Source organism: Thamnophis elegans, chromosome 4, assembly GCF_009769535.1.
Source record: "Thamnophis elegans isolate rThaEle1 chromosome 4, rThaEle1.pri, whole genome shotgun sequence".
In the NCBI taxonomy this organism is placed as follows: domain Eukaryota; kingdom Metazoa; phylum Chordata; class Lepidosauria; order Squamata; family Colubridae; genus Thamnophis; species Thamnophis elegans.
This window is the reverse complement of record NC_045544.1, coordinates 32134484-32422841: the sequence shown is the minus strand read 5'-3', so window position 1 is coordinate 32422841 and position 288358 is coordinate 32134484. Positions and strand designations below refer to the sequence as shown.

At 38.5% G+C, this 288358-nt stretch overlaps 5 protein-coding genes across 13 annotated transcripts in view; 3 read left to right on the top strand and 2 right to left on the bottom strand.

The window, feature by feature from the left end:
* Positions 1-29567, top strand: part of FYN (FYN proto-oncogene, Src family tyrosine kinase) — a 70819-nt gene extending 41252 nt beyond the window's left edge. For 2 of the 3 annotated variants that reach the window (XM_032216726.1, XM_032216727.1), the window contains exons 3-13: positions 1579-1836; positions 3100-3196; positions 5079-5177; positions 5749-5852; positions 7313-7462; positions 15032-15196; positions 17489-17668; positions 20986-21062; positions 21163-21316; positions 26117-26248; positions 28119-29567. In XM_032216726.1, coding sequence (XP_032072617.1) covers positions 1590-1836; positions 3100-3196; positions 5079-5177; positions 5749-5852; positions 7313-7462; positions 15032-15196; positions 17489-17668; positions 20986-21062; positions 21163-21316; positions 26117-26248; positions 28119-28327 — 1614 coding nt within the window. In that variant the 5' untranslated portion in view covers positions 1579-1589 and the 3' untranslated portion in view covers positions 28328-29567. Of the gene's footprint in view, positions 1-1578; positions 1837-3099; positions 3197-5078; positions 5178-5748; positions 5853-7312; positions 7463-15031; positions 15197-15608; positions 15765-17488; positions 17669-20985; positions 21063-21162; positions 21317-26116; positions 26249-28118 lie in introns of all 3 variants that reach the window. The other variant, XM_032216728.1, reaches the window with a different exon arrangement.
* Positions 29568-46225: 16658 nt separating this feature from the next.
* Positions 46226-65510, top strand: TRAF3IP2 (TRAF3 interacting protein 2). Of its 6 annotated transcripts, XM_032216211.1 has the most exons (11): positions 46227-46578; positions 50314-50394; positions 50671-50738; positions 51790-52545; positions 53956-54145; positions 56250-56446; positions 57653-57741; positions 58762-58830; positions 60737-60853; positions 62804-62878; positions 64915-65510. In XM_032216211.1, the coding sequence occupies exons 3-11, from the start codon at positions 50723-50725 to the stop codon at positions 65071-65073; spliced, it is 1668 nt and encodes a 555-aa protein (XP_032072102.1). In that variant the 5' UTR covers positions 46227-46578; positions 50314-50394; positions 50671-50722; the 3' UTR covers positions 65074-65510. The 6 variants fall into 6 exon arrangements, 5 of the variants coding, with proteins under 5 accessions (XP_032072104.1, XP_032072102.1, XP_032072103.1 ...); XM_032216212.1 differs by lacking the exon at positions 50671-50738; XM_032216210.1 differs by having other exon boundaries at positions 50314-50738.
* Positions 65511-89997: 24487 nt separating this feature from the next.
* On the top strand, positions 89998-178197 carry REV3L (REV3 like, DNA directed polymerase zeta catalytic subunit). The gene is made up of 32 exons (XM_032215688.1): positions 89998-90409; positions 112321-112510; positions 115603-115677; positions 117347-117507; positions 119993-120083; positions 121194-121288; positions 121693-121797; positions 123049-123133; positions 123217-123356; positions 124996-125100; positions 128124-128349; positions 129194-129330; positions 130956-135048; positions 135848-136734; positions 144511-144599; positions 145455-145580; positions 145869-146067; positions 148776-148887; positions 157431-157546; positions 158156-158274; positions 161111-161229; positions 162065-162206; positions 162706-162950; positions 164293-164401; positions 165439-165645; positions 168519-168628; positions 169109-169223; positions 171943-172080; positions 172284-172474; positions 174249-174495; positions 175140-175349; positions 177784-178197. Exons 1-32 carry the CDS (start codon positions 90271-90273, stop codon positions 177922-177924), a joined length of 9264 nt encoding a protein of 3087 aa, XP_032071579.1. The 5' UTR covers positions 89998-90270; the 3' UTR covers positions 177925-178197.
* Positions 178198-180608: 2411 nt separating this feature from the next.
* Positions 180609-194937, bottom strand: MFSD4B (major facilitator superfamily domain containing 4B). 2 transcript variants are annotated; one of them, XM_032216645.1, is made up of 4 exons: positions 192896-194937; positions 189007-189175; positions 186496-186612; positions 180609-184114 (listed from the first exon to the last, which is right to left on the bottom strand). In XM_032216645.1, exons 1-4 carry the CDS (start codon positions 193205-193207, stop codon positions 182901-182903), a joined length of 1812 nt encoding a protein of 603 aa, XP_032072536.1. In that variant the 5' UTR covers positions 193208-194937; the 3' UTR covers positions 180609-182900. The 2 variants fall into 2 exon arrangements, with proteins under 2 accessions (XP_032072536.1, XP_032072537.1); XM_032216646.1 differs by lacking the exon at positions 186496-186612.
* A 9168-nt stretch (positions 194938-204105) lies between these two features.
* SLC16A10 (solute carrier family 16 member 10) lies at positions 204106-258905 on the bottom strand. Its single transcript, XM_032215455.1, has 6 exons — positions 258300-258905; positions 230494-230638; positions 226692-227124; positions 214342-214485; positions 207124-207352; positions 204106-206359 (listed from the first exon to the last, which is right to left on the bottom strand). The coding sequence occupies exons 1-6, from the start codon at positions 258697-258699 to the stop codon at positions 206124-206126; spliced, it is 1587 nt and encodes a 528-aa protein (XP_032071346.1). The 5' UTR covers positions 258700-258905; the 3' UTR covers positions 204106-206123.
* Positions 258906-288358: the final 29453 nt, after the last annotated feature.

Here is a 288358-nt window from a genome sequence, read left to right as displayed (position 1 = left end):
GCTTTTAAAAATGCATTGCCTAGATATTGGAGCCAAGTTGAAAAAGACAACAGAAAAGGGAGAGGGGAAATATATCCATTAAATATTTCCATGTACTCCTCTCCACATCTTTCACAGAAAATACATGCCAGCAAAAAGGGAGAGATTTGGCTGTAGCCCATTAATTTAGTACCTGTTTTGCACAGATAGGCTTTTATCTCTTTGAATTATTACTCCTATTACTATCATCATCATCCTCTCCATCATCATCATCTTTTATGGCTTGGAAGTTTTAGGTATATTCATTATTGGCATAACTTTTCTAAGACCATAAATTTTGGAAGAATTACTTTATTCTTTGCTTTCTTCTCTTCCCTGCCTTTTGATAACTGGGAAGTTAATTCATTTTCTGTTGGCTCAGCAGGTGAATAATACATCTCTGGTCTATTCTCATCTTCCCCTGCCATAAACCATGTCCTTTTTAACTCCATGTTTTAGAAGCTTTTCAGAAACCTATAAAGTATAGCATGCAGATAGTGTGAAACCCAAAGGAAAAGTTCCATAACTTATCTCCAGACAGTTAAATGCAGGTGCTTTATCACAATTTTGTGGAAAGGTGACTCATTGACCAGACTGTGTCCAGCTAAAGGGAGCATAAAAGACCTGCAAGATCTGAGATCTTGCTGTGTTGTATCCCTCTTAATTTGTACATTAACTAGGAGCCAGTGTGAGTTGTTTTGTGGTTTGGTTTGGTTTGGTTTTTGTTCTCCTTGCTGATGTCTGCTTGCTGAGCATAAAGTCACAAGAGAAGGTGCTAAGGCTGCATCTGCCTCACTCCTCAAGGTACTAGGTAAAGTTTCTTTCCCGCCTACAGCTCAGTCTCATCCAGCATTCTTGCAAAAGGCCAAACTAGTTAGGAGTTCATGACCTAAATGAGCAAACAGGAGTGCCAAGGGAGAAAGCTTGGTGGGGAAGAAGAACAGTGGAAGAAATTCTAACTACCCATCTTCAGAGTTCAGCTACGGAGTCAAGAAGTCAGGGTTTCATGCTCTATAAAATTATGCCATAGGCACTATCTTTTCAATTTAACCATTCCTAAAGAAAAATAATACCATTGCCAACAACATGAGCATATAGAAAGCCTGCAGGTATGAAGGTGTCTTCCAGTTTATTGCAGAGGGTATGAAATGTATGATTCCTTGCCTTTTGAACGTAAATCAAATAATATTAATAACATTAACATCCAAAGCCATAATCAACACTGATAGAATATCCACTTTTGCCCTCACTGTAGCAAGAATGGAGTTGGCATAAACTGAATTGGTATATTTAGTCCTACAATAATATGTAAGATATCCTATCATGTTTACAATTTAGAGTTGTAAATTATTTTAACTGCTAACTTTGTAGTCCAAGAATATTTTCTTTTTTTAGAATCCATCCCAAGAAAAGTTAGCCTGATTTTAACAATTGGATGCCTAAGTATTAGCCACCCCCCACAAATGATTCTAATTCTATAACTCCCTAATATGTATGTGTTGCATACTTTAGTTGAAATGTACAAGCATCATACTGTATATTTTGTTTTAATTTTTGCAGGATTTTAGATAATGGGCTGTGTGCAATGTAAGGATAAAGAAGCAACAAAACTAACCGATGAGAGGGATGGTAGTTTAAACCAGAGTTCGGGTTATCGCTATGGAACAGACCCTACCCCTCAGCATTACCCAAGTTTTGGTGTGACTTCAATTCCAAACTACAACAATTTCCCCACAGCTGGAGGACAAGGATTGACGGTCTTTGGTGGTGTCAATTCTTCATCACATACTGGTACATTGCGTACAAGAGGAGGAACAGGTGAATAATAATAACAACAAGAATTGTATCCATTCCCTTTCTAAAGCATGTTTATGTTCCTCAATAAGAAAAAATAATCCGTGTAGATTTCTTCTTTGAATCTCTTTGCCTTTATCTCAGACATACTTCTTGTACTTGATGAATTTCTTATCAGAGTTCACCAGTGTATTAGTTCAGATATGCACATACTTACTATTCATACTCCAGTGTCATTGTTTGCTTCTCTACTGGCAAAAGTCAGTCATATAGATGGTAGATATTATTTTCTCATCATGTATGTTCAATATACCAAGCCCAACCTTCTTATGGAATCAGTACCTATACAAGTTTTGAAAATATATTTTCTTCTAGATTTAAGGTTTAATTTTCTATAACTTCTTAGCAGCATAACAGCTTAAAGGCTATATAGATAATAACATTTGAAATTCATTATGTTTGTTGCTGATGCCAGCCATGAATTTAATATTTGATCCTAAATAAATAATCATTGTATGTATTAACCCAGCACACTAAGTTGCAGTGTGATACCAGCATCTATAACACACTAGCCATTAACCATGATTTACAAATCAGTGGCTATTCACCTGCAACATACTATGCCTAAGCCAAACAAACTATATTATTATTTTGTATGGTGTATGATCCTATTCCCATAGATATCCAGAATAAAGAGATGGTGTTTTTTTTCTTAGGTTTATGCTCCATGGCCATCTAATGATGATGTTGTGAGCTTATGATGCTTGTAAGCTCATTATTAAGTTGCATTTTTGGAAACAAATATAGTGCTGGAAGTTGTCAGTTTAATTTGCAATATGCCAGGATATGATTTATTAATTCAAATTTATATTCATCTTGAATATGCAAAGGAAAATGGGTGAGGGAAAGAACCTCATAGAATTAATAGTAATAAATATGATTAATTCACTAAATAAACGAAGAGCCTGACCCAGCACCAAAACAAGTATCCACTGGCATATTTGGTGCATTGCAAACCACATTAGAATCTGCAGTCCTGCTGGACAACATTAGTCAAAGATAATACACACAAAGCAGTTTAAAAAAAGATGGCATTAGAATTTATATAGTGCATATATAACCAAATGTTTTGGGTTTCCTATGCAAAATGCTGTATGAAAAATAAAATGAGAGGTTCAAATTTATCCTTTCCTCCTTCCATTATGAAAACAAATATGAAATAATGAATTTGTTTTAAAAACACTGCAATTTATAAAAGTTGCATTCACTTTCATTATCTTTCCATAGGTGTAACTCTTTTTGTAGCTCTATATGATTACGAAGCAAGAACAGAAGATGATTTAAGTTTTCATAAAGGAGAAAAATTCCAGATACTTAACAATTCGTAAGTTTCATTTACTATATGACTTACTTTTTAATGCCTAGATGGCTTGTTCCCTTGATAGCAATGATATATTAAATTCTATTTTGTGATATTAAGAGATATTTCATATCACACAGGACATTTAGATTATCGATTATTTAAAGTAATAAAAGATGAGAGAAAATAGTTACTTGTTAATTATGTAAAGAGCTGGAGCTATTGCTACTATTACTTTGATGAGTAACAGTATTCACTATTTATCAGTGAATATCTGAGTAGAAATCTTATAAATAAATAAAACCAGTAATCTTGTAGATGTATCGTGATGCAAACTCCACGCCTCAAGTAGATTTTATGATCTAATGTTTTGTTGTTTTGATGTTATTGTAGTTAGTTATGGACATCTAGAGGGATGTGCTCAGTGGCTAAGACACTAAGCTTGTCGATTAGAAAGATCAGCAGTTTGGCAGTTCGAATCCCTAGCGCCACGTAACAGAGTGAGCTCCCGTTACTTGTCCCAGCTTCTGCCAACCTAGCAGTTCTAAAGCATGTAAAAATGCCAAGTAGAAAAATAGGAACCACCTTTGGTGGGAAGATAACAGTGTTTAGTCATGCCAGCCACATGACCACAGAGATGTCTTCGGACAGCGCTGGCTCTTTGGCTTTGAAACGGAGATGAGCACTGCCCCCTAGAGTCAGGAATGACTAGCACATATGTGCGAGGGGAACCTATACCTATGGACATCTATGAAGAGGAATAATCTGAACCCTTCCATCTTTTAGCTGGCCTTTATTGGCTAGGATTAATATTTTAATCCTAGATTGGAAATTAAAATAAATGTAGAAACACTGAAAACAAAGCCTTTAAGAATTTCTAAAAATGCTGGGTTTATTTTAAAACATTTTTTAAAAAACCTACAATGTTAAAATATTTTCTAAATACATAATGTGTTTCTTCTCATGTATATAATGGCAATTCCATCCTTGAAATATTAATAAAGATTCTGTAAGTCAAAATAGTATTTTTCCAAAGATAACAGGCAGATTATAAAACTGAACTAAAAAACAAGGGGATTTGTGGAATATTCCATGATTCCTTATGCTTAAACTTCTTTGCTGGTTGTGTCAGCATAGATGGTTGAACTAAAACTTACTTTAAGAATAGCATCATTTTCATAATCATATTTTGATTAAATTTTGATTTATTGTCTGCTTTTCTTGATGCCATAAAATGGTCCTGATGAAGAAAAAGATAACATATTTGAATAATAAGCTATTTTATTACAGTTTTCTAAATCTGCAGTAGGGCTATCCAGGTGTACATAACAGTACATCGTGTATAATTAATATTACTTTTTATTGGGGATATTAAAGTTTCCATATTTTTGCTGGCAAAAATGCCCAAAGGATGCCTAATCGTTTTTCCCCATGTTGTGATGGATATTTTTTTTAATTCAGTTTCTTTTTTAAAGTTCAACCTTAAACGTTTTCAGTCTTTTGTCAGTCATTTCAGAGTGCAGTCATTTGAAAGTCAGTGAAATTACAAAAGCACGCATATTTTCAAGAGAGCTATGGAATCCACCCACACTGATACATTCTTTTAACATGGAAGCAAACTGTACAAGCACAGCAATACCAGTTAATGCTTGCTTTCTCTGTTTTCTGAATGAATGTCTGTTATAACATGGCACAAACCGCAGTGTGTCATGGCTGTTATAAAAGATCTCCCTCTAGTGGAATTTCTAGGCAGTAGTACCAAAAGAAAAATACATTCCATTGTCTGTTTCTTTAATTATGAATGCTCAAAAAGGATGGATTCTTTTACTGATCCGGGACCAAGGTAGGCATATTATGATGGCTATCTTTAAACTGATGTTGTGTTTTTCTAACTCTTGCTTTGCAGGGAAGGAGATTGGTGGGAAGCCCGATCCCTGACTACCGGAGAAACTGGTTATATTCCCAGTAATTATGTGGCTCCAGTTGACTCCATCCAAGCAGAAGAGTATGTATTTTTTTTAAAAAAGGATTGTTTTGAACAGAGAACAGTTAAAACTGTGGTGACTTACAAGGAATTACCCATTACATTAGCTTCCTTTTTTAGCTAAATACTTGGGTAATTAAAAGAAAGATGAGAGGGGAGGGGAGGGAACTGAGTTAGCTTTACCAGATCAGAGTAGAAATATCCAGAATCTTCTGGTCTTTAAATATATCCTTGATAGTGGAGTGGGTTTAACTTTAAGCACACTGAGATCATGAAGGTTTTATTCTAATTAACTGAGCTAAATTCATAATAAAGGCAGCTGGAACAGCATTTATTATTTCAGTTTTAAATATCAAAACTAAAGGAAATATTGAAGCTTTTCTAAAAGCAGTATTTGAATAAACATGAACTCCTAGCTCCACAATGCTATCTATAACTTGTCTTATCAGAAATACTTCTTTGCATTAGATTGTGAAGGCACAAGAAAAACTTGAATGAGCTTCACAGATGGTCCTTATGCAAGCTTAAGTGTTTTAAATCCTTAAAAAGCAATTCCAGTTTGAAAACTTTTGTTTCTGGCATGTTTGTTCAGGTGGTACTTTGGGAAACTTGGGCGAAAAGATGCTGAGAGGCAGCTGCTATCCTTTGGAAATCCACGAGGAACCTTCTTGATTCGTGAAAGTGAAACCACCAAAGGTAATAATTCCTGTGTTTTAATTAAGAAGCAGAGGGAAAGCATCAGTGAAGGTAATGAGACATGCTCAAATGAAACAAAAAATACTACAAGCAAATTCATTTTTTCATAATAATTTAAATTCAGCAGAACTTATTAGATAAACATCACATTCAGTTTAGTAATTTAAATTTAAATTCAGCAGAACCTATTAGATAAACATCACATTGCATTTATAAAATCTGTGCTGGGTGTGATTGTGTTTTAAGTAAAGAAAAATAGCATCTAATTTATGAGTTGACTTTTCAGAAGGGCTTATTTTTTAAATTCTTCTCTAAAAATCAAAAGTAGCAAACAATAGTAAAGAGATCTAATTCTGAATATAGTAAAGAAGGAAGAATTATAAAAGAACCTCTAAAATCAGGGCTGTCAAACTCCTGGCCTGTGGGCCCATGCCCGGTTTAGTGAAGGGGGGAAAAGTCCCAATACGTCACATGATGACGCCGTGACAACATGAGTTTGACACCCCTGCTCTAAATTCTTCAGCAGTTCTGTTAATGCTGTGCCTTTAAAAATCTGTCCTTTATTGCTTTCCTTAATTTCAAAAAAATTAAGGAAAGCAATAAAGGTTCGCCTGGTGCACCAGTTGTGTCCCTACCTGAACTGGGAGGCCCTCACAACAGTCACTCGTGCCCTTGTGACCTCTAGGCTGGAATACTGCAATGTGCTCTACATGGGGCTGCCCTTGAAGAGCATTCGGTGACTTCAGCTAGTCCAGAATGCGGCCGCGCGAGCGATCGTGGGTGCACCTCGCTTCACCCACGTAACACCTATCCTCCACGAGCTGCACTGGCTGCCTGTTGATCTCAGGGTGCGCTTCAAGGTGCTACTTATCACCTACAAAGCCCTTCATGGTAGTGGACCTGGGTACTTGAGAGACCGCCTACTGCCAATTACCTCCACTAGACCGATACGATCGCATCGATTAGGCCTCCTCCGAATTCCATCATCCAGCCAGTGCAGACTGGCAACTACCCGGAGGAGAGCCTTCTCGGTGGCTGCTCCGACCCTCTGGAACGAACTCCCCGTGGAGATTCGGACCCTCACCACCCTCCAGTCCTTCCACGCCGCTTTAAAGATCTGGCTGTCCCGGCTGGCCTGGGGTTAAGATTCTAACCCCACCCGAATTGTGTGACTGTTGTGTTTTCTTTTTAATATGTTGTATTGTCTTCATGTTGGAAAATTGTTTGTCCTTCCCCCCCCCTTTTTTTTGAACTGTGAGCCGCCCTGAGTCCCCCCATGGAAAAGGGCGGCATACAAATAAAGGGAAATGAAATGAAAATGAAAATTATACGGGATACTCCATTTTTATAGTAACATGCTACTTAAATAATTTAAATTATTTTTGGTTAGAATATTCTATTTATTTATTTATTTATTTATTTATTTATTTACATGCAGCTGTTGACTTTTCTTGTTATAGGTGCCTATTCATTGTCCATTCGTGATTGGGATGATATGAAAGGGGATCATGTCAAACATTATAAAATCCGCAAGCTTGACAGTGGAGGATATTACATTACAACCAGAGCACAGTTTGAAACTCTTCAACAACTTGTTCAGCATTATTCAGGTAACCTTGAAAATTCAGTTCTTAAAATAAATTCAGCTTCTTAAAATAAAAATACTACCGATATAATGCCTTTCTATTATCTTTCGTTAAATATAAAATGTTAACGAAATTAGAGTCTTCTTTTTCATTTTAGTCTTTAGCTTGGAGTTAAATACTTCAGATGAATCTCTCATATTATCTGAACACATAAAAGACTCACCATTTTAAAATACAACTTTCATTATATAAATCTCAGATTTATTTGTAAATCTCAGAAACTTAATAAGTTTCGTTAGTACTTTTTTGATGCCTGCATGGGTTTTCAATATAAATCACTTTATCTGAAAAGGGCATTTGAGATAAGCTATTAACATAAATACAATACAAAGGGCTCAGTGGCTAAGACGCTGAGCTTGTCAATCAGAAGGTCAGCAGTTCAGCGGTTCAAATCCCTAGCGCCGGGTAACGGAGTGAGCTCCCGTTACTTGTCCCAGCTTCTGCCAACCTAGCAGTTCAAAAGCATGTAAAAAATGCAAGTAGAAAAATAGGGACCACCTTTGGTGGCAAGGTAACAGCATTCCGTGCACCTTTGGTGTTTAGTCATGCCGGCCACATGACCACAGAAACTTTGGACAGCGCTGGCTCTTCAGCTTTGAAACGGAGATGAGCACTGCCTCCTAGAGTCGAGAACAACTAGAACCTATGTGTGAGGGGAACTTTTCCCTTGAATTAATATAATGCAAACATTGGTTTCTTAATGTTGGATTTCCCAAAATTCACCATTGCTTTAATGTTAACATCTTAAACTAAACTTTAGAACTCTGGGAGCTTGGAGGCATAGTCATGAAACTAAAAAAAAAGGTGAATGAGTTCTTTTTATTGAGATTTTAAATATCCCTGTGGCTTCCCTTCTATTTCCTATATAATTAATTTGTCTCCCCTCCATTCCAAAATTAGGCACACAATTTTAGTCTTTCTTGGAAAATAGAAATCCTTTTTCCTAGAAAAGATACATTCTGATATTTTAAAGGATACATACTTTTTATCCATAGTTTTAACTCTAATCAGAGTCATCTTAGTTATGGTTATATTGGCTTTAATGATGCTTGAAATTGTGGGTCTTTTTGCTGTAACTCAGGGCACTTAAAAAGAGAGATCTCCATCCATCTATCATCAGAATACTTTACATGGACTAATCACTTGCTTAGTTCTTGAATTTCATGTAGTTGTTCCCATATTTCTGTTGACAAATTATACAGATAAAGGCTGTTCCCTCATTCTCTGCAATGCTGGGATTGAAGCTGACAGTAAACAAATCAGGATCATTTATAAGAAATTGTTCTTGTCAGCTCATGCCACCTTAAGTAAGTGACAGAACATTCTTCCTTCCTTCCAATGACCCTCATCATCACTTCATTATGCTTGTATATTCTTATTGAGTACATCTTGTACAATTTAGTACAAGCATTCCACAAATATTATATTCCCCTTTTTCCTCTATTTGACAGCTAATGCTATAAACAGTGCTGGAAATAGAAAGCCTTTAGTTCATCCTCATTGCTTGATATGGCTAAGATCCAACCACACTTAGTCCTATATTTATGTAAGGATGGTTTTGTTGTTTTGTTGCTGAGGTTTTGTGTGTTTGTGTTTGAGTAACTGTTGTCTCATGACAACAGCCTAGACTAGTCTTTGCAGTTGTCTTGGCAATGTTTTTTGGAAGTCATTTGCTGCTGCCTTCTTCCTTGAGTTAAGAGAAAGTGATTGACCAATTTCCCCAACAGGACTACAATTCATAGTCTCCTGGTTTTAGCCTGGTTCCTTAGCAGTGGTGGGTTGCAGGCAGTACACTCCAGTACGGGCACACTGGAGCTTGCCCAGAGCACTGGGTACCATTCCAGTATGGTGCTCCAGAGGGCCCACCTGCCACCCGAGCTCTTTACCTGTCCTTTAAAGCCTTTGGCGCTTATGCGCATGGCGCATACAGTGCCTACACGATGCTCCGCCAAGCAGCTGGAGCATCGCGGAGGCTTGCAGAAGCATCACTGGAAGGTACAATGCATGTGTGCACCACCGCTGTTCCTTAACCACTGTACCAAAATGGCTCTAAAGATTGTACATAGTACATTAAAATTACAGAGCTGACTGTCAGAATTGTTTTTATGTTAAAAAAACAACCCCACATTCCTAGAAACTTAATTTTTTCCTTCATCTAATTAACAAATATTGATACTAATTGGTGTTACATGTAAACAAATTATAAAACTACAGACTTAATTCTTTTAGACAATTGTGAATCATAATAATGGTGAAATAATACATGTGTTTAATATTTTAAAGACGCTCTTATTTTTTGGGGGGGGGAACATTAGAATTAATGGTAAATTTGATAGCAGGTGGCAAAAATTATACTTCCTGTATCTTGAGCAGTAATCCATAGCACTGAGGATATCCAGTTTCTTGCAAGTAGGCTTCTTTTCATTTAACAATATTGCTCCTTCCCCTGAAAGTTTCTAATTGCCCTCTCCCAATTAAACGGTTTCTAAACACTTCTGAGAACACATAGCATGCTAGGGAAAGAAAATCTTTTCCTCCTCATTTCATTTAATGTAGGTGGTATTAATTGGCTAATTACTATCTACTCTGATTCACTGTTGCAAAATAAGTAAAAATGCATGTCTCTAGGACAATTCGTTTTTTAGAAATAGCCTTCTCCTGTCTTAGAATGGTTGTGTTACTATGTGCATGCATACAATATTCTGTGCAAAGTTCTTAACATTCCAGACACTTAGAAATATATTTATTTATCCTAAGATGACTTTACAAGAATGTTCAATATTTAAACTGTTTTCTAAATTGTTTTAGAAGTTAATCAGTTTAGCAATGTTTTTGAACTGTTTTATCTTTTTAGTAACATTATGCAATATTCATTCTCCTATATCAGGCACTTTTAAAAATGCTTCTCTTTTTGCTCACCCAAGGATGCATGCTAACTAGAGTATATTTATACATTTATGTTTCATCTATTGTTTAATACATTAATTAATTAATACTGCATGAAGCTCTTAGATGTTGTCTCCTTGTTCTCTATTGCATCAAAGAAAGCTCTTTTGCTTCCGTGTATTCTGTCCACTTGCATCTTTCTACTTCTAATAATTTGTTTCTTTTTTTAATCTCATTTATTCTATTGCTATAATATTGCAGAATTCCATGGCATAGTTTTGTCACTAGTAGGACAAATTCCTACTTAAAAAGTATATGCTTCTCCAGGGGTATCCCCCTGAATCAATTGTTATCAATCTGGTACCATGCATTTGTTCAGATAGCAACATCTGTAATTTCCTAGCAGTATTTCTAGAGGATATCAGAATCCAGAATGTCAGTCTGAAGATTTGCCTGGAAGTTTTATAGGAGACAGTCCTTAAAATTAATGATGGGCCTGTTGAAGGTATTTGGTCAATGGGCAATTATATCATCAGCTAATACACTTGCAAGAGCCAATGATATTTTACCAACTCTGTATTTGCATTATGCCATTCCAGCTGTTTTTACAAAAGAAGTAGAGTGTCCTTTTTAGACAATAAAGTCTTAGTGTCAACCATTGATTGCTTTCTGCTTCATCTCACAAGCCACCTTGGTGAATCACCATCAGCTTTCCTTTCCCCTGCCCTCTTAAACTTCTTCATATAACATGGAAAAAACAAAGAGAGAGAGAGAGAGAGGGAAAGACAGAGAGACTGAGATTGACTTGACCAAGAGATTGTTTTGTTCCCATTGAAACATTCTGGCAACAGTAATGAATAAAAACATTTTAGGATAATAGTGTTAAAAGTTCATAGTTGGTCCAAGATGATTTGAGCATACGCAAACCTATGTTATGGCTCTATTTCTGTCAGCTTTCTTCTGCTTTTAGCATTCATTAATCTCAGGCTAGGTGTGATAGAAATGCTTCTGTCCTTCAAGAGTCAGATGATAGTTTATTTGCTACCAACTTTTTATGTAAACCAACTTTTTATGTAAAAATTGAATGCTACCAACTTTTTATGTAAACCACACTGAAAAATGAGTGATCAGAATAAATATATTGGAAATAGATATGCAAACTATTTGCATCTAAGACTCCCTTCAAGGGATTTCCTATGCTTGCATTGGTTTTTATACCCATGTGACCAAACTCCATCCTTCATTTTTGTATAGTACCTACTTAGCAACATTTAACATCTATAGTATGTATAGTAATGTGAAAAAGTATGCCCTATTGATTTTTTTCCTTTTTAATATATTTCAACATATAGGTGTTTGATCTTCATTTCAATAATATTGATAGAGGAAGGGGATATAACAAATACATTGATTATTTACATTTTGTACTCCATTATATAATTTAAATAAGTTCAGTTCAGTTCAGTTTATTGTATTTATATGCCGCCCTTTTCCCCCGAAGGGGACTCAGGGCGGCTCACAACTCAACCAGGGAAGGGGGATACAGACAAAAAGTTTAAAAAACAAAGCATAGCAATGCATAATTTAAAACACAACAGTCATACCATTCGAGACGGAGGCAACAGCTCTTTAGCCCCAGGCTTGTCGGAACAGCCAGGTTTTAAGGGCTGTGCGGACGGTCTGGAGGGTGGTGAGGGTTCGAATCTCCACGGGGAGTTCATTCCAGAGGGTCGGAGCAGCCACAGAGAAGGCTCTCCTCCGGGTAGTTGCCAATCGACACTGGCCGGCGGATGGAATTCGGAGGAGGCCTAATCTGTGGGATCTAATCGGTCTAGTGGAGGTAATTGGCAGCAGGCGGTCTCTCAAGTACACAGGTCCAATACCATGAAGGGCTTTATAAGTAACGACTAGCGCCTTGAAGCGTATCCGGAGACCAATAGGCAGCCAGTGCAGCTCGCGGAGGATAGGTGTAACATGGGTGAACTGAGGTACACCCACGATTGCTCGCGCGGTTGCATTCTGGACAAGCTGAAGTCTCCAAATACTCTTCAAGGGCTGCCCCATGTAGAGCACATAATAAACATAATTTCTAATTGTATATACAATTGCTTAATTGTACCATATATAAACAACATCATGAGAGAAGCTTTGGGAGAAACAAGTCTTATTTAAGCCTCATTTAAATGCTTTTTGTTTTTGAAGTTTGTGGGATTGTTATACCTAAATCAAAAGAGTGCTCTGAGGCATTCAGAAAGAAGATTATATATGTCAATAGATTTGGGAAGGAATATTAAAACATTGCCTAACAATTAGATATCAATCATTCTACATCCTGTCTGGAAGATCATCTACAATGGACAAGATTTCCAACAACTGCCAACTTAGCCAGGCCAGGCCAGCAACCTGAGAGCAGAATATACAAAGTTGATAGTAGTCTCTAAGAACCGCAAAATTTCATCATGGGACATACAGGTAGCTCTCCCCAATGTGCAAGTCTCTACTATTAGAAAGAACCTGCACAAATTAGATCTATGTGGGAGGTATGGCAGAAGAAAAATTTGCTGTCCAAAGACACAACAAGGCAAGTCTAAAATTTGTTCATTAGAACCTAGGTAAAAAATGAGATTTATGGAACATGTACTCTGGATAGCTAAGGCAGAAATAGAGTTATTTGGCCACAATACCAAAAGTCAGTTTGATGGAAGCCAAAGAAAGCATTCCACAGGAAAAAACCTGATACCAACTATAAAGCACGGTGGTGAAAAAGTTAGGGTTTGGGGGCTGCTCTGCTTAATCAGGACCTGGGCAACTCACTATCCTAGAATTCACTATAAATTCTTCCTCATACAGAAGTTGAAAACATGGGTTAATGACCCTTACAAAATGGCAGTGACCCTAAACACTGCAGTAAATCCACCAAGCAAGGGCTGAGAGAAAAAAAATAGTAGTAGAGGGTTCTAGAATGGCTTGGATCTACCATATTTTTCAGAGTATAAGACACACCCTTTTCCCTCAAAAAAGAAGCTGAAAATCTGGGTGCATCTTATATACTGAATGCAGCATTTTTTGCCTCCCCAAACCATGCCCCCTTCACCAAAATGGCTGTACATAGCTTGTAGGAGGCTGTGCCATTTTTTTGTTCAATTTGCCCACCAGCCCCCAGGAGCACTCTATAAGCTTCCTAAAGGCTATCCATGCCCTTTTTTTGTGGGGGGGGGAACTATCCATGCCCTTTTGGGGAGTTTTGGGAAGGTTTGCAGAGTGCAAAAACTTTTTATTTTATTTTGCCTCTTCAAAACCTTGGTGCATCTTATACTCCGAAAAAATATGGTAATCCCACTAAGGTGACTTGGGGTGATTTGACTCACGCAAGAAATCCCTCAAACATTTCACAGATGAAAAAATTCTGTATGGAAGAGTAGGTAAAAAAAAAATCCCCTCACAGTTGATGTCAAGAGACTGGCAGGTAGCTGTAAGAAAGGCTATATTTGAGATTATTTCTACCAAAGAGGGAAAGTAGAAGGCATCAGAGCAGAAGGTATATTTACTTTTTCCACAGAAGGGAATGGCATATCTGCTATTTGTTTAGTGGATAAATGATCACAAAGTCAGTTTTTCATAGCTGTTTTGTTCAGTTACATTTCCTTCCTATACTGTACAATGAAGATAAAATAGTTATATGCCCATAAATGTTTAAAAAGTGAAGGGAACTTTACGTGGAGTATACTGAATTTTTTCACATGATTGTATATGATTGTATATATTGTATTCTCAAGTCTAAGATCAGATTAACTTTAGAATACAACCAAAATTAATACTGGTGCTCCTGTTAACAATGATAATAGAGCAGAATAGAGTAATAGAAAGGAATAGAAATATAATAAGAGAAAATGATTAGGCCAGGCCAATATTTGAATGCCCTTCCAATCAATTAAGAAAGAAACAGTAACCCAGAATGAAGTGTTGAGTGAGACTAGTGATTTCTGTTAAAGAGTCATTCTTATTAACACCTGACATTCTGGGGAAGCTGTGAAAATGACTCTAAGGTAGATGCAAAGCATAAAATCAGGATTAGGCTAAGAATCTTGTCTCATGTCTTTATGTTTTATAACCATCTCAGTCTCCTATTCAAGCTAAGCAAAGAAAGCAATGTGGCATCTGAAATACAGAGCTCTCAGAATTAATGGAAATACAAATTGTAGGTGTTCGTTTGTTTGTTATGCCACGCATCTTCTCTATAAGGTTTACAAATTATAAAACAAGTAGAAAAATAATTAAAATATTAAGACATTAAAACTACACAGATTAAGATTTTAAAACTATGCTGAAGCCAGAACTAAGATATGGACGAGACAGGGATGAGTTCTTATTATCCTGTCAGCCACCTCCAGTGTTGAGCGCCCCCCTTGGGGCTCCAGGCCAACCAGCAAACGCAAATTTTTATAGTTCTCCAAAAGGATGGAAGCAGTTCTCACCTTCAGTGGTATGCAGGATGATTAATTTTCAAGCTTATTTTGGAATGCTACTAACAGACGTTTTAACTTGTTTACTAGCACTATTTTTGTTTGTTTTTTCTTCTGTGCTTGCTATGTTTGTTTGATGTTTGTTACTCTTTTCTTTCCCTGTGCTTTACTTCTCCTTCATCAGAGAGAGCTGCGGGTCTTTGCTGCCGCTTAGTAGTCCCTTGTCATAAAGGAATGCCAAGGCTTACTGACCTGTCTGTCAAAACCAAAGATGTCTGGGAAATTCCACGAGAATCACTACAGTTGATCAAGAGACTGGGAAATGGGCAGTTTGGGGAAGTATGGATGGGTATGCTGAGAAAATATTTTAACTTATTTAGTCAGCCCCCAGCAATTGGGGAAAGGTGCGGAAGATGGAAGGTGGAAACAAAAGTAATAGGGATCAATAGCAGAAAAAGCAGATGTCTTCCATTACTCAGAGTAATATGTTCCTCTCTGAAAATCATTTTTTTAAAATAATAAAAAGACAAGTGATGCAATGGGCTTCCTGAGTTTGGTTGCTAGCTTTGACAAGCTGCCTTCACTTGTCATGTACACAAATCAGATAGCTATGCAAATATTTATTGTATGCCTACTATCTAGAATCAAACTACTACTGAATGCTACCTAATGAGGGGAAAAAAACACCTTCCATCTTTCCCTGTGCATGCAATTACTTTACGAATTATAAGTATTTCTTTTATTAATTTCCTTTTCTGTAGAGAAAGCTGATGGTTTATGTTTTAACTTAACTGTGATTGCATCGAATTATACTCCACAAACTGTCGGATTGGCTAAGGATGCATGGGAAGTTGCACGAGATTCATTGTTTCTGGAAAAGAAGCTGGGTCAGGGCTGTTTCGCTGAAGTGTGGAGTGGTAAGGCAGCGAAAACTGTTCTGGTTTGGGATGGATGCTTAAAGCCATCGGGAAAGAAGCCAATTTCAGAACAAGAAAGACATTATGAACACAAGTTCCAATGAACTAATATTGTCACCAAAGAGTAACATTTGATAAGGCCCTTGAGTGGAGAAGGCTAGGGTTATTTTTGTAGTCCATACAAGCACAGAAAAAAAACATATGTTGTCTTCTGTGTTATATTGTAAAAAAAAAATGCATTGTTGGATTCTAGAACTGGAGATTTCCAGTACTCAAGTTCCACCATTTTTATGTGATCCAAGATTGGGTAGAGTCCATATCATTATTGCGTACTGGTTCATTTATTGGAGCTCTTGTTAGCGTTTGTGAGACCAAATAAAGTGCCTTGTAATTTGGGATGAAAATCCTTTTGATATAATAATCAAGATTCAGTCTCAAACAGGGCTTTTTTGTAGACCCACTCTTTACCTTTCCCTTATAGTAAAATGGCTCCTATCTGCATATAATTATTGGGACAGTCTTTTGCTAGTTACCAATAAGTAGCTGAGCCACATGGCTATAGCTTTCTTTTAGCATGCAAATTGTCATCTCTACAGCATAAATGGAAATGAATTAATTATATTAGGTAACAGTTGTTTAGCTTTCAGTCTTTTTTTCCCTCCCTTAAAAATAAAAGTTCTTAGTTTTGGAATATTAACAAAAATAATTCCATAGATGATTATGAAATAAAATGGTTCTGAGTTATAGATCAAATCACAAGAATTTTTGTATCTGATATATGAATTTTCCTATTCATTAGTGTCCCCATAATTTCTAGTTCAGAGGAGAATTAATTTGGGCAAGAGTCCATGGGATCCTTAGCTTCATGTTTTACTATTATTTATATTGTAAAGAATACTATGTTGTATGTTGCTTTGATTTTTTGTGCAGTCTTTCTCCAGTAGAAAGAGGTTTCTTTATAATGACTTTTAAAAATTATAGTAATTTTAGCAGAATAATATTTATCAATTCATTACAGCCTAATAAATTAGTTCAATAATTTGGAACCTTCTAATGAAGGTGAATTCATTCCCACCACACCACCCCCAGGAGCTTGGTGCTATGCCTTGGCTGGGCAATAGCTTTATGAAATACATTTGCCTTGAGTACCTTGTTCTAGGTCACCCAATGAGTTAAGTCATTAAGACAGGTTTTTCATGTTTGTACTCATCCCTCTTTCAACTGTAGAGGATGAACCTAACTTGAAGTAGTTGTATCACAAATGTTATGCAGTTGCATTAGTGTTCACTGCTTCTTATATGTAACAGTTGGTTTAGTGGTTTAGTGGTCTATTCGACTTGTATGCCGCCCTATTCCCAAAGGGACTCAGGGCAGCTGACAAACCAGGAGGGAAGGGGAACAAATACAAAAGAGTAAAACAGAAACAAAACAACAATACAAAACTATTTAAAAAGTCACAACAAGCACAACCAATTCGAGTAGGGGTGGAAACTCAACAGTTATGGATTAATTTTTCTAACTCGTTTTTTGTATCACAGCAGCCTTCCCTAACTTGGTGCTCTTCAGATCTGTGGCTTAAGGATGCTGACAGTTGAAATGCAATGCATTTGGAGGATAATCAGATTGGGAAAGGCTGCTTTAATATCTGCAAATAGCATTCTGTAGTTTAGCTCTCAGTCAGGAATGCGTAAAATTTATTTATTCATCTATCGATCTGTTAATAGGTACTTGGAATGGGAATACTAAAGTGGCAATAAAGACATTGAAGCCTGGCACTATGTCCCCAGAATCATTCCTGGAAGAAGCCCAGATCATGAAAAAGCTAAAGCATGACAAACTGGTCCAACTTTATGCAGTGGTGTCAGAGGAACCCATCTACATTGTCACAGAATATATGGGTAAAGGTAAGTGCATGTGTACTCAATAGATTGCAGAATGCAAATTAAACTCTGCTATTAATCCTACCTTGTATTTAATTACTTAGACAATGTTTATACCAATTGACTCAGCAGTTTATAGTAAAACATAAAATAAATAATAATGCATAAATGAAAACCCAATCCCTCAAATCACTGCAATATAATTAAACAATGTAGAGAGAGCATGTAGGGTGTGGCTTCTAGAATTCTTTCTCTTTTAAAATGTAATTGATGAACTAACAAGAGAGTGACATAAAATGGTTTTGCAGCATGCAGAAATTGACCACATGCTATAATTTCATTAAATGTAAAAGGTATAATTATACCTTTTTCTTAACTAGACTCTTACCATCAAACCCATAAAATCTTTGTAAGTAGCTTTTATGTTTCTGTGTCAGAATATAACAAGCAGATATTTTTTGACAAAGTGTCCTATGTCAAATAATGAAATAAGGTATTAGAACATGCCATGTTGCCTCTAGAATTCTTTCCAACTCTTAAGAGCATTGCAGTGTAATAGTTATAATGAGTAGAAAGAGGGAATATAAGGGTTAGAAATTACTGGTAAGGTAAATAAAGATAAGGAATAAAGAATTAAGATTTCCTTGTAATACTAGAAAGATCTCCCCAATCACATAAAAAGTTTTATTGCCAACAAAGAAGTAAAACTACCTCTCTCTTCAAGCCCTTACCATTTTAGTTGCTTACTGAAAGACAACATAAAATTTGAGCTGCAATATCCAAAATCTGGTTTGTTCCTTTATGAAATCCTTTCACTGTATCTATTTTCTTGCGCTTCATTCTGAGTAAAAATCTAGCCCAGATTTTGTTCGTTTTACATCTCAATTTTAAATTGTTGAAAAGTATGGTTTCCTAATTATTTTAATTGTGTCATCACATTAGTGATTCAGTGTTCTGTATCATTTAAGATCACTCTGAACTTTTAAACCTATTTTTGTTTTTGTTTTTTAGTATTTTTTATATTTTGAGTGATCAGGTATAATATATTGCATTTCTTTTTGTAAATATGGATGGTTCTAGTATTATTCAGAATAAGAAGGTTTGAGTAAAAGGAATGAATGTTCCCTCATGTATTACTTAGGAGTTTATATTGGACAAGAACCTTAATCAAATGTTCATATATTTCTGTGGTTATAACCATTTGCATGTTGTATCCAAATTTTCAAATACTCATGGTTTGAACTTCAAAAATTGACACTGTCTCTTTGACTGAAATCACAAAAATTTGAGAGGGCTGAATGGAATCTAAGGAATCTAATCTACAGACACTATAAATGACATTTTTGGAAATTCTTGATATGATCCAGATAGAATAGTTAAGGCTTTTTCAAACAATACCCAAACAATACTAATATTTTAGTATTTTTTGAGAATATCCACAATTTTTTTTTAATTTCCTTCATTTTTTATGGCTTTGTGATTACCTTTCACAGAAATATTTCAAGATGGTCAGTTTTCTTCTTTTATATTCTTCTGATTCTATTTGAGAATTCATACCAGGCTGTTATCACAATATCTTAAAATGTTTATATATTATGGCATCTTACTCTACCGTCAATGGAAGGGTTATTGATTTCCACATCCGAAAGTAATTACATCGTGAATTTGCTGAGCTCAGCATTGCTGCATGATCAGGCTACTTTCTCCCTCCAGAAATGCTTAAGTAAGCATTCTAAACTTACTCTTCAAAAATATTGTCTACACAAAAGTTCTGTGCAGATGATAAAGTGGCGGGAAAGAATTCCTTTTAATGATTGACCCATGACTGGGCACTGCTGCTTCTTTAAATAATAATGTAGAACACTTCATTTGTCCTAATAAGGATTCCTCTTTGTTGTGTTTGCCTTACGCAAACTGATATTACAGAATGTACTTTTTTTTTTCAGCTGGTACTTACTTCCCACAAATCAGTTTTCCAGGAACTTTATCACTTCTGTTCTGCATTGTTGATAATTATTTTTGTTTAAGAGTAGAATAACTATATTTCGGGTGGTGGAGGGGGAGAAGGAGCTGACTCCAAAGCTATGTGGAACTTAAGCCTGCATCAAATGGTGCTTTAGATAAAGAGAAGCATTTTCTGCTCTTTTCCAAAGTTCAGCAATGAATCCCTTGTGATTCCTTAAGCCATGAGAAAGTGTTTTTGACAGATCATCAAAAGGCAAAATTTCTCTGTTGTATGCAATGGAGAGGAGAATAGCAGAGAAGAGAATTAGATAGATGGACTGGTTAATGGTGCCAAACTAGAAAGCTGTGGATTCTGTCCTTTCTTGAATCCAGCTGGGTGACTTGGGCTATTTCAGCCTTAGGAAGAAGGTAATGAAAAACCACTTCCAAAAATGTTGCCAAGAAAACTTCAGAAACTTTCCATGCAATTGTCAGAGTTAAGAATGACTCAAAATACCCCTTCCCCCCAAAAGGTGTGTGTGTGCGTGCATGCGTGCACACTTTTAAAGTGTATTCAACTTTAATCACCAAAACCAACACTCCTTAATCTCTTAACATACTTTCCTAGAAATTTAGGCATCACCTGTAATACCTGTACTTCCTGGCATCTATTGCTAGTCCCAAAACAAATTTTAAAAGTTTGCCCCATTATCAAACATGTTCCTACCTCTGAAACAGGATGATATATGAAATCTGAGTCCCCCTTCGGGGGAAAAGAGCAGCATACAAATGAAATAAACATTTAATCTGCTGTGGCTGTTGATGGTTTGCTTAAATATTTTGGCTGCACAGGAAAGGTGGAATCACCGAAAATTGCCTCTGGGTTAACTTTAGAATTCAGTAGGTTGAACTTTATATTAACCTGACATTTTCTATATCTTTAATCTAAAGATTACAAGCATGTGATTTTAATCTTTGGAGACATGTGCAATGAATAAATAAGTAGACATGTAGTACATGTTTTCCAGAGTTATGATCCATAATATTATTTTGATAGACTTTAAATCATTGCTGATTTTAAACTTTGAATTGTATTTGTATATGGAGAATGGCTAAAGAATTATTAATACAACATTGGAAAAACAAGTCTATACTTCTTAAATATAATTTGTCATCATATAAATATGATATTTGGGGAAAAACAAAAAACAAAGAGAAATGGTTTTGGAGTTCCTTTGATCATGGAATAAATTCCCAGCGTTCCCTTAATCTTCATTGCTTGGGAGGAGTAAATTCCTATTTATTATTATTGTACTAACACTGTTTATGAATGCAATTATTAACTATTTTGTGTCAATCACATATTATTTAAGAACCTATTTTTATTTGCATTGCAGGAAGCTTGCTTGATTTCCTAAAAGATGGTGAAGGAAGAGCTCTGAAATTGCCAAATCTGGTAGATATGGCAGCACAGGTAAATATTAAAATATGAATATGTCATTAATCCAAGGTACACATGTGAAAGTAAGTTGTATTTATTAACTAGTGTGTGTCATGTATTGTGAATTAAACAGGTTGCTGCAGGTATGGCTTATATAGAACGAATGAATTACATACACAGAGACCTGCGTTCTGCAAACATCCTGGTGGGGAATGGTCTAATATGCAAAATTGCTGATTTTGGATTAGCAAGATTAATTGAAGACAATGAATACACAGCCAGACAAGGTAGGATGAGTGGCTGATATAACCGTTGTTATACTCCACTTGTGAATATTATGTGCAAATGTCATACCCCCAAAGTGGGTGTCTTTCTGATGCATACATGTTTTAAATATAATCTACATTTAACATTTGAGATAAAGAATTGTTGTTGCCAAATCCACTGGATAGAGAAGATATGCATCATTATGTTATCTCTGACCTCTCTGGCAAATTTGGAAATAGTAGTAGTCTTCAGCAAGAGAGATTGCAATTAGAACAGTTTAATAACTCCAAACATTTTTAAAAAATGAACTCCAAACATTTAAGCAACATAAATAATTTATTACCAACTTTCAGATCAGTAGTTTCTGTAAATGGGAGTGGGTGGGACCCTGCCCTTTAAAAGCATATCTGCTGCTTTTGAACACATCTTGGAATAGATGATCTCACACGGTGACTTCACTTTTAAAAAAAAACATGAGGAATACTAATTATTTTTACTATTAAATACGAGATCTTCATAGGTCGTTGGCCAATTATGGCTTGCACAAATGGATTTGAAGATTTCCTCTTCAAATAAAGTTAAAATGCATTGATTGCATTCTGGAAATTCACCCATATAGTATGAAATAGGAAATCTTTTCATAGTGAAAACTGTAATCAGTTTGAAAAATGATCTAGGTATATTGGAAACAATCATAGGTACATTTTTTATTTTCTCTTCATATAATATAAACTACATTTAAGAATTAAGAGTTTCTTTAAATATGCTCTTTATATTTAAAATACAGCAATCAAATGCTTTGCTGCTGCTCATGGTATTTTAATTCTAGAGGCTCTGGCATGCATTCTCTCCGCGCCCCCATGATCCCACCACATAGATTTTCCACTGGGGTACAGCTAGAGGATTGATTGTTTATCTAACTAGCTAGTGTTCCTGTAGGATTTTGACATGCAGGAACTGAAGACTGGCTGGGAAAATGTGATACAGGCTGGCAGTAGCTTCTAGAGACAGAAAGTACACACCCCTGTGAAGAGTTGAAGGCTGAATTTCAAAAACAGACTTTTCTTTTTCGTACCAGTATTGTCTACTTGACATTAACTGGGCTGACTTCCTGCCTCTTCCATCCCCTCAAAGCTTTCTTGAATCCCTGAAGACATTACTAAAGGAAGCAAATGGTGTTAAGATACTCATCCCCAGTTAATTTGTAGGACATAGAATTTTCAGTTCAGTCTGATTCTTTTTGAATTGATTTCTAACAACTATGCTGACTATAGCTAAGAGCCAATAGGATTATCAACATTATTTTCCATAAATCATAGCAAGAGACCAATGTACATTGGCCAATAAAATAATTTCTGAATTCTATCTTCAGTACCCTGCCTCATCCCAGATAAATGATTAATCAAGTCATGTTAAAATATTTCTAGATGTTTCCTAGAAAGGCTAAAAGGCTATACAGGTGGGATTGAAGGGTTAAAGTATTGAAAGGCTGTGTTTGTATAACACAAAATGGTTAATGGAATTTTCAGTGAGTGCAAAAATAGCTGGAGTTAGCTAAAACAGTGGGAACATTGGATATATTCTGAGGATCTGCTGTGTGTTAGGCACTTGGAATTTCTTTGGGTTAATTTAAGCCATGTACAAATTGTCATTTTGGGAGAACATTACAAACAGGTTTCAACTGATATAGTTTTAACACAGATATAATAACTTTGATAATGACAAACATAAAGGAGGAGATTCTTATGGTTTTTTTGTCCTGTGTGTGAAATGGCAAACTGGTAGGTACTGTTTAATAAAACAGGAAGTTTTGGTATAGATGGAAAAATGCTTTCCCAAATGCTTATTTAGATTATCTCTACACATATTACTGGCTTTATATTATGCTAATATAGCGGTAAGCCAGACATAGGATTTCTAGTGATTTCAATTAAAGTAGATAATTCAAAGAACCTTCCATAATAAGAATGTACAAAGCATTTAGAATTCAAACACACAAGCATCTGCTATATAAATCCCTGACTTAACAATTATCAATAAAGCCAAACATCTGGATAATGGGCATTGCAGTACTTGAAGATGGCAGAATAGAAGAGAAAGAATTGGAGAAGACAACAAAATACAAAAAACCCTGCAAATAAAGTAGAGCAACTATGGCAAAAGAAAGCATTAACAATAATAGGCAGTTGGGTGCAAGCCCCTAACTTCTGGGGCACCATTGAATATCATTGGCATTGATACAATCATCATTGGATTTGGATTTGGATTTAACTTTATTTGTATGCCGCCCTTTTCCCTGAGGGGACTCAGGGCGGCTCACAGTTCAGGGGGAGGGAAGGACAAAACAAGTTATACACATGAAGACAATACATCGTTAAAAAAGCACAACAGTCATACTATTCGGGTGGGGTTGAAGTCTTTAGTCCCAGGCCTGTCAGGACAGCCAGGTTTTAAGGGCTATGCGGAAGGTCTGAAGGGTGGTGAGGGTACGAATCTCCACGGGGAGTTCGTTCCATAGGGTCGGAGCAGCCACCGAGAAGGCTCTCCTCCGAGTAGTTGCCAGTCGACATTGACCGGCTGATGGAATTTGGAGGAGGCCTAATCTATGGGATCTTATTGGCCTAGTGGAGGTAATTTGCAGTAGGCGGTCTCTCAAGTACCCAGATCCAATACCATGAAGGGCTTTGTAGGTGACAACTAGCACCTTGAAGCGCACCCGGAGATCAACAGGCAGCCAGTGCAGCTCGCGGAGGATAGGTGTTACGTGGGTGAAACGAGGTGCACCCACGATCGCTCGCGCGGCTGCATTCTGGACTAGCTGAAGTCGCCAAATACTCTTCAAGGGCAGCCCCATGTAGAGCACATTGCGGTACTCCAGCCTAGAGGTTACAAAGGCACGAGTGACTGTTGTGAGAGCCTCCCGGTTCAGGTAGGGACGCAACTGGTGCACCAGGCGAACCTGGGCAAATGCCCCCCTGGTCACAGCTGACAAATGGTGTTCAAAAGTCAGCTGTGGGTCCAGGAGGACTCCCAAGTTGCGGACCCTGTCTGAGGGGCGTAGTATTTGACCCCCCAGCCTGAGAGATGGAACACTTGGCCAATTAGTGGGAGGGAAGCACAACAGCCACTCGGTCTTATCTGGATTGAGTACAAGCTTGTTAACCCCCATCCAGTCTCTAACAGCCTCAAGGCCCTGGCTCATCACGTCCATCGCTTCATTGAGTTGGCACGGGGCGGACAGATACAACTGTGTATCGTCCGCATACTGATGGTATTTTATCCCGTGCTGTTGAATGATCTCGCCCAGCGGTTTCATGTAGATATTAAAAAGTAGGGGGGACAGGACCGAACCCTGCGGCACCCCATATGTTAGGGGCCTAGGGGTCGATCTCTGCCCTCCGACTAACACCGACTGCGACCTGTCCGAGAGGTAAGAGGAGAACCACCATAAAACAGTGCCTCCCACCCCCACCTCCCGCAGTCGTCGCAGAAGGATACCATGGTCAATGGTATCGAAAGCCGCAGAGAGGTCAAGGAGTACCAGGATGGAGGCGTGGCCTCCATCCCTGGCTCTCCAGAGATCATCGGTCAATGCGACCAAAGCAGTTTCTGTGCTGTAGCCAGGCCTGAAGCCAGACTGGAATGGATCAAGATAACTGGCTTCCTCCAAGGACCGCTGGAGCTGAAAGGCCACCACCTTCTCAACAACCTTCCCCACAAAGGGGAGGTTGGAGACTGGACGATAGTTGTTTAGAACGGCTGGATCCAAGTATGGTTTCTTCAGGAGGGGTCTCACCACCGCCGCCTTTAAAACGGAGGGAAAGACCCCCTCCCGAAGGGAGGCGGCAACAACCGCCTGGATCCAGCCCCGTGTCACCTCCCTGCTGTTAACAACCAGCCAGGAGGGGCATGGGTCCAGCACGCATGTGGAGGCACCTACAGCTCTCATAGCCTTGTCCACATCCTCAGGGGCAACAGCTTGAAAATCAATCCAGCGATGACCTACCAGATTATCCCTTAGTGCCTCAGCTGGTTCTGCAGGATTGGAGTCCAGGTCCGCCCAAAACCGAGCAACTTTATCCGCGAGGAACTCAGCCCTGCCCTCCAAAGGATCACCCGTATCCCTCCTATTTAGGAGGGAACGGGTTATCCTGAACAGGGCGGCTGGGCGCGACTCGGCAGAAGCAATCAGAGTGGCAATGTAAGTTCTTCATCAGTCAATTGCAAAAGGCAGCTTTATTTGGAACAGCTTACATCCTGCAATGATAACTTTAACACCATTAAACAATAGTATCTGCATATTCCAAGGATAGGCCATAAAAATGCCAAACCCAAACATCTGGCTGATTGTGCAACCAGCCATAATAAAGATTTAGAGCTACGTCAAAACACTTCAAAGTCTAACCAAATCACAGTTGGAGTATTAATGGGGCTGTAGACTTAATAATCAGGAAAACAATTAGAATGCTTAAGTAATTGAGCATTAGGTCTTAGAACATAAATATGGTTCCCATGAATACAAATACACTATTTGAAAGTTCTGGCTTTCATTTATTTGAAAATACAATCATGCTTGAGAATTGTAGAAGCAGAAAGGTTAGCATTGTGCTCCAAAAATTCAGACTTCAGCGTCAGATATAAAGGTTTGAATTATGTTTCAAATTGGATCATTTGTTAAAATATAAGACAAGGTTTTTGACAAGAATAATGTAGTGAATAAACTTTTCTATTTATTTATTTTTCATTCTGATGAATTATATAAGTTTATTAGCCATTAATTCACAACGAAAGGCTTACTGATCATTTCTATTGTCTTTCAGGTGCAAAATTTCCTATCAAGTGGACTGCTCCGGAAGCTGCATTATATGGAAGATTTACCATAAAATCTGATGTTTGGTCCTTTGGGATATTACTAACAGAATTGGTAACAAAAGGGAGAGTACCATATCCAGGTAAGAGAAAAATACAAATTAAAGAAAAGAGAACCAAAGTGAAATCAAGCATTTTAATTGATAAATCCAAACAAGTGATAGGTTCATGATATTTTGCATGAAAAACACACTATCTTTGACTATTTCAGAATTCAATCAGGAAACACTGATAATTTAGGATGTTTTTTTTTAATATATTCTATTTTCATTTTCATACACTCACAAGTATACACCATACAGTATTAAACAATAATTGCATCAATTCCTCTTGTTGACAATGCCCCAGAAAATGAAAGCCCGATATACCTCTTCCATTCTCCATACACCTCTTTCTTCCACCACCCTCCAACTTTCTATCTTCCCTCCATCATCCCCCTCTACCCTACTTCCCCTCGCCCTCTACCACTCCTCTCTCCAGATCCACTCCCCCCCTTCCTTTTCGCCTCCCCCCACCCTCTCTCCCATCCCTCTCTATCCATCTTTCTTCTTTCCTACTCCTACTCCCCTCAGTGTATTTCCACTATATGTTAATGTATTTGGCTTAGCCTATTTTTAAAGAAAAAATAGAGAAAAACAGTATACATGTGAAGTCACATTGCATTGAGATCTAACACATCGTGTCTAGCCTAATATATATCCCTCCCTCCCTCCACCCGACCCCCCTGACCCCCCTCCTCCTTCCCCCCCCCCGACTTCCCAGAACCCGTACACGGTATAGATTTTTAACAAACACAGTCTAAAATCTATTGAAAAAAAAGAAATAAAGAAATTAATAATATCTCTACATTGATCTTAGCTTCTTCTTGGTAAGCTAACTTTAAACAATTTGAATCATTCCTGATCTTAAGCATAGGCTAACTGGAATTTCTTGGTCCCGTATTTATTTTGTATATAGTCAATCCATTTTTTCCAGTCTCGTTTATATCTCTCATTTGAGTGATCTTTAAGATATGCCGATATTTTAGCCATCTCGGCTAAATTTATAACTTTCAATGTCCATTCTTGAGTTGTAGGCAGGTCTTCCTTCTTCCAGTATTGTGCCACCAACAGTCTTGCTGCCGTTATTAAGTGCAGGATCAAGTTAGTCTCTACCGCTGTAAAGACAGTACTTATACCTAGCAAAAACAACTGAGGGGTAAACGTTATCCTTCTTTTAAAGATATTTTGCATAATCCACCATATTTTTATCCAAAATGCCTTAACCTTTTGGCAAGTCCACCATATATGGAAATAGGTAGCATCGAGAGAACCACATCTCCAACATTTGGGTTGTAAATTTGGATACATAGAAGCCAGCTTTTTAGGATCTAAATGCCATCTATAGAACATCTTGTAAAAATTGTCTCTCAGGTTTTGAGCTTGTGTAAATTTCACATTTCTTACCCAAATTTTTTCCCATGTAACCAACATTATTGGTTCTTCAATATTTTGAGCCCACTTTACCATACAATCTTTAACTAACTCTGTTTCCGAATCTATCTGTATTAATACATTATATATCCTCTTTATATGCATTAAACTTTGATCTCTTATTTGTTTAAATAAGTTGTCCTCAATTTGGACAAAACCAATTTTTTGATCTATTTTCCACCTGGCCTGTAATTGCCCAAACTGGAACCATGTTTGAACTGCCCTCTCCTCTTTTAATACCTCTAAGGATTTTAATTGTAGTGATACAATTAATGTGATTAACTGATAATTTAGGATCAATTACATAGAGCACACATGACATAGCAGTGGTTGATAGGGATGCCTGTCCAATAAAACTTTCATTAACATTGGGAAAATATCCATTTTCCAAATAAATAATCCAAATTCAAATAAAAGGTATATTGCAACCCTGTTCAGATTATATGCTTTACATCTCTTCAACATTGTTTATATTTCCTAGGTATGAATAATCGTGAAGTCCTAGAACAGGTAGAAAGAGGATACAGAATGCCATGTCCTCAAGATTGCCCAATCTCTCTACATGAGCTCATGATCCATTGCTGGAAAAAAGACCCAGAAGAACGCCCAACTTTTGAGTACTTACAGGGTTTCCTGGAAGACTACTTTACGGCAACTGAACCCCAGTACCAGCCAGGTGATAACCTGTAATTTGGGGTGGGCTGCGCAAACCAGTTACCAGGTGTTCCATTTGCAATCGACATAGGTTGAATGGTTCAAGGCAGTATCTTAGAGCACCAAATATACTGAAGCCAGAAGATGAGAACTTCTAAAACTATGTGTCCTAAAATTCTGAATATCTTCTCCAAACAGAAAGGTGAACACATGGGGGGGCGGGTTTCTTAATCAAAGACTTTGAAACTGCATTGTTTTTATGTTATGTAAACTGCAAAATCTTTGTTCACTGTAAATAGTAATTCAGTGCCAATAATTTATCCTAGTGCTTTCCTTTTTTAAAAAAAATGCAGAATTATGTGATTTTAACTAGTTTTCTCCTGATTCAACTAAAGTATTATTTTCCAGAAGTGGCCTCTTTTTGTCTACATTTTTTCATGTTCTAACAAAATAAAATCAGGACCAGTGTTTGGGGGTTTGGTTTTGTTTCTTTTATATATAGAAATATGTAAAATATATACATACCTGTATATATAGTCCACAGGTGCTATAGCTAAAGGAAATTCATTTCAGAAACGGATTCCATAATGCTGAAGCACCCGGAAAGATTTCCCTGGGGACATTGAACACTGGTGATGATTCTAAAACCGGTGACTGAATATTTGGCTTTTGCCCAGCATGACTTTTTCAATTGGATTGCACTTTTTGGTTTTACTATATACCCATAGGTTGTTGTAAGTTTGCTCTTTCAAAACTCATGTACAACATTTCAACAACATTTGCCAAGTGTGTCGTTTGATTTTGGGTCAGAATTAAAACAGACTTAATTAATGAAAAGTACCCCTGCCTGGACCGGAAGGTTGAAACTGCAAGTGCTTTTGTGTATCAAAATATGTAAACTGAATTTTCTGATTTTTTTTAAAGAAATAATAAACATTGTAACCCCATGCAATAGTCTCAACCTCATAGCCTTTTAGTCATATTGAGATGCTTTTTCATTCATCAAGCTCAGCTAGAATATCTTTTCTGTGTATCATTTTCCATCCTTATATAGGTGTTTTAAATGTCCTGTACTGCTAATGAAATTACTTTCAATATGTCTGCAAGTGTTTCAGTAGAATTACTACGCACTTCTTTCCTGGGAAACGAGAGCAGTGGGATGCACAAAAATATTACTTCTTCAGTTGTCTCTATCAACCTTAAATTCTTTCCCTTCTTTCTTTCTAACCAAAAAGAAACAAAAACTCCAGTCCTTTCAACTTCTCTTTTAAGTTTTTTTTAATAATGCTATGATCTTAATTACATTTTGTTATTGTTTTATTTGCAAGTTTGTTTTTTAAATGTTTAACTGTCTTAATTTAGTAATTAAAAAGACCATTTTACATTTGGATTTTTGTTGATTTGTTTAAATTATAGGCAGAGTTTGTGGTAGAGGAATATCTTTGGTTATTTGGCTATTGGGCATGGTTATTCCTAGGCACTGGTGTGACTTGTCTGGATCCCAACTTTAGAGGATGTTCGAATGTTGTTTTCTCTGCTATTATTCCGGAATTACATCTTTAATATTAGTATGTATGTATCATGAGATGGACTGGGGGCATTGGGTAGAATTCTGTGTAAGAGAACAACAATTAGCTGTGCACAACAATTAATCTGGAAATTCCTTCCCAAATATAGTTGAAGCAAACCAATGATAAAGAAAGATAAAGAAGTATTCGTAGAAGCAGTCATGCAAATCAGTGGTTCTCAAGCATTGTATCAGGCATCAGTCGGCCTTCCAGAATATCACTAGGGGTCACTGGATCTTCAAAAATGCAAAGAAAGGTCTCCATTTGACAACACTGCTATCAATCAGCCTTCATTTTGAAAAAACAAATGCTTTCATGTATTCTTCCATTGTTACCTTTTTGGCAGAAAAGAAAGATATATTTTCTCTCTCTCAGAATTTCTGTGATGTTATGGTATATATTATTATTTTTTATTATATACACACACACATACACACACACATTCATCATTTATGACTGATTTTTTTTCTTATGGAAAAAGACACAATGGGGTTTTGGTTCATAAAACTCACATTATTTATTTGCAAGTAATGGGTATTATTAAATTGTTGTCTTCAGAATTTGCCTTTGCATACTCAATTGTAGACAAAAGACCTTAAAAACAGTTTCATAGATGCCTTTGTCTTGTTGCTAAGATACTGGTGCAAGAAAAATGTATATCTATTGTAGCCTTTGTGGAAGAATAGGTGCATCCACTTTAGATAAATATGCTACTTTATTGCTGTAATTTCTAAATGTTGCATTAAGTAGAAGAAACAAGTGGTTGTTTCATAGTCTGAGGATACAAATCCTCAAATTCTTAAAATGGAAGAATAAAAGGATTTTCTATTCTAGTCAAATATGTCACCCACGTAGTTCTTAGAGATGCCTTAAGGCAGGGGTATCGAACATGCGTTGTCACAACACCGTCACGTGACATATTGCGACTTTTCCCTCCTTCACTAAACCAAGTATGGGCGTGGCCAGCACGTGACACATCCAAGTTTGACAGCCCTGCCTAAAGGGAAGAGATTTAATATACCCTGAAGGTTGACAAATAAATCAAAATGCATTGTCCATTTATTTTGTTTTGCCTTGCTCAACTCTTTGTTGTTGATGTTGTATAAGGAAAACATGGAGGGGAAACAAAAGTGTGAAATGGAAGGCATTGTCTGAACCACCCTTAAAAGCAACTGAAAATACTTGCAGTCCACTTTGTGATGAAATTGAAGCCATGTATGTCCATTTCGTATGATTTCTAAGAGCTAGCTTTCCATTAAATGTTAAAACTTTGATTCCTGACAAAATAGTATTCTTAGCCTTAGCAAAGGACAGTTCTTCAATAAGACATACAAATATGTCTGTGTCTTTGAGCCAATCTTGATTGCTGATGGCTGTCTGTACAAGTCCCTACAGTATTCTTCGCAAGATTTTGGAAGTAGTTTGTCCTTGCCTTCTTCCTAGGGCTGAGAGAGAGTGGCTGGCCCAAGGTGTCCCAGCTGGTTTTGTGTATAAACACAAAACTGGACTAGAATTCACTGGTGCCTTAACTATTATACCAAACTGGTTCTCACATATATGTAGTGCTGTGCTATTTCACATACCGTAGATCAGTATACGATTTCTAGCTCTGTTTTCTCTGTAAGATCTCCCTTTTTTTGCCTATTAAACCATTTTTAATGGTGACAAAGGTAGCATTTTTCTTTGGTTGTTGACCATTTTCAGAGAAAATGGGACAATCTATTGTGAATTAATTTCAGCATATAACTACAGCATAATTGCCATAATTTCTAATGTGATCATACTGTGCATTTTGTCGGTGGTATTAAAAGTCAGATAATCACTTGGGTATGTAAACTCTGTTGGACAAATGGAATTATTATTATTTGTTTATTAGATATTTACCTGCCACTGCATTCAGACCACATAGCAATAAACAATATAGTATCACATATTGTTTAATAAAAATAATATAATATATAATAAAATATTCATACTATAAGATCAAAATAAATCAAGGAATAATAACAACATAAACCAAAGGTATCTTCCCATCCCCCGGAGGCAATGTGAAACAATTCAGGTTTTTGAAGCTTTAAAAAGGTCAGTAATGTGGGAGCCGATTTAATTTCCAGCAGGAGGCTGTTCCTTAGAGCAGTGGTTCCCAAACTTGGCAACTTTAAGACTTGTGGACTTCAACTCCCAGAATTCTCCAGCCAGTTCTGCTCTGCTGGCTGGAGAATTCTGGGAGTTGAAGTCCACAAGTCTTAAAGTTGCCAAGTTTGGGAACCACTGCCTTAGAGGGAACACTTATGAGCCTCAAGCTCGCTCGTTTCACAGAAGTAGAAACCCAAGACAAATTCACCAGGGTAAGTGAACCAGAGAGGTTAAATCCAGCGAAGGAAAACAGTCCTGCTGAGACTTTGATGCCAAACCTTGCTTAAGAAAATCCAAGAAGAAACTTTTAACTGCACTTTGTGTGGGAATACAGAGCTAACCTTGAAGGCATGCAAAAATAGTAAACTCTGCTTAGACTTGGAAAGGAGGAAAGGATGAGAAACTCAAAATAACCCCACGTTGATTCTTTTTAGAATAAGAGGATGGAGAAGGAAACTTAGTAAGGCTTTCATGAGTCTGTTGTTATACCCTCCAACAGTAGAGAAGAGTTCCAGTAGTTCTGTGGTGTCTGCTTCCTGGCCTACATCAAAGAGCTAGTATCAGTTTTGAAAGCTTCCTATTCTTTATTCAGAGAAACATCAGGCCTTCTCTTTGATTATGGAGATGGCAGTTTATCTTTGAGGAACTCAAGGTTGCAGTAGAACCTGCTAAAACATTGTAACAACTTCAACAGCAAGTGGGTAACAGTACAAATAATTCTGCATTTGGGACACAGCTTGCTGCTCAGCCAGGAATGGCTTAATAGCTGGAGCCCAAGGGTATTTTTTCACTCTCACAAGAGATTTCTGGAGAAGTTGGAAGAACCCAGAACCAGTTTCTGACTTTCACAACTCATTGTAAATTGTTTACAGAATGTCAGCAAACATAATTTTTTACAGATCATTCCAGCTTTTGTTTTGAGTGTCATTGAAGGCATGGATCCGTTGCTGGATAAGTATGAGAGCTGCATGCAAAAACATATAGCTGCATTTAATAATTCAGGACAGCAACAGGAAATGGAGAGATTTGCAAGCTGAAACAAGGCAACCACAGAGTTTGAGAGAGAGTGTCAGATTTTCAATCAAATATATGTGATGGAGTGATCTGACTCTGATTGATCAGTTCCCAGGTGAATTCAGGAATGAATCAATGGAACAAGCACACAAGAGAATTTGGAGAAATTGTTCCAAAATTGTGTGTTAATTCATGGGTGAATGGAGGAGACAAGGCATGGGGGAGAAAAGGGGAAAAGCTTTTATGGACTCTATTCAACTCTTCCTCCCCATAACCTTGGAGGTGAGTGACAATCCATGCAAAAGAAACAGTACAATTCTACCCATAACAGAGAAGCAGAAGGAGAAAGGTCTTGGTTTGCATTTCTGTATTGGAGCCCCAGGACACCGAGTTAAGGTTTGCCCCATTAAGGTATAGGCCTCAATTACTAAGTGCCACACTTGTGGAACTGAAGGCCACATAACAAGCAGTGGCTAAGTGCCTGCACCTCATCTTTTCAAATGTTTGCAGGGCTTGTTCTCAAGAGTTCAGCAGGTTTGACCTCAAGACAGTTAAGAAGAGCTTTGGCAGTTGACAACAGGCAAGTATATTTTATTATCCCTTTTATTTTTTGTGCATATTCAATTCCTTGTTCCTATAGACCCAGGTGCAATAGCCAGGTTCATATGTGAGTCCCCAGTGCAAGAATATAAGCTGCCCATACAATTAGTAGAGAAACCTATGTCTGTAGAAATGAATGGTTGACGAGCTCTTCAAATTGATTGTATTGGGCAAGTGAACAGAACTGGTGGATTAGGAAGAAGATGTTGCATCACTGGAGGTTTTTAAAAAGAGATTGGACCACCATTTGTCTGAAATGGTATAGGGTGATCTACTTCAGCAGAGGGTTGCATTAGAAGATTCCCATAGTCCCTTCCAATTCTGTTGTTCTGCTAAGGTGATTTGATCATGTAGAGTGGAATTATTGAAAACATGAAAAGCAGTGACAGTGTGGCTTTAATTATGAATTGAATACCTAAAATGTTTGCCCATAAAGTGGTCAGAGAAATTTGGTGGCTGAGTTTAGAGCATTTCTGAAGGTCTGGTCAGTTTACCTTAGCTCCTCCCTTAGCTATTGGGAGTGCGGGATTCCGTTTCATTGGGTTTTATTGCTGATCTTTCGCATGTACAGTTTAATAGCAATAGCACTTAGACTTGTATGCCTTTCACAGTGCTTTACAGCCTTCTCTAAGTGGTTTACAGAATCAGCATGTTTCCCCCAACAATCTGGGTCCTCATTTTACTGTCCTCAAAAGGATGGAAGGCTGAATCAACCTTGAGCTGGTCAGGATCAAACTGCTGGCAGTTGGCAGAGTTAGCTTGCAATACTGCATTCTGACCACTGCACCACTATGGCTCATTTCTGCTAACTAAAAAATACTACCATTTTTTGCAGTAGACAATTTGTTTCCTAAGATAGCTCATTTTTATTACCAGCAAGAGCTTTCCATCAGCCTAGGAGATGTACATTTTTGTACATTTTATATACAGGGGCCTAGTCTATTATGCAATCCCAGATTACAGCTCTCAATTTACAGTACATTCAGTTTTGGAAAGCCTGATTCCAGCGATTACACATTCAAATTCATTTGTGATCCAACCTCTAATGGGCCTCTAATGGGAAAAGAGAGAAGATAAACCAATTGTTAGAACAATTGCTAAGTCTATTAACAGAGAGGGTAAAACCAGTTGCTAGAACAGTTACTTGAAATGCTAGGTCTATTACCACCAAGGCAATTAGGTTGAACTGTTGCTTCTGGTGGAATTTGTATATCACATCTTAATACATTTCTCCATAGGCATGTCTGTCTTTCAGGCAGCCTATGGCTACCACCACTTCCACCTCCCATCTTACCTTTCAGGATGTCAGCAACTGAGGTTTTCCTTGAGCCTCCAATCCTTTCAATGGCCAGATTTAGCAAAGGCTACATACAAGCAGACCACATATGCACACGGGCAAGATTGTTTTGGGGGATTTGATGTGGCTTTCCATTACATTTTTACTTTCTCCTGCTCATCTAAAAAGCTGGACTCAAAAAATTATTGGTTCCTTCCCAGTTGCCTAGCAAATTAATCCTGTGGCCTTTTGTTTGCAATTGTCTACTTCTGTTAAGATTCATCTGGTTTTCCATTGTGCCTTGTTGGTTTAGGAGAAGCTCCTGTGCTCCTTACTTTTTAAAACTGTTCCTCCCCTTCTCCTTCCTATATTGGTGAACAAAGAAGAAGAATATGAAGTGGAATGTACTTTGGGTAATGGAGCCAGGAGGAATTATTTGGAATACCTGGTTTACTGGAATCCTTACCTTGAGAGAGGTCGTGAGAGATGACCAATAGATGACCACCTCTTGCAAAGCAGTTTCATTGAAAATTCTCATACAAGCTTCATACCTGTAATATATCAATAGTAAGTGAGCCCAGGACCAAGAAGATTCTGTCCTTTCCACCATGATGATCTCCAGCTCAGGTCATCATTCAACAGGAAGGGAGGGGGGATTCTCCACCTCCAACCGACTGCATGGTAAGACTGGTGATTCTGGGGAGCTGCCAAATGAGGATAGGGGGACTAAGTCTGTATCGGTTCCCATAGCAACTGGCTAGTGTCTTTGTGTGCCAGAGGGGAGACTGAGTGATCTTTCTGGCATGGAAGAGGAAGCAACCAACCAAGAACTGCTTTTTCTCTAAATTAAAGATGGGCCTGGTTTTTATTCTTGCTATTAAACTTTTTCTGAAAGTCCAGTGCATAGCTTCTAGCTTCCCACCAGCCTTTAGTTACCAGGTGGGTGGCATAGATTTAGATTCATTTCCCTTTAGTTCTGAATATTCTTTCAAATCTGAAGTAGTCTATTTGACAGAATAGCCTGTTCCAAGCTCAAAAGTGTTTTGAATTTTAAAACATCTTTGCACATCTCAACACTCCAGCACTCCCCTATTATCATCATGCTTGGAGACACTCAATAATAATCATTAGCAAGACATGATTGGTTTTAAGACAACCTGGGAGATGATTTTTCTTCAAGAAATATCTCAGGCCCCAAAATTACTTGTAGTGCAGTGTCTTGGGACAATTAAAGCAAACAGCCTATAACTTATAAGATCATCAGAAACCATCATCAAATGTAGCTTTCAGTTTTGCACAGGAAGCAAATTAAACCTCATGCTTATCAGGCACTCATGTCATTGGCTTTTTTTTTTCCATTGGGCAGAACCCACCTTCCTACTGCTGAAAGTCAATTCCGGTCTTCTTCCTGCTGCAACAGTGGATACAAACAAAGTTTCCATTTGCACAAGACCACACTGTCACATCAGGAGGAAATGGGTGCAATGAAAGTGCTTATGATGCCTCCATCTGATAATGCAGGGTGCTCAGTTTATTTCATGTGCAATATTGAAACCGCATCTTGTCATGCTCTGTAGTCTCACCTTAGACTTGGCAACAAAGGTGTTTCCAGAAGGAAGGACTCCAAACATATATATATATATATATATATATATATATATATATATATATATATATATATATATATATATATATATATATATATATATATATACACACACACACACACACACACACACACACACACATACACACACACACACACACACACACACACACATACATATACACATACATACATACTTTAAATATATACCTTTCACCCTGGCTGGCTGATAAGGAGTCGAGCTCTGTAGCTCAATGGTTAACACATCTGCCTAAGAGGCAATAGAGCACAGGTTCGATTCCCAACAAGGGTGTGGCTAGCTGATGAGAGCTAAATAGCTTGAAATAGATCTATACTAGTCTCCCTTTATTTATTTATCAGCATAAATATAACAAATGTAACAAAAAGGCAACAGTAAAAAATATTGGGTTTCTGTCTGGATGGTCTCTTGTGACGAGCCGAAGACAGAGAGTGGAAGTGTGACCTTCCTCCCATATTTGGGCATACCAGGGGTTGTGACTTTAAATATATACATACATATATATATTTAGTGTCACAGCACAAATTTATCACAAATTTATTTATCAGCACAAATAAAACACACACACACACACAAACACACACACACACACACACACACACACAGATTATATATATATATATATAATCTGCATCAACCTTTCATGGGAAGAGAAACAAATACTAAAAGCAAGGAAGCTATGGGAATATTTATGAATGAGGGCGTGGGGGGAAGCATAATCACCCATTGTTAGAGAAGACTACAAACAGAATGGAGTAGATACTGCAAAGTGTAAATACTTTTAACATAGAAATTTGAAGAACAAAATGTTGGTTCTTAAGATAATTATGTTTCTCTTTCATTCAGCAATTTCTCCTCTGTCCCTAGAATAATTTGTTAGTATTCCCTCCCTATTTTTTACCCAATTATATTATAATCCAGGGGTGGGAGTGTGGAACAGAGCAGGGAATCTCCCAAGGGTCACCTAGCCATTCTTCTGGATGTCTGTGTTTACACCATAACAGTCTACAGGGAATGGGCTTTGTGTGTCTCTGCAAAAGAACTCCAAGCTGTATGGTTTCAGCTCCTGCAAAGGCCTGCGTATGTTTTTGTGCTCAGATTCATTTCTACAGACATTATTATGTGGATGTGGATGTTGGGTAGATGGATTGTGTGGCATGAATGACATCAAGGATGTGTTCTCTTTCCTTTTTACTCAAAGTTTATAGTGTCCCAAGATGGCTTACAATAATTTGAGCTTTGTTTCCTTATAACTTTCTTCTTCTTGACCTATTATTTTTTTTCCTTTTGCTCTCACGCACACTAGTTTATAATGCTGCAGGGAGAGGTAGCTTAAATCTTGCACATATTTTCCTAAAGCCAGTCACATTCAACTTAGTTGGACTTTTAGAGAGATGTGCATGATAGTAGTAGAATATGTTTTGGTGAATACTACTATGACAAATATTCAATTGAAAAAGTGTCTTTTGAAAGGTGGAACGATGGAAGCTCCTGTTCGCATTGTATTGTGTAAATGTGGTGTATGCCTAGGTTTTGTGTATGTGTATTTTACATGTTTTTTAATAAAAATTTAAAAAAAGAAAGATGGAAAGTGGGTGGGAGGAAATTCTGTGACATATGGGGCAAAGAAGGAGTAATGGATGGAATTGTTTCAGAAAGCAAATGGATGAAATGATGATTTAAATATTTCATGTGTGGCATATGAGATTAGTAGTTATGCATTCATACATGGAAATAAAAGAACTGTCCCTGTAGTGAATGTAGCCTTCATCACAAGTATATTTACCAGTAGATTTACATGACCTTTTTCTTTCACTTGTGTAAGAACTCATGAGCACATATACACTACAGCAACCCTGAACAGTGGGGGAGGGGGGGAAAACAGGTCATCTATACAACATTTTCCAACGAAATGCATATCCACACAACTTCAACAGAAAGTGCCTACCTATTCAACTCAATATAGCAAAAACCAAGACAAATTGTATAAAGAGTAGCACTGCCATACATCAAAAATACGCCATAAAACACCAACAGGCTACTACAACCAAATGGCATCATCACAGCACACAAACAAACATCCTAAGTAAACCAAAAGACCCAGCAGCCCCAGAAGAAAAAATAGGAGTCCTCTACAACATACATGTCCTCAACTTACAAGTACAAATGAGTCCAAAATTGTAAACAAAACAGTTGTTAAAATGGAAGCTTGCCCCATTTTACAACCTTTCTTGCCACAGTTAAGTGAATCACTACAGTTGTTAAGTTAGTAACAAGGTTGTTAAGTGAATCTGGCTTCCCCATTACTTGGTTTTCAGAAGGTCACAAAAGGTAATCACATGACCCCGGGACACTGACTACAAATATAAGTCAGTTGCCAAATGTCTAAATTTTGATCATGTGTCTATGGGGATGCTGCAAAGGTTGTAGGTGTGAAAAACAGTCATAAGTCACTTTTTTCAGTGTTATTGTAACTTTGGTCACTAAATGAATGGTTGTAATTTGAAGACAGTATAGTGTAAAGACTGCAACAGTCACTATGTAGGACAAACGGGCAGAAGATTAGCAGAATGCATTCATGAACGCTTAAGTAGTAATTGGAAGACATGATGGGAACTCTAATTTCAAAACCTGATTTAACCATAGTGTCAGCGTTCCAAGTAGCATGCAGAATTAAATCAGAGTCCAAGGCAAAACAATCCTTAAAGTTCCAATTTAATAAGTCAGACATCTTAGCACATCTGTGGAATCCCAATTCTGAACTTCCTGGGATTCCACCCAGTTGAAAGTTCATGATTTTATCCCCACACCCATAAATCCATCAATCTTCTTCGCCCACACTGGTATCTCCACCCAGCTGCTTCTGGTCAGGTGCAGAGGTGCTGAGACAAAAGATTACCTTGGCTTCTAAAAAAGAATGACAACAACACATTCCACAATTCTACTCCTTTCTATTCCCTCCTCCCAACTACTACAGTAATGAAACAGCATAATGAAATAATAGAGTGTGTGGCAGGCCAAAGATCCTAAAAGGAACATAACTACAGGCCTGACACATAGTTTCAACTGGGAAACCATGATCATCCTGGACCAAACCAAGTCCAAAAATGCTATAAAATTTCTGAAAGTCTGGAATTCAGACAAATCAGCCATCAATAGACACATAGACATAAACTACATCTACATACCATATAAAAAAGACGATCAACAAGCCAAATATAGGAACAAAAAGATCAAAACATCTCCCCACAACAATCAACACCCAGATAAGTATAGATTAACATGAATAATCAACATCAGACCAACAATCAAGAACTAAACAATAGCCCGAGTAACAAACTGCCAAAAACCTAACAGTAAACAGCCCAACCAAAAACCATCAAGACCTCGCCCACCAACACTGACAGGGCGAGCCACTGGAATATAAATTGATAGCAAACCTAACTCCGTATTAGCACTGATGATGTTACCTAGTTTAGGTAATGAAACATCTGCAAGAAAACAACCAAGGTCGGAGAGCACCTAGGACCCTTGATTTCTCCCTTATTGCCTACCCTTTCTATCCATCAAACCTATAAATCACAAGCTCATGGTTTTTTCCCCATTTTCAGCCAAAGGTCCGTAAACCATTTCCAGTCACTGACATTTGTCCTTTCTCTAATCAAGGGTTTCCAGCACATTTGGCCTTTGTCTTATGAAACATGTCCGCTTTGCGACCTCAGCAAATTCTGCCATTGTCACCAATCATTTCTCCATTGCTTTATTTCAGTATTTTTGCTTCTACCACACCTTTTTACAAAGTTTCTTAGAAAAAAACAGCCATGAGCATCTTTCTTGCAACCCTTGAGTACACAAGTAAGTGTAGAGTAAAAATGAGAGACAGATCTCCTTGGAAACAAGACTAGCAACTCCTTTAGATGGGGAGTAAGGAAGATCCAGATTATCCATCACATTCTTCCCAAAGAGGTCTCAACCAGACCAGTTTTCTCCCAATCTGCCAAGTAGGCTATTGATGTTCTAATACCTGAAGAGCAGGTTTTTTCCCTTTGTTCTTTTATTTTTTTAAAAAACATTTTAAAAAAACATCCTGCAAAACAGATGAAAAGAACTTTGCAGAAGCCGGGAAAGAAATATGACATGATACAAGTGTCTTTTTTTCTTTTTGTCTGTGTTCTTTTAGTATGCTTACTCAGGATTAACTTAATCAAGTTTACTCAGCACGATTACTTGTACAAGTCACTGAACAATGATCATTCAGGCTAGGTTTGCACCACATAATAGATAAAAATGTGATTGGCTCTTTTGCCATCAGTAAGTCATGGCAACATAGCCACTTTGCTCATAGTAACTGAGCAAAGGGAAGGATCATATCTCTGAGTCTGCTTACTCTGTGACCTTTGTCCGTTGTTGAATGCAGCTTCAACAGCAGTAAGGAAAGAGATTTATTATCTGAACTTCAAATGTCTGAATTGTCCAACAGAAAATAAAGGATGCATTATTTGTTAGGGTTTTAATGATTTAATGCTGGAAGCCATCCAGAGTTAGATCATTACAAGATGGGTGGCAAATAAATTCAATAAATACATAAAATATTAAAAAAAGAAATATTTTGAAATATTTCCTCATTATGAAAGGGGACTAAATATACCGCCTCCTATTTGTAAGGACAGCACATTTCTGCAGTCAAACATGAGAAATTCCCAGGATAATGTTGATTGGCGCTTCAGAACGGACAGCATTATTACCATGTAAAACATGTCATCCTTTACCATCCTTCATGCCAGTGACTCCCAATTCAAAAAAAGGGATCGGTTGAGAGAAGCTCGCTTTTCTATAAAATCAAGGCATGTCTCTCTTGAGTAAACTCTACAGTGTTATTAAATGCTGCTATAGTTTTGTCTTAGTACTGTATGAAGCAAGTAGTTTTTCCTTGCAATACCTTCCCTATTACCTCTTTCCCCATTATATCTCCTGAAGCATAATTTCTAAGGAATCTATCCAATGTTTGTTCTTCTTCTGTAAATTGTCATGTGTCTTCGGGATAATGATCAATGAATGACTAATTGAAAGCAACAGGGAATAAGGAAAGCATTAGTTCATTGCTGATCTTAATTAAAGAGATATGTATTGCTGTGGGAAAACTTTAATAAACAGCAAGAGGGGTTTTTATCATTAAGAGAGAATTAATTGGAAATTGCTTATAAATCAACTGATTGTGTTTATTCTTTTGTTTGTATCATGGAGTAGAACAAACCTGGTTGGGGGGGGGATTTATCCCTTTAAAGGATAATTTAGCTTTTCTGGAAACCTATAAAAGAGGCGAAGAGATGGGTGGGCATTGTTATTTTTATTTGTAGTGAAACAATAAAGAAATGACCAAATACTATATATACTAAGTATATATAGTTCCTAAGTATATGAAAGTTCCTAAGTACTACTTCTATAGAAAAAACCATTCTTTCAGCCTTATGAGTAAAATCGTTACTTGAGGCAGGAGGCTCATCAAGATTAATGGAAATTATTTTCCACAAACATTATTGCCAGGATAGTTTAGGCATTGCCAGGATAGTTTAGGAACCATGTGTAATTTAGGAACTATAATTGGCTGGAAATTATAAGCCAAAATCAAATAATATGGCTTACTATCTCTTGTGAGGATGGCAGCAGCATGATGGCTCAGTGGTTAAAGACACTGAGTTTGTCAGCTGGAAAGCTAACACCCTGGGTTTGAGACCCAAGCACTGTGCAATGGGGTCAGCTCCCATTACTTGCTCCTGCCGATATAGAAGTTAGAAAGCATGCAAATGTGAGTAGATAAATTGATAAATAATGAGTAGATTAAAAAAGTACCACATTGATTGGAAGGTAACAGCATTCTGTGCTCCTTGGCATAGTCATGCTGGCCACATGACCACGGGAATGTCTTCAGACAACAAATGTCTTCAGCTGGCCCCCTCAGCTAAGAAATGGAGATGAGTCAAAAGGGGAAAGCCCTCCCCTCATTTCCATCCAATCCCTATCTTTCAAATTTACCCTCTTATTAGAGCATGGATAATTTACATATGTTGACTGTCTATGAAAGGTTCAGTGCAGGACTGTACCATGAGGTTATTTCCTGAGAAACACATTGTCTGATAACTAAAACTTCCTATCTATTCACTAGGCTTATTCGCAAACTATACCACCTATTCCTCTGGAGCACCTTTGGTTTTACTTCCAATGGTGCCGTCAAAGATGTACATGAGAATGTAGCCCTTGGATTTTTCCCAGAGAAGTAGGATGCCATCGTCAATCAGAGGAACAAGGGCAGGTCTAACAATCAAAGTTAAGAACTATTATACTTGCAGGCCGACCAAGCATTCTTTCTGACTATGCTTATTTCAGTTTTGAGCCTGTGATCTCATACAAGAAATCCTGGTGTCATCATTGACCTATTAGCTGCAGACACTCCTCAAATGTCCAGATTTATGAACAAGGCTTTCAAATAGCACTTCAGAACTCTTCCACCACTGCATACAGTAAATCCAGATAAAAAGCAAGTCGAATATCAGAAGGATATTCTTATAACTGGAATTTTATTTGAAATATGGAAGCTCAGTCATACAGAACTATATTTTACAATCACTTTGCAGTTACTACTTTATGAGGTCTGTCTGCAAAATCTGGACAACCACTAGGCGGCAGCAAAGAATTCTGGCAGTTGAATTCCGGCAGTCCTGAAAATCTAAAGATCTGAGTTCCCCTGAATTATATAAGCAGCATAAAATATATGCCAGTATTTGCATGTTCTCTTGCCAACCAGAAACTACTGCAGAAAATTCAAAAGCAATTAGAAACTCCAAGCAAACCACTTCCGTCTCTCTCGATATAAATAAAATTTAAAGATAAAAATGTGCACCATCCAATTGGATGGTGAAGAAATATGTGCATGTCATGAAGACATGTTGTGGCATGCATGGAATATACGTAACCAGTTTTCAAACATTATCATAGATAGCTACCACCATATCATTTCTGTTATCAGTTCCCTACAATGTAGTACATGAATCCCAACCCTGTATAAATGCCAAATATATTAGCATTCACACATTAAAATATGATTCCTTTACTGTGTCTGAACATTTGATTCCCCCAGGTCACATAAAGCTAGCTGATTCATAAATATAAAAGTCAGCTATTTCTACTGCACAGACATCTGATATGCATTTCCCTCAGGAAGGAAGGAAGGCTTAATCTACTAGTTACCTTATCAACTGACTATAATATGTATGCCTTTTAAGACACCCATGACATTGATTGCAAAAGCTTTGAACTATCTCTATTTTATAAGAGAGAGGAGCAAATAAAAAAATGAGGAAGTAGAGAAGGCTATATACACTTCCAGTTACATCTTAAGGTGATTGGCCAGACTTAAAATATGAGCACCAGCCAATCAACTCAGTGATCTTATATTGAGTGTTGCTGGCATTTAAAGTGAATAAATTGAGTGTGATGGAATCAGAGAGTGAGTCCTGTACTGTAGACATGACCATAAACTATTTTTATCTAAACAAAATCAAAGCATGTTTGGGGATTCAGTTACATAAATTGTGCACATTTGAATTTCATCTTATAACACTTCTATTTGATAATGCAATTATTTGATAATAACATACTCAAGTCATAGCAAGACATAATTGAGACAACGTTTGTCAATTTAGTCAATGGTCAAAGAATATCAATTAGATCTCATGGACAACCATTTAATATGATAGTTTATTCTCTACAACAGATGCAGAAGAAGAGGAGGTTAATGAGTCTTGGAGTCATATATCCCGTTTTGCGATCTTCTGACAAGCAAAGTCAATGGGAAAGCCAGATTCACTTAACCGTGTTACTAATTTAAGAACTTTAGTGATTCACTTAACAATCATGGCAAGAAAAATGATTAAAATGGAACAAAACTCGCTTAACAAATTTCTCACTTAGCAACATAAATTTTTGGGCTCAATTGTAGTTGCACATTGAGGACTACCTGAACATAGTACCGAAGTGATAGTTTAGTCAGGCTTCCAATATATTAATTAGACATACGTAGCCTTCCTGCTCTTTTCTTTTAGAACATACAGTTTAGGATGAATGAAAATTTTCAACTTTCCATTTCCAAACTTTAGGGATGCTCAAAAGTTATGACATGCCTTTGGGATTGTAAAGATAGTTTGGTTAGTTTAATGTAATGTAAATATGCTTGGTAAGTAACATACATATCATAACTTTTTACATTTTGTTTGTTTCATTATGGTATACCCTCCTAATCTGCTGTCATATAATCTTGACTGTGCGTGTGTATGTGTGTGTGTGTGAGAGAGAGAGAGAGAGCGAGAGAGCGAGAGAGAGAGAGAGGTGGGTTGCAGGCAGTACGCCCTGGTACGCGTGTACTGGTGCCTGCCAGACACAGCTGGCACTGTACCGGAATGGTGCTTTGGAGGGCCCACCCGCCGCCCTCGTTCCTTACCTGTATTTGAAGGAAACAGGCCATCTGTGCACACACACGCATCATACGGCGCCTGTGCGATGCTCCGCCAAGCAGCTGGAGCATCGCAGGCGGTGAGTGTGCATGCGTGCACAGCGCGTGTGCCCATGGTGCACTCCCAGCTCCCGTTGCAGCATACCGGTTGCAACGGGAGCCGAAACCCACCACTGGTGTGTGTGTGAGAGAGGGGGGGGAGGGAGAGGGAGAGACTCACTTCTGCGGGTGAACCAGAACCTTGGGCGCCCTCTGTTTCCACACCTTAACCACATCACAGGTCTTTCTGCCACTCCTGGCTGCCAAAAGATTGACAACTCTTCCTTTAAAGCAATGTAGACCAATTCCCAGAATTCCTCACATCTTAAGAGTTGCAAAGTTTTAAAAAACCACCACTTTAAACAAGGCAAGTTATTTTTGTGGAGGGTGGAGATGGGGGTGGGTGGTATAGTGTTATTTTAGTTTTTTAGACATTTTAAAAATTAGTTTCGGTAATAAGGCTGTTAGATCCAGGCTGCAAATATCCAGATGACTACTAGATGGCAGTGTCGTTTTCTGAATCTCTTTGCTGCGGTCCCAAAGGTGCTTTTTCAGGATGCCTCTCGAAAAAGCACCTTTGGGACAACCATGACCTGCATGACTGAGAATTTATACAGACACTTTTCTGCATGCTCCTAGCCTTGCAGATTTTTGCAACTCGGGTCTGGTAGCTTTCATATGACCAAGTCCTTCAGATTCTTGTAACATATACAGTTATGAGGTCGCATATACTGCAACAAAGGGGCGTGCATAAGCGCACCAGCGTGCCTACCGTCCCTGTCCTACTGTCTCCATTTATTCGTACCCATTTTACTGTCTTCATATTTACGCTTATACTTATACCGGTTATCTTTTACATGTTTGACAAACTAAATAAATGTAATCCTTTGCTTTTTGACGGCATTTTTTTTTTCATGACGACAGACTACTACGTCGCCAAAAAAAATGCCCATCAGTGCCTATTACCAATTTTAACCTCTGTCCGATCCCTGATTAGAAAAGCCTCGTGTCGGTCGTTAAAGTTGCACAGTAGAAGGATTAAACGGGAACTTTTCCCGGCTCTTGTTCCTAAAGGGCAGGGCAGGAATCGGCTCCTGTGGCGGGCGTGTCGATTGCCGATTTGAAATCTGGACGCCCCGCTCCGGGTCCCCTTTCTCCAGCTTGAAAGCTAAGGGACCCAACCTCGCCGCCTGAGCCACCCTCTCTAGTCAAACGCTTCCTCCTCCGGTATTTATCAGTCGCACTTCCTCTCCTCTGACAGCCCTACTGACTTCTTCAAAATGAGCCGTCCGACACTGCTTTATTTCCGCGATTTGCATACACGCATCTACTTCCTGGTGAGGAGCCTGTTCGGCAACTTACCTGGCAGAGCAAGGGAGGAGGGAAGAAGCAAGGAGAACCTCAAGGAGGGACAATCTGGTGGGGGGAGAAGAGAAGGACGGACGACACCAGGCGGCCAGGTGGTCTGCCCTGTCCTGCTGATCCCCTTTGGGGTTTAAAAGGTGAGTTGTTAAAAGCTCCCCTCCTTCATCTATTTGGCTGTCGCTGTTGGCCCACTTTTTCCACTGCTGCTCTTGTTTTTCTCAGCTGGGGCCTCATTTCCCTTCCTGACTCCTGATTTACTCCGGCTGCAGCAGGCTAGTTGGGAGTGAGACCTTGGGCTCCCCCGTGAATTATCTCAGGCCATAAGAGCACTTTGAAAACGCAGACACAGTGATTCTGTTGCCAATAAATCTGTGTTGTCAACTGAAAAATGGCTGGGAGGCCCAACTACAATGGCTTTGCCTCTTGTAGATTCCATGGAGTTGGCCCAGAATTGTCTAAGTTTGATTGATTATGTGCCATTAAGCCGGGGTCACAGCCACCCCTGGATAGATTTTCTCTAGGAGGCTCTGTCCCCAACCTGCTTCTCTTCTACAAGAGGATTAATATGCAAAGCTGTTTTTAATGTATGAAATAACCCTCCTAAGGATACGCGTAGAGTAGATTATGTTTCTTCTCTGATTTGTTGCCAAAATACTACTCAAAAAATGAACTTGCAACATATCTCCTTGAGAGGCTGGTGACATTTTGAGAATGTAAATATATCATGGTTGGGATTTATTTATTTGTTGGATTTGTTAAGATCATCCAACTCCAAGAATATTCTGAGTGCCTACATATATTGCCTGAACAGAAAACAATGAACTGCCTGTTTTAGTGAGGTGTGCAAGGTTTTCTATTCATATCTTCTTTTACCACTTAAACAGAAAAGGAAGTTAAGCCTTGATGTGTTAGCTAGGGAGTAAGTCCCAGTGGTCTCCCCCTATTAGACGGGTCCCTATATTGATGGGTATCAGGAGCAGAACCTTCTTAGTGGTGGCGCCTCAGTATGAATTTTCCAGCCCTGTTTCTTATCAGCCATGCTATGATTGGCACCACTTTAAGGCAACTCTGTATCCCACTCCTTCTCTCTTCAGGTTTAGAACTATCATCTACTTATGTGAAAAATCCCAAATTGATAGTACAATAGTTGAAATTAAAATGAGGGAAAAGGGAACATCAGTTAGGCTGTGGCTCTCTTTTCATATTCTAATTTAGGAAGAATGCTTTTGCTGAAAAAAGTAGACTGAATTGCATTTCTCTCTCAACAAGTATGCTGTTACAAGCTCAGGCTGGCCCTACCGTCTGACCACCCACCCCCTCCCTGTTTCCTATTTCCTAGCTGTTTCAGCTAACAGCGTGGCCTTTGAAGCTGGAATCTACCTAGCTTGCCATGTGTTACTCCACATTCTTCTTCTCTACTGTCAGAAAAGATTTAATCAAAAACAGAGGGAGTTTAGTCAGCCTTGTTCTTTGGAGATTTCATAGGCTGACGCATGCCTTTAAAAGGGAAAGTACAGAGATTTTAATGAGGTTCAAATTGTCTTAAGAAATGCACAAATAGTTGGAGCAGAAGGGATTCTGGTTCCCCCCCTTCTTCTTCCTTCCAAAATGCTGGCCATGATTGGATATGAATTACAAACTTAATATGGACTCATTCAGGGCAAATTACCCAAACAAATTATCTTATTTGACTCCTCTCCCCTTTCCCACTTGACAGCCTGATTGGATTCATTATCCAGCAATCATTTAAATGTGTACACTGCTGCTGTCTGCTGGTATCTGAGCCAAGCGGAAACACTTCCCCCCCATCCCTGGAGTTTCATCTGCCTTCAGCCATACTGACAGGGCAGATGTAGGATGCACAGATTCCACAGCTGGGTGTTTTTGCTTGTAAGGGGGTGAGATTTCTGCCTCTGACTTTGTGGAAGGCCTTCAGGATTGCCTACCAAAATTCTTGAGTTGGATAATTCTAGACAAGGAAAGGAAAAACGAAATTTAAAGTATTCTTAAATACTACAGAGTAACATTGCTTCCTTGCTCAGATGTGGCAGTTTTACAGTCCATATAGATGTAAGGCTTGTAAGCCCAACTTTTGGGATTATATGTCAACACTATATATATGTGGACTTGCTAGGCGTATGTCTATTGTATTCTTCATTTCTGTTTAATTTTGTAGGAATTGGATTATAAGATGACTGAAGGAGTGGAAATGAGAAAGTGACAATACAGTATAGAGAAATATGCTTTATTTTCTCCTTTATATTTTTAAAATGCTGCAACTGTTTGGGTCAGGATGAGATTTAACCTGATACTTCAGAGACTCAGAATAGTTTTCTGATTCAGCTTATTTCTTACGAAGTTTCGTTGAAGGGGTGACCCTTACCCCTGTAGAAATAAATACATTTTAAAAAAATTTCTGGAATTGTGGAAGTGACTTGATATTAAAATGTATAGAACTCTTGCTGTCTTAAAATCACTCTCAGCTGTTTTTCTTCTGCAAAAAGTAAAAATAAATAATTTGGAGTTGTTTCAGTTCATTATTGAATTTTCCCCTTTATGCAACTGAAGCAAGGTTTGAAGAAATACTTGAAGTCAGCTCTACTGGAACTCATTGTTATTCTTCCAAACTTGGCAAGAAAATTAACCATGAAGAACATGTGCTTCCTCAAATGAAATGAATTGATTTTTGGACCAGAGAGCTGCACAGGTCAGAATGGAGAAACTCACACTCCATTTATTAGGATCCTAAGCCTGAAGATTTCCTTTCCCTTGCTGCTTCTGTGTGGTGGGAGTTTGTGGGGAAAGGAACTAGTTGGTCTAGTGCAGTCTTTTTCAATCTTGGAAACTTTAGATGTGTGGACTTCCAATTCCTAGAATTCTCCAGCCCGCATACAGTCCTGTGTGAATCAGGGATCATGCAGTTGCTTTTTAAAATATATTTAGAAAACTGAAAGTAGGAGCTCCCATTGCATCTCAAAGCATATACCTCATTGATTTTTATGATACTATAGAGAAGTGATGGTGAATCTTTTTGGCACCAAGTGCCGAAACCGGAATGTGTGTGCATGCCAGAGCACCAGAAACCCAAAGATCAGCTAGCTGGCGTGCATATGCCTGTTTTCAGGCCATTTTCTTGGCTGAAAAATGGCCCAAAAAAGGCCGGAAAACGTCCTCAGCCTGGTTTTAGGGCATTTTTTGGGCCTTTTTTAGGCCATCTTCCGGCAATCTGGTGCTCGCGAAGACATGCACACAGGAAACCAGAAGAGCAGCTGGTGATGGCGTGTGTGCCCATAGAGAGGGATCTGAGTGCCACCTCTTGCATGCGTGCCACAGGTTCGCCATCACGGCTATAGAAGTCAACTGACTCTGAGTTTAAAAATGCATGTGCAATTTTGAAGTTGGGAACTTGATGATGAATATTTTAGCCACACATCACAACAAGCTTAGATACAATTGAATTGAATACTGTATTTGACAAAGTGTGATTATCAGACACACAAAGAATTTGTCTCCGGTGCAGAAGCTCTCAGTGTGCATGGAAGCAACAGAACAATGATAATCATAATAATAATACCAATAAGAAGGGGGAATAAAGAAGATAATAAGGATAAATAATACTACAGCCATACTATATGAGTAAATACACTGAGACATTAGACAGCCCTGTGAGAATTAGGTGTTCAGCAGTGATGGCTTGAAGGAAAAAAAATGTCCCTGTGTCTAGTTGCTTTGGCCTGCAATGCCCTATATTGCTGTCCAGGCCTACCAAAAGAACAACTCAAAGAATATATGTTTTTCAATGTCTCCATAAAAGCATTCTGTTGATTGAAAATTATTTATTGTATTCTTACCCTGTCTTTATTACTTTATAGGTAACTCAAGGCAGGGAGCGTACCCCACCCATATTCCTTCCTCTTCCTGTTGTGGTTCCCAAACATCTGAAGAACTCTAAGGTAAGGAAAAGTGTTTTAAAATACTTGTTTATTTGAATATCACACAAGCTATATCAGTAGATCTCAGAGCATGATACAATTAATCATAAAGCAATAAGGCATTATTTTTATCCCACATCTCCTCTTTCAGCCATTTCAATGAGTGGAAATTGGGAACGAGCATATTTTTATGGAAATAAATCTTTTTCTAAATCTATTCTGTGAATGATGACCATAATTGTTTATTTATGTTATGATTTATATTTTCTCTTCCTCCCCCCCACCCCTCACCCTTAGCTACCATTTGCACTTGGTATTTATTTCCATAGATTTCCTACAGGATATTGAAATGACATCCTTACAAGGTTAGTGTTTTGTTTTGCCACTTTGCAGAGCCTTTTATTCAGACCGAACCACGGATGATAAAACAGATCATGGTTGTCTAATCTTGAACCGGATGAATTATGTCAAATGCGTTAGAAAATTTCAGCCTCTCAAAAACCTTGCAGGAAGGTTTTGCCAGCTCAGTTCCCTCCACTGGTCCACTGACTAGGTCCTAAGGATTGGATGGAATAAAGAACTATGGTGAAGGGAGCAATCAAAGCTCTAACTATGACAATCTAAATTCTTTCAGGTATCTAGGCAAGCGTTGGCCAAGTCAGTCATCTTTTTAAAGTATTACCATAAGATGCCCAATTATGTAATACAATTCAGTGTCATGCCTACAAGCCATCTTTTCTTTTGGACTTCAGGCCTGCTACACTTTCTACTGTCTACTTTCTAGTGTGGAAAAATGGGAGGGGGGATTATAAGGAGTTTGGTGATATGTAGCCATAATAACATTCTTCTTAGACACTCAAGGTCGTTTTTGTCTCTGCACCTGGCAGGAACTGGATGGAAGGAATCTGTCTTCATGGCAGTGGGAGATTGGACCATGTGATGAACTTGTGGATGTTGGAGCAGGATCTTGAACTTTCAACTGGGTGGGAAGCTTTTAGATTTGGGTTTTCCCAGATGTGCCAAATTGGAACTTTGAGGAATCTTTTGCCTCAGACTCTGATTTCATTTCGGATGCTATTTGGAACCCTGACATTCAGCCAATTCCAACTTTACCTCATCTTCCAGATTCTGTAGAGATTCTCAGTCATTCTCAGTTCAAGGTGCTTTTTCAGGAGGCAACTGGACTTTCTTGTTTTTTCTTTTGAAGACATTTCACTTCTCATTCAAGAAGCTTCTTCAGTAGAAGCTGACAGGATAGTGGGGAATGGAAGGATGTTATATTCTTCCAGATGTGTTGCTTCCATGTCTCAGATTTCCCATTTTATTGCTGGGACCACATCTGAATTAGATACATTTATGCAGAGTAAATAATAAACCTTTTTTATACTGTATATTTCCCCCCCCTCCCCACTTTAGGTGCTACAATGAGTCGAAGTATTCCAGTTGAAGTGGATGAAACTATTGATTGGTCTCCATTTCCAGAACATTCACTGAAAGAGGCTTCGAACCCTTCTGTAGAAGTTATAAATAACTCAATGCCTATGGGATCTTATCCACCGCAAACATCTCATCCGATATATGGGCAACTAGGATTCTATAAGCACCTTGACCATATCAATTATAATAATAGCATACTGGAAGCTTATGGCCATAGTCTTCCAGAAGATACCTATGATTCTAGAAGAGGACAATTTCCTGGCCCATCCAGCAATTCAACAGATCGTTCAGAATGTAATCATTTGCCTCAACACAAAACAAACCAGCTCTTGAGGTCTCAACCATCAGCTGATTCTCTTGACATTGGGCACAATTCTAGTAATTTGCAAAGAAGTTCATCTGAAATATCCCAGCATTCATTTGGTGAAAATCAGGAAAACGTAAAGCCCAACTGGCAGCATGATAATAGGGTGCCAGTAGACCTAAGGACAGAAGATGCAGGATATGATTCTCAGCCTCAGGATCCTCTGGGCATTGGACAACCTGAACTTCCCTTGTCCTTTACTTCTGTTTTGAACATACAAGACCTTCCAAGGTCTCTGAGGTCCAGAGAATATCCACAGATGGACTCTCAGTCATACCCTTTATTTCCACAGATGCCCCATCTTTATAATTCACCACAAGCTCAATGGCATCCAAGATACTACAATCAGAATATGTACCGCCAGAATCCATGTAAGCTCATTGGTCATAAATGGTGTTTCCCCTGGTACACATGCATTTACTGCATTTTTGTAAAATGGTTGTCCTTATTGACTGGTTTTTTGTCATACTTAAGTGTAATGTTGTAATTTATTGGGGTTTGATTTCATATGTTGTATGAATTCATTACTGCATCCTTAATCAAGTGATTCCAGCCAACCCAGATTATTCAATAAGCTACAATTAAGAAAATCTTAATGTGTGACATTACTATATTTAATGCCATGCGTAATTTAATGAATAGCAAAGGGATGCTGTGCTTGCAGGAATCCCAAGCACTTCTTCCGAATTGTTTTTGAGCCATGTGCAGCCTTAGTGAGTTGCATGTGGGGTTTAGTCAATAAAATGTGAATAAATAAAACCATGTCTTGGTACAAGGAATGCATCCAGTTTGATCATGCCATCATACAGGTCGTCCTTGATTTACGACCAAAATTTCTGTTACTGAGACCTTTTTAAATGAATTTTACCCCTTTTTATGACTTTTCTTACCACATTTGTTAAGTGAATCACTGCAGTTACTAAGTTAGTAACATAGTTGTTAAGGGAATCTAGTTTTTCCATTGATTTTGCTTCTCAGAAGGTTGCAAAAGGTGATTGCTTGACCCCAGGGCACTGTAACTATCATAAATGTGAATCAGTCTGAATTTTGATCACATGACCATAGGGATGCCGCAATGATTGCATGTGTGAAAAATGATCATATCAATTTTTTTTTGCTGTTGTAACTTCAAACAGTCACTAAATGAACTGTTGTAAATTGAGGACTGCCTATATCCCGGATGGCGAACCTCTGGCACGCGTACCACAGGTGGCACACGGAGCCATTTGTCAGGGCACGGGAGGTGTTTTTTTAAAGGCATTTTTCAGTCCTGGTTTGCTCGTAGGGTCGTTTTTAGTCCTCTGGAACCTTCAGAGAAGCCTTCTGAAGATCCCTGAAGCGTCCGAAGGACTAAAAACGGCCCTATGAGCAAACTGGAAGTCCATTCCCGAACTTCCGGTTTGTCCACAGGGCTGGGTTTTTTTTGTGCTCCAGAGGCTTCAGGGAAGCTCCTGAAGCCTCCGGAGGGCCTCAAGGGGGTGTGGGGGAAGCTGTTTTCGCCCTCTCCATGCTCCCATAAAGCCTCTGGAGCCTGGGGAGGGCAAAAAAAAGCATGCAAAAAAATGGGGGGAGTACCTGTCATGCGCGCATGCGCACTGGGGGGATCGCGTATTGCATAATGGGTGCGGCATGCCCACGCACGACCCCCCTGCGCTCCCCCCGCTTATGGCACGCGAGCCAAAAAAGGTTTGCCATCGCTGGCCTATACCATCTATTTACCTGTTATGGAAAGGAGTCTCACTTATACAATAGCCTGAATTTTTATTTTCTGTTATGTTTAGATGGGCAAACCCCCTACCAACATTTTGCACGTTCACCTCAAGTGCAGCTTCCTCTTCCTGGCCCTTGTGCAAGAGTCACCCGCCCTGCGCAGCAAATAATCCCGCATTATTCTAGTCCACATGGACCCAAGTGTAATGAAGAAAGACTGCCTCAGGGGGAAAGCTCTTCCGAAGGACTTCAGAGATTTCAGTAAGTATTTTCCAACCTTGGAGCTTATTTTATTTTTTGCAGGCAAAGCTAATGATGATTATTTTAGCATCCTGTGTATATGAGCGGCATGCTAACCTTTGCCTGGATAATATCAACACACCTGCCATCTCATTTGCTCCTATAATCAAGGCTGATGGCTCACCTGAGGCTAAGTATATATACAAAGAGGTTCCATTTATAGTTACTGTGAACCAGAATTGAAAACTACTGCCTAACTTAGTCATTATTTGTTCCAAATATATGAAGAATGGCTGCTTCAGATTCAGACAAGCTTAAATTTACTAAGTCACTGACTTAGAGTAAAACAGAATACTAGAAATGGGCAAAAGTACAAATTCACTTACAATAATTAATGTGCCATTAAATTGCATTTGGCCATTTCATTGTTTAAATTAAGTCTTCATTTGGCCATGATTGATCAGATATAAAGACTGTCATTGCTGTTATTTTGACACAACTTTTGATTGGATGAGTCTTCAAGACACAGTAAGTCATTAGTGGATAAATTACATTAGTGTATTGGGGTGTCAAATGGGCCGGGTGTGTAACGCAGGCCACGCCCTCCCCGGCTCTGCAAAGGCAAAAGAGTCACAATACGTTAAGTGACACGATGGAGTTTGATACCCATGATCTAAAGGTTCTGAATGAAACTGCAAACCTTTTTTGCCTCTTTCTCTAAATTTCTCACCTCAAGAGTATAGTAATTTATTGCTGTGAGGTCATCTACGAAATGTATATAAGCCTAAAGTAATTTAAAACCTCCCTAGTCATTTCACTGAGGCAAATTGAATGGTCTTCCCAGGCTTGTTGCCTTGTTGATATGAATCTCTGCTGCTTCTCACAGGCCTAACTGATTTCTGGCAGGGAAACCAAATAATTCTTATATACTTTGTTTCTGTTCCAGGTTCAGTAATTACATGTCTTTCTCCTTGTTAGCTTCCAGGTTTTCTAGATGTAGTGCTTTCTCTTCTCCTGCCTCTTTGGATTATTCACCCAGAGCTAGCCTCTATCTAATAACTAAATTATGAAGACTCACTAAATTATGGCATCAGACAACCAGTCATAACAACCAGAGTGTGGGTAGATTTGGAATTGAAAGTGGGTGGAGTTTGTAGTAATGTAGGATTACACACACCATCTTATCATCTCCCATGAAACTAGTTTGAGGGCCACATGACCACTGACAACTGCAGGTTACACAATTTGGAACTAGATTGTAAACATTGTTCTTCAACATAGACAATTCATCTTGCATAGTAAGGATTATGTCTGCGTGCCCACATATTGTATACTACTGCTTTTCCAAGGAACAAAGTATATTTGAAATGAATGAGGCGATGCAGGGCAGATAGTGACTAACATACATGTGTTTCCTGCTCCAAACCGTAATGGAGTTTTGAAATGATTTACAATTCCCACTTCACAAAGGATTAGCGGGTACAGTAACCCTGACTTCAGGATTGATTGAAATTGCAGAACTGTTTTTATCCCACAGGAAGAGGAGATCTCGGATTCCTATCGAATGCTTCAGGATTTCTTTAAAATTTTTAAGATAATAAACAAAAGAACAAAAGAAATAATTGAAATCAAAAAAGTAAAAATGCCAGTGGCAGGCTTCTTTTAAGATCCTGATGGTCTTTTCAAGAGCTTGGATACACTTGGCATATGGAAAGTATACTTCAAGATGTATTGATACCACTGCCTCCCATCCTTATTTTGAGCAACAAACTCTGTTGAAGTCATTAGGATTTCTGATTGCAGTCTTGCACCATCCCTGAGCATCTTCAGTCCTGGCAGGCCCCAATTACAAATGGTGGCAGACTGGTTTAAGTCGAATCTGCCCCAATTCTGTTTCAATAAATAGGAGAAAGCTTAATTCATTCATTTTTCACTTTAGAATAAAAGAAGCTTTTGGGTGGGGTCCTTAATCTTCCCTCACCTATAAATGCAGTTTTCCCCAGCTGTTTCTGAACACAGAGAATCGTTATGCCTTTATTATTAAGAAAGGACACCGAACCTGTACTTAGAATCATGAGATTTGAACATTTTCAGAATTTAAAGTGGTTTTTCTTTCTCTCCTCAGTGACCAGTTTCAGAATCAGATGCTTGAGAATAACGCACCATTCAAAATACACGGTGCCCATGAGGGCGTAGAGAGATTTCCTTTTGATTCCATGGCTCAGTCTGGCAGTATGACCACCTCTGGGGCTATCCCAAGGCCCCTGACTAATTCTGCAGCCAGAGGGACACTGAGGACCAGCAATTTGCCTGAAGAGCTACGTAAGTTTCTGCTCTTTCTTGTTTGTTAGTTTTGTTAGTTTGTTAGTTGTTTGTTAGTTGTTTGTCTGTATTTACTTGCTGGAAATAAGTAAGGATCATTGCCCTTTCCCCACCCCCATAATATGTATCAAATACCATTTTTGCATTATTGAGTTCTTCTACTGATTGAGAGATTTGTAGAGCTATATTAGCAAAAAGCTTGAAAGACTTTCCTATAAATCTTTCTGATTTATATACTGTAGCTAGCCTATTCAGCACAGGACTCTGGGTGTCTCTTTGTGCTTGCAAAATGAAAAGAGAAACACTCAAAGAACAGGATTAAAAACACAGGCAGGGACAAAGTTTTAAAAAGCTGAAGGAAAACCAAAAAAGATTTTATCTTGTTGCTTCTTCTTCTGTAAACAGAGGCCCTAGTACAACGTCTTTTTAGATAGAGGTGGACAATAGACAGGTAGTCCTTGACTTATAACCCAAAATTTGTGTTGCTACGTGAGACATTTATTAAGTAAGTTTTGCTCCATTTTACGATACTTCTTGCCACAGATGTTAAGTGAACCATTGCAGTTATTAAATTAGTAACCCGGTTGTTAAGTGAATCTGGTTTCCCCATTGACTTTGCTTGTCAGAAGGTCACAAAAGGGATCACATGACCCCGGCAAACTGCAACTGTCGTAAATGGTATTAACAATCCCCTCCTTCATGCAGTAGGCTCAACCATCAACCTTCTCCCAAATGTGGCAGAATAGCCAGATTTTAATACTTCCTGAGCCTCATCAGTTCTGAGATGTAACCAGCACCATGAATTGCACCCAGAAGCCAATGGGTAAGACATAAAACTCATGGAGCAGTAAGGTCACAATGGCATAATGCACTCTACCCACGGCTGTCTGTACCGCTGCATGCTAGACCAGCTGTACCTTCTAAGTAGCCTTCAAGGTCAACCCTGTGTAGAATGCATTACAATAGTCCACTTGTGAGGTGGCCAAGGCATTAGCGACTGTTTGGAGAATCTCCTGGTCCAGGAAGGATGAAATTGACGGCACTAGATGTACAAAGGGCCTCTTGGCCACACCTGCCACCTTCTCTGCAGCATATCGTCTTGCAGCTACTCATGGTAGGCTGCCTTTGTGAATTTTTTGGAATTCAGAACTCTTTTGTTTCACCAAGCACACCTGTTTTATTTATTGATAATTATACTTCTCCTAGGTAAAGTCTTTATAACCTATTCTGTGGACGCAGCTGTGGAGGTCATGAAATTTGTGAACTTTTTATTTGTGAATGGATTTCAGACTGCGGTAAGTATTTTATTCTGGATGCCTGCTGCACTGCAAAGAGAAAAAGTGTGAATATCTGAAGAGAGGCAATTCTAAATTCAAAGTGGTATTGTTTGTTTTGAATGTGCCTGCCTGCCTAAATATTGTATATTTCATAATGAATATTATATTAAAAAGCGACATAAATTTCATTTAAGTAATACATGTAAATGTGAATTTAAAGTGAATGTATTGACTGGAAGTGATGTAAGAAATAAAAATTGTAACTTATTTATAAAAGGTGTCTCCAGCAGCACTCTGGATGTGTGAACAACATTCAGAGAGGTTGACTTCAATATTAGTAGGAACAGACCTATTTTCATGTCAAGAATTACTCTTTATATTTTATTCTTCCGTGGCAGTAAGTTTATGAACATCTTCCTCCAAGACTGAGTGAAACATACTCTTGACATGGTAGATACGAATTCATGATGTGTAATGGCAGAAGTTGGCCTGGCATTTTGCAATCTATGGAGGCAACAAATTTGGCTCATTCTAACAAGAGCTTCCTTTTTTGTCCATGACCAAAGGAAGGCCATTTTCTGGGACTCCTAAAGATCCTGGTTGGGTCGAAACAGTATGCAGTATTTTAACACGACACTCATAGTTTTGGCAAAATGTGTGAATTCGAGCACTGTGGTTTGTAAACCATGAGTTACGACAGGTGAGTATAACTTTTTGGGCAGATGAGGTCATCATGGGGATGGCACAGGTGCAAAGTGGGCAAGGCCTTATCACACAAGTGGTTTTTTTTCCAGGATGAATCAAGTTGATCTAACCAATTTCTCCATTGTGATATGAATTACAAAATTTTTACCAAGCTGTACTAAACGTAGGATTTTTTTTTAATGGACAGTATTGTTGGTGTAACTATATTTGCATTGAAAGCTTCTTAAATCAAACTGTTTGGAAAGCATGCCAATGTTGCATGAAGGTTAAAGTAGCCTCCTAGAGAGCAGCCAGTGCTAAAGAAATCATATTAATATTTTCACTTTTTAACAGATTGACATATTTGAGGACACCATCCGAGGAATTGATATTATCAAGTGGATGGAACGTTATCTAAGTGATGTAAGTAAAGATAAAATGTTAATCTTGCACTTTTTTCGTGCATGGAATACTTAAGGTTGCTTCCTAAGGCACAATGAACTAAAATAAGAATCTGTTCTCTCCTTTACACGTGGCTTACTTATTAATATTTTTCCTGCCTTGTCTCCCTCCCCTTTCCTCGAATTTAAAATGGAAGCAACTGAGAGAAGAAAGCTGGCTTTCTTTTTATCAGTAATATTCCTTTGCTGAGCATTTTGAGGAATCTTTCTCTGAGTAATGAGCTATCCATCTTGTCTGTGTTATGTAAAGGAATGTATGTGTGTGTGAGGAGAGAGCGGGGGAAGAGAGATAAAGAGTGAACAAAAACATATATCAAGCACATCAATTAGCTATGTTGTATATTTTGGATTACGTTCAAAGTAACATATGAGCAGCAGTGGACTGCCAAGAGAACGTGATTTACATGTTGAACTAACCTATAGTTGTTCATATGGGTAGGCCATGTAAACCCAGGCTATTGGGGCTTGGTTTACCAAATAAGATTTAACTTTTGCTTAATTCATTACATGAACCTGCCGCAGGTTCTGCTCACTTTAACAATTTGATGAGATAGACAGGTCTTGCTTGGAAAGAAAAAGATTATGATACCCAGAAATCTATCGGTTGCTAGAAACAGCATGCTGGACAGATACGTTTGCATATGTTGCAGTGGTGGGTTTCTGCCGGTTCGCACCGGATCGGGAGAACTGGATGGTGAAATTTACCGATCCGGTGAGAGAAGGTTCGACCGGTGGACCCGGAAGTAACTTGGGGGGTGGTCATGTGACTTGAGTGTGCATGAGTGATGTCAAGTTGGCCATACCTGCCCAGTCACATGACTGCCAAGCCACGCCCACAAAATAGGCCATACCCACAGAATAGGTTCTAAAAATATTTGAAACCCACCACTGATATGTTGGCTTAGTACTCGTGCAAGACTAGATAAGGAAATCATATAGATAAAAGGCGGTTTCCAAAGCTTTGTATCTATGCCACAACAATGTGCAAGCCAAAGTGGCTGGTAAATCCCCCAAGTCAACAACCTGCCAGTGTTCAGTGATAAACAAAAGGAAGCATGTGCTACACTTCCAGTAAGCTTCATACCCCTACAAAAGTGACACATACTGTAGATTCCCCAAAGAACAAACTGATAATTTTGGTCTCATCTCCCTATTACATTACTGTCTTGTCTTCCCCTCAGCCAACTGAAGATGATAATATAGTAGAGCATGCTCTACCAAGCAGAAAACGTCCCCTAGCCCTGCTATAAATTTCAATGCTCTTTCTGGTTTCAGTTAGGATACAGTCATTTGTAAAGCCACAGTGTGAATTAGTAGAGTGTATATGAATCAGTGTGAATTAGTACCGTGTATGAATTCTCCTTTATGGAAGGAGGATCTTTGTGATTATGGCTTGTTTGTTTTTAAATCTATCTCGTAAAACTAAGTTTTTAATTTTGTGGCTTCTCTTGAAAATAAGGTATTTAATTTCTTCCACAGCCTCTTAGCTACTCCAAGCTGTGAGAATCAACGTTATAAATATGCATATTGTGTCTCTCTGTGTGTGTGTGTGTTTGTGTTTTGTACAGTAGGCATAATTATGTTCAATAGGCTGAGTTGGTGATTTTTTTTGTGATTCAGCACGGCCAATGCTGAAAAATATTTTCTCTCTCCGTTAAATTAAATTGTGCTTCATGGGAGATCCAGGAAATCTGGTATGAGGAATTCCAATGTATACTGTACCGTCTCACTGCCAAAAGGAACTGGCTTGCCTTATGCTTCCAAGGAACATCAGATCACGTAAAGTCCCAGCTGGCAGCTTTCCCAGCTGTTTTTGCCCAACTGTGCTGCATTTTATGATTTCATAAAAGTGTTTCTCTTTCTGACAGAAGACCGTAATGATAATCATAGCAATCAGTCCAAAATACAAACAGGATGTTGAAAGGGCTGAATCCCAGCTGGACAAGGACGAACATGGTTTACATACTAAGTACATCCACAGGATGGTGAGTGAGGACACGTGCTTGCCATTTCAAAAGGAACTCTTCCGCTTCTTCTTCTTCTTCGGCCAAATAATTGGCGTTTGTGCTGTGGTTAAGCCCTGCTTTGTTCGTATTTAAAACTTTGCTTTCTGCGGTGCTTTTTAGAGGGCACGGCAACTCCATGTTCTGTAAATGCAGTTGATTATATGTGTGGCTTTGTGACCTGTTTAAATCCTTTCAAGCTCTGTTCAAATCTCTGCCATGTGATCTATAAGTACCCATTGGGGAGCAAGGGAGGCAAGTGATGACATTTGCATCTTAACATCATTGTGCCTTGCCACATATGACTATGATATGAACATATCTTATGCCTGCACTGAACATGTGGAACACAGAAAACTGCTACACACACACACACACACACACTGGAACCCACTGATGGCAGACTGAAAAAAACCCAAACAGAATTGTATTTTGTGGAATTGTTCTAGCTACACTTTCATATCCACCCCTGAGTTACTGTGTTCTCTTTCTCTGAGCATTTGATCTTTGTCTCCCTATGGCTTCTCGATTACCAGAGAGACTCAGCTTGATAACATGTGTGAGGATTCTCTCTAGGGTTTCCTAGATCAGATTGAATATACTGCAACAGAGCTTCCTCCCTTTCAGCGAGGAATGAAATGCTATACAACAGGCTTGTCTCGAAAGCTTCCAACAGGACAGATTTATCACAGAGTGAGAGCAGACCCATACATGCAGCGGGAGGAAAGGCGGTGTTTTAGACATGCAAAGATAAGCTCCCTTCTGTGGCAGTGGTGGGGGAAAGAGGCAGAGAAGGGAGGAAAAGCTATTTGATCCTTACTAGCAGTGAATATTTTCTGACACATATTTCAGTCCTACAGTTCAGCAAATGCCACATACGTCTTGATCCCATTCCACTGATTTTGATAGAAGTTAGTGTTTTCTCTCTAGGCTCCCAAGGAGGCCTAGCCCTTGATGCAGTGACAAGCCTGCTGCCAACGTTGTAATGTGTTGTCCCAACTTCCTTTATTCTTTTTAGTGTTTTGCAAATGGCTGATGCTCTGAAAACTAAAGCAGCATATGAATGCTTAAATCAGACTGGTGATACGTTATGGCTGGGGTATTTCAGCCAGAGATAAAACTGGACTTGTCTGACTATTCCAATCTCTATCTGCTCTCAATCTCTAAAGCAAGATTATTACAGATTAAAATCCAATTGATATTTTCATTACTATTGTCATACTTAAAAGAAAAATTCAGATGTAAGTGAATAAGCCCTGCAATGTAATTGAAAAGCTTCCAGAAATGAAATACAATTCTGCTTTCAATTGTCCATATGCAGTAGCATTCAACAGGTGTATAAATACAAGACAAGGGCCTTCCAACAAAAATACGCAGCAATAAACCTCACAGAACAGCATATGCATCTTGCACACATTTATCTGTTGCTCAGTGATAAGGGGTAATTAACACCTAGGCTCCTTAGTGCTCTCTGAGCTTGGTTATTTTTTTGCAGATGTTTCATTATCCAAACTAGGTAATATCATCAGTGCACTGATGTTACCTAGTTCGGATAATGAAACGTCTGCAAGAAAGCAACCAAGCTCAGAGAGCACCAGGGATCCCTTCTTTCAACCCTGAGCTACAAATATTCTCCTTTACTGGTACACCCCGGCTCCCCTACTTCCAAAAATCTAGAATGGAAAACAATATTGCTCAGATCAGGGCACTTACGTGATGTGCCTAACATTGGATCACGACCTACTTTTGCCCCTCTGATTTCTATGCAATTCATAATCCAAGAAAAACATACATAAATCTATCTGATTGTGTCAGTGTGCTACTGTAGGGATATGAGTCTGTTTATAGCTGAAGGCCATTGTACATTAGAAATCAGAACACATACATCTGAAATTAATGTTGACAAATTTTCATTCTTTTGTATGTTTTCAGATGCAAATTGAATTTATACAGCAAGGAAGCATGAACTTTAGATTCATTCCTGTGCTCTTTCCCAATGCAAAAAAGGTAATATGACAAAGGCAGAATAATTCCATTTTGGTTCTTGATGAAAATTTAAATTAGGTATATAACATTTGAAAAAAATATTTGGGAATGTGAAGTAAAAATTCTTTTGGCATTTTATGTAACAATTTTGAGAAATGTTTCAGAATGCTCTTAAAACAGAATTATAATTTATATCAAAACGATACTTCTACTCTCAGTCTGTACCCAAAATCTGTCCTGCAGAATATGGAAAAAAATTTACACACCAACTAGGTTCTCATACTGTGTAGATCAGAATCTCATTGTGTAGAACTACAGAATTGGAAATAATTCAAATTAAAGCATTGGTGACATGTGGCTATCTAATATCTATCACATCTAGTGACACAGAGACCATCAACCCTCTAGGTATTTAATTCTTCTGTCGAACTACTCTTGTATTCTTATAATTTTAAATTATTACTTGTCCTGCTGTCTGCGATATTAATGAACAAGTCTTGGCCTTCTACTTTGCGATGCCTTTTATTCAGTTTACATTTCTAGACTCCCATGCTACTTCATTGGTCTTTTCTGAATCCCTCCTAGTTAATCTAAGAAGAATTCAGATTAAAAGTCTAATGCCCAGAACTGGTGGGTCTGATTAATGCATAATGAAATAAACTTAGTTCCAGTGATTTGGAAACTATTCTTCTAGTGATGCAGTATAGTTGACAAATCCATGTTGACCTCTGTAATTTCAGCATTATTAACAAACATTTTTCATTCTCATTTCATTTGGTACTTTACCCATTATCTCAAATTTCACATTTTATGAACAGTCTATTAGACCGTCAGCAAATCTTTCAGTACCCTAGGATGACGTTTATCTGACCCTGGAGATTTGAATTGATTCAAAATATAGAAAAAATGTATCAGTTGAAAACAAACCTGTTCCTTGACCTTGCTCTTCACAACTGCTTAGTGAAACACATACTCCCATATTGTTTTTTTTTAAAAAATGGCCAAGATGGGAATTGACTAGTTTTGCCTTTTCTTTGGTACCTGCTAACATTTTGTTACCTTCTTTAGAAGCTGATATATTAATTATTTTGTTTCATTTTGAACATTTTTAAACGGTTTTTTTTGGGGGGGGGGAGGATTCTAGAGGCTGCATTTTTCCTTTGTGACTTCTCCTTTGTTACAACATGAATCCTTGTTTGTTTGGTTATAACTTAACATGAGGTGTGATCCTGCTCAGAATCATAATCAAATAGGCTGTTGTATTTATAAATCTGTATATTACCGTGTTTTCCCGAAAATAACACAGGGTCTTATTTTCTTTTAACCCCCCAAATAAGGGCCTGGTCTTCCTTTTGGGGAGGCCTTATTATTTTTGAGGTGCAGGAGGCGGCGAGTGTGGTCACCTCATGGATGCTGCTGTGTTGCAATATTTTTGGGGAGGGCTTATTTTCAGGGGAGGGCTTATTTTAGCGCATGCGCTCAAAAGCTTGATTGGGCTTATTACCTAGGGAGGTCTTATTTTCAGGGAAACAGAACAGCCCTCCTATTCCCCTTGTAATATCACATACAAGAAAATGTAGGAACCATCTTTATAAATTCTCCTTAATCTGCTTGGGAAAAGTTACTACCATAATCTAGCGTAGGTTAGTCAAGATCCTCCTGCAGCTTTGCTATCAGAGCTATAGGGAAGCTACAGTACATGACTCTACTGTACCACAACATTATAACTATGGAATGCAGATTTATAGAACATTAAAGCTGAATGATGTAAGAAGCAATAAACATGCTGGGAAAATGCTTCATACAAGTGATTTCACAAGGAATTACTGAAATTGTTCAGAAAAGAAATCCACAGCAATTAATTAATTGCTTGGTTTGTTGGCAAAGACATACGAGGAAGACTGGGGAAACTCATGTCAAATGTGGAGTCTGTAACTCTAATGGTGAGTATGTCTCAAAAGCTGCTATCAAAATCAGGAGGGATTATATATTGTTTCTTTCTCTCTTCTTTCCTACCCACATTCTTCTCTCTCTTTTTGACTTTTCCTTCTCCACAGGAACATGTGCCTACCTGGCTTCAGAATACTCATATCTACCATTGGCCTCGGAATAAAAAGAACATTCTGTTGCGTTTGCTCAGAGAAGAGGAGTATATCGCACCTCCAATAGGACCTCTGCCCACTCTCCAGGTTGTTCCATTAGGAGCGCACATCTGAAGCACACATGGACTAAATAGTGTATGATTCTCTTGGCTGATGGCCAGAGTTTTCCTGGCTACCCTTCTGGGTGATGAACGGCATATGCACCCTTCTCCCCTTCCCGCCACAAATAGAATTTGTCTTGGGGTGCAGCAAGCCAATGTGTTTCCTTTCCTTCTGAAGGTCTCTTTCTCATACTGATCAGGCACATTGCTGCATTTCAACAAACTGCAAATGAAAAATGTATTTCGTGGTTTTTGCTTTCTTCTTCTTGAGCAACATTCCAAGTCTGCAGTAAAGCAAGCAAATACTACAATGAGACTGAGTATGCCAAAAAAAAAAAAAAGGATACTCTTGTTGATTCACAGCTCGTTTTGTTGTCAGATAGATGGACATATATTGTAAAATAATATTCCAATGCTGTTTCATGTACACGATAAAGGAGTTACTTTTCATATGGGCTGTCATTTTTGTGGTAAGAAAAACACGAGAGTTTAACGTTTGTATTGTAGGTAAACATAGTCATGATCTTCCAGGATGCTATTTAGTTAGTTAGTTAAACATAGTTTGCAGATGATCCATAACATAATTAAGAATATTCTTTCTCTTGCTTCGTCTTAGAGCAAGGCCATGTTTTACATTTCACATATGGCTGTTCTCAAAATGAACACCTACCATAGGTTCTTCCTGATAACAGATACTATTGCTTATAATAATGGTTTACCATCTCTTTGTCAACAATAGCAAACTATGAATAAGCTAGGGCAGTGATGGATAACCTTTTCCGGACCAAGTGCCCAAAACACGCATGTGCCCCCCCCCCCAAAAATGTAATGCATGTGTGGCTCGTGCATGCACCTGCACCCACCCACATGCACCCTGCCCCCCCCCACGGCAGAGCCCTGAAGACTAGCTGGTCGGTGGGAGGTGCGTGCGCATGCGCAGCAGAGCTGAATTAGGGTGATGGCTCACGTGCCCACAGAGAGGGTGCTGCTTACCACCTCAGGCACGTGTGTCATAGGTTCACCATCATGGAGCTAGGGAATACCTGCTAAGGTGACATGGAGAACAGCAAGAGGCTTGATTCAAGATGTTGTTCGAAGGACGAGATAGGTAGCAAGAAACTTCAGTAGATTTTTGGAAGAATTAAGGTAGCTAGCAGCACTAACATGGCCAGTAGAGTAGTGTATTATCAGTATCTGCTAGGACCTCCTAGTCATTCAGCAGCAGCAGATCTTCTAACTGTCCCACAGATGTCTAGTAGTGTATACTGTCTTGTCACTGAGTCAGAACTCTGTTATTTGTATCTCCTCACTCAAAAGTACTATTATCTGGAACTAAGTCTTTTTATTTGCTTGAGATTTGTTTTACTTTTCCCTAACTCAGTATCCTCCTGATATGTTAGATTATACTGTCCATCAAGTAGAAGGCACCAATCTGAGGAATACCCAGAATATATGGACATCAAGCCATAGGATTACCGTGTGTGTGTGTGTGTGTGTGTGTGTGTGTGTGTGTGTGTGTGTGGGGAGAGAGAGAGAGAGAGAGAGAGAGAGAGAGGGAGAGAGAGAGAGAGAGAAATACTGACTGTGGATATCAGAACTATAAACACAACATGGCAATGAAAGTCTGTCTTTAAAAAAAAAAAACTCCATACAGAGTGGGAGCAGTATTGGCATGAGGACAAGCCAATAATCTGTCAGTTGGACTATAAAGTACCAGCGACCCAAGAAAGGCTATCAGGAATTCTGCAAAGCCAATTCTGTTGAAAATAAAATGAAATGGGTGTTTTGCTGCTTTCACAAATGTTATACGCTAGCTAAGATTAGGATATCCAACGTCTTTCTGCCTGTTTCCTTACATCTAATGTTAAGTTTGCTTGTATAAAAGGTACATATATACATGTACCTTTGCAGCAGACTGAGTTAGTTCTAGATCTGTTCTTACAACTATTGTATCAAAAAATCTGATTTATTGATGACTTTACTGCATTGTATATGAAATCCAGGCAGGCTACACTTCTCTTCTTGAAGTGTACAGCATCTCTAATGAGTTTCTGGAAGGTTTATTCCCCCAGTGTTGGGAACCCTCACCACGCCCAGCTCTTTTCTCTCAATTACCACTGTTCTCATCATTTGGACAATTATTGTAAGTAAGCCCCGCAGTGTTCTTTAGGAACTGGAAAGTTAAAAAAAAAGAAACTGGTGCAAATACTACAGTACGGAAATGCCCATAATTAATTGATACATCAAGGAAGGGCACTCACAACATTCACAACCCTGAATTTTCACATTTCACCTTAAGATGGAAAGGACGTTAAACTTTGGGAAAGGTACTTATACTTCACAGAATTCATCTCAGAACTGCTGAGATACTGTACAGAGGTGGTATTAAGCTGGTTCAGACCAGTTCGCCCGAACCGGTAGCGGAAATTGTGGGTGGGCTTGCTCACCCGCCCCAGCTCTATGCCATCCTATTTAATCACGTTTTTGAGGCCGGCCACATGCATGGAAGGGGCACGGGCACCAATACTAACGAAATGTGAAACCCACTGCTAATACTGTACCAACAATTGCTAATTTCTCATAGTGTAGGGTGAAAACAAGTTATTTTTCACTCTTAATAACAGAGTCAGTAGCAGGGTTGAGATCATAGCACATGGCAGGGGTGATGGTAGTGGTGGGGAAAAGGATTAATGTAGGCAATCTGCTTCCTTTGAGGTTCTGCAAAAAACTCTATCCCTAGAATAACTGTAAGCCCAGGAAAAAAGCATGTACTAGTTAAAAAAGAAAAACAAACTGGTTATTCCATCTTTAGGCTTTGCTTAACACAATTTAAATGAGAAAGCCAAGACCTATTACTACGTGTGAAACGAGATAAACAAAGGTGCTTAGTCCAAAAAGCTACTTAATTTAAAAGGACTCTTGTTAAAAACCCAGTGTCTCTTATCTTGTGTTAGCAGGGCAGAAATCCCAATGATTGCTAATTCTAACTACAGTAAAGTTCAAAGGGAGAAACAATTCGTAGCTGTGCAACAGAAAAGAGGCAGATTGTTGAAGGAGAATGCTAATTACTATAATTTATCACATGTCCACATTAATGAAGCTCAACTGAATACCTGGGTTTTAAAAGAAGCGAAGCTGTATAGTAACAAGCGGAAAATAACCACTTATAGCCCCCTTATCACAGAAAATACAATTTTGTTTACTTTCAGATATAAGTGTAACCTTTCGCAGACTAAAATAAATGCAGTGGACAGATTTGCAAAAGAAGCTATATAGATTCTGGTCATTACGTTGAATGATTGTTCTTGAAAGCAGGACGAAGGCTAGTGCTTTTCATCCCACCGTTCTGATATCCAAATTGCAACAGAATGAAATGCTTGCCTTAGTACTTAAGAGTTAAAGGTATGATTTCTAAGGAAGTGAGAGGAGTAATTCCACAATATTTAAAGCCAGATAAACAGAATCTGTAATGAGAGTATATATGTTTTGCAAGGTTCCCTTTAACCTGAAACGGACGTAAAAGGTGGACAAGCAAATGTTCCCATCCATGTGCCTGTGTTTAAAAGATGTTTTCTTTGCTTTCAAAGTCCTTTGGAGCCATTATTGAAACTCCTTGCAGTAACCCAAAGGTGCTTACCAAAATCAACTGAACTTTCTTGTTTTTTTTCCTTGAAAACATTTCACTTCTCATCCAAGAAGCTTTTTCAGTTCTGACTGAATGGTGGGGAATGGAATGGATTTATATTCCTTTTTTTAAAATAAAATTTTTATTTTCAGACAAACACAAACACACAACACATATAGCATAAAAGCCTCTTCAACTACATACAGTGTGTCGATTGGTTACAAGGTCTTTCTGTGTCCTTTCCATAGTTATCACTTGAATTTTATCAAAATTCACATATTGACAATCAAGATATCTTTGTATACATTGTTATTATGCTTCCTCCTATTCCAAGTCATTCTACTATTTTAGCATTGATAACATTCTCTAATAATGTTCAATTCCATGTTTTTTCTCATTATTAGTATCATCAATCTAATATACCTGTATACAAATTGATATAATTATTAAACATCCATTAAGCCTAGCTATTATTTCATCCTTTCAACATAAGACATATTAAATTTAAAGTAAATTTATATTCTGACATTTTATTACATCATCCTGAAATCATCCAATGATATTACATCTTTATATTCTATTCTATATAAAATTGTTTATCTTTTATAAAAAGGCTTTTCAACATCATCCCCATAGTCCTCACTTACAGTATTGTATAAAATTTCATATTATCAATCTAGTATATATAAATGCTTTGTTATCATTGTTAATCATTTATTTGACTACAGCTATTATTATGTTGTACATAGAACTCAAAATGTAACTACGTTTAACTAAAGTTTATTGTGATATTTCATTTCATCATCCTGTATCCTTCCAGAGATAGTGTAGTCCAATATCTCTTGACATTTGTAAAGTCTGTATTCTAAGTGTTTTCTTGAAAAGTCTTAAGAACTTGTTGTTCATTGCATGTCTTATAAGAATTCGAAACCCTCTATCTGTTCTTTTTATCAGCTTAACTTTTGTTATCAGTGCTTCTGCCGAGATTACTCTCATTATTTCTGGCAAATTTTCTCTCCTTTCTTCATCTATTTTTTGACATCTGAAATAAAGTTCCGGTTCATCAATTTCTCCTTTCTGTATTTTACACTTGTCATTTCCTTCCATTCTCAGTTTGCTGTCAGTGTCAACAATTTTCTTATCGATACAATACAATAACAGAGTTGGAAGGGACCTTGGAGGTCTTCTAGTGCAACTCCCTGCCTAGGCAGGAAACCCTATACCATTTCAGACAAATGGCTATCCAACATCTTCTTAAAGACTTCCAGTGTTGGGGCATTCACAACTTCTGGAGGCAAGCTGTTCCACTGATTAATTGTTCTGTCAGGAAATTTCTCCTTAATTCTAAGTTGCTTTTCTCCTTGATTAGTTTCCACCCATTGCTTCTTGTTCTACCCTCAGGTGCCTTGGAAAATAGTTGACTCCCTCTTCTTTGGGGCAACCCCTGAGATATTGGAAAACCGCTATCATGTCTCCCCTAGTCCTTCTTTTCATTAAACTAGACATCCCCAGTTCCTGCAACCATTCTTCATATGTTTTTTAGTCTCCAGTCGCTAATCATCTTTGTTGCTCTTCTCTGCACTCTTTCTAGAGTCTCCACAACTTTTCTATATCGTGGCGACCAAAACTGAATGCAGTATTCCAAGTGTGGCCTTACCAAGGCATTATAAAGTGGTATTAACACTTCACGTGATCTTGATTCTATCCCTCTGTTCATGCAGCCTAGAACTGTGTTGGCTTTTTTGGCAGCTGCTGCACACTGCTGGCTCATATTTAAATGGTTGTCCACTAGGACTCCAAGATCCTTTTCACAGTTACTACTATTGAGCAAGGTACCACCTATACTGCACCTGTGCATTTCGTTTTTGTTGCCTAAATGTAGAACCTTACTCTTTTCACCATTGAATTTCATTTTATTAGATAGTGCCCAATGTTCAAGTTTGTCAAGATCCTTCTGTACCTTAAGCCTGTCTTCCGGAGTGATGGCTATTCCTGCCAACTTGGTGTCATCTGCAAATTTGATGAGTTCCCCAATTATTCCGCATCCAAATCATTGATGAAGATGTTGAAGAGTACTGGGCCCAAAGCAGAGCCTTGGGGTACTCCACTGCATACTTCCCTCCATGAAGATGCAATTCCATTGAGGACTACATGTTGACTGCGGTTGGTCAGCCAGTTACGAATGCATCCGGTGGTGATGCTGTCTAACCCACATTTTTCTACTTGTATCTAGTAGTAGGTTATGGTCTACTTTATCAAATGCCTTGCTGAAGTCCAAGTAAATTATATTGATGACATTCCTCTGGTCCACTAATTTTGTCACTTTGCAAATAATGCAATAAGATTAGTCTGGCATGATCTGTTTTTGACAAACCCATGTTGGCTTTTGGCTATTACTTTGTTTTTTCTAGGGGTTCGCGAATTCGTTGCTTGATTATCTTTTCCAAAATCTTTCTTGGTATTGAGGTCAGGCTGATAGGTCTGTAGTTTCCTGGATCTGTTTTTTTCCCTTTTTTGAAGATGGGAACTACATCAGCTCTTTTCATATCCTTTGGTAGTTCCCCGGTGCTCCAGGATGTCTGAAAGTTATAGTTCAGTGGTTCTGAGATCTCGTCTGCCAGTTCCTTCAGAACCCTGGGGTATAATCCATTCGGCCCTGGTGATTTGAACTCGTCTAGGGTAGACAAGTACTATTTTCTTCCCTATTTCAACTGTGTTCCTCATCTGATTTTTGTGGTGCTGTTTTTGATAGGTTGGACTGTTTTATCCCTTTGTGTAAAGACAGATGCAAAACATGAGTTAAATAGTTCTGCTTTCTCCCTGTTGCTTGTCACCTTCTTGCCACTGTTTCCTTAACTTTCATATGTCTCTGTTATTTTTTCAGCTCTGTCCTCAAATTCATTACTATCCCCGTACTTTCTGTATTTTGATCTATAGTTTCAAGTCTCTTTTCAATTCTCTCTGTAATTATTAAAACTTTTTGAATTTCTAAGAAAATTCTTTGCAAAGTTAGTGCCTTTTCTTCTTCACATTGTGCCAATTTCCAGTTTACAAACACTGCCAAAACATCCGAGACTTTTTAGGTTTCAAACAAATTCAGTGGAGTTTTTCAAATCAAAGCTTACTCTTTCCTTCAAAGGAACACCTGTATAAACAAAATGTTTTCCACTGACCCTTTCAGTAAACAAAGCTTATAGCTTTATCAGATATTGCCAAGCCTCTAGCCACTAGATGGCAGTGTTACCTCTTTTCCATCTGTTTTTGCCTCTCTCTGTAAACATCAAGTTCCAAGAGAGATAAAAAAATGTTTAAAAATTATGCTCCGTCCAAGCCTTACGAGAGAAGCTTTTAATCCACGAATACAACAAATGGAAAAAGTATAGAGGAAGAAGGAAAAAAAGAAACCAGCCTAGTTTAAAAGTAAGAGACATTTGTAAAAAGTCCATCCATAAAAAACAAACAAAGTTAAGGTAGAATAGATAACACGATAGTTTTAAACCAGGATTAATTCACTGCTTCTTTTCTTCTGTCTTCAATTTTATTTTAAATTCCAAGTCTTTTGGGTTTCCCTTCTCTAATAATAATAATTTTTCTCACCATTTCAACACACTCCTGTACTGCTTCTGTTTCAGAGGCTTGTCTCAACCTTCTGCAGCCATTTTGGCTGCTTCTCTTGTAGATGGCAAAAAGAGCTTTCTCCTGGATCAATCGGGCTTTGCCATGCCCCTAAGATCAGCGGGACATGCTCTTCTCTATCACTGTTCCTTCAGAACAGTTTAGGTCCAAAAGGACCGTCCAGGAACAGAGATATCGACAGCAATCCTGGAGCCCCAAGATTGCATGTCGTGTCATTGCGACGTTAAGCACCGCCTCCTCAGATTTATTTTCCTTAGCAGTTATCCTTAGTATATTTAGAAGGAATATAACCCCTTCCATTCCCCACCATTCAGCCACAACTGAAGAAGCTTCTTGGATAAAAAAAAATGAAACTTTTCAAGGAAAAAAAATAAGAAAAGTCAAATTGCCTTTGATAAGCATCTTTGGGACAACCATGACCTGGATGATTGAGAATGTCCTAGACAACCTTTGCAGTAACCGTTCTGACCTGTATTAATATAAATGTCTTATATGCTACTATTCTAGTAATGCTTGGATTCTTGCAGACCCAGACCTTGTAAACCTAAAAATTGTACAAAGCATGTCCTTGCCATGCAGCAGTATCTTTATGCATTATGAATTGCCATTCTTTTTTTCCCCAGCTGGTATTTACTCAAAAACACTTCACAACAAATTAAAACTAATAATTCAGTGCCTTTTGTTGTTTCCAACGCTGTGATTTTGACTTGGGTAAAAATTGTGGATCTTAACACTCGGTGATAAAAGCACACACTTGGGGTAGAGAAACTGGGTTTACATAACAGTTAAATGTTATTGCTAGTTTGAATTCAATGCTGTCCGACCTCAGGCAATGTATTGTAGTTTCTCATTCAGTATATTATCAGTGTGGCAAACTAAACTGTTAACCAAACTGTTAGTAAATCATAATTCTGTTATCTACCATTTGGCGTGTATACAAAAGCAGCAATTAGGGTCCTAGTTCAACCCTAGCTTCCCTAACAAAAGGCTTCTTTCTCAAACCAAAGAAAGTTCTAGCTGACTGGCTTAAACATTGAGCCACAAATTAATCAGCCACATTTTAGCCTATGAACTCAGTCCATGCTGTTTATTTATAGTTCAATAAACCATGTAAACACAAGAAACAGGACTAATTGAGTATACTGTGGTTAAGTTTATCTTTTTAAATTTATTTCTAATAGTAATTTTATTAAAGATTACAAGTATGACAATAAAAACTAACAAACTAAGAAAAAGGAAAAGATGCATAAAAGAAAAAATAGGTAATAGAAAAGAAAAAAATCAACATAGTGAAGAAAAAGAAATATATAAAGAAGTTACTTCTTCATCACAAGTTTAAACAATTTTAGTAACTTATCACCTTTAATGATTAGAAAAGGAAATATGCAAACCCAGTGTCCTTCAGAAGCGCCAACCATGTTTTTGAGCAAGATTCCTTCATCTCCCAAAACCACCGGAGACCACTGAAACAAAAGAAACAATGTCTGGAACATTTTGAGGGTGATCTCAAAGTTCTTTCTTTGTCTGGAGCAGTGACGTGCAGTCAGGAGAGCCTCACCACTGTCATCATGAAAAGAAAAAAATGTAAAAGGAAAAAGGCAAGAGCTGAGGTCAGGCTGAGCTAGTTGCTGCCAGAATCACCATAGATGACTCTGCTTAGTGCTTAACTGTTTAAAAAAAGCCTCTAAAAAAGCGCCCTCTACAGGAGGAGGCAGGAGAACGACATGCCTCATCTAGTCTGACTTTAGGCGTTTTTGATCACTCGAGCAGAGTTAAGCAAGGGTTAAGAGCCTAAAAATTCCTGACGTAGGTGAGGCACGTCGTTCTCCTGCCTCCTCCTGAAGAGGGCGCTTTTTTAGAGGCTTTTTTAACAGTTAAGCAGAGTCATCCATGGTGAGGCAACAACTAGCTCAGCCTGACTTCAGCTCTCGCCTTTTTCCTTTTACGTTTTTTTTCTTTTCATGATGACAGGCAAGAGCAGAGTTGAAATCCTCTCTGAAACAGCTGGAAAAGCTATGTGTGGGTCGGAGGGAGGGGGAGGAATTCAAACTTCATCCTCCTGGTGCAGGGCTTTGGGCAAAGGCTGGAGGGAAGTGCTCTCCCTCCCCAAGTGTAGTTTGATTGCAGGCAGAGCCACACTGTCTTTTCAAACCTGTAATTAGTGAAGCTGGGCTGGATCCTTCTGGGGCTGGGGGAAAAGTGTGTGTACTCCAGTATGGCTCTTTGACTGGCTTCCTGCCTCCTCCTGTGGTCTCCCTGACCAATGTTCCCTCTAAGGTGCGCAGCTGCGCGGCCGTGCACATGGCAAGAAAACACCGTGCTGCAGTTTGCAATGATTTCTACCGTCACAGACTCCGGAAGCTGGGGAGGTCCTTTGCAGGCGGCTAGAACTGGCCGCCCGCAAAGGACCTCTCCGGACTTGTTTTGATGAGTGCGGGGCGACTGACGGTAGTTTGCGCTGGCCGTACCCGGTCAAACTATCGTCAGTCACCCCGTGTTCAGCAAAGCAAGCACGGGGAGGTCCTTTGTGGGCGGCCAGTCCTAGCCGCTTGCACCTGGCATTGAGGCTGAAGTGAACCCCCAAAGCCCCCGCCGCCACTAGAATAACTGCTGCCTCCTCCTCCTCCAACAGCACGACCACATTTGCTGCCCGATGCTGCAGCTGAGGTGAAGCTGCCAAAGCTCCCACTGGTACCCCTGCCTGTGGCCACGGTGCCTTCCTGTCCACTCGGAACACCTGAGCTGGGCACCGCGTTACCCCTGTCCCCTCCTCCTCCATTGTACTTTTGAGGAGCCATGAGGCCACAGGAGCCAGTAGGAAGGCAGCGGAGGGGGCGGGAGCAGGAAAAAAAGGCCCCATGGCTTCTCAAAAGCACGGCAGAGGAGGCGGCGGCGGCAGGGGTAACGGTGCCCAGCTCAGGTGCTCCAAGCTGAGGGGGAGGCGGCGGCGCTGCTGCCATGGGCGGGGGTGCCAGTGGGAGTTTTGGCGGCTTCACCTCAGCCGCAGCACCGGGCAGCAAATGTGGTGGTGCTGTTGGAGGAGGAGGAGACGGCAGCAGTTATTCTAGTGGCAGTGGGAATTCGTTGGCATCTTCATCTGCAGCCCTGCCCCAGGTGAAAAAAACTGAAGATGGAATAGATCCACGTAGATGACGTCGCCGCAACATGACTGGAGGAGAAATTCTGGGAGTTGAAGTCCACAAAGGTGTCAGATTTGAAGACCCCTGATTTTTTTTTTCTAACGGGTTAGGGATGCAAGGATCTTGTAACTTGACAGCTTTAAGACTTGCACACTTCAATGCCAGAGTTCCTGAGCCAACATTTTCATTGCTAAGCAGGAGCATTGTTAAGTGATACTGATATAACACTTTTAATTAAGCGGGTACATTGAATAAACATAACTTTGAGTTTCAAATAATACTAATTTCGTTGTTGTCTTAGGTGACATCGGTGAAAAAAATTCAGGTGCTCAGGCATAAAAATGTGCCGCTCAAACACTATACTTTTCTGCTCACACTGAAAAAAAATTAGAGGGAACATTGTCCCTGACTCCCTCCAATCCAACCTTGTGTGTGTATGTGTATGTGTGTGTGTGTGTGTGTGTGTGCGCGCGCTTGCTTGCTTGTTTGAGAGAGAGTTTGTTTGAGTGAGAGAGGGAAGGGGGTAGGAGAGAGAGTCCAATCCAAATTGTGTGTGTGTGTATGTGTGTTTGAGAGGGGAGAGAGAGAGGAAGGAGGGGAAGGGAGAAGAAAAAGAAAGAAGGAAACTTATTTCGCAAAGGAGAAAAACAAATGCTGTCGCTTTAAATCGGAACTGAGCATGCCTGGCTGTGGAATTCTGGGAGTTGAAGTCCACAAGTCTAAAAAAAATTGTGTCAATGCCTCACCAGCCATAAACCTCACCACACATCACTGGTCTGGAGAGAAATTACAAAGAGAAAGTGTATCCACTGACTCTTAATTTTGCTATGGTTGTCAGCATAGCTTTTGCAGAGCTATCTTTGATCAGCCATTTTTTTCCCTGGAAGCCCCATGGTTAAGTTTATCATAGGCATTATATGAATGTAGCTATCAACCATTGGGACTATACCAATGGTTTGACTCAGTAAAACACAGATTTTTATGTTCCTAATTTAAATAGATTAATAAAAATTATTTAAATTCAAGCAAACAAAAGATATAGGATTGTGTTTAGCCAAGATCAGCTTTCTAGTTCCATATGTTGCTATTTTCCCTTTGCCATAGTTGGCCTATGATAATTGGCATTTCAGCTTGATCTATTTTCCACTGTGCCACAATCACAGCTGTTTGATCCTTACATTAAAAATAACGCTTCAACACAGCTGTGACATCATTTCAGAAAAATTAACATGGCCAAGAATCCTCCATGCAAGTCACACTATGTTCTCTAGCATTCTGTTATGTTCCTCCCAGGTCAAATTGGAGCAGTGCTGCATGACACATCTCAAGTTATGCTGCTGCACTGATGACGTTCATGTTTATATGGTTTTATTTTATTGTAATCTTATTTACGGTAAGCTGCTTGGAAAAAAAATTGCAATGGGAGGATATAAATGTTTACCACAGAGCTTCAATCTATCCATTATTTCTATCCATTTTTCATTGGACACTTTAAAATGGCAATGGGAAGTTTGTATCTTCATATTTCCAAGATTCTGTACATGTAGCCTTACAATAAAATAGCTTTAGCTCATTTTCCACCATGTTTACCCAGGGGAGCTGACAAAGCTAGCTCCCCAAAACTACAACTGCAGTGCTGTTGGTCACCAAAACCATGTGACCTGCCTGTAATTTCCTGCTTAAAATGTACATAATGTGACTATAGTCAGCATGCATTTTGTACTATATAAGAAATGTTTTTACATCAAAATGAGCTGGAACAAATGTCAGCTACAAACTGCTGCAACAACATATAGATTGTCCTTGACTAATGACAACAATGGGAACAGAATTTCCATTGCTAACTGATGCAGTCATAAAGCAAAATGTCATATGACCACAGTCCTGGGTGAGTTGCCGTCATTAACTGGGAACTGCAGCTCTTTGAGAGAATACCTACTCATATCCAAGCCATTCCAGGCTTGACCACTCCTAGCTCCGAATCTCAGTAAAGTAGTAAATAAGATCGAGCATTTCCACTACACTTCAGAAACTTTTTGCAAAAGGGTTTTGCGAGATGCCATGGCTCTGAGACTGCTTTTGGCTTTTTTTTTCATTTTTTGCACAGCTAAAACTCAGTTTTGTTTTGGTTTTTTTTTGCAAAGAAGCTGTCTAGCATGCCATGACTCTGCAACTGCTGTTGGTTTTTTAAATTTTCATAGACAAAGCCCAGGCCAGCCTGATCTGGGAGTGTGATGCAAATTCTGTCAGGATGTTAGGGAATTCTGGGTGTTGAAGTCTACATATCTTAAAGTTGCCATGGATGAAAAACGCTGGTCTAAATGTTAAGATTGTGTTTTGTTTTTTTCAAATTTGCTGGCTGTAAATAAAATGGGCTGTAAATGGAGAAGATGAGTATTTAGGCTTTGTCTCTTAGCTAGCTTACTGATTTATACCATCAGAATGTCAATTCTCAATAGCTTCCTTGTAAGACATCTTTCTTTGAGTGTTTCCTCTCAGTGATCCTGAATGAGAAAACGAGAGAATGAACTTCCTGCCTCATTCATTTCATTACCAAAGAATGCATTGTTCTCTGACCAAGGAAGACTGTGCGTCAGTAAACAGTTTTTGTAGGAACTCCGAAGAGTCTTCCAGGAGGATAGCTTATTCTCCCTGATCTATTTGTGTAATGAACTGGATCATGTGATAAATATGCATAATGACTTTTCTCAGTTGCTCCTGGAAATCCTAGAAGATAAATGCCAAATCTCCCAGGCATCACTCAATGCATAGCAAATTAATCACAAAGAAGCTAACATGAGAAAGCTTTCCTTTTCCTAAATCAGAAAGAACAGCAACAACACGCTATGTTTTTCACTTAATTCTCTATTCCTACACTTCAAATCTCTATCATGTCCATTCAAGCAGAACATCATTTAAAGTACTGTTGTGGGGGGGGGGGGGGATATGCCGGCCACAAGCAATTCATATTTTCACGTTTTTATTATTATTTGAGGGAAAAATAATTCTTTAAACATTCCAATTCTTGGGAAAGTTAGTTTATTCATAATTCCTGTATTTGGACTATATCCTGCATCATGGTTAAACAATACACAGCTACTATATCAACAAGACTTTTGAAGATTTAAAAATGGCCTTCAGGGGTGGCAGGAGCATGGCCAATGGTATACTTATAGTATAGGATGTTTAAAAGGCATTTTGCTCCTCACTTTTTGAAATGAAAAAGCAAAATCGGCATTTTTAGAAGCCTTTTGAAAGGTTTTAAGGTAGCATAAGAGGTGCCTTTAGCCATCAAATCTCCAGGCAGCTATTTTAAATCCCTTCTCAGTTCCAAAACATGAAAAACTGAAAAATGTGTCCCTAACCACTTCGGTGCTGATACTGACCATGCCCCTCTGCCTGGAGGCAACAAAAGATGGGTAGATGGTTAGGCTTTGCCCTGACTGCCGGGAAAATAAGGTGGGACTGAGTTTTAAAAGGGATTTAACAGCACCACAAGAGCCTTTACTCTTTAAGGCGAAGCTATTTTGGAGGGGGAGAAGCCCAAGAAAAACTATGTATCTGAAAACAGACCTTGTTGTTTGTTTAGCAGTACAACCTGAAAGTGCTCCCCAGCAGTGCAAAATGAGTACAAAGGGGTCTATATGTCCTACATATAAGCTGCCCATCCCAAGTTATACAGTATAATAGATATACCTCGGGTGTACTTTTCTCAATCCTAAAAAATAATATGAATTATTGAAAAGGTATATAATCATATAAACTAGTATAAATCAAATAATAAGTGGTTTAAATGGTAGATTGTGAGGAACTTGTTTATCTATATATTATTTAAATTCACCTCATTTACTACTTAGAATTTAAGATGACTAACAGCCATCAATTTTTTCCATTAAAAAAGTTCCCCCAAATGCTTAGAAAGAGGTGGGGACCCCTTTTTATGCCATGGAAATGGCAAATAGCAGTTAGACTTATATACCGCTTCAAATGGTCTAGGGAGGTTTCCAGCTTCCTGAACAGCTCTCAGGTTGGAGTTTGGAAGACATGAGTTGAATCATGGCTCCCTTCGCCTGAGGATTGAAGGCAACCAAACCAAATGACTAGAGTCTTTCAACTTGGAGAGGAAACAGGAAATGAAAACACACCCTTCAGAAACATCTTCCTTTTGACATACCAATCCTGAGTCATTTACTGTGTTATAATAAAGTAATAAGGTGTGACAAGAAAGTAAATTGTTTTTCATTCATTATATTATCTCCCCCCATTCCTGTGCCTCTTAAACATTGCTATAAAGTTCATAGAAGAGAAACATTTCTGTTAGGGAGACAATTGTTTATTTTAACATTTTATACAGGATCTCCACTAGTTGCCTCTAATATCAAACATGGGTGGTCTAAAGACTGTCAGTTTGGAAGAAAAACAGATGCTTAGATCATTCCCCCTGTATTGTAACTAAAAAATTTTTACAATTTGCAGAATAATGCTCTCTGGACTAATATAGGTCAAGGCTATTATTTTATTGTCACAATATCTCTGTAGCATAAGTTAGGCTAAGAGGTACTGCTGGGACTGTTTTTTTCCTATGCAAAGCATACTGAACAGTATGATACTTACTAGAATTAAGTAGCATATTTTTAAAAACCCTTGCCACCTATTTGAGGGCTACAATACAGGGGTGCTTCTGTTAACTCCCAGAAAACAGACTGATTTTCTGTTTGTATTCTCTTTTTGCCATCAAACAGGTAGCCCTATTGTTCAGAAGATACTGCCTTCACATGTTGGTCGCATATAGTAAAACTGAACCAGTGAATTCAACTTTTCAAAATAGGGACAGACCTTGGGCCTGATTAAATCATCCATGGAAAACAGCTTGCCTTCAGAAGTTGTGGGAGCTTCATCACTGGAAGCTTTTCTAGAAGAGAATGGACTGCCATCTGTCAGAAATGGTGTTGAGAGTCCTGCTTGGGCAGGGGGTTGGACTAGATGACCTACAAGATCCCATCCAACTCTGCTAATCTGTTAAAAAATATCAACTGGCTAAATTCATGCTAAATAATAATTCATAATTTACCAGCTATACCAGCCATTCTAAGCATACTTACTTAGTATGTTCACATACTAAGCCAAAACAAACAAACAAATTACAGTGTTTTAGCAGAATATAAAAATGCTGTGATGCCCATAATGAACTAGATGGATAAATCATCTGCTATTTACAAGCCAGCATCTTATGTGACTTTAAATATATTTATAGGTAGTTAGATAAGTAAGTAAGGGACGATGTGGCTCAGTAGCTAAGACACTGAGCTGGTCGATCATAAATGTTGGCAGTTCGGCGGTTTAAATCCCTAGCACTGCATAACAGAGTGAGCTCCCATTACTCGTCCCAGCTTCTGCCAACCTAGCAGTTCGAAACCATGTAAAAATGCCAAATAGAAAAATAGGAATCACCTTTGATGGGAAGATGAGAGAGCTCCATGCACCTTCGGCATTTAGTCATGCCGGCCACGACCATGGAGATGTCTTCAGACAGCGCTGGCTCTTCGGCTTTGAAACAGAGATGAGCACCGCCCCCTAGAGTCAGGAACAACTAGCATATATGTGCGAGGGGAACCTTTATCTTTACTTTAGATAAGTAGGGAGGAAGGTGAGTAGATTAATCCTCATTCTTAATTTACAGAAAGCAACATGACACATATATCTATATCAACAATTACGTTATTAGTACAATTTTCTTAATACTGTTTTGCTATTATTTTACTTTAAAAGTATTAACTACTTGCAAGCCAAATTTATTCTGTTATATTCTAGAGAAGGCACAATTATATCTGGGATTACTTATAGCTTATTGCTGAGCTATGCCAAACAACCTCTGCAGTTCTATCATGGCTAAATAAAGAGGCTGCTCAGTTCTTATAATAGTCATTCATATTGGTCTGGTTATAGCAAGAGTTGTCATCTTTTATAGATATGAGAATCCTGCAAGTTCAAGTGAGGACATAGAAGCAGATCATATTTACATTTGTCTCATTACTGAAAAGCCATGACCATTTAGTACTTACTCAAGTCTCCTTGTGCATCATACAGATTCACGATATTGCGCCTGGCAAGACTTACAAAAACAAAAGGGGTTTATTCTTTAATGTACAGATTCTAATGTAACCTTTTTACCCAGGGATCCTATATAAAAAATCATGCAAATTCTTGATCCTTTTTATTTCAATACAAATGATGCCATGTTTTACAAAGAGTGAGACCACTGCTTTAGACATCAGAAACAATAACAAGGTCTAAAATGGACATGAATGTTTAGGTTGAAGTTGCACAAGATCCTGAAAATATTGGGTATATCTCTAGGAGTACCTCCAAATCTTACTGCCAAACTGTAATGTTAATGGAGAAGAAAAATGAAATAAGTAGAAAAATATATACATTAGAAATAATTATATCAACCACATATATGTTAAGATATCTACATTGCACAAAAGAATGTTCCCATGCCCAGCATAATGCATACTAGTCGCAAGACTGTATTAAAGCTATCAGTTTTAGCCAATAGCCAATTTGTGATTTTCTAACCTTGTTTTATTCTGCTATTAAACCAAGGATAATTTTAGGTATTTCTGAAACCACACACAATATTAGGATAGGGAAATGGCACACTACTTTCATGTTATCTGCCAAAGATTTCCAGATTGGAAACTTGGAACCCTCTAAATTTATGTCTCTATTTAGAACCCACTTCACTGATAGCCCTGTTCAATAGAAATATTGGCTGAGTTTCTGAACAGCAATTATGAGTAAAAAATAAGTTGTTGCTACTCTGCTTCCAATTCCAGCTGTTTTAGGTTGCTAGTGACTGAACTCTTGTTGGGCATAATAATCTCCACACATAGTATTATAGTACCAGTAGAAAAGAATTAGCTTGCCTCCATGTTGACTTTTCTCCAAACTATCATTCTGACTCAGGTGTACATTTCGACTGGATAAATTAAAAAGCAAAATCTGAATTAGTGTACCTTCCATTCAGATGAATACTTTTTATATTGTCATTTCCAACCACTTGAGAACTCCAAGGCTAGGTTTTTGTCTACTTCTGGGTGCAATAAAAAATTAATATAATACAGCTTATCAACTGGCTGTTGGAAGAACTGAATTCTGATCTGACATTGTTTCAGTCCACTTAAGCATAGGGCAAGTAATGTTTCCATGACTGGTTGCTTCAATGGCTGATTTCCCACTTCTCCCAGAACAACACCCTCACTTTGAAACAGCCTGCCCCCCCACCCAGACTACAATGGGCCCTTCCCTCTTTCCAACACTTTCAGGACACAGAGTTCAGCTTAACTGAAACCTAGAGAGACAGTATTCAATTCAGAACCCACATGATGCCTCACTTTACTATTTTTAATGTTTTATTGTTGTGTGTGGTTTTCATTTATATGGAACTTTCAAAAACCTTAGGAAGTAGCAATATATAAATCAATTAAAAATGCAAATAATTACAGCAAAGGTTTTCCAAACATAATTCTACCAGTACACAAAAAGGCATGTTATGAAATGGAAACTGATAACACGGAACGAGATGCATAATAATGTCTGATGTGTTATTAGCTATTAGGCATTTGCAATCAAGAAAAAGGTCAAAGAAATCTGAATGGGATGGAAGGCAACATGATGAATGATATCTTACGCCAATAAGAGAGGCAGGTATAAGTGTGATTTCATCTACAATTCTGAACTTCTGATAATATTTAGGAGAATTAACTATAGCATTTGTGTATTTTTATGCTATCTGTTTTATTATATAGTACCGTTTTCCCGAAAATAAGACCTCCCTAGATAATAAGCCCAATCAGGCTTTTGAGCGCATGCGCCAAAATAAGTCCTCCTCTGAAAATAAGCCCTCCCTGAAAATATTGCAACACAGCAGCAGCCATGAGGTGACCACGCTTGCCGCCTTCTGCACCTCAAAAATACTGAGACATCCCTGAAAATAAGGCCAAGTGCTTATTTTGGAGGTGAAAAGAAAATACGACCCGTCTTTATTGCAGGGAAACACAGTACAAATATGTAATATGAATAAATAGCATATCAGAATCATAAACAATATTAAATAACTAACACCATATCCCTTGTAAAGTACTAACACTATATATAACAATAGAGTGGACCTGAAACACACGCAAAAAAATTGCCAATATTTTTTTCTGTCTCTTTTATCTTACCTTTTTGATTGAAGAAATACAATTTTTACAATTTTTTTGATTCAATATGAAAAGTGTTCTTTCGGTATTACTAATGCAGGGATCTTGGATTTCTCTGCAGAACTATATGCATGTAAATTGGCTACTGAATACTCGATTAACACAGAGCATGAGTAGAATGCATATATGAAGGCTACAAAATATACAGGTGAAACTCGAAAAATTAGACTATCGTGCAAAAGTTCATTTATTTCAGTAATACAACTTAAAAGGTGAAACAAATATATGAGATAGACTCATTACATGCAAAGCAAGATAGTTCAAGCCGTGATTTGTCATAATTGTGATGATTATGGTTTACAGCTCATGAAAACCCCAAATCCACAATCTCAGAAAATTAGAATATTGTGAAAAGGTGCAATATTCTAGGCTCAAAGTGTCCCACTCTAATCAGCTAATCAAGCCGTAACACCTGCAAAGGGTTCCTGAGCCTTTAAATGGTCTCTCCGTCTGGTTCAGTAGGAATCACAATCATGGGAAAGACTGCTGACTGGACAGTTGTGCAGAAAACCATCATTGATACCCTCCATGCGGAGGGAAAGCCTCAAAAGGTAATTGCAAAAGAGGTTGGATGTTCCCAAAGTGCTGTATCAAAGCACATTAATAGAAGGTTATGTGGAAGGGAAAAGTGTGGGAGAGAAAGGTGCACAAGCAGCAGGGATGACCGCAGCCTGGAGAGGATTGTCAGGAAAAGGTCATTCAAAAGTGTTGGGGACTTTCACAAGGAGTGGACTGAGGCTGGAATCAGTGCATCAAGAGCCACCTCACAGACGGATCCTGGACATGGTCTTCAAATGTCATATTCCTCTTGTCAAGCCGCTCCTGAACAACAAACAACGTCAGAAGCGTCTTTCCTGAGCTAAAGAAAAATGACCTGGTCTGTTGCTCAGTGGTTCAAAGTCCTCTTTTCTGATGAGAGCAACTTTTGCATCTCATTTGGAAACCAAGGACCCAGAGTATAGTGGAAGAATGGAGAGGCACACATTGCAAGATGCTTGAAGTCCAGTGTGAGGTTTCCAGAGTCTGTGTTGATTTGGGAAGCCATGTCATCTGCTGGTATTGGTCCACTGTGCTTCATTAAGTCCAGGGTTAACGCAGCTGTCTACCGGGAGATTTTGGAGCACTTCATGCTTCCTTCCACAGACAAGCTTTATGGGGATGCTGACTTTATTTTCCACCAGGACTTGGCACCTGCCCACACTGCCAAAAGCATCAAAACATGGTTCAATGATCGTGGGATTACTGTGCTTGATTGGCCAGGAAACTTGCCTGACCTGAACCCCATAGAGAATCTATGGGGCATTGCCAAGAGAAAGATGAGAGACATGAGACTGAACAATGCAGAAAAGCTGAAGGCCGCTATTGAAGCATCCTGGTCTTCCATAACCCCTCAGCAGTGCCACAGGCTGACAGCTTCCATGCCACGCCGCATTGAGGCAGTAATTGCTGCAAAAGGGGCACAAATCAAGTACTGAGTACATATGCATGCTTATACTTTTCAGAGGTCCGATATTGTTCTATGTACAATCATTGTTTTATTGATTGCATGTAATATTCTAATTTTCTGAGATTGTGGATTTGGGGTTTTCATGAGCTATAAGCCATAATCATCACAATTATGATAAATCACGGCTTGAACTATCTTGCTTTGCATATAATGAGCCTGTCTCATATTAGTTTCACCTTTTAAGTTGCATTACTGAAATAAATGAACTTTTGCACGATATTCTAATTTTTCGAGTTTCACCTGTAGCAGCATGACCTCCCTATATTTATGAATATTTGTGTGTTTAATCCAAGATTGACTTAAACGATGAAGGAAATATTTTTTATTAGAATTATTATGTATGGGAAAGGAATGCAAATGAGTACAAGATTATGAAAACTGAGCAAACCAGAGTCTAAAGTAATGTCTCTGAGGTTCCCATGGGGCCAAAAAAACCAAATAAAGAACACTGACACAGACTCTGACTAAAAGATGATACATGCCTGAGGTAAAACCACAGGAAGAGAAATATCACCCTAGGAGAAAGGCTGGAAGGAACAACATTAACTTGGGCTGTGTTGGATGAAAAATCCAGTTCTACTTCCAAGCCGGGAATAAAATGGAGGCTGATTGGAAAGATTCTGTTTATTGGTGAACAGTACCTTTTTGATTTTTATGGAATCATGTAGGAGTCATGGCTGGGTCTATAGGCAAAGGGGGAATTGTCTGAGCAGTTAATCTTATCTTGCCTAATTGCTTATCTGGAGTTTCCCTCTGAGCCAGTCTTTCTTAATGAATTGCCAAATCTGCATTTCTAAAAGGTGGCCTCCTCAGTTTCTGCTTAGGGCAGGGAGACTGGTGCTGGTTTCTGCCTCCCTTAAACACACACCACCACCCCCCTCTCCTTTAGGGAAAATAATCTATCCTGTCTTTTTAATATTCCCCAAAATATTTAATTCTCTAGGAGGGTGGGTGGGTGCTGACTTTCTACAGCTGGTTTCTCCTTCTTTCCCCTTGACCAACACTACTATTTTTTGTGGCCCACAGTACACACAACATGTTTCGCTAATCTTACATCCTTTGTATCTTGCTTGACTCTAAATTTCTATAAGTTGCCCATGAATATTCTTCCCCATAACCAGCACTATTCTCTATGTGCCTCTATTCTGGTCTTCATGACTTTCAAAGCTACTCAAACAGCCTATCAGGCTTCCCATACATCCACATGCCCTCTTATATTTTCTGTCAGGATAGTATAACTGCAGATTCTTTATGAGCCCAATTTTTAAGAAGGCAATGCTGCAAAGACTACACTAATTTTTGTTTTGCTTTGACTTTCATTTAAAATTGTTTTGTTCATTGGAAGAAGAGATAGTATACTTGATGAAAAAGCTGAAACAAGACCTATAAACACCAGGGGAAAATGGTTACTTGTTTTTATTCTTTTAAATATTGCAATTAAAATTATACCTTGTATCTATACCAACATTTCTAAATAAAATCAATATTCCTTCCATCATTATTGTATTTAGATATATAGAATTACTTAGGTACATTTATGAATGAATAAAATCACCTGATAAAATTTGCCATTGAAGAGTCCATCTATTATATAAGACTGTTTCTTTTTTTAATGCAATTTGTATTAATCAATTAATAGGGACTGTACAATATGCCTCTGGGCTTTTAATTACAAAAAAAGACAAAAAATAAAGTGACAGCTTATAGCCTATTTATTTTTTTAAATAATTCTGGGATAAACAGACCCATAACTTTCTCAGAAAACAATCAATCAAAAAAGATGGAAAGTGCTTTGTTTGAAAGTGTGTTCATTTGTCCAACAACACAAAAGGTAAATAATGCTACTACAGAGAATCCTGTCTGGGAGAAGGGTGGGGTATTAAGGTGGAAGTACATGTTGTATATGGCCAAGCCCCTAGTAAGATGGTATTAATTTAGGTCTCTGAATCCTTTTAGCATTTCTACAGTAAAAATATAACATTTTGCATCCTAGTAATATATCTATTCTGGTATATTTATAGTTATTAATTTAATATCAGAGATCACCTATTTTGGCAGAGGACTTAAATCTCAATTGGCTGGTGCTCTTAGCTTTGTTGTTTTTAATATGATGTGGAAATCTAGAGGTCATTTACGGAAGAAAGGTAGTTAAGAAATATCCATATTTAAGATTAAGCTACTTTATTTTCTTTGATTGATATCAGTAGCTTATTCAAATTTACAGCTCATTATTGGGATTGTTGCCTAGCAACACACATTAGACATTCTGAAGGGCAATGGACAGAGGTCTTTGTTTTAGCTACAATTGGATTTGCTGCTGAGTACTAAATAAAATTACATTTTTACTGTACACAAAATTGTTTTAAAAAATTTCTATTTAATAAAGCAAGTTTGCATATGTTCAAAACTGAGAAATAAAAAAAAGAATGCTAGTTGTGCAAGTTATTTCCAGTGGGAATCCCCTGATGACTGAAATAGTCTGGATTCCGTAAAGGGGGGGAGGGTTGTTTCTGTTTTAAAAAAAAAACAGATTCCATTGAAATTGAGATGAATACAAGGAAAATTAATATAGGTCATCTCCAGGACTGCTGGGAAGAGGTATTAAGATGTTACAACAGCTTGGGATCAGCAAACCCAAAGTCTCGACTGACACATTTATTCCTTTTCCAATAAAAAGTAAATATTGCATATGAAAACAGCTTTCCTCTGAGACAGTGCTTTCTCCATGGAGAAGAAAATTTAGTTAGAGAGACTACCAGATTGTAGACTGCATTATGACTGTGTTCATACAATATACTGAATTTATTTCTCATTAAATACATAATTCAATAGAAAAGTACAACCCCTAGCATAATAATGTATATAATTATGGAGTTTTCTTAGTAGCAGTATGGAAATGGCTTGCCCCTATGTTCTTCAGGAAGGTGCTTTTGACTTCCTAATTCAAACCACACAGCCTTACTATTATTTGGTATATCATACAAATACTAACCAGTCCCAAACCTGCTCAGTTTCTGAGCCTAGAGAACATTAGCCTGTTGCTGCTGTTCTAACCAAATATTTAGTGTGAACCAAGTCCATATGGTTAGTTTATGGTTCATAGTTGAATGACTCCAGAACAGTTTGTTAAATAAAGTATGGATAGGTTAACCATAAATGACTTGGGTGAACAAAGCCCATGTACTTTTAAGTTTCTATCCACTTTCATGGTATAACCACTCAAAACTGTACCTCTTTTCCTCATCCTGCATACATTTATATTTGATAAGCATTTATGAACAATACTGTATGCAATGAAATTTCATTTTAATGTATGATTAGCGAACATTCAAAGTGACAATAAAGTTATTCTATCAACAATACCTTACAAAAGCATTGGCAGTTCCTAAATTTTTTTTAAAAAGCCAGAGAGCCTTCAGCTTGTATATATTAGTGGAAGATACCAAATACCAAATTAAGGTATTGGTTGCATAAGCAAAAAAATTAATACATTATTCCAAACTAGAGAAACGTAATATTGTTCTGTACAATGCCTCGGTTATCACAGAATGTTCCTTTTCTTAAACAAAGGCAGAATATCTGTATAGGTGTACATTAAGTGAAAAAGAGTCAAGAAAGAAAAATAGATATAATTTGTGGTGAATATTTTTTTTCCTTATAGCAGTAGAACAGATTTATTATGGAATCACTAAGAATTATACAGCCAGATGTTTCATTCTAAATTCCGATAAATGGCTGTAGTTCGACGGTCGTTGTGCCAAAGGGGAAGCCAGATGGCACTTGACCCTTTCTAAATCCTCAGGGTACTTGGCTCCGTAATGTAGCGGAATTGGAAAAACCATTTGTGCAAGCACGCGTCGCTTTGTTATAGAGAAGATATTCAGCGCGCGCGCACCCTCCCATGAAAAGCCGATCGCCCCGCTGATCTGTCACCCCAAATGGCAGGTTTCAGACAACCCCCAGATCAGCGTAGGCTCTAACAACTGTACCGCCACCTGGCTGGCGGCCCCCAGTCTAAGTTCCCGCGCCACCGCAGAACAGCTGTCAGCGCCCAACTCCGCAGCTGGGGGGGGGGGAAAACGGGCAGCACGTTCCTCTTCCGCAGCGCGCGGCTGAAGCCCCGCCCTTCTTGCCATTCCCGCCTTTCGCGCGAGCCGCCCTTTAACGAGGCTGCGCTCCATTCATCTTTCTCTTCTCCGGCAGCAAGTTAAAAGGGAGGGAGGGAGGGGCGGGGGAGAAAGAGAAGCGCGCGCAGGAAACATTGCCCGGTATTATTCTCCCCCTCCCCCCACCGTGCCGCTCCTCACACAATTTCCCTCTAACGCCTTTCCAAGGAAGGCACACCTTCCTTCCCTCTGAGCTAAAGGGGCTCGACGTCTGAAATGGCGGCTGAATAGCATCTCTTATAAGTTACCAGTCCCGTCCCTAATCGCGACTGCGCTCTCCGTATAACTTTTCCCAGCCCTTGGAGTTCGAAAGCCGAACTATCGATAGCAATGATTCTCTCTCTCTAAACCCAAGCATACGCGCCAGTTATAAAGTCGCCTTGGAGCTGAAGCTCGTGCGCAAGTAAGAAGAGTCCAATCTTTTTCCCTCCCCAGCACCCCCACCCCCACCCAGTCTATAACCCTCCACAAGGTGGCCGTCACGTGACGTCATCATCATGGCAACAACAACCGCAGCCGAGAAAGCTCCAGTTCTGGCGCTGTTCCGCATACAGTGGTGTTTGCTCACGACGAGCCGCGCGTTCTAAAGAACCTCATCCTGGTTGGCGCTCAATCCTGGTGACAGGAGAGAGTTGGGGAAAGCAAGAAAAAGCGGAGACCCGGCGTCGCGCGTGCGCGTCTCGCTCTCCCCTCCCCGAGGATTGCCCGGCCATTGGTTCGGCCGAGCGCGGGAGCGCGCGCGCGGCGGGCGTGTTGAGGAAAGAAGGCGGGAGTTGCGCTCTCGCGCTGCGGACGGGTGCGCCGAGCCCCAGCCTCGGGGTGCGCCCAGTGGTCGCCCTCAGCGGCGCCTCTCCTTCGTGGCGGCGAACATGTTCTCAGTGAGGGTCGTGACCGCCGATTACTACATGAGCAGCCCGCTCCCCGGCCTCGACCCCTGCCAGTCCTCCTTTAGGGAGGCCCCCGTGAAGAAGGTGCCCGTGGTGAGAGTCTTCGGTGCCACTCCATCGGGTAAGGACGGGCGCCCGCTCGCTCCGGGCAACGCCGAGGCGAAGGAGGCTTTGTTGGCTCTGGGGACCCTGCTTGCCTTCTGCCCTTTCTTTTCGGGAGCAGTTCTGATTTGGGGGAGAGGGGCGGATGGACCAGGGTTTCCCAACCTCCCTTCTCTTTCTCTCTTCGCCTTCCACCTCGCGACGTTGACGCGCTGCAGCGGGAGCCTCCCCTACTTGATCCCGCCGTCGCTACTGCGGTTGAGCAAACTCGGTGGTTTCCGGGTGCCCCGCCTGGGAATCGCGGGGAAAGGAATGGCAGCCCCTTTGCACGACTGAGTGTTGTGCCGGGGAGCTGACATGTGAACCGCGCAAAACGCGTTTCCCTGGTTAGGGACTGCGCCGTGTGACCCCCAGTGGTGCAGCCGGGAGATGGGTTGAGTGGGAGGGGGGAATCTCGGCGTGTTTCTGTGTAAAGAGCACACACTCCGTCTGTATGCGTTGTTGGAAGCGAGTGATCGCCCTCCACTCCCGCCTCCGTGTATTATAATCATAATGAAATCCAGCTGTATAAATACTGCTTTTGTCTGATGGCAGTACTAAGCTATAACTCACCTTGGCTGTCGTCTCCCTCCCTTTCCCCCCTTCTTCAAACATAACATTCGGAGCTACAGTGTAGAGTTTCTGTTTCTGGCAAAGCCTATAGTGTTGAATGTGCTTTAAAATGTATTATTAATCCTAGACAATAGGAAGGAGATTCTTAATAACTGATAAAAAACCATATTTAAATTGCTATCCTAGAAAGATCATAAAATTATCAGGAATATATATGTCTGCTCTAAGAATGATTTTAACACCTAGGCACATAGGTTTTAAAAAAAAAAATATTTTGCTCTTTAATAAAATCTTCATAAGACCAATATTATTTTGGTTAATAATATGCTCGTATGCTTTTAGCCAACTATGTTTAGCAAATGTCATGTAAATCTTCAAAAAAACCAGACAAATATTCTCTCTCTATCTGTGTGTATGTGCCTGCATGCATGTGTGCGTGCATGTAAATACTGCTGGGCCAAATTTGTGACATAAATGGAAACTGCAAAAGAGACATGCATCAAGGCACTCAATGTAAATATAAAAAAACTAATACTGATAATAGTGACAGTTTTTAATAGCACATTGCCTATATTTGGTTATTTATTATTAAATTTATTTGTTGCTTACTTCACTGTGGGACTACTCTAGGCAGTTCTAATAATTACTATTTTGCAATTTCATTCCTTAGTTCTTGTAAATGGAAAATATTTGCATAGTATATAATACTCAGTGTATTATTCCTAATCTTAAAAAGTGATAATTTTATAAAAGCAGGCTGGTTTTTTTTGCATCTAATTGTAGTTTCTTATAAAGCATTCATTTTTTGAAGTCCTGCAGTTGGTTCTGATACTTCCCTTTGGGTAATTGTATTTGTCACAAATCCACTTAACAATAGCAGCAAGTGTTAATTCCACAGGTGGGGATTGCTTATGTTTTATTCACCAGGGCACAGAAAAGGGGGGGGGTTGTAACAGGAGGAACAGAAGATATTCTGCAAAATAACAACAGCCATCAAAGGTAGAGATAACATTATCTCATACAGCCCATTGGTTGCTTTGGGAATAAATATATTTATCCCCTTTCTCTCACTCTTGTTTTTTTTTTTTAAATCAAGGGAAAAAATTATCTTAATGCTTCCCAGGAGAAAAAAGTACAAAAGCAAAAATACCTCTCTTCCTTACCTCTGCAATAAGTATAGATCTGTGCCATGTATGAACTGGCCAGTAGCATAAGTTTTGACAAGTAGGTCGAGATAAAATGATCCTTATCCTATGGAGTGTATTGTTAAGATGCAGGAGGGAGTGTATCAGTAAGATGCAAAGGGAGGGGGATTTAGTAATAAATTGTAGTCTGAAAAACATGAACTGTGAAACAAAATCCAAATAAATATATCAAAATATTTAGATAAAACTTATACAAATAGTATTGTAGAATAAAAAAAATTAATATCTTTCATTGTAATTCTATTTATGCATACTTGAAAAAATATTTAACTATTCAGCCAGATGTACTCCTAGGAATTTTTTTAAAGTTTATAAAAATCCAAAAGGTTTATTCTGAGAAGAATTTGGTTTTCTTAAAACTACATGAAGAGGTAACACAGTAAGTCATAGTTCCAAATAAATATATCTAAAGATTGTCATAAAGAGAGTTAACCTCGACAGTATATTTGTCATGGGAAGGATGGTGTTATTACCCTATATATGATATGCAATCAGTATATCTCTTCTATATATTTTCATCATCTTTGCTTCTTACTACTGTATTTAAATAGTGATTTATAATTTATGAATTAATATACACTTTACATATTGTCCAGTAAGTACCATGGGACCAAAAGACATTTAACTAGATTTTATTTTTAGTTACCTGCCAGATGTGATTAGTCGGTATTTTTTTATTATCCAACTTTGGAACAGATTTAGTTACTATATAACTAAAATTGCCTACACTCATTCTAGTTGTTGTTATTAATAATCCTGAAGCGTATGCATTCCATTCATTTAAACTGATTTTATTTTATTTGGGCAGAAGAGAAAATTACTAGTCGTGTTAACAGAAAATGATAAATGAACTATATATACTATTATCAATTGTTCAGAATGATATTTAATGAATAAAAATGACACTAAATCATTTTTTAAAAGTTTATGCAGTTGAAATAAATTGCCCGAATGAGATTTAGCAATGATTTTTATATTTAAATAAAGGTCCAGAAATAAACTGAACCGTATGTGAAAATTCAAAATTAGTTCATTGAATTTATACTGTGTAAAACTGGAATTGAATTTGACTAGAATTAACCCTAACAAATAAATGTAATTCTTCAGGTTTTCCTCTTTTTAAAAAAATGTATTTCAGATATTTTATATATAATGTGTAGTGGTCTAACAATGTATAGTGCTTCTGAAAAATTTGGGTTAAAACTTGAATTTCTATAAAAGTGTTTATGTCACTATGGCAAATATAATCATGATGTGCAAGATTAACCTGAACTTCTGGGACCTTATCCTCACTATATTTGAAATGTTTATACATTGACTAAGAATAAAACAATAAATATTTGGCATAGATTTTTTTAAAAACTCAGATCAACTTTATCATTATATCTTTTCTGGCAGCCTCTTTCTTTGACCTACCTTTGGCAGTAAAGCATTTACCTTGTCTAAATACAACTTATACCTGTGCTTCTAGAAGACCAATTTAATAGTACTTCCACAGAAATGCTTCTATCTTGCCTGCTTAAGGAAATAGAATTAATCTATATTCTTATATTGCCCTTTTTACCTGCAGAGCAGCAGTCTTACCTCCCATCTTGCCAGTTTGTCATAAAACATAGGAAATATATGCTCACCCTCCATCTGAGCCAGTCAGGAATAATCTTAATCAATTTTAAGATCAATTCACAGGTAATCCTTGGATTATGACTCTAATTGGGACTGGAATTTCTGTCACTAAGCAAAGCAGTCATTCAGCAAAATATCACATGACCACAAAGCAGTTTCAGCACTTCCAGTTGTCATTAGGGCCTCACATGACCAGGGCTTGTAACCTGCTGCCAGCTTCCCCATTGATTTTGCTTGTCAGAAGCTGGTTGGGAAGATTGCAAATGGCAATTAAGTCCCTTAACCCTTAACAGCATGGCCAAGATGAAGATGATACTACATTCCATCTCCCCAGTAGACTATCCTCCCTGTCATACTCAGTGGTATCCTTGGCTTCTTTCTCCTTGGTGTTGCCTTGCATTTCTTTCTGTGGAAGAACTTCAAGCCCTACAGTACAGGTACTCTGTCAACATAGTCAGAGGTGGCAGTGAGAGGGAGGGCCAATTCCTCTGACGTGTACGAAGTGCCTCCACTTCAACTCTGCCACCCACCTATCTCTCCCCTCTCGTCAATTTCTGCCCTTTTGATCACCATGCATAGCATGGCAGAGATGAAGACACTGCTATATTTTGGTACCACTTTTCTTTTTTTTTCTTTTTTTTTTTTTTATTTATAGATTTTATTGGTAAAAAGAAAATACAACATCCATAACTTGTAACAAAACAATACAACTACATTTCGAGATATTCCCATACTATCAAATCATTATAAACATCAAAGGTTAGGTATCTTTCCCTCCCTCTTTTCTTCCCTCCCCCCTTACTTCCTTCTCCCCTGCCTTCCCTCCTTTCTTTTCTCCTTTTCTCCTTTCCTTCCCCCTCCTTTCCCTCCCTCGCTCCCCCCCTCCTTCACACATACCTTCCCTCCTTCCCTGCCTCTTTCCCTCCTCCTTCCTTTTCTCTTAATCTCCCTCCTTTCCTCCCTCCTTCCCTCCTTCCTTTCAACTCTCCTTCTCTCTTTCTTTCCCTCCCTCTTTCCCTCTTTACTACCCTCTCTTCTTCCCTCCCTCCTTCCTCCCCCAGTTTCTTCTCTTTCTTCTCTCCTTCTTTCTTCCCACCTTCTTTCCCTTCTCTTCTTTCTCTTCCTCCTCTTTCTTCCCCCCTTCTTCTGCCTTTCCTATTCCTCTCCTTTCTCCTCTCCATCCAGACTTCCCTACTATCCTCCTTCCCTCCCTTCTAACCTTTGTTACATTTGCGTATTTTCCTCTGCTGAGGACAATCTGGTTCTCTTTCCCTTTCCTTGCTTGAAGAGGCAAGGATTATACGTCTTCTCGCCTCATCTAAAATGAAGTTTGATCACTAATTTCATGCAGGTAATTATAGCAAATTTCCTATCAGCTTTTTAAAGTTTTCCCAGCATTGTAGCGTGACAAAATTGCTCGACGGTGGGTTCTCGCCCCTGATACATTTCTCCTTTCGTTTATCTCTCAGTTGTTGTATATTGTTCATTTGAGTTATTGGTTTAATCGTGATATGTTAGTTAGCTATCTCTTTTTATGTCTAGGTCTTCACTGACTCATCAAGCCATTTGTATAGCTTCTCCCAGACTGTATAAAAGTCTGTGTCTTCTTTGTCATTAATTCGCATCGTCAGTCTGTTCATTTCTGCTAGTTCTAAAATTTTATTCATCACCATAGTGTTGGTGGGGGCATTTTCACTCTTCCAGCACTGTGCGTAAACAATCCTTGACGCTGTCAGAATATGGACTAGGAGGTATTGGTCAGATTTGCAAATTTTTTGATCTATTATTCCTAATAAGAAAGTTTCCGGCTTAAAGCATAGTTTAATTGACAGGATTCCATTCAGCCATCCTAGTATTTGCTTCCAATATGCTTTGGCTACCGGACACGTCCACCACATATGGTAGTACGTGCCCAGCACCGTTTTACATTTCCAGCATATGGCTGAAACTTTTGAAGACATTTTCGCCAGTCTTGTCGGTGGAAGATGCCAGCGGTAGAACATTTTATATATATTTTCTTTATAGGCCGTCGACTTTGTCAATTTTAGATTCCATTCCCAGACTCTTTCCCAGTCGTCTAGATCTATTGAGTGGCCGATGTTTTGGGCCCAGGTTACCATGACTTCTTTTACTCTTTCTGCTTCCGTTTTTCGAATCAGTAAGCAGTTGTATATTTTTGAAATTAATTTCTCATCTGGTCCAATTAAAATTTTATCTAATTCCTGGTTCTTGTTCTGGAAGCCAGGTTGTGCTAGATCGAATTTATGTTTGTTTTGAATTTGAAGATATGGCCACCAATCGATGTTTATTCCCTTATCAGCCAAATTTTCCCTGGGGTTTAGTTTGTTTTGGTCGTCTAGCAACTGTTGGTAGGTAACAATTTTATCCAAGTTTATCAAATTCGGGTATATCAGGGCTTCCGTCGGAGATATCCATTTAGGTAGTTGCGTATAGTATCTCCTTCTAATTTCGAGCCAGTCCTTAATCAATACCCCCCTTAAATGGTGACTACTAAAATAATTGTGGATTTTATTTCCCTCGCACCATAAGTAGTTGTGCCACCCGTATTGCAGGTCGTGGCCCTCTATTGTTAAGATTCTTTTATTAGCTAACATTACCCATTCTTTTATCCACATAGTTGTTGCTGCTTGATGATATGTTTTCCATTCCGGTAATCCCATTCCCCCTTGAGTTCTTTTATCCTGCAGGTGCATATATTTTATTCTGGGCTTTTTACCATTCCATATAAAGTTACGAATCATTTTGTCCAAATCATTATAAAATTTTTCCCCTAGCTTAACCGGTGCCGTTTGAAATAGGTAGAGGATTTTTGGGAGAACATTCATTTTAATTACTGCGACTCTTCCCATCAGTGATAGTTGTAGTTTTGACCAGGTTTTTAAGTCCTTTTGGGTATTCTGTAACAACTTATCATAGTTGTCTTCTTTTATGGAAGAGCACTTCGCAGACAGCCAGATCCCTAAATACTTAATTTTTTTAGTTACCTTTAATTCCATTGTTTCCTCTAGTTCTCCAATCTGGTTTTTGGGGAAATTTTTTATAATCATTTTTGTTTTTTCCTTGTTTATTTTTAAACCGGCCACACACCCAAAGTTCTCAATGTCCTTCATCAAATTCGGTCCTGAAGGTAAGGGGTCTTCCACGATAAAGACCATGTCATCCGCGAAGGCCTGTACTTTATATTGTTCTTTTTTTATGGTCAGGCCCCTAATTTCCTGATTTGATCTTATCCGATTTAAAAGGACCTCTAGAGACGTAATAAATAGTAGTGGGGAGAGCGGGCACCCTTGTCTAACACCCTTTCCAATTTGTATCCTCTCCGTTAGTTCCCCATTGACTATAATATTTGCAGATTGCCGTGAATATATAGATTCTATAATCTTAATAAATTTATCGCCAAATTTCATCATTTTTAGTTGAGTGATTAGAAAGTTCCAATCTAGGTTATCAAAGGCTTTCTGAGCGTCGACAAAGATTAATGCGAGTTGTTTCTCGGATCTTGTTTGATAGAATTCCAGGGTGTCCATTATTATTCTTGTATTGTTTCTAATATGTCTTTTTGGGAGAAAGCCGTTTTGATCCGAATGGATACTTTGATTTAATATTATTTTTAGTCTTTCCGCCAATATTGATACAAAGATTTTGTAATCTGCATTTAACAGGGATATGGGTCTATAATTTTGGACCTTGCTACTGTCCGCCTCTTCCTTTGGTATTAGGGTAATGTAGGCTTCCCCCCATGATTTTGGGACCCTACCATTTTGCAATGTATCATTACATAGTTCTAATAATTTGTCTTCTATGGTATTTTGAAGTTTTTTATATATTTCCGACGGGAGCCCATCCGGCCCAGGTGTTTTATTGTTTTTTTGTTTTTGAATGGCCTTTTTCAGTTCTTCTTGTGTAATTTCTTTATCGAGCATCTCTCTCATCTCCTCCGACAAGACTGGAAGCTTCTGCTTTATAAGGTATTTTCTAATGTCCTGTTCATTAATTTCGTCTTGTTTATATAGTTTCCTATAATAGTTCTGTACTATCTTTTTCTTTTCTCCTATTTCTTGTTTCAGATTCCCCTCCTCGTCATACAGTTGTTTAATAATTCTTTTGACCTTCTCCTTTCTTATTTTGTGGGCCAACCATCTCCCAGTTTTATTTGCATGTTCAAAATAATTCTGCTTCATTTTCTTAATGTTTTGTGCTATTTCCTCTTGGGAGATCAAATTTATTTGGTGTTTAATTAACTCTCCTTTTTCCCTGTGTCTACTATTTTCTGGCTCTTTCTGGGTCAGCAGTTCCGTCTCTCTTAGTTCTTTGTTCAGTGTATTAAGTTTTTCCCTGTGCATTTTGTTTCTTCTTATTATATAGGCTATGGAAATTCCCCTCACAACTGCCTTCATCGTGTCCCAAACATTTTGTATTGAGGTCTGCTCTTTACCGTTTTCTTTAAAGAAGTAGCCCAGTTCCTTTTCTATTTGTTGTACAAATTGTTTCTCTTGTAGTATGTTCTGGTTTAATGTCCACCTAGCTTTTATCCTTGCCTTCCCTTTCCATTGCCATAAGACTGGGTGATGATCGGCCCACTTGTTGGTTATTATTTCAATATTTACAGTATCCATGAGTAGCTCCGAGTTTGACCAAACCATGTCGATACGGGACCATGAATTATGTGGATGGGAGTAAAACGTGTACTGTTGCATCTTGTCATTCATTGCTCGCCAGACATCATAAAGATCTAAATCCTTCACCATATTTACATAGGCAGACGGTAGTTTCCTTCTTGTGCTTTTCTTGTGGGTACCCTTATAGTCCATCTTACCATCTGCTATAGCGTTGAAATCCCCTAGAATACATATATTTTGCCACTCTATTTCATTTATCCTCTTATATAGATTAATATAAAATCTCTCTTGTTTTTGATTTGGGGCATAGATTCCAACTAGTAAAAATTTTTTCCCACCATTAATTATCTCCACCATTAATACCCTACCATCTTTGTCTGCATATATTAATTTGGGGTTCAACCATTCTTTTATATACATCACAATTCCTCTTTTTCTGGTTTGTGCTGACGAGCAGAATGTTTTACCTAGTTTTGGACAGACCAACAGGTTATTGTATTTTTCTTTAATGTGGGTTTCCTGAAGACAGATTACATCTAACTTTTGTTTCACTAGATCCAACAGTACTCGTTTTCTTTTGGAAGTTATGTTAAGACCATTTACATTAGCTGATAGTACATTCGTTTCCCATTCTTCAATTCCCTTACACGTTATTCGCTTTGAGGGCACCTTTGGATCGAGTCTCGATGGGTGACCTTGCTCTCGAATCTTCTCTGCCATATCTCTCTCGTTCTCTGGCCTCTCCTGGCCCCCGCCCCTCTGGTTGAGTTTCAATTATAGTGTCCCCCTGTCTTAAAAGTCCTTCTTTATTAAATCTCTCATCGTCTGCTAGTAAAAGTTCCTGGAATTCTTGAGCTTTCGCCAAGGTATCTATTCGGTATTTCTTTTCCCTCCATGTTATCAACATTCCTTCTGGAAGGAGCCATCTGAACTGAATTCTGTCTCTGTTTAAACGTGTGGAGAGGAAGTTGTATTTCCTTCTCTTCTCTCTGACTCTCCGTGGAGTCTGTTTTAAGATGAGAATTTCTTTACCTTTGTATGTTAGAGAGTCCCCTCTTATTGTACTTAGAATGTCCTCTCTCAGCTGTCTTCTCAACACCCTCACATGGATCTCCCTCGGAAGCCGGTGGCGTCTCGCGAAGCCTGTATTGACTCTATAGGCTTCGTCCAGATCATTAATAACCTCTTTTTTCGGCCTGCCGAGGACTAATCCCAGGATTTCTCCAATCAGCTCCCGGAGGTTTTCATCTTTTGCTTCCTCCACGTTTTGTAGTCTTAAATAATATGCTGATCGCTCTAATTCTAGCTGGAGGATGGCCTCCTCCAGGCTTGAGTTTATAGATTCCAGATTGTCCTCCACTTTGTCTATCCTTTTTTCCGCTATTTCCGTTCTCCCCTTAACATTTTGAATTTCCTGCTCCTTTTTCAGCAGCGCTGTTTGTATTACTCCTATACGTTCCTCAATTTTTCCCATATTGTTTCTTACTTCACGCATTTCATTCTTTACTCCCTCCAGGCCTTTGGCGACACTTTCCCCCATCTTCAATATTGTCTCTTGTAGGGAGTCCATTGTTACTTCCTGGTCTTGCAGGGTTGGGGCTGCCTTATCTCCCGTTTGCCTGCCCTCAGGGGACTTTTCCCTCACCGGGGTAGATAGGGGAGTTTGCTTTTTACTCCCTTTAATTAAGGTTACTGTTTTCGTTGCCATTTGCTTTAATTCAGCTCTTCCCCTATAAGGTGTAAGTCTAGTACCTTCTGAGTGCTGCTTAAGTAGTTATACAGAGCCCGGGGTACATACAGGGTAATTAAGCTGGAGCAGGGCTGTGAAATATAGGCTCAGTTAATTCTATAGTATCTGGGAGAGTCAGGAAGAGAAACGTTTCAGCGTGATACGACAGGGTGCAGGAGAGGCCAGAAAGTATTTAGAACTCACCCATCAATCTCTTCCTGTTGTCAGTGTAGTGTTTTCCTTCTGCTGTCTCTGGCTGTAATATGACACCGGGTACTTCAAACCCTTGTGATTAAACTTCTTTCCTTTTTCCCAGGCAGGCAAATCCAGCTTCTCTTCTTCGTCTCGTGCTCTGTTAATCCTCAAATTTAACTAGTCCAAAGCCTGTCTTCTTCTATTCACAACGTCAATCAGCTTTCACAAAAGTTCACTGTTTGTATTTAATAGCCGCTGCAGATAAATGCGCCCACACACGTATCTGTATTTATTGCAGTAAAGTTGTTTATCTTTTAGGTTTAGGCTTTTAAGTCAGATCTTGTGATTACCGTCATTTGGTCCGCTATATATTCCCTGCAGCTGTCTCTCCCTTCCTTATTAGTGGCTGGCAGTCACGCCTTCTGGTCGGCCATTAATCAGCCGACCTCTTTTGCACGAACTCTGAGGGAGCCTCTTGCTTCGTGGGAGGAGATCGCCTTTCACCCTCCACTGCACAGAGGTTTCCCCTCTCCAAAGGTCCTCGCACCTCGAAGGGACCTTGCCTATTACGGCCACGCTCGTGGAAAGACCGGGCGAACCGAACAGAGAGTCTGTCAGCAGCCCGTTCCAGCGTGACGCCAGACCGGAAGACCGGTACCACTTTTCTTTGCTCCCATACTGCTCCTCAGTGTTGCCTCTGAGCCCAGCATTGACAGAATCCCCGTATCATGGGGTCTAAGGGTGGCTAGCATTGATGAGCGAATTGGAGACAAGGCAAGGGGATGGCAGAAAAAAAAGACAATAATAACAAGGAGGAGAGGAATCAAGTTTTTGCAGCATTAGGAGCAGAATACAGTGGCATATTCATTCTGCCATTCTGTGCAGGGTGGCCAAAAGGCAATGATGGGGGGGGGGGGGGGAGAGAGACAGGTGTGTGTGAAGTTGAAGTGGAGACAGTCACACAGGACAGAAGAATGTGACCATGGGATACTGTGATAGTTGTAAATATGGGCCAATGGCCAAGTTCCCAAAGTTTTATTGTGTGTCCATGGGAACCCTGACATAGTTGTAAGTGTTAGGAGTGGTTGTAAGTCCGTTTTTACAGTGCTATAACTTCGAACAGTTGCTGAACAAATGGTTGCCTTCTGAGGAGTGCTTGTATTTCTTTATCATTTAAGGCTGTAGCGGTTGTTAAATCAATATTTTAATATCTCAGCCTTTTACATAGCAATATTGGATTGCATTCACTTAATAGTTAAGTATTTTTGCAAGTTTATTTTTATATCCTTTAGATTTACTCCTATATTTCAGTTTTTTAATTCATTGTCTTTTACTTTGCAATTAGCTTAGACACTTTTAATATCATCCTTTTTATCTCTGTAACATTTGTCATTGAACTTAGTTCAGTTTTTGTCACCAGTCATAACAATTGTTGTCATTTGAAGAAGATAGGAAATGTATTATTCTTGCTTTTGTTATAGCAATGGACTATTACATAATGTATCCTCCATAAAATAGTGATAATTTCTTCCACAAAAAAAAAAAGCAAAATCCTCCCTCTTCCTTCCCAAGCTTTCACATCACTAAATATTTTGCAACCTTTTAAGGAAGATAATGGTTATATTTTTGGAATTTTATCCTTCTCTTAAACATATTAACTGACTGATCTGCTGATAGAAGTCAATAAGCTAAATAGCATATCCAGACTAGTTGTATAAAAAAGTAATATGAACAATAAAAATATTAGAATTTGAAAAATTCATTTCAGTGGGTAATAGCCAGAATTGAGATAGTGTAAAAAAAATGTTACAAGGTCAAGGTACCAAAATTGAAAATCATCTTATGTGATCCTATAACATGTCGAAAATCAACCGGAAGTCACCATTCCTGAACTTCCGGGTTCCCCATAGGGCTGTTTTTCACCCTCCAGAGGCTTCAGGGAAGCTCCTGAAGCTGCCGGGGGGGCTGTTTTCGCCGTCCCCAGGCTCCTAGAAAACCTCTGGAATCGGGGAGGGCAAACAAACGTGCCAAAAGCGGGGTGCTATGGTGCACACATGCTCACTGGGTCATGTGCGAATGTGTACTGAGTCGCACACATAGCATTATGGGCATGGTACACCCACACATGACCCCCTGCTCTCCCCCCGCTTTTGGCACGGGAGTCAAAAAAGGTTAACCATCACTGCCATATAGCATTTAAGCAGAAGAATGCTTACTGTGTTGTAAATGGTGAATTAAAATTTAAGTTTATTTTCAGAAAAATATGTGACTTTTTTGACAGTATAATAAGTGAAGTTTGTTACTGCCCCCTTCCAGGTTTTTTTTTTAAAATTGACAATGTTGCCAAGAGTGGCATTCCAAAACCCACTCCCCATCAAAAACATTAACCAAGGCCATCCCTATTACAGCCAGATTCAGCCAGAATCAACATTATCATTTACTGAGGCTTGAATTCAAAAGCTGATCAACAAAACTTTTTATGGTTGCTGTATCACTATTAACTGTTTTAGGTTAATTGGTCTTTAATTACATAGTACTAATTTTGCTGAAAGGGATGTTGTGGCTCAGTGGCTAAGATGCTCTGCTTGTCAATCAGAAAGTTCGGCAGTTTGTTGATTCGAATCCCTAGCACTGCATAATGGAGTGAGCTCTGGTTACTTGTCCCAGTTTCTGCCAACCTAGCAGCTCGAAAGCATGTAAAAAATGCAAGTAGAAAAATAGGGACCACTTTTGGTTGGAAGGTAACAGCATTCCTTGCGCCTTCAGCGTCTAGTCATGTTGGCCACATGACCATGGAGACTCTTCAGACAGCATTGGCTCTTCGGCTTTGAAATGGAGATGAGCACCCCCTTCTAGAGTCGGGAATGACTAGCACATATGCGCCAGGAGAACCTTTACCTTAATTTTGCTGAGATCTTTTCCCTTTCCATTCTTCAGAGGTTCATGTGGTGTTACAATACCTATTTTTCCTTCATTTCTAATAGGCAGTTTATTCTTACCAGCTTTACATTTTGAATTTCTTTTTATGAAATCTTTATTGAGAAAATTGGATTGTTAATATTGACTCTTTTTTATAAGGCAGATGGACTGTGATGCTCTATTCACAGCATTACATCAATTCTACTTCAGGAGAGTTCTAATAGTAATTAAGCTGCCATAAAAGAAGTGAATGCAATTTTAAAACGGTTGCAGTGTCCCAGGGTCATCTTTTTGCGACATTCTGAGAAGCAAAGACAATGCGGAAGCCAGATTCACTTAACAACTGTGTTACTAACTTAACAACTGCAGTGATTCACTTAACTGACGAGAAGTCATAAAATGGGGCAAAATTCATGTACAAATTCTTGCTTAACAATGGAAATTTTGAGCTCCATTGTAGTTGCAAGTTGAGGACTACTTGTATTTAGAGAGGAATCTATAGAAACAGTTTCTTCATGAAAACTACTACAACATCAGCATATAATCATTTTTTAAAACAATGATAAATACAGGATACCTTCTCTCCATCATTTATAGGTAACTTAACTGCAGTTGTTATGTTAATTAACATGGTTTTTAAATGAATGTGTTCTCCATTGACTTTGCTTGTCAGAAACTCACAAAAGATGATCACGACCCCCACATGACACTGCAATCATTATAAATATGAGTCAGTTTCCAAGTGTCTGAATTTTGATCACATGACTGTGATGCTGCAATGATCATAAGCTGAAAAATTGTTGTAAGTCACTTTTTCAGTGCTGTTGTAACTTCGAATGGTCCCTAAATGAACTATTGTAAATCGAAGAGTACCTGTATATCTTAATAACTTCCATGCAACCTAGTATACACCTAATCATTTCATTTTCTTAAGAAAGTTAGTAGTAGCAGAGAAGAAAAACAAATCATAAGAAAGTAGAAAGAGATTTACATTCTTGGCTAAAGGCAAGGAGCATGCTTTTGTTTTAGAGTTCTGTTAACAGTTTTGAAAAGAATAGATCTGTCAATTAGGAGAGTTAGATACAAAGAGTAGAGATGCAAAACCTGAATTCATAAGATTGCATGTTGCCTGTGAAAAACTTAGGTGTAATCTCCAGGTCTCTTTAAAAGTTTACCTCAAGTTGCTTTCTTGCTCCAGATGAGTTAGGCCCCAAACTCCACCTGTTTACTACTTCAGAGAAAAGAGCTACATTTGAATTACCTCTACAATCAGGTGTAGTCAGAAAAATTCAGTATAGCCACAAAAAGTAATCTTAACAAATACTTCACTTAAGTACCCACAAGAATCCTGTCACTCCTGTTACCAGCAAAACAAATATAAAAATATTGCATGTTTTTTTTAAAAAAATGGTTTAAGGTTTCTTAGAACCTAGGTTTTTTTACTAGTAATATAAAAAGAATCTAAAGCAACTGTATACATTTAAATAGAAGAACTTATGAATGCTATGATTTTAATATTCTTGATACATTTGTATAATATCTCCCTTTCTGCTTTACCTCATGTTTCAAGTATCTGTTGATATTTTAACATTATCTAGATACAATGCAGTATCACAATAAAATGAAGGAATTATATGGCATTCCCCATCATGAGAAAGTGCTTAAATCTGTGGATTTAATTTCCTAAAATTTCCTAAATAGCAGTGTTGAATATATGGAAGTTGAAATCCACTTATCCAGTTGACCAAGCTGTTAAAACTGGTTTCTTTGGGCCTTTTAATTTAACGTTTAACATGACAGTGTGTTTGCTGTTGCCTTAATCTTGGGGAGAAAAATTAAAAGCTAATTTTTTTCTTTTTCGACAGAATTAAAATTTATTTCTAGAATTACTATACCTGTAGCAGAGTTAATATATAATAATAAAAATACTAACAATATTAAACTGCTGTTTCTACAATGTGTATATAAAATATTTCAGATATGCATGTAAAAAATTAGTGTTCAGCAAAGGCTTGTGCTGTATAGCAATCCAGATTTGAAGAGCAGAATGTGATTCAGAGCTCCCACAAATATACATGTAGCAACTGTTGGGAACATTTTAAACCAAATGCATATGTTCACAACAACAATTGTGCATGGCCAGAAAGAGATACAGATATTTTAAGGTGTTTTTGACAGATAAGTCCATGTATATTCTGAATCATATTTTGTTATTTGAATTCAAATCTCTACACAGTTCTAGCAGTTGTTTGTTTTCCTTTGAGCCATGATATAGTAGCCAAAAAGTTGCTGGGATTGTCTGCAGCTGATTTCTTTCTCATCTTTGTATACATATTTGTTACATTATATTTATTGTTAGATAGTATAAATGAAGCCCTTATGATTATGTTTATAGATTTAGCATTCATTCATGATAGAAAAAGATTTTTTTGTCTCAAGTAAAAGATGGCAGAATGTTTTTGGATATTTCAGTTAATTGAAATGAACAAAGTTTACTTTTCTATAATTTCTATGCTTCTCATTTTATCAGTAAAAAGTGCCTAAATTAACAATTAAAGCCTGTACATATCAAACATTAAAGCTCTAAACAGGCCAGATTACTCAAAGCAGAGTGAGGAACTTGTAGTTTATCAAGTGTGGCTTTATTGCTGTGGCATAGGATAGCATTTTGTTTATAACAAGGTGGTGCAGTGGTTAGAGTACAGTACTGCAGGCTACTTCTGCAGTCTGCAATTTGGCAGTTCAAATCTCACCAGGCTCAAGGTTGACTCAGCCTTCCATTCTTCCGAGGTGGGTAAAACGAGGACCTAAATTGTTGGAGGCAATATGCTGACTCTGTAAACTGCTTAGAGCTGTAAAAGCACTGTAAACTGGTATATAAGTCTAAGTGCTATTGCTGTAACTATCCTGAGTTTAAAATCTTGTTTGATAATACACCTGTTTTGTAAAATATTTACATTTTATAAAGTATTACATTTGGGGTATTATATCTAAGAATCCAGGGGATGGGGGCAGGCATCAAATAATACAATAAATCCTCAACAGTATTTCAGATGGAATTACCAATATAATTTCTTTCTTTGATTAAGATGCTCTTTTGAATTTTTTTTGTAAATTTCCCAATATTAATTTTGCTTTTCTTGCTATGTGTGCTTTAGAACAAAAAAATTAGAGATTCTCACTACATTATCATTGTGTACATATGAAGTGCTCTTGAATTGCAGTCTAGAGGAGAATCAAAATTATCAGTATTTACTAGGAGTTATCCCCTTTGGAATACACTTAATAATTGTTTGCTCGTGGGAAAGAATGATCCCTTGATATTAAGAAACAGATAACACAAGAAAATGCAGTACTATTTGGTTTAAGGTAAGCACCTTACCTTACGTATCTTAATGTTTAAATCTATTCAGATCTAGTTTTGTCACTTTTAAAATATATACACAATAATCATATAGATGTTTCACTTAAATTGAAAGTGATCTTTTTCAGTAAAATTTTCCTCAGATTGAACAAAAGGCAGCCAAATTAATGTCTATGGTTGAGCCTTACAAAGGGCAATCACATGACTGCAGGATGCTACAACTATCACAATTGCAAGCTCTGATTCTAGTCATGACAATGAGATGCTGCAATAGCTGCATCTATGAGGGCCAACTGTAGGTGCTGTCATAACTGCAAATCATTGCTAACCAAGTGGTTGTTAAGGGAGGACAACCTGTAGATCAGAGGTGGGTTCCTACCTGTTTGGGCGAACTGGTAGTGGAAATTGGGTGCACCCCACGTTTCCCTGCCTGTCTGCCCACCGCTCAGTCGCCCCACCCATCCAATGCTTGCCCCACCCACACGACGCTCACTCGCTTGCTTGATGCTTGCCCCACCCATCTGAGCCCTATATAGGCCTTTGCCACATGGCCCATCCTCCAGCTACGTGCCTCGCCCGCTCTGCTCAGCTCACCAAAGGTAAGTAAGCATGCTGCCTGACTGTCTTAGGTTGAGGACTGAGGCCCCAGAGACACGCTATTCCCTGAGGCCCTGGAGCCACCGCCCACTTTGGTCAGGTCAGGGAATGTGCAATTCCCGGCTCCAGCCTTGCCCCCTTGCCATTGCCGCCTTGTGGCTTGCCTCAGCCAGCTTGGGGACTGCGCCATTCCCCGGCTCTGGCCTTGTCCTGGAGCTGCCTCCCTCGCTGCCCCTCCCTTCCTGTGGCCCTGGTCCTAGTCCCACTTCTGAGCCACCGCCTCTTTCTTCAGAGCAGGCTACTTATCTTCTGCAGTGGCTGGTCCAGAGTCCATCGGATGGCAAGCTGGTTGGAGCTGGGAATTGGCTGGCTGGCAAAGAAGCCTCCCAGCTGCCCCCTTTGAGAGCCATTCACTTTCAAACCAGCCACTGACTGCTCTGCTCCCACCACTGTCATAGAAGCCGCTCACCACCTCCCCAGGCTAGGCCCGCATCTCATGCCAGACCGAGACCGCAGCTGCTGTCCGTTTCCTTTTTCTGCCCGGCCAGCGGGAGAGGTGGCAGCACCGGTCAGGCCGCTGGTTCTCAAAGAGGTGGCTAAGAGGGTTCTTTTCCACCCAGTCCCTTGCTGCAGGGCGACGAAAAGTCCTCCGGTCTCTGCCACCATCTTCGTGTATGCGCATCCTTCTTACCTGCTGCAGGACTTTTCAGCGCTCTGCGATCAGAGGCTGGCTTGAAATGAACTCTCTCAGCTGCCTCTATCAAAGCTGACGGGCTAGACAAAGGGAGCGGACAGCGGCAGCCTTGGTCTGGTGCAAGCTGCAGGCCTGGTCTAGGGAGGCGGGGAGTGGCTCGCCTGGGGGGCTTCTGCAGTGGACACGGGAGTGCCCCTTCTCACCTCTGATGGCTGCCCCCCCAAAAAAACCTTGTCAAAAAGTCCCCAAAATTTTCCCACTTGTTTGGTGGGTGTGGCTCGGTGGTGGTAGCCATGTGATTGCCTGTGCGTGAGTGACATCAAGTTGGCCACGCCCACTCAGTCCCATGCCCCCTAGCCACACCCACTGAACCAGTGGCAAAAAAATTTGAAACCCACCACTGCTGTAGATGAGTTGCAGTTACAATAAAATTTAAGGTACAAGAAACTAGTGTACAGTACTGTTTTTACCAAACTGATGCAGTGGCTCATTGAATAATTTTTGTTAGGGGCTAAGATTGCAATACTTACTTTTTAATGCTTTCAGGAATACCAGCAACTAAATAAGCCATATGTGGTAGGCAAATGTTAGTGCCACTACTGAAAATAGATGGGCATGGCCTGGTCCATGTGTGGCCAGCTCTATGTCGCTCACATGGGCCGGGTGGTGTTGGGGAGGAAATCCAGGGGTCTCTAATGGGTGAGGCGGTTGGTGGGAGTCTCATCCCACAGATGAGGTGAGGTGAGGCAATGCAGGGGGTCGGATGGGGGTGGGGTGCTGCAACCATGAGGCAACACAAGGTGCGGGGCAGGAAGTGCCAGAAACTCTCTCTCATCACGCATTCACTGCCCTTCGTGTGCGGGGGCCGATGTTTTCTGGCAGCACCGGCAGCCTGCTAGCCACTTAGCAAGCATATTCTATGGCTTTGGAACCTGCTCCACTGGACTGGCTGTCCCAGCAGTACACACGGCAGCAGGCAGAGGCAATGAGGAGGTATGCGATGGGGACTGCTGGAACGCTTACTCTATCCCACTCTGTTTTTGCTTGCGTTTGGAAAGCAGGTCACTGCTGGTCAACTTCACCCCCCCTTTTGCAGGTCTTGCCCTTGACTTGCTCATGGAGCGTGTTCCCCTTGCACATCCGATGCGCCTCAGCCCCATTGCCACTACTGCTCAGCAGACCCAGCTCAAAGAAGGTGAAGCAGCCAGCTAGAAAGGGCAAGTAGAGGTGGTAGAGCAAGCCCAGGCCCAGCAAGTAAAAGGCAGCCACCGCAAGCCGGGAAAGCCAGATCTCCATCGGCACCATGGCCACCCAGGCCCAAAAGAGAGGGGAGATTACACGATCCTGGCTGGGCCTGAGTGGTGATGGTGCCAATGGGGATCCGGCTTTCCAAGCTCACGTGGCTGCCTTTTATCTGGTGGGCCTGGGCATGTTCTACCAGCTCTACTCGGCCTTACTAGCTGGCTGCTTCGCCTCCTTCTTGCTGGGTGGGCCTGGTGCTCTGGGCTATGACGGCAGCAGCCTAATGGAGCTGCATAGCTGCTGGTGGCCTTGGTGCCAAGTTGCATTGGGTGCGTAAGGAGAATGCGCTCCACACGTGGGCCAAGAGCAGGACCCACAAGGGGACCAAGATAACCAATGGTGACCTGCTGTCTAAACACAAGCAAAAACAAATGGGATATAGGCAGGCCGATGGTGTCTGGCAGCAGCCACCCCACCCCTTTTCTTGGCCTGTGGCGATGGCACTAACCGGAAGCAGAGGCGCAGGAGGGAGGCACACAGTCCAGCCTGCTTGATACGCCAGGCAGCTGCCTGCCCTGTTCGAGACATGTGGGCTGGAGCAGGGGCATCTGGTAATCCGCATCACGTGCCTTCCTCCCATTCTCCCTGCCGCTGCCGCCATGCCTGTTTCTTGGATGACCAGCCCTGTGGTGCAGCAGGCTGCAGAGCCCCTGCTTCTGGAGATTCCCCCCCCCCCCCCGAGCATGCACACAACACAAATACATGCACAGAGGCAACAATGGGGCGGGGTCAAAATGGGAAGTCTCTGGCAAGTTGAAAACTAAAACCTGCGGAGCAGTGGCTTAACTTTTTGTCCACCCTCCCCTCAGTTGCCTCCACACCTGCTGCCAAGAAGACAGTTGTGCTTCTGCCTTCCCCCACAATGCCAGAAGTCACATGCCACCACCGCTCGCCTGTTGTGTCCCCCACCACAGCCTCTGTGATCTGCCATCGCACCTGAATGGGTCCATTGGATGTCTGAAAACAGTCCGTTTCTGGCCTCTGGAGGGCCTCCAGAGAGTGCAGGGGAGGCCATTTTTGCCTCCCCAGGCTCCAAAAAAGGCATGCACGCATACACAGGGCTGTGTGTCACACATGCATGTGCAGGGGGCATGGCCCAGGATGGCATTAAATTATGGGGGTGGGCATGTGAGCGCACACGCATGCTTTTGGCACCCGAGGTGAAAAAGGTTCGCCATCACTGTTCTAGTGCAGATGTGCCACAGGTGGCATGCAGAGCCATTTGTCAGAGCATGTGAGGCGCTGCCCTGCGCATGCACGCTGGCCAGCTGAGTTCACCCTTTTTTAAAGCCATTTTTCTCCCTCCCCAGGCTCCAGAGGCTTTATAGGAGCCTGGGGAGGGCGAAAAGAGTCTCCCTGCCCTCCCCGGAGGTCCTCCGGAGGCTTCATGAGCTTCCGTGAAGCCTCCGGAGCGCAAAAAAACGGCCCTATGGGCAAACTGGAATTTTGGCAACAGACTTCCGGTTTGCTTAGATGGTTGTTTTGACTGCTCCAGAGACTTCAGGGAAGCCTCTTGAAGGTCCCTGAAGCCTTTGGAGTGCTCAAAACGACCTTCCAAGCAAACCGGAAGTCCGTTCCTGAAATTCCGGTTTGCCCGTAGGGCCGGTTTTTTGCACTCCGGAGGCTTCACGGAAGCTCATGAAGCCTTCGGAGGGCCTCCGGGGAGGGTGGGGAGACTCTTTTCACCCTCCCCAGGCTCCTATAAAGCCTCTGGAGCCTGGGGAGAGCAAAAAAAGCATGCAAAAAATGGGTTGCGCCTGTCACACATTGCATTATGGGTGTGGCACGCCCGCACACGATCCCCCCTGCGCTCCCCCCACTTATGGCACATGAGCCAAAAAAGTTCGCCATCGCTGTTCTAGTGCATAAGTAAACTGGCGATAAACATATATAACTTTTTATTTATGAAGTAAGGCAATATTTCACAACCTAGAATTATAGAATTGAAATACAGTATATCTTTAAGCATTAAATTGAAGAAAGCTCAATCTTAGTCATATTCTAAATAAATTCTGTTTATGACTTCTGCCTAAATTAACTGATACTTCTTAAAATTTTCCTGTACTAGATTTTGTGTAAGAAATCTGTTTATATTTGTTTGATATTTCACTATGGCATTTAAGGCAGAGTTCGCCAACCTTTCTGGCTTTGAGGACCAGTTGGAGTGGGTAGTAGGGATGGTTCCGTACGAGGGGCGGGCAAGCATGCACAGCTCCATTTACTGCTCATGCAAGTTGGGAAGTGCACACATGCATGGTCACCCACTGATTTGGGTGGCCCAGTTTAAACAGCTCACAGCCCGGTAGAAGCCCAGGTGTTGGGGACCCCGATTTAAATCCTCCCTCCCTTTTTATTTTATGATCTTCTAAGAGAGAATCCATGTCCTTGTTTCTTTTTTTCTTTTGGGAAGTATTGTATCTGTTTACATTTATTACTTACCCAGAACCTATGGGAATAGGGTAGTGCAAATATAATAAATAAATAAATAATATTTATGCATGCTGTTTTAAGAAACAGAGTACTTTAATTATTTAATATACTACATTAATAATTTAACATTATTATATTATTGCTTTAACTCTGATTTTTAAACTGTTTCAAAGCTTTTATGGAAAGCAAAATATATCACATACATTGGCAAAAAGAGAGGCTTCTTTAATAAATGGCAGAGGCGTTAGTGACATTCTACATTAGTAACAAGTGTAATACTTTTGCTATTTATTAAAGAAGCTTCACTTTTTGAGGCATCTTTTGAACTCTGGATTCTTAAAGGAATTGCATTTTAATAGTGTCCTTTAAAGCAGCCTTATTCTTTAAAAAAAAAAGAAATGGACTGCTTTAATAAATATCTGAGAACTGCTGTTCCTGTGTAAAGTCTTAAGTATCCATTTGGAATCATTTGCAAAGGGTAAATAACTGCAGTCTGTAATGTAGCATAAATAAATAGTATATTTATATGTGGATATTTCAAACCTGCTTTAAGCACTTATTTGAAAGTTATATCTTTCTGAATTTTCAGAATTACTTTGAACAATTTGTTTCTTCTTCAGGTCAGAAGACTTGTCTTCATTTACATGGTATTTTCCCTTACTTGTATGTGCCATACGATGGTTATGGACATTTGCCAGATCATTATCTGCGTAGTTTGGCATTCAGCATTGACCGGGCACTCAATGTCACTTTAGGAAATCCATCTTCTTCTGTTCAGCATGTGTTTAAGGTGTCACTAGTATATGGAATGTAAGTATTGATTTATTTTTTAAACATTGTTAAATAATACAATTATTTTTGAGAATAGTTAATCTATATACTACTAAAACTCTTTTGCTTGTTTGTATGTAACTTTCAGTTGGGCAAAATGGCGTATCATAGGGCAACAATTTTTGAATTGAGGTACCTCAAATGGACTAATTTAAAGAATACACCCTCAATTGTCCTCATCAGATTGAGATTTCAAGAATCTCCAGACCTTTTGTAATGGCAAAATTGTGAATGCTATAGTATTATCTGTTGTACCTCCACAATCACAGGATTGTGATTTCTGACACTGCCTGCTAGCTTCATACCAATAAAGTCAATGGGGGAAGCCAGCTGGAAGTCAGAAATAGCTCCCACTAAGTTTTTGCCCCCTTGTGGACATTCTGATATTAGATAAGGAAATATTTCTGAAAGCATGTTTCAGTGGGTCATGGGTTGTCTGTTATTTGTATCTGCATATACAAAACAGACTCCCACTCTCCTCATAGTATTCTGTACTTTTCCTGGATGCTATCTCCACCATATGAGATAGGTAAGACCAACACCCCTTTACTGTAGCCATACCTGCTTTTTAATTTTCACAATGAACCAACTCCATTATTTTTTTTCTAACAAAATTGGCTGCAGTGTTTTTTGGTATAGGTTGGAATTTAACTTTTAAAAAAGCAGCAACTGAATAAACGATCTTAATTACTTTTTTGCCCTTGTTTTTAAATTGAGGATTTTAGAGATGGAGAGGGAGTAGGAAAGACAATAGCTGAAAGATTACAATTAAAATACAGAAGAAACATGGTAAATGTCATTTTTGCATTGATATGCATATCAGAATTTGAGCCTCTTAGATCTCTAAAACTTAGAAGAAAAAACAGAAACTAAGAAACCCATAACTGCAAGTTGGGAATGTGAATGCACATTTCTCCACAACATGATAAATCTTGAACTAGTAACATTTTTGAGCTAAGAAGTAAAACTAACATATGTATTAGGCTATGTATTAGGACTATGCAATACTTCAGAATTGATTCTGAAAATATATTTTGGAGCACAGAGAGGAACAAATGTAATTGCAGAGACCATCCTGAGGAAAGATATGTCTGCTTTCTGTGAATTATGCTGTATTATTTTCTGCTGTTTCTAAAATTGATTGTGTAAAGATATGTTTAATTAATTGATTCGGTTGCTTCAGATGATAACTTTTGAAGTATTTTTTAAACGTTTAACCCAATTCTTCCTAAGAGAAGGCATATTTAATTACACCCTTCACCACTGTCATCTATTGTTGTAACCCTAGAATAAAAATACAGGGATTACCAAGGGTTTTCTTTGTGTTCTAATTGTTCCTTGTAGCAAAATATTTTAAGTGTTTCAAGCTTTCTTCAGTCTGGAATATAGAGCACTCTGGACATTCTGAGTTTTGTTTTGAAAGAAAGTTCTGATGAAAGTTGTTTGTCCTTTATGCAAAAAAGCAGCTTGTGTACACTCCTTTAAGTGTTTTGATGCATGTCTTGATCTGTTCTCTTGAGAGATTATGAGATGAATAGTTTTTTTTAGGGTATTTCAGCTCCTTTCTTCTGTATTTCTTGTGATACCGGTGTAAGAACTGCACAATTGAAGAAAAAAATAAAGCTTTCTTGAAGTTGAGCCCCTTATGCCTGGTGATTTTATGGATAGATTTTCAGTTTTACAATATTATAGAAATATTGTAATGTGTCATTGCCTTCTTCCAAGCTTCCTTATGTAGCTTAAGGGTTCTTATATTCCTGCTTAGCTTTTAAGTCCAGGCAAGGTTAGTCAGGGGTTGGCAGCTACAATGGCTGAGCAATTGAAAGAAATTGTGAAAAAATAATTTAATGTGAGAATTAGTGGAACAAATATTTTTGTTCATCTGTTTGAGCCAAGACATTATGGAAGGATCATGATGTGGTTTTGGTTGGTGTCCCTGCCAGTGTTAAAAGTAGCTGATATTTCAGCCTTTTCCCTTCCCCCTCGGTCCTTACATTAGTAAAGATATCTCATATCTCTTAATGGAGACAAACTATGTTTCTTAATCTTTCCATGTAGCTTAATAGTGGTTTTAAAGCTATAGTTTAAAGATTTCTTAACTCTTAAATGAGAGTGCACTTTATATTTCAAAATTTCCATAGTTTGTATAGAAGATACATTGATTTCTGTTGTCAGAGTTGATCAACAGTTTAGGTAGGTTAACTTTGGAAGAATGTTATTAAATTTATACATTTATGAAACACCAGTATTTAAAAGTAGAAATATTTCTTTTGTAGGGCAAAATAAACCTGGGTAGAAATTTCAAGTTGCTTCAAATTAGCATTTATGGCATTCCCATAATATGCCATACTTGATCATTTATTTCAATTGTTTTATTTGCATGTGAATAATCTTGGGAATTAATGTGTAGATTTATTCTAAAAGCCTTAATTAATAATTTGGAATTTAAGTTAAAAAATGTGGTTGCCATTCCCTACCTTATTATTAGGGCTACTATGTAATTGCCCTTAGCTGCACGATAAGCAAAAAAAGTATCCCGTCATCTATATTTTTGGAAAGGCAATAAAAAAAGTATGCTGATCTAGCTGCCACAATGTTCCAAAATAAAGAGCTTGGGGTGGGCCATTAGCATAGTTGTGTATGACAGTATTCGTGTACTATGGCAATGTAATAGCCAACTAATCCATGTTCTCTCTCAAACTTGGAATTTCAAAGGGTACAGAGATCATTATTTAAGTGTCGGAATGATGTCTCCTCACTTGTGCAAGCACTATAAAAAGCTTTATTTCAGATCATCCATTAGTAGTTCTCACTTCAGATTGAAAGATGATTAATACACACTCAAATTGTTTCTGAGAAATGAAATAATAATTGATCTTTCATTCTGTGTTACTTCGTATCTGACCTGCAATAAAAAAAACCTATAAATAATATGTACAGGTGAATCTCAATCCTAGATTGGGCTGTGATGGGAAAGGTTCCTATTACTCTGCTGAGGGCATAACTTCATCAAAGTGATTATTTGGAGCAGGACAAACCAGAATATAATATACTGGATTTTTGTTTTCCAGGCCTTTTTATGGATATCATGAAAAAGAAAGGCAATTTATGAAGATCTATCTTTACAATCCTGCTATGGTAAAAAGGTAAATATTTCTTTTGTTAGTATTTCCATGGTATATCTTTTTATACAGAGACTGGAATGAGGGCTGACACATCATAATTTTGAATGGTTGCTGAACAAATGATTGTAAGTTGAGGCCTATTTGTACAGGCTGAAGATTACCTGTACAGATAATATTTGACTTTTGACAATAGTTTGGATTTACGATGGCTTCGGAAAGACTGTGTTATCACCTGTAAAACATTTCTGGCAATTGTAAAATGTTTTATGATTTGTTCAACAACTATGATTTCAACTAATGACCATGTGATTCATTTAATGACCATTGTAAAAATGGTCTTAAAAATCATGTGATCTGGTGGATGCCTTAACTTAAAACTTGCCCAATTTTCCACCAAAATTCTGATCCCAATTACACTTGTAAGTCAAAGACTACCTGTATCCACAGGGCTACTGTGAACTGTAGATAAATTCTTAGTACTTATATACTACTCCATATTGCTTAATAGCACTCTCTGAGCAGTTTACAAATATCACCCTATTGCCCGCAACAATCTGGGTCCTCATTTTACCCGTCTTGGAAGGATGGAAGGCTAAACTGGTCAGAATTGAATCCTGGGTATGGGCAGAATACTGCATTCTAATCTCTGCACCATTACGGCTCCTAGCATGTAATACAGATATCAAATTTGTTGCCCCTCTTTTACCTGCCCTCATCCCCAGGTAGTTGGTTTTTGCTAACATTCAGTAGCAAAATATGGGAAGGCTTAATTTGCATAATTAATAGATAATCTTAATCTCCAAAAGGATAAATGCAATGAAAAATTCTGCTTTCATCAATGCAGTAGCATCATTGCTGTGCTTCTTGCACCCCTTGGCCAATAGAAAAAAAAGCTTTAAAAAGTGCCGTAATGCTGAATGCTGTTATAACAATAACTATAATCTATGATTTATTAAGATATACACTATTGCAAAATTTGCGCTTATTTATTATTTTTCCACAGATTAATCTGCTTCAGTCACAAAGAAGGCATCTCTACTTGTTTCTGCTTTTAATTAAACATGGCTTTAATTATGATGAACTCAACAAAAGTCACAACCTGTCCTTGAAGTTATGACTGCCACAAACACAGGCCCTCAGTAGACACATGACAGCAGTTCAGAGGCTTGACAACTGGTTCTCATTTACAACCAGTTGCAGCATCCCACTGCCACATGACTGTGATTTGCGATGGTTTTGTCATTTTGCAGCAAAAATACCCACCCATTAGATACATTGAATTTGCTTAATGAACATGTGATTTGGTTAATGATTGCAGTTACTCACTTTACGAATGTTGTAAAAGTGGTTGTAAAATCAGACTAAGTCACTGCTGATGACTGCAACAATGTAGACCAAAAATCTGGGCCCAGTTGTGGTGGTTAAGTGAGATCTACCTGTATGCAATTTCTTTTTGCTCAAAACAAATATTTTGAACAGCTAGACACAGACATCTGTAGATGCCTCAAACACATGTGTTTAGGTTCATCATATCTTGTTTTTACTATCTAAAATGTTATATGTGTAGGTGAAATTCTTGGTACAGATATCAGAAAACTGCTATATTCCATTTATGTTCAGTAATGTTCCCATGTTTAAATATTTCTTTAAAAATAATTTTGAAATACTACTGATGATTTTTTTTATTTAGAGTATGCGAGCTTCTACAAGGTGGCGCTATAATGAATAAAATTTACCAACCTCATGAAGCTCATATTCCCTACCTCCTTCAGCTCTTTATAGATTATAACTTATATGGAATGAACTTAATCAATCTGGCTGCAGTCAAGTTTAGAAAAATAAAGAAAAAAGGTATGCAAGTTATCTCAAACATATTCAGACAATTTAGCCTCTAGAATAAACTGTAAATTATGGATGGTAATTTAAAGAAAATAATGGTTGCCTTTGTATTAATTGCTTACGTTCCACACTATTCTCACCATTAATATCTGCTGGGTGCATAATCCAAGAGTCTCTGTTTTCAGAATAAGAAATTACAGCTATAATGTCTGAGTATTACTTCTCCATGCTTCTTTTTAACTTTGTATCCCTCTTGCTGTTTTAATGAATGACACAACAGCAATACCTCATGCATAAAACATAAGCACATGACTTCCTGAACGTAGTCGTTGTGATTACTTAACCAACCATGGTGTACAATAGATAAATGTAAAACATAAATACAATACATTAGTCCAGTCTGTGTTTAGTTGTCATTTGAAAGTGAAATAAAGAATTATTACTTTGGGTCATTTTCTAGGGATCCCATAATGTACATAGTTGTTTAGGCTCCTTTCCCTTTGCTTTGCTGGGAATAGTTGTCAGGTACAAACAACCACGCTTGAAGAGTTCAATCCCTGTGGTATCTCAGTACTGGAGTCAGACTGGGCTCTGCTGTTCTTCTGCAGGGTGCAATCCTCCTTTCTCCATTCTCCATCACTTTCATTGTACTGTGGCTATTGTGTACTATTTTGTAAGATTATATAGAAATTAATATAGTGCTATCTTCTAATTTGAGGAAAGAGCTGAGTCTTTATTTCTGCTGTTTGACTGTTTTCTTTCTTTTGGATCTGCAGTTTGTTTTTCTGTTACACCTATCTTGCAATAGTTCTTCATCTGATGTCTATAATTATTAAAGTATTCTCTAATAGATGCTTCAGGTACAATAATGTTTTTTTCATAATCACTATTCCATTCAGTGTGTTTTGGACTTAGATAACAACCACATTTATTGTTAACAGATTTCTCAAAATAATTTTTTTATGTGTGAAATCACTGATGAAAATGGGCATTTCATTCTTCTGTCAGAAGCTAATAGTGGGAAAAAAATATTGAAGAGCACTTTATAGGTTTCTGCAGTTGGTTGAAAAATGGATTTAGAATCTGTTATCTCTTTAAAAAATATAAATATATCCTCAAGTCATATTGCACTTCTGGTGACTTCATGAATGTAATTTACTTGGTTACATAAGAGAGGTTTTCTGCAGGTTTCTCGGTCTGTCATAATGGACACTACAGCTAGATTTAAGGCCTGGAAATGAATATATACATAATTCTAAGGGTGCTGTGGGTGAGAAAGAAAATGATTTTTTGTAAGATATATATTATACCTGAATATTGCCAATTTCTTAAAAGCCATTTCCTGCCAGAATTTTCAAATCAGTTATATATAGGTTTGTGATGCAGTCATAACAGATATGGCCAGTGCTGTACTTTAAACCTTCGGCTTGTGAAGAAATGCATTAATTAATTATAGCTAGTCCTCACTTAATTATCACAGCTGGAACTGGAAACTCTGTCCTTAAGTGACACAGTCCTTAAGTGAAAAATAACTTGACTGTACCAGATTTATGATGCCACTTCTGCCACAGACAAGCAAAGTACTTATGATCATTAAACAAAATATCATGATTGTGACTTGTAATTTTACTGCCAACTTCGCCATTGACTCTGCTTATCAGAAACTGGCTGTGAGGTGCACAAATATTGGTCATATTTATGCAGGACACTACAATGGTCATAAATACCTGCTGATTGTAAAATGCCTGAATTTCGATCGTGACCATGGGGAGGCTACGATGGTCATACATGCAAGGGCAAGTCACAAAGTTAACCTTTTCAGTGTCATCCTAATTTCGAATGGTCACTAAATAGGGCAGTTGTTAAGCAAGACTGCCTGTCATAGTACATTTGCATAAAATATGCTAATCATTGGATGTAAGAATAAGTTACATAAAACTTGTTCCACTCTTGCAAATTCTTCTCATGTTTCTTATATTCCTGCCATAATATCAATTATTCCCTTTGGGATCTTCTGTAACATAAGGAAGGTTGTTTTTCTGCTCTTATTTGGCTGTCAATTGCTTGCTTCTTTATAGAAGTTAGGCATCATCGTAAATATGTACTCTAATAGTAGTGTTTGATGGCATCTATGATGAGTGGCTATGTTATTACATATACAAAGACTTGTTTTGTTAAGTAACTCAAAGGCATCTCAATCCCTGAGAGTTAAGAATTCATAACTTTCTCTGAAAATGAGATAATTTCCTAGATATATTTTTGCACTTCCAATTTAAAAGACTTTTAGATAAAATTAGATGTAGCAAACAAAATGCAGATGGGGATTAATTTAAACTGTTATTTAATTCCATGCTTATTTTATTGCAGTGTTTTGCCAATAAATGATCTGTAATAAACTTCTTGTTAAATAAACAGTATTTCAAATGTTTAATATATAAAGTTTCAAATAAAGTGGCATGTTTTCTAATACAACATATTGGCTATGTTTTATATATAGGTGATGCATTTGAAGAAATTGCAAGTTGCGGAGATAATTGGACAAAATCTGCTACCAGACCCCATCAGTGGGAAGATAATCAGATTCCTAGGTTAGCATATCTGGATACATATTTGCCTTAGCAAGTATCCTAACCCAAGGGATATCTACATACATATACTAAATATACTAAATATAGCGGCAGGTTTAACTAGTTTAATCAAATTAAACTTGTATATTGACTGATTGGTAGGACCACAAATCTAAATCAACGGGCTACAATCAAAGTTCTTCCTTTAATTTTGAATTTATTTTGCTTTATATACTAGGATAGAGATAGCCTTCTGAGAACATGCTAGCACCCATGTATTATTTATTTAGAATGTGTTAATGGGAGAATTGTCCTCGACTTGAGGATCTCTTAAATAATTGAAACTACTTTGAAATATTATGACATTTGACCCAATTTTCTCCTATATTTTATGGCTGCTGACACATTTTTCCAGTAATGTAACTGAAATAAACATTTGTCTCTAATACTTCTAGTTAGCCTACATACATGCTAGTACACAATCACATCTAATAGTCTCCAAATGTTTGAAATTGCTTCTTCTTTAGCCCTTGGCTTTTAGCCATTTTAGCAGGAATTATGACAAGCGTGACCCTCAACATTTGAAGAGTACCTGCATTGTAAATATGGTTAGGTTAGGTTAGGTTAGGTTTATTTGATTTATATACCGCCCTTCTCCCAAGGACTCAGGGCGGCATACAACATTAAAAGAAACACACAATACAAAAATTAAAAAGAAATTAAATAGGATAACCCAAACCCAATAGAATCAGACTTTTCATATTCAACAATCCCTTCTCTAATCTTGTTCTTGAATTCCATTGACCTGATTGTGACGTGTCAGTCGGTTTTTTCCCCATATATATCTTGTTCTACAGGACTTACAAATATCTTTAGCCACAACTTTTGTGTTGTTATGCAACATTGGGGGAATCTCACTTTTAGCCCTGGAGAATAGGAAGAATAGTATCATTTGTACATATCTAATGCTTCTCATTCTTTAGTTGAACTAAGGTTAAAACCATTGTAAATCTGTGATTATTTATGTATTTTGATACAAAACTTTACATATAATTTCTATGTTTATTATAATACATTTAATATATATATATATATAACATAATACTCTTTTTAACTTTAATTTAAATGCAGCTCTTTGATATTGGAAGGTATAGAGCCACAGAGTACCTGTGAATTGGAAGTGGATGCAGTAGCTGCTGATATTTTAAATAGATTGGATATTGAAGGTAAAGTATTTTTCTTTGTGTGATCACATGGTATATTTGTAGGTGTTTTTTTTTTCAGTTCAGTGTATAATTCCTTCACTTAAAATATTTGTGTTCTGTTAAGCAATAGTATATTTTAATAGAAAAAGATAAATAACTTTTTTGATAGCCAGTAGGAAAGATGCTAAACTGTACCCAGTAAAGTCCACCCTCAACCATTAAAGTTTACAAAATCATAGTGGGTGATTTTAGGTCAGTTATTATCTCTTGAGCTTCTGGGTAAAAGGTGAAATATAAGCCTAACATGATAAACATGAGGGAGGGCAGATTTTTCTTACTATTGCTATTCAAGATGACCTCTTGTAAAGCTATGTCTTAATAAGCTTGATGCTGCCATTGATTCTGCTGCATCTTTTCTGATCTAGCCCAGATTGGTCAGAATCCAGGGTTACAAGCAATATGGGAGGATGAGAAACAGCGTCGTCGGAAGAACAAAGAGTCATCCCAAATTACTCCTCCTAACTCACAAGGTAGAATTGTTGGACTAAAATGTCTAATTTTGATTGGATACTGCTATTGTGAACTAAATAAAATTTGGGATATAAAAATTTTGGAATGTATATAATATAACATCATAACATTTTCTGAATTTCTTCTTTTTACCTGTTGCTTTTATATGTTCTCACTGGATTATATTTCATTTTATTTTAAACTCCATTTTCATTTTCTATTACCAGTATAGTCTTAGGTCCAAAAAAGCAGAAATAGTGAAGAAAAAGCATTTGTTCTTAAAGTTAGAATAATATGAATGCAGTGCCATAATTTGCAAAGTGTTGTATCTAAGAAGTGATATATAAGTAAATTGCATATGTTTTTTTACCATCTGGAAGATGCTAAAAATTCAGGAATGCATTAGTTTAATATCTTACAGCAGACCTGGGCATTTTATGGTCCCACATCCGGCCCTTCGGCTGTCCCCACATCCGTCCCTTTCCAGCCCACGTGAGCTTAATCGGAAATTAGAAATTAAATGCAAATAAGTATATGTCATGCATGCAATACAATTGCATTGTTTTTATTTTGAAGGTGACTGCTACTTTTTTCCCATTTATCTATGTGTGTATCCATGCATGCCTATGCACTTTCACAGCCCTATTAGTTTAGTCCTCCACAACAGTCCCAGTTTCTCATGTAGCCTTTGGGGAAATCAATTGCCCATCTATGTCTTACAGTTATACTGACAAGAATTACTCTGAAATTCATGGCTAAAATTCATTGCCTAGTTTGAGTATATTTTGCTTCATTTCTTCATTTTATGTTACCTTCCTCAAATAGTATTGTTGTTCCTGTTTAGTGTAACGGTTAATGCCTCAAATTAGAAGTGCGGCAACAGCCATACTTTTGCACATGAGTCATAAGTCATTTTTCAACACTGTTGTGACTTAGGTTACTTTTGTGATATAATATATATCAATACATATTAATATATTAAAATAATATATAACTATTTGTAATAGTCATAAGTCGAGGACTACCAATACGTCATGTTTTATGGATATCTCAAGAGAAGTTCTATTCCGAAGTTCAATTCCGAAGTTCTGAATAGATCGAAATAGAATCTACATAGGTGTAGATCCAGATTCTTTTTTTTTAATGGGCATGGCCATTTACAGATGATATATTGCTTTATTTTCAGTTAAAATATTTAGTAACAATTCTTAAGGGGGGAGAATATTAATATAGTGACTCTAAATTCCTTATATTTTTTTCATGAAAAAAAGATCGTGGATTTGTGGCCCCAACAGAAAGTGAAAGAATCTTTCAGAAGAGACTTAAAGAAATACTCAAGCAAAGTGATTTTTCTGTGTAAGTATTAATTTATATGTTAATCTTTATCTTTTTACCTCTGAATTCAACAATCACATTATTTTTTTATTATTATTAATTAGGACATCTGGCTCAATAGACAGCAATAATGAATCTCAAGAATTCTCTGCTGAATTGACATTACATTCTGAGATACCTAAAATTGTTTCATGCTCACCAGCAAATATGATAGAAGTACACAGTGATGATGAACTGCACAGAGGTTAGTATTAATACAGCAGTTGTTTTCTTCAATTACAAGACTTGTCCTATTAGAACTGATTTATTCAGAATGGAAGATATTGAAATGAACACACGAACTTTTCTATTGAACAGACTATCTTCATGCTCATCTGCATTTTATTTTATCCTTTATTACCAATTTGTTGATACACTTTGTGTGAATATTATGAGTATAATCCTATTTAATGTTAATATGCATTTTTATTATTGGTAAGTATCTTGACTATTTAACTTTGGCTTAAGATGAACTTTTAAGACATATATATACATGGCATGCTATAACTACATGTATTATTAGGAATATTGGTAATATTTGTAATATTAACATAATTAGGATGGAACATTATAATGTATTGTATTTGTTAAATTTTCAACAGATTCTGGTAAGATTTATATATAAGATGTATTGATTAATTCCAGTCTGCTGAAGAAATTAACAAATTCACATTTATTGCTTACTCAGTATTTGGAGATAAAGGAAATTTAGTACATATATTTAAGTCTATATAATATGTAATATGTATTACATATGTATATGTAGTATGTATATGTAATATATAATATGAAAAGCTGCTTGGTTTAGTGGTTAAGATACCAGGCTAGAAACCAAAATATTGTCAGTTCTAGTTCTACCTTAGGCACAAAGCCAGCAGGGTGACTTTGGCTACTTGTCTGGGCAATCTCCAAGAGTTGGGGCCAGTTGAACAAGAGAAAACAAATGTACCTTATTTTTCGGAGTATAAGACGCTCCAGAATATAAGACTCATCTTAGTTTTTGGGGAGGAAAATACAAAAAAAAAATTCTGCCTCTGCCTACCAGCATCCATGGTATTCATCTGGCTAGCGTCCTGTCAGTATGTAAGAGAGTTGAGGGCTGTTTGGAAACAAACAGTATTTGCTGTGTGAGCAATAAGGAAGGAAACAGCAAGAAGCCTGGGTGTGGCTTGTACTGTACTAAAACTGTATGCTGTGCTGATATCTGAAATTAAAACGGAAAGTGAAACTTCTCTGCTGAACTACCACGTTGGAAAACCTGCTTTGGGTATTGTATATTTACTTAATATGTTATATTATACATAAGGAGAAGTTATTGAATCCTGCTGAATCAGTTACTTCTGTGTACTTTCTGAATGTGATTGCTGCTGCAAACTCTGGCACATCCTTGCAGCAAATAGTGAACGGCCAGGTCAGCTTCAGCACATTGCAGCCTGATTCTGCATGAGCAGCTGATTGGCGGGTGGATCAGTCTCCTGGAATACCTCCAATCAGGCTGCAGGGATTGCCACAGACCATTGCCTCCTTCATGCCTCACGTTTTTTGCTACATTCTGTGTATAAGACGCACCTAAATTTTCACCCTCTTTGGGGGGGAGTACGTCTTATACTCTGAAAAATACGGTATATACAAAAAAAACCAGTAGATAAGAAAAAGAAAGCTGCTTTATGTATCATTTTATTAAAATAAAGTATAAAGACATCTTACTTCTCTTGAACCACAAGCATGTTCCCAGTATATTATATCTTCACAAAATGTAAATGCACATTTTAAGAATTTAATAGTCTTGTGATATTTGTAAAACAGTATTGGCAGCTAACCCAGAATCCTTGTTCATTTTTTAGAAGATTCTGAAAGCAAATACAAAGAGGATGCACTTATAAATGAAGAAGCCATTTTGAATATAATGGAAAATAGTCAATATTTCCAACCCGTATCTCAGAGATTTAGTAAGTATAATTCACAAAGACTTTTCTAAGTAAGGATTAAGAATATTTAGGTATAGATATTAAAGTGTTTTAATTACTTTGGTAAGAATTTGTGTGGCTTTATTATATTAATCACCCTGTTTGTCTTGCTTGTTTAAAACAGCAGGAAATCAGATAATTAAAAAGTATCTAAGAATTATTAGTGGGTTCCCTTTTTATTACTTACAGTATATCCATGCATTTGGTTTCTTTTTTTACATACTCATCGTATACACATACCTAAAATGTGTGGAAAGTATAAGAATTATTAAGCAAGAGAAATTAAAGGCAAAAGGTAGTAGAAAAGGAAATTATTTTTTACAATACTATGCCTCTCTATTCTTCTCTGACCTTGCAAATTATCATTGCTTCTATCCACCCAGTTAAACTTGTTCACACATTTCTGATTGTTCTTTAAAGTTCTCATTAGCTCTATCCAAACTTAACTCTTGATTTTCATTTTAAAATTTTAACTCTTTGACATTTTAATTTTTACATACTGTTTTTAGATTTTGATGTTTTACTGTACACTGCCCAGAGTGTTTTTTTGAGTGAGTCAGGCAGTTTAGAAATGTGAAATATAAATGAATAAACTTAAAACATGTGTCCAAAATCTGAGACCTATGACTCGGAAAGGAATGAAATTTGGAAAGGTTGTGGCTGTTTCAGTGCTACTTGCTGCTGCTAGGTTGCTACTGTGGTCATTTGATCTTCATTTTCAATGTTCCATGATAATTTCCCAACCATTCTTGCAATCCCTTGCTGTCAGGGTGAACAACCAGATCTACATGTAAAGAGTTCAGTTAGCTGTTTATTTCTCAAGCTTATACACAGGAATTTTCTCAGACTGAAAGTTTGTACCTGGATTAGACTAAATAACGTTCAGTGGCTTTAAGGAGAAGGTCAGCCTTTGCCTTCTTGTGCCCATATAGGGATTCCAGACTAATTATCCATTTGACCCCTCCCCCTGGCATGGCCAGTTTTCTCTAATATTTCCCCCCTCCCCTACCCAGCAGCAGGCACTTACCTGCTAGAAAGGGAGAAGGAAAGAAGGGAGGAACAGGGAGGAAGAAACCTCTATGCATCATTCTCAATCTACGCCACTGTATTTCCCCAGGCGGCTATCTTCCTTGACCTGTTCCGCCCACATGCTTTTCCCAACCCATGTAGCACTTCTTGTATATTCTCATACACCGTCCCCAACCCATGCTAGTCACATGTGCTTCCCTGATCCAACTCATACCACCTCCACATGCCATCCTTGACCCATCATGGTGCTTTCATGCACCCTTCTTGACATTTGTTATCCTCCTGTGGACCCTACCTGACTCCCATGGCACCTCTTAGCTCTCCTCCATGACTTCCTTGCACTCTTTTGACCCTCAATGCCCCTATGTGCCTTTCCAAATCCACACAACATCAATCACTCATTCCTCGGTACCTTTCCCAACCATATAATCTTACCATTTTTCAGCATTTTCACTGTGTTTTCATCCACTTCTTTCCTGGACCCTAACATTTTGTAGTACTTGTTTCAATAGCATTCTTCAACATATCACTAACATTTCTTTGCAAGTTGCTAAAATATTTCTTCCCCTATTCTTTCTCTTCAGTTTCTTCCCAAATAAGTCCATCATTTCTGTACACTCTTCTAAAGACTCTGTGTTTAAACCCTTTTCACCCACTTCTAATATAATTTTTATTTCCATCAACATCATATTTGTCTTCCTCTCACCTTTGTTCTCTTTGATAGCATTCTTTAAAACCATATTTTTAACACTAATTCAAGTACTTACCACAACTTTTTCTTTAGCTTCATTTTTCATGTACTCGCTTGGAGTTTATCTTGTACTATTTATCATACAAAACTTACACATTTATTCAGTCATTCTTTCACTTTATTTTCCTTCATTTCTCTTCTTCCATATCTACTCCTCCCCAAATCCATTATTAGCACATTCAGATATGGCTGTCCCACTTTAAATAACTCTTCTTTCTTTCTTCACTAATTCCCTCAATCGTTTATAACAAATAATGCCTTAGATTCCTTCCTTTGCTATATGTATGTATACATATATTGAAGGCAAAAATTTGAAATAAATGGGCCGTTTTCTGAAAAATACTTATCAAATTACTTTTCTGCATTTTCTTGTCTGGTTTCCATCAGTCCATTCATATCACTTAACATATGTTTTTCATCTAGGTTGCATTCATTCATAAGGTGGTCCCGTTTCCCCCCAACTCATAGCTGTATTTTTTCCTCCCATTGTCACCATTCATTTGTAAAAAGGTGTATTAGCTTAGTGGCTTAAAATCTTGGAGGTGGTCTTTGCTCCAGCAGTTCAAGTCCTAGCACTACATGACAAAGTGAGCTCACATCACTTGCCTCATCTTCTGCCAACCTAGCAGTTCAAAAGCATGTTACATGGAAATAAATAAATAGATACCACTTCAGTGGGAAAAATTATGGTACTTTGTATGGAAGTACAATCTCAACTGGTGCAGGACTTGCTCAAATGCAATCCCCAATTGCGAGGCAACATCAGAGGGAAACACCCCGGATGACACTGAAGAACACTGTTAACCATTCTGAATACGGAGCTAGTTCACCCTCTGTGGTACACACCTTGGATAGCATGCAAGTGTGAACCAAATGGACTAGCAGCCTTAGGCAGCCAAACCACTACTCTGTACCAACCATGTAGTGTCCTAGCTAATGTACCATCACCATATGCTAAATAAATAAATAAATAAACCATTGATTTGTGCTCAACGTGGAATATGTAAGCCAACATAATGTTGATCATATCTGACCAATCAGTAAACACATGTTAAGATACATGAGAGAAATGATAATAAAAATGAAAAATCTAGTATATTTTCATTCATCTATGGCATTGAGATGAGGAGGTTTTTAGGTTTTATTAAAACAAAAACCAATGCAGAGATTGTTTTTAACAGTGATTTCTTTAAAAAATACAAAAATACATTCTTTTTTCCTGTAGTGAATAACAGTGCTGATCAAGCCATTTTAGCTGAATTGGAGGATGATGGGTATGAGATTGTACAACAAAATGCATCATCACAGCATTATTCTTCTGGACACCATAGAAATCTTCAGAACAGTGATGATGAAGAAAATGAGCCACAGATTGAAAAAGAAGAAATGGAGCTCAGTTTGCTAATGTCCCAACAATGGGACAGCAGCTCAAATGATGATGCAAAGAGAAGGTATATTCTTTTTTAGTACATTTGGGCATCTGATAAAAGTACTGATCAAGTACTGAATCAAAGTTCAATGTATTGAACCTTCCATGCTACTGAAGAAAATCTATATAATCTATATATTATCCATGATCTAATATAATATCAAAACATATCTGTAGGACAATGTATAGGAATAAATGTAAGCTCAGTCAGCCTAATGTGCAGTAGATACGACTTTAAGCAAGGTAATCTAGAAGCCTTAATTAAAACATAGTCATACTAGTGACTAGTTTAGCCCTAATTGTCATATTTTTGAAAACTGTAGTAAGATTGGAAAGGATTTTGATAGAGAAGAGATTAGATGTATTGATAGAGGAAAGAAATAAGCCTATGTAGTGCTTCATTTGAAAGAGAATTGAAAGTGTTAGAAGACACATATAGCATCTATTTGCAACTCACTAAAACAGGTCCAAATTTAAAATGTGTCTATAGTATGCCATGATAAATTGTATCAAAAATTATAGAGAATCAACTCTGCCTACCTATGTCTCAGCAAAAGCCATCTAATAGGATGGACAATTCAAACAAGACTTAAACCCTAGTTGAAATTTATCTAGAAATTTAGTTTCATCCAATCTGAACAGCTATTTCACCTCAATAACTTTGCCCAGGAAGGGGATACAGTTTTAGATCTGAGCAGAAAGTGATCTCATCACAACAATAATACTCATCAGACTGTCATCGACCTGGAAAGTGAATTTTACAGATTTATTTGTCTTTTCTGTCCAAGATTAAATGTGTCATAATTGAACTACCAGATTATAATCAGAAGTTTTCAAATGTGTAAAATAGGTTGTATTTCTTATAGGTCAATGGGCAGAAGTAGAAATCAAAGTTCAGGTGAAGATGATAGTTCTTCTGAAGATGATATGGACTGGAATGATAATGTGCTTCTAGCAAGCCTTTCTATACCTCAATTAGATGGAACTGCAGATGAAAATGGTGGTAAGTATACTTAAAGGATTTTACAGTTGCATTTCCCCCAGAAACAATAGTTCTTCATTACAATCTCTGTGTCACATATGTGGATTAGGTGCTTTGCAGAAGCATTTGATAGGAAGCTTGCCCCACATATATCATAAAGTTAAATTTTAGGTGAAATTGTTGAGTTTATTTTCAACCACCCCAATCATAACATTGAGCCAATATTTTCAAGTGGTTCACCATCAAAAAATTAAGTAGTCAAAATTAAGTGTAATTGTCAAAACTTAGGGGCTTTCCATAATATGTGTGTGTGTGTGTGTGTGTGTGTGTGTGTGTTTTGTGCTGATAAATAAATAAAGGGAGACTAGTATAGATCTATTTCAAGCTATTTAGCTCTCATCAGCTAGCCATACCCTTACTGGGATTCGAACCTGGGCTATATTACATATTAGGCAGACGTCTTAGCCATTAAGCCAATCGGCTCGTCACAAGAGTCCATCACGACAGAAACCCAATATTTTTACTGTTGCCTTTGTTATATTTGTGTTTTATTTGTGCTGATAAATAAATAAAGGGAGACTAGTATAGATCTATTTCAAGCTATTTAGCTCTCATCAGCTAGCCATACCCTTACTGGGATTCGAGTGGCTAAGACGTCTGCCTAATATGTAATATAGCCCAGGTTCAAATCCCAGTGAGGGTATGGCTAGCTGATGAGAGCTAAATAGCTTGAAATAGATCTATATTAGTCTCCCTTTATTTATTTATTCAGCACAAATAAAACACAAATATAACAAAGGCAACAGTAAAAATATTGGGTTTCTGCCATGATGGACTCTTGTGACGAGCCGATTGACAGAGAATGGAAGCAGTTAGCTTCCTCCCATAATTGGGGCATACTAGGGGTTGTGACTTTAAATACATATATACATATATACATATATACATATATACATATATACATACATACATACATACATACATACATACATACATACATACATATATGGCAACTCCACTGCTCCACTCCTCTGGAATGCCTTGAGCAATTTCAACCAAACTTGGTACACCAATGACTTACTCTCTGAAAACAAATACTGTGGGGCTAAAACACCGCCAAGACCCCTTGTGGGGGGTGTTCTGTTAAGGTACAGCCTGTTGTGCCTTAAAATGGCTTCTACTGCAGTGGAGTTGCCATGGTAACTGCTTCACAGTACTCCACAAGGGGACTCCCTCTGGTAAGGGGGAAAATCCAACAGTAAAAATTACATTTGGTCCTGACATTTTCAACAAGGCTTTGATTATGCTAAACACCTGTAAATAAAATTACTTTGATTTGATACTATGCATATAATTCATTTCTTTTCCTGTCTAATACATGATTGGGATAAATAAATCCCCTGGCAACACAAGGTTATCAGCTAGTCTTTTTATAAATATTGTGAAATTCTATGAATGTTATCTAAAATATCTCTCATACCACATTATGGTCTTCTACTGCTTGATGCTCTTAGAATTTCTTTAACTATATTCTTTTATCATCAAGAATTATTATTTGGCCAAACAACATCTGTATACTTGCTGATAGTTTAAACAATATAACCTCAGGGGAAAAATAGTTTAAAAAATCATCTGTTCTGTTCTAGACAATCCTTTGAACAATGAAGGTTCTCGGACCCACACCTCTGCAATTGCAACAAGTAAAACTGTAAAGACTACAATTTTTCATAAAGATGCTGCTACTCTGGAACCCCCATCATCTGCCAAAATAACTTTTCAATGTAAACACACAAGTGCCCTTTCTTCTCATGTTTTGAATACTGATGACTTAGAAGGTCTTACTCAACCAAGCATGATAGATATAAGACCTGACTTATCAATCCATTCTCTTTCAAATGAAAGTATTTACAACATGAAATACCCAGCATCCTTCAACAATATCCTTCATTCTGAAAAGCCACATCAGGAAAATAATAAAAGTGAAAAAGGCCCTGTTTTGTGTGAAGACATCTCTTCTGTAAACAGACACTTGCCTAGCAGAAAGTATGCTGGAATTAGAAAGGTTGCAAAGGATGTATCTCAGCATATGAACCACCAAATTAGTGAAAATATTCTAACAAAGAAGTCTAACTTTGTAGATTTAGTTTATTCCAAAAATAAAACATCTTCTGAAATAAATATAAAAGCAAACACCACCGATTTAAATAGCCTTTTCCCAGCACCAGAAAACTGTGAAACTATGTCTTGCTCAGAGACTCAGACTCTTATTCTTTCTTCTGAAAAAAGCACTGACGGAGATAGCCTTAATAACTTTAAACTTAGATACGAAGAATTTGAGGAACACAAGACTGAAAAAACAAATGTAAATCAACAGGCAGCACACTATATGTTCTTTCCTAGTGTAGTTCTTTCTAATTGCCTCAATCAGCCGCAGAAATTGGGCCCTGTGACATACAAACTACAACACTGCAAAAAACAGTCTAAGCTAAAACGAAGTAAAAAGAAAATGGTTCTTAGCAATCAGCAGTCTTCAAGTGCCATGGATACTTTATCTACAAAAGAAAGCTGCTATGTACAAGATAATGCAAGTAGCAATATTTCTGATAGAGACATTTTGTTACCCAATGATACTCAAATTCATCATACGGTTTTTGAAAACAAAATGTCCAAAGACACTAGGAACTATACTGATTGTCATTTTGAAGATTTTGCTCAAGAATCTGAGCAAACATTTGGGCTGTGTAGTAATAAATATACACTCCGAGCTAAACGTAAAATAAATTATGAAACTGAAGACAGTGAATCTAGTTTGGGCATACATAATTCAAAAATCATGCTACCTCATTCTACTGTAGAAAATGATGAAGATGTTGATGGTTCTAAAAAATTTAGAAAACGAAGGCGACTTTCTAGAAAATTGCCACCTGTTATTATAAAATATATTATTATTAATAGGTTCAGGGGGCGGAAAAATATGCTTGTTAAGCTGGGGAAAATAGATTCTAGTGAGGAACAAGTGTTACTTACTGAAGAGAGAATGAATCTATATAAGAAGCTTGCACCTTTGAAGGACTTCTGGCCAAAAGTTCCTGATTCACCTGCAACCAAATATCCTATTTATCCATTAACACCAAAGAAAAGTAACAAAAGAAAAGCAAAATGTAAGTCCACCAAGAAAAGGCTGGGTGGGAACCCACAAAATATAAAAAGTAAAACTATTAGAAGAACCCTGTATTTCAGAAAAAGGACTCATGCCTTTCTTTCCGCTCCTCTGCCGTCATACAATGCTGAAACTGAAGATTGTGACTTGAATTATAGTGATGTTATGTCTAAATTAGGTTTTCTGTCAGAAAGAAGTGCAAGTCCAGTTAATGTATCCCCACCCCGGTGCTGGTCTCCCACTGATCCAAATGCTGAAGAAATTGCATGTAATCTAGAAAAAGAAACATTAGTGTTTAAAAATACTAATACGTTCAGCAGTAAAACTGTTAATTCCAATGTAGGAAAACACGTTCAGTCAAAAACTCAGGTTAAAAAATGTAGAAAGCAATTTGCTAATGCTACTATAAGAAGCAAAAAAAGCAACCAGTCTAATAAACCTAGAAATAATTTGAAGAAAAAGCCAAGATCAAAACAGAAACAAAAATTTAAAAAAGTTTCAACATTGGTGACAGTTGCAGATGGTCAAAATAGTATTCCTCCTGTAACAGAACGTAAACCTACACCACACCCCTGGGATTTACCTGAGAATGTTCACAACCTGGGAAATTCACAACCATTTACAAAAGAGCTTGCATCCACTAGCTGTACTACAGGACATCCATCTTCAGCACAGCTTTCATTAACAGCTAATGCCCAAGTAAATCCATTGATTTATTTCCAGTCATTGTTGGAAAATGAAAAGCCTATTGGACACCAAGGTTTCAGTTTGACAGAGGATCTTCATCCAGACATAGCTTCTCTGATATCTGGAAGGGAAAAAGCCAAAATAAATTTCCAAAGATCTAACAGTCAGAGTGGTATATTTAGGATGGAAGAATCCTCAATTCAAAATAATGTATATGACCAGTGTAACTGTATATCTCAGGTAGCACTGAAGGCGTATAGTTCTAAGGATGCACTTAAAAAGACAGAAGAAGTTACAAATTCACAAAACAAACTTTTATCCTCTGTGGGAAAAGTAAATGAAAACTGTATTTCTTCTGATGTGATCAATACTGATCAGATTCATCCTGGTAACCTTCATTGTAAAGATAATCAGCAGCAAATAGTTCATTTGTCAGAAGCAACAAAGCAGGCTGATCATATTTCTTCTTTTTTAAAAACTTCTGGGGAAAGCCATGGATCTTTTCAGTCACCAAAAAAATGCTTTATAGCTTCTTTAAGAAGTCCGATGAACAAATTAGAATGGGAACAGAAACAGAAGGGATTTATTTTGGATGTGGCACATTTTAGCCCTGAAAAAAATACAAAACAAAAAGTAGTGTCGGAAACAATATCTCAAGCCCAAACAGATTCTCAATGTAAGAGCAAGGGTCTGGTAACTCCTTCAGCATTCAATGAAGGGCAATCTGGCTTAGCAGTTCTGAAAGAATTGCTCCAAAAGAGACAACAGAAAATGCATATGAACAACATTCATGAACAAGCATCAGTTAAATCTCAGTCAAACATAGATGCATCCTTGTTTGCTGATTCAAATAAACCAGCAAAAAAACCTGGTTCTGTTGCATCCTCAAGAAAGCCTCGTATTCCCAGGGATAAAAAATCTAAAGAAAAGGTGGTAAAGCTTTTAAAAGACTCAGCCAAACAACTAAGTAATAAAACTGGCCATGTTACACTTACTGATACTTCTATTCTTTATTCAGATGCAGGTTTTGAAAGCTGTTACTCACTTGAAGATAGTCTGTCACCTGATCATAATTACAATTTTGATATTAATGCTATAGGGCAGACTGGATTTTGTAGTTTGTATTCTGCAAGTCAGTTTGTCCCAGCAGATCAAAATTTACCACAGAAGTTTCTGAGTGATGTAGCTCAGGACCATTATCCAGGTCAAACAGCAGAAACTGAATTTTTGAATCATAATAAAATATCAAAGGAAGAAAATATGCATAATACAGATACTCAATCTTGGTTAAGATCTGGCCAACATAGTCCTCAACGTTTTGATAAAAGATGTCTGGAAAACAATGAAAATCTTCTCCACAATCAGTGGAAAACCATTCTTCCATCTACGTCTCAACCTGGTTCACCAGCAGTTGGTCAGCAGGCTGAAATGTGTCATAAAGAACAACTTCAGTTGGATAGAAATATTATGAAGAAAGCAATTTTTCTTAATCTTTCATCTCCAAATGGTGATTGGAGTCAAAATCCCTTTAGAAAGGAAGTCATTTCTGAATCTGGGCAATTGCTTGATTCAGCTGGTATTTCTTTTTCTTCTATTTTATCTTCCCCCGATGGTGAACTTATGGATGCTGCTTCTGAAGATTTAGAGTTGTATATTTCAAGAAACAATGAGGGATTAACACCAACTCCTGACAGTTCACCTAGATCTACAAGCTCTCCATCACAGTCAAAAAATGGGAGCTCTACAGTTCGTGCTGCTCACATCCTTAAACCTCTAATGTCACCTCCCAGTCGTGAAGAAATCATGTCAACTTTATTAGATCATGATCTGGCAGAAACAATTTATCAAGAACCTTTTTGCAGCAACCCCTCTGATGTACCTGAAAAGCCAAGGTAATGTGGTTATATAGATAGTCAGTAGGACTTTCTGTAGTCATATTTCTCTTTATCAATAAAAAAGTTTAAATTTTTACATAAGATTTAAAAAGTTGGATACAATTTAATATAGCCTTCCTTTCTGGACCCATTACACAGTGAATGCCTACAAGGTGAAAGTTAGAGCTACATAGAATCACAATTAAATTTCAGCTATAAAAGTAAAACACTTTGGTTGATTTGTATCGTTAAATAATCCTTGTGAATATGACATGTAGGAATGATTGGGTATTACTCGGAAGTATTTAAATGAAACTAGATAAATTACCATTTTAATATTCCTGGGTCTCAACAAAGTTATTCATAGTCAATTATTTAATTTATTACCTTGGGGCCTTATCTTAGACCCTAAAGGGTTTTGACTGAAGTTTATTCTTTTGCTTAGATAATTTAACCACATTTTATTATTTACTGTATATTTTATTGTATATAGTAGTTTTGTATTGAAGATAATACTTTTTCCTGGTAAATCAGATTATATGTTCTTCATCTCTCTGTTCTTTCCAAATCTGAGTTGGAAGTTGAAGACCTTCTAGAATATGAACCAATTTCGTTGTATTTAAGTACAATGACAATAAAGATTATACTTATAGAATAGATTTGAGGGCTTCAATAGAAGATAGGAAAGTTTCCATTATACAATAAATGTATACTTATATTTAAGTATTAGATGGATGAAAACAGCAAGGACAAATAAGACTACTAATAAAATCAATTCTGTTTATGAGAAAAATAATGAAAGTAATTATTTTTACAGAGAGATTGGAGGACGAGTACTTACAGTAGAATCTAGACTTCCAAATGATCTACTTGAATTTGAAGGAGATTTCTCTTTGGAGGGACTACAACTCTGGAAGACTGCATTTTTGGCAATGGCACAGAGTCCTAGGCCAGGTTCTCCCCTTCGAAATAGCCAATTTTCTACTGATAAAAAACAAAGGAACACCCGTAAAATTAATGACAAAAAGATAGTGATCATGCCTTGCAAATGTGCACCAAGCTATCAGCAAATTCAGTCATGGCTTCAAGCCAAAGAAGATTACGAATATTTTAAAAAAAGAGCTGTCATCAAATCAATTGAAATAGAAAAGATTGATGAGAGTTTGAACAATATGTCTTTGCCTAAGAATCTGTGTGATCAGATAGTCAAGGTTGCTGTGAGTTCTGGTATACCAAGCAAACCTGCTGTACAATCAGAAGATCTGTGCTTTTCATCTTCAAATCCCACATCACCTCAAACTATGGAAAAGTTTGGTGTAAATGTCTCTGAAATGAGTAAGTCTATTGTTAAAGTAAAGACAATGCCACTTGTCCCTGCAGCAATAGATAAGGATAAAAAAGAGGAAGATTGTACCAATTACAGTTCTCCTGATTCACCAGGACTTCCTCCCTGGCAACAAGTTGTACCCACTGATTCTAAGCAATCTAATTTAGAAGACTCAGAGGGTATATTGTCTTCTCTAGAAGAAAATAAATCTGTAGCTGAGAAAGAACAGAAATCTGTCAAAAAGGAAAGCAACATACCATTTTGTGTCTCCCCATTGAGCAAAGAACCAGATGACAATTCTGATGTTTGCTTTCATAGTACACCTATCAGGGAACATATGTCTAAAGAAGAAGCACTTGGATGTACTCCGTTATCAGGTAAGCTTATGACCAAAGAAATACAGCACTTAAAACTAAATTCAGTTAGTTATCGCATTACTTACTTGTATTAGGTTTATTATGATTGCCCACCCCACAACACCTGAGTGGCTTACAGTATCCAGATTTAAAAAGTTAAAAGCACAAAACAAAAAGTGGCAGCCCAGACTAAAAATAACCAAACCAATAAAAATCTGGTGAGTTCCACAGAGGCACTAACTCCAGACTTGGTCTATAGAGCCTGGAGTCCCAAGAAAGTTAACACTATACTTCCCTTGGGAGTGCTGTTCCATGGGGCAGAGAAGACACTTCTTCCATCCCCCCAAATGGCAATGCTTAATTGAGGGGATCTGGGGCATAGCTATTCTGCCTGAATGTACCAAATAGGCATAAACTATTATAGACAGGTGGTCCCTAAGAAAATGAGCCCCTATGCCATAAAGGACTATATAGGTAATGGCCAATATTTCAGATTGCACCCTGAAGCCAACTGACAGCCACTGCTGTTTGTGTAGTAACACATGGGCAAAATGAGATACCCATAATTGCTCAGGCCATTGCATTTTGACATAGCTGTACCTTTCAGATTGCCTTCAAGGGCAGCCCCATGTAGAACACATTTCAAATTCCAGTCATTAGATGAGTAGGGCATGAGTAACTATCTATAGGATCTCCTAGTTGAGAAAAAGAGACAACTGGCACACAAGAGGTGTCAGCTGCCATCTGCTCATCAAGTCCAGAAAGACCAGAGAGTTGCTTACTAATCAAGCTATCCAAGACCAACAGTGAAAACCTACCCAACACAGGGAAACCCAATACTACAGCAACTCAGTCTTGTCAGGCTTGAGCCAAAGTCTGTTTCTCTCCATTCAGACCTAAATGGCCTCCAGACACTGATTTAGTAACTGACCATTTCACCTGTGCAGCCTGGAGTTGAGATGCAAAATTGGGTATTACTAGAGTATTCATGATACCAAAACCTGAACTGATGGATAATCTCATCTAACAGTTTAGTTAGATGTTACCGAGGAAAGGACAACCGAGGTATCTGTAATAGGATGTGGGAATAACTTTGAGAGGTATCAGCCCATAGAAGCAAGAAGAGTATGGAAGTGTCTTAGAAGGGACCTTCGCAGTTTTCTGGAAAGTAAAAGTATAGAAGGAGAAAAATGCTTTCAGAGAGAAGAGAAGATTGGATTGCAAACTAGATGATAATTGTCCAAAATGGAGACATTTAGTGATGGTCTCTTGAAAAGAGGGCATTCTACCATATCCTTCAAGACTAGAGTGACTACCTATACTTCAAAAATAGAATATAATATTAAATATGGCTTTAAACATAAAGGATAGCCATTTAATATTTACTCATTTAAAATAGTCATAATATTTGAATATATAAAGACATTGGCGTCATAAATATAACCAAGTAAATAAACCATTAATGAATTTGCAACATTTTCCTAATTTGCATAAGATCAAAATAAAATGTGATCAAATGTCATTCTGTGATTCAGTATTGCGTTAATATTTGCTTGTTTCATGTACAACATGTATTCTATCTGGAAAATACTCTTTATTTTTACTCAGTATTTGCAGTGATTGAACCAGTAGCTTTCTGAATGCAAAGCATGTGCTCTGCAACTTTTTAATTAAAATAAACCTTCAAAGTTTTTATACATAATTTAATCCATTGTACAGAATACAGAGTTGGAAGGGACCTTTGCTCATTGTAATATTCCTGACAAAAAACTATACAGTTTTCCAGAGGAATTTTGCAGGATTAGCCAGGATTGGGTATTGTGATGTCCAATTGGCCTCGAGACAGAGTTAATTTGAAGCCACACCTCTGTGCTCCTTGCTTCTGGTTCCCAGTTTCAACTCTGTCTGGCCGAAGAAAGACAGGTTGCTTTTGGTTCCTGATTCTTCCAAAAACAATCCAATGCCATCCCGCAAATTCCTTCACCCTGCCTTCTTTCCCTTGCCTCCATCTGATACCTGGAAGCCTCCCCTTGGTGTGGCTTGCTCCCGGCCGCCGGTAAGGGATTTAAAAGTTGCTTCTTGGGGCTTTAGAGGCAGAACGCCATTACGGCGGCCATTTGGGGGCCTCAATTCCTGCGGGCCGCAAGGGCTGGTGCAGAGGCTACTACGAAGCCTTGTTTTCATCCCTGCCTTCCTGGGTGGCCATCTTTTCTGAAGCGGTGGCAGCGGCAAGCCCCTGAAGGCCTAGATCGACGCCAGGAGGCCTGGAGCGGTGTGGGACAGCAAAACAGGCAGGAAAGGTCTACCAGAGGCTGATTTCGTCACATGGAAGCCGTAAGTGATTGGGGGAAGCTGTTTTTTGGTCGCTGCTTTTTCTGGTGGGCTGGGCCTGGTGGAGCCCTGACCTGGTGCCCTGGCAGATGCAGAGGAGAGGCTGGATTCCCCCCCCCATTGTCCCCTGGGGAGGGGACCTCCAGTGGGGCCCGAGTGAGGCCCACAGCCTCTGTGAGACTGCGAAAAACTTCAGCAGCTGGAAAATCCTCCAAGGCCTTGCAGAAGGATGAGGAAAGGAGGCACAGGGCCTTGGAAAAGCAGATGTCAAGGGCTGAACAGAGGGGTAGGCCTAGTTCTCCCTTGAGGTCTAGATCGCCCATTAGATCCAGGTCTAGGTCTCCTCATGGGGGATTCTCCAGTGTATCTCAGGGACATTTCACCTTCCCCCCCCCACTCTCCATGGTGGAACAGGGCCCCTATCTAAGGGATCCTTTTCAGTGCAGGGAGGATAGTCCCATCAGGCCATCATTGGCTCCACAGTCTGAAGGCTGTGCACAAGAGGAGGAGGAGGATTCCTTCGTTAGAGACATGGAGCAGCTTCCAGCAAGCAGAGGTTTATCTCCTCTGCAATTTCACATGGAATTTCTGCTGGGTTACAGAAGGGATCTGTGCGACCCTCAATGGTGGCAAAGGTCCCTGGGGGGGGGGGGTTTCCACTGCTCAGGCCAGGCTAAGGCCTTCCTCCTTGGAGGTGTGCTGGCCTGTTTCTTCCTCTCTGGCTAGCAAGGGTTCCATGGCGGGGAATTGGGTTCAGAGAGAGGTAGATATGTCTGATGATGAGGATCCCTCAAAATCTGAGGCTTATCTCCGTGAGTGCTCTGTCAGGGTCCAATGCTATCTCGATGACATCTTAGTCTAAGCAGCATCGTTTGAGCGGGTGAGGGAGGATCTTTCGTTGGTGGTATCCACACTACAGCAGTTAGGTTTTTCGGTTAACCTAGATAAGAGTTCCCTCATTCCCGCCACCAGGATTACTCACCTGGGGACCATCATAGACTCCTAAGCTGGGGAAGCTGTCCCACGATCGTAAAGTTAGTTTGTTAGCTTTAGTTAGACAAGGTAGAAGTCAACGTTTTGTTCCTGTAGTAGTGCTCTCCAGCTTGCTGGGGAAATTCATTTCTTGCATAGACGTTGTGCCTTGGGCTCATCTACACACGAGGCCGCTCCAGTGGCATCTCCTGCCACATCAGAAGTCAAACTCCAGCAATTCCAAGGAAAAGGTTCCAGTGACACCACAGGTGCAGCTCTCATTGGCTCTCCCTCATTGGCTGGGAGTTCAGGGAGCCAAAGCGCCTCATCCTGACAACAGACGCCAGCTTGTACGGTGGGGAGCTCTCTTGGAATCCCGGATGGCGCAGGGGCGTTGGACCTGGTTGGATCTCCAACATAATATAAATTGGCTGGAACTGCGAGTGATTCACTTGGCATTGCGGCACTTCAAGGACCATGTTCGGGATCAAGACGTCTTGGTGCTGACCGACAACGTGGCGGCGAAGGCCCACGTCAACCGACAGGGCAGCACACACTCCAAGACTCTTTGGACCGAGGTGATGGCTCTCGGCACCTGGGCTGAAAGCCATCTTCGATCGCTCAGGGCAGAGCACATCACAGGAGTGAACAACCATCAAGCTGACTGGCTCAGTCGGGCCACGGTCGAACACGGGGAGTGGAGCCTTTCTCCGAAACTGTTCTGGGCCATCTGCTCCAGGTTTGGCCATCCGGAGGTGGACCTATTTGCCGCACCGCAGAACGCTGAGGTGGATTGGTTCTTCTCTCGGTTCCCGACTCAGGGAACGGAGGTAGTCGACGCGCTTCGGATTCGGTGGCTGGAGGGCCTGCTGTACACCTTCCCTTCTCTTCCCCTTCTCCTTGGGGTAGTTCGGAAAGTGATATCAGAGAGGGCGGAACTCGCCTTAGTGGCGTCCTACTGGTCGCGCCGGGCGTGGGTTTTTTAATATAAATTTTATTTTTTATTTTCGAAACAAACACAACACATAAAATCTTCCTTCTTTACATACTGTAGAAAGTGTATCAGTTGGTTACAAAAGGCTTTCGTGCATCTCTTCCACAGTCATCAAGCATAATTCATATTAGCTCAAGTATTTTAACTCAGATATTTATACATGTTACCCTTATACCTCAGTTTTTATTTGACTATAATTGTTTAAACGTCCATAATAAAATATACCAAGATTTAATACATAACCACATACTGGCATTTCATTTAATATTTCTAAAATCCTCCAATAACACTGAATCCTTATGTCCTATTCTAGCTAAACATCCATAATATTTAATAACAAACTTTTCTAACCCTCCTTTCCAAATCACTGTTTGCAATTTTCATCCAGTTTCCTTATATTGTACCCGTACATGTACATATACATATACATATACATATACATATACATATACATATACATATACATATACATATACATATACATATACATATACATATATATATATATATATATATATATATATATATATATGTTGTCATCATTATCCCTCCTTTATTTGACTATATCCTGTATCATATCATTTTCCCCCTAATAATCAAAACTTCTTTAAGTCCATAGATTCTTTAATTTTATCTTCTTCTATATCTTGACCTTTGGAATAGATTTCCTCTCCATTTAATTCCTCTTTCTGTATTCCATTCTTTCCATTTTCAGGAACAAACCAATTACTATAGATATCAGCAGGTTTAGTTTCCTTATATTCATTTTTCCACTTCGTTTTTTTGAGTTTCAATCACCCTGTTTTGCATTTGATGAACATTTTCAATTTTTTCATCATATTTTCTTGTTATGTGTTCTAGGTATTCCATATTCCATTTAGTTCTGAAAATATATTTTGCAAAGTTAAGACCTCTATTTTTTTCTTGATGTTGTGTCATTCTAACAAACACAGCTGCTCTAGTTTGGAAGATTAATAAAATTAAAGCATAGATTCACAAAGAACGTTATTTTCACTTTTCTCTGGTTGAAAATACACTTCAAAGGGACATCTGTGTGCTCTTATCAGTCTGTAGCCAAACAGTAAAACCTTGTGCCAAGTCAAAGCAATCCATGAAAGAAAGAAAAAAGTTCTGTTTTGAATACACAAAACTCCGATCAACAAAACCTCCCATCCTCCTTGTATTTCAAATTAGAAAAAGAGGTCCAATCTTTAAATGAATTAGAAAAATACCCACAGCAATAAAAGAGGAAAACTTTAGTCTGTAAATTACAGAGTCACAAGGAGAAGGTAGCAGAAGAAAACTTAATCCATCCGTTTCAAAAGGTTTGCATAGATTCGATCCATGAAAATAACATTTAAAAAGTAAGATAACCACTGTCCAAAACCATTCCAAATTTAATTCCGCCGCTTGATTCTTCTATTTTTCAATTTAAATTGATTTTTGAGTTTTTATAGGCAGTCTCTTTTTTAAAACAATAAAAATTCCTCACCAGCTGGAAACACTTTCTCTTTCCGTGTCCTTCCGTTTTGGAGCTGCCCCGACTTTGTCAGCCTTGGCTGGATTTTTTGTCGCTGGCTTGAAAAACTTCTCTTGCTTTTTTCAGGGATTTTGCGGTATCCCCGAGATCAGCAAGATGTATTCTTCCTGTTCACCGTCACTTTGGGACGGTTTAGGTCCGTTTGGACCACCCACTGGCAAAAGTGTTGGCTGTGGTCTCAGAGCATTGAGACCACACAACCATATCATTGCGACATTGGCTCCTCCCTCCCACGCCAGGCGTTGTTTGTAGACCTAATGTGCCTATCAGTGTCACACCTGTGGAGGATCCCGGAGAGGGATGTGGACTTCAGATAGGGAAACCTGGTGCATCCCGAGCCACAGTGGCTGCAGCTAACCATGTGGCGATTGAGCAGGAGCACCTAAGGGCCGCCCAGCTTTCACAGAGGGTGATCTCCACAGTTGAGGCTTCATGCAAGGGTTCCACCACTTTATGATTTATGATTCCACCTGGCGGGTCTTTGCAGAGTGGTGCCTGGGAGCAAATCCTTGTGAGGCTTCGGTATCGCATGTCTTGGAGTTCCTCCAAGATGGATTGGACAGGGGGCTCTCACACGGCACCCTCAGGAGACAGGTGGTGGCCCTCTCCACAATTATTCGGGGAGAGGGGCTCCTTCCACTTTCCCAGGTCCCGTTAATTAAGAGGTTTTTGAAGGGTGCGGGGAATCTCTGTCCCCCAGTAGTCCACAGGTTTCCGACATGGAGCCTCACTACGGTTCTCCAAGCAATGGCAGGAGCACCATTCGAACCTCTGAGGACGGTTGACCTGAAGTTCATAACCCTTAAGGTAGTGTTCCTTGTGGCGGTCACCTCAGCAAGTTGCATCTCTGAACTGGGGGCGTTGTCCTCCAGGTCGGATTTTTGTACATTCCACAATAATCGGGTCGTCCTGCGACTGGATCCTATTTTTGTTCCCAAGGTTAACTCCCTTTTCCACAGGTCGCAGGAGGTGGTATTACCGGATTTTTGTCCGGACCCGTCTCATGATAGGGAGCGCCTTTGGCACCAACTGGATGTCAGGCGTGCCTTGCGAATTTACCTGAGGCGCATGGAGAGTCTCAGGAAGTCTGAGGTGCTCTTCATTTCCTTTTATCCATCTTCCCTGAGGAAGAAGGTGTCCTCCTTGGCTATAGGGAGGTGGATCAAAATGGACATCGCATTGGTCTATGAGGTTCAGCACCTTCCAGTGCCCCAGGGCATCACAGCACACTCCACCAGGAGTGCGGCTACCTCGGCGGCCTGGGCCACACAGGCGCCTATTGTGGAGATTTGCAGGGCGGCTATGTGGGCATCCCCGTCTCCCTTTATCAGGCACTACAGGTTTGACGCGTTTGCATCGGCTGATGCAGCCTTTGGTTGTAGGGTGTTACAACAGGTGGTAGCGCATGAGGGGCCCAGGACCAATAGTGCCCCCCCTGAGAGACGTTAACTTGGGTATGTCCCAATCCTGACTAATCCTGCAAAATTCCTCCAGAAAATGACAGTTGGTCTTACCTGAATTGTTGTTTCAGGAGGTTTTGCAGGATTAGCCAGGTTCCCGCCCTAGAGTTAGTCCAGGGGTTGGGGGAGTTCAGGGGTAGGATGTGTTCCCTTATGATTTGTTTTCAGGTGTTTTGCAGTGGTCTTGACTCATTGAAACTGGGAACCAGAAGCAAGGAGCACAGAGGCGTGGCTTCATATTAACTCTGTCTCAAGGCCAATTGCACATCACAATAGCCAATCCTGGTTAATCCTGCAAAACCTCCTAAAACAACAGTTCAGGTAAGACCAACTGTCATTCTGTCTTGAATTGAAGTTAATTCAGAGTTGTATTCATGTAATTTGGTCTTATAGTATACTTGTTTTGTTGGTGTGCATGCTCATTATATTTTAAGCTGCGTAGAGCTGTGTAACTGAAATGCATAGAAATTTTTACAATGCAAATTAATATTTTTTTTCAGCCATAGGACGAGATATTCAAAAATTTAGTTCTAGACGAGGAAGAAATGTTGATGCACTTCGTAAAGTACTTTTAACAACACAAATTAAAGTAAGAAAAAAATGAAACATTATGCTAACTTGGGTTTTGATTTTTGTCTTTTAAGTTTTGTTTTAAGGTAGTCCAGCTTCATTTCATTCTAGATTAACTTCTTTGTAGAAGTTTATATGATAGGGCATTCTGAAATGAGCCTAGTAGAGTAAAATAAATACCTTTGAATACTGAAAATTGCTTAGGAATTATTTGTAAAATGACTTTCTGTGATCATATCAGAAATCACTTTTAGGTTCATTTCTGCTGACTTAATATGAAAACTTGTTGCTAGCTGTTACACATAAAAGTATGCATTTGAAAATGCATTTAAAGATTACACTGATGGTGAACATTTAATGCTTTTTGGGGAACTTAAACGTTCCATGTTTGAAGAACACATTTGACATATTGAGTTTGACCTTTTTGATTGAAGGATGTGCTAATAAGCATTAGCAACAACCTAGGAAACAGTATGTGGTGTAGGTTGCAATTATGTGGCTATAACTATGGCTTTAAATGCTAAAACCACAGTATTACTGATGCCGTCAGTATTAGCTGTGCAGCTTCCCAGTCTTTTGTAATCAACTATAATTGAGTGCAGCATATTGAAGAGGGGAATGTACAAGCTTTCCTTAGCCATGTGGTTATTTCAGAGATATTTTCCAGGTGTAAGTCTTGTTTTAGCAGAAAGGGGCCCATTGGAATTGTGAAAAAAGCATTAGAAATTATAACAATATGACCGTGATTTTCTGCCTGGAACATGACCTGAGTATTTATTTATACACACTAGTGAATAAGATTTTGAGAATTAAATTATTTAAATTATCAAAAAATTACCCTTAATTATTAAAAGTTTGTTGTTTTATTTAACAGAACCAGTTCACTACTATAAATACTCAAAAGAAAGAAACTTCTCAGATTGAAGGACCATCTTTGAACAATTCTTATGGTTTTAAAATAAGTGTACAAAACCTGCAAGAAGCAAAGGCTTTACATGAGGTAAATCATTGTTTAATTGAAAATGCTTTACATATCCAATAAATGTTTCTCAGATCATTTTTGAAATTTTCAAAATGAAAGTACTTAAATCAAGATTGGCGAATATTCCTAGGCACTCACTAATTTATCCATTACCACTAAATTGCATGATTTTATTGATTCCTGAAAAAGTTCACATTAATCACCTAAAGGATAAACTCAAGCTTGATTGTTGAAAAAGGCTTTGCTTATAGTGTTTTATTTTAAATTGTTTTGACAAGAGATAATAATGTAAACTTTTCTGTGTAGGTACAGTATCTTACACTGCTAAGTATGGAATTGCATGCTCGAACCAGAAGAGATTTGGAGGCGGATCCTGAATTTGATCCTATCTGTGCTTTATTCTACTGCATCTCATCTGACACACCATTGCCAGATACTGAGAAAATGGAAATCACTGGTGCTATAGTGATTGATAAAGACAGAGCAAGAACTATCTCAAGCCAAGGTCCTTATTTCATTTTATTTTCTTTAAAATGATTGCCAATATTTTCAATTTATTGTATTTAGATATTAATAAACATAATAAATAAAAATGTGGTTTTGAACAATGTTTGCTAGTGTTTAAATTCATGTCATCTCATTGTAGAATCATGGACTTATAGTAGATGGTTTCCACCTTATATCTTTTTATGAACATTTGCAAGGGCTATAATGCTTAACACTTACCTAAGTATATATTAAACAGTGTTTAATATCTTGTAGCATGCTCCTGCAGAAGTCCTGAAGATATATAAAGAGGAAAGCATATCCTAGATGGCAGGCCTCAAAACTCTTGTACTGAACTAGTCCTTTTTAATTTCCTGGGACTGTTCAATTTTGGTAATCTGTCTTAATTGGTTTGAGTAAAGATAGAACATGGAATATGTTATATGTTGCATAAGGGTTGTTGTTTGGTTTTCTCTGATCTTTGTAGGGTCTAAAGAGGGCCCTTATTGTATTGTACCTTTTTGGCTTTGTTTAGACCAGTGATACTCAACCTGTGGCTCTAGAGCTGGATGCTCTTGAGGCCCTACAGGCGGCTCTCGCAGTGTAGGCATCTGATCGGCGCTCCACTCTATCAGGCAGCGCGGGGAGCACTGACCAAAGGACCGGCAGTGTGGGAGTCACTGAAGTACCTCCTCCCATAGGAGGAAAGCGAAGGAGCTGCTGGGATCCCCCTGCCAGGTAAGAATAGAAATCACTCCAGCCCAGCAGCCATGAGAAAGAATGGGAAGCCTCCCTTTTTTTCCCAGCAACCAATAAGAAACAAGGATAACAGCAATGGGGAAAATGATATGCCATGACATGTTTCAGTAAATATTGTATGTGGTGACAAATACCACCAAAAATTAGGTAGCACCATGAGGAAAAGATTGCAATATTCACGTTTGATGTTATGCTCTGCAACAGTTAATGGTGAAGTGGCTCTCCAGCTGTTAAAGGTTGAGTACCACTGGTTTAGGCTAGTGAAAAAAACAACTAAACTTAATTACAAGAATAAAGTAATAAACTCTTAAATTTATATTCAGTAATTATGCTATTATTAAGGTTCTGAATAACATAATGTAACATGATAAAATATATATTTCATCCACTTTTATTTCTGGGTATTAAGTAATTCCTATTCTTACCTTTAGCATCCTTTGATAGCATTTTTCTTTAAAATATTTAATTTTAAAGCAATAGATTGATTTTACTAAATTATGTCTTTCTAGAGGCTGCCTTCAGAAACTGAAAAGAATACATATAGACTGAATTCAACAATAATAGGTTTAGCATATTTTCTTTAAAAAACAGAAGTTGTATTTAATGTTGCAGAGTTATTAATACTGATTTTTTAAAGATACTATATTGGCTGACAAAGTAAAATCTTATTTATGATTATTCTACCATAAACTTTTTAAATTCTAAAAACACATTGACTAATGTTGGACCATTACAACAAAAATCATGATCAAATTGAAATAGAAACATCTATGAAAGTGTTTCAACCTCAACTTGATTTGGGCCATGTATGAGTTGTGTGGCTATTTAAAAATAATTTACTTGAAACTAGAAGTAATAAATGTGTTTTTAATTGTTTTGATGTGATTATCAATTAATTTCTAACAATACTGAATATTTTTCCATTTGTCCTATGGGCAGGCCTTAGGTTACATAATAGTTGCCTGAAAAGCCATGTTTCATAATGTTCACTGATCATTCCTAATCTCACTTGATTATCCTAGTCCTGCGTTGTCCTCAAGGAGAGACTACCCTATCTTTACCTTGAAATGTTCATTAGCCACTTCTATCTAGAATCATTCCCATCAGTTTTGTTTCCTGCCTAAGTGAAGAATACCTGGGTAAAAGATAGTCCATGAACTTTTGTATAAGAGAAAGCAAGGTGCTCTCTGCATAGAGAGTTTAGTACTTGGATACCAAGGCAGTTTTGTTAATAAGATCTATATTGATTAATATTCTACCTCTTTGTCATGTGTAAGACCAACAATATTTAAATGGTGCTTATTGATAAGAGATTAATGTAGCTTGGTTTTCTTCCTCTGAATCAAGCATATTCGTAATGTAGAATAACAAAGATTGGTAGCAGGAATTAAAATCTAAGGAATTTTTTTACTATCATTATAGTACATTTTTCTAGTATAGATTAATGAAATGGTGCATATGAGGATTTATTGTGATTCATGTTTGTGAAATTTTATAGCATTTGAATGTTAGAAAAATCAGTGGTATAGCATTTTAAAAAAATCAAAAATGTGTATGCTTTTCAATATAATAGAATCAAATAAAATGTTTGACATGAACTTGAAGAGCCGAGGTGGCACAGTGGTTAAATGCAGCACTGCAGGCTACTTCAGCTGACTGCAGTTCGGCTGTTCAAATCTCACCGGCTCAGGGTTGACTCAGCCTTCCATCCTTCCGAGGTGGGTAAAATGAGGACCCGGATTGTTGTTGGGGGCAATATGTTGACTCTGTAAACCGCTTAGAGAGGGCTGAAAGCCCTATGAAGCGGTATATAAGTCTAACTGCTATTGCTATTGCTATTGTTCATGCTTTGTCTGCAGCAGGTGGATGAAGGGGGAGTGCCTGGAGCACAATTTGTACTGCTCACTGTCAAAACTGAAATGATCAAGTTTTTCTTAAGAAATAAATGCATTTCAATTTGTTTTTCAGGTAATAGAGAACATGCCCCTTTGCTTGCAAGATCTGGTATCTCAGGATTGGAAGTCACATATGCTACTGATGAGAGAGCACTTTTCCAGGAGGTAGTGAATATTGTTAAAAGGTAGTATTCTGTTTTTATTTTCAGCTTATACATTTCTGATTAATTTTGTTCAACTTTTGGTCTCCCTTCTCTTTTTTATGTGCCCATATTTTAACAGTTTTATTTTTTATAAAAGTTTGTTTTAGGTCTTCATAACATATTTATCTTTTAAGGTATGTTTATTCAGGTCTCTAAACCAGAATTCACATCAGTAGTACTGAAGTTGTAATATCCCTAAGATGCATGTGAAATCTAGAAAACTTCTTACTGTCTTACGATACAACTTTTAAAAAAATCTACCAATAGGCAGGAAAGGGGTGGTTTTTATGACAACTTCATAGCAAAACTCATTGCTCCTTGTGATACAGGCAAAAATAAATAGGTAGGCATGAATTTTTTTACGTATGTCTTCTCCAAAGGGAAACCTCTCTGTTTCCAAATTCCGTTTGGTGTATCATTTTCAAGTTCCTCACATGTTCTTATAGCATCCTCTGATCATGCACTTATAGAAGTTCAGATGTGTCTTTCTTCAAATCAACTGCCAAAGCTTTGAAGTCTTATTGTTATCCAGAAAGCTAAACTTTGAAACTTCTGGCTGGAATACATTCTCAAGGAAAATGTGTACTAGGCAGAGTACATTTGCAATTCTCTCTCTCTCCAACTAGAAAACTTCTGATGAGAATGGCATTGACCAAATCCAGGAAACCAGAATACTAGAGTTGCTGAAAGCAACCAGCAAAGGGTGGGTCCTGACGAAGCAGCGGATTCCTGTTCAGAGAAGACAAAATTGCAGGTAAGGAAATTAATTTTATCTTTCTCTTTTTTGGGAATCCGCTGCTCCGTCTGACTTACAAAACAACTTGGAAATAGCAAACCAATTCTGTTAATTTTTTAAAACCTTCCACCGTTTTGGAAGTATAGGAAAAAATATCACTTCTCTGCATAAAAAAATCATTCCAAACAATAGAACATTACAATTTTTCTTTATCTCTGAAGATCAACAAATGAAGACTTGACCGCTGAAGGCTTCACTGAATGAAGAAAGCACACTGATTTCTCTATCATGAAAAAGGCAAACCAAACATCTGGGTTGTTACCTGGTAAACACTTCTTGAAATGCTGCATATCAGCTTCTAGGGCTGGCCAATGACTGGACTATGATGTGTACCTTCAGATAGTTTTGATTCAATATTTTTACTGTTTGAGGGATAAAAGTTACACCCCCTCTAAAATTGAATTAATGCAAGATTTTGTCAGTGGTTTCATTTAGCAAAATAATAATTCTATGTTGAAATGTATGAAATTATATTTCAAATAAATAACCTCCTGGATTTGAGTATATTTGAATTGTTTATTATTTTCCCCAACCCATTATTTTTGGCTACAACATTAATTTCATTAAATATTGGACAAAACAGTGTTCAAAATAGCTTTTGTTGCTATAGTTATGAATTATTATCATTACTGCAAATTCAATTTTGTTCGATTTAGTAGAAATTAGAGAACTCTTTTGAATGAGACAAAGACACAACTTAGAATATGTTGATTTTTACTTCCTTGTTCCAGTCAGCTTCCTATAAAGATCATTCTATATTGTTTTGCAGATAAAATAAACCATTTGTTAATGGTTTAAACTATCTGTAGTTTGAAGGCTAGGTAATTTTTGAACGTTTATGTTTTCATTCCTTTGAAACAACTTCGGGTCTGACCTATTAAGTGTGGCTTATGTTGCTCAACCTAACAACAATAGTTCATTTTAATATTGGTTAGTGAAGCAAGCTATTTTAACCTATAGTTTACAAAGCTTTCTTGTTCCCTCCTATTATTGCTAAAAATATGATATTTTTTATTTGGGTAACACATTAAATTGTGATTAGTGGAAATGAAAATTTCATAGCTTTACTAGAACAGCAGAGAGGAGAAGAAATGATCAAAATTCACTACAAGCGTATAATTCTAATATACAATATAATCTTTGATGGCTATGAACTGCATGTGACAGAAAAATAAAATTTTGCAGAGCAGCTAGATTAATGCTGATCTCAAATCTCTATTCAGTGTACTTGACTACAATTTTTATGGTTTGGTTATCTGTAGTAACTGAGGATACAAAACAAATGTACAGAAATAACCAAATGGTTTCTGAAATGACCAGTGCAAAAAACATCTCTGTGTACCGAATCTGAGACACACAAATATATATGCCTATCAAAGAAACTTTCCTGGTTGTAGATGGTGAAATATATTAAAATATTTTTACTCAGAGAAATAATACAAATACAATACAATAGCAGAGTTGGAAGGGACCTTGGAGGTCTTCTAGTCCAACCCCCTGCCTAGGCAGGAAACTAAGACATTTCAGACAAATGGCTATCCAACATCTTAAAGGCATTCACAACTTCTGGAGCCAAGCTGTTCCACTGATTAATTGTTCTAACTGTCAGGAAATTTCTCCTCAGTTCTAAGTTACTTCTCTTCTTGATTAGTTTCCACCCATTGCTTCTTGTTCTACCCTCAGGTGCCTTGGAAAATATTTGACTCCCTTGTCTTTGTGGCAACCCCTGAGATATTGGAACACTGCTATCATGTCTCTCCTAGTCCTTCTTTTCATTAAACTAGACATATCCAGTTCCTGCAACCGTTCCTCATATGTTTAGCCTCCAGTACCCTAGTCATCTTTGTTGCTCTTCTCTGCACTCTTTCTAGAGTCTCCACATCTTTTTTACATTGTGGCAGCCAAAACTGAATGCAATATTCCAAGTGTGGCCTTACCAAGGCATTATAAAGTTGTATTAACACTTCACATAATCTTGATTCTATCCATCTGTTTATGCAGCCTAGAACTGTGTTGGCTTTTTTGGCAGCTGCTGCACACTGCTGGCTCATATTTGAATGGTTGTCAACTAAGATTCCAAGATCCCTCTCACAATTACTACTATTGAGCAAGGTACCACCTATACTGTACCTGTGCATTTTGTTTTTCTTGCCTAAATGTAGAACCTTACTTTGTTCACCATTGAATTTCATTTTGTTAGATAGTGCCCAAAGTTCAAGTTTGTCAAGATCCTTCTGTACCTTAAGCCTGTCTTCTGGGGTGTTAGCTATTACCTGCCAGCTTGGTGTCATCTGCAAATTTGATGAGTTCCCCATTTATTCCCTCATCCAGATCATAGATGAAGATGTTGAAGAGTATTGGGCCTAAAACAGAGCCTTGGGGTACTCCACTGCATACTTCCCTCCACGTAGATGCAGTTCCATTGAGGACTACATGTTGACTGCGGTTGGTCAGCCAGTTACGAATGCATCCGGTGGTGATGCTGTCTAACCCACATTTTTCTACTTGTATCTAGTAGTAGGTTATGGTCTACTTTATCAAATGCCTTGCTGAAGTCCAAGTAAATTATATTGATGACATTCCTCTGGTCCACTAATTTTGTCACTTTGTCAAAGAATGCAATAAAATTAGTCTGGCATGATCTGTTTTTGAAAAACCCATGTTGGCTTTTGGCTATTACTTTGTTTATTTCTAGGTGTTCGCTAATTCGTTGCTTGATTATCTTTTCCAGAATCTTCCCTGGTATTGAGGTCAGGCTGATAGGTCTATAGTTTCCTGGATCTGTTTTTTTCCCCCTTGTTTGAAGATGGGAACCACATCAGCTCTTTTCCAGTCCTCTGGCAGTTCCCCGGTTCTCCAGGATCTCTGAAAGATATCGTTCAATGGTTCTGAGATCTCATCTGCCAGTTCCCTCAGAACCCTGGGGTGTAATCCATCCGGTCCTGGTGATTTGAACTTGTCTAGGGTAGACAGGTGCTCACTTACCATTTTCTTCCCTATTTCAATTTGTGTTCCTAATCTGATTTTTGTGGTGCTATTTTTGGTAGGTTGGACTGTTTTTTTCCTTTTGTGTAAAGGCAGATGCAAAACATGAGTTAAATAGTTCTGCTTTGTCCCTGTTGCTTGTCACCTTGTTGCCATTTTCTCCCAGCAATGGACCAATTGTTTCCTTAACTTTTTTCTTGTTTTTAACATGTTGGAAGAAGCTTTTTTTGTTATTTTTTACTTTTGTGGCAAGCCTTTCTTCATTGTGAGCCTTAGCTTTCCTCACTTCATCTTTACAGGCTCGGGCTATTTGCTGATATTCTGCCTTAGTTATGTCCCCCTGTTTCCACTTTTTATAATTAACTTTTTTGTCTTTCAATTTGTCAGAGAGTTCTTTATGCAGCCATGCTGGTTTCTTTTGGGAGCTGTTATTTTTCTTCTTCATTGTTATTGTATACTGGGCTTTTATAATCTCATTTTTCAAAATTTCTCAAGCTTCTTGAATTGTTTTCCCCTTGAGGATTCTCATCCATGGAATTCTTCCCAAGCTCTCTCTAACTTTATTAAAATTAGCTCTCTTAAAATCCAATACTCTAGATTGACTTTGTTCTACTGCTTGTGTTTGCATAATGTTGAATTCCAATATTGCATGGTCACTTGCCCCCAGGGTTCCTATGGCTTCAACACCTTCTATCATTTCTTCTTTGTTAGTGAGAATTAAGTCTAATATGGCCGATCCCCTTGTTCCCTTCTCTACCTTTTGGGAAACAAAGTTCTCTGCTAGGTTTTTAGGAACCGGTTGGATCTTCCACTTGGTGCAGAGTTTGTTTCCCAGTTGATATCAGGGTAGTTAAAATCCCCCATTACTATTGTGGTGTGCTTCCTACATACCTTAGTTAGCTGACTAGCAAAAAGTTCATCTACTTCCTCTGCTTGGTTGGGTGGCCTGTAGTATAGACCTATGGCAATGTCATTCCCCCCTCCCTTTAATATTGACCCAAATGCATTCAAGATAGTTCTCATCATTGTTGTGCTCTATTTCTGTAGAGATATAGTTATTTCTTATATATAGTGCAACTCCACATACTCTTTTATTTGGTCTATTTCTATTTCTAAGACCTACATCCTACTTTAAATACCGTAAATATCTTAGAAAGAAATTTCCCACCCTTTTATTTGGTCTATTTCTTTTAAATAACTTAAATCCTTCTAGCTGTATGTTCTAATTGTGGGTTTCGTCCCACCAGGTTTCTGTAATGGCAACAATATCATATTTGCCCTCGTTTACTTGAATTTCTAATTCACCCTGTTTATTTCTAATACTCTGTACATTGGTGTATTGACATTTGAGTCCATTTAGTTAAGTTAAGTTATTTAGTTAAACTGCAGTGGCTTTCTCCATGAAGGTTTTTAGTTTGTAAACTCAGTTTCTGTGAATTCTGTACCAAGTAGAACTGAAAATGGAATTTAAAAGCTAATAGCTACTTCAGTAGTGACCTTTTTAATGTGAAATAATATTAGCAATAAACATGTAGCATTTCTGTAGTCAAACAAGTTACATATCTTAATTTTAAATTCTATTAAAATTTAATGAGAACTTTGCTTGTCTTATAAGGATGTTGAAATAATTCAGTGAATCCATCATCACATTAATACAGATAAGATTTTCAAATAATAAAGTTGGACAAATCTGTATGACATGATTTAAATTTCATATAAACTACTTCTGATCTGTGTCTTAGTGAAATTTTGGCAAAGTTTGCAAACAAATAAGTAAAACTATTTTACTTTAACTGTTGATTTACTTATATATATCAGTCTTATTTACTCATTTAGACTATGGCTCATCAACATGTCAGTTAGGAATCTTTCATATGATTGGTACAACATAATTGGAGAAACAGTCTCGTACATGATGGCACGTGGAGCCCTCAGCTCCGGTGCGCCAGCTGATTTTTGGCCTTCCGGAGGGCTGGGGGAGGTCACCCCAGGCTCCAGAGGGTGAGAAATTTGGAAACGATCTGTTTTCGCCTTCTGGGAGGCTTCAGGCTTCAGGAAATCCTCCAGAGCCTGGGGAGGGTATAAATCCCCCCATGGGGAGTCATGTGCTCATGCGCTGAGGGGCGCACACATATGTGCAGGTGGGTGGGGCACACACGCACAATTTTGGCACGCCTTTAGAAAAAAATTAGCCATCACTGGTCTAGTATATTTGTTGAAAGGTTGATTGGCACCAAGGAATACCAGATTCAACTCCACTCTAAACCATGATGATTTGAGATCATTGGGAAAAATTGTAAGAAATAATTTATGTAGACTCCCTTGAACTTCTGGAAGAAAGTGCATGCTATAAATTTTATTTTATTGAAAATACTGGATTTGAATTTGGAAATGTGCACAGAAATATTATCTATCCAATTAGTAATATCTATCATAAACATTAGGGCAGTAATAGATGCCATACTTTTAACTGTGGAAGACATCATCTTCTATTTTTATGACTACATTGAAGAAAAGCTGATAATAAAGAGTTCATATTGTTTTATATTGTTATACACACACACACACACACACACACACACACTTTTTGCGGTTACAAAACTAGAATTTAAGTAACTGAAATGTTACTGAACATACGCACCCAATTATTGCTATTTATTCAAAGTACACCTATTATTTCAGTGTATCAGCTAGATAGATTTCTGAACCAGAGAGCTGTATTGTATCAATTACATTAAGGTCTCCATTTCTACATACCAAAGAGACCTCCACACAAAAGAGATGTAACTAAAGACACACAGAAAAATACTTTATAAAAGCTGCTATAATTTCCAACATCCAGGGATATTTTTTTAAATTTCTTTTTACAAAAATGCCCCTCTGAATTCATTTATCCTAATTTTTGTGTAGAAAAAAGCCTTCAAAAACTTGTTGAACTAAAAAAATCCTTGACACTCTGCTTTATGTTACATAGTGCACATAGTGTAGTCCCACTGAGCTAGTCAATATTTTTAGGTCTAATTTCCCCTATAGAGAAAATATTTTGCAAGAAGAAGCATTCATTCATGTATGAATCCCCCAGCAGACGCTTTGATATGCTACAATTCAGGCACAGAATTAATGTCTTGATAAGAATGAAATTATTATTCTGAATATAAATATTCATCAATTTCTTCACAAGGCAAGGGTAAGCAAAATAGTTTTTGATATATGTATATATGTATATATTTAGCCAATGTTTCTGTTAAATGGATTCTTGATTATTTTTAATTGGTAATTAATTAGCATTAGAATAGTCATCTATCATGTGGATCAACAATTTTTTTCTCTCTGAATGGAACATTACAGATTTCTAGGCATGCTCAGAATTGATAGAAATTTTCATTTTATTTGAACTAAGACCATTAGGAATCTTACCAGCATTCATCTGAATACATTATTTATGAGAATTAAATCTTTCAGACTCTTTTTATTCATTAGAAACCAAAATGTTATATACACCTAGTTTGCCATGGCTAACAATCTACATTGGCATATTTCAAATACTAACACAAAGCTACTTGGCCTTTTTTATTTTTAGGGGAAAGGTACAAAATAAGTTAAACAATATAATGATCTATCAATGTAAAGAAAAGCAAGTCAAATTTTTCTGAATATTTTTTAAAGAAAATAATCATTGCAAATAACTGTCAGCTTCACTTTTCCAACTGTGAAATGCATATAAATTTACCTTTGATTACTCAGTTTCTGTGGAAACTAATTTGTAGAATACTAACACATTAAAATGAAGTTTAATAGCCGTAAAAATTACTCTATTTTATAGCATAACCTAAAATAAGATATTTAATGTTTTTGATCTTATAAAACTGGTTTCCCTGAATAAAAACTCATAATAATTTTTTGAAAAAACATGCTGTCTTGAGTAATAAAACAGAATGTTTTTTAGACCAAGTTATAAATTCAGATATTGAAATCTATGAAATTAATGAATTCAGTGATAACGCTGTGTACTTTTTTCCTTTTAACTATAAATTCAATCCATTTTATTAAAAAAAGATTCAACACTCTCCAGCTCCATGATGGCTTTAGTCTGGCCGGAGCATTTCTTAGAATTCAAAAACTCCAGGTTCCAAATTAATTTGTCATCTTCACTTGAGTCCCAATCCAATTATTTGACAAATAATGACAATACAGGTAGTTCTTGATTTACAACAGTTCATTTAGTGACCATTCAAAGTTATAACGGCACTTTAAAAAGTGACTTATGACCGTTTTTCACATGATCGTTGCAGTATCCCCAGGGTGACACAACAATCAAAATTCAGGCACTAGGTATCTGGTTCATATTTATGATGGTTGCAGTGTCCTGGTGTCATGTAATCACCTTTTGCAACATTCTAACAAGCAAATTCAAAGGAGAGCCATATTCACTTAACTATGTTACTAACTTAATTGCAGTGATTCACTCAACAACTGAGGCAAGAAAAGTCATAAAATGGGGCAAAATTCACTTAATAACTGTTTAACTTAGCAGCAGAAATTTTGGGCTCAATTGTGGTCAAAAGTCAAGGACTATCTGTACACAGTACTTAAGATTAAATTTGTGTACTCCTTTCCACACAGTACCTCACAGGAAATTAAACTTCACCAAACAACTATATTTAATTTAGTGGCATTTGCAGCTTTAATGAATAAATTTAAATTAAATAATTGGTTATATGAAGACATATCTTTCTCTTTTTAGGTATGATCCAGATATTATGTTAGGCTATGAAGTCCAAATGCATTCTTGGGGATACCTCTTACAGAGAGCTGCTGCTCTGGATGTTGATTTATGTCAGATGATCTCTCGTGTTCCAGGTGTGTTTGTGAACCATGTGTTAGTTATGAGTCTTCTGTCCAATTTTTTGAAATGACCATTGGCTGAGTGCATTCTGCCCTTCTAGCAAGCTGTTAATTCATCAGTTTCATAGAGAAATTTGAATTACTAAATGTGTGGTGTTAGGTAGCTGTATCCATATTCTACTGATATTTCTAACCTTATTTCTGGTAAGGGACAGAAATAGGACATGCAGCTATCAAAATAAGCAGCATATGAATGTGATTAAATTAAGGTCACCTCGTTACTCCATACTTACTTTGCAACCTGATGTTTGCCAGCAGATATGAAGTATAATTGCCACAGAGGGATAAACAATAAGATTTTTATTACCTGTGAAGCCAACTGTATATATGACATAAATTCAGACATGCAGGTCTGTTTCTTAAAGTGTTATGTTTTCTTCTCCTGACTCAGTAGTGCAAGGGAAAACTGAGAATTGTGTTTGTATTCTTAAATTGTGATACAGCATACAACTTGTCAGGATGGTTTATTACCATTATAATAAACTTAGATTTAAGCATGAATGATTTGTTCTGATACTTGCACATTTAGTATTTGTCATTAATTTTTTTTATTTTTTATTCTAGACGATAAGAAAGAGAACAGATTTGCTTCAGATCTAGATGAATATGGAGCAGATACAATGAGTGAAATAAACATTGTTGGAAGAGTTATATTAAATATCTGGAGAATTATGAGACATGAGGTAACATCTGGCAAAATTATTAAACTAGGAAAAGGGCAATAAGATTATTAGGGGTATATAAATTCAAATTATTATAAAATAATATTTCTAATGGGCTTATTCTGAAATTACTCATCTTGTTTTTAGAATGGTAGAAATATGCTTATGGAGTTTTCTTTACCAAAATACCAATCAAATTGCATGGTTTGAGTTATTGCATTGTGGAGGAAAGGAGGAAATAGCAAAGGTTGGATAGAGCAAAATAGTACTAAATACCTATTGTTGGATAATTCAGTAGTATATCCTGGTTAATCTTTTGGCAGTATTCTGTTTAAAGACCAGATGCTTACTAACCTAGTGTTATTTTGCTTGAGATATATTAATTAAACTTGTCGGTGTAGTGTTAGTCTAAGTCATACTCCTCTAATGTAAGTCATTCTTCTCCAGCCTCATTTGTCTGAAGTGTGAGTATAATTTGAATATAATAATTTATTCAAAGAAGTTGTTGAAGGATGAATTGGTCGTCAATCGATGCATAGAACACATTATACAAAATAGACAATAAAAAACCTAAGAAAGGCTACACATCCCTCCAGCAGCCTGCATAAGGGTAAGCAGGAACAATCACGCAGCCTGCAAGAAAACCACCAACCTCAGAGAACACAAAGGACTCCACAATCATGTAGAAAACTAGTCAAATCAAGGAATCACCAATGAGAAAACCACTTCTCCACCAAAGTGGCAGAGCAAGTACTACATATAAATAGGCAGCAAACCCCACACTCACTTGCATTGATGTTAGTTGGATAATGAAATGTCTTCAAGCAAGCATCCAAGCTCAGCAGTAAGATCTCCCAACCGTTCAATCCTGAACTATAGGTATTCTCTTCCATTGAATATAAAGTCCCAGAATTCCCTAGCAGTGTCCTATGGGTAACCACCAGTTTCTAAATATTTTGACTTTAGAATCAACTCTGTTTCTGTAATCATGCTGTATCGTATTTTTTGGAGTATAAGATGCACCAAGATTTTGAAGAGGCAAATTTTTGCACTGCAAACCTCCCAAAAATGGCCCGTTTTTTTGCGAAAACAGGCCCGTTTCTCCCCCCCCCCCCCCAAAAAAGACATAAATAGCCTATAGAGGGCTTGCAGAGTGTTCCTGGGGGCTGGGGACCCATTTTTTACTCATTTCTGCCTTCTCCAGCCCCCAGGAGCTCTCTGAAAGCCTTCTACAGGATCTGCATGGCCATTTTGGTGAAGGGGCAGGGTTTCGGGAGGGAAAAAATGCTGTATAAGACGCAGTGTATAAGACGCACCCAGATTTGGGTGTATAAGACGCACCCAGATTTTCAGCCTCTTTTTTGAGGGAAAAAGGTGCGTCTTATACTCTGAAAAATATGGTAATTAGTTTTATAGTCTAATTTGTTTTTCTGTGCTTAGAATTGATTTCCTGCGCTTTGTAATGATTAGGTAGTAACTATCATTCACGTAAAAAGTAGTTTTTCCATATTCTTTGAGGAAAAGCAAATGGTCCCTGCTTCTTGAATGGAGGAGGGGCAATTATGCTAGTGAGAGATACTGGATCAGGGATATTTTTTAAATTGTAATGTCGCCTTAATATCTGACTACAGCTGAGGCATCCAAGGCTGATGACTGCCCAGATTGGCTTCATAGAAGGACAAGTCCGTTGTGCGAACTAAGATAGAAATAATCAGAGATAGATATAATATAGAGCCTATTTGTCTTGAAGCACATTTTTTGCTGATTTTTCTCCCATCTAGTTTTTCTTGCAATGCTCATTAGATTGTAGCAATAATATATTAGTTATTGGTTGATAGAGATGGGAAGTATTTTTAGCTGTATTTCTGATTATCTTAGTGATGCAAAGATCACTAAGCTCAAGATCACTGTGAGAGCCCAAAGTATCTCTCTGTGGCGTAAAGGGTTTGTCTTGACTTCGTCCAACATTTTGCTGGTATATGTTCTGAGTTTTTGGTCAGTATTTAGTGTTTGAAATCTGAATCCTTGCCTGTTCTGTACCAAATTCTTTGTAAAATGAAACTATTAAATGTTGGGTCAGTTTTCAACCTACCGTATATACTCGAGTATAGGCCGACCCGAATATAAGCCGAGGCACCTAATTTTACCACAAAAAAACTGGAAAAGTTATTGACTCGAGTATAAGCCTAGGGTGGGAAATGCAGCAGCTACCGGTAAATTTCAAAAATAAAAATAGATACCAATAATGTTTTTGAATATTTATTTCAAAGAAAAACAGTAAACTAGCGGTGTATTCAATGAAATACTTCACTCACCTCATGATGCTGATGTCCCGCTGTGATGATGATGTCCCGTGCAGCCGCGGGAGCGATGTCCCGCCTCCTATGACACACGGCACAGTGATTCCTATCATTGGATCACTGTACCAGAGGAGGTGGGACATCGCTATGTGGCTGCTTGCCATAACAAGGAGGAGGTGGGACATCGTTGCAGAGCGGCAGGAGGGGGAGGAAGGGGAATCGTAAGACAGCCCTGCATTACATTAGAACGTGAGGAGGGGGGATGGTGCGGTGCGCGCTGCGCGGCAAACTGACACAGAGGGAGGGGAAACTCACAGGGGCACTGGGCCATTCACGAGTGTCACCCAGCGGCATGGCCCCGCCCCTTTTTCTCCTCCATTTCGGGCAAATTTTTCACTGACTCGAGTATAAGCCGAGGCGGCTTTTTTCAGCCCAAAAAGTGGGCTGAAAAACTAGGCTTATACTCGAGTATATACAGTATTTCTGTGTAATTCCATTCCATATTCTGGTTATAAACTATAGAAAAAATATAATCATCCAAATTTTCTATTTTTTAGGTGGCTTTGACCAACTATACATTTGAAAATGTGAGCTTTCATATACTTCATCAGCGTTTCCCACTCTTCACTTCTCGAGTTCTGTCTGATTGGTTTGACAACAAGGCAGACATCTATCGGTAATTGTCTGTAATGAACATTTTAATTGCCTGGTACTGAATGCAATTATATGTTAAAAAAGAGAAATTATAATTGTAAGTTCCAATCTGAAGTTGTAAATCAACAGGTCAGCATTATAGATCAGACCTCCAAATTCATTTTCCTGATGTCATCAGCACATTTTGTAGATCAAGTTGCTTGCAGTCTTTTTCTCTTCTATTGGAGGTGTGAAAAGGAGAACAGAAGGTTATACTTGCATTCTAGATTAATTGCTGCTTGGAATGTCATTCTGGACCTTGAACAATATTTAATTGTGATTTGTTTAGGAAAGATATTGCATGACTGGTAGAATAATGGTGTTCTATATTAACATAACAAGTCTCAGGTTTTTTTTTTAAAGGAAGAAGTGGACCATTTCAGTTTGTTGAAAATATGAGGCTTCCTGCTGCTTGTTTTCATAGTGTTTTAGCTCTGTTATAAGTCTATTCACTGAATAGAAAGATGTCGTGCTATCTAAAAAATACATTGACTATACAACCAATTAAGAATTCAGTAAGCTTGATAAACCACTCTATATTTAAAATACAATTCCCATGGAATTGGCTGAAATGCATGAAAATTACATGATATGAATTAACAGGGCAATGCTATTGTAAGCAAATAAAATTAATCTATTCAACTTGCAATTATTTTACATTGTCTCGAAGCTTCACAAGACAATTTGTATTCTGTATCAGGTCAACACTTAAAATAGCATTGACCTGATAATATATATCAAATTCTTGGCATTTTTTTTCAAAATACTCTTCTGATTTAGTTTTGAATGTTTTACATATTAATGCTTTTATTTTAAAGGTGGAAAATCGTAGATTATTATATTAGTCGTGTTCGTGGGAATATACAGCTATTAGAACAAGTGGATTTGATTGGCAGAACAAGTGAAATGGCAAGGCTGTTTGGAATTCAGTTCTTGCATGTATTGACAAGAGGATCACAGGTAACCTTTAATTGCTTTGATTTAATTATTTAAAAATGAACATATCCTTTTTAATTTGTGGAGAATTATAGTAAACATAAATAATTACTTTATGTTACAGACGAGCTGTAGATTGCTTTAGCCAATCATTTATTTTGATTCAGGTCTATCCTTCCTCTTTGAAAAGAGAGATAACTAGCCACAAATATCTTTGGTTCCTGAATTAGTTCTAGGATAGATTATATTTTTTGTTGTCTTATCTCTGGCACTTGCCATTGGTCTCAGAATTGTGTTGTTGAATAGATAGGTGTTCCTTTGAAAAATAACATGGGATGCTGCTTTAGTTTACTGATTAATGTCTTATACCAGCCATTGATGCTGGGATCTCCCCATTGTATCCTTTAATTATTAATATTTGTGAATAAACTGAGTTGTTGGACTTTTGTTCATCATAACGTTGATAAAGATGCATTCAATTTCTAGGTTGGATTGCTAATTACTGAGTTTTTGTTTTATTTAGTATCGTGTGGAATCAATGATGTTACGAATTGCCAAACCAATGAATTACATTGCTGTGACACCTGGCGTTCAACAGCGAGCTCAAATGAGAGCCCCTCAATGCATTCCTTTAATAATGGAGCCAGAATCTCGTTTCTACAGTAATACTGTCCTTGTGCTAGATTTTCAGTCTCTATACCCATCCATAGTGATAGCATACAATTACTGCTTTTCCACATGCTTGGGACATATTGAAAACTTGGGGAAGTAAGTATTAATCATTTAAATCTCTGTGCATGGTTGTACTACTAATAGAATAAATGATTAGCACTCTTTTTCAGATTACATAAGAAACTATAGGATTCTAGGCTACTTAAAAATTCTCTTTTAAGACACTGTCTTGCCTATAGACAGATAATACAGGTAGTCCTTGCTTAAGAAGTAGTTGTTTAACAAGTGTTCAAATTTACAATGACTTCAGAAAGGGTGCTTTTTGGCCTGAGAAGCAGTTAAGGCCAGTCACAAAATGTCTTCTCCTTCCCTCCCTCCCTCCCTCTCTCCCTCTCTCTCCCTCTCTCTCTCTCTCTCTCTCTCTCTCTCTCTCTCACACACACACACACACACACACACACGTACATAGAGTGAGTCACTGTTGAAGGGCTGCCTGCTGTGAGGGAATCTCGGCTCTTGGCTAAGAACTCTCACCTATCAAAGGGCTGCTGATCACAGTGCGGAGCAAATCTCGGCTCCATATGGAGTTAAGATGTCCTCCCAGCAGGCAGCTCTCTTGGTCTGTCTCCTTAACAACTGGGAGTGCTGGGATTGTGTTGATCACATGGGAATCTCAATGACTGCTTTACTGATCAAGATTCCAGTCGCAGTTGTGATCATAAGTCAGTGACAACCTCTATATATGCAAGTTTTAAAATGCAATATAATTAGTTGATATAATTGGCAATCTGGATACAGCATTTGCTTACACAAAAAGAAATAAAGAAAAAAACATGGTGACTGTGCAGATTCAAATATATCATATTTTGCTAATTGTATTAATTTATGACATGATTCATATAAATAGGATAAAAGGGTATCCTACATAACTGCTGACTGAATCACAATTATTACATGAATAAAGAAGTATTTTTATTTTGATCTAAAAAAAGATTAGTAATCTGAATTTATTGAGAGAAATAAGTGAAACAAGTGAGGAGATTTCAGCAACAGAATAGAAACTGGTATTTTTCTCTAGAGAAATTTATGAGTACAACTCTATGTTCTGTTGCTAATAGATTAAAAGCATCCTTTTCCCCAAAAAACTTGTAATTAATAGCACAGCTTTTATCTGTTCATTTTATTTTGTAGTGTTATTACTGAGGATGTTTTAGTCTGTTGTAAGAAGTTTGGTATTTTTGCTCAATTGAAAAGAGGCAAAATGTATTTATATTTAACTGAAACTAGACAAAAAAGATTATAAGATAGATAAGGAGAAAATAGTAGGCAAAGAAGTGAGTGAATGAGTATAGAGGTTGCAAGCAGGAAAAGCTGGATCATGAGAAGGACTGAAAAGATGGACTGTTTAGAACAATTTATTCTTACTTTTTTTTTTTAGAAATGATGAATTTAAATTTGGATGCACATCTCTGAAAGTGTCTCCTGATCTACTATACCAGCTTCGACATGATATCACAATCTCACCCAGTGGAATAGCTTTTGTTAAGGTACTTTATTTTATTTAGCAAATAATGTTGTGTTTATAAAAGTGAGTTTTTGTTTATATTTTGTCTTTAATTGTAAATAAATTCAGTTTCATACTCTTAATAGTTATGGGAAATAAATTATAGAATTTTAAAGAAAATAATAGGTATTGATAAACAGTATTGAACTTAAAAAAATTAGTCTTCCTTTCAGCATTCAAAAGTGTGATGAGCAGCATTATCTATGGGAACACCCAAGTGTGTTTGGCTTCAGAATGATGTGACACCCAAAGAAGAGATTCAGTCCTGGTCACCCTTAGGAAGAAAAACAAGGGAGAAGGTTCTCTCTGATTCTGATTCTTATTGAATCATAGAATTTTAAAAAAAAATTAAAGTAAGAAACTCAGTTTTAACCAGAAATTGGATATAGAATTGAAAAAGAAATAACATAAAATTCTCCTGCTTTGACTTTGTTGAATCCCTTTCCTGTTATTAACCACATTAATCTTCTCCCTCTAAGAAAAGTAACAGGCAGAGGAGAGCTATAGTGAAATGAAAGGACTGCTTAAGGGCTGTCATATGAGGCTATCATAATCTCAAAGGGCAAATTGATCAGATAAGAAATTGAATAGGAATTGGACATTGTATTTGAACTCCCAAATTCCAACCACAAAATTCAACCCCAAGGCACAATTAATTACTCATTTCACAAAAAAGGAAAATTTAATACTCAGATAGTAGCTCGTTCACCCATATTGCTGCAGAATTGCAAGTAACATATCCCTACCCCAAAGAAAGAAATGAAAATAATACATCATTTCCATAGCTACCCTACTTACAAGTGGTCCTAAACTATCCTAAAGAAAGAGGATGGAGACAAGCTGTGTATGTATAAATAAATGGAAAAGTTGATTGGAAACCATGAAGGGTGTCAATTAAAGTATTAGAGACATTTGGGGACAGTTTGCCTCAACATATCACTAAAAAAAGACAGTATTTACATGAGGATTAATAGTGCTATGACTATCAACCTTTCAATTATTGCTTTTGTTTTGCAACAGCCTTCTGTAAGAAAGGGTGTACTGCCAAAAATGCTGGAAGAAATTTTAAAGACTAGAATAATGGTGAAGCAATCAATGAAAGCTTACAAGCTTGACAAAACTATCACTCGAATGCTTGACGCACGTCAGCTTGGCCTTAAACTTATAGCAAACGTCACTTTTGGTTATACTGCTGCTAATTTTTCTGGAAGGATGCCATGTAGTGAAGTAAGTAATTGAAAGCACTATATTAACTTGTTAACAATAATGGAGGTTCATTTTTATATAGTGCTTAAGGCACTGGAAACCTATCAGATCTACTTCTGCATGAAGCCAAAAGGTGACCTTGAGTCAATCACTCTCAGCCCTAGGGAGAGAGTGATCCTAGGAAAAGGCAAAAACTTTCAGAAAACCCTGCTAAGCAAACTACAGGGACTTGTCCAGGCAGTCATAAGGAGTCAAAAAGGCTTGGTTTACTAACTGTAGTACAGGAATGCTGATTTAGTTCAGCTAATTCTGAGAACACCTAGAACACAGAATAACAGGACAGTAAGTGGGTTGGTGGTCTTTTAGTCAAACCCTTTGTTCATGCAGGAGTCGCTATACCAGTGATGGCGAACCTTTTTTGGCTTGTGTGCAAAAAGCGGGGGGTGCGCAGGGGGCCATGCGCGGGCCTGTCATACCCGTAATGGTATGTGCATGACCGCTGCGCATTAGCACACCACCAGAGCCACCCCCCCCATTTTTGAAGTGCTTTTTTCTCTCTCCCCAGGCTCCAGAGCTTTATAGGAGCCTGGGGAGGGCGAAAACAGCCTCCCCACCCCACACCTGGAGGCCCTCCGGAGACTTCAGGAGCTTCCCTGAAGCCTCCAGAGTGCAAAAAAACAGCCCTACAGGCAAACCGGAAGTCTGTTCCCGAACTTCCAGTTTACCCATAGGGCCGGTTTTCCGCCCTCAGGAGGGCAAAAAATGGCCTCAAAAGAAGGCCAAAGTCAGCTGGCCAGCATGCATGCGCGCTGGCCAGCTGACAGGGCAAGCCTCGCGTGCCCTGACAAATAGCTCCAGGTGCCACCTGTGGCACGTGTGCCATAGGTTTGCCATCACGGCTCTATACCATTCAGACAAATGGTTATCCAATCTCTTTTTGAAAACCTCCAGTGATGGAGTATCCACAACTTCTGGAGGCAAGCTGTTCTGATTAATTGTTCTAACTGTCAGAAATTCTTTGCTTAATTCTAGGTTGTAGAATAAGTTGACCTCACTCTTCTATCTGACAGCCCCTGAAATATAGGAAAACTGCTGTCATGTCACTCAAGTCCTTCTCTTCATTAGACTAGACGAGCCTAATTCCCACAACCGTCCATCATATAGTTTAGTCTGCAGATCCCTTATCTTATGTTCCTCTTTTCTGCACAAACTACACGAAACCATGGGTATAGAATAGGTGATATCTGACTCAATAGTAGCAATTGTGAGGGACAATCATTTAAATATGAACCAGGAGTGTGCTGCAGCTGCCAAAAAAGCCAACTCATTCCTAGGCTGCATTAACAGAGGGATAGAATCAAGATCAGATGAAGTGCTAGTACCACAGACCTTGGTAAGAGCACACTTGGAATATTGCATCTAGTTTTGGTCACCATGATATAAAAGTTAGTTTAGTTAGTTAGTTAGTTAGTTTATTGGTCTTGTATGCCGCCCACTCCCAAAGGACTCCGGACGGCTTACAATAAAAAGGGGAAGGGGATAAATAGACAAAACAACAATTTAAAATACACAACATTCATAGTTACCGTGGGGCTGGATACTTCAACAGCCCCCCGGCCTGCCGGAGCAGCCAGGATTTAATGGCTTTGCGGAATATCTTAACTCTAAAAAGAGTTCAGAGAAGAGCAACAAAAATGATCAGGTAACTGGAACCTAAAACTTTGGAACAGTTGCAGGAATTGTGTATGTCTAGTTCAATGAAAAGAAGGTCTAGGGGTGACATCATAGCAGTGTTCCAATATTTAAGGGCTACCACAAAGAAGAGTGGGTGTCAACCTATTAGCCAAAGCAAATGAAGGCAGAACAAGAAACGATGGAAACTAATTGAGAGAAACAATCTAGAACTAAGGAGAAATTTCCTGGAAGTTAGAACAATTAATCAGTGGAACTACTTGCCTTCAAAACTCTAACACTGGAGATTTTTAAGAAGAGATAGTACAGCCATTCATCTGGAAAGGTATACTATATAGGGCCGTGATGGTGAACCTCTGGCACGTGTGCCCAAAGTGGCACGCGAAGCCATGTTGCCCAGCACGGGCAGCCTTGCCTTTTGTCTTCCAGGTTTCTGGTGAGCGTGCACGTGTGACAATTAGCTCTCCTTTGCACACAAAGCAGTGCCAAAAACCAGCCTGCACATGCATGTTGGCCAGCTGATTGTTGGGTGCATGCTAGAACCTGGAGGTTAGGCTTTTCGGAGTGCAGCTCTGATGAATGCACAAGCACGACATTTCTGCGCAACCTTTTTGGCACTCGGTGTCAAAAAAGTTTACCATCACTGATATAGGATCTCCTGCTTGAGCAACGGTGGTCCCTTTTAACTCTGCTATTCTGTAATTCTTTTAAGTAAATTAGAAATTGTTACAAGACATATAAACTGTTATAAACCTTTCCAGCTATTGAGATCTGCAGCAGAGGTGTTATGAAATTGTTATTGTCACCCTGTGGGTATTTGCCATAGAGGAGAGAATTTTTCACTTTGTCCTCAAAAGAGCAATTAAAACTACTTGGGTAGCACTGTTAAACCCATAGATCCAAGGAGTGCCAATTGATGGAAGTAAGAGAAAGGTTCTCTTATCTGTGTAATTTCTGGCTCCAAGGAATAAGTATGTATATTTTGTTAATGTGTTCTGAATGTAACGATCAGAAAGCTAATTTGTATGTATGTTAACAGATTTGTTTAATCATCCATCTTTATTTTTACTTTGCTATAAAGATTTTACAGGATGTGTACAACAAATCATATAATTTTATAAACAGTAGTAAGTATTGTAAATGCATGTTTAGGTAAAAGAAAATATTCTAAGATGATTGTAATATGTCTTTTTAATCTCCAGATTGCTGATAGTATTGTGCACAAAGCCAGAGAGACCTTGGAACGTGCAATAAAATTAGTGAATGATACAAAGAAATGGGGAGCACGGGTTGTATATGGGGACACAGACAGGTAATTAAGAAGAAGTTTGCCAGCCAGTATTGTGTTTAGTTGTTTTTTGTTCTTTTAATCACATCACATCAGACAGATTCATATGAAACATACAATGTTAAAAAGTTATATTTATGTACTTACTTACCAAGCACATCGAAATTATATTACAGTAAGCAAAATATCTTTACAATCTCCAAGGCATGTCACAACGTTTGAGCACCCCTAACGTTTGGAAATTGAAAGTTAAAAAATTTGACACACCCTATAAGAATTTTTGAATCTGTATAAGAATTTAGTTCAATACAGTAAAATAGAAAGTTGGCAGAATTTCTTCTCCAGGAAAAGCAAAATTAGAACTAAAGGACTAAAGTAAGCAGAAACACTCTGGATATCGAGGACTGTAATTTGTGCAAAAGTTCCCGTATGCCTTTTGCCATGTTATAAACTCTTGCTGTGCTGCTTATGGGGAAAATTAAATAGCTAATACTCTTGTTTTAGCATGTTTGTACTACTGAAAGGAGCTACCAAGGAACAGTCATTTAAAATTGGTCAAGAAATTGCTGAAGCGGTAACAGCTACCAATCCCAAACCAGTCAAATTGAAGTTTGAAAAGGTAAGACAAGGTTGAAAATGTATTTTGGCACTCAAGATAGTTTTACTATTCATTTCCTTATGTAACATTTCGAAGTATTTTAATTTTATAACAATTTCACTGTGCTTATACCATGTTTCCCCGAAAATACTACCTGTCCTGAAACTGAAGCCTTGCCACATTTTTTGCGTGGGCAAAAATATAAGCTAGATCGGTCAGCGGCTGGGGGTTGCCGGGCAGCTGCTCGCGAGCGTGGCCACCTCATGGCTGCTGTGTTGCTGCTGTGACAGCGCAAGACAGTCATTCGACCCTGAGGCTGTGCCCAGCTCTTCTGGAGCCCGGTTGCAAGGGAGCAGTCGCCAACCCAAAAACAATAAGCCCTCCCCTTTAATAAGCCCAAAGCCATATTTCGTGGGTCAAAAAAATATAAGACCCTGTCGTATTTTCAGGGAAACACGGTATTTATTAGACTAAAGTAGGAGTCTTTCACATGTTCAGAGCATATGAAATAGGTATTTCACCATTGACTTCTACAGGTAGACCTTGACTTAATCATTCATTCATTCAGTGATCATTTGATAGGCCTTAAATTGGTGCCTGAAGTTATGGCCTTTGTTGGGAAGGTTGTTGAGAAAGTGGTGGCCTCTCAGCTCCAGCGGTCCTTGGATGAAACTGATGATCTGGACTCCTTTCAGTCTGGATTCAGGCCTGGCTACAGCACGGAAACTGCTTTGCACTGATTGATGATCTCTGGAGAGCCAGGGATGGGGGCCATGCCTCCATCCTAGTGCTCCTTGACCTCTCAGCGGCCTTCAATACCATTAACCATGGTATCCTTCTGCGGCAGTTACGTGAGGTGGGAATGGGAGGCACCGTTCTTCGGTGGTTCTCCTCCTATCTCTCTGACAGGTCGCAGTTGGTGTTGGTTGGAGGGCAGAGGTCGACCCCTAGGCCCCTCAAGTATGGGGTGCCGCAGGGCTCGGTCCTGTCCCCCCTCCTGTTTAACATCTACATGAAGCCACTGGGTGAGATCATCGGCACGGGATAACGTACCATCAATACGCGGACGATACACAGTTGTATCTGTCTGCCCCGTGCCAACTCAGTGAAGCGGTTGAAGTGATGTGTCAGTGGCTTGTGTTTTTCCCTCCCAAAGATTGGCCCTGTATTCCATCTCTCAGGCTGGGGGCTGAAATTATACGCCCCTCAGACAGAGTTCGCAATTTGGGAGTCCTCTTGGACCCACAGCTGACTTTAGAACATCATCTGTCGGCTGTGACCAGAGGGACATTTGCCCAGGTTCGCCTGGTGCACCAATTGCGTCCCTACCTGAACCAGGAGGCTCTCAGAACAGTCACTCACGCCCTTGTGACCTCAAGACTGGACTACTGTAATGCGCTCTACATGGGGCAGCCCTTGAAGAGCATTCGGAGACTTCAGCTTGCAGCTGCGCGAGCAATTGTGGGTGCACCTCGGTACACCCACGTTACACCTATCCTCCGCGAGCTGCACTGGCTACCTTTTGGACTCCGGATGCGCTTCAAGGTGCTAGTCGTTACTTTTAAAGCCCTACATGGTATCGGACCTGGGTACTTGAGAGACCGCCTCCTGCCAATTACCTCCCTACGACCAATTAGATCCCACAGATTAGGCCTCCTCCAAATACCATCAGCTAGCCAATGTCGACTGTCGACCCCTGAGGGGAGGGCCTTCTCTGTGGCTGCTCCGGCCCTCTGGAACGATCTCCCCATGGAGATTCGGACCCTCACCACCCTTCAGGCTTTCCGCAAAGCCATCAAGACCTGGTTGTTCCGGCAGGCTTGGGGCTGATGAGTTCCCAGCCCCACTTGAATTGTTGCGATTGTTGCGATTGTTGTGTAGCTTTTAATCTGTTTTTTGTATCTTGTTTTTGTCTTGTTTGTTTTTTGTATCTCCCCCTTCCCCACTTGTTTGTTAGCCGCCCTGAGTCCCTCGGGAATAGGGCGGCATACAAGTATAATAATAATAAACATGGCCATTGAAGTGTCCCCACAGCCATGCAGTCAGAAGTCAGGGACTTTGTAGCCTGCCCTCGCTTATGACTGGAAGGATGCTTCAACTCCCCCCACCAGTCTATCTCCCCTTCTGTCTATAACCTTTTGGCTTCCTGCATTCCATGGCCTCTGCTGCCCTAGCTGCCCTAAACATGCTTAGCTTTGCCCTTCCTAAGGCAGCAACTGACCTCATGAAACTCTTCTTTTCAAGGTTGCATGTGGCAGTTTCTTTGTAAGACCTTGTGAAGGGCCAGGATGGGCATGTATTGTGGGAGCAAATAGATGGCGAAGGTTAGCCTGGGCAACAGAGTCCTGGAGGACAAAAGTCTTTTCAGGGCAGGGTGGCAAGGGCAACTGAGGCTGGAGTTGGGCTTCACACAGCACAAAGGGACTTTCTGGTGCAGTGCAGCACTGTGGTGCTTTCCTTAGCTTCAGAGCTGTGACACACACCAGAAAGCTCTTTCAGACTTTGCGAAGCCAGGCCTGGCCCAGCCCAGTAGCATGGCAAAAGGACAGTCTTCAAGGTACTACAGCAACTAATTTTGCAAATAGAATTCTAAGCCTGCCACATATGGACTACTATGTCACTCAGATTCTAAATTAAATACTTTGTTGGAAGATTACATTAATGAAGGGTATATAGTTTTAGAAACATTTGCCTTTTTGATACAAGTTTGCAATTTCTAACATTTGTTTCCCTATTATAGGTTTATTTGCCATGTATATTGCAGACCAAAAAGAGATATGTTGGTTATATGTATGAAACGTTGGATCAAAAAGATCCAGTATTTGATGCAAAAGGCATAGAAACTGTCAGAAGAGATGCTTGTCCTGCTGTTTCCAAGGTAAAATAGACATGAAATATGCATTTTTGTTAGCGAGTTCATTCTTTGGTTGACAAAAGTACCAATTGTAAAAGGAAGGATGACTTCCTTGTAAATTGCCCAGAGCATTTGATACGCAAGTGCAGTAATGTTGCCAAATTTCAAGTATCTTTAAATTAATTTTGAAAGGACAACTGAAAACATGCTTTCTTTTTCTTTTCCAGATACTTGAGCGTTCCATTAAGCTACTATTTGAAACACGTGATATAAGTCATATCAAGCAATATGTGCAAAATCAGTGCATGAAATTATTAGAAGGGAAGGCTAGCATGCAAGACTTTATCTTTGCAAAGGAGTACCGAGGAAATTCTGCATACAGACCTGGTGCTTGTGTTCCAGCTCTAGAGATCACAAGGTAGTAACAATAAGTAACAGGTTGTTAATATTCCATTTGATATTAAATTTCCATTTGATATTAAAGGACACGGTGGCTCAGTGACTAAGATGCTGAGCTTGTCGATCAGAAAGGTTGGCAGTTTGGTGGTTCGAATTCCTAGTGTCGCATAACAGAGTGAACTCCCGTTACTTATCCCAACTTCTGCCAACCTAGCAATTCGAAAGCATGTAAAGATGCATGTAGAAAAATATGGACCACGTTTGGTGGGAAGGTTATAGCATTCCATGCTCCTTCGGTGTTTAGTCATGCCATCCACATGACCACGGAGACGTCTTTGGACAGCGCTGGATCTTGGCTTTGAAATGGAGATGAGCACCGCCCCCTAGAATTCGGAAGGACTAGCACACGTGCAAGGAAAACTTTTACATTTACCTTTTAGGAAGAAATACTTGGATATTATGCTGGAATATGGAAAGGTTTCATTTTATTAAGATATAAAAAATAGAGGGTTTTTTTGTAGATTCACATTTTTACCATCAGCCTGGTCTTAATTCGAATGAATGATCTTCAACTTATAACAGTTCATTTAGTGATCATTCAGAGTTGCTGTGAAAAAAAATGGCTTATTACCATTTTTCACCTTTAACAACCATTGCAACATCTCTGTGGTCATGTGATCAATATCCAGATATTTGGCAATTAGCCTATATTTATGACAATTACAGTGCCCTGGGGTCATGGGATCACCATTTGTAACCTTTTGACAAGCAAAGACAATGGGGAAGCCAGATTCATTCAACAAACGTGTTACTAACTTAACAAGTGCAGTGATTCATTTAACAACCACGGCAAGAAAGGTTATAAAAACTCAATAACTATCTCACATAGCAACATAAAGTTTGGGCTTAATTGTCGTAAGTCAAGGACTAGTTGTGTTTTTATAAATAATTCAAAATGGCGAACATACCGAATACTCCTTCAGCCTCCTATTTTTCCCACAACAACATCCTTTAAGGTGGGTTGGACTGAGAGAGAATGACTGGTCTAAAGTCACTCATCCAGCTTTTATGCCTAAGGTTGGACTACAATTCACAGTCTCCTGATTTCTAGATAGGAGCATTAACTCCCAAATCAGAGTGGCTCTTATAGCTTTATCTTGTTTTAGTTTCCTTATCTTAGTTTTAAAGTATGGTTCTTTCATTTTCTACATTTTACATACCGGTAGCAATAATTGGTAGAAGTGATGTAAAGGAACTGCAAGAAATAAATTTAAATTGTCAGATAAAATTACGTGACCCGTCAAAACCGCGGTCGACAAAACCGCGCTCGACGAAATCGCGTACCTGACGTCATCAGCAGCGCGACGAAAAAAATTAAAAAATAAATTAAAATTAAATTAAAGCAAGCCGATTCACATAAAGGTAAGGGTTAGGGTTAGGGTTAGGTTAAGGGTTAGGGTTACGTTAAGCATTAGGGTTAGGCTTAGCGTTAGGTTAAGGGTTACCGTTAGGTTTAGCGTTAGGTTAAGGGTTAGGGTTAGGTTAAGGGTTAGGTTTAGGGTTAGGTTTGGGGGGGTTAGGGTAAGGTTTTCGCTTTAATTTTATATTTACCGATCACAGCGCGATGTTTTCATCACGCTGTGATGACGTCACGTGGGCGCTTTCGTCGAGCGCGCTTTTGTCCACCGCGGTTTTGTGCTGGAACCTAAAATTAAAGTCTCTTTGAATTTTGGGGTTTCTGTCACTTCTAAATGCAGCAGATGGATTTTGAAACCTAATGTATCTCCCCACAGAAAGATGCTTGCTTATGACCGACGGTCTGAACCACGTGTTGGTGAAAGAGTTCCATATGTCATTGTTTATGGCATGCCAGGATTGCCTCTCATACAGTTGGTTAGACGGCCCATTGATGTTTTGCAAGACCCAAATCTGAGGCTGAATGCAACCTACTATATAACGAAGCAGATTCTTCCTCCCCTGGCTAGGATCTTATCTCTCATTGGCATAGATGTTTTCGGTTGGTATAATGAATTACCAAGGGTGAGTAAGTAAAATAGTAAATATAATATAATGCATGATTGTAACAGTGGAAGTGAAAAAATGAGGTATATTTACAATATACCAATTTTAAAATGTATCAAATTACCTGGCTTTCAAATTGAATTTAATATTTAAGAATGGCAAGATTTGAGCTGAATTATTCAACTTCGTTACTTTTACTGCTTCACATGTCAGATGATTTTTTAAAGAATTTTTTTCAATACATCTAGTATTGAATTATTCAATGCTACCTGTATTAAAGAAGCGTCAAATTTCCAGCAGCTGCTTCATTGTGTTAATAGCAAAAATTATGGACCTTTTAGAGAACATCACCATCCTCAAAGCTTCCACCACAATAAATGTTTGAAATATTATTCCTGTGGCTCTTTGATTTAATTTAACACTTTGGAGATTCCATTGGCTCTCCCTTAAATCAAATCATAACTTCAAAACTGTGAAACTCTCAAAGATAAAATAAATTGGTTGACCTTTGCGAACAGTTCTTGATATGTATTAAGGAACGTAGAATGACAAGACATAGTGAGGAAAATATAAATGAAGATAAAGTGATGCTGACGGAGGAAAAGCTTTTGTACATATGTATCCTACAAAATATATTTTACTTTGTTTGATGTGCCATATAGATCCAGAAAGTGTCCACAATTTCTCGCACTGAGCAAGAATGCCGAAAAGGAACAATTTCCCAATATTTCACTACCCTACATTGCCCTGTGTGTGATGAATTGACACAGCATGGAATCTGCAATAAATGTAGGAGCCAACCACAGCATGTTATTGTGATGCTAAATCAGGAAATCAGAGAGTTGGAGCGTAAACATGAACAAATAACCAAGGTGGGAATAAAATTGGTAGAGAATAATAGTCTGTTTAACTTTTTGCAATTGGAACACATTACTTGAAACAAATAATTTATGAATTTTCACAAAAGGTGTTCTGAAAGATTGAGCAGATACTCAGATAAACTAACATGCTAATTGTAACTATTAGACAGTTTTCTAGATCCAAGTAGTAGGGAGGCTAGAACGCTTTAAAATATTTTAAATACTTTCTAAAAAAATAAGAAGAAAAATATAACATACTTTTTGCATACTTTTTATGTGGAAGAACTAGGAACTTTGTTTAGTGCCTTTAATCAAAGAGAATTTGGGGGATACGATTTTTTTAAATATTTCACATTTTTCTGACTTGTACTATAATATCTGCAGTAAACAGTGATAATGACAAAGTGTCAACATGTAAAAATTATATTGTCACTTAAAACATTATGTAATTGTATCTCAATGTCTGATGGATAAAAAAATATGGCATTTTTGTGATAATGTCAAACTGCACCCTCCCGAGGACAGGAATTGTATAGGATTATGAGAAAGTACGTAAAAATCATTGTGCTCTTCATGGCACTTTATTACAGAGACTCCTTTTTTTTTTTTTTGCTCTTAATTTCTATCCAGAGAGCATTTAAATAAGTAAGAGGCATTTTACATTCAGTCAGAAGCTGGGACGTGTTGATCAGCCTAAATGTGGTCTATATCATTGTTGTATGCTATTCCTTGCTCCATTCTGTCAGATTTCTTTTTAAAATTTTTGCTCTAAAAGGGGGAGGCTTAGAAGAATTTTAACTAAAATATAGTTTCCTGTGATTTAAAAAAAAATGGAAGGAAACCCATAATCATTACGTGCATTTTTTTAAAATACAAATTTCAAAGTACCCAAATTACACCATAGTGAATAGTTTCTAAAAATCACATTTTTCAGAAACATATGTTTTGCATATATCTTTCCCAACTATATTGTTCTGTACCAAATATCAAAGCATACAGAATGTACCCTAGTGGATGTCTGTACACTGCTCCTGGTTATGCTATAATTAGGTCCAGATTGGTAAGATTGTAATATGTCACTTCAAAGGAAAACAGTGGCAGATTTTTTTCCATTCCATTTTTCCCAATTCCCGCTCTCATTGCAACATCCAATGAGCTACATAGAGGCTACAAGGCTGAAAGTTAGACTGGATAGAGAGAAAGAATCTCAGACAACTGTTGCCAAGAAAACATTCCAGGTAGTCTTCAACCATTCGATCATTACAACCATTTGCTTAGAGACTGTCCAAAGTTACAACCACAGCGGGAAAAAAAGACTTTATGACTGGTTTTCATACTTATGACCAGTGCAGCAACTCCAGAGTCACATGGCACTGGGGCACTTGGCAACTGTCATATATTTATGACAGTTGCACTGTCTGTCTGTCTGTCTCAGGATCATGTGCTCACCATTTGTAACCTTTTCCAGCCAGCTTCTGTCAGACAGTCAGTGAAGGAAGCCAGATTCACTTAATGACTGCATGATTCACTTAACAACATTGGCAAAAGATCATAAAATGGAGCAAAACTCACTTAACAACTGCCTTGCTTAGCAATGGAAATGTTGGATTCAATTGTGGTCTAAGGCAAGGACTACCTGTAATATATTAATGTAATTATTACAATTTGGCATTGGGAGACTTCATATTTTAGCATATTAAAAGATTTGATTTATCCAGTAAGGTTGGATCATTCATTGTCCTTGGATACTGACAAGCATTTTAGGCATGCAGTATTTTTCAGTAAAGAAAATTATGTCAGTATTTTGAAAATTATAGACTTAACGAATGATTGAATCCAGTATAAATTTTGTTTCAATTTTTAAAATAATGGCATTCACCCAATGGACCATAAGTTCCACTTACCATTATGCATCCTTAGCAATCTTCAACACTATTTTTTGTTCTGGTTTTCAGAGTCCACAGATCTATAGGGTCTGTGCAAGACCATAGGTTTGAAATGAGTCGGTAAGGATTTGGCGGAAATCATGTTTTTTCAGAACCGCCTTGTGTCAATCCTTAGAGGAGTAGACACTTTAGCGCCCCTTCCCCCCTGGGGCATGAAATACTTACAAATCAAGTACTAGAAACTTGAAAGATTGTATAATTTCATGGATTATCAGCATATTAACATTTTCATTATTTTTTGATGACCACATTACTGTTTGGCCTGCTTTATGACCATTTGAGATGTTTCTAATCAATGGCCATCTTTGTTTTCCCAGCCTCCTTTTATTTATTATTATTTATTTTCTCAGAGGCTGAAAAAATGTAAATGTCCTTTTCTATCTGGTCTTGCGCATAATTACTTTGAACAGAAATAGCCATGTACTTGGCTAATTGTGCTAATTATGTATTTTTTCCCCAGTTAATTGTATTTTGCACTAATTAATTATATATTCCTCTAGATATGCAAGAATTGTACAAGTTGCTTTGATCGACAGATACCATGTGTTTCATTGAACTGTCCGGTGCTTTTCAAAGTCTCCAGAGTGAGCCGAGAATTATCTAAGGCACCATATCTTCGTCAACTACTTGATCAGTTTTAGATTGCCTAATGTCACAGGATTCCAGGTGCTATTTTTGTTTTCAATGTTTACCACTCTAAAACTGTCCTGCATGGTCCTTCAATTTCATCTTGTCCAGGATTTTCACACATTGTTGACGTGTTCTAAAAATAATGAATGTTTGTTCTAAGTAAATTAAAAATACATTTGATAATCTGTTAATAATTCATTTTTAATGATGCCATTCTTTTGCCTTTTTAACATTGTTTATAATACAAATGTTGAAATAACCGTGTTAACATCTTGTAAACCCATTTCAGAATTAAAAAAAATTCCCTGTGGATTTCTGTAGTAATACTGAAAATCTTTGGGAAACTGCTATTGTGTTTTATTGAACTATCAGGATGTGCGTTACTGGTATCTCATCAACTTTAAATTTTGACTGCAAAATATTTTGTAAATACACTTTTTTACTTTTCAAATAACTGACTAAAATAATGTGCAATGGATTTTATACAATTTTAAAGTTGATTGGGATATTTCTTCATTTTGCTTGATTCCAAGTAGATTTGTTGTTTTGATGAAACTGCAAACAGTAGTAAGTGTAGCATTTTTGAAACATTTTCTAAAATCACTGTCTTGCTTTGGCTATTAATGGGGGCATTGTGAGGAACTGTGCAAAGACATTTTTGTTATAAACTGTGGGATTGTTGCAATACTTTAAATAAAAAATCCATTTTTGCTTTTGTATAGACATTTCTATTGCTTCTAAATATGCTTAAATATTTCATTATGTACTGTACAGTTAAAATTTATTTGCCATCATAAAGAAATGTGTATTTAGAATATTTGTAAAACTGTATAAAATAAGAAATTATGTGGTCACAGTACATTTTTTTAATTGGAAATCATTTTGTTTTTAAAAATTATTGCAACCATAGTAAATTTAATAAAATCAAATAAATGTGCATTTTTAAATCTCATTGTAGTTGAACTGGAATGTTTTAAACAATGTTACTAAATTGACATGGATTAGAGTTCTCTTTAATGAGCAGAAATTGCTCAGTGTTGCTATTCAAAAAGCCTATAATTAATATATAAAATACCAAAGAGTATTTTGATCTTCTTCTGAATTTTACTGAAGAATTTACTGAAGGAATATGGCCCTTGAAAATATGAGCTGGCAAATGCTATAGCCTACTGATCTTTGGAGGAGACAAATGGCCACAGAAATAGCCAGATGATTCAAGCAACTATACAGTGAATATAAAATCTCATGAATTGCACCATAGAATTCTGTCAATAATTGTGTTTATATGATTGGGGGGGGGGGGATATTAGTATCACATTTTTCCAACATATTTTTAAAGCAAAAAAATCATTATAAAATTTTTATAGTGTTTATCCCAAACTAATCAGTCCAAGTGTCTTATGAAATAAATAGCTTTTTAAGTGGTTTTTTAAGGTCAAGAGGATTGAGACACACTATACACCAGGAAAGCAATGTATTTCAGTTATGGGGGCATACATAGATAATATCTAGCTTGTAGGAAAGGGGATGGGAGGGTCCCCAGCTCATGATATTAGGGCTTGGGGCTTATTTATGCAATTGGTCAGGAAAGTTAGTCCCAAAAGTATCCTGGAGTGACTGTAGGATTGAATTGGATCTAGAACCAAACCACCAGTCAGTACAGCAAATGTAGCAAAGTTGTCAATACTGTTAAAGTGGACCTACCAGTAGGTAGACAAGTTTCATAATATGGACTCATTACAACTTCATGATTGTTCCAAAAGCTGCCCCGTGTAAAGTGTGCTACATCTGATGTGATGAATGCCTCAGTCACTTTTGTCAAGACCTCCCAATAAAAAAGGGCTTGAAATGACACCAGCAAAAACTGGTCATGGTCTCCACCTGATGCTATCTGTCATCTAACAATGGTGCCTTCCCCAATCAACAGCTTCATTTAAATGTTAACAGGGAAGAAAGCTGAACCCTGTGAAACAACCCCAGATGCAACCATTTATTCCCATTGCACAAGCAGGAATCAATCCATGCTTAGTTCACAAGTGTTATAGCAAAGAAGAATGCTATTAGAAATAAATTCCTAAAGAGACAAGCACTCATTGCTTTTCCTTTTGGTGAACTCCATGGTCAACACATTCAGTATCATACTTATATTGTACCATCTAAAACTTCTCCAGGCTTCAAGCAAAACATGAATATTTGTTACTATCTGTATAGTAATTAGTGTCTAAGCTTTGTCCTTGTAACTGTCTGTTCATCGTGCACCAACTATTCAATTATTACTTGCAGTCTTTCTCAGGGGCTTCCTGATATCATTGTGAAGAAGCAAAACACAATAGTAAAACGCCAAGGTGCTTTTTCAAGAGGCAACTGGACTTTCTAGGTTTTTTTTTCCTTTGAAGATGTTTCGCTTCTCATCCAAGAAGCTTCTTCAGCTGTGAATGAGATGAGAAGTGAAACATCTTCAGAGAAGAAGAAAAAACCCAGAAAGTCCAGTTGCCTCTTGAAAAAGCACCTTGCAACAACCATGACCTGGATGACTGAGAATCTGCATAGACAATAGTAAAAAACTTTATAAACGGTGGGGGGAAAAAACACATCTCTAATAATGCTTATTTCAGCATATTTGTAATTGATTCCCTACTAAGGAGGTATATTATTATTATTCAAGAAAAATAACATTTTCCAATTCCCCAGTAAATACACTCCCTATTTCAATTTTATTACAAAATTATTGTAACATTGGGAACACACAAGAAAACAAAATCATATCCAAGCAATAATTGCAATACTTAGGGGAAAATAACATACTGTAGAATAGAACAAAGTATCAAAAGGTATAAGTCAAAGCGATTCATAGTTTTTTGTACTATTAACTTCAACATGCACACATCCAAAAAGATGTAATATATACACTGTTGGGAGACATGATCTCCCCCAGTGATATTAAGAGTTACATTTAACAACAGGTAAAACAACGGCCACTCATAGCCATCAAGTTCCCTTGGTCTACTTTCCCCACAATTTGATCTGCACCCAAAGGGCCCTCAGAACAACTTCAGTCATGTTTATTGGTGTACAGAGAAAAGAAAGATCCCAAACTCTTCAAAAGTGTCTATTCCACATATAAATTAATATTCAGTAACTTCAGGCAGCCTACTACAGAAGCTGCAGTAGTTACCATAATTATCTAATAAGAATAAGAATCATTCAAATGATCCTTCTCATCACAACTCAATCTTCATTTACAGTGGTATAGAAACACTAACACTATTGCATTTTAATCACATCTGGTGTTCATTTTACACTTACAAGCATCTAATTTTGGCAGTTAAAATATCAATGAATATATTTTGATCAATAATTTTTAAAAAATGATCACAATTTCAACATTTCTCCAACACTAGCCACAATAAGGCTTTCTGAATTCAACACATTGGTACTGTAGAGATAAATAGCACTGATTTTTCTTTTCACAATGACAATTTTTAATTTTTAAGAAAGTCACTTTTTCAACTAGCCTCCCCAGCCTGATTATGTTTAAATATAATGGTTCTAAATTTCTTTAATCTTTACCCAACACAAAGATCCTGCTGATTAGGAATTATGAATGCTGCAGTCAAACACATCTAGAAGGCACAAAGGTGGGAAAGGTGGCTTCAGTGCATATCACCAACTCTTGATCGATTTAGAATTTTCAATTATAGTTATGTCCACAATATCTTAACAATTTGCTGAAAGATGGTTTTTGAAAAATACCAACAGATTTTTACTGATTTATATTTTATAATATAACATCTCTGATGGGAAGTTTCTTAGATTTTAATTTTAAAACTCAACTATCCAAGAAGTTACATGAAAATATCAAGTACCACAGTATCCTACTATTTAAACATAAGGTCACTTAATAGTGTGGCTGAGATGACAACAAACACACCATTTTATTTTAAATTATATTTCTGTACTTGAAAATGCAGGTAGAGAAAAAACAACCCAGTTTACATTTTGAAATGATCAAATTTCTGGGAAACAAATTCATCCTCTTTACCCCTTAAAAGTCTGCAATGGACTACAAGATTTATTTCAGAAATCCCAAAGCAGCCATAGGATTCCTCTTGGTATTATGACCTGAGATTATGCTGCATTGTTGCTAAACTCAATGAGCAATCTTAACTCCAGTTTATTCAATTCCCAGAGTTACTGTAGCTATTATATCAGTATAAACTTAAATCCTTTTCAGCAATTATTTCCATTATAAAAGTGCTTCTGAGCAAAATTTTAAAATATGTATTTGCTAATTTAACCATAACTGTGGCCATGTACTTATTTTTTCAAAAAGAATTCTTTTTGTTAAATAGGATAGAATATATTTAGGATTCAATCTAAACACATGGAACTGTTGAGTTAGAAATGCAGAGGTTTTCAAGGATTGATTTTCCAGATTTATCTTGTTTCCAGAGATGACCTCAATGAATTGAAGATTCTTATTCTTCAGCCTCTTGTAGCACAGTACACAGATTATAAACATCATTTTATAAGACAACACTGAGGAAAACAAGAGTCCACAACCCCTGGTCCACAACCTGGAGCCAGACTGTGGCCCATTGGTAACTGGGCTGCACAAGCAGTGGGCGAGCGTGCGCATGCACAAAGCTGCATTGGTGGAAAGTGGCGCACAAACGAAATCATCCCCTCTCTCCACCTGCCGTCCCTTCTGACCCGGAAAGTTTGGGGACTGCTAGAGTAGAAAACAAGTTCTGTTTATTCATTCTAATTAGTGTTTTCATTTTCCTGGAAAAAATATTACAAGAAGAAATTTAGGAAACATTCTACTTTGTCTTTCAGTCATTCTCATGGTTAAACAAAGAGTTCAACTCCTTTCAGAGTTACCGCTTCCCTCAGACTTTACAATAAAAAGGCCTTGCTTAGAATTCAGCAAACTTCCCACCAATATTGAAATAATATATGATCTTAAAGTTGAAATTAAGATAACTTAATCGTTCTTATTCTGTTTTGGGGATCTGACGGCAAGTACAGGAGAAGAATTAAATGACAAATTCTCTGAAGGAAGCTGGCCAGAGTTGGTGGTAGTAAATTCTTCTTGGATCTTCTTGGAGGTCTCTATGACAGAGTTCCGGGGTGTGTCATTCATCTCAATTATTTCAAAGTCTACTTCATTCCATTCTCTGATTTCATTATCCTCCTCATCGTCTTCCGGATAAGTGCTGGACAGTAACGCTTCTTGAACTTCCCTGTCTCCAGCATCCTTCACTTTAGCATCAGCAGCTGATGCCGCTAATTTACACATCACAGGGAACAGTACAGCTGTCATGACAGCTGCTCCCAATGCAGTGTACATGAGCACTGGGAGAGTGGGAAAATATCCTTGAAGGAAGCCAACCGCCGCAGGAATACACATTTCTCCTAGAGCTGCACCCATGACAAACATTGCTGCAGATTTCCCTTGAATGGTGGTGTACTGCTCTATCCAAGATATGCCACTGGGAAAGATAGTAGCCATTGAGGCACCATACACTGCGGAACCAACCCACAGAGTGACTGTGTGTACATTGAAGAGGACCAGGAAGAGTGATGACACAGTAGACCCTATGATACTTATCAGGATCATAGATCCAGGATAAGAGCAGGCTGCGAAACAGATTGCCAATCCTCTGCACGCTGCAAAGGTGCCCCAAAAGAGAGAGTTCAATCCTGCTGCTTCCTTTTCTTTCATATGGGCGTAGGTTTTTGCGTAAGTAAAAATGTAGGAGCCATAGGTTACCTCTGCTCCAACGTACCAAAAAAAAAACACAGAAAGAAGCACTATGAGAGCATAGTGATATTTCGCAATTTGGTATTTCTGCACGGAAAGTTTTGTTCTACCTCGAACAGGAATGCTCCTCAAATATAAAGTAAAGAAAAACAATGCGACGAGTAAGAGGTAAGTGCCAATCACAGCATAAGACCACACAAAATTCCAGTTTAAATGAAGCTTCGGCAACAACGTAGCTCCAGGAGGAGAATTCGTAGCTGACTGGTTACCAACACTGCTACCCAGATGGATCTGCAATTCAAGGGCAGAACCACCCAGGGCCATCTTCGCCAGGATGGGAGCTACAAAAGCTCCAAGAGCAAAACTGAAATGCAAGGCCTGTATGTGAGGACCAGCTTCTGCTTGCCATGTGTCCAAAGCCAGAACATTCCCACCTGAAAGATAAAGATTCAGGGTCAAATTTTCACATTAAAAAGTTTCATAGACTTATATGACATCTTCACCTAACACTGTGATGGCAAACCTATGGTACGCGTGCCAGAAGTGGCATGCAGAGCCATCTCTCCGAGTAGGCCAGCTGTCGCCCATTGCTCTTCTGGATTCCGGTATGCACATGCGCACTAGCCAGCTGTTCTCCATGTGAGCGGGAGTGCCAGAAACTGGAAGAGCAGCTCCCTGGCACGCAGGCACACACCGGGAACCTGAACTTCTGGTTTCCGGTGCACGCATGTGTGCTAGCCAGTTGGTCTTTACGCACACATTCACACCAGAAACCAGAAGACTGATGCGCATGCATACATCGTAAGCTCAGCTTCCCAGCTCGCGCATACTCTTCCGGTTTCCGGCGCTCCTGCACTTGCGCACTGGGGAGCTGCTTTTCCAGTTTCTGGTGCTTCCCCACATGCATGTGCATGCTACCATTTTGGCACTAGGTGCCAAAAAGGTTCACCAACATTGACCTAATGTATGCCATTCCCTTCATATTCCAACTTTCATCTTTTCAAGGTAGGTACTAACTTTTGCAATTTTGTCATTATGAAAGCAATTTTCTCCCTCACTGTCTTGTTTCTTTATCATTACAGTTCATTCCTGATTTCAACTTTGTGAAATGACCTCAAACGCAACAGAGGAGAGGGAGTCATAGTATCCTCCAGATGTTGCTAGACTCCAATTCCAACAGTCCAAATTAATGTGGACAGGAGTAAAATGAACTGGAATCGCTAGAAGCCAAAGCTGTCTATTATTATGATGTACAAGCACTAGGTAGATCCAAACTCAACTTTATCCTCAGCCATGGAAGTTCAGTGGATGAATTGGGACTAGTTATTCTTTTTTAGTCCAACTTAGTTTCCAGGACTGCTGTGGAGAAACAACTGAAGCTGCTCTAAGAAAAACAGAATGTAAATCTAACCAAAAGTAATAAAATAAGTCCCAAGAACACTGTCATTCATCTGATACTCTTATCTTTTGATTTCTTTAAATTACTTTTTCTTATGGCTGCATCTACACTTTCCTATATATTATATTTCAATGAAGCCCAACTTAGGAAGTGGCCATTTAAAAAGTCAATTCCAACTACTGCTAAGGGCCAGAATCCAAATTAAAACAACATGGCCATGTAAATACACCCAATGAACAGAAACCCAAAGCCACCATTTTTCTGGACAATTGGTTCTACTATGCTACTAACTGCTCTTACAGCTCAAGAAGTTATTTCAAACTTTCAGTTGGAATTTTCCTTGTTGTAACTTCAACGTAATATTCTATGTCCTGAATTCTGGAATATTAGAAAACAGGCTTTGATTTGCCAATTACACTACTCTTCTAGTATTTGAAAAGTATTATCATATCCTCTATCAGTCTTCTGAAGGACAAACATTCATAATTTCTTCAAAACTAATATATTTGTTTCTCTAAAACCTTAAATATGGTCTTCAGAATTGTACACAATATACAAATTAAAGGTTGTATGAATATAGATTAAAGTGGAATTATTACTTTCTATGATTTCCAAAGTATACTTCTGTTCATTTAATATCCACTTAGCATGATCAGACCAACTTAATACTTAGACTACCAGAGAACTATAGGGCTGTTTGTTATTTGGCAAGCCAATTCCATGCGGCTGTTATGAAAACTGCATGAAGGTGTCCAATAGGCTTACTCTTTTAAACAATCTTTTGGCTTTCTTTCTTCCTCTCTCACTCAGTCCTGGTCTGAGTCGTCTTTTCATGTCCCTACCATGGAACTGTAGCATTTCTCTTGATGCCCTCAGCAAGAACAATGATCTCCTGTAACCATCAGCCAGAACATTACTGAAGTATTTAAAGCACCAATAATTGAAAGTTGGATTTATCAGATAGCTGAACTGTATTTTCAGTCCACAGAATATCCTGAAACAACTGTACCACATCAACTGGGTTTGACAACATCCATGTAGACAAAATTTTACACATCACGTTCTTTTCAATGAATGCATCCCATCTACATGTGCAGATATGTGAAGAAAACTTTCTATATACAAATCAACTTAGAGCTAAAGTACATACAATTCTCAATCTCTTAATGTTTACCCACTCCACCAGAAGAGCCTGCAAACAGGAAAAGGCAAGTATAACCAAGTGGTGAAATTTAGTTTGGCCTTTGGTCAAGTAAGGAAATTTGCAGGTTCAACCGTTTTGTGCACATGATACACATTTAGCAATGTATTAGGAACAAAATAATTTATTATAAAGGAATGCAACACAGTCCCATTGAATGATCGCAACATGATGGAAGGAAAAAAATACATTATGTGTAGTAAGTTGTTTTTTACCTGTATCCAGAATTCCCATTGCAAAACCAATGACAGCCATCACGGTCGTTAACAAGATGGCTTTCTTACACCATGGAATAGCATATAGACCTAGTGTTGTACCCAGCATGGATAAGCCTATAAATATAATTTAAAAATTTCAAATAGAACATTTTAAGAATTAAAATTCCTCATATTTCATTTTAAATCCAGTAAATTCAAAGCCAGTAATTTTTTATTTGTATTTAGAATTATTATTGCTATTATTACTACATCATGTCGCATATTTAATGTAGCAGTCTTATATCAAATGTAGTCACATTTTAGGCTGCAATCATAAGCATTTATAATTTGGAATAATGGTCTCTATGGGGCTGTCTTCTGAATAGTATATTTTGGATTGTGTTATTGCTTTCCAGAAGGTTGCTCAATGGTTAAAAAGCCTTGCTTCAATAGTTTAGAAATACTGCAGCATGGAAAACAGTTTCCTTCACAATTTAAAATGGCTTATTATCCTTCCCCAAACTTTGACTCCTTTAGAATTTTGAAGAGTTTGTTTATTAATATGCTGTCCAATCCTAAAGGCATCAATTGGCTAACAACCACAAACTTCATAAAAAAAAACCTCCAACAACTACACCAATAATTCCACCCCAAATGAATTAAAAATCCTATCATAAGAGATGAAGCATATGAAGACATCTGACCACCACCACTTGCAAATTCATAACATGCTTTCCTCCTGAGCTACCAGGAAAAGTGGGGTTTTCTCTGCTCTCCAAAACCCAGGAGAGAAGGGACTGACCAGATCCAAGGCATAACAGCAGCAAATGCCTGTTTCCTAGGCATCTTTCAGATGGCATTCTTGAACCAGATGAGACCTGGCCAGAAATTACTTTATTTCATCTGACTGGGTGGGCAGATGAACATGGAGTAAGGTGGTCCCTCAGAATAACTGAGTTTGGAGCCATGAGACTTTAAAGGTGACAAGAAGCACCTTCAACTCCATCCTTAAGTCATCTGGCAACCAATGAAACCCCCAAAGCAGTGGGATCACCCAAGTATAATGAAAAATACTCATCCCTAGACCAGCCTGCCATGTTTTAGACTAGCTGTCACATCCAAATGCAGCCCCATATACAGTCTGCTACAGTAATTGAAATAGGAGGTAGCAATAGCAATAAGACTTATATACCACTTCATAGTGCTCTACAGCCCTCTCTAAGCGGTTTACAGAGTCAGCATATTGCCCCCAACAATCTGCATCCTCATTTTACCGATCTTGGAAGGATGGAAGGCTAAGTCAACCTTGAGCCAGGTGAGATTCGATCTGCCAAACTGCAGGCAGCCGGTGATCAGCAGAAGTAGCCTGCAGTACTGCACTCTAACCACTGCGCCACCGTGGCTCAGGTAAGCAAGGCTTCCTGTTTCAGGAATGGGGCACAAAATGGAGCTCTGGAAAAGCTAGTTCCAAATACAACTGAAAGCCTCTAGACTGCAAAAGGAAGTCTTCCATGGAGATTAGGAAAGTAGTCTCACATAGAAATGCCATTAAACTTACATTACAGTTCAGTGGTATTTCTATGTGATACATCTTTATATGTAATGTATTTAAAAGTCCTAAAACCCATTTGTTACTAAAGAATTATGATACTGAAACTGAAGCAAAAGGATTGAGAACACTTGAGCAAGTGAGATTAAAAAGAGCCTGAAGTAATATTCTAAATAACTAATGCAAATAAGGAAGCTATCAATAAAAAAGCACTTCCTTGACCATGTTAAAAAGGGAATGACTTTTCTAGTAGACGGGACTGCTGAACAGGAAGTATCAAAATATTTCAGTTCTCTATGCTCCTTATTTTGATATAAATTGCTTATGAATCGTAGCCTAAAGTCACTTGCCTAAGACTATAAGAATTCACTCCTGATATTTTTCCAAAGAATACAGCATATTACAAGTGATGCAAGTGTTCGGTTTTGTTGAGGCTTTCCACTGCAAAAACGGGATGCAGTAGAAATTTGACTAAATACAGCTAAAGCCCAGAGCAAAAATAGCCTGATTTATTGGTTGGTAAATAGCAGTCATAATATTAAATTCTGAGCATTACATTTTAGAATGAGCACCAACTAGGACACATGTAGAAGACAAACACCAAAAAACTAAGGGTTTGCAAGAAGAGATGTATGAGTTGATAGAATCTACTCTTCTGAAAGTTCTGCAGAGAGCTGAACTATATGATTCCAAGGTCCCTCCAATACTTTTGTTCATCCCTGTAATAGATACACATTTGGACGAAGCTAAAATAACTTCACAAAAAGATTAGAGGGAAAGAACTGATACAATTACTATCCCATTTCCGACCAGCCAAGTAGAAGGATTTTCAACGTTGTATATTTCCTGTGTCTAATTCTCATTATAGTGTAATGTAGTATATCCACATACACAATTATTACTTGCTTAGGGATAGATATGTAACACCTCTTCTACTACAAGGTCTACTATATTATTCATATTCATTTTTGTTCACTTACCCAAAAGTAACTTAGAGTTCATGCAGTCAAAAAGTATTCCACCAATTAGAGAACCACTAAAGTATCCCGCTGAACGGCCCACGAAGATATATGAAATTTGACTGACATTTTTGTTCACATTTGCAGCCAAGTCTTGAAATGTTGGTCCTAGAACAGCAATAGCCATCCCCTAGAAATAAATAAAATCAATAGGAAACAAAAATAGCTGTTCTTAATAAAGCTTTGCAAAATCGTTCAAATAATTCAATCGTTAACTTACAACCTTTAGAATCCTAAGCATGATTATTTGCAAATAAGGCTGATTGAACTTAATGGACTACATCTATCCTCACTGTTCTGTGCAGTACAATACAGAATAACACCCTTTCTCCAGTTACCAACAAGGTATTTCCAAGAAACCTATAAACAAGGCCAGGTGGCAGCAGTAGTTCCATTTGCAGCTCCTTCCAAGTTATATTGCTTAAAGTTTCTTTGTCTTTTGGTGTCTTTAGGTCAATCTTGATTCCTGGCAACTTCCTAAACAAGTCTCTGCAGTTTCCTTGGCAAGGTTTTTCAGGAGTGGTTTGCCGCTGTGTGCATATGTATCAGTTTGTTCACACACTCAAATTCTGCACGCCAGTTGAAATATCCATGATTTCCCAGAATAGAGAAATTTCTACAGAATCCTGGACAGGTTTATTTGCCTTCATTGGAGGGAAATTTCTTTCTCAGAAATTCTAAGATATTTATTTAAAGTAGGATGTAGGTCTTAGAAATAGAAATAGACCAAATAAAAGAGGAGGTGGAGTTGCACTATATATAAGAAATAACTATATCTCTACAGAAATAGAGCACAACAATGATGAGAACTATTTTGAATGCATTTGGATCAATATTAAAGGTTGATAAACCTTTATCAACCTTTTTACTAATGCAAATAAGTAAGGGGGGGGGGGGAACGACATTGCCATAGGTTTATACTACAGGCCACCTAACCAAGCAGAGGAAGTAGATGAACTTTTTGCTAGTCAGCTAACTAAAGTATGTAGGAAGCACACCACAATAGTAATGGAGAATTTTAACTACCCTGACATCAACTGGAAAACAAACTCTGCACCAAGTGGAAGATCCAACCAGTTCCTAACAAACTTAGCAGACAACTTTGTTTCCCAAAAGGTAGAGAAGGGAACAAGGGGATCGGCCATACTAGACTTAATTCTCATTAACAGAGAAGAAATGATAGAAGGTGTTGAAGCCATAGGAACCCTGGGGGCAAGTGACCATGCAATATTGGAATTCAACATTATGCAAACACAAGTAGTAGAACAATGTCAAACTAGAGTATTGGATTTTAAGAGAGCTAATTTTGATAAAGTTAGAGAGAGCTTGGGGAGAATTCCATGGATGAGAATCCTCAAGGGGAAAACAACTCAAGAAGCTTGGGAAATTTTGAAAAATGAGATTACAAAAGCTCAGTCTAGCACAATACCAATGAAGAAGAAAAATAACAGCTCCCAAAAGAAACCAGCATGGCTGCATAAAGAACTCTCGGACAAATTGAAAGACAAAAAAAGTTAAGTATAAAAAGTGGAAAGAGGGGTACATAATTAAGGCAGAATATCAGCAAATAGCCTGAGCCTGTAAAGATGAAGTAAGGAAAGCTAAGGCTCACAATGAAGAAAGGCTTGCCACAAAAGTAAAAAATAACAAAAAGAAGCTTCTTCCAACATGTTAAAAATAAGAAAAAGGTTAAGGAAACAATTGGTCCATTACTAGGAGAAAGTGGCAAGAAGATGACAAGCAACAGGGAGAAAGCATAACTAACTCATTTTTTGCATCTGTTTTTACACAAAGGGATAAAACAGTCCAACCTATCAAAAACAGCACCACAAAAATCAGATTAGGGACACAAGTTGAAATAGGGAAGAAAATGGTAAGTGAGCACCTGTCTACCCTAGATGAGTTCAAATCACCAGGACTGGATGGATTACACCCCAGGGTTCTGAAGGAACTGGCAGACGAGATCTCAGAACCACTGAACTATATCTTTCAGAGATCCTGGAGCACCAGGGAACTGCCAGAGGACTGGAAAAGAGCTGATATAGTTCCCATCTTCAAAAAAAAAAAGGGGAGGGGGGAGATCCAGGAAACTACTGACCTATCAGCCTGACCTCAATACCAGGGAAGATTCTGGAAAAGATAATCAAGCAACGAATTAGCGAACACCTAGAAATAAACAAAGTAATAGCCAAAAGCTAACATGGGTTTGTCAAAAACAGATCATGCCAGACTAATCTTATTGCATTCTTTGACAAAGTGACAAAATTAGTGGACCAGAGGAATGCCATTAATATAGTTTACTTGGACTTCAGTAAGGCATTTGATAAGGTAGACCATAACCTATTACTAGATAAAGTAGAAGAATATGGGTTAGAGAGCATCACCACCAGATGGATTCGTAACTGGCTGACCAACCGCACTCAACGTGTAGTCCTCAATAGAACTGCATCTACATGGAAGGAAGTATGCAGTGGACTACCCCAAGGCTCTGTTTTAGGCCCAGTACTCTTCAACATCTTCATCAATGATTTGGATGAGAAAATAAACGGGGAACTCATAAAATTTGCAGATGACACCAAGCTGGCAGGAATAGCCAACACTCCAGAAGATAGGCTTAAGATACAGAAGGATCTTGACAAACTTGAACATTGGGCACTATCTAATAAAATGAATTTCAATGGTGAAAAGAGTAAAGTTCTACATTTAGGCAAGAAAAACGAAATGCACAGGTGCAGTATAGGTAGTAACTGTGAGAGGGATCTTGGAGTCCTAGTGGACAACCATTTAAATGTGAGCCAGCAATGTGCAGCAGCTGCCAAAAAAGCCAACACAGTTCTAGGCTGCATAAACAGAGGGATAGAATCAAGATCACATGAAGCGTTAATGCCACTTTATAATGCCTTGGTAATGCCACACTTGGAATACAGCATTCAGTTTTGGTCGCCACGATGTAAAGAAGATATGGAGACTCTAGAAAGAGTGCAGAGAAGAGCAACAAAGATGACTAGGGTACTGGAGACTAAAACATATGAGGAACGGTTGCAGGAACTGGGTATGTCTAGTTTAATGAAAAGAAGGACTAGGGGAGACATGATAGCAGTTTTCCAATATCTCAGGGGTTGCCACAAAGAAGAGGAAGTCAAACTATTCTCCAAGGCACCTGAGGGTAGAACAAGAAGCAATGGGTGGAAACTAATCAAGGAGAGAAACAACTTAGAATTGAGGAGAAATTCCTGATAGTTAGAACAATTAATCAGTGGAACAGTATAGGGTTTCCTGCCTAGGCAGGGGGTTGGACTAGAAGACGTCCAAGGTCCCTTCCAACTCTGCTATTGTATTGTATTATTGTTTCTTCCAGTTTCATTTTTGCAACAGCCATATAGGTTGGTATGAGAGACAGTATCTGGCTCAAAAGCACTTTATGAACACTGTGGTCATCTTGATGCTGGGTAACCTTGACTTCAAACCAGCATCCACGAATTTGAATTCAATAAAAGACAAAAGTCTGACTAAAATTAAAAACCTGAAACTTAGCTTAGGTTGATGAAGAGCTTAGCTTCTAATAGCAGATCTTTTTGGAGAGGTACTGGTAAATGACCATAATAAAGTTTGATTAGTTATGGTAAATTTATTTTGGATAGGGTTGGAATAATTCCTTATGGAGGTCTTGATCCATATAGACAACTAGAACCAGAGATCTGGAGTACCTTTCCCCAGTCCTGGGTATTTGACACTTTGCCTATTTTCATACTGACATACCTGTTTTCAAAAGACATCCTTGTGTGAGTCTCCTACCAGATACAATTTGATAGATGATGATTTGGCAAATAAGAGAAACAAGTCTCCTTACCAGGCCCAGGAAAGCGGCGCAAAGAGCAGCCGAAATGCACCACTTCAGTGCCCGCCGGGAAGCCGCCACCGCCGCCGCCGCCGCCAGCTTTCCAGCGCCAAGGCCGCCACCTGCCCGGCTTCTTCGCCCGCTGCCATCGGCCACCTTTACGACCGGCTGAAGGGCGAGCGGCGCCGAGCTTCCAGGCGGCGACTCCCCGGCGGCCGCATCCTCCCCAACGGCGTCCCTGAGGGCTCCCGCTTCTTCTCGCGCTCCCTCCTCTTCTTCCAACCGGGCAAAGCGGACCTGCTTCTTCGCGCCCTCCGCCGCCATATGTCTCCTACACCCGAGGGCCGCCGCTGCAGAGCCGGACAGGCGACATGTGACCGATTAATCCCGGAACCGGCGGCATTTTGGCAGGCGAAAGGAGCTCCTTAAGACTGCAATTCCCAGAAAGCACCGCAAACGGCGCGGAGGCTGTGGCTGCAAAACGCCTCGCTTTCCACCCCGAGGTTCAGAAAATATGTTTTTTCAAAATCCCAAACGAAATGACAAGGGAATGAGTAGTGAATGGACTCGATGACCTCCAAGGTCCCTTCCAACTCTGTTATTCTGAGTAAGACTCAGGTCTTACTTGTAAGGGAAAAAAGCAAACCCCAACTGGTAAATCGTTGGATTAGTTGTTTGCAGGAAAGCCCGCTGCTGTCGACGGTCTGGTTGATAATTGATGACACGCATCTTAAGATTGTCAAGAGTCGCCGTTGCAAGCAACTCTCATTTCCCGGGGTACGGGATTAAAAGGAAACGGCTGAAAAACAAAAGGGAAAATATGTTACAGCGCGAGTCAAGACTTGCCACATGTACGTGACAGCAGGAGAAACGTCCGAAGCGGGACTCGGATCCTGCGGCCGCTGATATCCAGAGCGGTCCATGGGACGAAGGTCAGCCAGACTTCGGAGCCCTGGAGAATGGAGGCTAGCCGCCTCGTGTTAGTAAAGAGTACAGGCAATGCAGCCGCGGCTTCAAATAAGGAAATGCTCCGAAAACGAAGTTTATTTTACTCCTGGCAGGTGCAGCTGTATTGCAGCCATTATCTACCTTGCCTTGGACACCTGTAACAAACTTAGTTCCCCTTCAATCTAATAAGTGGCCGAGGGAAGCAGAGGTGCACCGGTCGCGCCTTCTGATCCATAATTTGTGAATTTTCTTTGAACTGACCACCGCATAGAAAAATAGGGTTATTTGAAAGCAAAATAGAATTTGGCCCTTGAATTAAAATATCATTTCCAAAAAAGGGTTTGCCCTCCAGGGACATTGATAATTGATGAGTGTGATGTCCATGTGGTTAACAGCGGGGGACACATAACTTTGCAACTTTACCTACCTGTGGAAAATGAAGCCTTTTATGTGTATTGAGTTGGGCTGTAAGGTTGCAGTTAGTAAGTTCTAAATTATAACACGTGAATATTTTTCAAAAGCAGAGTGGTCTATAGGGGCTGATGGAAATCCCTACACCAGTCTGTTGGTTGGTTAGCTGGCTCTTTTCATATCTTTTTATTTTCTAGTGCAATCAGTTGCAGCTGCCCTTGGAATAGAGAGTGAAAAGAAGCTGTGCTCCGACTAAACTATTCCATTCCTCCTTTACAGAAAGTTAGTCTGGAATCAGGAATCAGTCTTTATTATACACAGCAAATCAGAAAAAAACAAGAAAAAAAGTTGAAACAAAAACAGGTGAAAAAAGTAATTTTGATTGTGGACAGTTGCTCCATCAATCTAGGGTCTCCCACAACATGCACATACAACAGACACAACAATCTAGATCAGACTCTTTAAAATAAGGCAACACTCCCAAACCAAGTTTATACTGCATCTAAATTTAATAATCCTAACTAATGATTCCATTTTCCTGCCCTGCTATCCTGCTTCATCATGACAGGGAGAGTTTTCTATCAGGAACAAGTGAAGTATTCTGGGAGTGTACCTTAATATATATTTACTACTCCTGGAAACACCAAACCTGAAGTAGTCTGAAGCCGCCTGAAGATGACGAATGAGACTTCGTCAAAACGTCGCCAAGACATCTCCAATTCTACGCGGGAGAAAACCCAAACAACTAGAGACCTACATACTAACACCCGCAAAAACCTCAGAAAACATATATATATATATATATATATATATATATATATATATATATATATATATATATATATATATATACATATACATATACATATACATATACATATACATATACATATACATATACATATACATATACATACATACATACACACACACACACACACATACACACACACATACATACATACATACACACACAGTACTCAGCAATGTCACAGAGGTATGAAGATCATCCCAGCTGCTCAGCTAAAGCAAGCAAGTAATATATTGGGCAGCAATTATGGTGGGTTTTATGGTTATTTTAAATCTAAAATTGACAAAATATTAAAGCCAATTTGGTTGAGTGGTTAAGGCACCAGATTAGAAAGACCATGCATTCAACTTACCCATGAAAGCCAGCTGGGTGACTAATATAGGCCAATCAATCTGTCTCAGCCCAAGACACTTCACAGCTTTGTTGTGGGAAAAATAGAAGGAAGTTGTGTTGGATAAGTTCGCTGCCTTGAGTTATTTGTAAAAATAATAAAGATGGGATACAAATAAATAAAAATATCCAAGCAAGTTGCTTCCAAGTTGGAAACATTAAAAAGGTAATTGGATATGTGGCCTATAAGCTGAAATAAAGCGGACAACCAATTTAGAATAATAAGCTATTCAGTCCAATTATTTCTTCATTGCAGTCTTAGGACAACTAAAATGATGCCAACACACATGAGTATATCCAGGTGGAGTTCATAAAAATCAAACTTGTATTGGTACAAAAGGATGGAAGAATGCAGTCATATTGTAATTGGAAAAGTATGGCCAGGGACTAACTACAGCAAATCACAAACTGCTGAAATGCATGTTCCAACTCAAGCTAAAGTGGAATAGAAGAAATCAAATTACATGTCAACAAATGGTGGAAATTGCCAAGAAGAGAAGCAAAACTCAAGAAAAATAAAGCTCTTAGAAAGACACTTAGCAAAGAATTTCTGGAAGCTGTTGACAAAAAGAGGTTATTACGAAATCTTTTAAGGACATCAAAAATAGAAACAGGAACACGCACAAAAAGGGAACATTTTCCAACTGGCTACAACATGTTAGCAAGCATCCTTAGAACTGACAATGAAGTAATAATAGCTTTTGCCTTTTAGAATAACTGCAAAGGAACTAACAATCAAATGAGCTAAAACTAGCACTACAATACATAGCAATGAAGGCTCTGGAAAATATATTCCAATCAGAGGTGGTATTCAGCTGGTTCTGACTGGTCTGCGGAATCGGTAGCGGAAATTTTGAGTAGTTCTGAGAACTGGCAAATACCACCTCTCCTTGACCCCACCCCTATCTATTCACTGCCTGCTGAGTCCCAGATCTGCTGGTCTTCTTTTGGTGTCCTGCACAGGAGAACAGAGCTGGAAAGCAGGTTAGTGGGGTGGGAATGGATATTTTGCAGTCTCCTTCCCCTGGAGTGGAGTGGAAATGGAGATTTTGCAGTATCCTTCCACTGGAGCGGGGTAGGAATGGAGATTTTGCAGTATCTTTCCCCTGGAGTGGGGTGGGAATGGGGATTTTGCCGTATCCTTCCCCTGCCATGCCCACCAAACCACACCCACCAAGCCTACAAAGCCATGCCCACAAAACCGGTAGTAAATTTTTTGAATCCCACCACTGATTCAGATGCCATGATGTATTTATACCGGAGCACAAAGATCACAGAATCATGCAGAAAATTTCAAGAAACTGGATAAAAAGAGTATTGATATGAAAACTCCCAAGAATACCATAGATTGTCAGTAAACAAACAAATTAATTAAAATTTATTTTAAGGTACAAATTATTAGGCTGAAATTCATATAATGGACATGCTATGCAGAAATCTTCAAGGTGCTACTTACCATTCATAAAGCCCTCCATGGTAGTGGATCTGACTATTTGAGAGACCGCCTTCTGCCGATTACCTCCCTTCGTCCCATCAGATCGCATAGAGTAGGCCTCCTCCGAATTCCATCCGCCAGTCAGTGCCGACTGGCGACTACGCGGAGGAGAGCCTTCTCAGTAGCAGCTCCGACACTTTGGAACGATCTCCCCGTGGAGATTCGTACCCTCACCACTGTCCAGACCTTCCGCACAGCCCTCAAGATCTGGCTATCCCGTCAGGCCTGGGGATAAGACCCTAATCTCGCCCCACCCAAATGCTGAATGAATGTTGTGTTTTATTGTTTTATTTTATTATACTCCACATTTTCTTTTTGTGTTTTGTCTTGCACTCCCTTCCTACAAATTGTAAGCCACCCTGAGTCCCCTCAGGGAAAAGGGCAGCCTATAAATGTCAAATAAAATGATAAAAAAAATGATCTAGTTCTCTTGAGAAAAATCCATAATGCCAGAAAAGATTGAAGTAGAAAGGTGAAAAGGATTTTATTAGCGCAGTGATGGAAGCCATCAGGAGATCTGAATGGTTAGGATAAGGGCAGATCATCCTGGAGATGATCCACCTGTGCATTTACTAAGATTTCACAATGACTTGATAATACAATATTTACTTGTTAGAAGCTTTTAGAAATTAGTGATATCATTTCCTGACTTCCAATCAAGATTGCTTCTTTTCTGGGGGTTGGGTCTAGGTGGGGAGGGTGGGGGGGGAGGTAAATATTTGTAAAAGCCTCTTTTTTTTTTCAAAAATTTTCAATTAAAAAAAAAGATTGCTTCTTTTCTAAATTTCAAGATGTTCCTAACTACCCTGAGACAGAGAGAGACAAAGGTAGAAAAAATGCTTTCAGTTAAAAGCCCATCTGGTCAGCTCTTTAGCATTAAGGGTAGTCATTGACTTATGACCCATAACTGAGGCCAACATTTCTCTGGTTGAGATATTTGTTGAGTTCAGCCCCATTTTATGACTTTTTTGCCTCCGTTTTTAAGTGAATCGCTGCAATTGATAAGTTAGTAACGGTTGTTAAGTGAATCTGGCTTCCCCATTGACTTTGCTTATCAGAAGGTCACAAAAAGTGATCACATGACCTTGGGACACAACAATGGTCATAATTAATGAACCAGTTGCCAAACATCTGAATTTTGATCACATGATAATGGGAATACTGCAAAGGTATTTTTCAAAACAGTCAAAAGTCACTTATTTCAGTGCTGTTTTAATTTTGAGCGCTCATTAACTGTTGTAAGTTGAACTGTTGTAAGGCGTTCTGTTTATTCAGTACCTGGAATGACAAGTCAGCTTGTGTTTCACAAACATCTTCAGCTTCTGAAGCCTTAGAAATGGATTTTTTTTTCTACATGGGATGCACATGATAAACTGCATGGAAATGCAATTTATTTTCTGTCCCATTAGTGATAATTATTCCATATGTATATATATCAAAATGCTAAGATCTGCTCTGCTAATAAGACTAATGCAGACAAGGCAGGATTGTCTCCTTCAGAACCATCCTTGGTTTTCCTGCAGAGAAAACTCATAAGGCTAAATAGAAGAGGCTCCTTCCATTTCTCTTTGCTCAGGGATGGCACCTGTAGCAGCCATGGAAATGTCCCTTTTCTTTATTGCCCCCCTCCTATCTGGCATTCAGAAAGCCTGGAAAGGACCAGTTATTGATGCATATTTGGGAGTGGGGGGGAGGAAAGAATTATATTTTGTTTTGAACAATTCACTATGTTTTACACCAAGGATCTTATCAGTGTGATGTTTTAAATGTATTTATGTCATATTTTGTATTTTGGTTTTAGTCCATATTACAAAGGGAGAGTTGAGTTATCTCTGAATTGGTAGTGACTACAGCAGCCTGTAAAATAAAGATCCAGCTAAGCAAACAGATTGTTTCTTCATCATCTGACTAATAAATTCATATGTGTTAGCATGCTTCTTTAAGTACTGTAGTCAAGTTCCCTTTAGGACTTGTAAAAAAGAGAAAAAAGAAAAAAAAGTTCAAAAATACAGAAATAAAAAAGATGATCCAACACAAAAAGGCAGGGATAAATTCTCTCATAAAAGTAATAACTAAAGTTTGCTGTCCAAAACTGGTTTGCTTTCTCAACAAAACATTACAAAATCATTTTCTTAGAAGAAATTTTTGCTGCAATATAATAAAAGTAGAAAACATCTGATTATAATTATGCCCTGTAGATCTCTATGAGAAGTGAACAAAAATATAAAACAATTTTATATATGCAGGCATCTCAACAGCCTGTGGACAATATTTTCTATCTGTTTAAAACTGAAGTTGTAAACAAACACAGACATATACACACACACACACACTCAGAAATGAAATTCTTTATTGTATATGTTCCACTTCTGTAACCTAGCATAAAATTGGTTTGAGCACCTCCTTGATTTTTCTAATAAATAAAAATCTTAGGATATGAACAGAAGTCATTCCATGGATATATCTTTTATTGGTAAATACAGAGGTAACCTTTGTCTGTTCAGTGCTTTTCAATCTCCTTTGAAGAAGCCATTTAAATTCATTTGCTACATTTCTGTGCCTCACGAGTCCTGGAGCTAAAAAACAACAACAACTAGAAAGACAAAGATGCTGTAATGATCACATTTATTTAGATAATCAATTTACTGGATATGGCAGCCCAATTCAGAGATTGTGACTTTGGGTGGCTTACACAGAAATAAAACAAGAAACAGGAACCAGAAAACAACAGAAAATAGAAGAAAATTGAGCCAAGCCAAAATTATAAACCACTGAAAAATGATTAAACATCTTGTCCCAATGCCCAGAGGAACAGACAGTTTTTCAAAGCAATTGGTGCACAAAATGACTTCTCAAGCAGGAGCCAAAAGTCCAAGACCACCCCTAAATAGGCCACCAGAACTGGAGGCTACAGCAACTTGGGTCTTGCTAGGATTTTGCCGAGTGGCATGCAGTTGCTGAATGTGTGCTAAAATATTGTATATCTTTTACTTAGTAGGATGCAAGCAACAGTATGTTGGCATGCAAGCTAGTCTCTTAGATTGTAGATAACTTAGCTTGCATCACATAGCACAGTGATGGCTAACCTTTTTGTCGTCGCGTGCCAAAAGCATGCCTTGCGCCCCCTGTGCATGTGCACACACCCCCATGCCCCATTTTGGGCCTAGCAGACCTCTCTGCAGCCTCTTGAGACCAAAAACAGGCTGTGGAGGGAGGGAATGCATGTGCAACTCCTCCCATGTGTCTCCTGCACGTGCCCCACCACCCAACGCATGCGCGGCAGACACCCAAAAATCAGATGGCCAGCGGGAGGCACATGCACATGCATGGTGGGGCGACGATTCAAGCCATAGGTTCGCCATCACGGACATAGCATGTATGCATTTAGTGTAAAATGGTTTTGGTTACATTTTTTTTTAGAAAGACAATTATAGTAGTACAGATGAGTTGTTATGGGCTCATCTAGTGACAACGTATGTTAGATTGTGACTTGGAATATAAGAATAAATGAATAAAGAGCATGGATTAATTGATTAAATGAAAGAAGCAAATATAGGTATGTTATATGTCTGTGAAACTAAGGGCTTATCTGCCCTGCCCTGTTGCCCTGTCTGCTTTGGCTAATATCCTTTAATACTAATCCCAGCAGTTCACTGGCTACATCTTAAAGGCAAGAGTGACCCTCACAGCTTAATCAATGGTTACTCTGTGAGTGTTCCAGAACCATCTTCACCAGGAATGCTAGAATAGTACAATGTTTATAACACTGTTAACAAATATGGTAGAAGGTTGCTGGTTTGGAACCTGGTATATTTTTTTTAATTACTGTTTTTATTTCCCTGAGTCATTTATATTTCCCTGTGAGATTGCAACATTTTTCATTTTTCCAGTCACTCAGGGAAGTAGAATTTAACCCTCAGGTCCAAAGGGTTGCTTTCTACTTCATGACTGTAAAAATGGTAAAACTGCTAATACAGCATTTTTGCTAAAATTCACTCTAAAGGATGTTGGAGACCAACAGAATAGTATGAATTTACTTTAAATCTGGTGGTTGTGTCTGTATAGGCATTTTGATGCTTCAACTTTCTATTTATCAATTCTGCCTATTTTATCTGTCTTCTATCTATTCATATATGCCCAGAAAGACCCACCAAGAAAAAGGAATTAGAAACTACTTTCCTAGAACAGAAAAATGGAAGATAGTACTTCAGCAAGAGAATTGGCAATGGGAGGATGTGGTACAGTGGTGGGTTTCAAATTTTTTTAGAACCTCTTCTGTAGGTGTGGCCTGCTTTGTGGGAGTGGCTTGCTGGCCATGTGACCGGGTGGGAGTGGCTTGCCAGCCATGTGACTGGGTGGGTGTGGCCAACTTGTAAAAAGGGTGAAACTCACTTAACAACTGTCTTGCTTAGCAACCAAAATGTTGGCTCAGAAACTCTGGCATTTGAAGCATGCAAGTCGTAAAGCTGTCAAGTTACAAGACCCTTGCACCCCTAACCCTTTAGAAAAAAAATCCCAGGGGTGTTCAAACTTGACAGCTTTAAGACTTGTGGACTTCAACTCTCAGAATTCCTCCTCTTGCTCTTCATCTTGATGATGTGAGGATGGGGGGGGGGGGAGCTGGAATCGGTTCTAAACAGCACTGTAGCTTTGTGGAACCTCTTCTATAAAAGAGGTTAGAACTGGCAGGAACCCACTCCTGATGTGGTAGTGGTTTGTTAGGACTCAATGCCAGCAGATTGACAGTGTCTCATTTTGGACAGGATTTTCTTAAACCAAACAAAAATCAAGAAGTGAATGAAGTTACTCTAATATTCGGGGGTTGATGAATACATGCAGAGGAGATATGACAAATGAAAGCTAAAAATCTATGTCAGAAAGGATGAATTGCTGTCAAAAAATGTGATACTTATAAAATTAAGATTCTGTAGGTTGACAATAGCTGTAGGTTAAACTCTAGAAAATGGTGTACATGGCAGTGATGAGTTTTAGTAAAATTGTGCGATGTTCCGAATGAATATGATGTAGGAAAAAATATTTTGTTTGGTAACATCAATGGATGGGTTTGAACAAGGTGAGAGAACACAAAAAACTAAATGACAAGAGAGAAATAAGACTGTTTTGTTACTGGAAAGATACAGGTTGTCAATGAAAGTTGATAATAAAAGATTAGTTGATTTTGGTGATCAATAAATAGGAATTTAGTAACTCTTAAATTGTTTTAGGATGTTATTAAATGTTTATTTGTTAACAAATAATTAACTATAATACCAATAATGAAATGACAATGGATACAGCTTAGTGATATATACATGTACTGGCAAACTAGTAAAAGCAATTTTGATATAAATTGCAAATTGTGACTTGGGAAAAAGACCTATAAATTGTATTAACAAATTTTTATTTAGATCTTGTCACAAAGGTGTAAGTTTTTTTCTTTTGGGGGGGGTCTGATGAGAGGAGATGGGACATAAACAGTAAATGATTTTTAGCCAATTATATTAACAACAAGGAAATGTCAATGGACATTGTTCAATAATATATACATGCTATGGTATTGGCAAAAGTAACGGATATAAATTCTAAATAGTGAGTTGGGGGGAAAGGGGGAAAAGATTTAGAAATTTTATTGACTTTTACTTAAAAGAGGTCATAAAGGTGTAATGTTATTGGAGGATTTTTTTGAAATAGCTAATGAATGCCATTATGTGGTTGTGTCTTTAAGTATGAATGATTTGAGGTAAAAGCATGTTCAAATAATTGTAGTCAAATGAGAATTGTGGTACATTGATAGTAAGATATACAAAGATTTTTGATTTAAAGACTGTGGAAGAAATGCACAAAAGTTATTTGTAACCAATCGACACGCTTTCTACAAGATGTAATGAAGGATGATTCTTTTTTTTGTGTTTTTGTTCAATTAAAATAAAATAAAAACTTTAAAAAACCCTAAATGAGCAATTCAGAGACCCAAGAACAAGCAAGAATGGTAACTGGTAAATGTCTGCTTAGAAAAATCTGTTTCAAATATGTACTTTAAATGTAAGTTCATTCATGTGCAAAAATGATTATGATGAAAGGTTAAGAGAATTAGTAAAGAATGTAAGGATGTACAGAGAGTATGTTTATGAAACTACCACCATTTTTGAATAGTGTAAAGAATGGATTTGAGAGAAAAGAGAATTTAATGGGGAAAACCCTAAAACAAAATATGACTGAAACTAGAATGACCCCATGAATGAAAAGGTGATAAGGTGAATGATAAGGTGAAAGGACCTAGACCAGTGTTTCTCAACCTTGGCAACTTGAAGATGTCTGGACTTCAACTCCCAGAATTCCCCAGCCAGCGACCTAGACACTGGAACAGAATGAAAACACTGATGCTGAAAGATCAGGTTAGGGGGAGGCTGTCATGGAGAAAATGTATCTATCTGGCTGATAAAGAGTCAACACTCAACTGATGGCACATAAGTAATCAATCATTGAGTGCCGCAGAACGATGTGATGTAATGCTAATAGAAAGTATAAAAATAGTAGTTGATAGATTTATCAGGAAAAGGAAAATATATAGTTGAAAAAATGCAGTCAAATAGAGGAAGGATGAAAGAATGCATTCAAGAATGAAAGAGGCAGAGGAAAAGCTTCAGTGGAACTAAAAGAAATATTTTAGAAGTGGGTGAAAATGGTCAAATAACGTAGTAATGGTCAAATAACGTAGTAACAGAATTGGAAGGGACCTTGGAAGTCTTCTAATCCAACCGCCTGCTCAATTTCAGCCTATACCATTCAACCGCCTATACCATTTCAGACGAATGGTTGTCCAATCTCTTCTTAAGAACCTCCAGTGTGAAGCATTTACAACTTCTGGAGGCAAGTCATTCCACTGATTAATTGGTCTGCCAGGATATTTCTGCGCCGAGGTGGCGCAGTGGTTAAATGCAGCACTGCAGGCTACTTCAGCTGACTGCAGTTCTGCAGTTCGGCTGTTCAAATCTCACCGGCTCAGGGTTGACCCAGCCTTCCATCCTTCCGAGGTGGGTAAAATGAGGACCCGGATTGTTGGGGGCGATATGCTGACTCTGTAAACCGCTTAGAGAGGGCTGAAAGCCCTATGAAGCGGTATATAAGTCGAACTGCTATTGCTATTTAGTTCTAGGTTGGTTCTCTCCTTGATTAGTTTCTTTGGAGACTAGGTGGAGAAATAGAGTGAATTGATTTGAAGTGATGAAATACTTTAGCATGAAACTAAATCAGATTTAGTCACGTTTTCTTATCTTGAGGCTTTAATTTGACGGGTTCACTATTTCTTATTTTGCACACTGCATAATGTTGCTTACTGCAGGTGAAAAAAAGTATGAGTATGTACATAGTACATAATTGATGGCCAGTTTACATCCTTCAGCTGGAGGCCTAAAGAGCTGCTAAGATGAACTGGATGCTGCAAAATGCCTCTATTGAGAAAAAATGATAGAATACCGCAAGACCTGGAGAGTCTATGCAGCCAAATGCAGCTTTAATTTCAAAATACTGAGAGATAACCCATGTGGGTGTTGCCACGTCATTCTCAGTATCTATCCTGCTTGTTTCTGCTGTTGATGCAAAGCACAGGACCTGAGCAAGATAGAATCAGAATTTGGCCTTCATCCACAGGATTGTTATTTTTAACAACTGTGCTATTGCACAGGAAGGACCAGAGAAATGCACAGCGGTACTGAAACTTGAATAATTAATGCTATCTTAAACGTATCTTTTGATTTGAAAATAAAACAACAGAGAAAGCAAGTCACATGTAAAATTGCTGAACTCTGAATCAATAATAAAAACATGCAAATATAACTGAAAAATTCACGTCAGTGTACTTAACATATGTTCATATAGTCCTTGACTTATCACCATTTGTTTAGCGTCTACTTGAAGCTACAAAGGCACTGAAATAAATGAATTACAACCAGTCCTTACATTTACGACCATTGTAGAATCCCCATAGTGATTAAAATTGGGGTGATTGGCAACTGGCATGTATTTACAACAGGTACAATGTCTTGGTTCATGTGATCATCATTTAAAACCTTCATAGGGAGCTTCTAACCAGCAAAGTCAATGGGTAAGGCTGGATTTACTTAATGACCATGTGACTCGCTTAATAATTATGGCAAAAAGGTCATAAAATTGGGTGTGACTCATCTAATAACTGCTTCACTTAGTTACAAAAGTTGCAATCTCAGTTATGGTCATAAGGTGAGGACTATCTGTAATATTAAAATATTATTAACAAATAATTGCTTGAACTATAATTCCTAAGCACTATATGACATGACAGTCATGTGTTTCAGCACATTCTTTCCCATATACACATGAAAAGAAAATCGGCCTTTAATTGAATTATTCAGTATGAAATACCCCTAATTTTACTATAGTACTATCTATATTGAGATAGGAAGCAATACAGAATGGAACTGCTAAATTTTAAGCAACAGAAAATTTACAAAAAACTAATAAGTGTCAGTATTGCATTATAATATTCTGTTTTATCCTGCACATATCAATATTGTAAAAATAAATGCTCAAATTGTAAGTTATGTTAGGTAACTTACAATTTGTAAGTTTGGATTAAGCTGGACCTTATATTCCCTTCAGAAGCAATATGGCATGGACTGAATCAAACAAGGCCAAAACGTCACCAAGAAGCAAATCACACAACGAGACATTATTCAACTTGGTAGCACTCTAAAGAGCAGATGTCATTTTGCAAAAAAATTACCGCAATTTAAAAAACCCTGAATCTACATCCCCGAAACTTTTAAAAATTAGCAATAATAGTTTTAAAACCACTAGATGCTACTAAAAGTTCCAGCTGAATCACTCTGCTGGACAGATTTTAAAATGAAGGGATTGGGAGGAAATCAGCTGATAAGACAGGACAGATCTTGACTCCCAAATATACATTCATATATTTCTACTTACACATTCACTAGCATATATTCAGTTATAACATTGGTCATATAAAAGTGGAAACGTATTTTGTAAATGCAACCAAAAACAGCTGAAAAGATTTCTTCATACTTTTTCCACACTGCTCGCCATACCTTTGCCAAAAAGTATGACCATGGTGCACTCAGTTTACAAACAGAAAGCTACCTAATTTTATAAAAATAAATTCAATCTGGTAGAAAAAAATAGCAATATTAAATAACAGAATCTGATTCTTTGCTAGGTTTCTCATATGAGTCCGATACAGGTAGGGGTTTGATTTCCAGCATTTTTACTGTGGTTTCTCCATTCACTGGTGTAGCTTGTTCTTTGCGTTTCCTCTTTTCATGCACCCATGGGATGGCACATAATATAGCTCCTCCAATGATAGGTGGAACTCCTGCTAGGTAGAATGCCACATCATAAGTGCCTAGGTGATCCCGTAACTTTCCTGGAAAAAGGGGAAAAAATAACACTAAATTAACACTCAAGCTAAATAGCTATATTTTTCAGGAGGTTTTTAAAATGTGGAAGTACTCCTGAGTTCATTATACGTACAATAATCACCAAACGTAAGGCTTAAAATAATAAAAAAAACCAATCTTGTAGATTAATAAAGCATTTCCTTTCTTCAAAAGCAGTCTCAGAAAAAGGAAAACTGCTATTGGGTGATATATAAATTGTGTTCAGGGAATTGATATTGTAAGAAGGAGGAAGAGCAATGATTTTCTACAATCCCCCTTGTAGTAAACCTTTTTATGCTATTCCAATTGAAAGAATAAGAATAAATAAAGAGAGATTCAGAAAAGGTCTCTTCCTTCCAGCAAGAAGCCTTTACTAGATCCTGGTTCTTGATTGAGGGTGATTTTGTCAATGCAGATGGTGTTCAAGTGTTATTCCAGTTGTTTTTGGATTGCTCCCAGGGAATCTATTACTATTGGTACTAACTTCATTTGTTGTTGTTGTTGTTGTTGTTTACACAGTCCGAAGATATTTAGACTAATTTGGCATTTTTATCAACGTGTCAAGTCCTTTCCAAGAATTTGAGATAGGCAAATGTTTTTGGAAGATGATATTAAATGTATTGTGGCAACCTAGCCTAAAGGACTGGGCATCTTACAAAATATTAAAAATACACCATTAAAACAGTTAAAAACATAACAGCATTACTACTTGATATGCTTTTTATATGTTTAATGAAACTTTTCTGCTTACCTGCAATAGGTGGGCCAACTGTCATTGGTATAGACATCAACCCCAAAAGGAATCCAATTGCTTCGGAAACATGATGTGCGCCAACTAACTCAAAAGCAATAGGTGCCATGATACAAATGAAGCATCCATCAAAAAGGCCCATGATAAGGCAGACAACAATAAGAGCTTCAAAGGTATTGCATAATGGGATCATCATAGACATCAGGCCAATTAACAAAAAGGATATCACCTGTACAAGAGGAATACAAGAGGAAATGAAACGGTGAAAAACAGCAAAGGGATTCTATTATTGTATCCATTACAAATGATTTTTTTCCACCAAAAATTAATTAAAAAATTCCACCTAGGTCAAGCTTAGATTTTCTTAAACAAACAAAACTAAGCAAAATCTGACATAGTTGTACTTAAATTCCTTATATTCTTCAATTCAAGGAAATCCCAAAGTAGCAAAGTAAACTAGGGAGTAAGATCTTTATAACTGCTACTATAAAGAAAGTAATAGTAAACCCACTTTTTATTGTTATCAAGAGAACTAAGCTGATGTGTCTATATAGTCATCAGAAGTCTATTTGACTTAGGAAAGTGTCCTTTTATTTAATTGTGTCTACTTGCTGATAGACAGTTCTTCCACCAACGGATTGGGATATCTGTGGACAAAGTTCTTTTTTCTGTGCAAATCTCTCCAGCAACTTTCAATGTTCTCCAGACACCTCAAGGCGTCTTTGGAAGATTTCATGTGGATTGGCAGAGAAAGAGAAATTAATTAGCATTTACTCTTCCCCCCCCCCCATGAAAGCCAGTATTAGACCAAAAGGCCTCCACAAGTTGAGGGACATCATTAAAAACATATTCTGTTAATTATTTATTGTAAGGTGTCCAAATTACTTTATTATATGCAGCACTACAATTACGAAAACATGGCATAACTCTTATGTTGTTTTTGAAGTCTAGTCCCTTCTTAGACATCAAAGCCGGCTGGGCCAGCCACTCTCTCTCTCTCTCTCTCAGCCCAACTCACCTCACAGGATTATTCTTGTGAGGAAAATAGAGGAGGAAGGGAGGAAGGAGTATTAGGTACATCTGCTGACTTGAGGTATTTATAAAAATAAATGTGGGATACAAGTGGTCCTTGTTTAATCTTTTAGTCTCTTAGCAACCATCCACAGGTATAATAAACTGCCCCAGAGCTACTTATGACTCGATTACAGAATTCTGATGGCCACATACACTCCCTCCTATCCCTGCAGTCACAATTGCTTATAGGCTATTTGGCAACTGGCTCACATTTAAAGTTATGTGCCATGTCCTGCGGTCACAATTTTTACTTTTTTTTAATGGTTTCTGGTGTTTACTTCCAACTTTCAACAAAAAAAAATAAGAAAATGACTGCACATAACAACTGTGATATTTGCTTAACAACCACTGCAAAAAAGACTGTAACATTGGGTGTGGTGATGTGGTGAACTGCTTAACAACGAAAATGTCTTATGACTGTAATTCCAGGCTCATTTCCAGAGTCAAGGATTCTGTGTTTATGTGTCTGGTGTAAGTTATAATCAGATGGAACAATTGAGAATCCATCCAGATGTCTGGCCTGAAACATCATTCAAATGCAAGACAGACATCCCTTTCCTTTGTTCCCACTGGTTCCTCTGGATGAGAACTATAGAAGGGGAAGGAAGCTCTGTCCATGTGGAAGGTTACCAGAGCAGACTGTCCTCCTCTCATCAGTGGGAATGTCAAAGCATTATTTACAGGAAATGTAGTAATAGATGAGGTTCAAAGTTGGAAAACCATTGAAAGAATATATGAATCTATATTTTCTTCTGCTTATATTATTGTATACTGTCAGAAATTTGTTGTTTTCTAGCCTCGCAAATTGGAACCTTAATACTGGATGGCATTACTGCAAATGTTATCTAACTGCTGCGTCTCACTTCTATTCTTGGCTTCAAAGCTAGGAACATAGAAGAAATTGTTACACTGGCCACATAGATAAAGGAACCAAACTAGGGAGTTTTCCTGGCTCATAAATCCGTAAAGCATTCTGCCAAAAAACAACTTGGCAAAAGGAGGCTGCCACCCCCTACACAAGGCTATAGGAATACTACATAGATAAGGTAGACAGAGGCAGGAGCTTGAACAAAAGAACGCTTTAAAGATCACATTGGTAACTAATCTTTGTCTGTTTATCTGATTGGATAAACTTTGTTTCTATCTGCTTAAAATGAATATAATACTCTGAGCCACTCTTCTGTGGCGTGGCTATTCCTTACATGCATTTGTTTGTATGTTTTGCATATAGTTTTGTCACCCAGCTTTTGCTATGGCCATAAATAAAAGCTGATATGTTTTTCAAGCCTCATCTGCAGTCTCACTCTCTCTAGCATTTCAGTGGCTTGGGAAAACTGCTGGAACCTTACACCATCAATTTCAAGAAGGGTATGCAATTTCCTTTGAATAAGTTGCATTCCCACTAAAAGGCAAGGAAGCAGTTTGGAAATGCTCTTAGGCTGTGCAGTTTTACCAGAAGTTTAAATGGCCATGGCCACATGGCCAGGGAACTTTTTTTCCATTCATAAATACCATATTTTTCAGAGTATAAGATGCACCTTTTTCCCTCAAAAAGAGGGTGAAAATCTGGGTGTGTCTTATAAACTGAATATAGGATTTTTGGCCTACTGAAACCCCACCCCCTTTGCAAAAATGGACGTGCAGAGGGTTTGGGAGGCTTGCAAAGTGCTCCTGAGGACTGGGGAGGGTCGTTTCCCCCCCAGCCCCGCAGGAGTACTCTAAGAGCCTCCCAAAGCTCTGCATGTCCCCCCCCCTTTTTTTGCAAAAAATGAGGCATGCCGAGGGTTTGGGAGGCCTGCAGAGTTCAAAAACTTTTTTTTACAATTTTCCTCTTCAAAATCATGGTGCATCTTATACACTGGTGCGTCTTATAGTCTGAAAAATACAGTAGCTGTTTTGGTAACTGAATTTTCCCTAAAAAAGAATCAGGCCTTGCCTTAGTGATTTATGCTGTGTTACTGGCTTATGTGCTTTTTCCTTTTAAAGACTGGATTGCCAAAATATGTTCTTTGCAAGGCTGCCTTAAAAGATATTTTAGAGTGTTTAGGTAAAGAATGTAGAAGGTTGCTTATAGGAACTTGGCAAATGCAACATGTTACACTTAATAATGATAAGGATAATCAATACATCAGTAATTTTTACTTTCCTGGGAAGTAATTAAAAAAAATAAATCTCTCCATTTCCCTAGAATCAGTCTCAACTCCGTTTAACTGCATGGTCACATCCAGACCTGATTTGCTCTCACCTTATCTTGGGTTGCTTACCATAATATCCTGGTCTGGTCTAATAATTGGATATATGTTATCCTGGCAGTTTTCATTTAAGTTCTAAGCAGATGTGATCTTGTTTAGCTTTCTCAAGATTAGTTATGGTCAGCTAAATGCTACCACCCGGTGTGACCACAACAGCATTAAAAGAATGAGAGTAATTTTTGCTGAACTCATCCAAACCTAACATCCTGCCCAAGCAGAGTGCCAGCTCAAGTTCAGTATTCTGTCCATTGTCCCATATTGTTTCTTGTAAGTTTCATTTCTTTCGCACAAGCATGCCTATGTTTTATTTTGTTTTTTAAGAAAAACACTTTATACATTACATATAAAATGTGTGCTGTCTAATATTAAGATATTGGGTTTCAAGATTTCTGCTAGGCAACGAGTCGGTCATTGTTGATCTAATCTTCCTTTGCCTATATCCTAGCACTGAAACAAACAAAAAACTTCAAATGAAAAGCAGTGAATGCCTTCTTCCTGTTAGGTGAAACTGCATTTGAGGAACTCAGCCTTGAAAAGTGGAATAAAAGGGATCAACTTAATGACTTTTCTTACAAGTGATCTTGCTGGGGCATAAATATAAAAAATAAGTCTTTACATTTCTATTACAGAAACTACTGCTGCCTTTTGTTGTTCCATCACATTTTTTTTCTTTTTGTAAAGGCAGACCTCAGCATAACCAGAACCACAATGAATCTCACCTGAACCTGGACTGCAGAAGTCCAAACCACATGTTTGACATTTCCCAATTCCTATCTCCACAAACACATGTAGGGCATTCACTGACTTTTCAGCATTGTTTTAAACTAAATTAGTATTGTCTGTAAACTTATGTAAATGGCTACAAGATAGGTAAAAAGGTCTCTTTGCAGCATGAAATCTGAGCCTTTCAAGAAATTTATTTATTTATTTAGTTTGTCAAACATGTACGAGATAACAGGTATAGGTATAAACATGGACATGAACAAAGGAAATGAGTATGAATAAAAAGGGACAGTAGGACAGGGACGGTAGGAATGCTGGTGCGCTTATGCATGCTTCCTTACAGACCTCTTAGGAATGGGATAGCAAAGTTATGGGTTAGCAAAGTTACTAACATGGATTGAATGAAAGCTTAGACATTAAAGCAAATATTTTCAGTTATTTTCTAGAATATGAAGGAAAGATACTTTCTTATGTTCTATGGAAAATGTATTCCTCATTGTTCTGGAAATTCTGAACAATATTTGTAACTGTTGGTCCTGCAAGTAATACTTGGGAGGCTTCTGTCCCATTTATTTCTTATCCCAGTTTGGTAAGTACGATGGTTGAGAGAGTTCTAGCCATGACGATAAATTTAGCTGGAGGCATGACAAGAACAGATCTAATGCAGAATATGATTAGAAAGAAAGGACAGAAATCTGATGTCATAAATGTTCAGCGTCTGTCCTTTCTTTGAATAAAAGCTTATCATTTGCAATCCATTAACTAATCTTAAATGTCACAGTATATGTAAAACTATAGAAGACTACTGCAGCTATGAAGTATATTATATTTACCCTCTGAGCTAGGCTAGGATATGTATAGTTATTTCAAAGTTCATTCTGAACAACTTTCTTTAAGTGCTTCTTTTAAAAGTTACTTTAAAACAATACTTTGTCTATAGAAAAGAGAATATTTTGCCAAGGTTTGGTCACCTGAATTGATTGGGGCATACTGGCCAAAGTCTGCAGCATCTCTGGTGCCAAGTACCAAGTGTTTACTTGACATTACTATTTGTGACCTTTTAAGAAATTCCTTATATAGATAAGCAGCAAGCAGCTATACAAAGAAAAACAAGTACACTCAATCCTTTAAAAAAAATTAAATTCATACAAAAAAATATTCATATTCCAAACTTCAGGTCTTGGTCTTGCCTAAAGAAATGTAGCATAGTAATTTTCCCAAAGGTGCTTTTTCAGGAAGCAACTGGACTTCCTTGTTTTTTCTTTGAAGACATTTCGCTTCTCATCCAAGAACCTTCTTCAGCTGTTACAGGATAGTGGAGAATAGAAGGATTTATATTCCTTGTAGACAGCTGGTCATTTACATTATTTTAGAGCAGGGGTGTCATTGCGGGCCTCATTAGGGCTGTAGTTGACCTCGGGGGACCTGGTGGTTGTGGCAGACTGGGTGGGCATGGTCAGCTTGACACCACTCACTGGGTGTGGCAGACTGGGTGGGTGAGGATGATGGGGGGTGTGGATGATGGGGGTGTGTGGATGATGGGTGGCCAACTTGACACCACTCCCCAAACTGCTGGCATGTTTCCTCTTCACACTGGGTAGACCGGACCGAAGTCATGTTGGCCCAATGTTTCCTCTTCGCATTGGATAGACTGGGCTGAAGCGACAGGGGCCGGCCCCTTACATTTTCCAGGAAGGCCCTGAGGGCCAGATCCAACCACATCACAGTCTGTTTTTAGAGGGTTATTGAAGCACTTGAAGGTTTATTTGTGTCCTCAAGTCACCTGAATCGTGCTCCTGGTTGCAGACTAAAAGAACCTCTCATCGGCTCAGCGGCTTTCGATACCATCAACCATGGTATCCTTCTGCGACGACTGCGGGAGGTGGGGGTGGGAGGCACTGTTTTATGGTGGTTCTCCTCTTACCTCTCGGACAGGTCACAGTCGGTGTTAGTCGGAGGGCAGAGATCGACCCCCAGGCCCCTAACATATGGGGTGCCGCAGGGTTTGGTCCTGTCCTCCCTTCTTTTTAACATCTACATGAAACCGCTGGGCGAGATCATTCGACGGCACGGGATAAAATACCATCAATACGCGGACGATACAGAGTTGTATCTGTCCGCCCCGTGCCAACTCAATGAAGCGATGGACGTGATGAGCCAGGGCCTTGAAGCCGTTAGAGACTGGATGGGGGTTAATAAGCTTGTACTCAATGCTCTGAAGTCTGCTACCGGTTCGCTTCACTAGTGGTTCACTTTGTGCATGCATGTGTGCCTTGCGTGCATGCACCCAAAACATGCATTTCATGTGCATGCACACAGTAAGTGGGGTAAACAGCTGTGCTGCGCGATTTAGATTCACTAAAAAGCAGAATTTCCTGCTTTGTAACAAATATAAATTGCGTGGCACAGCTGATTGTCGCACAGCTGATTGTGGGAACTGCCGATTTGCCTGAACCAGTAGTAAAAAAATGCTTTAAAAAGTTTTTTAAAAGTTCCAACGATCAGCTATGTGACAATGAGCTGTGCTGGGCAATTTCTAGCATTTTTTTTACTACTAGTTCGGACGAACCAGTAGCATTTTTTACTACCGTTTCGGGTGAATTTCACCCATGCCTGTATCCTGTCAGAGCTGAAGAAGCTTCTTGGATGAGAAGCGAAACGTCTTCAAAGAAAAAAACAAGAAACTCCAATTGCCTCCTGAAATAGTAGCTTTGGGACAACCATGACCTGGGTGACTAAGGATCTCTACAGACTTTTAAGCATAGTAATTGTATACATCAAAATTAATGCTCGGTTGAAAATACATGACATCTGACGGTATCTCTGCCAATTTTCAAGATTCAATATTGCATAACTATAAATTTAAATAGTTAAAACATGCTATTGATGTAACATGCTATTTTCAGAAGCACTACTTCATGGATATTAGTCGTGAGAACTATGCCTATACAGAATTATCTCAGGTCTCCTGGACCATTCTTGCGCCTCTAAATACTTAGCAGTTCAGTAGTCTTTAGATGCCAGACATAACTCTGCAAAAGTTATGCACGTCTGAAAATATTAAGGGCAGCAAATATAGAAAAAAAATCCACCAAAATGTTCATATTATTGGCCTGAAACATATAGAAATACATTATTAATGTACTTTCTATTAATTATCTAGCAGTACCTGTAGATAAACCTTTTTTGCACCAGGAATATAATCTGCAATTCTGCCAAAGACCAGTCGACCAATTCCTGAAGTAATGCCAAGACAAAGCAGAAGTGTTACATCTGGAACATTTTCACCAATACGTTCTTTCACGTGCTTTAGCTATTCAGGAGGAGAAAAAACAGGATTTTAATATAACAAAAAAATCTAACACATAATACTTTAGTTTAAAATCAGCCATATTTTAAAACTTTATTACATTTATACACATTGTTTAAACAATCATATCTCAGCTTTACGAATTTGTTCATAAATGTTCCTCTTTTGTTCTTCTATTTGTGATGCAATTAATGAAATTCAGAACCAGTTTCAAATTATGACTTAGCTTTGTACTGTAGTCAGTCAGAATATCCTATCCTGACTAATTAGAGACTTCTTAGTTTAATAACAGCCCATATAAATGGGCAAACAAATAAACAGCACTCATTGATAAAATACTTGTTTATATCTCAACTTAGTAAACCAAGATAAGGTCGAAAAGGATGTAGTTAAGCTGTTCTCATTTATAAAAATCACAGAACCAAATCACAACATGTACAATACCTTCATATACAAATTTAACTACAATGTCACATTGAATTCAGTTTCCCTATTGTAATTACAAGTTGATTGGTTTCAATCATATAATTACCAGACTTGGACTTGGAAAAATATAAGAACTGGAAAACCCATTGATTTCTTGAAAGTGTTAAAAACAAGTCTTACAGCTACACTTTGTAACCTTTATAATCAAAAGTTCAAGAAATAAGAAAAGCAGCTATGAACTGCTGCCATATTTGCAGAATATCTTCCATGAACCAACATCTAATCAATGATAATTCTAACAGCATCATTTGTAATTTGGAAAAATACAAGTAATTCAGTGAAGATTCCACTCTGTGTTATTCTGCATAATTATAGCACTAATCAACTTTTTACTGGGCAAATGTGTGAAAGGAAAGATGAATGCTGGGTTCTTATTCAGCACCTGTGTCAGAGAGACTGGCTGAGCCAGGGGGAAGAGTCAAGCAGGGAATTAATCTGGAATCCTTATGTAGGCACAAGAGGGCAAGGTCTGATACCTACCTACCTACCTACCTACCTACCTACACACACACACACACACACACACACACACACACACACACGAATGCCACTGAACCTTTCTTGCAATAAAGTAACTAATTGAACTCATCTCATATGGATCTCATTGTTCACACCTGATAACCTGCTAATTCATGAATCAAATTGTTTTTGCTCAATAAAGGCAGAAATATGTTCAGAAAAATAAACAAGGACAACACTATAGGTATAAACACTTTATAAAAGAAAAGTTTCTAAACATTAAAGTTAGTATCAAAGGAATCAAGAAGATGTGAAATTATTCTTAAGTACTTGTATGCATTTAAATTTAAGGGATCACAATTAAAAATAGGAAATAATATGTATCACAAATTATTGGACATTTCAGGCCAGAAGAAACCCTTCAAAGCTATATAAACAAAATAACAGAATTCTCATTCATCTCACAAACCCATTTATCTAAAAGGTTTAAGAGACTAATCAATAAATCCCACTGATAAAAATTATTTTTCAAATGTTCATTTTTTTCCATGCCATTTTGATTTTTAAAAAACCTCTGTAAAAGCTCAAAGTTTTAGATTATATCATTTTTGTAAAAAAAAAAGGAATGGTTGAAAAATAGAACTGTTAGTATGTTAACAGGCAAACAACTCTTTCTATAGATAGGATTTATGGGGTCTTTTTAATCATAAGAAATTAATTTAATCCCTTGGTACTACAGGAGAAATTAAACTTTATAATGCTCTTAATATTTACAGGAAGAAATGATCTATAATACCAAAGAACAGTATTTTCTTTCCCTTTTTTTCTTTCATAAATGAACCATCTGGTGCAAGCCATAGTATAGCTAAGATCTTTTCCACTGCTTAGTTGAGAAGCTCTTTACCCAACCTTAAATCTGCAAAAAAAAAATGAATTGGCATGAAATTGGCTACCTAGCTGCTAAAACTTCTCTTGCTTCAGTTTCTTCTTTCCCATGTCTGAGCTGCCTCTAAATGATGAGTGACAAAAATCTTGCCAGATTCTGACTACTTTTCAGATATAACTGAGGAGAGTACTTTACTTCGTAACTCAGGATGACTTACGTCTGCCTCACTTATGGGCTGTGCCAGGATGAAAGTAATCTCATTAGAATGCAGCAGAAAAAAAGATATTGCTGGGACTATGGTAAGGTGCACATGGAACACCAATTCAATATTCTAACAAACCTGAGCAAAATCTGAAAGCAAAGGGGCTCTGATTAGCTTGACTTGTACTTCTGTGTTTCTTGCTCTTAGATATACTGAGAACTGTTAAGTCCTGAGTAAGTCCTCGGACTTACGAATGACAGCTCGGCAACAGCCTGGCGCGCCGGAGCCAATCAGGCGCGACCTGCAGTTGCCGGGCTGTCAAACGCGCGGCTATTGGCTCCCTGTCTGACAGCTCCGTATAAATAGCTGTCAGACAGGGAGGGGGTGCCGGTCTACTGTTCTTGTCTTGCATTGCCTGTAAATAAACGTTTGGTTGTTTTACCGTTACCTCAGACGCCTCCCGCCTGGTTCTTTCACAGAACTTAACAAGAACGAACTGGACTTGAAAGAAAATCAAACTTATTTCAGAGAATGTTTTCCAAATGAATGTTCTCAGGAATACCATGTCAAAACTGAACATGACTTCAGCTATAAGCTATTCTGATGTCCTTCAGGAAGAGTGTAATGATCTGGCTCTTCCACCAGAACCTGGGCCCAGATTATTTGTGCTAGTACGCTATGGGTTCTTACAGTTTTGCATTCCTTCAATTGGTTGTCTATTACGTGTGTTTGTGTTAATGTTTCATTATGTTTCTCACTGATTATATGTTCCCTCAGAGTTGTATGACAATTAGATGACCTACAAAGCCAACTAATAAATAAATAAACCATTGCAGAATCACTGGATTATTTTGCACCAGATGATATTCTCACATTCTAATTTACTTCATGTAATTGTTGTCAAGGTGAAATTGGATTATACCTCCCAGAACTATTATGAGAAAATATTAACAAAATAAATTTAAAAGAGCTATTTAGAACTACTTAGATTAGTAAGACTCAGTCTGCTCTAAAAATGCATTTTTAAATGCCAAAGGAAAGCAGCACAAAAGACCTGCACTTGGAGAAAATTTGACCTGTTTGTCTTTCTATTCATCTGTCTATCTAGTGTACCAAAAGTAGGCCCCATAGACAAATTCAGGTCCCATAGGCTGTTACATTAGTTATATAAAATATTCAAATATTTTCTCCTGAATACAACCTTAGTGTTTTACTCCTGACCTTCAAAAATTCTTAAGTACAGTACAGTGTGGTACAGTAGCATTTTCACTTTAAAAATTGCTATATTGTAATTGACTTATGGGATCTGATTTTTATCCATCTATCTATCTCTGTTATTGTGATCCTCTAAAATTTCACAGAAACTTAAATAGCAGGTTCAAGAAAAGAATTGGACATAATGTTCTGTTAATTATCCTCGCTGCCTCATATATCTTTGCAGATATATCTTTGAAAAGAGATGCTCATAAACCACAAATTAAAATTTTATACATATATTCTATACACAAATACAAATAAATATCATGTTTTCTTATTTATATATAAGGCAGAAAAAACAGAAACAATCCCTCCCTTTCCCCATCCCCTCAAAAATGATGATAACATTTAGACCATCTTATGGGACATGGCTGATAACATGTATAAACTTCAATAGAAGTCATTCAACCATTTGAAATGCAGTTACCTCTCAGAGTGCAAACTACCTTCTAAAGAAGTTAAAATAAGTTTTGTGAAATAAGAAAAGGAGTGCCCCATTTTTTATTTTCTCTTTATCTGACAGCCTCTGTGTTAACCTCAAAAGCAAGACTTTTTATTTATCTCATTCATTCATTAGAGTTGTTGGTACCAATGCTTGAATCAATAACTTTACACTCCTACTCTGGGAAAAAAGTGTTGGAGATGCATTCTTACACCTTTTTTTTTTTAAGTCACACGCCACCAGCAGTTTTTTGTTAACTTTTATCAAATGCTTACCCAGAAAACGGTATTAAAGATACAATAGATATAATATAGTTTTAATTTTTATCACGTGAGGATTGCCTTTGATACAGGAGTAAATCAAATACTTCTCTTCTGCTGACTTGGGAGAAGGAACCTTGTTTTGTTTTTTTGCTCATAGCAAAATAGTCCTATTCAAAAATCAGTCAAGCTGGGTACATGCCATCTCAACAATGTTCAAAATGTAACTATTTTTGTTGTTTCAACCCTGAAACAAAACTATCTGAACAAGCATGTTTTGTTTTGAACGTCAAATGTTTGAAACAACTTGCTTGAAAGCTGTTTCCTATGACTCAATACTCCAAATGTCAGTATTTGAATGGTCAGATTTTGTTCCGAAAGCATGGAACACCCACAAGTCTCCTTTGAGCTTGGAACACTCTAAAAGCTTTGAGCGGAACACATTTTGCATGACTCTATAGAAGAATAAAGGTCTCAATATTCACAAGAGACACAGGTTTCTACCAAAGGTTTCTATTTCTTTTCTTTCTCTAAAAAGAACGTGTCTTTAAGTGATTCTTCCTTTTCTCATCACAAGTAGGATATGCAGAAGCTATAAGTCTGTTCACTTTTCCTTTTTAAAGTATATGAGCTGTATACTTTATATACTTTAATGCCACAATTAAAGAAAAAAAAATGCTGGTGCTAATGTGGTAAAATACATGAGACAAGGGATTTCATTTAAATGTTTCATCTTGACAGGCCAGATACTGAATAATGTGAATACATAATAGAGGAGGGTACAATTCATTCTTGGGAGACAAAAGAAGGGTTTGAATGAAATATAAATATATTGAAATACATACACTGGGAGCAAAAAAAAACACCTTGTAGAGAAACAGCCAACAAAAAACAATGCTTCTTCCCATATATTTCTACTGAAGCTTTTCATGAAGGCCCTGCTCCAAGCATTTATGCAGACTGAGAAATGTTGAATAGTTATTTTGGAGCAGGGGATGAAGTGGTTCAGTGGGTTATAATGATGCTGGAGATGGTCTTTGCTCCAGCAGTTTGAGCCCTAGCGTTGCGTGGTGGGGTGAATATCATGGAAATACTTAAAAAGCCTCCCTTCTAAGAAAATATGTACAAGAAAGTAAATAATAGTTGATCTCCACTTTGGCCTGCTATAGTTGTAAAGACTCTATGGTAATAGGGAAACAGATGTTTCCCTCCACTTTCACTGGAGAGAGAGGGAGGGAGGGAAGAGAGAAGGAGGAGGGAGGGAGGGAGGGAGAGAGAGGGGGGAGGTAAATTACAATTAAAAAGGATTAAATAAAGCAAATGTAAATACTGGCAAGCAAAAGTTCCTAAGTGCAAAGATATAGCAAATACAGTGCTGTTAAAGGGGAAGAGGGGGGAAGCACTAACCTGCACTGTCAAATTGCAGCAGAAGTTGAAATCTGAAGGAAAATAAATGTAAAGATTAGGAAAGCAAGTAAAGCACATAAGAGTCATGGAAGTTTGGGGCCTTACATATATTAATGTGAAAATCAAGATCACACTTTGGTACACAAGTATCATATTAAACTTAGATAGAGAAAGTTAATGAAAAAGAAGCACAACATGGAGACAAAGAGAACAGAAAAAAGATAGGAGAAAGATGATGGGAGATTTAATTATGGTTAATGTTCATAGAGAATAACCCTGAAAATAGTACAATTTGATTCATATATAATTAAAAAACACAAAATAATACCTTTAAAGCAGTTAGTTGCTGTCAAGCAAAATAAGCAAACAAAAATGGCTAAAAAAAAAACAGTTAAATAACATAAGCCTGAATTCAATTATAAGTGAATGGGAATATTTGCATAAGTCAACTGATATAAAGAAGCATAAAAAAGCCACAACTGCATTTTGCCCTTGAGGTAGGTTGTATTGGGGGGAAGGAGAATGAGAAATTTGCAGTGATGCCATTCAACCCCTGTATATTTGTTTATTTCAGGTTTGGCTTATTCAAATTATTAACAAAGGTATATAACAGTGATGGCGAACCTTTTCGGCACCAAGTGCCCAAATAGAATACACACACGTGTCGGAGCACCGGAAACTCGAAGACCAGGTGGCTGGCACACACTGGCCAGGTGGTCTTTGGGTTTTCAGTGCTCTGGTGTGCGTGAAGATCAGTTGGCCAGTGTGCATGGGTGTGCCGGAAACCAGAAGAACAGCTGGCATGCCCATAGAGAGGGCTCTGTGTGGGTGCTATAAGTTTGCCATCACAGGTATATAGGGAAAGAAAGTACTGATGACACCTATTTGAAGCTGATAAGGGCAGTTGGGGGGGGATCCCTATTATTAATGTTAAAGAAGGTTTCTGCAATTCTCGCCTCAATCTATAGCTCTCATAGCATATTTTCTGCTATCAATGAACTACTCCAAATATCCTGATTTAGGTTTACCTTAAACCACAGTTACTCAATCGCAAATGAACTTTGGTCTGTTTGGCCTATACCTTTTTCCAGCATCTGATTTTGGGGACATTCTCCAACAACTACCATTACTCTTCATTTACAATGATTTACCAGCTACCAAAATAATCATTGCCTTTTAACAACTAGAAGCAGGGCTGCAGCTGAAATCAAATCTCTTGAATACCAGATTCCTAGGCTTCTTAAAGCCTACAGACTTGCCCTTGGCTAGAAAACAACCTTGTGTCAGTTTCATACTTTAGTTGGATGAAATGCTGCATCAAAGGGTAGAATTTTGTCAACTAAGGTTTCTCAAATGGGCTAACTTTGCTGGGATCCATTATTCCTGTGGGAATGAAATTTAGTAAAAAATTTGCTGCTTCAGTGCTGTTGCTATTCAATACCACTGCTCAGCTACAGTCACATGATCCTCATTTTCAATGTTCCCTGACAACTTTCCACAAGTTTGGAAATCTGAAAGGAATTGATATGACTGCCAACACTCACTGCTACCTTCCCACTAGCACAGCCCTTGCTTATGGGAAGCTCGCAAAGAGAAAGTCAATGAAGAAATGGGACAACTGTCTTCCACCTACCCTGTGCACCCCATTGACCTCTAGCCCATTCCTTTGCTTCCTCCCCAACCTAGCAGCAGCCATTGCCTATTAGAAAGGGCAGGGAAGGAGAGGGAGGGAGGAGAGGAAGGGAGCAAGAGAGACAAGGAAAAAAGAGGGAGGGAGGGAGGGAGGGAGGGAGGGAGGGAGGGAGGAAGGAAGGAAGGAAGGAAGGAAGGAAGGAAGGAAGGAAGGAAGGAAGGAAGGAAGATTTATAAGGTCACTGCCAGCTTCCCCTAAGGGAAATCAATAGGGTAAATGAGAGAAAATCAGTAGTCATTCCCGCTCCCACTGTTTTTTTTTTTTTTTTGCCCACCCATAATCATTCTGTCTCTGTTCAAGTAAGAAGATATCTCTGCAACATTGGCCCAAAGGGTCACTGCTTGTCTACTGAAAACTATAGTTGATCTTTTCTGGGCTTTGAGGGAAGCTAGAACAGGGGCTGCCTTGAAGAAGAGACCAAAATGTCTATCAGATTACCTGTAAATTGCTCTGCACATTATTGAGATCCAGTGTATTTGAAACACAGGACTCGGGAATAATCGTTCATCGTTGAAGCACATATTACATCAAGTTGCCTCCAGTTAGATATTTTAACTAGTTTTATGATAATCTAGTGATGAACAGCAGAAGTTTATTCCTTATTAAGAAACTAATTGTTCATTATTATTTATCTATCAATAAGTAACTGAAACTCCGATCTGTAGAGATCAAAATGAGGACTAGATAGATGAAGCACAGACCAGGCTTTTCTGATCTTATTCCATTCAAAAATGATAGCTCTGAATTGCTATTTTCATTGAACATCTAGAAGGAAGAAGATGCTTCTTGTCTGCTCTATTATAGTTTGCATTAGTTTTATTCTTGTGTTTGCAATTTTCAATAAAATTATATTTTCAAAAATAGAAGAAAGAAAGTAAGTGGACAAAAGTCTGTTTTACAAAAGCACATTCCTCCAACAAATCAATTTAAACTAGATAATTCTAGTTCTATTTTCCAATCTGAATGAGCCTTAGTACAATTAAATGAAATGACATTTTTTATTGTAAAGAATTAAATAGCCCTAGTATGTTAGTATTATATTGTACCATATAAAACATTATATCACTTTTTATCAAAAACACACTCTCTAACCCCTATTAAAGACATTGAAACTCCAGTGTAGAAAATTTATCTACATAATATATTATTTCTCTTTGGATATTCAATATTATATAGGGGTGAGTTAAGATAATTTAAATGAATTAATTATGAGATATAAGAAAAAGTGTAATTAAATTTCTTTACACCAATATCATTCACTATACACTGTCTATCTTCACCACCATCTTTATTTCCACCATATCAAAGACTGAATTATATGATGCCTTTTGTTCTTTAAACTTATTTTCCTCCCTATTTTTGTTTTGTTTGTTTGTTTTTTTGGTCTTTCTTGTCTTATATTGCATTTGCAATTTAATCCTGATTCATTTGTTATCTATGCCCAAACCACAAATGTGCTTTTATTTGCCATTTATTTTTGCATTTTATTCATATTCATCCAATATTCATTCATTCTCAACCCTCTCTCTACATTTTATTATAAACACTTACATATTTCTATTCCCACTACATTATACCAGTGCTTATATTAGTCTTTTGAAAGATCCAATCACTTTTTCTGTACTCTCCTGTCTCATTCCCATCCATTCATTCATGTGAAGAACTGTTGCAGGAACTGGGTATGTCTACTTTAACAGAAAGAAGGACTAAGGGAGACATGATAGCAGTGTTCCAATATCTCAGGGGTTGCCACAAAGAAGAGGGAGTCAAACTATTTTCCAAGGCACCTGAGGGTAGAACAAGAAGCAATGGGTGGAAACTAATCAAGGAGAGAAGCATCTTAGAAATGAGAAATTTCCTGACAGAACAATTAAACAGCTTGCCTCCAGAAGTTGTGAATGCCCCAACACTGGAAGTCTTTAAGAAGATGTTGGATAGCCATTTGTTTGGAACAGTATAGGGTTTCCTGCCTAGGCAGGGGGTTGGACTAGTAGACCTCCAAGGTCCCCTCCAACTCTGTTGTTGTATTGTATCGTACTAATCTAACAGAATAATTTTTCACTAAATTTTGCCAAATTGCATCTATTCAGAATGTTGCACATTTTCTCCAAACTCATCACTTTTCTTCCATTCACTGGAAGGTAACATGTATCAGTTTGTTGATTCCCACTTTCACACATATCTATAACTTGTATGCCAGTCATGTGACATATAATTTAGCCCCTTTACTCACAATTTGTACTTTTACTTCCCTGCATGGATTCATCAGCTCCATTTACAAAGGCAGAGCACCTTAATTCAAGTTGTATCTTTCATATGCCATAGTTATTACCATGGCTTTAGTTATTTTGTACAACACAAGGTGTTATATATAATGCTATATGCTCTTCCATAAAAGATTATTGTATATTTTTCCAAACTACCCTATGGGATAGATTGGGTTGAAAGCCACATAGTCAGCTCCTGTGCTGAGGGAGGACTGGAACTTTGGTTTCCTGGTTCCTAGTGCAGCACATTAAACTACTACACGAAGCAGATTACAGTAGAGATGTCACAAAGTCATCCCATGTCCTTCCATGGCTGAGAGTAGATGAACCTGGCCTCTATAATCCTAGCATAACAGCTTTATTACTACACCACATTGACTCTTTTGAAGTTGAATTTCTGGTTGTTGCTTTTTGAGTTAGCAAGTCTCCTCTGAGGCAGCAATTGAAAATTCTCTCTTTCAAAATTAACTTACTAAAACTTTCACTGGCCCAACCAATGTTGTCAATCTTGACATGGCCTCTACAGAGTCGAATTAAAAATATATCAGCTACCCTTAGTCTGAATTTATGCCTGATTCCAGTGCCTACTTTTCTCTAAGTTGTTGCACCATTTTTTTTTCAACATTGAAATTTCATGTTGTATTCACACAATGTCTGAGATATATCCATATCCCTGCCCTCAGGTCAGAATTATTCCTTTGGTGTCACAAAGTTGCTTCAAGGGAATCCAAGGAGATGCACCTAGAACCATTATTCCCAAATTTACTTCTTCCATCAACTAAGTCAGTGTAATCTTTTTTTTAAAATGTGTCATTGTGCCTGAAGAAAAAACCTCTGTTATTGCCTGCACAGAATAAGAAAAACAAATGGAAATAATATTAAAAGGCAAGGACATTGAAATCAAGAAACTCCCTTCCTATGACTAAATGCAAACTTATATTGTTTAATCAATTCTAACAGTTAATTATTCAGCATCAAGTTTCCCCACCTCAAATTTCTGGGCTTCAGAAATCACCAAGAAATCACCAAGAAATCACTCTGAAGAAGTACATATAGTCTTTGACTTGTGACCACAACTGAACTCAAAATTTATGTTGCTAAGTAAAATAGTTGTTAAGTGAATTTTGTCCCATTTTATGACCTTTCATGCCACAGTTGTTAAGTGAATCATTGCAGTTAATGATTCAGTTACTGCAGTTACTAGCACAGTTCTTAAGTGAATCTTGCTTCTCCATTGGCTTTGCTTGTCAGAAGGTCACAAAAGGGGATCACATGCCCCAGAACACTGCAACTGCCATAAATATGAGTCAGTTGCCAAGCATCCAAATTTTGATCACGTGACCACGGGAATGCTGTAATGGTCATTAGTGTGAAAAATGGTCATAAGTCAACTTTTTTCAGTGTCATAATTTTGAACAGTCACCAAATGAATGGGGCTAAGTTGAGAACTACTGTCATGTCAGCAAGGTCAGACTACAGTTATCAAATTTACCAGGCATTAAAAGTATGAATTAAAATCTTAAGTTTTTCACATTTTATTGTCAAGCATGAAAACACCCTAAACTGAGGAGTCCGACCTCCTGCTTTCTATCTTTGTTTTTCTCAGGATTCATTGTCAGCAGAAATACAACAATAAAGATGGCCCAATGGATTTCATTTCATCGCTTTATCTTACCCAAGGTGTCGTGAAAGAAGGGGAAACTGAATAGAGTAGAGTAAAAAGATATGGAGGAAGAAGTGTAATACAAAGCAAGAGAGAGACAAAAAAAGAACTACATGAATACTAAAATATGTATAGTTGCAGTTACATCTATAAACTTCCAGCTCTATCGTGCCACATGGGGGGATGCACAAATGTAAAATTCCCTTCTCATATAACATACAGCCAGAAAAGTGGAAATTTTGAAATTGATCAACCAAAAATATTTTCCTAATATAAAGCAGAAATGAAAAAAGATACAATAGATTTTCTAAAAAAACAACATCCCAAGGAGTTGTTTCAGAAATGTAAATTCATTAATTTGAATCAGTTTCAGAAAAACTGTATAAGTTCTTAGAAATGTAAGAAAAGTTATTTAAAAATGAAATGTGAATTAACATTTTAAGTAATAAACATGAACTTATATCTTGATTTTAAATTTTATCACCCAACTATAAGGTTTCTTTGCCTTATTAAATTTCGTCCTAGGTTCAGACGTAGGAGAACAAATCCATTCTTACTCTCCACATGTTAGAGTTGACCTTAAGGTTTTTAAATTTATCATTTGGTATATAATATCCTAATTCTATACTAGATATGATGAACTGCACATATATCTAATAAATAAATATGTATCTGTACAGTCACATGACTGTATCTCAACGAAACAGACCAAGATGTTTTGCCCCAACAAACAGTTCCTTTGCTTTTCTTTTTATAGCACACAAACATAATGGATTTATTAATTAAGTTTTTATTTACTCAAAAAATAAATATGATCTGTAGCATAAATCAGGATCTTAAACAGACTTCAAACTATGAAACATAACAGGTAAAAAAAGAAATTATGACTGAAGATTTCTTAGTTTAGCAATAATCCCCAAAGACTGGTTTTGAGCCAGCAACTATTTCATTCATATCTTAGCTTTTGTCTTAGGTCTTAAGCGAAGATTATGCTCTGCAAATAATTGTCTGAAGATTAATATAACTTTTTACACAAATTAAATAAAATAAAGGAAATAAAGAAATCTTAACTGGTCTTTTGTTAAAAAGAACATTTTTTAAAAAAAGCTAAGTATTTTAACAAAGTTTATCATATTCACTCATGTAAGCAATAAAATATAAAAACAGAAAGAACTACGAATACTTACTAGATGAACGTAAGGTATGAAATATCCAAATAAAGCAGCTGGAATTCCCAGTGCCCAGATTCTATAACTCAGAATTTTGAAAATGGAAAAATTGCACACTTCTTTAGCTGGAGGTAATTTGAACTTCTTCCCTTTTTCACTTTGTTTGGTATTAGGCGTGACAGGTTTGTAAGTAAAGCCAGCCAGGAAGAGAATAAATAAAAAAATGCATAGGATTCGAAAAGTCCCATAGAGGCCAACAGTATTGACCAGTTTATCTAAAAGAAAGGGCAGTGTTATAGTAAACAAACTACTCCCGGCGGTAACAATGCCATTCACTAGTCCCAGGCGCTTCTTGAAATAATGTCCCAAAATGACCAGGGATGGCTGATAGCTAAATGAGCAGCCAGCGCCAAATAAGATTCCATAAGTGAAATACAGCGGTCCAAGTGAGCTACAACAAATAGAAAACAGTGTTAACTGTGATCTTTGGCATATTTCCTTTTTTAATTTTTCAATTTTGTTTTATATATAGACATTTGGATATTTTTAGGAAATCAAAAATAATTTAGTACTTATGATGCTGGCTCTACTCTAAAATATTGTTTGTGTCATATCTAAAAGGCTATCTTTCTATAATGTTTACATGAGCCAACTTTTATCCCAAAAATGTACTTTTGCATAGTTCAAACCAACATTAATTATACATTAAATATATTTTCTGACACTATGTTTTTCACATGGTTTGCATAATAAAGACAAATATTTCTTGTGGTATGGAAATTATAATTCTATTATAGCCTAAAATTACATATAACCTTTTCTACAGTTATATCACATTGTTGATTCATATTCAGATTCTATTCCCATCATATACTTGATCATTTGGCTCCTATTTCCTAAAAGAACAGTAATAAGGTGTATGCTACATTTTGTTTTGTTATTTTCATCCAATTCATCTAATTTATGAAGATTAAATCAAACTGAATTTTATTTTTGTCTTTCATATTCACAGTCTCCAAATTTTTGATTGCATTTTTATATTTTGTAAAAAAAATGAGCATCCTCAATTATTTATAAATTACATCCATGTAGTACTATTATAATATATTATGCACATTATAAAATATACACCTAAATATATGTATTTTAAAAGAATGAGATAAATATAGACATTTTATTTTTTCTTGCACTCCCATGGATCATCTTGTGCATATCCCATTTTTGAGACCAGTATTCTAGCTGTGCCAGTAAATCCGTACCATTTGTAAATTTGATAAATGTACTGTTTATCTCTTCTGTGGGCATATAAAAAAGCATCTTCTGAAACGTTCATTAGCTTACTGGAAGTGTCAAGAGAAGCTTCACAGCATGATTGAAATGCATGAATAGAAACAATTTCCAGCTACTGGAACTGGTAAATGAGGCCGAAAGCAAAACCACACATCCACTCTACTTCCAGAAGTGATTAACTAAATAGATAAAGAGAAAATATCTCTACTAAATATTCAGATGGAATGTAAAGTGCTACTATATGCACCCTTAATGATCCAGGGATGTATAATAGAATTTTTCCCAATACTGTACACCATTTTAAAACCCTATGCCTTTTTACAAAGTACTTTGAACAATCTTTTCAAATTTGAAAAAGAAGATCTGAATGATTTTGTCTTGAACAAATGGTGTAGAGACATATGCAGGTAACCTTGAAGAAGGAATACAAGGGCAGTTACATAAGCATTAACTTAGTCCTAAAAGAGAAGAAAGTGTGACAAAGAAACTCAAGATTGTCTGGCTTTGATTTGCTTAAGTATAAGGTTCAGAGGAGAAAGAAACTGTTGTGCTTTCAAGATTCTGTTCCTATACATTATAATCAGTGGTGAGCTACAAATTTTTTTAACAACCGGTTCTCTATGCTAATGACTGGCTGGCTCGGAGTGGCCAACTCGATGTCATATGCGTCAAGGGGTGCTTCACCTCGCCTGCCCTCTCATGACCGTGGGGATACTGCAATGGTCATAAGTGTGAAAAACGGTCATAAGTCACTTTTTTCAGTGCCCTTGTAACTTTGAATAGTCACTAAATGAACTGTTGTAAGAATTACCTGTATAAAAATACAAAAAGCTTCTTTGCTTGCAAAAAGCTGCCCTAAATACCAGACATTAGATTAGAAATGGGGAATACACATCGAAGATCAATGAGCTACAGCTGTCCTTTTCCTCAGCGATACCTGCACCTGGAGTTACAAATCAGGCAGGTTGACAGAGCACATTGAGGAATTAAAATAGCTAAAATACAAGGATAACTATCAGCAGCCTTGCTGCAGGAAATTTTTGCCTATGAATAAAGCTATCTATTTCTTTATCTCTTAAGTGCTAACACCTTTTGTGGGCTCTTAAGGAAGATGGGGGTTGCTTTCTCCCCCTAATCATGTGCCTTGCCCACTCTGAAGCAATGCAAGAGACTCCTGTCCCAAAGGTGCTTTTTCAAGAGGCAACTGGACTTTCTGGAAACCAAGAAAGTCTAGTTGCCTCTTGAACAAAGTACTTTTGGGACAACCATGACCTGGATGACTGAAGAATCCCCATAGACAAGAGACTCCTGTGCTCAGTGAACTGACAAAGTGCAGTTTCCCACCCAAGAGAAGCAATCTTTAGATCCATTTGCACCACTTTAAAGATACCAGCTGGTCTCACTCATCTCACAAAATATCCTCAGGTAATTATCCAGATTTAAGGAAAGATCTCACGCCCTCAGAAAGGCAGTAGAAAAATCAGACAGAATGCCAAGCTTGCATCCTGCCTCTCAGCCATTTCTTCTATGGCTATGCTAACCCTTCTGTAAATAGGTGTTTTAGCAGTGTTGGAAGTATACTCCAAAAAGCTTAAAACAACCCTTCAACATTCTTTAAGGAAGTCAAGCCCCAGGAATGAAAGTACCACAAAAAAAATCTGGGGGGGGGGGGGGGGAACGGACTCCGGAGAATCTCAGTCTATAGACAGAAAGTCTGGACTTAAGGCTTATAATGTAATAATCTTAACCCAGAGGCAGTTTCTGAAAACACTTAAAGCAGCAAGGCAATTAAGATAAGGATTGGGCTAGAAATACAGGCATACCAGAATGTTTCCTTCCTGCCTCCCTTGCAGGATTAGCCCTGTAAAGTGGGAAAAGATTTTTTCCAATAACCTGTTCTCCGAACTGCTCAGAAAATTAACATCCGGTTCAGAAGAACGGGTGTGAACTGGTAGCAGCCTACCTCTGACCTCAACCATAAAACAGAGTTCCTGTGATCTGGGTGGAATCTGTTTATCTCAAAGCATTGACAAATAGACACAAAGAGTTCATAGCTCAAGAGCAGTCCATGCAAAATCTCACTATTTTCTTGAATATACAATAATCCCTGGGGTAACATGTTTTCTCACTTTCAATACAAAAATAACATAGAGCAATATGAGGAAAAGTTCATTTACACAAACCCCAGAAATGGCTGCTTAAATCATGCTTGATGACAGAACAAATCATGATCTTAAGAGGGTGCTGTTGGATTCTAAAGTGCTAGGATAATATTTTAAATATGACATAATTTTAGTGTTTTGATTAAAATTATGTCATATTTAAAGTATTATCCTACCACTTTAGCACTTTAGAAGCACACTTAAGATCTGTTCTGTCATCAAGCATGATTTAAAATCAAGATCATGATCCAATGATAGGAAGTTGGGAGGTTGGGCAAAAAAAATATTAGAGTTGTCAAGGGAGTGCCCAAATATACTGCTAGAGGCCAACTGCATTCTGAAAAGTCAGTAAAATTTAGTATTCTTACCGTACAAAGGAGCTTGAAAGGAGCCCAACGAAAGCCACAGCTGCTCCTACTACAGCTACTTTTCGACAACCAAACAAGTTGGTAAATACACTGACAATGGGAGAACAGAAGAAAATCATCCCCATCGATAAAGAATTCACCAATGCTACAGGAAAGATTAAAAATTAGAGTTGATTTAGCATGGCAGGTTTGATAATATGCAGTGTAATATTTATTCCAGTTTTCAGGTACTGTGAAACAAAATATGGCAAACGAATAATAATTTGTATTTTGAAAAGCTCAAGTGGACTTGAAATTTAACATTTTAAAAGATAGGAACTGGTATAGACATGTTTTCTATAAATTTGCAAATACTTATAAAGCTATATTATAAATATATATTGAAAACCACCCTAAGGGTTGGAAGTGGGAGATATATAGATTATTGAATGTGCATAAATAAATATACAGATAAACCATTATTTGAAAGATTGTTTCCCATCTTTTTTTTTAATGAGATTTTGACATGACAAAATAATTTCTTGAGACTAGAAATGGATATTATATGACTTTCTACTTGCACAAAGACTGATACTGCAGAGTTTGGAAAGATCCTTTATCAATTACAACAATCTGAATATCTTTTCTGTCCATATGTCAATAAACATTGTACTTCTCAGAGACTCTTCTGGAAGATAATTTAGAAAATGAGACTGCAGAACTATTTATAGAAGTTTTTATTGCTGATTTAATTGCTTATGTAAATAACTATAATTTGATATTAAAAAATCTCTTAACAAGATGCTTCTTGTTTAATTAAACTGTAAGAGATTAATTCTTTTCACATTTTCCCTTTACATACAATGTTTCATACACAAAACACACACACACACACACACACACACACACAAAGATGACATATAGAACTTATTTCCTTATTGTGCAATAACCATAGAAAACGTAACTTACATGAAAAAGAGGTTTAATGTGATTTTACTGGAAGTAATTGTCAGGTTCAAGTAACCTATTACTATCAAGTAACCTGGCTACCTATTAGTCTCCGAATCCGCTTCAAGGTGCTGGTCGCCACCTATAAAGCCCTACACGGCATCGGACCTGGATACTTGAGAGACCGCCTCCTGCCGATTACCTCTCTCAGACCAATTAGATCGCACAGGTTGGGTCTCCTCCGGATTCCATCTGCCAACCAATGTCGGCTGGCGACTCCCCGGGGGAGAGCCTTCTCTGTTGCAGCTCCGGCCCTCTGGAACGAGCTCCCTGTTGAGATCCGGATCCTTACTACCCTCCCGGCCTTCCGCAAAGCCACCAAGTCCTGGCTGTTCCAGCAGGCTGGGGGGAGCTGAGAAGCATCTACCTCCATAGAAATTGTGAATGTTGGTTTTGTTTTTATTATGTTGTCTTTGTCTTGTTCCCCCCTTTCCCTTGTCTTTTGTGAGCCGCCCGGAGTCCTCCGGGAGTGGGCGGCATACAAGACAAATAAATAAATAAATAAATAAATAAATAAATAAATAAATAAATAAATAATCAGGAATAGGAGTTGAGTTCAAAGCACTAAAAGTCTATTACATGCTACGGATACACAATAAATCGATCTACTAATTGTCAAACCAAATTGGCATTAGATAAGAGTCAATGGAGGGAGAATATAATGACTCCAAACTGATGACACATTTGACCCCACTATCAGGCTTAGTCTGCTCATCTCCTACAGTAATTCTGTCGCTAAGCAATGCAGTCATAAAGTAAAATATCATGTGACTATACCCAGTTTATGATGTCAGTTCCAGTTGCTGCCATTAAGCAAATCACCTCGGTCAATAAGAATGAAGTATTATGACCAAAACTTGAGACTTCCCATTGACTTTGCTTGTTGGAAGCAAACTGTGAGGTCATGAATGGTGATCCTTGACCACAGGTACACTGCAATAGCTGTAAATTCAAGGACTAGTCATAAAACTCCTTTTCAGTGCAAATGTACCTTTGAATGGTTGCTGAACAAACAGTCAATAAGCAAAGACTACTTGTAGTTTATAAAAAAAATGAATATAATTTTTTTTATATCCACTCCAATATATTATACCTGAACTCTCACTGTAAAATTACCATAAGTTAAAACTATGGATGGTGATGATTACTTACAAACTGAACAGAATTCTTCATAGCTTTTTTGAAACAATAAATACTTAGTAAATATTTATATATAAACTTTATCAACTAATGTTGATTATAGTTACTAAATTAGCTATAAATTCAAGGGCATGGTAATGAAAATAATCTTTTATGGCTATGAACATGCATATCTGCAAGACTGTCTGCTCCAAAAGGAATCTGCCTATCGGATCATCTTCAAAGACCCACAAGATCTTATCTATGGTAGACCTTCTCTTCTGGAACAGCTGGTCCATCATCCATATCAATGTTCTGCAGTGGTATTAATATTCAGATGTTTTATAGAATACAGATGGGCAGGTTTTTTTGAAACCAGGGCTGAATAATAAGTTTTGTGGGGACAGTGGCTATTAAATTCAAAACTACTGTGTTCTGGGAACTTTAAAAGGGTTAACAAAAAAAAAAAGTCTACACCACCCATCCAAAGTCACAAGTTTTGCTACTACATTTTGGGAGGCAGCAAAATGTGCCAGATGCCTCTGCCTCCCAACTGCTCTCTCTCTCAGATTATTATTCTCCTACAGCTATCAATAGAAGGGAAGCAGGGCTCTGTCCCTCATATCCAGCTGTATGCTAATGAGCTGAAACTCTGGAATGATGCTGTTTATAAATTTTAACAATCAATCAATCCCCATGAGCTGCAAAAAATTCAACTACAGACTTCATGCTAAGGGTGCGCTTTTAAACCATTAAGATTCTAAACTTCATTAGACTCAAAAAGTCCTTTAAAAAGTACTTTAGAGAAAATGAATGGTGTAAAAGAGGAAAACATTTGGAGCATACAAATCTTTAGTGCCTTAAAATCAGAGGTGGTATTCAGCAGGTTATGACCAGTTCTGGAGAACCGGTACCGAAAATTTTGAGTAGTTCAGAGAACCAGCAAATACCACCTCTGACTCACCCCATCCCCATCAGTCCCAGCTGATCAGGAGGAAAAGAACGTTGGTCTTACCTGAACATGTCTTTTAGGTGATGTGGAGGGAGGGGTCACGGCAGGGTTTTATCACAGCCTGATTGGTCTGTTAGACTGAGAGAAAACTTCTTAGCCTTCAGCTATCCCATTGGCTCCCAGTTTCCTTGATGGCGAACAGTGTCCTTATAGCAATAGCAATAGCAGTTAGACATATACCGCTTCATAGGGCTTTCAGCCCTCTCTAAGCGGTTTACAAAGTCAGCATATTGCCCCTAACAACAATCCGGGGCCTCATTTTACTCACCTCGGAAGGATGGAAGGCTGAGTCAACCCTGAGCCAGTGAGATTTGAACAGCCGAACTGCAGAACTGCAGTCAGCTGAAGTAGCCTGCAGTGCTGCATTTAACCACTGTGCCACCTTGGCCACTGCAAACAAAACACACAGAGACCCCAGGAGAGACCTCCCAGCCCTCCCCTGGACCTTAACTCAACTAGCTAGGGTGGGAGCGTGACCCCTCCCTCCACATCACCTAAAAGACACGTTCAGGACCAACATTCTTTTTCTGGTGATGTAGTGGGAGGGGTCATGGCAGGGACATACTTAAGCTACAGTCCCAGGGAGGGAAGAAGAAGGATCTGGGGGAGGGGCGACTGCCACCTGTTAAGGGATCCTTCTACTGAAGGATGCCTCAGCCGAGGCATAAACGTCCAGCCAGTAGTGTTGTATAAACGGAGTCAGAGAGGCCCACGTGGCCGCTTGGCAGATGTTGTCAAATGGGGCCCTGGTGGCCCAGGCCACAGTCGTGGCGGCACTGCACGTAGAGTGGGCGGTGATACCTGCAGGGGAAGCCTGACCCGATGTTTCGTAGGCAGTCATGATGGCCTGTCTCAGCCACCTCCCTATGGTGGATGAAGAAACCCTAGATCCCAGGGACCCCGGTCGAAAAGAGACAAACAAAGCCTCAGATCTGCGTATTGTCGCAGTCCTTCTTAAGTAAATCCAGAGAGCCCGGCGCACGTCCAGCCTTTGCCAGAGCCATTTGCGCTCATGGGGAGATCTGGGCAAAAATTAGGCAGAATCACCTCCTGAGCCCTATGGAACGAGGTATTCACCTTTGGGAGGAATGTGGGATCTAGGCGGAGGACCACTCTGTCATGATGGAACTGACAGAGGTTGTCCCTAGAAGAGAGAGCACCCAACTCGGATATACGCCTGGCCAAGGTGACAGCTACCAGGCCCTGGAGGGATCAAGGTCATGGCTAGAACACCACCTCGCAAACGCCTTCCAAGTGGAGTTGTATATTCTAGTGGTGGAAGGCCGCCTAGAAGCTTTGATGGTGGCAATGACCCCCTCGGACAGATTAACACTCCTCAGGAGTCGCCGATCAAGTGCCAAGAGATCAAGTGGAGCCACTGGGGCTCCAGGTGTACCAGGACCCCCTGACACAAGGCGATTTCCTCCCGAAGTATCCTCCAGGGCGGGGAGACCGACCGTTGGATTAGGTCCACAAACCACGGTCTCCTGGGCCAGTAGGGGGCGAGTAGGATGACCTGAGCCCATTCCCTGACTATCTTCCTGACTGTCCCGGGAATGAAGGGAATGGGAGGGAATGAATAAAGTAGGCCCACCGGCCAGTGGCTCCTGAGAGCATCCGTGCCCTCCGCCTCTTGGGACCAGAACCGGGAGAAGAAGCGCGGTAACTGGGCATTTCTGGGTGTGGCAAATAAGTCCACCATTGGCGTGCCGAACTTCTGGGGAATGAGGTGCCACTCTCCATTGTCCAGGGTCGCTCGGCTCAGCCAGTCTGTTTGGTGATTCGTCACCCCGGAGATGTGCTCTGCGCCTATGGAGGCTAGGTGTCGCTCCCCCCACATCCCCAGCCATAGGGCCTCCTGCCACAAGGACCGGGAATGTGCCCCCCCCCTTGGCGATTTACGTGTGCCTTTGTGGCCACGTTGTCCATGAGAAGTAGAACGTGTTGGCCCTGAAGTTGATGCTGGAAGTGTCGGAGTGCTAGCCGCGTTGCCTTCAGTTCTAGCCAGTTTATGTTGTGGCAAAGATCCACGGCAGACCAACGACCTGGGGCCATGTTGGAGTCCATTACCGCCCCCCCAGCCAAAGAGCCTCGCATCCTTTGTTACGGTTACTCTGTCGGGCTCCCAGAATGAGCCCCCCCATTATACCGCTGGGAATAGCCATCACAGGAGGGACGAGCGGACTTCTAGTGTTAGGCGCAAAGTGCGGTTGGAATTGCTCAGGCGCCTCTTTTGGGAGGGGATCAAAGCCAACTGGAGCGGACGTAGGTGCAGCCTGGCCCTCTGGTACAGTAGACTGGGATCTTAAACTCGTCTTTGCAAGCTGACTGAAGTGACAGGCTTGCTGAGGCGCGGTAGACTGGGACCTGCGTTTGGCCTAGACCACGTGTTAACTTCAAAATGGCCACCGGAGCTCCGTCGGAGTGTTTTAAAATGCTCCACTTTGCCGCTGCTTGAAAGGGCTAGTTGCTGGAGGCTCCCTAAAGTCTCCAACGAGCTTCTGAGGACTGTGAGGGAGCCTGCGACAAAGGAGCAGCTGGAAGTCCCCTGTAAGGCTCAGCTGAGGCGCCCCCTCGCCTCTTTCATGTCAAAAAGCCTCCGAATCGAGCCCCCGTGTGGTGGGCTCTTCTGCGGCTGCGAACGGCCCCCGGCACCCCCGCAATGGCCCCGGGGATCAGCACAGGGAGCCTGGCCCACAGAGGGAAAGGGGAGCTGCCCTACGGGCCTTCCCCACTGTATTAGGGCAGCAGGACTGTCCTATCTGGGCGCAGCCGAATTTACTCAATTTAAGTAATTTAGACAATTTAGAATAGCCAATAATATGAATTAAAGCCAGGAATTGTAGAAATTTCACTAGTAAAACCGTTTCCTACCTAGAGAGCCAAATCAACAGTCCTAGCACCAGAAAGACTGAGAGGAAACTGGGAGCCAATGGGATAGCTGAAGGCTAAGAAGTTTTCTCTCAGTCTAACGGATCAATCAGGCTGTGATAAAACCCTGTCGTGACCCCTCCCTCTATATCACCGGAAAATGGGGATTTTGCAGTAACCTTCCCCTGGAGTAGTGAGGGAATGGAGATTTTACAGTATCCTTCCCCTGTCATGCCCACAAAGCCATGCCCACAAAGCCATACCACGCCCACAGAACCAGTAGTAAAAAAATTTGAACCCCACCACTGCTTAGAATCCCAAAGATATGAGGTCTTTCTTATGTATACTGGTGCTCTTCAGTTAGCAACCACTTATTCAGGTACAATTCAAACTTATGACAGCTTTGAACAAATAGTACTTACAAAGACTCCCCCAAATTCCGGGTAATGGAGAGCTCCTGCAATCATGTTATTGTGATTGGAGTGCTCAGCAACTGAACCACATTTCAAAATTCTGTAGCATCTTGCAGTCACATAATTGCAATTTGCAACCTTCCCTGTCAACTTTCCACAAAGTTGATGGGTATTGAAGTCAGCAGGAAGTCAGAAGTCACAATCACATTACGTTTTTGCTTAACAAATCATGATAATTCATTTAACGATGGCAACCATGGACTGCCAGAACTATCATTATTGAATGGCACAGTCACGTAACATTGTACTTTACTGTTCTTTACAACTAAGTTACTTACCAATGGAAAGTCTGGTCCCAATTGCCATCATTAAGGAGGGATACCTGTATGCTGTTTCACAGTTTCTAAGGCTAAAGGCAAAATGGAATTCAGAATTTATGGACAGGGTCTTTGTCTATTTTAAAAAGTATATCTTTTATTATGAGTAGACTGCTCTTTCAGTAGACCCTATACCAGAAAGTAGCCCTCCCAGAATTTTGATTATACTGGCTGTGAAATGTGGAAAACTATCATAAAGTGTATAACAACATCATGTCCACTGGGATAGCTAAATTCTGCACAAGAATTAATAAGTAAATCCCATTGTCTTCTAATGTTTTATTTGTGGAAAAAAACAATAAAGATAGTGTAAGCATATTCTGCTGCAAGTTCTATTTAGTCTTAGAGTAAATTACTTTCAGATACTACAATGAAATTTGTGAATTTTATATAATGACTTATATTGGGGGGGGGGGGAAATGAACATCCCCAGAAATGTCAATATTCTGATAAATACCTTATTTGGCATTTTAAAAGCTTCTTGCCCTTATGATATTTTTTAAATTTGATGTAGAAAGCCTGTAATAATTTAAAGTTTTGGACCTGGACTGAAAAGGCCTTCACAAAACCAGTGAGTAATTTTGAGTCAAGCATTCTTTTTCAGTCTAGTTTACCTATGCTGGCCATACATCCTTTATTATAAAGTACAGTGCATTATTTCAACAGTTTTTAAGATTTATTTAATTTTTTTATTTCTTGGTTTTGTTCTTGAATTTTGCAAAGCAGTTATAAACAAAAACAATTTTATCCTTATGAACCTCTTTCATATTTGCTCCCTTTTCAATTGTTTTTTTCCAAGAAAATATGGTCATTGTAAATTTATCTCACAGGCCTGCTTTGGATCTAAAGTAAGGGAAACCACTTACACCCTATTCCTTTGAAAAGCTTTGAAGTTTCAAGAGAAAAAAAAATACACTATAATTCAATCAATCAGTCAGTCAGTCAGTCAATCAATTAATCAACCAGTGGTTTTTAACTGGTTTAACATAATCTTTAACATAATCTTTATTTCAAAGAATTCCTCTGAAATCCAAATTAATCTCATAAAGTCTCCTATAGAATGAAAAGTATAGCTAGATCCCGTCTCTACATTCACGGGAAGTGGGTAGGCGGATCTCTACATTTTTGGGAGTGGGGTATGCTGGCCAGCCTGCCTGGAAAAAAGAAAAAATAAGCAGAGATAACAAAGAGTAATGGCAAAAGAGAAGGCAGTCAAGGGAGTTAAGATGTTAAAGTACAAACTCTTCTGTTCCTTAAAATGTTAAGCAGTTACATCAAGGAACCCTTCTGTAATGTAGCTGTCCACATTGATACAGATCTGTTCAACTACATTCTTGAAGAATGAAATGTTCAGAGCAAGCATTCTGTTTATATTATACAAGTTTACCAAGTTCTTTCCTTTTCTAAAAGATCTTGTTTCTTGCTGCAGGCAAGGAATCCACACAGGGATTCCATTTTAATCACACTGTACAATTTTTCCTCTTGAGGGAGAAAAGAATTACCTGTCAATGTTACCTATGTCATACATGGTGTTTTAGACACCATTCAAGTAGAAAACAATACAATAATCAAAAAACATTAAGGGAGAAACCACACCAGAGATGGGTTCCTATCGGTTCGGACTGGTTCAGCCAAACCAGTAGTGGTTGCCAGCCTGGATCCATGCCTCCAAACTGGTTCCCCGATCGGCGCAGCATGTTTTTCCCCATTTTTTAATGTTCTGTGCATGCGCAGACCTATTTATGGGCAACTGCACACACATGTAGAGCAAAATTGTACGGGCCTCAAACCAGCAGTAATGCCGGCAGCAACCCACCCCTGAACACACCCTATCAAACCTGGAAGGCCAAGCCACCATATATAAGCAAACAGTAAACCTCATACTTTAATATTAGCAAGGATTATATAAATAGACTTAAAGTTGTTACAACAATGATTCACATTTAAATTGGAAATGAGAAAATTAACATCAATACTGGGATTTAGAAGGAACTAAAACTTTAACCAAACTAAAATTTTTAGTTCTGTTTATATTGCTATATAACAGTGATGGCAAACCTTTTTTTACAGCGTGCCAAAATTGTGCATGTGCATGCTATTGCTCGCACGTGCATGCCCACACCAATTCAATCCTCCCTGCCCACCTGTGCATATGTGTGCGAACCCCCGCGTACGCACGCACGACTCCTCCCCAGCCTCTGGAGACTTTCCGGAAGCCTGGGGAGGGCTCCAGAAGGACAAAAATCAGTTGGCCAGTGCACACATGTGCGCCAGAGCTGACGGCTGGCGTGCCAGCAAATATGGCTCCATGTATCACCTGTGGCACGTGTGCCATAGGTTCGCCATCACAGCTATATACCCATTTTATTTAAAATAGTGTGGTTTAGAAACTACTTTGAATATCAGAAAAGTATGGCAAATATACCTGAAAAGATGGTAAAAATGAAATAAATTCTCCATCTCCAACGCCTGAGACACATTGATTCTATGTCAATGTCTATTGATTCTATGTCTATGTGCACCCAGGTTCGCCTGGTGCACCAGTTGCGCCCCTACCTGAACCGGGAGGCTCTCACAACAGTCACTCGTGCCCTTGTGACCTCTAGGCTGGAGTACTGCAATGTGCTCTACATGGGGCTGCCCTTGAGGAGTATTCGGTGACTTCAGCTAGTCCAGAATGCAGCCGCGCGAGCAATTGTGGGTGCACCTCGCTTCACCCACGTAACACCTATCCTCCGGGAGCTGCGCTGGCTACCTGTCGATCTCCGGATACGCTTCAAGGTGCTACTTGCCACCTATAAAGCCCTTCATGGTAGTGGATCTGGGTACTTGAGAGACCGCCTACTGCCGATCACCTCCACACGACCCATTAGATCTCATCGTTTAGGCCTCCTCCGAGTTCCATCCGCTGGCCAATGCCGACTGGCCACCACGCGGAGGAGAGCCTTCTCGGTGGTAGCCCCGACCCAATGGAACGATCTCCCCGTGGAGCTTCGTACCCTCACCACCCTCCAGACCTTCCGCACAGCCCTTAGAATCTGGCTATCCCGTCAGGCCTGGGGCTAAAGAATGTAATCCGCCCGAATGGTATGAATGTTGCATTTTAATCATGTACTGTCTTATATGTAAAAGTCTGTTTTCCCCCCCTTCCTTTTGATTGTGAGCCGCCCTGAGTCCCCCCAGGGAAAAGGGCGGCATACAAATAAACAATCTAATCTAATGTCTGGAAAATAGCTATCAATCATTTGAATGCTAGATATCACAACATTATAAAGTCATTTATAAATGCTTTTTCAGAAAATTCTTACAATTGTCTTTTTTAATTGAAATTTTAAAGTTCTAGCATATTTTGATATGCTGAATGAGAAAATAAGAGAAACTAAGCAACACATTTTCCCTAGCACATAATAAATTATGGTTTAATCAAATAATTTTAGGAATCCAACAGGACAACAAATAAAAAAAGACTCTCTGAAATTCAGTGGCACATAAATTTAATAAATCAGGTGTATTTCTACAAAAGTTTGGCCAATTTTCAAAAGTAATTTCCACTCAGAGAAAAAAAAATTCTTTATTAATTCCCAAGTAATTCTTCTTATAGTTTCTATCAGTGAAAGTACCGGATAAATGTATTCTAGACACACACATACACACAGAGAGAGATTCAAATTCAAAATGAGAAAGAATTAATTGACCATAAGATGAACAACCTGCCCCCAAAATGTCATGGATTCTCCATCACTGGAAGTTTCAAAGAAAATTTGGACCAGTGTGCCTTTTTGGCAATAGTGCCTGCCTTCTGAGGTGATTTTCCTCTTTCAGGAGATCCTTTCTCCTCCCATCCTTTTAACTTTCTGCAAATTATTTAAAATTTGGTGGTTCTCCCAGGGCTTGGGCTAGGATGGTGGCTGATCCTCTTTGGATTTTTTGGTTCTGCTTTCTGATCAACTGCATTCTTTTCTTCTGATTGTTTTCATAAAAAATATTTTCAATTTTTAATTGTAAGCTGTGCAAAGCTTCTGTGGAGTTGGGTGGGCTTGAAACTGAATGGATGTATAAAATGAATGATTTTTTAAAAGGAAGTGCTCAATTGGCTTAAACATAATGCAATCTTTTTCATTTAAAGCAGAGTGTTAGGCCAGCTTCCGTAAAATACATTAGGGAGCTATAATGATGTACTTTAGGAATCCAGGGGAGACAGGTAGAACATCTTCATGGCAAAAATAATGTATCTAGCAAGAAAATAAAAATCAGATGAGTAGTTTAAAACCAGTCAAAGTCATTTTCATTTGTATACTGTATCCATTTTAAAAATGGGCAAATTTCCTAGATTACCATGTTACAAACTGGTCACATTCATTGTTTCATGCTAGTTGCATTCATCTTTTCATGCTGATTTTAAAGACAAAAAGAAACCCAAAATAAAAAAGCAATGCAATTCCTCCCATCTTTAAAACCCTGAAGCATCAGAAAAGTCAGCAAGCAAATTAACAACAACAATTTGCAATATAGCTACAAGGACCATTCTAGACCAATTCCTGAGATTTCCTTGGTAAATTTATTTTTTCCAGAGGAGGATTGGCATTGCCTGCTTCCTAGGGCTGAGAAAGAATAACTGGCCCAAGAATTGGCCTTGTGCCCAAGAATAGGAGGAAAACTCAGTCTCTTGGTTTCTAGCTTTAATACCACAACCACTACACCACACTTCAACATTTAAAAACATCTTGCCGCCAGATCCATTTCTGCAGTTTGTTAGCCAGACAAGCAAATTAGACATATGGTGCAAATCCAGAGTTATAGAACAATAACTGATTCTAAACTGACCTAGGAAAAGTATGCAGACATAATCTCTTAAATATCACTTGCTAGGGAACATAAGCAGAAGACTACTATTGCATTGGTTACTGTGGGAACAAATGTTCTTCCCAGATTCTTAAAGAATTCAATGAATGCTGGTAGCAAAAGATAGGAATCTAATAGAAGCCTATGTAAAGGAAGGATGGCAATGTTCACAAATTTCAGTATTCCTATGGTCACTACAAGGTGGCAGAAATTAAATTCACCTTGTGAAAAGCGAAATAATGTTGAGTCAGATGAAACTTTGGGTACATGAATAGAAAATTCCAGGGCTGTGTGCTATGCTTGGAAATCACCACCACCATCCTACACTACATCATCACAATAACACTATCCCAGAAAATGTCAATAGCAAATCATTTCTGTACTCTTGTCAAGAAAAGAACTTGGAGATGTCCATACAATTGAACCTGAAGAGTCATTTCTTTTTCATTGTTTTAATATATTCCAATGACTTTAAGCATCATCACAAAAGTTAAACAAATTTGTCTGCAAAACAAAATACACAAAATGAAAGGGGTCTGGTCTTCTCTTTCTCGCCGCACTCAAATGACAAATCAGCTATAGTCAGCTGTTACCGTATTCTTCGGACTATAAGACTCACCTTTTTCCCTCAAAAGAGAGAGGGAAAATCTGGGTGCATCTTATACACCTTGCCTCCCGAAACCCCGCCCCCTTTGCAAAAATGGGCATCCATAGCCTTTAGGAGACTTCCAGAGTGCTCTTGGGGGCTGGGGAGGGCAAAAATGAGAGAAAAACAGGCTGTTTTTTGCTTCCCCCCCCAGGAGTACTCTACAAGCCTCCTAAAGGCTATGTATGCCCTTTTTTGACAAAAAATAGACCCGTTTTTGTGAAAAATGGGCCATTTTTGGGAGGTAGCAGAGTGCAAAAACCTTTTTTTTAATTTGCCTCTTCAAAATCTTGGTGCGTCTTATACTCCGATGCATCTTATACTCTGAAAAATATGGTATTTCAAATAGGACCTGGTGACCCAAACTGTGCTTAGTCATCTCACAAGTGCAATGAAAAAATCTTGATGAGGGAGGAAAAAGTGAATTCTATGCTGCAACTGCAGGAAGTCACACATCTAATATTTTATGGAGTGAGACTGACAAAATAATTAACCTTCCACCCACAGGGAAGCTGTGATGGTGTTGTTTCCCTTCATAGTGGAAGAGAGTGCTGGGCTGAAGGCTTACCCCTTATGGAGAAGTTCCCTACCTCTTTAATCACTAAGATACAACAGAAAGTCCTGAGCTTGTAAACTGACATTCAGAAGACCTACTTCTCTTGGTCAAGGAGTTCGTTTGGTTTTGTTTAACAAAGCTAGGCATGTTTAAACCCTAAAATAGGGACTCTGAATAGCTTAGTACCTTTGAAGGATTCCAATAAGAAGACTAATCTTGATTTGTACCAATTCTTCAGCAAAAGTTGTATCTTAGTAGCCATGTTAATTTCCTACCATAGTATCTTCCATGAAAGTGGCAGAATTTGTTCATATCCTGCCTGAACATCCTGTTCCCTAAGAAGATGTGTTGAGCTGAGCGGTGATGGGAAGCATAGTGGGGTGGCAAGGATATACAGTTACACCACTGGGGACTTTTGTCCTGAGTTTAGTTACCATGAAGCTTTTCATTCCAATGCTGAAGAGCAAACTAAACATGATGGAGAACTAAAATAAATGAAGGGCATGGAAGCAAAATAATAATAATAATGATCCTGCTTATGGAGGGTACCCAGGTAACATGGATGGCTAATGGACATACTGGGTATGAAAACTCTGGATCAGGAAAATTTAAAGAACGGATGCAAAGATGGGGCTATCTACTGCTATAGGAAAAAATGATCAACAACTTATAGCACATTCCTCAACTGCAGAAGAAATGGTGACAAATTAGAAACATAGGTTTATCATAAAACTACTCACAGCAGTCAAGTGCTCCATACCAAAGCAACAATTCAATCTCCCACAAGAGCTGTGTAAGAACTCTATTTAGATTAGCACAAACACCCTGCCTGAACATCAGGGAAAAGGAAACAGAACACCTATACAACATCTTCGCACAAAATGGATACCCATGCAACTATATTTTTAAAAATATCTGATATTCAACCTACTACAACACAACCAACACAAGCTATGAAAAAGATAACAATGCCATACATCAAAAACAATGCCATACATCAAAACCAATAGATTATTACAACTACATGACATTACCATAGCACATACAATTATAACCCTTCAAAGCATCTTAAATAAGCTGAAAGACCCAGTAGCACAAGAAGATGTCACCTACAGGAGTCATCTACAACGTACAATATAATACAATAGCAGAGTTGGAAGGTACCTTAGAGGTCTTCTAGTCCAACCCCCTGACTAGGCAGGAAACCCTATACCATTCCAGACAAATGTCTATCTAACATCTTCTTAAAGACTTCCAGTGTTGGGGCATTCACAACTTCTGGAGGCAAGCTGTTCCACTGATAAATTGTTCTAACTGTCAGGAATTTCTCCTCAGTTCTAAGTTGTTTCTTTCCTTGATTAGTTTCCACCCATTGCTTCTTGTTCTACCCTCAGGTGCCTTGGAGAATAGTTTGACTCCCTCTTCTTTGTGGCAACCCCTGAGATATTGGAAAACTGCTATCATGTCTCCCCTAGTCCTTCTTTTCATTAAATTAGACATACCCAGTTCCTGCAACCGTTCTTCATATGTTTTAGTCTCCAGTCCCCTAATCATCTTTGTTGCTCTTATCTGCACTCTTTCTAGAGTCTGCACATCTTTTCTACATCATGGCAATCAAAACTGAATGCAGCATTCCAAGGGTGGCCTTACTAAGGCATTATAAAGTGGTATTAACACTTCATGTGATCTTGATTCTATCCCTCTGTTTATGCAGCCTAGAACTGTGTTGGCTTTTTTGGCAGCTGCTGCACACTGCTGGCTCATATTTAAATGGTTGTCCACTAGGATTCCAAGATCCCTCTCACAGTTACTACTGTTGAGCAAGGTACCACCTATACTGTACCTGTGCATTTCGTTTTTCTTGCCTAAATGTAGAACCTTACTCTTTTCACCATTGAATTTCATTTTATTAGATAGTGCTCAATGTTCAAATTTGTCAAGATGCTTCTGTATCTTAAGTCTATCTTCTGGAGTGTTGGCTATTCCTGCCAGCTTGGTGTCATCTGCAAATTTGATGAGTTCCCCATTTATTCCCTCATCCAAATCATTGATGAAGATGTTGAAGAGTACTGGGCCCAAAACAGAGCCTTGGGGTACTCTACTGCATACTTCCCTCCATGTAGATGCAGTTCCATTGAGGACTACACATTGAGTGCGGTTGGTCAGCCAGTTACAAATCCATCTGGTGGTTATGCTGTCCAACCCACATTCTTCTACTTTATCTAGTAGTAGGTTATGGTCTACCTTATCAAATGCCTTACTGAAGTCTATATCGACTATATCGACAGCATTCCTCTGGTCCACTAATTTTGTCACTTTGTCAAAGAATGCAATAAGATTAGTCTGGCATGATCTGTTTTTGACAAACCCATGTTGGCTTTTGGCTATTACTTTCTTTACTTCTAGGTGTTTGCTAATTCGTTGCTTGATTATCTTTTCCAGAATCTTTTCTGGTATTGAGGTCAGGCTGATAGGTCTGTAGTTTCCTGGATCTATTTTTTCCCCTTTTTTGAAGATGGGAACCACATCAGCTCTTTTCCAGTCCTCTGGCAGTTCCCCAGTGCTCCAGGATCTCTGAAAGATATAGTTCAGTGGTTATAGCAATAGCAGTTAGACTTATATACCGCTTCATAGAGCTTTCAGCTCTCTCTAAGCGGTTTACAGAGTCAGCATATTGCCCCCACAGTCTGGGTCCTCATTTCACCTACCTCGGAAGGATGGAAGGCTGAGTCAACCTTGAGCCAGTGAGATTAGAACCGTTGAACTGCAGATAACAGTCAGCTGAAGTGGCCTGCAGTACTGCACCCTAACCACTGTGCCACCTCGGCTCTTATGAGATCTCGTCTGCATGTTCCTTCAGAACCCTGGGGTGTAATCCATCCGGTCCTGGTGATTTGAACTCGTCTAGGATAGACAGGTGCTCACGTACCGTTTTCTTCCCTATTTCAACTTGTGTTCCTAATCTGATTTTTCTGGTGCTGTTTTTGATAGGTTGGACTGTTTTATCTCTTTGTGTAAAGACAGATGCAAAAGATGAGTTAAATAGTTATGCTTTCTCCCTGTTGCTTGTCACCTTCTTGCCACTTTCTCCCAGCAATGGACCAATTGTTTCCTTAACTTTTTTCTTGTTTTTAACATGTTGGAAGAAGCTTTTTTTTTGTTATTTTTTACTTTTGTGGCAAGCCTTTCTTCATTGTGAGCCTTAGCTTTCCTTACTTCATCTTTTCAGGCTCAGGCTATTTGCTGATATTCTACCTTAGTTATGTCTCCCTCTTTCCACTTTTTATACTTATCTTTTTTGTCTTTCAATTTGTCAGAGAGTTCTTTATGCAGCTATGCTGGTTTCTTTTGGAAGCTGTTATTTTTCTTCTTCATTGCTATTGTGCTAGACTGGGCTTTTGTAATCTCATTTTTCAAAATTTCCCAAGCTTCTTCAGTTGTTTTCCCCTTGAGGATTCTCATCCATGGAATTCTTCCCAAGCTCTCTCTAAGTTTACTGAAATTAGCTCTCTTAAAATCCAAGACTCTAGTTTGACTTTGTTCTACTATTTGTGTTTGCATAATGTTGAATTCATTATTCATTCATTCAACAAGTACTATAACTATCACTATGTACAGACAGGCATAAGACTGGCAGATAACATCCATGAACTTGAACTAGCAGTCAGAATACATGATGAAAATTCCTTAACTGTAATATACATGGCAGACTTAACTATAGTTTCAAATGGGAAATTGTGAGCATCCTAGATCAAGCTAAGTCCAAAATTGCTAGGGAATTCCTGGAAATCTACCATCAACAGACACAGAGATAAGCCACATTTATACATTACTCCAAAGTGGCACTCAAAAAGCTAAAAAGGAAACAAAAAGACCAAAATACTTCCCTGCCAGCAATCAACACCCAGGTAAACAGGGATTAATCCAGACTGACAATCAAGCAGTGAACAATACCCCAATCCAGGAGCTACCAACTCAGTATAGGGTTTCCTGCCTAGGCTGGGGGTTGGACTAGAAGACCTCCAAGGTCCCTTCCAACTCTGCTATTGTATTGTATTGTAACTCAAACAAAATCAGAAAACAATAGCCAGTTTAACCATGAGCTACAAATATTCTCTTCCATTGGTAAAATCTCTTTCATTCTAACGACCTTCCTCAGAATTTTTATAGAACAGAACAGAACAGAATAGAATAGAATAGAATTCTTTATTGGCCAAGTGTGATTGGACACACAATGATTTGTCTTTGGTGCATATGCTCTCAGTGTACATAAAAAGACAAGATACATTCGTGAAAAATCATAAGGTACATTTAATGATAGTCATAGGGTACAAATAAGCAATCAGGAAACAATATCAGTATAAATCGTGACAAAGTTACAGTCCTGCAGTCATAAGTGGGAGGGGATGGGTGATAGGAATGATGAGAAGACTAATAGTAATAGTAATGCAGCCTTAGTGAATGGTTTGACAGTGGTGAGGGAATTATTTGTTTAGCAGAGTGATGGCGTACGGGGGAAAAACTGTTCTTGTGTCTAGTTGTCTTGGTATGCAGTGCTCTATGGCATCGTTTTGACAGTAGGAATTGAAACAATTTATGTCCAAGATGCTAGGGGTCTGTAAATATTTTCATGGCCCTCTTTTTGACTCATGCAGTGTACAGGTCCTCAATGGAAGGCAGGTTGGCAATAACTGTTTTTTTCTGCAGTTCTGATTATTCTCTGAAGTCTGGGTCTGTCTTGTTGGGTTGCAGAACCAAACCAGACAGTTATAGAGGTGCAGTTGACACTCAATAATTCATCTGTAGAACTGTATCAGCAGCTCCTTGGGCAGTTTCAGCTTCCTGAGTTGGCACAGAAAGAACATTCTTTGTTGTGCTTTTTTGATGTCCTTTTTGATGTTAGGTGTCCATTTTAGGTCTTGAGATATGATAGAATCTAAAATTTTGAAGATCTCTACTGTTGATACTGTGTTGTCTAGTATTGTAAGAGGTGGTAGTATAGTAGGGTTTCTCCTTAAGTTTACCACCATTTCTACATTTTTGAGTGTGTTAAGTTCCAGATTGTTCTGGTCACACCATGAGGCTAGTTGTTCAACCTCCTGTCTGTATGCAGTTTCATCATTGTCTCAAATGAGACCAATCACTGTTGTATCATCTGCAAACTTCAGTAGTTTAACAGATGGACTGTTTGAGATGCAATCATTGGTATATAGAGAGAAGAGAAGTGGAGAGAGCACCCAGCCCTGGGGGGCTCCTGTGCTAGTTGTACAGGTATCTGATGTAATTTTACCTAGCTTCACCTGCTGCTTCCTGTCTATTAGGAAGCTTGTGATCCACTTACAAGTGTGTTCAGGTACTGCTACCTCATTTAGTTTAGTTGGAAGAATGTCTGGTATGATGGTACTGAATGCTGAACTAAAGTCTACAAAGAGGACCCTTGTGTAGGTCTTTGGAAATTCAAGATGTTGTAGGATGTATTGCATTTGTATGGTCATTGTTAGAATACTAAAGTCGGTACAACTGGAAAGCCCCAAATCTCTAATGAGCTCTACTGTGAAGTAATGACAGTTTCCTCTGCCATAGTCTAACACTACTCTACTGCGTTGATTTTACTGAAACTGACATGAAGTATATTACAAAGTGTGATCAGCCTATAAAAGTAGAGGCCAGATAATGAGATAGCTCTGGCTAGCTTGATACAGACAAAATCCTCTCAAGTCTATCTTTTAGGGACATAGTCGTCTCCAAATATCTAAATTAGCTCTCTGCTAAACAACATACCATATTTTTCAGAGTGTAAGACGCTCCAAAGTGTAAGACGCACCTAGCTTTTGGGGAGAAAAACGGGGGGGGGGGGGAGGAAATCTGCCTCTACCTACCAGCAATTTGCCTCCTTGCAACAAACAACAAACAATACAGACAATATATACTATTTGTGGTGTTACATTTCCGACTATACTTGTACAGATGCTGTTAAAATTGATGTGGCTTTCTGGAAGTATATATTATTTCAGTTTAGCCTGATTAGAAGAAAAAAAAAATCTGGCTCTGCCTGGCAGCAATTTACCTCTTGCAGCAAACAGCCATTTTCACTTTCAATTTCAGTTTCAGCTTTCAGCTGTTTCAGACTGCAAGGATTACCATAGCCTATTGCTGCCTCCACAAGCCCATTTTCCCGTTTGCTACAAGGAGGCAAATTGCTGGGAGGCAGAAGCCAAAGAGTGGAGGCTGGTTGGTGGGCGGGGCTGCATTCCGTGTATAAGACGCACCCAAATTTTCACTCTCTTTTAGGAGGAGCGAAAGGTGCATCTTAATACTCCAAAAAATACGGTAACTTATCTATTTTTTAAAAAGCAAGGGAAGCAACATTATGCTGCACATAAATGAGTATTAGGAACAGATTTTTGTAAAATAAATAGTTCATTGTACCAAGCAAGTCAGAGAAGAAATGTAAACAACCTCACAGAGATTGCCCTTTGACTTCTTCCATTGCAATTCTGATCTCTTGGGAGTACAGGAATGGATGATAATTGATTTATCCAATAGAATCAACCTTGAAACACTAAAAAAATCCAAACTTCCTTTATGAGATACATATAATACATGGATTCGATCTGTTTAGACATTATTGCATATTTATACCTAGAGAGCATATAATTTAATATTAATCCATTTATAAGGTGGAATACATACAAATGTTAATATATTCATTTCAAAGTTTCTAAAATATTGTTCCTGAGTTAATTTTTTAAAACATTTAGACCTGAATGGCAAGAAATAGGAACTACTGATACTTTATTAAAAGTTGATCAGTTTTGTAACATCTGGTAAATTCTGATAAAAGATAACTTTATATTTTAGTCATAATAATGAGCATTAAGTCTTATATTTTATGTTCTTTTAATTTTATATTTTATTCATATTAATTAGCATTAAGTCTTACATTATATGTTCTTTTAATTTGTTATTAGAAAAATAAAGCAGCAAATCTTTAATATTTCTTTCAGCCAGCATTTCTCTCCAGCAACTACAGAATAGTTAGCCTGGTATCTAAACAGTTCAAGAACAAATTTATTAAGGGATTGGTCTATAAACTATAAGAAAAATAATGCGCTATTAGGAATCAACGTACCTTCTTCTCTACCACTGATTTGGTGAGCCTAACATATTATGTCACATTAAGGGATAAGAAGCAAGCCATGTCATTAGAAAATGATAAATTTCATGTTGCTTGGCATTCTTGCATACTATATCAGAAATTCATTTGTAAAACTAATTTAAAAACAAATTTGACAAAGCTTGGTTTAGCATAACAAACTTTTCAAATTACTGTCAAAAAATCTTATTTGCATCAGTTTCTCTAACAGATTCATTTACCGTATTTATCGGCGTATAACACGCAGTTTTAAAACTAAAATTGCAAGCTTAAACCCTGCCTGCGTGTTATACGCCGATACCCCGGGTGGCAGAAGCCCGGGACCCAGTCAAATTCGCTGCGCAAGGTGAAACGGCCGGCAGCAGCCCTGCTCTCCTGCTGCGGCTTCTGTTTCAATAGGGAAGAAAACTTCCTTTCGCTTCCCGGGCTTCTGCCGCCCGGCAGAAGCCCCGGGACCCAGTCAAATTCGGGAAGCGAAAGGAAGTTTTCTTCCCTACTGAAACAGAAGCCGCAGCAGCAGCCTCGCTCTCCTGCGGCCAGCGTCCGTTTCAGTCGCTTCCCTTGTCCGTCTTGATTGCTGGAAGCAGTAACAAACGGCGCGTCCGCTCCGCATCGCCCTGACAACCACCCCAGCCGGCGGCTGCCAGGCCTCGCTGGAGTCAATTGCAAAGCTGCGTTCAGCGCTTTGAGGACCTGAGGCATCTTGGGAAATGTAGTTCCCTATCAGAAAGAATGGAGTAGCTGCGAATTTGTAACAACATAATATAACTTGGTGCTTCGCAGGTTACGAAAATCTCGTTTGATTTGCACACTGTTTTTTAAAAGTTAGATAAAGAAATTATGCTGTGAAAGCGACTAGATAGCCCCCCTCCCCTTCCTGTGTGTGAGAAAGGGAAGGAGAGGAAGGAAGGAGGGAGGGGGGAGGAAAAGAAGAAGGGAGGGGGGGAGAAGATGGAAGGAGAAAAGATGGATGGAAGGAGAAAGAATGGAAGAAGGAGGAAGATGGAAGAAGAAAGGAAGAAAAAGAAGAAGGGAGGGAGAAGGAAGGAGGTAGGAAGAAAAGGGGAAGAGAGGGAAAGAGCAGAAAGACAAAGAGGATGAAGTTGATAGGCAAGAGGAAGGGGGAAGGAAGGGAAAAAAGAGGGAGAGAGTGAAGATGAGGAAGAGGTTTTTGGTTTTCCAAAAAGCAGTGATTCTGATTAAGTTCTTTTGCTCAAAGAGGTGTTTTTTCATTTCATATTTGCCTTTTAAGAGGAGTTAATGTTATAATTCATGTTCTAATGTTATAAATTTTAATCCAACATTAAGTTCCGAGCTTCCAAGTCATTTATTTTTAATGAAAAAAATTTTTACTCAAATTTTTGTGTTAAAATGGGGGGTGCGTGTTATACGCCGGTGCGTGTTATACGCCGATAAATACGGTATTCCATGAGGCCCTTAAGTTCTGCAGGCCCAGTGTGGCCCACCAGCCTTGGGAAGCGCATTGGTGGTTTTTAAAATCCATGGCCACTAAACGTCACCTCCTCCATAAAGGATCTTCTACCTAATTTTTCATAGTCATCACCACCCTGAAAGACGTAATGCTGGGTGCCTGCAAGGTCTCTAGACCTTATTGACACTGCTGACTCCATTGCTGCCACTGTGTTGCTAGCTGCCACAAATCCCCTCTGAGAGTTGTGTTGGCCTATGTTACATAATGCTTTTTTTTTCTTCCACTCAATCATGTCTGATTCTGAGACTTCCTGGAAAGTCCCTGCGGGGGTTTTTTTGGCAAGATTTTTCAGAACTGTTTTGCCATTGACTGGTTTAAGGTCACCCAGCTGTTTTTATACCTAGGGTGGGACTAGAATTCACAGGTTCCCGGCTTCTAGCTTGATGCATTAATTACTACACCAAACTGACTCGTATTGCATTATGCTGATTTGTAATATATATATAAGAATAAAACGAATGGAAAAAGAACACTAATAGCAATAGCACAGACTTATATACCGCTTCATAGTGCTTTACAGTCTTCTCTAAGTGATTTACAGAATCAGCATATTGCCCCCAACAATCTGGGTCCTCATTTTACCGACCTCGGAAGGATGGAAGACCTTGAGCCTAGTGAGATTCGATCTGCCAAACTGCTGGCAGTTGGTGATCAGCAGAAGTAGCCTGCAGTACTGCACTCTAACCACTGCACCTCTTAGGCACATTAAATTTTGCTCTTGACAGTTAAATTGAATGTCTTTATGAATATTACAAATGTATCAAATTACCTGAAAAGATTAAAAAACAAATCATTTATCTTTATTTTTTGAAGACTCTAGAGCAGGAGTGTCAAATTCTATTTCATTGAGGGCTGCATCAAGGTTGTGTTTGACCTCGGGAGCCCGGAATGGGCACGGCCAGCTCAACGTCACTCATCGAGGCTCCCTTTTCTGCTACCACGGCCTCCTGCAACCCTCTGCCAGTGAAAATGGAGCTCAGGGAAGCCGTGAGTGGCCCATCAATGATCTGTTTTTGGCCAAGACAGCCTTCTGCAGCCCTCTGCCAGCAAAAATGGAGCTCAGGAAAGCCATGCACAGCCTGCCCATGCTCTGTTTTCAGCCATGAGGGCCTCCAGAAGCCCTCTGTCAGCAAAAATAGAGCTTGGGGAAGCTGCATGCAGCCTTCGTTTTCGCTGGCAGAGGGCTGCAGGAGGCTGTCGTAGTCGAAACAGAGCCCAGGAAGGCTGCACGCACCCTCCCAAGCTCTGTTTTCACTGGCAGAGGCACCATGGACCGGTCATTCACTGTGTCCAGGGCAGCCATGTGGGCCAGATCTAAACACCCTGTGGACCAGATCCAGACCATGGGCCTCAAGCTTGATACCCCTGCTCCAGAGGATCATGCAATTACCATATTTTTCGGAGTATAAGACGCACCTTTTTCCCTCAAAAAAGAGGGTGAAAATCTGGGTGCGTTTTATACACTGAATACAGCATTTTTGGCCTACTGAAACCCCACCCCCTTTGCAAAAATGGGTGTGCAGAGGGTTTGGGTGGCTTGCAAGTGCTCCTGCGGGCTGCGGAGAGCAAAAATGAGCAAAAATGCAAAAAATAGACCATTTTTTGCTCGTTTCCCCTCAACCCCCAGGAGCACTCTACAAGCCTCCCAAAGCTCTGCATGCCTTTTTTGTGTGTGCAAAAAACAAAGCGTGCAGAGGATTTGGGAAGCCTGCAGAGTGCAAAAACTTTTTAAAAAAAATTTACCTCTTCAAAATCATGGTACGTTTTATATTTTGGTGCACCTTATAGTCCAAAAAATACGGTAAATGTAGACTGGGGGGGGGGGGAATCTTACAGATTCATTTATCTCCGCAAACAAAAAGTAATTTATGAGGTCATGGAATTAAAAACAAAAAGTGATCACCGTAATAAGACCTTAAACCACCAAGTTTGTGCAGTCTTATGCACCAAAATTTCTGTTTCAAAACAAGTAACCAGAACAGATAGAGGTGATTTTCTGTTACCATGTAACTGCAAATGGTCACTAAACAAGGCAGTCACTAAACAAGGCATTTTGTGATACATTTTTTAAAGCAATAATTACTTCAATATTCACTAATAAAACAAGTGTTTTTATATTCAACTCTTTTATTCACAAACGAATAGTATCTTCAAGTAGTCTAAAGCAGATTTTCTTCTGTAAATTTTTTGTTTTTGTTTATATCAGATGGTCATTTCAGCATTAAATTCTCACCGGCTCAAGGTTAACTCATGCCAATGTTTCTCTGCTCCTCTATAAGGAAATACTATATTTAAAGATTCTGATTCATATGAAAATGGATGCTTGGGGCAGAGAATTAACAAAGAGGCAGTTGTTTCATGAGAGCCACAAGAAGGCTCTGAAGCTGAATGAATGTATATGTTAAACAAGTCTGAAGAAAACACAGTTGCTCCTTTTATTTACTACATATTTGGAGCAGTCCCTCATGCTCAGCACTAGAATTATTCCTATATATTATAATTATTTCACCTCTTTCCAAACAGCTTTTACCATTCTAAGCTTTTCTTCTGCATAGTTCTAAAGATGCTTGGAGTGAATGTTTTCTGGTTGTAAGAAAGATAATTTTACACCCATTCACTACTGCTGCTCTGAAGGCAAAGAGAGACTTGTTAGATTCAGATGAGTTTAAACAGCACTGCCACGGAATGGGACAGCTTGCCACTACCAACTCACCGCGGCCAACTCACCAAAAGAAAACTCAATGCAGCACAATTCAATAATTCTATTTAATTATTTAAAATTATTTTAAAAATTATTTTAATTTTTATCATCACACTTCATTTTTGTCCCTCCTTTGGCATCCTTTAATGATTCTATTGTACCATTTATTTTATACCAGTAACTTTTCTCCCATGGCAAGTTGGCCACGGCGAGTTGTCCCATGGCACGTTGGCCACAAGTTGGCAATGGCAAGTCAGCCATGGCATGTTGGCCGCAAGATGGACATGGCGAGTTGTCCTAGTACAAAGAAAATAGATTATATCTAGTTATTTTTGCCTTAGTTCTGCATTTGTAGCAGCCTGTTAGTTTGAATAATAGCAATAGCTTCAAAACCTTAGCAATAAATGTATTTAACTGAGGGAAGCCTAGTGGCATTTCTTTTCTTTTCTTCTTTCTTTTCCTTTGCCCTTATTCCTGACAAACCACCTGTTTCCCCTTTTTAAAAAGAATCTGTGCCTTTGAGTCACTCCTAATAACTATCTAGATTAGTCCTTGCACTACACCACCTTCTCTTCCCCTACTACTATATGGAACAAGAGACAGTTTTCAGATGTCCCACCAAGACATTTGAATATTTCAGCCCATACCTGCTGCTGTCTACATTCATTCAGTTTGTAACAATTCTAAGGAGCAATTAATTCTAGCTAGAAATTAGAACTTAGTCTATTTATTAAGATGACGGATTATATTAATGTCTGTGTGTATAAACACAATGTACACATATCATAAAGCATCAGATAAGTGTAAGTATAATCTTTATTGTCACTGTACTTAAATACAACGAAATTGGTTAAACTTGCTTCTTAAAAAAAGATTTAATATATTCCAACTAGAAACAACAATGTAATGATATCTTGTTATACTTTTGTATTATAGTCAATGCCAAGCTAACCAGACATATTAGACTTTTTAAATTACTTAAGCAGTTAATATTTTTCTAACTTAAATATATAATATTCCTTGAGCCCAAGTTAAAGCAATTATTTAAAGTTTACCACTTACTCTTCAGTGTGCAAAAAAAAAGAGATTACATAGCCTGTATTTTGTATGATGTTCATGCTCAGTTTTAACTAGACATTTGCAGTCATTGAAATCATAATAGGAAGATGCAACCTTATTGTTCTTAGTACACCACCACCCCTGTTCTCCATTGGCTCCCTGAGTCTGCCCAAACTTGTGCACTATGTCGATGACAGTTTCCCCTAATAACTGATTTTCAAAATAATCTGATAAAGGTGCTGTAAAGGTTGTTTTAGGTAAAGAAATCAGATGAATGGTAAAGAATATACAGTATGTATAATACTTAGATTTGCAATGTACAACTGAGTGGCAACCTCCAAAAATGTACTGTGCAGTGAGTTATCAACCTGTAATCTTACACATGTACAGATGGAAATATATATTAGCTATGGTGGCGCAGTGGTTAGAATGCAGTATTGCCCACTGCAAGCAGTTCGATTCTCACGGGCTCAAGGTTGACTCAGCCTTCCATCCTTTTGAGGACGGTAAAATGGGGATCCAGATTGTTGGGGGCAAAATGCTGACTCTGTAAACCACTTAAAGAGGGCTGTAAAGCACTGTGCAGCGGTATATAAGTCTAAGTACTATTGCTCTATCCTGTTGAGTTAAAACAAAACTCTTACACAAGCTGATACATATTTGTAGTCTACACTGAAATCAACATATGGTCGACATAATTTCAGCTTTTTTACTGAAGGAAAAAAATATTGTCATAAATACTAGCCACTAAACTTTCTTTAGCAAGTTCATGTAACTATGCATATCTAGATTTGGAATGTTATATTCCTAAACAAATTAAAATCATTTTAAGTTCAAAATAATTGGGTGCGGGACACTGTCACTTACAAAAAGAATGATAAAAACGTATTTCTAATTATAATATACATTTTAGATATTTCTATCTGTTTTTTATTTTCGCAAAATAAAGATGTAATAAAAAGATCTATATTTTTAAATTAAATTCACATGCCTTAACAGTCTTCCCCCTTCTTGCATTATTACTTCTATGTGAATAGCATGATTTTAAGTACTATTCAATTGTTTTAAACTTGTATTTCACAATTTTACCCAGCAAATATTATTTCCCCTTGATTATTGAGGTGTACTGGTGATAGTTACAGGCTAACACATGGTTAAATAAAGTATGGTTTACTTAGCTCAAATGTCTGGGTTCGCACAACACACTAGGCTAAACCCTAGCCAATGTACTGTGAGCTGTCATACTTCCTGCTTTATTTAACTAACAACTAAGAGTAGCCACGTAGAATTCATTTAATCCTAAAGAACACAAGGTGGCATTTGCCAGGATATCCTTGCCTCCAGGATGATGTTTTTCTTTTCTTACACAAGAGAAAAGACCAATTTCTCCAGTCTTTTAGATGGAGAGACGGAACTGCAGGTCACAGAGCTGATGCATTGTACCTGTGGTACAAAAACAACTAGATTTTTACAAAGAAATTTCCCCACACCACTGTCAGATCAAAACTGGCATCCCTCCCTGCAACTACAATGCATATATTAAAAAAAACTGTTAAAAAAAAGGTGGGGGGGTGTTTCAAAATGACACCACCAGAAAAAAAGTGTTTTATGCAGGATGTGAAACAAAACCAATAACATTAAGAGGTTGGTCCTCAGACCAGATGACTTCATAGATATGAGAAATACAGAGTTTTAGGTTACTAAAAAAAAAGATAAAGAAATCCTTATCTTTGTGGCAGCCTGATTCAAGGACTACATGGAGGCAGAGGTACCGTTTTCTTGCAATTAAAACGGTATGCCATTGTGTAAAGAAAAGTTCCATCATAGATTTCAAAGCAGAATTTTGCATTTGTGCACACAAAACACACAACGCTGCACAGAGCACAGATCTGGGGGTTGGCAGCACACTGTTGGGCAGGACCCGCAGCACTCCCGCCTCCTCGGTTATCTAGCTGTCATGCACTCCAGCACTCCAACTTGCCGATGTTGCAGATGTCCTGGGGCTACAAGCTCCATCCACGAGTTGGAGGAAAGCAGCTAGGTTCTTCTTCTCATAGCTTTTCCTCTGTGCTCAAGAACGGGACATCCCTCTCTCCCCCGCCCCCACGCCTTTGAGGAATCTTTTGGGGTTTTTTTACTATTTCAGTTTCAACTGCAGTAATACAAGAGCACACAACAGATAGAAACTCAAAGTAAACCGCTCCAAACTTGATTGCAGAAAATATGACTTCAGCAACAGAGTGGCCAATGCCTGGAATGCACTACATGACTCTGGTGTTACATCCTCAAACCCCTAAAACTTTAACCTTAAACTGTCTACTGTTGACCTCACCCCATTCCTAAGAGGTCTGTAAAGGGCCGTGCATAAGCGCACCATCCCTGTCCTGCTGCCTCACTTATTCCTATTCATTTCATTCCTATCCATGTTTACTCTTATACCTGTTCTCCTGTAAACGATTGACAAATCAAATCAAATAAATAAAAATAAATAAATAAATCCCCGGACCCGCCGCCTAGCTGCTTTTAAAGGCAGCTGGGGAAGGGAAGCCCCCGGCGGCCACTTTTCCTCCCTTACCTGTCCTGAACATCAGCTGCTCGTCTTTGGGGTCTCCGAATTCCGACAGCAAGGACTTGAAGAGGACTCCGCACGAGTTCTGGATCCCGAAGACAGTCCCGTTGCACCACATAGAGGCCAGCATGACCACCCAGCCCCAGCCTCCTTCGGGAGGCTCAGCCGTCTCCGGGTGCACTGGCGGCGGCGGCGGCTCACCCTGCTCCGCCGCCTTCTCGGGAGGGCTCTGCGTCTCCCCCAGCCTAGCCACCAAGTCCGGTTCTGCGACCCCGGAGGCGAGCAAGGCTTCCTGTGGGCACCATTCTCCGTTCTCCTTTTTCGGCTCATCCTCGCCCGCCGTCTCACTTTCCTCCGGAGAGGAGAGAGCGTTCCCCGCTTCCACCTCCTCGCTGACGGGAGACATAACCGCGAAGCGAAGCGCCGAAAGGCGGCCTTGGGCTACGGCTCGGCGCTCCCTCGCTCCTTAGCACCGCCGAGGCAGCGCGAACATGCCCCGCGTACGAGGAAGGAGGAGCGCGATCCAGAACTTGGCCGCCAGGCGCGAAAAGAAACGTTCTCCCTCGCCGCTCGGGCGACACTACTCAAGAGCCCCGAAGCTCGATTTGCATATTATTGCCCCTGATCCGCCTGCCGCACGAGCGAGCCAGCCCCTCAAGGCGGGGCCGTCCGCGCGAGCCTTTTCCAGGTGGTTTTTGAAGGAGCGGCCCACGAGGAGGCGTGGCCTTCGAGCTAGAGATGCGCTTCTGCGACCCGCCTTCTTCGGGGCGCCCCGCCTTTCAATATTCCGAACGTCCTCATTGGCTAAAGGGGGTGCTGAGGTTCCGCCCCACTCCCCCTCTCCCTGAGGCCCACGAAGCGGACAAACCGGGACAAAGCGCGGAGCGCGCGCGCTTGAGTAAGAAAAGGCGAGAGCGGGAAAAAGTGGGGGGGGGGGTCGGGTTTTTGTTTGTTTGTTTGTTTGTTTTATCCCGCGCGCGCCGAGCGGCCAAGCCCATCCGTCAAAGAGATGACGACCACCCGAGGAAGGCGATTGGATGGGGGTTGAGAGTGGGGCGGTGACAATGATAATTGCTGCTGCTGCTGCTGCTGTACTCTGCTGCAGAAGCAGCATCGAAACCCGCAGGCTTAGAATCAAGTCCGCTGGCCACGCGTTCTGCGGCGGAGTCTCGTGAGAAAGGAGATCTTTCCCCGTGCTCACGACGACGGCCTCTCTCAGAGGCTGGCCTCTGTACATGCGTGTGTGTCTCTGATGTCAGCCACCACCCCCAAAGTTAGCGACAATTTATTGGCAGGGCTGAAGGGAAACAAAAAGACTTTTGCCAAGGTACAGGGCAAAAGGGCAGGAGTTTGCACGTAGGGACAAGTAGGAACAAACAACTGAATATTGCTAACTTAGTAGATGCACCCCACATCATTTGACAAAGATTGACCCAGGTAGATATGGTTCTTCTTTAATGAAGCCGCCATCAAAGGTATCAATCCAGATTATGACCCATATATTAAAAGATGCTTTAAGTATATTAAATATTTAGCTCTAGTATAAAGCATTCTGGACTAGAGCCCAGCCTTAATCATCAAAGGTTTATCAACCTCACTTCACATACGTCCAATGTTCAGGGTGAGCGTTATCACTAAAGTAAGAAAACAGCAGCAGGTGTTCTTTCAAGAGAGATATCCAGTAGCTCCAGGACATGGCAGCACAAATGTCAAGGCCTTGGGTGTCCCACCCACCACCCCACAGAGGGCCTCCAATCTTTGTAATCTTTAGTGTACAGAAGGTATTATGGTTTAGGTCTGAAAGAGCACAACGGAGAGAAAAACCAAGCTTTCTTGATCTTTCAGTAGGTGGTTTCCAAGAAAGGGGCCTGAAAAGTGGAAAGCCAGATGTTTATAAAAAGTAGAAAAGAACTTATAAAATAACTACAAGGTGGGAATCATATGGTTATACCAAATGGACCTTCCCGAAGGAAGTCGATTGTTAGAGCTGGAATGTTGACATCAACAGGCTGATTGAGAATGGGAGATTGGATTTCCTCAGTTTACCATGACGCTGCAAATCCCTTACTAGGCTGTCCTTGGACTATAATAATTATAGTAAAAATCAGTTATATTCATTATACTCAATTATAATAATTATAGTCAAACTAGCGGCCCACGGGCCAGGTGCATCATGTGCAAGCCACGCCCACTCCAGCTCTGCAAATGGGGGGGAAGGTCTTAAAACATCACGTGACAGCAACGTGACACAGTGAGTTTGACGCCCATGGATATTATGAGCTTGCAAGGGCACTTCTATGGTTTAGATGGGATTGCAGAGGGGCTTTCTCTAGGACTCTGGGTGGGTAGGAAGAGTTAATAGAGGGATGATAGGATTATACAAAGAGTGGAGCTGGGTTTGATCCTGACCATATCCAAAAGATGGGGGGAAAGGGTGCAACCTCTGTTTCATTTCTTCAATTTATTTTCTCCAGTATAAAGCAATTTTGAATGCACTGGAGATAATCTTATTAACTCTTTTTAATAAAAAGGGGATTATTTTTAGTCTTGGTGTTTTATGTCCAGTACAGATTTTGCATGTGTGACCCCTTAGAACATCTCTCAATAGCCTTTTACACATTGGTTGTTGGACACTCTAATTCTTCCAGAAGTGTAAGAAATATTTTAGCAGGGAGAGGGGAATCTTATCACAGCTGCAAAATGCTGAGCAGTAGTTATTTTAACGTTGACCCTTTTAGGGAGAGAGGAACATGAAGAACATGTCTTTGTTTAATGATCACATTTGGGACCAGCAATTCAATCATTAAAGGAAACTAAATGAAACTGTGACCACGCTTATGATCTTACTTCAGCATTCCTTTGCTTTAAAATCTTTCCTGTGAAGATTGTATATGTATAGGATTCATCACAAAGTTATTTTTTCATCACTGTGGTAACTGTGAATAGTCACTAAATGAGGCAGTTACTAAAAAAGACTGACTGAAATTTTAGTAAGAAATTACTGAGCCATTGTAGGCATGTGATGAATAAAATCACTCAGATTTATTTAGTTTTGACTGGTCAATTGCTATAAACTTGATAAAAGATGGATTTTGCCCTAGTTCCTGGGGACAAGAACAAGATCTTTTCGAGTGTTAGTACTGCCAGATGGCTGTTACATTCTTATCCTTTCTAGTTGTTTAAGGCTGCCCGAACGACTGCCATTGGCTGTGTCCAAGCTGTGGTAAATTCACCTTGAAGCGAGGAGGTGTAACTATTTTCTTGAAAAGATGGTATTGAGGAAATGGTATATTTTCTTCAAAAAGCCATCTTAGGACACAGCAGTATTAGATGATTTTTCAACCTGTTTCCAAACTCCCAGCTTTGGGGAAGATAGTAGGGTTGCAAATCTAGAGGACCCTCAAAGAAATAGATTGTCTGCACACTTTTCTGTCAGACTATAGATTAGCATGTCTAAGATGACACTGATCACACTTATGGAAGACTTCTGGTGGGACAGGACAGGGTTGATGTGATTTGGCTGGTCTTGCCTGATCTATGCGCAACTTTCAATATAAATTGATCATATCTTTCTGGGCCACTTTTGGGGTTGGGGAAAGAGAACGTTATTCTATAGCAGCCATTCTCTTCTCTGGTTTGCTAGATCCAAACCAATTCTCTCTAGTTCCAATTGGTTTGGCAGTAAGGATATGATCAAGCACATAAGTCTGGCTTTTGATTTAAAAGAACAGCTGCTCCCCAGTACAACTCTATGTAAGACTGCCCTTAAAGACCACTTGGAATGCAGGCATGGAATGCACCAGTGCAAGTAGTTATGGGAGTATGTCATTTCACTCTTACAGCATCACTACTTCACAAGCTGTGCTGGTTGACAGTTGGCTTTTGGATGCATTTCAAGCTACTAATTGTCTCCCATAAGGTTCTTCGTGGCTTCCTGGTTACCTACAGGCTGCCATCTCTAGAACCTTTTGGTAAGATCTTCCAAGGTTGCTTTGCTCCAGATCCCATTGGTAAAGCAGAGGAATCTTGCAGGATCTTGGAGGATCTTTCTATACCCAAATTTGTTCTATGGAACATCATTGTTCTGGAAGTCCATATGGCCCTGATCCTACAGCCCCTAAGACCTATAAGACCTGGCTTTTTAGTAGGCCCTGGGGCCGGGTAGTTTGGGTTCCGGCTAACCAAAATATGTTCTGTATTATTTTGGAAAGGATTGTTGTTTTCTATGATGTGGAATGTGAAGTCATATTATTGTTTGTGATAATGTCCTTGTTTTTGTTGTTCTAATTTATTTCTATTTGTAAATCACCTAGAATTGTGACTGTGATTGAAGCAGCCTTTGATTAAATAAATTGTTGATATATCTGTGTATGTGTGTTCTTGTTCATGGAGATAATGAAATGGAAATCCTGGACATTAGATTAAGATTTCCTAAGTTATGTCTAAGGTAAACATTCAGGTCTTATGTTTTTGCATGTATTGCTAAATAACATTTTGATCTTGTCCTTAATATTTGGTATTTGATGTAATGTAAATCATGTAATTTAATTATAAATTTAGAGAAGATTAAAAAAAATAAAAGTTCAACTCTGAAAGTATAGGACAATCATGGCAATATGTATACCTTTGGTCAATCTTATATATCAGTTGCATCTGCGTAGGCAAGTAGTTTTATGTATACTTTATATATTGTTTTTATGCTTATAGTATGTTATTTGTACACCACCAAGAATCACTGAGAGAGAGATGGGTAGTCCCTAAATATGATAAATAAATAAATAAAAATATTTAATATGTTCCACAACATTATTTGTTGATTGTCAACTTTTAATTATTGTTCCACCTTTATATATGATTAGATTTTTTTAAAATCTCAGAATTAGCAATTTTATTATTGTTTTTCTTTATATTTATTTTAATGAAATATATCTGATAGATGACTTGGCTGTATTTTCTTTTGTAAGTTCAATAGACTATGTGCAACAAAATAGCATTTATTTCTAAATATATATTATTTATTCATAAGCATTCCTGTGTTCTTGAAGTAGCTTATGAAAATCTCAAAGTCTTGAAATTGTCCAGAATAAAAAATGTTTGGAATGTTTGGAATGTTTATTATAATTTATAGGCCGCCCTTTTCCCTGAGGGGACTCAGGGCGGCTTACAAAACACGGGGAAGGGGGTACAAAGACAAAAAAAAAACATAAGACAATACATAATATTAAAAATAGAGCACAACATTCATTCATCATTCGGGAGGGGACGAACTAAGATTTTTTATCCCCAGGCCTGACGGGATAGCCAGATCTTAAGGGCCGTGCGGAAGGCCTGGGCGGTGGTGAGGGTGCGGATCTCCACGGGGAGATTGTTCCATAGCGTCGGAGCTGCAACTGAGAAGGCTCTCCTCCGCGTAGTCGCCAGTCGGCACTGACTGGCGGATGGAATTCGGAGGAGGCCTACCCTGTGCGATCTGATGGGACGCAGGGAGGTAATTGGCAGAAGGCGGTCTCTCAAATAGCCAGATCCACTACCATGGAGCGCTTTGTGAGTGGTAAGTAGGACCTTGAAGTGCACCCGGAGATCAACAGGTAGCCAGCGCAGCTCACGGAGGATCGGTGTTATGTGGGCGAACCGTGGTGCGCCCACAATCACTCGCGCGGCCGCATTCTGGACTAGCTGAAGTCGCCGGATGCTCTTCAAGGGCAGCCCCATGTAGAGCACGTTGCAGTATTCCAGCCTGTAGATCACAAGGGCTCGAGTGACTGTTGTGAGGGCCTCCCGGTTCAGGTAGGGCCGCAACTGGCGCATCAGGCGAACCTGAGCAAATGCCCCCCTGGTCACAGCTGACAAATGATGGTCAAAACTCAGCTTTGGGTCCAGGAGGACTCCCAAGTTGCGGACCCTGTCTGAGGGGTATAAATTTTGTCCCCCCAGCCTGATTGATGGAACATTAGCCAAATTATTGGGAGGAAAACACAACAGCCACTCGGTCTTTTCCGGGTTGAGCACCAGTTTGTTAGCTCTCATCCAGTCTTTGACAGCCTCAAGGCCCCGGTTCATCACTTCCACCGCTTCATTGAGTTGGCACGGGGCGGACAGATACAACTGTGTATCGTCCGCATACTGATGGTATTTTATCCCGTGCCTCCGAATGATCTCGCCCAGCGGTTTCATGTATATGTTAAATAGTAGGGGGGATAAGACCGAACCCTGCGGCACCCCACAAGTAAGGGGCCTCGGGGACGATCTCTGCCCCCCCCCACCAACACCGACTGCGACCTGTCCGAGAGGTAGGAGGAGAACCACTGCAAAACAGTGCTGCCCACCCCCACCTCCCGCAGTCGTCGCAGAAGGATACCATGGTCGATGGTATCGAAAGCCGCTGAGAGGTCAAGGAGAACCAGGATGGACGCATGGCCTCCATCTCTGGCTCTCCAGAGATCATCAGTCAATGCGACCAAAGCGGTTTCTGTGCTATAACCGGGCCTGAAGCCAGACTGGAAGGGGTCAAGATAGTTAGCTTCCTCCAAGGTACGCTGAAGCTGGAAGGCCACCACCTTCTCAACAACCTTCCCCACAAAGGGGAGGTTGGAGACTGGATGGTAGTTGTTAAGAATTGCTGGATCCAAGGACGGTTTCTTCAGGAGGGGTCTCACCACCGCCGCCTTCAGCGCGGTGGGGAGATGCCCCTCCCGAAGAGAGGTGGTAACAACCGCCTGGATCCAGCCTCGTGTCACCTCACTGCTGTTGGCAACCAGCCAGGAGGGACACGGGTCCAGTATACAGGTGGAGGCGCTCACAGCTCGCATAGCCTTGTCCACATCCCCGGAGGCAACATCCTGAAACTCAACCCAGAGATGGTCTGCCAGATCATTCCCTTGTGTCTCGGCTGGAAAAAAACAAAACAACCCAGTACAAGCAGGTGGAAAATGGCCTTCTATTCAGTCAACACAACTCTCAAATGAACCCACCATAATAAAGAGAAAAAATGAAACAAGTTTTTTTGTGACAGAACAATCAACCAGTGGAACAGCTTGCCTTCAGAAGTTGTGGATGCTCATTCACTGGAGGCTTTTAAGAAGAAACTGGACAATCACTTGTCTGGAATGGTATAGGGTCTGTGCTTGGACTAGAAGACCTCCAAAGTCATTTTCGGTTCATACAGCATTTCTATAGAACAATGAAAACCAATAATTTTATTCTTTTGGTTTTTTGGGGGGGCTAGATTGGCTGGGAACATAAAGCTGATAAAAAAGAGCATCTGATATTAGTGTTTTCCTTCCACACAACGGGAAATATTTGGAAGCTTCTAGGTGCTTGCTAAGAAAGGATTTTTCAAAATGACTATCAGATCTTTAGTGTTTCTTATACAGTAATGAACATGCTCTGAAGCTAAGGAGTTCTACTCCCCCTTCCCACCTGAAAAGAACTCTGTATCCTTTGGTCATGCAGGACTTTCTCAAGAAGACTGGATTGAAACCCAAGACTTGTGATAGTTCCTAAAGTAACAGACATACAAGAAAAACATGTATGCCATCATCATCATCATCACCATTGCACTAGAAATTGAATCACCCCTGTGCAACGAATAGGCATACCAGGTTTCTATCCCAGGGAACTTCAGCCCTACAATTGGGATAGGTTAACAGCAGAGGAGGCAAATGGATGTCTTGCTTTGGTGTTACAAATAAAACATGAAGCTGGGTAACTTGATCCAAAGTATTTATAGGTTTATTGGGAAGGTTCCCAATAAACCTATAAATACAGAGGTTCACACATTTTGCTGACTTTGCTCTATTTCAGCTGTGTTTTATTGAACAAGTCAACAGAAGTCACAATCAACTGAAAAATATTAGCACAAAAAAATTAAAATAAAGGGAGAGGAACCATGTAAACAATGTTCTTTTTAAAAACCACATTTGTTTCGGGCTTAAATATCTGTCTCCTTCCTTAGTTAAAATACTGTCTAAGTGTTCTTGAATTGTGACAAAGCAGTGTGAGTGATGACATAACATTTGCTGCCCCCATTTGATAAGTTATTTTAGGAACCTGGTACGTTTAATGTTTTATACTGAGCTGGGATTAATTTGTGTGGCATTTTTATGTAATACATTATTAGGAGCTTGTTTATCAGGTAAGTAAGTGCAGTACACAAAGATACTGAAGTTACGTAAGTGCAGTACGTCTGGCAATTTAGATAAATGGCTGAATACCAAAGCTGCAAACATCTGGTAAAGTGGGGATGCCAAAGGGTAAAATAGTGTGAGGGTCCCCGTAACCCTACACACAAAAGTCATGGACTGTTATTTGGAAGTTGCATAACTTCTTGGAACCGTTCCTGGAACAAGCTAATGCTAAGAATAAAGATGGCAACTTGGAGAAGAGAACTGGGCTTTGGAATGAGAACCAGAGAATTTCCAGCTTTGGTACAATGCTGCCACATGTTCAGCCATTGCAATGCTCCATAAATCTGTGGGATTTTGTTTTGCTGTTGTTGTTGTTTACTTTTTAGCTCAGCCTTTCCTTACAGGCAAAGTATAGCCACCCGACAAAGATCTACATGTTGCTAATGTGAATTTAGACTTTTGTTAGGATAAAGATGGAGAAAATGTAAGCACTCATGATTTTCTTTGCAATTGCTTTCATAGGTTCTGTGAAGACAGAACTATTTTCGAGGTCTCTGGTTCAGTGCTATCTTTAATTACACTCTGCCATAAAAGCAGAGAATTTCCCAATATTTGCTTAAATGTTGCTGATGAGTAAGTGAAAGGAGAGTGTTCGTAACTGATAATACGAGAGACAGGTATGTAATCTTAGAAATACACTTAACATTTAACCAAACCAGATAAGAGCAAACTTCCAATGCTCTAAGCAGATGGTCTATGCCAGGGATGAAATTCAGCAGGTTCTGACAGATTGTGGAGAACTGGTAGCAGAAATTTTGAGTAGTTCGGAGAACCAGCAAATACCACCTCTGGCTGGCTCCAGAGTGAGGTGGGAATGGAGATTTTGCAATATCCTTCCCCCAGGAATAGGGAGATAATGGGGATCTTGCAGTATCCTTCCCTTGCCATGCCCACCAAGCCACGCCCACAGAACCAGTAGTTAAAAAAAATGAATTTCACCACTGATATATGCCCTCTGGAATAACATCCCCCACAGAGATACTATTGGTTTTCACTTTCTGACTGTTCCAAAAGTGCCTTAAGATCTGTTTCTGCTCTCTGGTCTTGGGTTAATCTACCAGTGAAGCATTTTCTGTGTTTCTTTGAATGTTATTATTGTTGTCTGGGCAATGAAGTTTTGTTATTTTTAAATGTGTTTTAATTAAGGTAGGTAGGTAGGTAGGTAGATACAATACAATACAATACATGATATGATATGATATATATTTAGCAAGGACCCAGCAACTTAGAGGAATCAGATGACCTTAATAAATCAAATTGATTCTGAAAAGGGTGCCCTGATCCCACGGTGAAAAGTAGCATCTTACATGGTATTTACAAGCTATGACTTGTAATCCCTACCAGGTTAAAAAACCCTACAATCCCAAATCTGACATTGAGATAAAAAAGTAATGAAATTAGTCAACATTATTCCTTCTGTGGTTTCATAGGTAAAGGTAAAGGTTTCCCCTGTCCAGTCATGTCCGATTCCAGGGGGTAGTTCTCATTTCCATTTCCTAGTGAAAACCAGCATTGTCCAAAGACACTTCCGAGGAGCCGAGGTGGCGCAGTGGTTAAATGCAGCACTGCAGGCTACTTCAGCTGACTGCAGTTCTGCAGTTCAGCTGTTCAAATCTCACTGGCTCAGGGTTGACTCAGCCTTCCATCCTTCCAAGGTGGGTAAAATGAGGACCCGGATTGTTGTTGGGGGCAATATGCTGACTCTGTAAACCGCTTAGAGAGGGCTGAAGGCCCTATGAAGCAGTATATAAGTCTAACTGCTATTGCTATTGCTACTTCCGTGGTCATGTGGCCAGCATGACTATACATTGAGGTACACAGAACACTGTTAGTTTCCCACTAAGGTGCTACCTATTTTTCTACTTACATTTGCATGCTTTCATACTGCTAGATTGGCAGGATCTGAGGCAAGAACCGGAGCTCACCCTATCACGTGGTAGTTGGGTCTCACACTGAAAACTTTCCAGTTGACAGATCAGTGTCTTAACCATCAGGCTCCTGTGCCATTACTTCTGTGGGTTAATATTTAATATTAATATTTAACCATCTCTCAAGGCCACCTGATCTCTATTTTGTCTCCATTATGTCTGCTCCAAATAGCTACCAACTCACGACTGATCTGCGAGTATACTATTCCTGATAACTAAAGTGTTTTGTTTTCTCTACTGCCTTTGATGACATTCCATTAGCCAGCAGGGAAAACATCCATCAATCAAGGCAGTACAGTCTGAATAGGGAGGTCCTGTTTCCAGATTCTGCTGGGTTTCTCTAGGATAATGTGTCCCATGATCCTTCCACATGTCGTTTGAGCATCTCCCAAGTTAAACAAAAAACTAAAAAAAGAAAAAGTATCATATGGTAGGACATCTGAGCAGAACTGGGAAGCAGACCGTAACCTGATTGTACAAATACATAGATTGTATAAATAACAGAAACTAACCATCACTAGACAACCAGTTCTCTTAATTCAGCAAAACGAACTGATAAGTAAACAAGAAAATCCAGCTCATCATTTCTTATTTCAAGGAAGAACTATTACATGTAAAGCAACTGATGTCAGTTGACAATATTGTTAATAAGAAGCATGCCATATGTCTCCCCCCCCCCCATGTAAAATAAAGTGGGTCTGCTAACTTGTTGTCATAAGCCTGGGCTGAAGTTGGGAACAGAAACAGGGAAATGAGATAATGATTATAAAAGGAGTTCTGGAAACAACCATTGTAGAGACGGCAACCTTGGGAGGAAAATGGCTATGGCTGAGGTTGGTAGGCACTCCCAAAACATGTTCTAATATGATACGAGCCAGTAGTATGCTGCAGCTGCCAAAGAGGCCAATGCAGTCCTAGGCTGCATCAACAAGAAGATAGTATCAGGGTCACTTGAAGTGTTAATACTACTTTATACAGCTTTTGTAAGGCCACACTTGGAATACTACATTCAATATTTTGATCAACATGATAGAAAAAAGATGTTGAGACCAGGGGTGGGTTCCAGCAGCCACTACTGCTGGTTCACTCATGGGCAGGCATCACGTGCGTGCGCGCTTGATGCATCCTATGCACGCATGCACAGTACAATAAAAATTGTTTTGCGCTTGCGCAGAAGCCAAAAACAAGACGGCCACTGGGAGAACTGGTTCCGAGTCATGGTAGGCCTGGGTCGCTGCCGGTTCCAGCGACCCAGCCTGCCCAACCACTACCGGTTTGGCCGAACCTGTCCGAACCAGTAGGAACCACTGGTTGAGACTCCAGAAAGAATGCAGAGAAGAGCAATAAAGATGATTAAGGAGCTGAAGGCTAAAACATGATGAACAGTTGCAGGAGCAGGATTTGTCTAATCTAACAAAGAGAAGGGGTGACAAGATAGCAGTCTTCCAATATTTGAGGGGCTGTCACAGAGAAGAGTGGGTCAACCTCTTCTCCAAAGCACCTGAGGGCAGGTGTGGAAACTTATTAAGGAGAGATCCAATCTAGAACTAAGGAGGAATTTCCTGACAGAATAATCAATCAATGGACCAGCTTGCCTTCAGAAGTTGTGCGTGCTTTATCACTGGTGGTTTTTATTTTTTGCATTCAATTTTTTATTAGTTTATAATATGGCATACAAAGAGAATACAAAAGTATATAGTAGGGAAATTAGGGAAGGGAAAAGGAAAGTAGATAGTGGGGGAAAGCAAGGAGAAAAAGGAAAAAAAACATTGACTTCTGACTCCTTTGGTTAAGTAAAATAAGGCATTAAAATCTAACCTCAACTTTTAACTTTTACATAATAATATGTATAAACTAGCCATTTCTATAACAACAAATCTATCTAATCGGTAGAACCCCAAATCAACGTTTCATTTTTTTCCACCTCAAGCACAAAGTCCAGAAGTGGTTTCCAAGAAGAAATAAAAGTATTCGTATTTTTTTTCTTTAATCAAAACAGTCAATTTAGCCATCTTTGATAACTCTTTATCAGTTTTTGTAGCCATTCATCCATTGTAGGGATTGAGGTGACCTTCCATTTCTTATCACTGGAGATTTTAAAGAAGAGATTGGATAGCCATTCATCAGAAATGGTATAGGGTCTCCTGCTTGAGCAGGGGGTTGACTAGAAGATCTCCAAGGTCTCTTCCAACTGTTCTTCTATGTTCTGTATTCTGTACACCAGTAATGGTTTACTCTAATCTTCGCTACTATTTGGAACTGGGTGCGCTCATGCGAGCTTGCTTCGGTCATGCGCAGAGTGTCCGTAATGACATCTGGGTGGGTGGGTGGAGCCTACCATCACCACTGCTACCAGTTCGCCTGGGCAAACTAGCAGAATACCACCTCTGCTGTACACATGTTAACTGACTTCACCTCCAGGATAACAGGAGACAAAGTGTTGCAGATTTTATTTATCTTGAAAGCTGTGATGTAATCATGAAAGTTTATGGAGAAACAATAATACTTTTAAATGGGGATGCTTAGGGACAACCTAAGGCTGTTTCAACTGTGGGTTCAAAATGGAGATGCAAAAAACCAACATGCAAATAAGCGAGAAAGATTGGGGTTGTCAGGATGAGGTACTGCATTAGTCCTTCACGAGGAGCTCCTGATTCCTCAAACTGCCCCACAAAAAGGAACCCACAAACCAGATTCTTTATTAATAAGTATTAAAACTTTACTACATATAGTAATTGAAGTGCTTGTTATTAACACCGAACATTGATCTATCAGATATAGCTTATGGTTAAAAAAATGGGGTTCTAGCACCACAGTAAGATAAAACCATCCTAATTGCTCAATGTCTTGGCACATTGGTTTGCAGACTCAGCCAAACTCAAGAGAAACAAGAGCAATCTAAGGGAGGGTGCAAATAGGCCTGAACACCTGTGCATGGTATTTATTTATTTATTTATTTATTTCCTACCCTTGTCATTTTTATAAATTATTCAAGGTGCTGAACGTAATCAATACTACTTCCTCCTTCTATTTTCTCCATAAAACACAATCCTGCAAGGTGCATTGGAGTGAAAGATCGTGGCCGGCACAAAGGTTTTGCAGATTTATTTATTTTGGAAAAATACATAAATGTATTTATCCTCTTAAAAAATAAATAAATTTATTTTGGTTACTCTTTTTCTAATGGACTATTTGCTGACTTTGAAAGATGCTTTCGATTGTACGGAAAAGGGAGAGCGGAAAGCTTTATCCCACACCAACCTGGATTCACATGAAGATCTGCACTGCTTTGCCTGAAAGTGATTTGATTGGTGAGCAAAAGGGGAAGGGCTGTTTTGCAGTTCAAAGGGACACTTTTTGAATACATGTTCAATAGAGATCCATCAAATTGTATCACTTCATACCTTTAAGAAAACCCTGAAGGCTCAGTGTTTAAATGACCTGCTCTGAAGTTGTATTTTTATAGACTGCAGTGGTATACAGCTCCACAGTCATATGAAATGACCCAAGGAACATTGAATACATGTTTCAGTAAAACTCAGCTTTATTGGAGCTTGGGTCAGTTTTACTCCCATGATTAAGATGTTTGTAGAAGATTTTTTTCCCACTTACTCATAAAAATCTCATTACAGGTTTGTTTGTTTTTAACGTAGCTACAAGCTCCCATATGCTGCCAACTACAATAAATTTCAAAGATACAGCTTATTGGGTTTGTTTGTTAAATATTGCTAGGGCAGGAAGGAACATGTTACTTATGTAAGCAAGGAAAATCAAGCTAGGAATGACTTCCTTCCTGTCAACATGATTGATGGCTCAGCCCAGAGGTGGGTTCCTACCAGTTGGCACCTATTCGATAGAACCGGTTCATCAAATCTACCGAACCGGTTAGAAGAGGTTCCACCAGTGGACCCAGAAAGCAGGCCATACTTACAGAAGAGGTTCCAAAAAATTTTGAAACCCACCACTGGTCCTTGGATATGATTATTCTACACTATCATGCTCATATTTATAAAACTCAGTGCCTCTGTGAAAGGTAAGGATGACTACTGCGTTTGTGGTGCAATCAGAACATTGCGTGTGTTGAAGTTGTTTTAATGCAAACCAAAGATGCCTTTTAAAAAACAAGTTTACATCATATTCTTATGCATGCCAGTGTGAGGTAATTTAAGGTGGTTCTGACAAGTGTCGTCGACATCTTCATATCCGGTCACATGGGCGGCAAGCCACTCCCATCTGGTCACATGGGCGGCAAGTCACTCCCACAAAGGAGGCCACACCGACAGAGTAGGTTTGAACATTTTTTGAAACCCACCACTGGCTCAGCCCCTTCCAAATATACCCCATTTTAACCATTCCTCTGAGCTGAATGTCTAGAAAAGGATTGTGTGACTCCTGGTATACTAGTCAGGCATTTCCAGACAGGGATTAGAGACCCAGTTTAGTTTCCTTGAAGGGATCTTTCCAATAAGCCTTAAATTGGCCCACTAAGGTTGTGTGACTTGTCTACAAAGTGACTATCTCCCAAATTGACTACAGTGAAACTTTAACAGGGTTTTAAAACACAATAAGGGTAGAGGGCTAAAGCATTGTTCTACAGGGTACTTGTAGCCTGTTTCCCCTGACTAGACTGAGATTGATTGATCTGCCTCTATCTATCTATCTATCTATCTATCTATCTATCTATCTATCTATCTATCTATCTATCTATCTATCTAGCGAGCTAGCGAGCTAGCTCGCTAGCTAGAGATAGCAATATGAAGCTCTGCACCAAATGTTAATTTTTTTTCTTTAAAACCCAGAGATTTTAAACAGGCTTGACTTGGGAAGGATGGTGACACATCTTAAATCTATTAGCTTTCAGACTGGAATATTGATTGTTTCTGCAGGGTTAATGCTGTTCTGTTCAAAGAGCAGCTGATTCTTTTGAACAGATTCCTTTATATCTTTAATTCCAAAGCCTGCTGTATAATTCATTAAGTGCACTGTTGATAATCATTCCTCGTATTTTCATATTTTCTGAATGTTTATTTACATAAAAACTTGCCAGTATGTTTCTTTTATTGCTAATTACATTGATAGCTAATGTTATAGTACAATTACTAGTTGTCAAAGGTCATAACTGATACTGATTGCCCTCTAATAAGTAATAAGAAAGTGTATTTTGGTTTGTGCTGACTAGTTCAGATTTTCTAAAAGCTAACACAGCTGCTAGGACACCATGCAATCAAATTATTGAGTGTGCAAAATCTCCGAGCCATATGCTATCCAGTGCAACTCATATCCCTGTAAGCAAATATAGGAATAAATTGGAATAAAAGAGCAAGCACTGCATTTTGTAAATCTGTTTTGAAACTTTTTGAATCTAAATATGCTCTTTAGAAATGGATACACGTTTATTCAATGCTACGTTATTTCTATTTTGAAGCTCATGTGAAAAAAGTATCTTTTCTTCCTAGAAAGTCATAAATTCATTTTCTCCTTAAAACTTGCATTACCTTGTGCATAAATCATTACTCGCAAGATTTGAGATGACTTTGAGCTCTGCTTTTAATGGCAATAAGAATCAGATGCCAAGCAAATAATTGGTTCAAAAGAGAAGTGGACAATCCATGTAAGATGAGTACCCCTTCGGTGGGCTGCCAGAACAGATTGCACAACTGAAACCTGACAACACAACTGCTTGATTTCCCTGTGTCACATGTTTGCCTGTTGGTTGCCTTCCATAGCTGAATGGATGAATCAATTTATTTGTGAAGTTGGAAAGACCAGTAAACATTATTTTAAAGACTATGGTTCACCACATTAAGGATCATAGAAAGGCCTTCTTCTTACCTTAATGCACATGATGCTAATTACTGATGGGCAATAAATATAAGAGTAAAATTAAATGTATTGGAGGTAATAAAGAAAAGCAAGAATCCCAGAAAACTGTAAGATCTTAGTATTATTGGTATATAAATGATGATGATGATGATGATGATGATGATGATGATGATGATGATGATGATGTTATCCATTCAGTTGTGTCCAACCCTTGGCAAATCTAAGGCCTCCCATATTTGGGCATACCAGGTGCTTTGACATAACACACACACACACACACACACACTTAGGGGGATACTTTGTTTTGTGTCATTTGTGCCATTTTTAGATAGTTTTAGCCTGGACTGTCTGCTTTAGGTTTTTATGGATTTTGTATGCCATCTAGAGTGCATTAAAGTTGGGCAGGTACAATCAATGTAAATATATACATACAGAAAACACCAAAATAATAAGGAAACAAAGGAATGAGATAAGAAATGGAAGAGAAGAGCAGTTAAATCTAGTTTATACCATTTACACTTGTTCCTTAAACTATATCTCTCTCTCCCCCCCCTCTCTCTCTTTTGCAGCATTTTATTATATCCAAATAAAAGTCTTCCACTTTTTCCTGAGTAATTTGTTTTTCCGTCATAGTTTTGTTTTGCAATTTGACTGTCATTCTTTTCCCTGTTTATAAATTCATTTGATGTTTATCCCACATTTTGTTACAGGAAGTCAAGGCAGACTCTTTGATGTTTCCTTCGCTTCTGTGGATGAAGGTGGACTAATATCTGCATCTCCATTTTCAACATATAATTGATTACTATACCTTGCTGTCTATATACCACCTCAGTATACTTTTTCTATGTTTCCACTACCACATTCATTATTTTCACAAATAACCCAAGCTGGCAAACATATCATAATGCGCTATATCTTCCTTATTAAATACTGCATCTGTGCCCTATGATTTCTATTACATCATACAATTCATCTAGCATATGCTGTAATTCATTTAAGTTTTCCTCATCTGCATACCAAAGAATATGCACATTTGCATATTCAAAAGATCCAAAGGATGAAGGTAGGTACTTTAGTAGACTTCCACCAAGTTCTTACCAGGAGTGCTTAACAAGCTATTCCCTTGTAAGTTTTGCATGCACTTTTGTTAACTCCTTCTGCATTAGTTGCCAACAACTTCTTTCTTCCATCAGGAACAAAAAAACATGTGCTTTTAGCAGCCATTTGGCAAACAAGCCATATCTGCGTTTTGCCATTTACATAATTACACTAATATACTAATCCTATACCTTCTAGGATTATCTAATATACTTATATAATTATATAAAAAACTATAATATAACCTATTATAATATACTAATTCTATAGACTTACTTTTTTTTTAGCCATCCTAACAGAATTGATTGCTTCCTTTTCATCATTTTTTTTCTTGGCTATTAGCATTTATAGTGTTCATTTAATTTTTTTAAACATATTATCTGTTTCGTGTACATTTTAAATTCTGTCACCCTTAATTTCAATCCGCTTCCATCTTTCATTTTTAATTCCACTCGTTTTGATAGAAGCTCAAGCTAAAAGATGGAAGCTAAAATATTTTTAATATCTTTACTCACTTTCAAAACAATATTTCTATCAAAATAACTTTCTCTCCATCTTTTAATCTTAATCTCACTTAACTCTTTGTGACTATTTTTGCAACTGTCATCCACCTAGGGAGTGTTATTCTGATACATCAACTACAGCTTAAATGACATTATTTCATTACTTTCTGATATTTATGTTAGCCCTTATGTTCACAGTGAAACATACACCTTACCTACTATATGTATTCACAAGATTAGGTTACATTTGCTCAAGTCTATTATATTCTTATTCTTCAGGGACACATCTTCATTTTTCTTTTAATTTTTAAACTCATGTTGTTTATCATTTTTCTTCTCTTACAAGAGCAAATTATTAAATCAGATGTTATGGTTATCATGCACACTCATGAATGCTGACTCTGTTGTCTGCCATGGTGAATGCAGACAAATCAGGATTTTCATATATAACTTTTTACTACCATAAAGCAAGCAAATATTGAATTACCAGATGTAGTTATATTCATGCCTTTGCTCCTGCTCAAGATAAGTATAGTACTAGTCAGTTCTAGTATATTTTGGCCAGTATTCCACAAGCAAAACTAAAACTTTACATATAGCATACTTAGGCTAGTCTTTGCAAACTTAGATCTCTCAACTAAAGACTTTATGATAAAGCATTATATTAGTGCCCTAGATAACTTCAATAAGGACATATGTATATCAACACTCATTGTTCGTACTCTTCAAAGCATTATTTCCAGATTTTAAATGCAGTTGCTACAATGCCTGTAATATTCCATTCTAATTCAACGTAGATGAAAAATAACATTCAGTACCCAAAACTCAAACAATTATTCAAGGAAAACAGTAATCCAAGACACATGGCATTTCCCAAAATAGAATTAATTTATGCCTCTCTGTTAGATCCACTTTGCTATTAATCAATGGCTGGGCTCCTCCTGTTAAGACAGTTTGAGGCAAAGGAAATGCATTTGGCTAAAAATAAATATGTTAATACCAATGACTAAGAACATGGATGATTATATTTGTAAGCATGTGTGAGTATATAAATATATAATTGGGTAAATGAACAGGGCCCTGGCTTTTAAAACTGAATATCAATTTAGAACTTATAAGAACAAATAATATCTGGAAGGAAAGTGCATGCCTATAACTTTGGGAATAATATGAAGCTGGTTTGCAGATATCATATTGGTTTAATAAGCTGCACAGTTAACAATGTCAAATGCAAGTACATATCACCAATTCTAAAATCGAATACATTATTATTTATTATTTCTATGTGGTGCCTTTTTCCCATTGCATAATTCAAGTAATTGAAATAGTTTCCCACAAATGAGATAGGACAGTGATGGTTAACCTTTTCGGCACTGAGTGCCAAAATTGGAGCACACATGCAATGGAACCTAGAAGAGCAGCTGGTGACAGCGCATGTGCCCCCAGAGAGGGCTCTGTGTGCCACTTCTGGCACATGTGCCAAAGATTTGCCATCACAGGTATAGGGCCTCCTGTTTGAGGAGGGGATTAAACTAGAAGGCTTCCAAGATCCCTTCCAACTCTGTTATCCTGTTGTCCTATTAAATCTCTCATCCAACCGCTAACTGCATTTTTACAATGTGAAGAGATGATGTGGTTTGCTGGGTATTGATTTACTGTGTTGTGAGACTCCAGATACTATGGCTTACTCAACAAACCATGATTAACAAAATAATTAACTAGCATAATGTGCCTATTATTGTTGATCATATTTACTTACCAATGGTCCTATTAACACATGAAAAAAGACTTGATCATTAAACATTTAGGGTTTGAAATGAGATTCCTCCACCTCACTAATGACAAAGATTACATCCAACCAACCCCAATTCTGTATTTAGATCCTTCTGCAAATTTTGGATGATTTCAATCTATAGAAGGAATGATAGCATTCAGTGTGGAGCAAAATGCATCAACAGATTGTTTCATCCAATCAGAAAATGTTGGCAATGCAGTCAGTGCCAATACAAATATTTGTACCTGACAATACATCTGTTTTTCCTGCTCCCTGTATTGAGTATAATAACCGTTTTTTCCCTTTGCGTTTAAGTTTTTTTTTTAGCTCTGTCAGTATTTAGCTAGTCTGGTGTATGATTAACAGGGCTGCAGGCTACAGTGTTTGCAAAATCTTTATTGCTGCATGAGCAAGAAATACATCTGAAGTTTCAGTTCTCAAGCTGAGTCTGTAAAATCAACATGTAGGAAACATTTACGTACTGCCCTTTCTCAACTTGGTAAAAGCTGTTAAAATAAATGTTTTAAACCAAATTAATTAATTCCAATTAATTACACAGCTGAATAAAAAATACAGGTAATTCAAATGAAAAATGCCACATGATTATTAAAATATGTTTGTCCTTTCTGATACTTACAAAGATTTTTTCCCTTTGTTTCCTTTTTTTGCAAGTACTTTTGAATCCTCCTCCTTTGTACAGGTTTAATGGAGAACCTATAGCCCATAACACACTGAATTCTCCCCCACACTGATCCTCACTTCTAAACTATTCCAGAAATCTCCCATTCTCTACAATGGGTCCACAATCTTAAACACTCAAAGAGCCACAAAGGTCCTAACCGGAAGCCCCCCCCTTCAGTTCTGGAGCTGACCGGAAGACCGGTTCCCCCACCATAGAATACAATACAATACAACATCAGAGTTGGAAGGGACCTTGGAGGTCTTCTAGTCCAACCCCCTGCCTAGGCAGGAAACCCTATACCATTTCAGACAAATGGCTATCCAGCATCTTCTTAAAGACTTCCAGTGTTGGAGCATTCACAACTTCTGGAGGCAAGTTGTTCCACTGATTAATTGTTCTAACTGTCAGGAAATTTCTCCTCGGTTCTAAGTTGCTTCTCTCTTTGATTAGTTTCCACCCATTGCTTCTTGTTCTACCCTCAGGTGCCTTGGAAAATAGTTTGGCTCCCTCTTCTTTGTGGCAACCCCTGAATAGAGTCTCCTCCTAGCCTGGCATCCTTTTTCCTTTGCCGACTGGAAGTCCAGTTCCCCCACCATAGAGTCTCCTCCTAGTGCAGCATCCTTTTTCCTTTTATTGACGGGCGACAGGGAGCCGCAGCAGAGTGATGAAAGAGCCACATGCGGCTCCAGAGCCACAGGTTGCTGACCCCTGCTCTATAAGATAGTTGGGTGTGCAAATATTTGGAGAGTCAAAGATGGGATTCACACATCACATTAAGCCATTAACTGATCTACCTTTTTTGGAGTTAGTATATTCATTGATTTCAGATACTGCTGTTTGGGAATCATATGATTCATTGTCACAGGCAAATCCAGCTGACCTTGCAATAATAGTAATGATAATGATAACATGATCTGGCAATGGCTAAGGGCAGAAAAGTTGAAGAAAGAGACAGAGGGGCTAATTCTCACTGCACAAGACCAAGCCTTAAGAACAAATGCATACAAAGCCAGAATTAAGAAGACAGCAACTGATAGTAAGCGCCTATGCAAGAACTCAAAGAAACACTGGACCATCTCATTAGTTGCTGCAAAAACATTGCACAGACTAACTACAAAGAGTGGCATGACAAAATAGCAACAATGGTGCACTGAAAGATCTGCAATTTGCTTTCTTCTTGCCAGGCTCCCTTCATCAAGAGGCAAATGGCTACTTCAGGTATGGTTACATGGCATGCACGCAGATCTCACTGCTTAGAAACGGAAACGGCTGGGTTGGCTCAAGCTGAAGAATCAAGGATTATCTTCCAGCATTTTTCTCCGCCTAATAGTAGGTGGGCTCTTTTGTCCAGTCCATTCTGGAACATCACAATCCGCTTGAAATAGAGGAAGACAAATGTGTATATAGCTGCTCTCTTCTACCCTGTACAGCACATGTGAAAGATCAAATTTTCCAGAGCTGTAATTGTAAAAATAAATGAATGATTTTAAAAGAAATACATTTAAATCCTGTACAAAGCAATTAAGGATTTGAACTGCTTTCTTGAAGGCAGTCTGAGTTACTAGGGTTCACGTGCAGCATGAAGAAAGCCACACTTCCTTCCAAGTAAAAGAACAAGGTTTCCTTCAGCTCGTGGTCTTGTTTTGCTTTGCTTAAACTGTTATGGAGCTGAGTCACGTGAATGATGTAAGCCCAACTTCTTCCTGCCATCAGCTTGTTTTTGTTCCGAAGACAGCCTGAGGATCTTCAAGCAAACTGCAATATTAATCTGTGATCTATTTATTGAGAAGGATGTGGTAAGAAAAATCATTCAGAAAATCATATTCAATTCAATATCCGTGCAGTATTGATGTTTATTTTCATAGATGCATTTCCGCACAGTGTTTGTGGCCTGCCAAATCAGTTTAAGCAGTTTTAGAACTTGTCAATTTCATCCAGGAAGGGAACAACTGCTAAACTCTTGATCACTGAAACCAAAGCTTTAATTAGAAGTATATTTTGTCTGGACTGTGCCCAACACGGTCTACTGGATCTGTTTCATGCATAAGATAAACGAACCAAGGTTCACCCTGTTCAAATAAACATAGGTATATTTTATGTACTCACCCCAACCTATCCAGGAAATATTTCTTATGTCAACCTAATACTTCTAAAACTCATTGGATCAAAAGGAGATTGTGTATTTATGCCTGTTAACCTCTTCTCTATTTTCTTTCTTCCTCATGACAGCATCTTTAAATTGTTCGAGTTAGTGCCTTGTAACATTGATTATTTGTACTCTCTATTTAATGGATATTGCACAATGTAGGTTTGTGTGACCATTTTATTTTTAGGGACAAACTCTGTGAAAAAATGTCCAGTTGCTGTCAAACTAAATGGACAAGAATTCTGTATAGACTCAGGAGACCAAGTTAATACTTGCAAAAAATTATATCTTGAATTCTGTTACATACTGAAAGACAGTATGGTAGTTTCCACCAAGGTCCTCTGATCCGGCAGGAAAATACTCGAAGGTGATTGGTTAAGACGTCTGACAGCTCCCTATAAAAGGGATGCTGCGAGACAGAGTCTTTGCTGGATTGGACATACCGTAGTTGTCACTTAATAAAGAGCTGTAGTTACTGCAAGTGTTTCTAGTGTTTAGTGTTTATTATAATTTATAGGCCGCCCTTTTCCCTGAGGGGACTCAGGGCGGCTTACAAAACACGGGGAGGGGGAAGCCTGAGTCTGCTTCCATTCACCCAATCTAACACATTCTTTAAACAAATGTTGATTCCTTGAATGCTTTAAGGAAACTTTTTTGAAAGTCTCCAGGTATCTCAACTGATAGGGCCACTGCTGATAGAAAAATAGAATGATCCATGCGTTCTAAAGAATGGCAAGGCGAAGTAAAGGCAAAGACCAAACTTAATATTCTGACAACTTTATAACATTTTTTGAAAAATGTAAACATTCTCCACCATGGAATAAAGTATTCCTTCCATAGACTATCAATATTATAGACAATTTGTTGTTTCAGCACATATTAACCTTACTTTAGGAGTTTGGCTGCCTTCGCAACACAGGATTATTGGTTATCTTAATATCAGAATATATTGTTTCTTCATTGGAAATTAGAGTTACCAAATTAAGGTTTGGGGATTATGCTAAGAAAATTACAATAAAGCAAATAATGTTTATGGTTTGGCTCTACACCAGCCTCCTCAATGTTAGCTAAAGTTATGCGAATGGAACTGCAGTATCTTTGAAGACCCTAAAAGACTCCAAATTGGGAATGGAGATTTTTAGTTTACAACTTTGCATCAAGATTTATTCCTTGGAGATATGCCCACCCAAGATTCAGGTGTGGCATCAACTGAGAACTCAGGGCAAGGATAGAGGATGGCTATATTATCCAAGATGCTCTGGTGGTATCAAAGGCACAATTCCACAGGTTGGGCTTGCAAGATCTTATTTGTTAGGTTGGGCTCTGAGGGGCGGTTAGGCCCTTACTATTGCAACAGTGGCCACGTTGGCAATGGAGTTCCCTAGGCTCATTGCCCTTGGGCACTTCAAACTGCCTTGCTTGGGGACAGAGTCAGAGATGATTTAGGAGTTCATAGCCACCAAGGGCCTGATAGTCTGACATATAACAATGACTGCATGTTAGATTTAGGTTTTTTTTCTTGCAGTAAAGGCAATGGGATATACAGTAAGAGGAGAGTGCTATTTCCTCTGTCATTGGTCAGATTGTTTTTCTTGTCCCTGAAGTTGTCTGATGGTATCCTCCACTGCAGTGGGACTGGAACTATTTGATTGGTACAATCTAGAGGACTGAAGCACCTTGTCGGGTTTAGAGGAGATTGGGGTTGTCTGTGAAGATCTAGTCTACATTCTGACCAAGGCATTGGTTGCTGCCTGGAGCAAATTGACTGTGACAGCTTTGGATTGAATTATACCAATTCTTTTTCCTTAGACCCCCAAGGATTACTGAGGAGTTGAGGGAGACGAAACAGCTGAAAGATACCTAGAGCACCACTGGAGGACAAGGAGTGAGCACAACCAAACATTTCCTGGACCTAGAGCCGCATTCCAATCTACCATAGGTAGTAAGGAAAACGAAATACCTGTGATGGCGCAGTGGTTAGAATGCAGTATTGCAGGCTGACTCTGCTCACTGCCAGGAGTTCAATTCTGACTGGCTCAAGATTGATTCAGTCTTCCATTCTTCCAAGGTCAGTAAAATGAGGACCCAGATTATCGGGGAAAATATGCCGACTCTGCAAACAGCTTAGAGTGCTGTAAAGCACTATGGAGTGGTATAGAAGTCTAAGTGCTATTTCTATTTCTCTCCCTTTATTGCATCCACATAGTTATTTGGTGACCCTTTTCAAGATAGCCCAGACCCCCACGTGGAAGGCCAATTGAGAGATATTATGGGTCCAGGCTAGAAAAGAAGGCCACTAGGTGGGAATCAGGAAGAAAGCCTTTTATATTGCAGTACCTCTTTATGGAACATCATTCCTCTTCAGAAATCATGTTCTCCCTGACTCTCTAGGGCTTGGCCTTTTGTAAGGTTCTGAAGACATAACTGTATTCCCAGGCTTGGGGATTGGAGTGTTTTCTGGACCCTGTGAATTAGTTTTACTGAAATATTTGTATGGTACTGTGTATGTAGTCCTGCTTTAACAACTGCCTCAGATAATGACCATTTGCAAAGACGATAATAAATAGTAATAAAAATCTTTTTTCAACCAATGCACCCATTTACAAGGAAAAAAGCCTTCACTGTAGTCAGTTTTAGGCAACAAAGGGTTCTAATTAACTAATTCAAGTTATAAAACTAAGCTTGTTAACTTGAAGTTAGCACTTTTGGGAGATTTTTAGACTTTTTGCTGTGAAGAAAATTAACTCAGAAGAGATAGCTGGTTTAGGCAATCTCTCCACCCTGTGACAGGATGAAAAGAGAGAGAAAAGTGAATCAGGCACTGGACCCTGTATTAGAAAATTTTATCTGAATGAGACAACAGCAACCAGCAAACTTTTTCTCTCCATCACAGTTCATTTAGTGACCATTTCACCAGAATCATTTACAATCACTAAACAAGGACTACTTTTGTATTAGATGTTGTTTTGTTGTTGCTGTCTCAGCAACCAACTGCCTCTTTATTTTTATTGTTGTTAACTCCTCACCATCATTTGAGATGGGCAGCTACGTGCATTGAATAAATATTTATTTTAAATGACCATATTAGGATGCACTTCTTTCTCTCCTTGGCAGATATAAACATTCGAACATGGTGACATGATCAGTTATCCTGAGACAAGAATAACTACACTTCAGTAGAGAACCCAAATAAAAATCTGAAGAGATTTAGAGCTAAAAAGTAGGTCAAATTAAAAAAAAAAACCTTGGGCCTCCTGATTGACTTGACATCCATTCTGAAATAAGGGAGTAATAGCAATGAGGTCATGACAGGAAGAGCAAATTTTTGTGAAGAACGAAGGAAGGAATGCATTTGAAGCATTTCTCAGTAGCAAAAGCTAAACGACTGAAGATAACAATCCTAAATCAACAGTTTTAATTTACTGGGGAAATCAAAACATTTGGAATTATCTGCAAAGATAATCCTGTCAGGTTGAAGGATGGAGATGGGATTAGCAATATTGTTATTGAGATGCACACTTTATGATTCACTTCGAATATGGAATGAGAGTGTAATCAAAGGAATGCCATTGCAAACATTTGAGTGGGAAAAACAGAAAACATCCTTGCCTTCTAATTATCTGTCATGTGTTTTTATAATATGCACTGGAAATATTGCTCAGAAATCCAAATATTTACGGGTAATAAAATTATGAAAAAGTATCTGCTACATTACTGCATGGCACTGATCATACATTTTTCCCATGAATTTTACCTTTATAATGGGGTCTATCCTTTAAATGGCTAATTTTATTATTCTGGTATTTTAAATAATCATTTGATCCCCTTATTAAAATTGCATATATTACTAGATTTTTTTAAGCCCCAAATTTTTAAATTTACAATTGTCTTTGAATGGTTATAGATTGTATAACATATTTTATTCTGGGCAGTTTCTGTGTGTATACTGAATTCAGCAATTTACATGGGACTTTTTCAAAAGATTTGTTTTGCGTGTCAATGTCTGAAATAAAATGACAAGTTCAGAATGAGAGTATAAAAACATAGTCAGCTTTATCATTTTGGAGTCACTACTGAATTTGAGATGTTTTTTTCATTTTCTGCTGAAGAGCCAGCCACAACTTAATGCGTCACAGGCCACAGGAATTCAGGCCTTAACTATATTGCCTAATTTGGAACAATTCCTTTTTCTCCTCTTTATGTCTTCTGTATCATTCTTTAAAAAAATTTTTTTATTAACAAACATGTAAAATACACACACACAAAACTTAAGACATACACATTTACACTATACAATACGAACAGGAGCTTCCTGTTCTTTCTAATAGCAATTATCAATCGATACTGCTCACCTTATATTATTTCCCCTTCTATTGTATTTTATTCGGATTTCACCATTCTTAACCCTCTTATTTTAATCATAACTATTATTTTTGAGTTTTGTTATATTCCTTCATTGATTCTTGTTTCTTTCCTCGATCCACCTATACCATTTATCCCATATCTGGTAGAATTCTGATTCTTCTTTTCCCTGGATTTCTTTAGTTAGTTTGTCCATTTCAGCACAATCCATAACCTTTCTTATTATTTAATCTTCGCTTGGAGTTAATTTGTTTTTCCATTTCTGGAAAAACCGCCGTAATTATATGTAGTATTAAATACTGGATTTCTTTTTTGTATTTCGCAGACATTATTCCTAATAAAAAAAACTTCAGGTTTCCATTCTATTTTAACCCGTTTTTGCCTCCAGCCAATTTTTGATCCTTCTCCAAAAAATTTTAGCCTCCTCACAGCTCCACCATAAATGGTAATATGTTCTGTGTATTGATTCACATTTCCAACATTTTGGGGAGGTATTTGTTAAGATTTTAGCTAACCTTCTGTATCTTGATTTTATAATTTAAAGCTATTTCTTGTAAATTATCTCAGGAAGGTTTCCTGATACAGCTTGACAAGGAAGCATTTAACCATGATGAAAAAGCAAAAGCGATGGTGGTATTGTTTTGAGTTACAGTATGCAGGCTGATTCTGCTGATTGCCGACTGCCAGCAGTTCGATCCTAACTGGGTCAAGTTTGATTCAGGCAATATGCCGATTCTGTAAACCGCTTAGAGAGGACTGTAGCGGTATATGTCTAAGTGCTATTGATACATTTTAGAAGACCGCTTTTTTGCTAGCTTTAAAATATATTTTAAGAAATGTATAGTCAAAATTGCATTCTTCTACACTTTTATCTGTGTCTTTTTCACCAGCCGCAATTTTATAATAAAACAGGTATTTCTCTTTGCTGACTGGTGCACTCAGCTGGATAGATCAGATCTGTTGCTGCAAAGAGGGCTTTCACATTTCCCCCTTGTGCTGCAAAGCAACAGTAAATTGAGGCATAAGTTGAACAAGTCCCATCCTGCCAGGAGCAGCTTCATCGCCATTTATATTCCAAACAATGTTTTGGACAAAAAGTTGTTTTCCATAGCTATTAGCAAAGATCACAGGATAAGTATTTCAGCTGCACAATTACACTTTTTTGAATAAACAGTCTTTTCTTCCCATAATCTGGATTTTGGGCTACTTCTATTTTCAGGTATGTATTCACCTACAGAACTAATCATTTTCTAAAATGCCATCCAGCTCTTGCTTTAAGAAACTGATCATGGAGCTGGATCTAGAATTGCTCGGATTTAAACTACAGGACTGCTATAGAGGACAATATATTTACCAAACAAATCCTTCGTGCTAGTCAACCACAAAGGAAAGCAAGAAAAAACAAACCCTGATTTATTCCCGGTAACCGGATTACATGGCTTGGAAGAAATATTCTAAAGCTAAAAATCTTACAGGAACACCTGGACAAAGTGAAGGAAATTAGTGCAATCTTGTGAAAGCATATTGTTAATATGTTAGGGTCAGATTGATTACTGTTTGTTGATTAATCCCAAAGTCTGACATCACATATAGTACAAAACCACGACCCGTGGCCTAGAAGACACAATGGATGCACCCACAGAATGCACTAAGCCACAATCAAACAAATCACTATTTAGCATGAGACATGTACCAAAACAATTTTGCTTACTCCTTCGTACTGTGAGCCTGTTCAGCACAACTTTGATTAACACAAATTGTGAATCCATTGTTGTGATTGGGTTGCAATGTTATGGAAGGATGGAAAGACAGAATGGGAGGTAGACACACACACACACAGCTTTACCATAACAAAATCACAGATAGTGAAAATAAGATCAATTATTACATCACAATAATATTTCTACCGCACAGGTCCATGGATCTTATAAACTATGCAGCAGCAGCTACAAGCAAAAAGGTGCTTTTAAGCTATGAGGGCCCCAAACAGGGTACATGCTGTTCCCATCTATTTTTATAATTTCTGACAAGCTTGGCTAGTTTCAGCTTGCTACTCTTCTCATACTTCCTAGTATTTTTCCACCTAAGGCCTAAGTGCTATCACATCATCCGGTTCACATGGAAACTCAATGTTCTGCAGATTTTGTGTTTTGAGAACTGTCTCTTGTTCTGTAAACTGTTATTCCTAAATCTTCATAAAAGTGTTCATTCTAATATTCTTACACATGCTGCTTAAACTGAAATCTCCTAGAACAAGTCATTCTGCTTCTACATCCTATTTTGAATGTCTCTCAAATACTGCATCTCTGATACAGGTTCATTCCTACTTTCATACAAATACTTGACACAAAATGCTCTCTCTTAGATTTATAAATGAATGAAAACATATACATGACAGCTATATAGTAAAACTAAATAATACGGTCACCAAGTAAACTTGCTTTTGAGATACAACTGGATTCCACTTATGTTCTCAACAACACTGATGCTTTTCCATTTTCATAGCATTTTTTTCTCTGATAATTTAAAATCAACACTAGGTTGCATCTCATTTGTAAATGCTGCCCACTGCTCATTTCTGTGCCCCCCCACCTAAGAATTTGTATCATTATCTCACTATAATTGTTTTTTCTGACTTCAACCATTTAGGTTAGAAGATAATCTCCTTCCGTAAAGAAACCCCAAAACTTCCTTGTGTAATTCAGGGATATTAAACACTGAAGCAACTTTAACAGAGGGCAGAAATCTATTTAGTATGAAAGTAATAAAATTTCCGTTAATGTGAATCCTTTTAAAAATTACTCCATTGCAGTCTCATACACACATCAACACTTAATGTTGATATCATGTCAAGCCATAAATCATGACAAAACACAATGAACAAATTCATGCAATATGTTTAGCCAAACAAGCTATTCTGCGGAGTAATACAGTATGTAAATCAGAAGACATTTATATGATGTACACCCACAATATATATCAACAACAAGGAGCAGCAAATTGGGTAGGAAAAACATTAGCATTGCAACTAATTAGCTTTTGAAAGAGTTACTTCCTTTATGTGTCTATGTTAAATTATTGTCTGTTTAAAAATGATGTACAATTTTAAATGGACAAATTAGTTTTAATAAAATTTGCCTTTTCCTCATCTTGGTTTAAATCAAGGTATAAAATCTAACTATGTATTTAAATAATATATTTAAATTCAACTTTTTCATCATAAGCATATCTGTTCCATTTGACTCCATTAACCAAACATATCTAATGCTGCTCATAAAAACTTAGTATCTCCACATGTGGCCTCTTTATGATTATTGAAGCATCAAACATTTTTTTCAGAAACTAAAGAATGGAGGAAAGTAATCACTCCAACATACATCACAAAAATCAGCTTGTTCAATAATGTGCTGTCAAGTGGAAACCGAAATAATTTCAAACATTATGTTATTCAGGGCATCTTGAACAATACAAAAAATTATAATTAAGGCATTGCCAGCAGCAACTGATTAAAAGAAAATGACAAGTGTATTCACATTTCTCACTATCTTCCACTCATTTTTATG

What these genes read in the sequence shown, in the direction of transcription:
- REV3L (XM_032215688.1), top strand. Translation starts at nt 90,271, where the DNA reads ATGTTCTCAGTGAGGGTCGTGACCGCCGATTACTACATGAGCAGCCCG. An exon ending in CATATTGAAAACTTGGGGAA is followed by an intron (nt 162,951 to 164,292) that starts GTAAGTATTAAT and finishes TTTTTTTTTTAG; the next exon opens with AAATGATGAATTTAAATTTG. An exon ending in GGTATAATGAATTACCAAGG is followed by an intron (nt 174,496 to 175,139) that starts GTGAGTAAGTAA and finishes TGTGCCATATAG; the next exon opens with ATCCAGAAAGTGTCCACAAT.
- SLC16A10 (XM_032215455.1), bottom strand. Translation starts at nt 258,699, where the DNA reads ATGTCTCCCGTCAGCGAGGAGGTGGAAGCGGGGAACGCTCTCTCCTCT. An exon ending in CTTTCAAGCTCCTTTGTACG is followed by an intron (nt 227,125 to 230,493) that starts GTAAGAATACTA and finishes TATTTGTTGTAG; the next exon opens with CTCACTTGGACCGCTGTATT. An exon ending in TCATACCTTACGTTCATCTA is followed by an intron (nt 214,486 to 226,691) that starts GTAAGTATTCGT and finishes CCTCCTGAATAG; the next exon opens with CTAAAGCACGTGAAAGAACG.
- MFSD4B (XM_032216645.1), bottom strand. Translation starts at nt 193,207, where the DNA reads ATGGCGGCGGAGGGCGCGAAGAAGCAGGTCCGCTTTGCCCGGTTGGAA. An exon ending in GCGCCGCTTTCCTGGGCCTG is followed by an intron (nt 189,176 to 192,895) that starts GTAAGGAGACTT and finishes ATTTATTTCTAG; the next exon opens with GGGATGGCTATTGCTGTTCT. An exon ending in GAACTCTAAGTTACTTTTGG is followed by an intron (nt 186,613 to 189,006) that starts GTAAGTGAACAA and finishes TTATATTTATAG; the next exon opens with GCTTATCCATGCTGGGTACA.
- TRAF3IP2 (XM_032216210.1), top strand. Translation starts at nt 50,627, where the DNA reads ATGATTTATATTTTCTCTTCCTCCCCCCCACCCCTCACCCTTAGCTAC. An exon ending in CAATTTGCCTGAAGAGCTAC is followed by an intron (nt 56,447 to 57,652) that starts GTAAGTTTCTGC and finishes TACTTCTCCTAG; the next exon opens with GTAAAGTCTTTATAACCTAT. An exon ending in TGGAACGTTATCTAAGTGAT is followed by an intron (nt 58,831 to 60,736) that starts GTAAGTAAAGAT and finishes TCTTTCTGACAG; the next exon opens with AAGACCGTAATGATAATCAT.